Source organism: Ochotona curzoniae, unplaced genomic scaffold (genome assembly GCF_017591425.1).
Source record: "Ochotona curzoniae isolate NIBS_2020 unplaced genomic scaffold, NIBS_Ocur_1.0 scaffold_3890, whole genome shotgun sequence".
In the NCBI taxonomy this organism is placed as follows: Eukaryota; Metazoa; Chordata; class Mammalia; order Lagomorpha; family Ochotonidae; genus Ochotona; species Ochotona curzoniae.
The window spans coordinates 36,877,102-37,112,205 of NW_024467115.1; the positions used below are offsets into that span (position 1 = coordinate 36,877,102).

At 53.1% G+C, this 235,104-nt stretch overlaps 4 protein-coding genes across 5 annotated transcripts; 3 read left to right on the forward strand and 1 right to left on the reverse strand.

Moving 5' to 3' along the window:
* The first annotated feature begins 8,343 nt into the window (after positions 1 to 8,343).
* MAS1 (MAS1 proto-oncogene, G protein-coupled receptor) lies at positions 8,344 to 9,335 on the forward strand. Its single transcript, XM_040965518.1, is given in 2 exon segments — positions 8,344 to 9,289; positions 9,292 to 9,335. Coding segments are annotated over 2 exon segments (990 nt in total).
* A 40,687-nt stretch (positions 9,336 to 50,022) lies between these two features.
* Positions 50,023 to 139,340, forward strand: IGF2R (insulin like growth factor 2 receptor). Of its 2 annotated transcripts, none has more exons than XM_040965550.1 (48): positions 50,023 to 50,313; positions 69,309 to 69,448; positions 83,499 to 83,623; positions 85,598 to 85,696; positions 91,582 to 91,714; positions 93,875 to 94,004; positions 95,432 to 95,537; positions 97,715 to 97,877; positions 98,012 to 98,177; positions 99,135 to 99,238; positions 104,278 to 104,442; positions 106,472 to 106,612; positions 107,594 to 107,737; positions 109,134 to 109,271; positions 109,601 to 109,748; positions 110,041 to 110,218; positions 110,532 to 110,647; positions 110,926 to 111,121; positions 112,040 to 112,219; positions 113,518 to 113,619; positions 114,429 to 114,530; positions 115,277 to 115,487; positions 117,806 to 117,970; positions 118,582 to 118,725; positions 118,808 to 118,983; positions 119,221 to 119,308; positions 119,745 to 119,960; positions 120,297 to 120,427; positions 120,629 to 120,726; positions 122,872 to 123,008; positions 123,082 to 123,272; positions 124,331 to 124,457; positions 125,183 to 125,302; positions 125,592 to 125,848; positions 126,039 to 126,257; positions 126,924 to 127,073; positions 128,047 to 128,208; positions 129,032 to 129,239; positions 129,497 to 129,643; positions 130,248 to 130,482; positions 131,138 to 131,274; positions 132,475 to 132,589; positions 133,524 to 133,670; positions 134,070 to 134,257; positions 136,061 to 136,247; positions 137,923 to 138,075; positions 138,231 to 138,300; positions 138,821 to 139,340. In XM_040965550.1, exons 1-48 carry the CDS (start codon positions 50,141 to 50,143, stop codon positions 139,220 to 139,222), a joined length of 7,530 nt encoding a protein of 2,509 aa, XP_040821484.1. In that variant the 5' UTR covers positions 50,023 to 50,140; the 3' UTR covers positions 139,223 to 139,340. The 2 variants fall into 2 exon arrangements, with proteins under 2 accessions (XP_040821484.1, XP_040821483.1); XM_040965549.1 differs by having other exon boundaries at positions 115,277 to 115,469.
* A 13,228-nt stretch (positions 139,341 to 152,568) lies between these two features.
* On the forward strand, positions 152,569 to 169,614 carry SLC22A1 (solute carrier family 22 member 1). Its single transcript, XM_040965444.1, has 11 exons — positions 152,569 to 152,979; positions 157,523 to 157,626; positions 158,441 to 158,595; positions 159,340 to 159,508; positions 160,256 to 160,370; positions 160,605 to 160,711; positions 161,681 to 161,895; positions 164,824 to 164,932; positions 166,498 to 166,610; positions 167,458 to 167,557; positions 169,524 to 169,614. Exons 1-11 carry the CDS (start codon positions 152,569 to 152,571, stop codon positions 169,588 to 169,590), a joined length of 1,665 nt encoding a protein of 554 aa, XP_040821378.1. The 3' UTR covers positions 169,591 to 169,614.
* A 9,702-nt stretch (positions 169,615 to 179,316) lies between these two features.
* Positions 179,317 to 202,718, reverse strand: SLC22A2 (solute carrier family 22 member 2). Its single transcript, XM_040965677.1, has 11 exons — positions 202,308 to 202,718; positions 200,654 to 200,757; positions 196,072 to 196,226; positions 193,649 to 193,817; positions 189,927 to 190,041; positions 188,575 to 188,681; positions 187,222 to 187,436; positions 185,927 to 186,035; positions 185,526 to 185,638; positions 183,104 to 183,203; positions 179,317 to 179,383 (listed from the first exon to the last, which is right to left on the reverse strand). Exons 1-11 carry the CDS (start codon positions 202,716 to 202,718, stop codon positions 179,317 to 179,319), a joined length of 1,665 nt encoding a protein of 554 aa, XP_040821611.1.
* Between the last annotated feature and the right edge of the window lie 32,386 nt (positions 202,719 to 235,104).

A 235,104-nucleotide genomic window follows, 5' to 3' on the forward strand; every position in this document is an offset into this window, starting at 1 on the left:
ATGCCATGTCCACCACCTTGCTCTGTCTGAGCCCAGCGGCTCCTTTGCCTGGCAGGGGACCTTCTGCCCACAGATAGGTTTCTGTTTGTCCGGGCTACTGCACACGACATGGCAAGACTTCGCCCTTTTTCTCTGTCGCTGTGCACCTGGAAGGCCCAGCCTGGGGTCACAGGCTCCACAGGGTTGCCTAGGAACGAGAGGAGGTTCCAACCATGTCCCCTTCAAACCCTAGTTTTGTTGGCTTCTCTCTCTGTCCTAATAGTGCTGTTGTAGGCTGGGAACCGGGGTCGGGAGGCCTGAGTCCAAGTGAATAGGATTGTGGAAGTGGATGTTGGCTTCTTAGTTGCCTTAGCAAGCACAAAGGCTTGGTGTTAGAACTCCCGCCACTCCCCTCCTCCCTGAGTTCTACATCAGTGCCGCTTTCCACCTGCTCCTCTTACTTTAACCAAGAGGTGAACATGGCAGGCCATCTCGGGTGGACCTGCGCGGACACAGGCACCCAAGTCCTTCAACAGCTATGGAAACCCCCCTCCCCCAGCTGGCTTGCCCTGTTTGCTGACTCATTATCTCCGCTTGGCAAAGAGCTGTTCCATCTCATGCTTTTTTTTTTTTTTTGTACCCTAGCCTTCCAGAAACACATTAACATGCCAGTTATGTGAGGGAGCTGAGGTCCAGAGGGGCTATGCTGCTTGGCTTAGTGTCCTGATTGAAAGCCCAGGTCCTGGTCCAAGCAGCCTTAGGCACCTGCTTCTGTGAGGACATTTCCACACTGGCCAAACCTCACTCTGAAGTCCCTTCTGCACTGAGACGTGATACTCCCTGCAATCACTGTGAGTCCAGTCTTTGTGTGTGTGTGGCGGGGTAGAGGTGTGTGCTGTTAAGTGACACCTGCCACGGCCAGCTTCTGGGGGAGAGGGTTGTGAGCGAGGTGTCGGGGCAGAGCAGATGGGCAGCACCTTTGCTGGGGCAGTCTGGCCGGGGTTGGGGGTCAGTGGCAGTGATGGCAGAGCAGGGGACTCCAGCACCTGCTAGGGCCAGAAGGCGTTGCCTGAGGGGGTGCAGGGGACCTGGGGCTGGTGCGGAGAGTATAGCAGGGAAGGAGCCGTGGCCATGGTGGACACAGGACTGTTCATGCACAAGTACACTGCTTCTGCAATGAAACGCGTTGGGCAGGTGGGAGCTACGTGCTTGTGCTCGGGAGGGAGCTGCAAATACGGGGAAGAAAACACAAATGAAATCAGGGTGTCAGATCACACTGCGAGATCTGGGTGTGAATCCATGGTTTTATCTATGAAACCCACACACATATCATATGCATGATATGAACAGGGGTCATATGTTTGTGATGGTTCGAATCACTCCTTTTTGACCTTCTGGTGGCCCAGCAGCAACGTGCATTTAGTAGCAACCAAACTTCATGTTTGTTTCTTAAAGATTTATTTACTGATTTATTTGAAAGCTAGAAAGAGAGAGAGGGAAGGAGGGAGGAGAGGTCTTTCATCCGTTGGTTGCGTTCCCCAATAGTGTAAGGACGTAAACCAGCTTTTCTATACATACATATATACACATACCTATATGTACGTATACACACATACATATATGTGTATATACACTCACACACACACACATATATATTTTAAAAAACAGAGTTACAGAGAAAAAGGAGAAACAAAGAGAGGAGGTGTTTAATCTGCTGGTTCATTCCCCAGATGGCCATATTGGCTGGAGCTAGGCTAGTCTGAAGCCAGGAGCTTTTTCCGGATCTTGCGGGGCAGATGCAGGGCCCAGGTATTTGGTCAGCGTCCGCTGCTTTCCCAGGCAATTCACAGGGAACTGGGTCAGAAGTGGAGCATCTGGGACAGAGCAGCACAGCTGGTGGCTTAACCTGCTGCACCGTGATGCTGGCTGGCCCCTGCTGGGCAGATCTTTGAAAGGATGTGAAAGAGCAGCTTGGCGGAGTGTGGCTGTGCACTGAGTCCTTAGTTTTCTCTCTGGGAGAGGAAAAGCCTTGCGTGGGGATGTGGTGAAAAGGTGGAGCCAGGTGGGACTTGCGGAGGTGATTCGGACTTTGTCTTCACAAATGGGTCACAGGGTTTGAAGATGAGTGGAATTTCCCAGGGCTGGGTCTCTATGGAAAAGCTCCCTGGCACGTGCCCTCCCTCTCCCAGCACCTCCAGATGTGCTCCCCGACTTTGGACCTGAACCATGAGCCAACAGAGACCTGTTCTCTTTAGGACCGACCCAACCCCGCCTGAGCCAGGCGCTCACGCTCACCTGGCCCTCTGTGCCTCCAGCCTGTTCTTCCCTAGGAGTGAGTTCCAGGAGGAGGACAAGCATGGGGAGGGTGCTCCCGTGTTTCTGCCAGGAGCCCCAGCCCTGATGGGTGCTGTCACCCCTGCTGCTCTTTCTGCACCTGCTCCCAAGAGAGGTTTCAGGTGAGCAGACAGCTCAGCAAATGCAGTCGTTAAGTGACGAGTGCTTTGTATGTCTGCACGGGCGGGTGTGCCTGGACAACCCTTTGGATCTTCCAGTTTTGCCCAGGCAAAAGGTCGCACTGAGAACATGGCCTCATGCCACAGTGCTGGTTTAAGGCAGAACTGGTGGTTTCCGTTACATGGGTGGGGAGGGGCTTGGGCAGTTTGAGCAGCAGCAGCTGGGCTGTCCTGGGTGGGGCCAGGACTGGGTTGCAGGGCAGGAGTCATCTGGGCTTGTTGAACCTCAGCTCCTTGAACTGTTAACGCCCACCCCTGCCTCTTCCTCCTCACCTCCCCGACCCCTACACCTTGGGCTGCCCTAGAGCCGAGTCCGAGTCCTTGGAACTCTCTGGTGAATACCTCCTGTGTCATAAGCATTTTCATCCAGCCTCAGCATTTGACATTGCACCAGCCAGTACACAATGGCCACCACCACACACACACACACACACACACACACACACACACACAAATAGTAAGAAAGAAAACTAAGTTGATGGTCAGTTAGAGCTGGAAGGGTGGTCTTGGCCTTCCCCAGTGTGGGGACTAACAGACACACGAGCTTTCAATGTGTTTGTAGAGAAATGGAATCAGAACATAAGCTTATTTTATTTTTTAAAAGATCTTCCATCTACTGGTTCACTCCCCAAATGACTACAACCACTAGACCTGAGCCAATGCAAAGCAAAGAGCCAGGAGAGCTTCTCCCGGGGTACAAGAGGCCAGGGCTTTAGGCTGTCCTCAGCTGCCTTCCCTGGCCGTAAGCAGGGAGAATGAACTCCAGGTGCTGTCAGGGATAGGGGCCGACAATCACTCTGGCTACTTCCTGCTGAAAAAGGGGCGAAGAGAGGGGCCACAGCAGCAAGGCATTCTCCAGGGAATGTATCTTGGGGTCCCTGGTAGAAAGTAGAAAAATAACAGCTATAATTTCTCCCAAGGTAACATGTTTTTGTGTTTAACCTAAATCAGAGTGGCATAGGAGCAGTGAAAGGATCAACATTTTAAAAAAAAAGATTTATTTATTTATTTACTTATTTATTTTTATTGGAAAGGCAGATATACAGAGAGGAGAGACAAAGAGGAAGATCTTCCGTCCGATGATTCACTCCCCAAATGAGCGCAACGGCCGATACTATGCCGATCCGAAGCCAGGAGCCTCTTCCGGGTCTCCCACGCGGGTGCAGGGTCCAAAGCTTTGGGCCGACCTCAACTGCTTTCCTGGGCCACAGGCAGGGAGCTGGATGGGAAGCGGGTCCGCCGGGATTAGAACCAGCACCCATAAAGGATCCTGGGTGTGCAAGGCGAGGACCTTAACCACTGCGCCATCACGCTGGGCCCAAAAGGATCAACATTAACGTCATCATATATAAACCGAGCATGAACTTAACATCAAAGTTTCTATGCAGTTACATCTTGCTTAACATTAACAGTTGATAAAAGTTTTTGCACACTCACCTTTTAAACTTTGCAGTTTATAGTATTCAAGTACGATTTTACCGAACTTCGTGTGTTTTAGGATACTCAAAACAGTTTTATAATTCTAACAAGTCATATTTTGAGAATTGAAGAATAGAAAAGTCTTAGGCAGGTGAGCAGGGAAATCTCCAACAACTTAGTGAGTGAGGAAGAATTTAACTCTACAGCCTATCTAGTAAAGTCTAGGAAAAGCAAATAGAGAGCCTGACCAGTAAGTACAGGCTGAGCCATTACAGGTTAATTGGCCTTTATTCTGGCTGTTCTGAACTTTTTATATCCGTGTCTCTCTGTCTATTTGAAAAGCCAAATAGGAAGCCTGATCAGTAAGGTACAGGCTGAATGGTTATCAACTAGCTGACCTTAGTCTGACTCTGTCTATCTGAACTAATTTGGGGGCTCCCAAGCAACCCCGATGGTCCGATGGTCCGTGTAAGAGAGGGCTGGGAGCCAAGGCTAGAACTAGGTAAGGACTAGAGAAAGCTCCTCCTCTGAATCCAAAAGGAAATTTACAATCCTTTTGTCTCTGACTGCCACCCGGGGCTCCTGGCTCTAGTTCGACCTCACTGTCAGGAGCACCAGACCCCAGGGTACTGGGCTGCGTCAATCCCGTGTGGGAAATCCAATAGGAAATGACTGATCTCAGAGTTCTCGGCCTTCGAGGGCACTCACCTTCCCTGCGATCTCCTTGACAGTTGGGATAGGGTTCTCGGTGTCCATACTGACAATCCTCCACGAAGTATCCATGGCTTCTGCAGCAAAAGCACATGGGAGGCCTCTGGGGGTCTCCGGGACTAGGATGCAGAGTCTTCATGTCCTCCTGCTCCGCCCTGAGATCCCCTCCTGCTCTGTAACGCACAACCTCCTTTAAGAGGGTGTCAGGGTCACCCTTGGATCCCACCGCAAATTTCTACGGTTTTTGTAATGTCTGAGGCAGTTAAGAATCTGCTATCTATAAATAATAAGTTACACTTAAAGTCTTCCTCAAACATTCTAAGAAGTTGGAGAACTTCTCTGCACTCCTGACCTGTAGTGGAACAAGAGGGATATTAAACAATTTTAGTTTTCAGTTCTTAGAGGCAGCTCCACTGGGTTCCATCTTCTCCAGGGGCAGCGTTGTGTTTAAAGGCATTGCTGCATTTCCCAGGCCGGATGAGCCGTAAGGGAACCCACAGCTTTTCAGAGAATCCAGCAGCAGATTCTAAAGCAGCAAGAGCATAACCTTTACCACAGGTTATTATTGTTCCCGAATACCAATTATTCCGTTGTTTTACCCATGCAGGGATTTGTAAAGTCTTATCAGAGAATGTAGAAAAATGTTTGTCAACAGGAGTATTAATGTCTCCTTGAGGCAAATTTTAAAAATTAAGTGTTTAAAGTGTTAGAGACAGGGTATCTCTGGGTGACAACCCCCCTTTTTTTGTTTTTTAATAATTGACTTTTTAGGGTGTGGTGTGCACGTTTGATCGATAAAAGCTTGACCTTGAGGATTGCAGGGAATACCTGTAACATGTTGGATGGACCACTCTAAACAAAATGCTTTGAAACTTTTACTAGTGTATGCAAGTCAATTGCCTGTTTTGATAGAAGAGAGAATTCCCATGATTGAGAAGCACGTGAGCAAGAAGGATTTAACAGCTGAAGTGGATTCAGAACTCATAGGTTGTATCCAAAGAAATTTAGAAAAAGTGTCTACAACTACATGTAAGAATGGCTGTTTTGGAAAGAATGGTATATGAGTAACGTCCATTTGCCATAACTGATTGGAGCTCAGCCCTCGAGGATTTGCAGCTGCAGGGTGAGGAGTACAGCACCAAGGGGCACAAATAGGGCAGGTTGCTAAAATGTAACAGTTCGGAGTGGAATACGGGATTTCACATGTGAACGATTGGCATTAGTATGTGGAACTCGGTGTTCATCTTGGGCACTAAGAAATATAGGTGCGGTCAGTCTATGAGCATGAGAATTGCCAAGTCATAGGTCCAGGGAGAGAAGAATGAGCCCGTATATGTGTAATAAAGAATGGTGAGTTGGGCCCGGTGCGGTGGAGCAGTGGTTAAGGTCCTCGCCTTGCGCGCCCGGGATCCCATATGGGTGCTGGTTCTATCCCGGCAGCCCCGCTTCCCATCCAGCTCCCTGCCTGTGGCCTGGGAAAGCAGTTGAGGTCGGCCCAAAGCTGTGGGACCCTGCACCCGCGCGTGGGAGACCCGGAAGAGGCTCCTGGCTTCGGATCGGCATAGTATCGGCCATTGCGCTCACTTGGGGAGTGAATCATCAGACGGAAGATCTTCCTCTCTGTCTCTCCTCTCTGTATATCCACCTTTGCAATAAAAAAAATAATAAAAATAAATCTTTTAAAAAAAAAAAAGAATGGTGAGTTGCGCTGGCGTAACGGTTGTTACAATTGTAAAACTAAATGAGAAATAGGAGTATTATTAGAAGATATTAAAGCAATTACAATAGCCGGAAATAGACCAAGTACAAAAGCCAAATCGGAAGCAACATCAAGAGGTTGTTTATGTACTTGTAAGAAAGAGATGCACCAAGGTTGCTAATTCCACCTGTTGTGCTGAGGAAAAGGGAGTTTGTATTGTAGTATGTAAATGAGGTCCATGAATTCCTCCCCAGTCTGAGGAAGAGCCATCAATATAATATGCATCAGCACCAGGAATGGGTTCAGCACGAATAATAGAGGAGGAAAGGAATTCGCTGTAAAAAATTCCAAATCTTACCGGCTGGGTAATGGTTTTCTATTTCTCCATAATAATCAGCCAGGGCTATTGTAATGAAGTAGAAAAAGTTAAGGTTTGTTGAAGTTGTAGAAGGCTCTCAGACGTCCCTGGATAATGAGGGAGGCATCACATCAATATAAGAATAGAGTTTTGGTTTGTTTATGATGCAAATAACTTCACTCTAGGGGCTCAGTAGGGAAATGGGGGGTAGAAAAAAACAAAAACAAAAGAGGTTTCTCAGGAACAAGGCAAGTGAGAAATGAACCTTGACGTTTCTTTCAAAAAATTGCATCTCCTGTTCTGCTTCTTTAGTCAGCATCTGGGGGCTATCGAGGGCCTGATCTTCGAGTATTGAAAGGTGAGACAGCCGTGGGCTGCGATGCCTAGAGAAGGTCGTAACCAATTAATGTCACCTAGCAATTTTTAAAAATCATTAAGGGTTAAAAGACGGTTTTTATGAATAGAGAACTTTTGTGAACATACAGTAGTACGATCTAGAATATGACCAAGACATTCATAAGGAGCTACAAAACACTCTGGACCTTTTCAGGAGCGATCACAAGCTGGGCCTAAGTAAGAAACTTTTGTGCCTCTTCAGATGCGCTATTTTTGCCATTAGTGAAGTGTGGTGGGAAGCTTCTGAGAAGCCTTGCTGTGCAGCTTCTAGTATTTAGCAGTTTCCTTGGTGTGTGACTCAGTGCTGTGGAACATCGGTCAGCAGTGCTCCCCATCGAGGTTGGCCCACAGTGTGCGGGGAGGTCAGTAGGTCTCGGGGTGGGGGCTCCCCAACTGTCACACCGAGCGCTGCTGTGTGATGAGGGGTACTTAGTCAATCTTAGCAGGTGCACAGCTTTCTGAGACTGTAAAATAAGTTCCTGTCCTTTGCTGACATTGTATAAAACCTGGTGTGTTCAGACAAGATTCTCACAGGCGCTCGCTTCTGTCACCACGCCACTTGTCATGTTACGTATTAGAAAATGACAATAGCCACATGGCCCAGACATGTCCTTTGTCATGGAGATTTCCCAAACATCACTGGGGAGACTAAGGGCAGACCTGACACTGACCCCAGGATCCTGTGCCTCCTGTCTGCTGAGCCCAGAGGGGCAAAACACAGAACGAAAGACTTCTGGGAGCCAAATGTCATTCAATTCCTTCTCTCTTGATGAAATAGCTAATTTTATCATTGTTAGAAGGACGCGCATGGTCTATTTTTAAAATGTTTTATTTGTTTATCTGAAAGGCATGGAGACAGGCTGAGTTCTTGTATCCACTGGTTCCCATCTAAAATGCCTGCTGCAGGCAAAAGCTCAGTACTCAACCCGGGGCTTCCACGTGGGTGACAGGGGTCCCAGTCCTCCAGCCGCCTGAAGTCCTGCTGCCTTCTGTGGACTGTGATAACAGTAGGCTGACGTCGGAAGTGTGGCTGGGGCTCACAACCTAGGCACTATGAGATGTGGCCAAAGGGCACCAACTTCACCCCATAGAGTCAGTTGAGCTTTTTGGCTTTTATTTATTTATTTTTTCTTAGAAACATACAAAGATTACAATCTATAGCCGAACCTCACTTGTATTCCAATTCACGCTTTTCACTATTTTGTCAACTTCTTCACAGAACGTGACTTGAAGAGTGCCCCCCTCCGCTGCCTGCCTCAGGAGTCCTCATGGATGAGACTAACCTGAGCGCGCCAGCGGCCGCCGTGGCGGAGGCCGAGCGGTCCCTGAATGCCTCCGCCGGAGGGAATGCCTCCGCCGGGGATCCCCGGCCGCACATCCCCGTGGTGCACTGGGTCATCATGAGCGTCTCCCCGCTGGGGTTTGTGCAGAACGGAATCCTCCTCTGGTTCCTGTGCTTCCGGATGCGCAGGAACCCCTTCGCTGTGTACATCACCCACCTGTCCGTCGCGGACATCTCCCTGCTTTTCTGCATCTTCATCCTGTCCACCGACTACGCCCTGGACTACGAGCTCTCCTCCGGGCACTATTACACCATGGTCACACTGTCCGTGACCTTCCTGTTTGGCTACAACACGGGCCTCTACCTGCTGACGGCTATCAGCGTGGAGCGCTGCCTGTCGGTCCTGTACCCCATCTGGTACCGATGCCATCGGCCCAAACACCAGTCGGCGTGTGTCTGCGCCCTGCTCTGGGCTCTGTCCTGCTTGGTCACCACCATGGAGTATGTCATGTGCATTGATGCTGCTGAGGAGAGTCGCTCACGGGGCGACTGCCGCGCCGTCATCATCTTCATTGCCATCCTTAGCTTCCTGGTGTTCACCCCACTCATGCTGGTGTCCAGTGCCGTCCTGGTGGTGAAGATCCGCAAGAACACGTGGACTGCCCATTCCTCGAAGCTGTACCTCGTCATCACAGTCACCATCGTCATCTTCCTCATCTTCGCCATGCCCATGAGGTTACTCTATTTGCTCTACTATGAGGACTGGTCGACGTTCGGCAACCTGCACAACATTTCTCTCCTCTTCTCCACCATCAACAGCAGTGCCAACCCCTTCATCTACTTCTTCGTAGGCAGCAGTAAGAAGAAGCGGTTCAAGGAGTCCTTGAAAGTGGTGCTGACCAGGGCTTTCAAAGATGAAACGCAGCCCCGGCGCCGGAAGACAGCGGCAACACTGTGTCCGTTGAAACCGTGGTCTAGGTCTTCCAGGTTGTGGTGGGGACAGCCACAGCCCAACCTGGAGAGCCTCCAGTTTCATTTGGACCACATGGATGAAGTGTCTCCTGAATATGATCCAGAAAGAGTCCCACCCCCATCCCAAATGCATGAGTTGCTATTCAATGATGAGATTGTGCCAGATTGCACTCACAAGGTACCAATGAAAAATGCAGCCGTGCTCCTGTGACATCTTTTCCGGAAATGCCTATACCCATATCTGTATTTATAAGGACTCTGTGTTCAGCTTCCCTGGCTGTGTCTTACCAGAAACTGGTCTGGCAGGAAGGTGTGTAGATATGTGCTGGAACTTGGGGCGCAGGGAAAGGCAAGGGGAAGAGCCCAGGTCTTAGGCTCAGGGTGACTGTGCCACCCTCTGTGTGATCTCGGGCAAGCCATCCAACCTCGGGGCCTCAGTGAATCCCTCACACAGTGGCAGCAGGGCCCGCCTCCTGGGATTGACTGTCTAAAAGTGAGGCAGGTACAGCAGCACCTGGAGCAGACACCAGTTCCTCCTCGCTTCTTGCAAGGAAGACAAAGCACATACACACCTCTGTCATGTGCAAATATTGTTCTGTGTTTGTCAATGTTGAATATGAATGGATGGGAAGCTTCCTATTGGTGGCAGGGTGAGCAGGTCTACTGGCGCAGCACCTCTGGGAAGATGCGGGCAGAAGCTGTCACCTAAGCAGCCCCAGTGTGCAGGAGCAGAGGGAGCACTCAGCCCCTGGGTGGGAGCTGCACAGCGGGCAGGTCTGAGTGCTGGAAGACCCTTCACTGGCCTCAGCGAGAGCTAAGCCCACAAATGCATTCAGGTGATGGACACATAGGGACCCCCTCCTGCATGGAGTGGGCTGGGTTGTTGGCAGCCACTGCATCCTCCCTTGCAGCAGGTCCAGGGGCTCAACACCTCCTGGCCTCCTTCATATCTGGGAGGGGCTCACGAGAAGGTGGTCACATCTCAGGGGAATCTGTCATGAACCTATCACTGCCATGAGCTGGGGTCTCCCGATGGCATGTGTGCACTGTGAGCCCCAGCTTACCCTCTCTGTCTGCTTGTGCTCCTTCTTGTGAGAGTCTCACAAAGCAGCCACACTGTCTTGTGTTTCTACAGATAGCAAAATGTTCAAGGCTGTAAATATGCCTGTTTGTGTTAGAGTTTGTCCCCCCAAAGCATCAGGGAAGCAGTGAGGAAACATCGTCGTGGCAGTCTGCCATCGCTGTCCTCTCTCCATAGAAGTGGTTGTCTGTGACCACAGGGAGATGGGGAAGGAGGGGGGCGAGGTGCAGGAGTCCCCCACTGAGCCGCCCCCCTCCATTACCAGCCTCCCTGGGATTCCAGAGGCTCGCCTGGTGGTGACGACTTCTGCTTTGGAAACAAGGCAGCTTGTGTTCGGGAGCCCAGATGGGGTGTAGGGCGATGACATTTAGAGTGATGCTGTTTTTGGTTGACAACAGAGCATCGCCGTGGGGAAGGAACAGAACTTAGTGACTCTCCCGGGCGCGTTGGGCTCTGGGATGCTGGGAAGGTCCACTCGCTGCCATGCCAAAGAGAAGCCAGGAGCTGGTGCCCCGGGGAGGGGCTGGGTGGGACACAGCGAACTAATGGGGTGCCTCTGATTGTCACCTTCCTGTAGATACAGTGGGGGGATTGTTGGCAGGCATCAAAGACACACCAACCTTTTAGAGCCTGGGGCTATGGGTCCAGCCAAGCAGTAAATACAGCCCCGCTTCCCTCCCCTTAACTCATTCCCAAGTGAATAAACAGGCTACCATTTCAACAAGAAGAGATAAATGCATGTACAAGAGTGAGAAAGAGTGGATTAGGGAACCACCATGGGCATCTAGACAGTACCATGCAGGGGTATCAGGTGCCCATCCCAAGAGATCTCTGGGGCTGCAGAGGAGATGATAGGCTGTGTAGCATTCTTGCTACCGAGATGAATTCTGAAAAATATACTCCTGCACATCAAATGAGGATTACCAGCAGGTGCCCAGTCCCTGGTCAGGAGAGACGGAAGCGAGCAGGAAGCTCCGGGACTCCTAGGGAGAGCTGACTGTGTCTGCAGAGCGCTGGGAGCTAAGTTGGCCAGCTATTCCGAGGAAGACAGAAATGACATCTCTCCCAGTAAGCAAGGAATAGCCCACAGGCATGTCCTGGGGTTACTAAAAGGCTGGTAAGATTTGCCAAACACCAGGGGTCCCAGTGGTTGAGCCACTGCGTTTGGTGCTGGTTTCTCATCTCAGAGCATGGTTCAAGTCCCGGCTACTCCATTTCCAGTCTGGCTCCCTGCTAAGCACCTGCGAAGGGCAGTGGAAGATGGCACACATGCTTGGCTCCTTGCCAGCCATGTGAGACGTGAGTACTAGAGGGAGCTCCAGGCTCCTGACTTCAGAATGTCCTTGCCCTGGCTGTCGTAGTCATTTGGGAGATTGAACCAACAAAGGAAAATAAGGAAAAGGTATGTGTGCGTCTGTCTGTCTCACTCTGCCTTTCAAATCAGTCTTAAGAAGTCAGGGGATTCCAGGCACAGGCAGGGCCTGATGGAGGTAGGGACAGGGCCAGTTCAGGGGCTGATTGCTCAAGGAGTGTCACCTGGACACGCGTGCATTGTCCTGAGCGACCACCACCCTCCCTGTTGCTGCTGTGGTCTTGGACCCCTCCGGCCCCACATTCTTCACCTTTCCTGCAAACTGTGCACCCCAGCCTCTGTCCACACCACTCTCACCTCACCTGGTGCTACGCACAGGCCACTCTTATCTCTGCTCTCCTTCTCCAGCAACTTAAGTACCCAGCCTTTCCTCCCTTTTTAGAGATATATTTTATTTATTTGAAAGGTAGAGATACAGAGAATGAGGGAGAGAGAAAGAAAAGATAGATCCATCTTGCATCCGCTGGTTCATCCCAGATCTCAGCAGTCTCCAGTGGTCACCACACTGAAGCAAGCAGGTCAACAAACACCACTCCATGTCCCTAGGGGCCCAATTGTCTTCTATCCCTTCTCTCCCTCTGCTCCAGACAGCCTTCTGGAAAGATCCTTCCACACTCAGCATGTTTGATCAGGATTCAGCCCTCACCATCCTCCCCACAGACTTGCTGCCTGATTGGAACTGGCCTCATGTGACTTCTACACTGTCACATCCAGGGCGTGGGGAGTGGGTGGTGGGCACTGGCCGCAGTTACGATGCCTATGTCCCCCTCCAAATACTGGGGTTCAGGACCTGACTCCAGTGTCCTGCCAGTGAACAGCAGGGAGACCTGGACTGGGGTCCCAGTTCCCAGTGTCCTTTGGCCCAGCCCCAGCTGCTGTGGGTGTCAGCTGCCATCAGTGGATAGAAGCTATCTGCCTGGCTCTGCCGCTGGGAAAGATTTTGGAGTGATTGATTTTTTTTTTCTGTTTGGTGGCGTTTGACCAGCGGAACATATTCCTTTCAGAGAGCAGCGCTCAGTCTGTCACTATCTCAGCCTCTCCTGGTGAATCCTGAGGGTACAGTCTGGAACCGGGGCTCCTGCCCTGCCTGTAGGTGAGCTTTCCTGGCTGTGCGTGGCTGCCGACACCTGGGTGTGACCCTCCAGGCCACATGCTGAGCTCCAGGCCTGTTGTCCAACTACTCGGTTGGCGATTGACCTAGTTCCCTCAAGAGCTTCAAATGCAACCTGTCCATAGCCCCCTTTCCAGTGAATGGCACCTGTCACCCAAGCTAAGTCATTGTTCCCTCAGCATGGTATGCAGAGAATAGAGGAAATATGCTACACATCCCTCCCCTTCCCTCTACCCTTCTAGCAGCAAATCTGTCTCTCTCTCTTGTGTTCTGGGGAACTTCTGTGCCCCTGGCCATGGAGGCCCGCTGCCTAACACACTCCAGTCCCTTTCCCTGCTGCCTGTCCATGCTGCCACTTTGTCTAACCACCCCCATCACCCCTAACTCTGTTCTGGCCAAGGGAGCGCAGGTGTTTCCGCAAGCAGGAGGACAAGGGTTGGTGAACAGCATCACACTTGGACAAGTCTGCTGTGACTGGTGCTGGCTATTCCCTGTAGCAGACATGTGTGCTGAGCCGAACGACATGGGAACCCCAGACGGCAAGTGCCTAAGGCACCACAGTGCCTAAGGCATGAGGCCCAGATGAATAGTCAGGCACCCTTAAGGAGTTGTTCAAGGAGAGCCTGGAATAAGAGCTCCCTGCAGTGTTACCACTAGGAGAATAACTCGTATATGTTAAACTTTGTCTTCTCACTCAAGCCCCTTTTAAAATGGGATATGAGTCATGGATGGGAGGGGTGACACACCAAGTCACATGTCATTTATCCATGCATGACAGGACGGAATGCTCGGGGGTTCAGGCTGCTGCTCAGGGGTGAGGAGTGGGAGAGCAAGGACAGGATGGGAGCAAAGAAGCCCGTGATCACCTGCAGCCACATGTTAATTTGAGGAGGAAGAGAGAAAGCAGTAACAGGCATGCTGAGTGGGCCGAATCTTGGAACCAGGAACTCCATCCGGGTCTCCCATGTGGGTACCAGGGACCCAACAACTCCAGTAGCTGCTGCCTGCCAGAACCTGCTTCAGCAGAAAGCTGGGGCTGGGCACTGGACCCAGGGACTGCATGTGGGAAGTGAGGATCCCCTTCAGGGGTGACTAGGCCCTATGCTCCTTCTATGTCTCCTCAGGGGAACGCATTCTCACACTCTGGAAGCATTAATTAACGCATCTATCACTTAGGAAATTGGCTCGCAGCTTGGCGTTGTGGTGTGGAGGGATACGCTACCATCTGTGTCGCTGAGATCCAACATCCGCTCTGCTCTGATCCAGCGTCCGGTTAACACACCCAGGAAAGTAGTGGACAATGGCCCAAGTGCTTGGACTCTGGCCTCGCAGGAGGGACACCCAGACAGGAGTTCTGGGCACCTTACTGCCATCTGGGGAGTGAACTAAGTGCGTGGAAGATCTCTGTCTGCGTCATTCTGCATTTCAAAGAAAATAAAATCAGTTGGTCTTGTTTAGATCGTGTTCATGCTAGTCCAGAGCCAAAAGTAGCTTCCAGTGTAAAGTGTCTGTAGCTTCAATGGCGCAGTAGCTGTTAGATAGACTGATAATAAGGGTCCATCCCATATCCCAACACAAGCACACAGTCTCAAACCAGACTATTAAACCAACAAGCCATGCTGGCAGCACAACACATTGTTTCCAAAGACTCAGCTGTGTGGATTTCTTACAAGCCCTCATCTTCCCTTCCAGATAAGAAATGTGGTAGTATGCGAATGGATTAGCAATACCAATTTCACACGTGAAGGTTCCGTTTTGTTTCTGTATCAGCCGTGAGGACAGGCATCACCACAAACATACATGTCCATTTCTTATCTTTCAAATGGGATTAAGACAACTCTCAGGCAGCTGTCAGGATTGCCTGCTTGCTCCACACGTGCAGAAAAACTGCCCAGCATTTGTCAGCTGCTGGTAAGACACGTTTGGGCTGTGAGCGTCTAGGCCACGGTCACCCTTCCAAGTTGGCCTGCCGACTCCACGTGGCTCTGAGCCACCCGTGGCCTCGCCTGAGTGAAGCTCATTTTGTGCCACTGAAAACAAGCTCAGTGAGTTATTCCCATCACTCCATCGCGCGCTTTGGTGCAGAGGCGCGAAGTTACCATCCTCGCCGCTCAGATGTTTGAGTTCTAGCTGCTGTGCTTCTAATCCAGCTTCCTGTAAATGCCCACCCCAAGCCACAAGGTGGGAGGAGCCCATCCTCAAAGCGGTGGGTGCCTTATCCCTCACATTGGTGAGGAGCTGGGCAGATCGGAGCTGGAGGTACCTGCCAGCTGTTACCCCCACCCCACATGCGCACCCACTGGTCCTTCCAACCTCCACTTCCTGGGTTGTACCTCCTTTCCTGGACCTGAGTGGGAGGAGCCTGGTAAACAGCCATGCCCTGCTCTGACCCCAACAGGGGGAGGTGCTGGAGTGCTCTCCTCCCTCTTCCTCACCACGCCCCTCTTGTCCTTCTGGCCCACCCCCATCCGTGCTCTTGTGTGTGCGCTCACTTTCTCACCATGAGCACCTTTTAGGTGGCCTGTGCTTAGAACACTTCTCCAGGCACAAGATGTGGACCAGGAGTAAGTTAGCCATTCACTCCCCACAACAGCCGTCAGTGTTGGGAGAAGAGACCCCTCACAGGAACCCTTCCAAGAAGCCAGAACTCACTTATTGGGTTCTCACGTGTTTAAAATCAGGGATATCTGGTTAAAAAATGACATGTTTTGGTGAAGGCCAGATAAAAAGAATTTTTTTCACCATCTTGGTGTCACTTGTTGTCTGGATTTATGATGACATTGTGGGCCTCACTGTGACAAGGTTTCTTTTCCTCAAGCAGGTCAGACGTGGGCGGGAGGCCTCCTGCACTCATCATTGTAAACTTGTGCATGTGGCTCTCAGTACAAGGGACTGACGGCCAAAGCTGATTCAAAGTGAGTTACTGATCGCTCCCAGCATGAAGCTAATGCGATTTCAAACGTTAAGAGACAAGCATGGGGTATCAGGAATTTGAACCAGTGCTTGTATAGGATGCTGGCAATACAGGTGGAGGATTAGCCTGTTATGCCATGGCGACATCCCCAAAGGCAGAGTGACAGAAAGAGAGAGAAGGAGAGAGGGAGAAGAGCAAGAAAAGGATCCTCCATCACTCCCCAAATGGCCACAAGAACTGGAGCTGGTTCAGGTCAAAGTCAGGAGCCTACACCCATGTGAGTCCCCTGTGTGGTTGGCAGGACACCAGGCACTGGGGCCATCCTCTGTTGCTTTCCTGGGTACAATACAGGGAGCTGGATTAGAGGTGAAATAGCCAGGACTGGGCAGTGCTCTGAGGTGGGGGTCCTGGTGCAGCAGGCAGCAGCTTCACCTACTGTACCCCAACACTGGCCTTGGAACTGCTCTCTCGCTTCTCACCCTGTCCTGGATGTTTGCCCAATGTCCACGTTTCTTCCTTTCTCTTGCCCTGGAATCTTTTCTCTCAGCATCAAGAAAAGCAGCAAAATAGAAAAGCCTAAAAAACGAAGTAGCAGATACGTATCACCTGGGCCCTGAACCCCTGAAACATTAAGGCCCTGACCTTCAGTTGACATCCTGTTGGCCATCTGCCCACACACCTGTGATGGCAGGTCACACACACAGGTTGTACAGGATCTGCATGTGAATGAGCCGTGCAGCGGCCAAGTCTGCAACGTCATGGGGCCCAAAGGGAACCAGCTGCTCTGTTACCATACAGCTTTGGGGGGCTTTCAGTTTGAGAATGCAGACTGCCCTCTCTGCTCCAGACCTGACGTCTTGCGTCTCCTATGGATGCACTCTCTCTGTAACGCGTGTAATTGCAGTCGGGCCTCAATGGCATTAGTGCCAGCGTGCTCTCACGCTCCGTCATGTGCTATGTGGCTTCACTTTCCATGGTTGTGGTCCCGTGACGGTGACTGACGTGTGGAAATGTCATAAAGGAGGCAGCTAGTTAAGCTGCTGCTTCCAATACCAGCATCCCATGACTGAGCGCTAGCTCCGGCCCCAGCTGCTTTGCTTCTGATCCAGCTCCCTGCTGACACACCTGAGGAAGCACTGGAAGGTGGTGCAAGTACCTGGGTCCCTGCTACCTGTGTGGGAGACCGGATGGAGTGCCAGGTTCCTGGCTTTTGTGGCCATTTGCAAAGTGGCCAGCTGATGGGAGCTAGGTCTCTCCTCGATTCTTCCTCTGTCTCTGTTACTTTCAAATAAATAACTTTTTTTTTTAAACAAATGAAAGCTTAGATCATTGTACTGTATGATCCATGTCCTAAATCCAGTTAATGACAGAACCAGAATCCAACACATCATATGGATGCTAAGAGTCTCCTGGGGAAGAGATTCAGCTGCCTGGATCCGGCAGAGGGACAAGCAGTCCGGAGTTTGGCCATCAGCAAAGCGGAATCTCGGTGTTCCAGCTCCTTCCTCCTCCAGGCCAGCTGCTGCGACTTGGCTGTGTTGTGCTTCAACTTCGGTGAGAGAATGGAACTGGGAGCGCGCCAATGTTCTCATCGCAGCTTTCAAGCAGCGTCTTCGCCCTGAGCTGTTCAAGCAGGAGGACATGGGTGGAGGACTTAGCTTCCGGGGGGGGGGAGAGAGGGCACCTGCAGGTGCTTCTGGGGAGTGTCTGAATGTTCCTCAGATTTCAGCGTGTCATTTCCTCCTGGCATTCTGACCTTGCAGGAAGCAGATGACACTAAAGTTCCAGAGCAGAACCAAACGTGTTGGGGGCACAGAAAGAAAACAGAAGACATATGGGACAGGCAGCAGGAAGGGCAGCTCTACGTGGTCTTGGGAAGAAGGGAGAAGTCAAATGTTGGAACAGCAGATTCCAGAGCGTGACAAGATGGGGAGCCTTGGGTGGGAAGGATGCGACTAGGTGAAGAAGGAATGCCTCCATGTTTACAGGCAGAAAGTGAGTCGGGCCATCGCCAGCAGGTCACCCCGGCTTGTGTGGGGCAGTCCGGATGATGTAAAGCCAACAAAAGCCACTTTGCTTTCTGGGTGGCCCAGGCCAGGCCCCCACTCGGCCTCCTTTGATCTTGATCGGCAAGTGCCTGGGGCTTCTCCAGCGACTGCTCTTCTACCCCAGAAGATGTTGACTGAAGGAACAAAGAAAACTTTCCCAGAAACAAAAGTCAACAAATCAATGAGTTGCCTTCCTCCCCCTTCAGTAGGTCTTACCTGGATTTTGCTTTTGAAAATTCCCTCTTTAGGAGCTAGTGTTGTGGTGCCATCTGCTACTTCGGCATCCCACATTGGATTCAAGTCCTGGCTGCACCACTTCTGATCTGGCCCTCTGGTGATTTGCCTAGGAAAGGAGTGGAGGATGGCTCAAGTGTGCAGGCCTCTGCACCCACACGGGAGACCTGGATGGAGTTCTGGGCTCCTGGGTTTGGTGTGCCCCTGTCCCAGTTGTTGCCACTATTTGGGCATAGAACTAGTGGATGGAAGATTTCTCTATCTCCCTCCTCCTCTTTCAGTCTGCTTTTTTAAAAAGTTTTATTTTATTTATTGGAAAGTCAGATATGCAGAGAGGAGGAGAGAGAGGATCTTCCCTCCGCTAGCTCCACTCCCCGAGCAGCCACAATGGCTGGAGTTGAGCTGATCTGAAGCCAGGAGCCAGGAGCCTCGTCCGGGTGCCAGGAAGCCAGGAGCCCACATGGGTGCAGGGTCCCAAGGCTTTGGGCCGTCCTCAACCGCTTTCCCAGGCCACAAGCAGGGAGCTGGATGGGAAGTGGAACAGGCAGGTCATGAACTGGTGCCCGTATGGGATCCCAACACATTCATGGCATGGACTTTGGCCACCAGGCTACTGTGCCAGGCCCAGACTAACATTTTTAAATTAGGAAATAAAAGTCATCGGTTATAAAGAAACCAATGATGGCTTCTGAATTTACTTATTTGTTTGAGAGACAGGAGATAGAACGTTCCTGTCGTCTGGTGGTTCACTTCCCAAATGCCTGAAACAGCAAGGGCTGGACCAGGGCTGCAGTCAGCAGGTGGCCGCACAGCCCAGGTTCCCCCATGGATGGCAGGATCCCAACGACTTGAGCTATCACTGCTGCCTCTCAGGCTCGACGTTGGCAGGAGGCTGGAATCACATGTAGAACATGTTTGTCCCAAGCGCTAGGCCGTGTGCCCTACGCTAAAATCCAATCCTACTGAAATGGAGCCGCGTCTCCAATCCTTTGGGTGTCCCAGCTCCAGGCACAAAGAGCTGTGGCATATCATGCTAAGTCTCTGCCTGTGGCATTGGCATCCTCTACGGGTGCAGGCTCAGGGAAAGCGGCAGAGGACGGCCCAAAGCCTTGGTCCCTTCACCCGTGTGGAAGACCTAGAAGATGCACCTGGCTCCCACCTTCAGACCAGCACAGCTCTGGCTGTTGGAGAGTGAATCAGCAGATGGAAGATCTCTCTGTGTCTCTTCTTCTCTTTCTGTAATTTTATCTTTCAAATAAAAAATAAATTAATCTTGAAGAAAAAGAAGTGCTGTGGAGTTGTGGTGACGTCGTTGTGGGTGAGGCAGGTGAAGTGGAGTGTGAGTCTTATGTCTTCCAGGCTGAGCAGACTTGGGCCTCATCCGTCCCCTGTCTGCACCCTGCCGCAAGTCCCTGCCGGGCACTCTGAAGCGCAGACAGCCCAGCCCCCTGGCAGTCGGGAGCAGCATGCTTGGCATCAGCAGGTTCCTTTCCCGGCTAATCGCATCTGACAGATGGTAGATATCAAGGCATTTCATCTCAGGGTTCTGACATTTAAGAACTTGTGGGGTTCGGGTTTTGTTGGCTTCCAGCGATAGGCAGAGCTTAATACACCAAATGAGTTATTCTTGGGCTTTCTGCTGAAAAGCTGTAAATAGCATTTTACAAGTTCCGCGTGTCATCCTTTTTTGTGAAGAACACGTACCATGCCTCTAGCCGATAGTTCCGTGAAGGAAGGAGCATTTCTAAATAGACACATTAATTACCAAGTAACAAGATGAACTGGCTTTCCTCCTCTCTGTGCAAAAACAGTGACTGGAGAGGGTTCTAACCGTACAGTTTCGACCTTTCGGTTCAATTCCATTATGTTTGGGGAAGAGAAAGCACTGTGTTGTGTAGCTGTGTGGCTTCTGCCTGCCAGGTAGGGCCGGTGGCTGCGGCAGCCGGAGCTGGGGAGCAGAACTCATCGAAATTTAGAAATCTTGACTGGTTAAGAGGGAATTTTTAAAAAAATATTTTTAAGACGGGTTTTACTGAAATCAGAGCTTTTCTTTCTTTCTTTCTTCCTTTCTTTCTTTCTTTCTCTCTTTCTTTCTTTCTTTCTTTCTTTCTTTCTTTCTTTCTTTCTTTCTTTCTTTCTTTCTTTCTTTCTTTCTTTCTTTTTTAAAATATTTATTCCTTTATTTGAAATACAGAAAAAGGCAAAGCATGCTTCCATTCACCGGCTCACTGCTCGGGAGTCTGTGACAGTCAGGGCTGGGCCGGCCCAAGGCCAGCAGCCTGCAGTCAGCCCGGTCTCGCGCCTGCTGCCTCCCAGCTAGGACAGAGAGCCGACTTGGGACTCTGGTAGCGTGGGATGCGATACGGACATCTCAAGTCATATAATATTTATTTATTTTTTTGGTCAAGTTTATTTCAAAAGTGAGGAACTCACAGACACGCTCAAAGAGGGATAGAGTGGGCAGAGAGCGGGCAGAGAGTGGGCAGAGAGCAGGCAGATGGGAGGGACGTGTTCCTTCTACTTTGATCTGCATCCACGGGGAGAGAGAGGGTCCCTGTCCCACTGCCTGGCTTTGCATCAGCCTCAAGTTTGCAGAAGGCTGACAACAGGTGTCCATCTTTCTGGAGCTCCAAGCTGTCTGTTGGCCATGTGTGCAACCTTGGTAAACAAACGCATAAGAGATCGGGAGCCTCACTCACCCTGGCTGCTTCAACGTCCCCAACACCTGCTGCAGAATTCCTCAGGCAACGGATAAAAAATCCAAAGCGCGGTGGGGACAGAGGGGGTGCAGGGACATGGCTCCTCCCTCACCTGCTGTAGGAGACACTGCAGACCCACGTGGAAGCCAAGTCCCTCCCCTTTACGTGACCTCTAGCAGGGAAGCCAAGGATCCCAACAGCCAGGAGTGGCCCTGGTTAGTCCTCACCAGATCCACCTGGAGCGTGAGGTGAGGCCTCAGGTAGCAGTCACAACAGGTGCAAACAGAAGCTTCTGGATGCCATCCACGTCCTTGTGTCTCCTGGGCAGACTCTCGTTCCTTGGCTGGTGGCCACGTGCGCAGACTCACTGTAGCTGCTGGTCCCTGAAATGCTTGCTGAACATATGTTTGCTGAAAATATTTACTTTTTCATCAGATCAGAAGGTGTTGAATGTTGGAACTGACATTGTGGCAGGTAAATCCACTGCGTATGTGCCCATAAAGGCACAGGTTTGGGTCCCGGCTATTTCATTCCTGATTTACCTTCTTGTTAATGTACCTGGGAAAGCAGCAGAAGATGGCCCAAATCCTGAGCCCCTGGCACCCGTGTACAAGACACAGATGAAGCGCCTGGCTTTGGCCTGGCCTGGTCCTGGCCATTGCAATCACCGGGGAGGTGAACCAGACGATGAGAGGCTTTTTTCTCCCTCTGTAATTCTGACTTTCAAATTAAAAAAAAAAAATCATTTGAAAAAATTATAGATATTTATCAAAGTTTCTGGAAGTAGAAAACTAAAGAAAATTAGAAGCAACCCCTATTAGAACATTTTTTAAAAGACTTATTTGTTTTTATTGGAAAGGCAGATGTACAGAGAGGAGGAGAGACAGAGCGGAAGATCTTCCATCCAGTGGTTCACTCCCCAAGCAGCCACAATGGTTGGACCTGAGTCAGTCCAACGCCAAGAGTCAGGAGCTTCTTCCTGGTCTCCCATGCAGGCGCAGGGTCCCAGCACTTTGGGCTGTCCTTAACTGCTTTCCCAGGCCACAGGCAGGAAGCTAGATGGGAAGCCGGGTCACCGGGATTAGAACCGGCGCCCATATGGGATCCCGGCGTGTTCAAGGCAAGGACTTTAACTACTACACATTGCGCTGGGCCCAAAACATTTTGATATTTTATTTTCCTTAAAGGCTTAAGAATGATATTCATCGGGCCCGGCGGCGTGGCCTAGTGGCTAAAGTCCTCGCCTTGAACACTCCAAATCCCATATAGGCGCCGGTTCTAATCCCGGCAGCTCCACTTTCCATCCAGCTCCCTGCTTGTGGCCTGGGAAAGCAGTTGAGAACGGCCCAAAGTCTTGGGACCCTGTACCTGTGTGGGAGACCTGGAAGAGGTTCCTGGTTCCTGGCTTCGGATCGGTGCAGTACTGGCCGTTGCACTCACTTGAGGAGTGAATCATCAGATGGAAGATCTTCCTCTCTGTCTCTCCTCCTCTCTATATATCTGACTTTGTAATAAAATAAATAAATCTTAAAAAAAGAAAAAAAGAATGGTATTCATCACCAGCACTTCTTGGTGGTCAGCTTTTTGCACCTGAGTTAAAGCACAGGGATTTCTGTGTAAGCACGCAGATCTTAGAAGATGACTTGGGCCCAGCATGATGGCTCAGTTGGCTAATTCTCTCCCTGCAAGTGCTGACATTCCATATGGTTGCCAACTTATGTCCTAGCTGTCCACTTCCCATCCAGTTCCCTGCTTGTACCCTGATAAATTAGTAGAGGACGGCCCAAAGCACTGGGAGCCTGCACCCGTGTAGGAGATCCAGAAGAAGCGCCTGACTCCTGGCTTCAGTCGGCTCAACTCTGGCTGCTATGGCCATTTAGGCAGTGAATCCGTGGATGCAAGATCTATTTATTTCTGTCTCTCCTCTGTATAAATCTGATTTTCCAATAAAAATAAATAAATTTAGACAAACAGGTAAGGAAATCCCAAATGTCAGCTCAGTGTTTCCAAGGCAGGAGGTTCTGACACCTGTGCATCGTGTGTGACCCTGGGAAAGCTGACCTGGAGTGGCAGCCATCGCAACACATGCCATCGGGTCCCACCCACACACGGGCCCCATAGAAGCTACATTTGTAGAGACACCAAGAGGGTGTGGAAGGAAGGAGTAGCAAGGAGTGCTTAGATTTGGGCTTTCCAAGAAGGACAAGAGTTTTGAAGCTAACATTTCGTTAACACTATGAACTGTCCATTTAAAAATGGCTAAGCATGGACCAGGCTGGAGACCTACCTGTAAAGCACCTACAGCCTCGTACCCGAGCAGGGCTGAAGACCCAGCCCTGCTTGCAACTCCAGCTTCCCGTGAATGCACACCCTGCGAGGCAGCAGCTAGCGGCTCCCGTCCTTCCGTTCCTGCCACCCACCTAGGGGCCCCAGACCAGCTCCTATCTCTGCATTCCAGGGTCTGATGTGGCCCTGGCTGTGTGCACATTTGGGGAATACACCAGGCTTGGAAGCTTTTTCTTTGTGTCTGGAATTTAAAAAATATTTATTAGGATGTTAAGGTTTCTGTTGTGCATATTTTACCACAATTATTATTATCATAAAAAAAACACCTCAATGGGTGCACAGCATCAGGGTGTATGCAGAGACCAGAAACTGGGAGGAAAAAAAGACCAAAGCAACAGACACAAGTTAGCATTGAGCATAAGGCCCCGCCGGGAAGTGTGTCTGCTATATTCCGAGCAGTGCCGACCCCCGCAGATGCAGGAGTCTGTGCAACTTGGGGATTCAGGTCATGGAGGGGAGTGTGGCCCAAGGGTCTGAGTGAACCCGTGGTGCCTTAAGCAGCTCCCTTTGCTTGCGTGTCACTTAGCTCTGCAACCCACCCTCACACTCCCCTTCCTTTGCCTTTGGCTCTGTTTCAGGTTCTGCTAACCAGGGGTTCATACAGGAAGGCTGGAGGAGGAAGTCGGGGAGGCAGTGGGGGAGGTGGAGCAAGAGGAGGAGGTAGGGGAGAAGAAGGGAGGACTGGTTCCTGGCTTCCTGCCTGTGTCCTGTGAGCTCCCCCTGTGTGCTGTAACCCTATGACCCTCATCGCCTGGGAGTCTGCGTCCAGCCCTGCTTCTCCCCTTCCATGTTGGTGACTGCTCCCACACACGCTATATCAGCATCCCTTGGGCCCCTCTTTGGGGACCCCAGCACCCACTGCCAGGGTCCCCTCCACAGAGGCCTGCGTGCTGTGTGCGGGGTGCCGAGCCCTGCAGCCTCAGGCCCAGCTCTTTTTCTGTCCTGCTGCTGTGCTTGCATCTGGGTGCAGACATGCTTGAGATCTGTGCCTGGTCTTCCCTGATGTGCGTGGCTGGCCGGGGACTTTTTCAAGGCCCTGTTGTACACACACTCCTGATCTGCAGAGACTCCTGCTCTTCTTGAGACAGTCTCCTTGTCCCCCTGCTGGGAATGACTGTAACAGTGTCACTGTCCTGTGCAGACCAGGAGTAAATGAGTTGCCACATGCGAAGTCCTTTGTGGAGCAGGTGTACATGGTAAGTGCTCATTAGGATCAGCTAGTGTTACTCCCTGAGGCCCAGGGTGAAGGAGAGTGGTTGGGATGCAGATGCTAGCTTGACTCTGGTGAGTATCCGTTGCCTACCTGAATCCCTGTGGCTGCGTCCTGGGCCAGGCCCCTCCCTGCTCCCTCTCCAAGGGCCAGACAGCGAGTTCTCCCTTTGCCTGCAGTCCTACTGCTCTACCCCGTGGCCCCCATGCAGTTACGGCTGCCCCAAGAGCGTCCCGGTGTGCTTTTGGTCAAAGGTTGTCCGCGCGGCCATTCCCCGAGGGCCCAGCAGATGCCCTGCTACAGAGCCTCCTTCCGTCACGTGGCCCATCTCGGGCGCCAGGGCCACGGCAGGATCCCAGCAGCAGCCATGTGCTGACTGCTCAGAAGTTCCTGATGCTTCAGAGTGGCAGGCTTAGCAGGAGTCATTCGACAAAGGCAGCATATCAGAGACCCCGTCCCCGTGGTTCCTTGTTCGTTTAGGTGATAAGGCAAGAGACAGCGCCAGGGAATAGGGGCTGCCCTCTGTGTCTCTGTAGGAAAGGACCCTTGAGAGCTTGCTTGGGAAAGGAGAAAATATACAAAGGAGGTGGAGGGAGGGAGGAACTGAGAAGGTGATTTTTTTTTTAAAATTTTGCCATCTTGGGTTTGCTCTTGTTGGTCCTCAACGTGAGAGTAACTCCAAGTGTTACCCAGTCGGAAGCGTGTGAGCAGTGTCCCAGGGTCCTGGCTTCGGCTTGTCTCCATCCTAGTCATTGAGGGAGTGAACCAGCTGATGGAAAATGCTCTCTCTCTTCCCTTTTCCTTTCTAATAGATATATCTTAAACAAACATACGAACTTTGGTTTACTGGATGAGACCCTGGACATGGCTGTCACCTGTGAAGCACAGCCACATGGCCGGAATTTGCGTGCAACCCTTGTCAGTTGTGTGTCTTTGTCAAGGAGGTGGGAGTGCTTTGGGTCCCAGGGAACTGACTGCACATGGCTGATGCAGCCTGGGGTCCCATCCATCCCCTCCCTGCCTCCTGTTGCCCCAGGCACTGAGCAAATAGGACTGGGTATCTGTTCTTATCACTGCTTCAACAGGGAGGGCTGAGCAGGAGGAGGCGGAGCAGATGGGAGGGTGGGAGAGAAACCCAAACATACTCACTTCTGTTACAGCGTGAAGGAATACATAAACATCCGGTGCCACTAGAGAAGCATCTGGAAGGTGGAAGGCTAATGGTCATTTTTCAGCTGCGGGAATGATAAGCAGAGTGGATGGTGAAGTCTGAGGACTATGGCGCTTTTGGTAAATCGTCCCTTCTCCAACTTCTAGGTGCTCCCTTTGACTTCATGAAGTCATCTCCCTGTTCCCAAAGAGCTCTAGATTTCCAGGGAAATGGTGCAGATGGTACAACAGGCCCATAGTCCCACTCCCCGGGGGCTTATCAGTGCTTTCTAGGGGCCCCCTCCAGAAACTCTTGAATACCCCCAAGTTCTTCTTATGTGATAAACTTCAGTGTCCTGTCTGCCAGTCTCTCCACACCTCACTGGCAGGTGTCAGGCTGGGGCACCAATGGTCGACGTTGTCAAAGGAGTACTCCACCCTGCCGTGGGAGTGGCTGCTGGAGGCCGTCCAATGCTCTCAGGGCTGCTCAGAGGCCGGCTCCCTGGGGGAGTCAGATGTGGGTATGGATAAAAGTCCAGCAGGTTTGCAGAGGGTCAGAAGGTGCTCAGCTTCCCCTGAGCGGGGAAGAGGGAGCATGCTGGCCTCTGAGGACAAAGTGTAGGCTTTTTCTGTACTGCAAGAAGGAAAGGGGAGACCTCAGGGGCTCCGAGATGGAACAGACCTGGAGCCTGTCATAAAACTTCTCATCAGTTTTTAATTCCTCCACTGCAATCAAACAGCATCAAAATAGCAAATGGATAAGGGAACTGAATGTCACACATATGTAAGTAATGGATTTTTGACAACAAAACACAAGCAAGCCAGTGAAACAATAGCCCTTCTGACAAACGGTGCTGGAGGAATTACATGTCTGAGTGCAAACAACAACTTGGATTCTTGAATCCGTAACTTGAACCAGACACCAAGGTGAACTTAAATTAGAGCCCTAAGTGGAACTTCTAAGGCTGTAAGACTTCCAGAAGGAAGTATGAGAGAAAGCCATCATGCCTTGTAGGTACCACCAAAAGCTCCACGCACAAAAGAACAAATTGGGAAATTGCCATTCATCAAATGAAAACTTCTCCTCTCAAAAAGCTCTGTGAAGAGAATGACAAGGCAAGCTATAAATAGGGTGGGAATCTTTATGAAGGACATCTGTTGCCTCTAGGATACATGAAGACCTCTCAAACCCCATACAATAAGGAAACAATCCCACTTGAGAATGGACATTTTGGGGGTGGCTGTTTGACCTGCGGTTGAGCCAGCTTCCTCCCAGGTCAGAGCGACTGGGTTTGATTCCCAGCTCCAGCATCTGACTCCAGCATTGTACTCACACAGACCCTGTAGTGCCCCAAAGCTGGGCTCCTACTGCCCACCTTGGGGGCCTGGACTGAGTCCCCAACTCTAGGCATTGGCCAGCCTCAATCCTGGCCTTTGTGGACAATTGGAGTGGGGGTTGGTGAACCAATAGTTGAGAGCTCTCTCTATTTTCTTTTCTCTTTGTCTCTCTTGTTCCCTTTCAAATAAACAAATTTAAAAATATGGAACTGCATCCAAGAATATATTTATTGATGGCAAACAAGCCTGGGAAAAGATCGTTAGTCATTGGGAAATGCAACTTGAAGCCATGAGCTCTCAGTCTATACCCTTAGGACTGACATGCACAGCTGGTGGGCGTGGGAAATGGTCGGAACATTGCTGCAGGTGGCTCAGCAATGTCTCCAGCCATTAGACACACACCTCCTGTACACTCCCCCCCATCCCAAGAGAACAGAAGACACGTCCAAAGACAGGCGCGGGAGTGAGCTGATGATGGGAATCTCATGAAGTAGACGATGACTCAGCAGGCACAATGCAGGGTTACTAATACGCGCAACAACGGATGGATTTCCAAAAGTGGCTCTGCGAAGGGAGCATGCACTGCTGTGAAGCCCTAGAGAAGGCAAGCGTTGTTGTAGTGACTGGACCAGGGCCCGTGGATGCCGGGGGTGGGGTGGGCAGCGAGCTTAGACCAGACAAGAGGAAGGTGTCTGGGAGTTGGCTGTGTTTCAGGCTTGCTCGTGGAGAGATGGCAAAAACCCTCAAGCTGCCCGCCTTCAGTGGGCAGTGTTCTGGGTGCCAATAAGCAGTTTATCGCTTGCTCGGGATACCTCATAAAAGCCTTTCAGATGCAAAAAAAAATTCCTTCCCTGGGACCTCTGCCGAGAGCTTTTCAGCAAAGCTGCCTTTATCACAAACAGAGATAAGGTGGTGCCAGAATCTGCACAAGCAGGGAGAGTCATATGCGCACAGAGCCAGGGAAGTTTCTGGAGCCTCCAGAGAACAGCGGTCCTGGCAAGGGAGTGAGGACAGCAGGGTGGGCAGGCCAGCACACCCAGGAACCTAACCCCACTTGGACCCACCCGAGCTCCGCAACTCAGCCAAGGCGGGACCCCAGGAAACACCCAGTCGCTTCTGCATTGGGGTGTTGGCTCCACCAGCTCCAACACTGCTGTTTGAGATCTTGGACCCCGACATCCTCCCCACCCCATGTCCTCAGGGAAACATGGGAGACTATTAACTTCTCACAGCCCAGTGAGGGCCCAGGTGGGGGCTGCTTAGATTGAATGCTCCAGTGGAGTTGGCTCCAGGCAGCCACCCGACCAGCAACACACTCCAAGGCCCAACTTTCGCTCTGTGTGCAGCCGTTAGAGACGTGAGCTCTGCAGACGGCATGAATGGGAAGCAAACCCACCCCCTAAAACCCCTTTCCACACCTGCAAGCTTTAGGTATGACTTGACCACCGGATTTGTTGTCAAGAATAAACAATGACCTTGTGGTTAGAATAGTGTCTGGTTGGGTCCTGTGCAATGGCCTAATGGCTAAATCCTTGTCTTTCACGCACCAGCATCCCATATGGGCACCAGTTCTAACTCCAGTGGCCCCACTTCTCATCCAGCTTCTGCTTGTGGCCTGGGAAAGCAATCGAGGACAGCCCAAAGCCTAGAGACCCTGCACCCACATGGAAGACCCGGAAAAGTCTCCTGGCTTCAGATGGGTGCAGCTCTGGCCGTTGTGGCCAACTGGGGAGTGAACCTGCAGACAGATTTTATTTCTGTGAATCTGATCTGCCTTTCCTGGCACACGGCAAAGTGTGCGGGAGGTAACACTCACTTTGTCATGCTGGAGATGGGCCACACCCACCCCTTTCCCTTGCCTCTCTCTCTTACCCTTCCAGGTTGCATCAGGGAAGGTGGTCCTCCTCGGATCTTTCTCTCCAAGCTGAGCTGGGGATCCTGTGAGGTGGAGCCAGCGAGGACCTAGAACCCCGTCCGAACCTACCCACTGACAGCTTCTCGTTTTAGTCTCAGGGAGAAAGAAGTTCAGAACACCTTCTACAACTCAGCCTGATATCCAAAAAAAACAAGTTTAAAAACAAAAGCATCCGCCAGGCATGAAGGCTCAGCGGCTAAATCCTCGCCTCGCACGCTGCGCCAGATCCCACATGGGTGCTGGTTCATGTCCTGGCTGCTCCACTTCCCATCCTGCTCCCTGCTTCTGGCCCGGGAAAGCAGTTTAGGATGGCCCAGGACTGCACCTGTCTGGGAGTCCTGGAAGAAGCTCCTGTCTCCTGGCTTCAGATCAGCTCAGCTCCAGCTACTTGGGGAGTGAAGGACTGGATGGAGGATCTTTCTCTCCGTATATCCTTCCCTCTGTAAATATGCCTTTCCGAGAGAGAGAGAGAGAGAGAGAGAGAGAGAGACAGAGAGAGAGAGAAAGGAAGACTGAAAGCATCTCCTCCAGGTTCCTCCAAGCCCTGGCAGCTGTTTGGCTCGGTGGTAAGGACACTGCTCAGCGTGTCTGGATTCAAATCCAGGTTCTGCTCCTGATGCTGGCACCCTGCTGATGCACATACCCCCCTCCCCCCCAGGAAGCAGCAGGGATGGCTCTAGTGAGGGCACACGGATGGGTGGATGGGCGCTTCCTCCCAGCCCAGATGTTGTGGTGTCTGGGGGAGTGAGCTGATGGATGGGACTCCCCCATCAGTCTTTTAGTCTTTCTTTTTCTATATCTCTGTCTTAAAAAAACAAAAACAAACAAACAAACAACCTCTCAGAGCTCAGTGCTCCTTCGTCACGTGTATTCAGCCGCAGGTGCAGGTGCAGTGGCCCAGTGACCAGACATGGGAGGCTTCAGTGCACAGGGGAGCCCCCAGGGGAAGCAACCTCGAAAGCTCACTTCCGCTTGCTTCTCTGTGGTCTAGGAGGAGACACAGGGTGCTGAGGCAGCAGAAGACGCCCTACATCCATGATGGCCTGGCATGCTGGCATCAGGTGGTTGCTCTTGGCTGCTGCGCCTGCCGATGCCAAGCCTCCTACGGCAGGTGTCAGGAGACGCACAGGCACATTTCTTGCAAGGCACTTGGCAGAGCTCAGGCTCCATGGGCCCGGGTATGGTGACCTGGGCACCTCTCAGCTCCGGCTGGAGCAGCTTCCCCAGGCAGGCTGATGATTTTGGGCACCAGAATTCAGACTGGAGAAGCCGCGTTGAGGAGCAATCTTGTCCTGCCATCTGGTGGTGATAGCTTTCTCCGGAGCCTAAGCTTTAAAACTTATTTTTCAATTTTAATTTCTTCTTTTTTACAAGATTTATTTATTTTTATTGCAAAGTCAGATATACAGAGATGAGGAGAGACAGAGAAAGATCTTCCATCCAATGATTCACTCCCCAAGTGGCTGCAATGGCTGGAGCTGCACTGATCCAAAGCCAGGAGTTCTTCTGGGTCTCCCACACGTGGGTCCCAAGGCTCTTGGGCTGTCCTCAACCCAGGCCACAAGCTGGAAGCTGGATGGGAAATAGGGTTGCCGGAATTAGAACTAGCACCAATATGGGATCTAGTGCATTCAAGGCGAAGACTTTAGCCATTGGGTCACCACACCAGGTCCCAATTTTAATTTCTTTGAAAGGCAGAGAGGGTAAGTGAGAGAGGAAAGAGAGATCTTCCATCTGCTTGGCACACCTCAAATGCTCACAATATCAGGAATGGTCTGCTAGGAGACTGGAACTCCGTCTGAGTCTGCCACATGAGAGGCAGACCTAAGAACTTGAGCCATCAGCGGCTGCCATCCAGGGCATGCTTTAGCAGGAAGCTGGACCACAAGCCATACTAGGACTTGGACTCACACTCTGATGCCAGATGGGGCACCCCAGGAGGCTTCTTTCCCCTTGAACCAACTGCCCCCAACTTCCCTGCATTCCTTTAAATTATGCACTTTGATTCTGGGTTGTGTGTGTGTGTGTGTTAAGATTAATTTATTTTTATTTGAAAGGGAGAGTTACAGAGAGGAGGGGAGATCTTCCATCTGCTAGTTCATTTCTCAAATGGCCCCAACAGCCAGGTCCTGGTCATCCAAAGCCAGAAGCCAGGAGCTTCTCCTGGATCTCCTATATGGTCCATTCTCTGCTGCCCTCCCAGGAGCATAGCAGCTTCAGAAGTGAAACAGCACGGGACTTGAACTGCTGCCCATGTGGGATGTCGGCACCGTAGACAGCGTCCCCACTTCCCTGCATGCATTTGTGCCTGTGCCTGGAGCTTAGAGGAGGAAGGCAGGTAGTTACTACAGAAGTCCCTCTGTGCGTCTTGGCTGATGACCTGGGGGACGATGACACAGAAGCGCTTCTCCAGTTTGAAAATCCCTTCCCAGGCTGCTGGATGTTGGCTGCCATTTGATGTGGGTAGGGCCTACCCAGAGGCACCCTGTGGACCGCCCGTGTGGAAGCATCCATCTTTCTGGGTAAGAACAGGGGTCTAGAGTCAGAACAGGGCCTTGCAGTGCCCTAGGACAGGGTGGCCCAGAAGCTTTGGCCTACCACAGCACAGCGTGCCCATCTCAGAGTTCTGGATCAAGCTCCAGCTGTGATGCTTCTGGTTAGCTCCCTGCTCAAGCATTCAGGAAGCAGCAGCAGGTGGCCCAGGTGCTCAGGCCCTGAATGTGGGAGACCTGGATGGACTTCCTGGCTCCTGGCTTCAGCCTGACTCAGCAATGGAAGATCTCTCTCTCTCTCTCTTTCTCTTCCATCCACCCCCACCCCCAAATTCTTGTCTGGCAGCAGAGTCTCCCTTTCTCTAACTAGAGGAATGTGAGCTCTGTGGTTCCTTCTTTGCCATCAGGGCCCATGGGGAGCAACTGGCTGCCCCCAGAACCACCTTGGCGGGTTGCAGATCTCAGCAGGGGCCCTTCCAGTGTTGGAGCATGTTGGTGAGTACAGCCTCGCTTCACATGGAGCCCATTCAGACAATACAGGGTTCCATCGTGGGCCTTCATGCTGCGTCCTGATCCCTGACCTCGTCCCAGTGCTTCTAGGCCCAATGTATAGACACTGGGAGATCTCACTCCGGGGTATGACCATCTCAGTGTAAAGGGAATTTCTTTTTAAGGTTTACTCATTTGAAGGGGAATTTGCAGAGAGAAGGAGGTACATCTTGTATTTCCTGGTTCACAATGGCTGGAGCTGTGCCAGGCTGAGCCCAGGAACCAGGAGCTTCATCCGGGTCTCCAGCATGAGTGGCAGTGTCTCAAGAACTTGAGCCTTCCTCTACTACTTTTGCCAGGCTACTAACAGGGAGCTAGATTGGAAGTAGAGCAGCTGGATCAGAACCAGTATCCATTAGGGATGCTGGTGTTGCAGAAGCTTCACCCACCCCAGAATGCCAGCTCCAAAAATGCAGTTTAGCTATCAAAAGTGATGCAGCTTCCCATTCTGAAGGTTGCAGAGCAGCAGGGAGGAAGTATCAAGATTGCCCTGGTGTCGGTCACGGCAGCAGCGCCTGTGATTCTGTCCCTGCCCCTCATGGCACCCTCAAGCTTTGTGCACTTCGCCTGCTGTTCCATGAAGCTAGAGAACTGCATTCTTGGGTGTGCCAGAGAAGAATGTCCTGAGCTGGCTTGGATGTCACCGGCATGATGCAGCAGCCGCAGCAGGTCATTCCTCCACCTTGATAGGCCACTGCCCAAGGCCAGCCCTCACAACTCTCTCCTGTCATCTGCCATCGAGGCTCCTTCCCCTCCATGCTAAGGAAACCATCACCCCAGAATAGGACTTTCTCATTCACTGCCCTAATGGATTTGCACAGCATGGCTGGGGGCACTGGCTTACCACCCACTGCAGGGAGGGTGGGACGACAAAGCAGGATTCCACAGAGGGCTGTCCGATAGGGGAAGAGGCAGCAGTAAGCACAAACACGAAACCAAGCACAAACTCCCACAGCAGTGGGAAGAAATGCAGTGACCAGGCAGGCAGGAAACGCTGTATATATAGAAGGCAGGGAGCATAGAGCCACATGAGAGCCATGTCAGGGTATGGACCAGGTGTGGCTGGGCTATAATACCCAACAGTAAGAACCAGATTTAGTATGGGTCAGTTGGGCAAGGCTACTGTTCCTGCCAGGACAGGAGGTAGACTAAGCCCGGACCAAGGACCCACAGGTGTGCTCAAGATCTGCCATTGAGGGAAGACCCAATAGAGGAGCTTGGGAAACTCCTTTCTTGGGGCACAGTCTCTGCCAGTGTGTGCAAGAACCAAAGCAAGGAGCAGCCCAGAGCAAGCCAGGTTACAGTACCTGCCAGCACATGTGTGGCTCAAGTTTGAGGGCTCAAGTCCAGGCTAGGCTAATTCATAACATCCACTGGCAGGTCTGAAAATCAGGATGGGGTGCAGAGTGGGCTGGGTCTGGCTGCATCACCAACCACTTCACATTAGGGCCTGGACTTGGGGCTGACTGTGTCAGGTTGGGCAGCAGCTCCAACCGACGTGAGGTAGAATGGGAGCAGACCGGGACAGGCCAGGTTACAGCATCAGCTGGCAAATGTCAAGGTGATGCAGGCCATGCCAGACTGGACTACAGCATCCAGCAGCACTCGTGAGTCCAGGACAAATAGGGAAATAGTAGAGACTCCACTGCTGGGCCACCACTCATGCTGTCGAGCATGTGAGCTAGAACTGGGGGCAGACCAGGCTGGGCAGGGCTGCAACTCCTGATGGCCTTCATGTGAACCGGGTTAGCCAGACTGGGGTAGCCGATTATATCCACTGGTTCAGGCATAAGCCAGAATAAGGGCAGGTAGGTTGGGCTTTGTTGCAGCATCAGTTGGCAAATGTTGGGACTGGGGGCAAGTCCTGTTAAGCTAGACCGCAAAATCACCTGGAGAGTACAAAATTCGGGGCAGGGAGTAGGTCCAGTGAGGGGTTGTGCAACTCCCACAGGTGAGCATGAGAACTAGGACTGGGGACGGCCCTGGCTGGACAGATGGTGGCACCCACTGGCATGAGTGTGGAATAGAGGGTGGAGTCAGTTGGGTTGAGTTAGGATTCAATGCCCAATGATGTATAGGAAATCTCAATAGGATGTATCCACTGCACATGCTGGCAGGCACAGGAATCAGAGCTGGGGGCCGGTCCAGTGGGGGTTATTGGGAGGTGCTCTGACTGGGCTGCAACTCCCCTTGTGGAACATAAGAGCTGAACATGTGTTGGGCAGGGCAGGGCTGGGCCACGGCACCTATCAGTTTGCTGAGGATGGAGGGCAGAACAAACTGATCAACTATCCCAGTGAAGAAGCTTGATAGCAAATTTCTGGGCCAATAGAGACTCGGAGGCAGACTATGACAGCCAACTGACTATCAAAAACACATGAACAGAACCCTCAGAAAATGCTTCGCAGTGGGGAACCTGGGGTGATATTGGGTGGCAGTGCCTCAATGCCCAGAGTAATACAGTCGTTGGGAAGCTGGGTATGGCATCTCCTCTTGTACCCCCTCTCCCCCCATATATGGGAAGAAGAAAAAGAAAATGTGTAAACAACGGTCTCACCCACTATCCCTTGATCCTCAACACTTCCCACATGATTAACTATGTAAACATCATCAATAAAAAAGGCAGGGAGTTCAGGAGACTGTGTATACAAAGGGCAAACGAAGCTGAAGAGACTTTGTATACAGAAAGCAGGGGAGCTCAGGAGAGACTGTGTATACAGAAGGCAGAGGAGCACAGGGGACTGTGTATACAGAAGGCAGAGGAGCACAGGGGACTGAGTATACAGAAGGCAGGGAGCTCAGGAGACTTTGTATACTGAAGCTGGGAGAAGTAAAGAAAAGCTGCTGCTGAAACCTTGAGCTTGGCAAGAGCTCAGCAATTTTTTCTGTCATTCCACAGGTGACCAAGAAGCCAAACGTGTGTGTGTGATTGGAGATGGGGCCTGGGGCTTGGAGGCCCAAGGCCAATGTTGAGATTTATCTGCAAGTGCAGCAGGTAACTGACTGCATTTTAGCAGGAAAGTGCCAGCAGGCATGGACTTCTGCTCCCAAGCTCCAGTGTGCAGAGAAGCATCCCCTCTAACCTGAACTCAGCCTGGCTGGAGCTCCTGGTGGCTTCTGACAGAGAGGAATCAGCTGGCTAGTGGCTGGTGGCCTCCAATGTTGAAGGGTGACTTTGGGAAGCCACTTGATGATGAAGCCAGGATTCTTTTTTTTTTTTTTAAAGATTTATTTTTATTATTTTTTCATTGGAAAGGCGGATATACAGAGAGGAGAGACAGAGAGGAAGATCTTCCGTCCGATGATTCACTCCCCAAGTGAGCGCAACGGGCCGATACTATGCCGATCCGAAGCCAGGAGCCTCTTCTGGGTCTCCCACACGGGTGCAGGTTCCCAAAGCTTTGGGCCGTCCTCGACTGCTTTCCCGGGCCACAAGCAGGGAGCTGGAAGGGAAGCGGGGCTGCCGGGATTAGAACCGGCGCCCATATGGGATCCCGGGGGTGCAAGGCGAGGACCTTTAACCACTTGCGCCACCGCGCCGGGCCCGAAGCCAGGATTCTTTCCACCTTTTTCCTTTCCGGCCTTTCTGTCCTTTCCGTCCAGCACTGGTGGACAGTGCTGTAGGCCAAGGTGCTTTGTGGTCTTTGGTCATATTTCCTTCTTGGTCTCCACCAAAGGCACCCCACTATTGGGTCTACTTTGTGGCTGTTCGTGATCCCAGCCCGGGGAAACCCCTGGGAACCACTGGTCCCCTAGCTCTTTTTGAGCCATTTCCTTCCCACCCTGCAGCTTCTCTGAAGCCTTTCCCCAGCCACTCTTCAGGGTGGCCAACGGGGCACAGTTTTGTTTGGGGGTTGTGGCCTCTAGCGCAGTGTGGCTAAGAGCCAGGCACTCTGTGTAGAGTGCCTGGGAGAGTGCCTGGGATCCCCTGCCCCTGGGGATCCTCTGCCTCTACATCCTGCTTGGTTTCATCTTCTCCTTGCACCTGCAGATTGAGCCTGGGATGGGCGAAGGCTCTGTGTCTTTCTGCCTGTCTCTCACACAGAGGCTCCAGGAGGACGTAGCATAAGGCCTGCACACCCCACGTCTTTGACTAGGGCAAGCCAATCAGCTGCCTGCCTTCACCCGACGAGGCTCACCCTCACAAGCACCTCTGTTCTGGGAGGGGGTGGGTGGAGAGTCTTAGGAGTGTCTTGGAACCTGGAACAATGGATTGTGCCGATCTAAAAACCAGAGAAAGCTAGTGCCAGAGCAGCAGGCATATGCTGGAGAAGTGTTGCCATGGGCACATGCCTGGTATATTGTAAGGGGGTGGCGTAAAAGGAAAGTTGAAAGGGTTAAGTAAGTTACTTTAAAGCCACGATCCTTGGCCACAAGGGTAGTGTCAGTCTTATTTGACTGGTTGCGAGAAAAATACTTCTGCAGAAAGACTTTTTTGTGGGAGTCAGTAAAGTGGTTGGAGTCCCAGCTGCTCCACTTCTGACCCAGCTCCCTGCTATTGTGTCTGGAAAAATAGTGGAACACGGCCCAAGAACTTGGACCCCTGCACCCATGTGAGAGACCAGGATGGAGTTTCAGGTTCCTCGCTTCAGCCCTAGCTCTTGTAGAAAGTGAACCAGCACATGAAGAGTCTCTGTATGCCTCTCCTTCTCTTTGTAACTCCACCTTTCAAACAAACAGATCCTCTAAACAACATTCTCTTTCAGCCCAGTCACTGTTTTCAACCTTCCAGGATCATCTGCTTATGATTTTGGTGTGCCAAGGTGGACCCAATCCCATGGCAGGGCAAGGGAGGTCCCTCCAGGAAGGGTCTCCCCTGTAAGTGAACAGAGAGCTAAGTAAGCTGTACAGAGGGGAAGGGGCTCTGCTTTACAATGTGTCCAATTTCTCCCCTGAGCCTGAAGCTGCAAGAATCAGCATTGTCAAAATCTGGGCCTGATTCAGCCCAGCAGTATGCGTGGCTGTCTTCCTCACTCACCCAAAAGGAAAGGCTGGAGGAAGGCCAGGGTTGACAGGGGTGGGAGGCAGGCGCCACTGGGACTCTGGAGCTCTCCATCAATCTCTCCTAAACTCCTGGAGATAAGTCAGCCTCACCATCCCCCCCACCTCCCATAGGCCTTGAACGGTCACACCATCTGCACCTAGGCTGTGGGCCAGAAAGCGTGAAGCAATGATGCATATGTAATTAGTTCCCCAGCCCAACCCTTCGAAACTTCTCTAACCGCTACCCCTAGGGTACTCTCTTGGGAAACAGGAAGTCGTGGCTAGAACTGCTTAGTGATGACACTGTGGCTGTGTTGCCAGGTTTAGAGCACAGGCTGGTTAACAGCCAAGTGCAAGTCCTGGTGGCAAGCCAGACACATGCCTCCGGACTCATTACGAGTACAGGGATTCTCTGACTTTCAGGGGAAGCAGCAGCCAGCACCTGTGGGCATCTGTGAACCTGGAGGGAACACAGACCTGGAGCAGCAGTGACACCTTGCTTTCACCTGTTTAGCAACTGGGACTTTGAACAGACCCATCAGAACACTATTATGACATCAGCAGGCATCTTCCCCAACACTCACCTGCCTCTTTTTGAAGATTTATTTATTTGAAGGGCTCAGACAGAGAGAGAGATCTTCCATCCACTGTTCCACTCTCCAAATAGCCTCAACAGTCAGAGCTGAGCGGGTCCAAAACCAGGAGCATCCTCCGCCGTTTTCCTATTAGCAGGGAGTTGGATTGGAAGGAAGCACAGCGATCGGGACTAGAGTTGGTGCTTACATGGGACGCCTGTGTCAAAGATGGTGGCTTTACCTGCTATGCTGTGGTGCTGGTACCTACTTCTTTGAAAGGCAGAGTGACAGGGAGAGGAGCAGGGTTTGATAAACAGATCATCCATCTGACCTGCTTCACTTCCTAAGTGGCTTCAACAGCCAGGGCTGAGCCAGGCTGTTTCCAGGAGACTGGGGCTCCATCCAGGTCTTCCACGTGAGTGGCAGAAGCTCACGTGCCTGGGTTGTGTTTCGCTGCTTTCCCAGGTGTGTTAGCAGGGAGCTGGATCAGAGGGGATGCAGCTAGGATTTGAACAGGTACACTTATGGGATATTGCTGTTGCAGGTGGTGATTCAATCTGCAGTGCCAACACGCTGGGTCCCAGACCACACTTGGAGAATGTGGAGATGGTCCTGCTGCCTGAATGCCACACGCACAGACATTCCATGGGCGTGGCTCAGTTCAGAATCGGCATCCCCAAGCATGGGTTGCAGAAACAAGAGGTTCTCAGCTTTAAAAACATAAGGATTTTTCAAAATATTTGTGGCTGGGCAGAACTAAAAGGAAGCTTCTTTGGGTGCAAAACTGTTTGAAATGCACAGCTTCTTTTCAACACGGATTTTCCCCACAAATGTTTCAAAGTCCCCCAGTGTCCCCCTGAACAGGGTTAGTGTAAGAGAACAGCCAAATGGAATGCTGTTTATTTCTGTGAATTCTGAGTTTACTCTTTACTACACATTTGATTTTTTAAAAAAGATTTATTTTATTTATTTGAAAGGCAGAGAGGGAAGGCGAGACAGAGAGATCTTCCATCTGCTAGTTCACTCCCAAATGGCCACAATCACCAGGGCTGGGCTGGTCCCGAGCCTAAACTTAGGAGTTTCATCCTGCTCTCTCGTGTGAGTGCGGGGGGCCCAAGCCGTGGGGCCTCCTTCTGTTGTATCCTCAGGTGCATTAGCAGAGAGCTAGATTGCAATTAGAGCAGCTGGGTTTCAGACTGGTACCCATATGTGATGCCAGCACTGTAGGCGGCAGTTTTCTCAGTATGCCATAGTACCAGCTCCTGACCTCTGGTATTTATAAAGTAATCATTTACATTCATATACTTGTATTGAATACCTCTGCTGTAGAGAGCATACATACACTTCCTGTGTGATTTCAGAGCCGGGCACTTCACACCAATTGATTCTTCACACTTCACAGCTTTAGAAATTAAAACTTCGGGAGGTGAAGGAGCAGGTGTCTAGCCTGATGGTTAAGGCATGCATGGCCCATATTGGAGCACAGGTTCAACAGCTGGCTCTGCTTCCTGCCTCCAGCTTCCCTTTGATGCAGACCCTGGGAGGTACCCACGGAGAAGACAGGGATTGGCTCCCAGCTTTGGCCCAGGCCCTGCTGCAGCAGGCATTTGGGAAGTGATCCAGTGCATGGGAGTATTTTCTTGTCTTCTCTTGTCTTCTCTTCCTCTCCTCTCTCCCCTTCTCTCTCCATCTCATATAAAATATTCTAAAAAGGAAGATTAAGGTCATCCCATTAGCCCAGCTAGGGTGTAGGAGTACTGGGAGGTTCCTTTCTAAAGCCCAGGGGGATACCCCCAAAGTCCTGGTACTGCCCCCCATAGGTCTCTCTGGGCATCCAAGGCTCTGGGGAAGAGGTTTACCCAACTAGCGCGGTGCCCCAGGCAATCTCTGCTGGCGTGTGTGTGTGTGTGTGTGTGTGTGTGTGTGTGTGTGTGTGTGTGTGTGTGTGTTCAGCAGCTGTCTGCCTGCCTAGCCTTGGGCTAGGTCTTGTGGAGCACACTCAATACAACACAGGAATAGCAACAAATATACTAACGTAAGAAGTGGTCCTTGCCTTTGAGTGCACCAAATAAATGCGCCCAAAACGGCAAACTAGCAAACCACTTTGGGTGAGATGAGTAGTAAGTAAGACTCTCAGGAGTAAAAGGCAGGCAGTGTCCTCCCGTGTGCAGCGCAGGGAGCCCATGGCGGCCAGCAGGTGGCAGAAGAGGGCATTGTGCTGGGAGTGAAGGTAAGAGTTGGCCAGATGGGGTCGGAATCCGAAGCTGGGATTCGGCTGGGGGCCCTGCGGCGCCAGGAAGTGGCGGTGTGTATTGGGTCCTGGTGATTTCTCATGGTTGCCCGTGTCACAGGCTGGATACGGGTTGCTGCTCAGTTCGCACATGGTTGGGGCACCCTGCTGAGTGTCGCACAGCCCTCTGCCACGGTGCATATAGCCCCAGGCCCGGGTCAGCAGCAGCAGTGTTGGGTACACAGGAGCAGCTGGCAGCCGCTGGCTCTTTGTCTGGGAACCAAGTCCTGCCCTTTCTGTCACTTCTGAAGTCTCAGGGACCTGGCTCAGATCCAGCACATTCACTTCCTTGTTCTATGCCCCTAGGCTAGTTGCTGTAACCTGTGGTGCACTGGGATTGGTTACTGCGTGCAGCAACAGAGTAACACTGCAGAGCTGTTGTGAAAGTTGATGGCCAGCACCACAGCATCTTAGAGACTTGAGCAATCAGAGCTGCTACTTTGCTACTCACCTCGGAACACCCACGGTCATCCAGCAGAGTGCCAAATACAAGACTTGCAACCTTGGGTCAGATGAGCTTATTTTTTTTGCTTCCAATCCTAAATCATTAAGGGACTGGGCCACCATGGCAAGTTAAAAAAGCAAACAAATCTGGTTAGTCCTGCTACATCTCCCTGGTGTTGAGAGCAGGGCCGAAAAGAGAGGAAGAGGAAGAGAATGAGCCTCTTCCCACTCTTTCGATATGAGAACTTAAAACTTACCAGGGCTAATGACAGCCAGGGGGTGTGCTGCCTTTTCTCCCTTGCTATCTTCCAGAAGGGAGAAAGAGGGAGAGAGGAGGATAGGAAGAAGGTAGGGAGGAAGAAAAAGAGGGAGAAAAGGAAGAGAGAGGGAATTAGAAGACAGGATGGGAGGAAGGGAGAAAGTGAGCAAGGAAAACAAGGCAGGGAGGTGGGAAAGCAGGAAGGAAGAAGGAAAGGAGGTGAAAACAGTAGAATAAGGATCAAAAGAAAAAAGAAAAGAGAGAGAGAAAAGGAAAAGAAACTGCAGTTTATGCTCCTTCATGTCTCCCGAGGGTGGTTGTTAGGACAATGCTACTTCAAGGCTCAGACATGCTAACTAGCACATTCAATTTCTCCACTGCATTCTTTCTTCCTCCTCCTCCTCCTGCTCCTTCTTCTTCAAAGATTTTTATAATTGAGAATTCAGGTTTACAGAGAAGGAGAGACAGGGAGAAAAATCTTCCATCTGCTGGTTCTTTCCCCCAGTGGCCATAGTTGAGCCAGTGTGAAGCCAGGAGTTAGGAGCTTCTTCCAGGTTTCCCAGGCAGGGGCAGGGACCCAAGCACTTGAGCCATCCTCTACTGCTTTTCCAGGCTTCAACCAGGGAGTTGCATGGGAAGTGGAGAGGTTGGGACATGAGCTGGCGTCCATATGGGATGCCAGTGTCATGGCAGAGGATTAGCCATAACCACACTAACCCCTAAATTTGTTGTTGTTGTTGTTGTTAAGGTGGTTTGGGCACCTCCAGTTCACAGGAGAGGTAGTTCCTTCAGTAACAGAGTTATTAAAGCAAGTGGAGGGACTCTGCGTCTGCATCTTGACTGTACAGTGCGTGTGGATGAGACCCAGTGAGGACTCCGGGGAGCAGCTTAGGAGACTATTTCACTATCCCTGGGTCCTGCTGAGAGAATTCGTCATTTATCTGCCACCATCACACACAAGGGGTTTCTATGCAGACCTCAGATGTACTCCTTGGGTAAGATTTCCATTTTGGATGACTTTAGCTAAAATAACAGGTGACCCAACTCAGAGTTAATAAAGAGAAGTTGGAAATTCTGTTACGGCCACACAGGAGAATTCCAGGGTGTGCCATACTCACTGCCAGACTGTCCCAGGGCTAAAAGGAGGTACCCAGTACTCCCCCCACTTGGCAGCTTCGTGTTCATGCCCGGGCAGTCAGAAGCCAACTTCCTGTAGTAGTTTTTTTCTAGGAACCAGGAACTGGTTTTCAGAAAGCTCCAGCAATCCTCTCCTCGTGTCTCATGAGAGCAGAGTGGTACAGGTACACCTGCTTCTAAATAACTGTGATAAACAGGGGGCAGGTGGCTTTGATCGGCTTAAGTGCCTCAGCCTAGGGGTAATGGTCCACCAAGCAAGTTGACCGTAGCATCCACTCTATACCCGTTTTGAGGTCATATGGCCAGGAATTGGCAAATCACAACCCCTCAGACCAAACGTGGCCATTGTCTGTTTTTGTAAATAAAGTTTCCTGCTCAGTGTGCTGATGTGGTGCTTGTAGCTGCTTTACGCTATGGCAGCAGAACCGTGTGACTAAGAGAAAGCACAGGGTTCTTAAAGTCTAAGATGTTTAAAGCCTGGCCCTTTATGGAGAGTTCCTTGGCCTTGGTCTAGATAGAGACAGGTCAGTTTAGATTAAACAACCTGTCCAAAGTCTGGGAGCAAACAAGAGGCAGAGACTGAATTTTAATCCAGACACTGGCAGGTTCCTATGCTGTCGACTGCATGACAGTTTCTTGGGAAGGGCTTGAGTTCTGGATGAAATGAGCCAATGCTGCCTTTTGTCATGGGATTCGACTGATTCGGGTTGGCAAAGTGGGTGGTGAAGAATTCAGTAGAGTGAGCAGAACTGGATTTCTGGAACTTTCTGCTTTTGGGTGGAGCTGGAGAGCTGGGGCTCCTGGTGCCCTGAGGCAACACTCCACACCTTTCACATAGAGCAGTGCTGAGACAGGGCTGCCGGGACAGGAGTGGTTGCCAGGGCCTGCCTGCCAGGATGGACTCCACTCTGGGGAGCGGCGGTTTCAATGCACTGATCAAGTAGAGATATTCAGCGATGGACAGGACCTTTCAGAGCCTGTCAGAAGAAAGACTGACACCAAATGAAAAAGACACACGGAGATGGGCATTTGGTTTAGTTGCTGCTAAGGGGTTGGTGTTGTAACACAACAGGCTAAGCTGTCACCGAGAATGCCAACGTACCACATGGGTGAGTCCTAGCTGCTCCACTTGTGATCCAGCTCCCTGCTGGTGGTCTGGGAAAGCAATGGAAGACGGTCTAAGTTTTTTGGCCTCTGCCCACCCACATGGGAGAGCTGGATGGAGCCCAGGGATCTGCCTGGGCCCTGTGGCCACTTGGGGAGTGAATCATCTATGTGTGTGTGTGCGTGTGTGTGTAACTCTTCCTTTCACATAAACAGAAATGCTGGTGGAGAGGCCTGTATGCCCTGTTGGGCCTGGGCATCAGCTGGCTCCACTCCTGACTCCAGCTTCTTGCTAATGTGGGCCCTGGGTGGCAGCAGTGATGGCCCAAGAAACCAGGCTCCTGTCATTCACAGGAAGATGCGCAGCTTACACCTTCAAGGCTTGGGTAGACACAATCCAACCTGCAACACCAGGGCTAGGGCACAGTCTTGTGACTGTGAGTGCCTGCCTCCAGTAATGCCCCATCTTGCCCAGCAGGCCAAGGTCATTTGCTTAAAGTGATAATCACATGAAGAGGCTAGCTGGGGCAGAAGCCCCCGAAGTTTCGCTTTTTTGGAGTCCAGTGAAGAGTTCCCTTTCCAGAGCAGCACCGCGTCCCTTCTCCTTCAGCCCTCACCTGCTTTCCACCACGCGGAGCCAGGGCCGATCCCTGCAATCTGTCATGACCCCACGCAGACCGAGGCAGCTTCCCGCCCTCTGCACTGCACACATTGCTTCTAACCAAGTTGCTTTTCCTCCCGAAGGCTCCACCTTTTAAGAATTAGCCCCATCAAATCCCTTGGGATCAGAGGATCTGCTCAGATTCCTGCTGGGTTCCAACTGGAAAGATTTTTTTTTTTGTCTCACCCAGTCCCCTGTGGGTAATTACCCACTTACTTATCCCACTGAGCTGCAAATAAGTGGCTGGCTTGTCTGTTTTCAACTTGCCATTCCCCACCGCATGGAGACGGCCTTTTTCTCTTTGCATGTCTCATTCCAAGTGTGAGATCAAGGGGAAAACAAAAATTTAGGGTGCCTTTGTTAGACGACCTTCACTCTCCTCTCTTTGATTGTGACTTTTGCCAAGAGTGAAGACTTATTTATTAATTTGAAAAGCATGGGCCTGGCGCAATAGCTTGCTAATCCTCCCCTTACATGCGCCAGGATCCCATATGGGCGCTGATTTGTGTCCCAGCTGCTTAACTTTCCAACCAGCTCCCTACTTGTGGAAAACAGCAGAGGACAGCCCAAATCCTTGAGACCCTGCACCCACGTGGGAGACCTGGAGAAGGCTCCTGGCCATAGGCTTTGGATTGGCTCAGCTCTAGCTGCTGTGGCCATTTGGGGAGTGAACCAGTGGATGGAAGATCTTTCTGTTTCTCATTCTCTCTGTAAATATGCCTTTCAGATTAAAATATGATTAATCTTAAAAAGGAAAAACCCAAAGCGACAGAGAAGGGAGCAGGGGAACACTTAGCACAAGCGGTCTCCCCTCCACTGGCCCGCTTCCCTCCAGCAGGTCTCCCCAGAGGGGGCAGGGTTTCAGGAGCTCCGCCGATCACCTGCTGCCTTTCCAGTCAGATTGGAAACGGAGCAGCTGGGACTTGAACTGGCACAGATGAAGGATGCTGGCCAGGCCAGCAGCTGCTGGCCACAACACTGGCTGCCCTGTTTATTGTCCATCTGTTCTTATGTCCATTTTCCTCACTGGTGCATGTAAGCCAAGATGTTTCTAGTTAATCTGAAGACTTCCCTTGTAAGCCGCCAACCTAACTAAAAGCGTTACTGGTGTCATTCATGTCACCAGTTACTGTCTGTCTTTGTGAGGCTTGGCCTCCCAGGCATGGCACCCCCACACCCAGCAGAAGCTCACAGGTGTCCCCATGCTCCCCTCCTGACATGATCTTGTCAAGATTGGGTCACCTGGCCCCAGCTAATGGCTGCAAGAATGGCTGGGGAGCAGGGAGTGCATGCCTTCAGTCTACTTAGTGCAATAGGGATTTTGCCAGCAAAGAGAGTGCCTGCAAAGAGGACCCAAGCCCACCTGCCTGGCAGGTGCATGCCCTTGGCAGTGTAGGGCCTGAGCTGAACTCCTGGCCAAGTGCTCACCAATGGGCAGTGGTTATTCCTGGGGGTGTGGACGGAAGACTTCCCATGGTCTGCTTTGTTCCCCAAAGCCTGACATTGTGGGCGAAGCAACTTCCAGAAGGTTTTTCTTGATGCATCATCATGACCACTTCTCCCTCATGCCCTGGAGCGGGCACTGACGAGGAAGAGGAGGAAAGGGATAAAAAGGAGAAGGAAGAGGAGGAGGAGGCTGTCTGGGAGTTGGGAGCTTGGGCTCTGGTCCACATCCAAGCTCCATGACTAACTGCATGGCCTCGGGCAAGGTACTTACTTTTTTTTTTTAATGTCTGAACTTCTCACCTTTTATATGAGGATGATAGCTTTGTCTTATGGGATTGCTATGAAGAATAAGTGGCATAATGAATGGTTTCTCACGCAAGGTGAACCTTCCTGGTGCTTGTTGTGCCAGCTGTTTCTGCTCCCCATTTTTGGTCCAATTCCATTGAGAGTTCCCAGGTGACTGTTTCAGAAGCTCCAGGAGCTGAGCGCAACAAAACTGGTCCAGCCTCACAGAGATCGTCTCCATCAAGGAAGAGGGGCGTTTTCTGGGCTCAGAAGTTAGCACAATTTGGGGCCTGAAGTCTTTTTTTTTTTTTTTTTCTGTACCTAGGTGACTTTCACTCGGGCATAAGGCCGAGTATCTGTATCTCTCCGCCATGACGTAAGAGTCGCTGCTTTGCTTGCCCATGGTGCCCTGTTTTCTTTCTCCCTATTTTTCCAGCGTCAGCCTCTTTCGCTATGGAATCTCTTTTGCAACTTTTTACTTTGAAAGTCAGACTTACAGAAACACTGGGGGAGAAAAAGCCGTCTAGAGCCTGGTGTAGTAGCCTAGTGGCTAAAGCCCTGACCATGAATCGATCGGGATCTGATATGGGCGCTGGTTAGTATCCCTGCTGCTCCGCTTTCCATCCAGTTCCCCGCTTGTGGCCTAAGAAACCAGTGGAGGATGGCCCTAAGTCTTGGGATCCTGCACTCATGTGGGAGACCAGGAAGAAGCTCCTGGCTCCTGGCTGCGGCTGGCCCAGTCCTGGCTGTTGTGGCCATTTGGGGAGTGAGTCAGAGGATGGAAAAGTTCTCTCTTTTGTTTCCCTCTCTCCGTATACTCTGTCTTTCAAATAAATAACTAATACTTAAAAAGAAGAATGACACATAAGTAGCAGAGTACATGGCAGGGAAAAGTTGTGAATGACTTTGAGATGCATTAACGTATTCTTGGTGAACTTAAACACAGAGGGCGCCCAACACTAAAGACAGCGCAGCATAGAAACACAGCTTTCTCTGGTATGTGTATGCTCACAATGAACTTTAATTCATCCACTAGACATAGTGAGGGGTTACCACAACAGTAACAGGAGCATTACAACAATACAATTAAGTTATTTGAAACTTCATTATTTTAAAAAAGAGATTTATTTATTTGGCAGGCAAAGTTATACAGAAAGAGAAAGCAAGAGATAGCTTTCTCCAAATGGACACAATGGCCATGGCTGGAACGTTGAATTCCGCAGCCAGGCACTCCGCCCAGGTCTCCCATGTGGGTGCGAGGGCTCAGCACTTGGGCCGTCTCCCTCTGCTTTCCCAGGTGCATCAGCAGGGCATCTGGGACTTGAACCAGTGCGCATACAGGAGGTCAGCATCTCAGTGGATTAACATGATATGCCACAATGCTGGCTAATTAATTATTATAAAAAATTGCCATTTAATATTCTGGCTTGCAGTAGGCTGCAGGGAATTGAAAACACATACACACTAATCAGTTTCGCATTCCTATCACAAAATACTGGAACTTCGTGAAGAAAAGAGGCTATTGAGCCCACGATTTTGGAAACTGGAAGTCCCAACAGCACAGTACTGGCTCTTGTGAGGAGCTCCTCCCCCCTGCAGCTGTGTGCCTGCATGGTAGAGGGCAGGAGGGGGAACAGGTGGTCACACCACCAGGAGCCAGAGGCACGAGGTTCCCACAAACCCTGCCAAGTGGATGCTCCTAATGCATTTACGGCTCTTCTTGCAGGCCCAGCTTCTTACAGATCCTTCCACCATGCTGAGTACCAAGTCTCCAAAACATGACCTTTTGTGGAAACACACGCAACATCCAAACCGTGGCGCCCCGTAGCATGAACCCACAGAGAACAGGCTACACTACTGCCTCCACGGGGTTGTGTGGCCTTCACCGCCTCACAGATATTTTACAACTCAAAGACTGCAAAAGCACTGATGGTGATAACTGTGATGTCTGTCTTCAGAGACACAAGTTGTAAGTCTGGCATTGCGCCATCTGTGATGCCCGCATCCCAAATGGATGCTGGTTCCTGCTGCTCCACCTCCAATCCAGCTCCCTCGCTAACGGCCCGGGAAAAGCACTGGAAGATGGCCCAAGTGTTTGAGACCCTGCCAGTCATGTGCAAGTCCTGAATGAAGCTCCTGGCTCCTGCTTGCCTGTGGTGCCATCTGCGGGGACAAACCAGTGCATGCTCCCTGTGGGCTCGGGGACCTGAGGACTTGGGCTCATCCACTGCTCTCCCAGGTGCCTTAACAGGGAGCTGTGTCAGAAGTGGAGCAGCCAGGACACAAGCAGGTATCCATATGGAATACTGGTGCTGTAGGAGGAGACTCAGCCTGCTACGCCACAAAGCCAGCTCCACAAATACATCTTTTAAAAGAAAAATGTCGGGCCCAACTTGATAGCCTAGTGGCTAAATCTTCACCTTGCATCTGCCGGCGTCCCATATGGGCACTGGCTCGTAGCCTGGCTGTTCCACTTCTCATGTAGTTCCTTGCTTGCGGTCTGGGAAAGCAATAGTAGATGGCCCAAAGCCTTGGGATCCTACATGCATGTGGGAGAGCTGGAAGAAACTCCTGGCTTCCGATCAGCCCGGCTCCAGCCATTGTAGCCACTTGGGGAGTGAACCAGCAAATGGAAGATCTTTCTGTCTCTCCTCTCTGTATATCTGCCTTTTCAATAATAATAACAACAACAATAATACTACTAGTAATGACATTGTAGTCACTGGATGTACAGTTAATTTTTGACCTACAAATACTGACTAATTTCCATCTGTTAGGCAAATTCATTTCTGCTTCCCTAATTGCCTGCAAAAGGTCTTCAAGAAATCTACAGAAAAATGGGTTTTATGAACATATGCTTGTGTTTTGGAAGCTCTTTGGAGTCTCCTGGGAATGAGTTGGGACGTGTAACTGGCTCTCAATTTCATTATGGAATTAGAGAATATCTTGACACGTGTGCACTGTGCATATGCGTCAGTCACGCTGGTATTCCCGTTTCAACATTCTGAGACTGTCCAGGCTGACGTTTTGGCCACACCTTCAGGTGGGCGGCACCAGCACTGCCCACCCATTTCCTAACTGATTAGGAGACCACCAATGGGGAACATCTTACCTGTAGGCTCCCGCCCAACAAGGAGGGGTCAGGGAATGCTTAAAATCCCCAGACACTTCCAAAGACCCCTTTGGTGTTGAAGAATCTCAGCATCAAACTCCCAACCACTTGTTCCTGGCTCATTGCTACTAAGTAACTGTGTGAGCTTGCATGCCAGACTGCCTATGTGACCTTTAGCACTGATGGGCCCCAATTCTGATGAATCAAGGCCCACCTAAGTCTGGTTATCTCACAGGTGGTTCCAAGTAATTCAGTGGGTGCTTCCCTTAGTTGCTGGAGGTAGGGATTGTCCAGCCGAGACAGGTAGGGAATGTGTGGTATTTCCCCTCACCTTGCAGACTACTGTGAACTGCCCCTTTCAAGCTATCGTGGACTGCCCCTATAAGGGGTGTCGGTCAGCCAGCTGCTCTCAACCAAGAACCCAGGCTCGGCTGTGCTGAGCTTGGATAAACCATCCTTGTGCACCTGGATCGACTTCAGACTCCTAGGGATTTTTGGGGATCTCAAAATCTGGGCACAACAGTATGTCTCTCTCTCTCTCTCCTGGCTTTCTCTCCCGAGGCGCTTTCCCCTTCCTTGCTCACCTGGTTCCTTCGCAAATAAACTTTTCTGTCTGCAACAGATTCCTGGCTTTTAATTTCTATACCAAGCTGAGGAAAGAACCCACCGGGCATTTCTAGAAACACATTCTTTAGCAGTGTTTCCTGTTCCGTCACTTCAGGAGCCAGAATGTGTCAATTTTCCAATTTCAGCCACTTGAGTATGGTGGCCTCACCAGGTCCTTCCGCTGAGCAGGTGCAGTTAGGACAGCATGCCTTGCCACCGCACGGGCTCCCTCACGACCACTTTTTACCCCGATGGGTTTGATATTCACTGATGACCCCAGCTTAGAGCTATTTAACACAGAGCTGCAAAAACATAAGGCCTTTCTTGATGCCCACACGTGACCTTGGAATTCTTTGGCGCCCCTGCGACCCTGTTGGCTTTTGCGGGCTTTCTTACAATAGAGCGTGGTGGCTGTGCCGCAGGGAAGGGCGCACTGGCCTTGGGCGCAGACCCCTGGCTGTTTCACTGAGTTGGTCTCTATCAGCTAGTCAAGGAGGGTGCTTCAAAGAACTTTCCGAAAACAACCCGGCGTGCAGGCGTCCGTCCCGCTTTCCCCCAGCCTCGGGATGGCGGGCTGCGTTCCCGGGCGCGTGTTGGAGTGCTGGCGCTGGCACACCGCTGAGGGAGTCACCCCTCCGCGCCTTGGGTCTCGGCTCGAGCGGGTTCCCGCCGCCCGGGCTGGCACGTGGCGCCTCTCAGGGACCGGGGCGCGGTTGGCTAGGTCGCACCGCTCGGCCTGTCGCGGGGAGCCTGAGGGCAAGTTTCGAGCCCGCGCCTCCTCAGAGCAGCCTCGTTTCCCGGCCGTTGCCACCGAAGCAGGCCGGCTTTGTTGGCGGGATTCTGGGCGGGCGCCGCCTCCCCGCCTCAGGCAGCCCGGGCTGGGGAAGCTGACGGCGCCCGAGCCTGGCGGCAACTCCCTCCCTGCCGGGGCCGAGCCTGGGAACGTGGCTGTGTTTTGGGAGGAGGCGCCACGGTCCCCCCCACCCCCCCATCACACCGGGAGGGAAACTGAGTCCCGGCGCTGCATCGCCGCCGGGGGGGGCGCGCGCCCAGGCCGCACCTGGCACGGCTGCCTCGCCCGGTTTCGCGGCGCCGCTTCCCGTCCGGGGCCGCCCGCGCTCACGTGACCGGGCCAGGGCGGAGCCTCGGGGGGCGGGTCCGGATCACCTGAACAAGAGCGTCACGTGAGCTGGGGGCGGGGAAGGGGCGGGACCGCCCTGGTCACGTGACGCGATTCCGGGCCGCCGCCGCTGCCGCTCTGCTGCTTCTTGTGCTGCCGAGCTCAGCCGAGCCGCACTCGTCTCGGGCCGCGGCTCTCTCCGCTGCCTCCCCGGCTCCGCTCCGGCTGCATCTCCACCTCCACCCTGGCGGTGCGACCGCGTCCCGTGCGCGGCCCCGGGCAGCAGCGCGCCCCTCGCCCCGCTCCCTCCGTGCCTCCCGGGCCCGGAGCGATGAGGCGGGCCGCCGCCGCTGCCGCGGGCAGGAGCGCCCACCTGGGGCCCGTGCCCGCTGATCGCCCGCTGCGCTCCCTGCTCCTGCCACCGCAGCTGCTGCTGCTGCTGCTGCTCGTGAACGTGCCGGTGGCTGCGCAGGCCCAGGCCGCCGAGTTCCCCGAGCTGTGCAGGTGGGTGGCCCCGCCGGGCGCCGGCTGCGCTCCGGGTGCCCCTGGGCGCGCGGCCGCGGTGGGGGGCGGGGAGGGAGGGACGGGGTCCCTGGGTCGCCACTCGTCCCCTGGGGGGGTCCTCCCCGCTCGCTCCCGAGGGAAAAGTTGCCCGCGCGGCGGCGCCCGCGGGGGGCTCCCGGTGCCGTGCGCGCGGGCGGGGGTCGCGGAGCCCGTGCCCGGCCACTTGTGGCTGTCACCGAGCTCGGCGCCTTTGTGCGCCCTCCCGGGGACTCCCGGCCCCCGGGCAAAGTTGTAGGGGCTGGCGTGGCGAGCTCCGCTTTGTCCCCTTCCCCTCCTGTGCGACCCTGGGGCTGGAGAGACCTGGGCGGGAGCGGAGCCCACGCCCGTCGCCTCGGGAGTCGTCGGGCGCTGTGGTCTCCTGCGCCAAGTGATGGTCTCCCCGCGGGGTCCCCGTTTTCTCCTCCAGGTAGCTTGGCGGCAGTCGAGGACTTTTTCTCTTGAGGCCCTGGGTGGGGGGGGGGCGGTTGGGGTGGTGGTCCTGGGGTCCCCCCCAAGACTTATCCGTTTGCTTCTCGCAGCCTGACTTCCTGCCTGGTGGCCCACATGAAGTCATTGTCTCCCGAGGTGGATTCTTGTAGCACAGCCTTTGCGCTGGGAACCCCGCTTGTGGACCGGTCCACGGCCGTGGTGACCCGGTCGGCCCCCCCCCCACGCCCTCTCCTCAAATCCTGAGCTGGGAGTCCAGTGATTTTTCTGACAAACTTGCAGTGGGCTGTTGCCCGTAACGGGCAGTCCTACTTTATTTACTTTGTAAACTTTGGTGGAAACGGACCTGGATGGAAAGTTCTGGGAAACACCCGCTCCCCTCGCACCCCCAATTCCCCACACCTGGGCAAGTTGCTTTGGAGGATGGAGTGATGTTGAGGAGACTTGGGGCTCTGGGGCTTTTGTTTTCCTCTTCCATCCAAGACGGTTTTATGGGCACCCTTGCTTCAGCACGTGCTGAAGTGCTTCTTGTAAGGAGAGCGCGGGAGGCCGGCCTCTCAGTGGGAGCGATTCCCGTTGGAAGGGGCTGCGTTCCTTATTTCTTTCTCTTTGGGGGTGAAGGGGGCAGCCCGGGGGGGGGGAGTTCTCTACAATCGGGTTTGCATCCTGTTCACACTGCTGTGGAGACTGGGGTAACTTGGTGATTCCCTGGGTAAGAGGGCTGATTGAATCGCCCATTAGGAGTGAGCTCGACCAGGCTAGTGGGGGTGACCACTGGGATTGTTAATGAGCTGGAACTTATTTCTTAATGGTGAAGGTTCATGTGGATTTGGAGGGCAGGCTGATTAAAGGGGCCCTGATTTGGGGGGGCACACCTGGAGTCTCTGAAACATGTATTTGTTCACCTCAGTGCCCCACAGAACAAGACCTCGTGGTTCCCTCAAAGTGGACTTTGTTTCTCTCCATACTTCTGCCCCCCCCTTGTCCTGTATGCCTATAGCTTAGGGGCTGCAGGAGAGGGTTCTGGGTTTGGTGGGCGTTGCAGGGATGGTGAAGGGGGCTGCTTAGGGTCCTGGAACTCCTCAGGGTGGGGGGTACTCCCGCCCCTCAGGAGGGCAAGCCCCCAGGCGCTGAAAACTGGGCTTTCTCATTTCCCTCAAACCCCGTTTCTGCAAAGTGACATTCCCAATTCCAGTCCATTCCTGTGCAGTCCTTTTTCAGACTTGTTTTGCGAGGGATTGTCAGTTCATCTGGGCATCTTTAGGAGCTAGGACTGACTAAACGTTCTTAGTTAGCTCCAGCACATCTGGGCGTTGCAGGAATGTGTGCTCACCTTTTTTTTTTTTTTCTTTTCTCTCTCATCCAGTTGTGAAAAATTGTATGAGGCAGCAGTAGAACATGGTGGATTTAACCACCTTTGTAATTTTTTTAAACAAATTCGTTTTTACTTTTGAAGGGCAGATTGTCTCAGAGAGGGAGAGACAAAGAAAAATACTCTTCCATCTGTTGGTTCACTGCCCAAAGGGCTGCAGCGGTCGGACCGAGGCCAACAGGCGTACGTGGATGGCAGGGGCCCAAGTACATGGCCATCCTCTTATTTCCCAGGAGCCTTAGCAGAGAGCTGGATGGGAAGCAGAGCATCTGGACTGCTTGCCTGCGTGGCAGGGAGCGGCCTAACCTGCGTGGCTCAGCCTCGCCCAGGCCCCCTTTTCCTTTGGTCGCCCACCCTGCGGCCCTTTACTGAAATGCAAATAGCTCCCGCGGCCCTGGCGGGTCTGAGGGCGTGTGAAGTGAGCACTGTGAGAACCCCTCTTTGTCTCTGCACATTGGTCTTGGGTGCAGGCAGCCCCTGGGTAAAGAGTCACGTTGCAGTCGCTTGCAGGACACATTTCCCCACCTTGAACAGTTGTGTTTGTTGTGTCCTTGCACAGGGCAGTCCTCGTGGTCACCCTACAGAGGGTTTGCAGCGCCCTGGCCGCGCTGGTGTGACTGGGTGCCCCCCACTGTGAGCACTCCTCCTCCAGGAGGGATGGAAGGGAGTCCCCGGGGCAGCCTCTGGGCCAGCCCAGCACCTGAGAGACCGGGGAGGATCTTGTACCTTCCGCAGTCCCTGGAAAATCTGTGTCAGGGAAGCCCAGGTCTGCCCCCATCCCACACCCTCCGTGGCAGCAAAGTTTCCAGGCCCTGAATGCTGCTGGACTGGGGGCGCAGCTGTCCTCAAGTGGGGAGGGGGAACAACTCCTGGGACCTGCATGAGGTGCTGGCGGCGGCACCCCGCAGAGGCGGCTGCCCCCAAGTGTGCCCGGCCAGAGGCAGCGCTGTAAGTGCTTCTTCCTCACAGAGGCTCGGCCATCCGCTTTGTAAGGGTTAGCAGGCGGGAGGCACCCTGCCCGACTAGCTCTGCGTGCTCTCCTTTCCGTCCAGTGTGGCGCGCTGCTGGGGCGGGAGGCAGCATCAGAGGGTCAGTGGGGCAGGAGCAGTGAGAGAAAGCGAGAAGACAGGGAGCCAGGCAGAGGCCAGCCAGGCTGGGCAGAACCACCCAAAGTGAGCGAAATGTTCTCAGCTGGTCAGTAGCTGGACTTACTGCTCACATTTTAAACTTCATAAAATGCTGCGTTACACGTGTAATCTGCAAGTTCCCATCCATTATCTCAGTGTTAACAACATCTTTAATGGGTGAGGTCTTAACAGTTTGTATTAATTATAAAATAATGCATTGGTCTGGCTCGGTTTAGGTAGTTAAGTGGTTTAAAATTTATGCAGACAAGTTTTCTCCAGCTTGTTTGGATGTTCGTGTGGAAGTTTTATTATATTGTGAGGACAAGAGAATCAGAAAGCCAGCTGGGGGTTGAGGATGCTTGAAGATACTTTTTTCTTTGTGATGCTTCCAAAGGAACAATGTTTATATATCCAGTTTGTGCCACACATTCAACCTGCATCATATCCCTTTGTGTGTGTGTGTTGCGGGGGGGATATTTCTTTCAACAGTAAAATGTGTGTAGAAGTCTAAGGTTGTTAATTACATTTACGTTAGGGCTCCTGCACATACTCTGAAAACAGCATCCAACACATTCCCAGAAAGTGAATGCTTTATTGTGCTTAACATTTTAACATTTTTTTTTAAATGTGTAATTAAGGGCCCAGTGCAGTAACCTAGTGGCTGAAGTCCTTGCCTCGCACTCGCCCAGGATCCCATATGGGTGCCGGTTCTAATCTCAGCAGCCTTGCTTCCCATCTAGCTTTCTGTTCTGGCATTGGGAAAGCAGTCAAAGGACAGCCCAAAGCCTTGGGACCCTGTACCCACATGGGTACCCGGAAGAAGCTCCTGGCTCCTGGCTTCAGATCTGCGCATCTCGACCGTTGCAACCACTTGGGAAGTAAATCAGCAGACGGAAGATCTTCCTCTCTGTCTCTCTTTCATGGAAGATCTTCCTCTCTGTCTCTCTCTCTGTATATCTGACTTTCCAATAAAAAATAAAATACATCTTTAAAAAAATCTTAAATGTGTAATCAATTTATTTGAAAGGCAGAGTTGGGGGGAGGAGGAAGCAGAGTTGTGCGTTAGCTGGGAAAGCTGTAGCCTACGTTGTCAGTATCTGCTGTGGATGGCAGTTTGATACCTGGCTATTCACTTCTTTTTTTTTTTTTTTTAAAGACTTATTTTTATTTTTATCGGAAAGGCAGATATACAGAGAGAGGAGAGACAGAGAGGAAGAACAGAGAGGAAGATCTTCCGTCCGATGATTCACTCCCCAAGTGAGCGCTGTGCCGATGGGGGCCACAGGCAGGGAGCGGGATTAGAACCGGTGCCCTTATGGGATCCCGGGTGTGCAAGGCGAGGACCTTAACCACTGCGCCACTGCGCTGGGCCCAGGCTATTCACTTCTAATCCACTCCCTGCTAATGGTCTGGGGAAGCAGTGGAAGATGGACCCAGGTGTTTGGGCTCCTGTTTTTTGGGCGATCCGGGCGAAGCTACAGACTGCTGGCTTTGGCTTGGCCCAGCCCCACCCTCCATTGTGCCCATCTGTGGAGTGAAACAGCAGATGAAAGATCTTTCTCTCCCCATCTCCTCTCTGTTTAAAGAAAAATAATAAACAAAAAGGGGTAGGGGTGCAGGATCCCAAGCGCTTGGGCCATCTGCTGTTTTGTTGGGTGCATTAGCAAGGAGACGGCTGGAAGGGAAACAGCCAGGACTTGAACCAGAACCCATCTGGGGTGTTGGTGCTGCAGGCAGTCGCTTTGCCCATTGTGCTACAGTCTGAGCTCTGGTGGTTCCCGTTTTTGGTCAACGTTTCATAAAGGAGTATCTATGCTTTCAGAGTTGAGGCTGAGAAAAATCATTTCTGTAGACTTTGTGCGCAGACAATTTAACAAGTCTCTAGCGGGTCTCCGGCAAGGAGGGGCTGGTCGTCTGGCCCGTCCGGCCTGTGCTATTTCCTGCTATGTCCCAGTGTGTGCGCACATCTCCTGTGGGGCCAGCTGCCCGTGGATGGTGTGTGGGAACTGCCCGGCTGTCACACGCAATGGATGTGTCCCAGCAGCCGTATGTGAATCCCAGTTGTTCCTTGTTCTTTGTCAGCACCTAATCTTACCAGCAGTGACTTTAGCTGCTCTAGTGGACTTGTAATAGTATCCCACTGTGGTTTAATTTTCCAGTCCCTGTTGACTGGTGATGTTGTGTCAGTTGGGATGTCTAATGCTGCTGACTGCCGAGTTCTCAGCCCGGGTTAGCTTCTGTACTATCTCTCAGGCACAACCACCCTTTACAACTTCTGTTGGATCTGTTTCTTGTGGAGATTTAAGAATGCCTATGTATTCAGAGTACAGGGGCTTTCTTAAATATGTGCATTGTGTAATAAGAATATTTTCCTGCAGGCTTCGTCTTGTCTTTTCATTTTCTGAGTGAGCTCCTTTAAAAGAAGGATATTTTTTAAAAAGGCAATTGACCAACTCCATTCTATCAAATTGTTCAAAAATTTGAATTTCATTTTGCTTGAAAGACACGCAGGGATATATCTGTATATGTGTCTTCTGTATAGAGAGACACGCACATATAGAACAAAATTACCTGTGAATCACTCTGCAAATACACACGCAGCCGGAGTTGGGCCAGACCAGAGCCAGGCGCCTGGAATTCAGTGTAAGTCTCCCGTGTGGCAGGGACGTACATGCCCTTGATCTGTCCTCTGCACCAACAGCAAACTGTATCCCAAGTGAAATAGCTGGATTTGAACGAGACACCCTGACAGAGGCGACGTGGCAGCCGTGCCAGATGCCTGCTCTCTCAAGCTCTTTGTTTCCTCACTTGTGCTTTTCATAGTCTTCAGAAAGTTCTAGTCACCCCAGAATTTTTCTACCTCAGTGCTGTGGGCATCTGGGCGGGGTCACTTTTTGATGTTAAGAGTTCTCATCTGCCTCTCACCTTGGCCGCCCCGCACCCCTGATATATCACAAAGGGGCTCCACGCATTTTGGGTGATTCCCCGTGGATTTCGGCCTGTTTTTACTTCCACGTGTTTTAGGAGTTCCAGCTCTTACCTTTAGCCCCATCAACTCTGTGATGTAGCTTTTACCCAGGCCTGCACCGGCAGGAAAAGGTGACCCTTTTCCACGTGAGGGTGTATGGTTCTGCTGCTTTGCTGTGACCGTCTGTCTGATGCTGCAGCAAAGGTTCTAGGTGAGATTCAGCTGTGGGTTTCTTGGCTGAGCTTGACTGACTTTATTATCAGGGACACGTTTGCTGTGTGGACATGGCTGTTTGTTTGCTGTGGAACCGGTTTGGTGTCAGTGGGCATTCTATCCCTTCAGTCCTCCTGTAGCTCACCAGGGCGACTCTCCGGGCCTGGTGCCTTGGAGTGTGGTAGGGAAACTGGGTTACTGTTGCAGTTTTATGTTCTTTATTTGTCTCGTCAGATTTCCTAATTTTTATTCAGCCAATTTTGGTATTCCTTTTTTTCCTAGAAAATTGTTATTTTAATTACATATTCGTATAGCAATATGCAGCATGCTACTCCTTTTCCAGCCTAAAATAAAATATTTTTGTTCACTAAAATGATATTACAGATGTTTTTCTTCCCTGTAACTATTTTTTAAGCAGGTTACTTTTTTCAGAATTCTCAAAAAATGTTCTTTGCAGGTAAGTTTAAAAATGTCTAATGTTAAACCTTTTTTGTAAGTTAACTGGATTTAGTTGCCTGTTAAAGTTTTTTTCAAAAGAACTGGAATTATGTTCACCATCTCTATCAATTGTTTTTTGATTTTCTTAATTTCTTTTGTTACTAATTGCTTTTTTATTCCCAGCTTGCATTGAAAGTGTAGAGATTTTTACTTTAAATCATGTTGCCCATGTAAGAAACAAATTTAAATCATTTCACACATATCAGAAATCAATGTGTTACATGGGTAAGAAAATTTAAATCTCATCACATATGTAAGACATAAATTTGTCATATTTTGTATGTAAAAAAATTTAAATCGCATCATGTAAGAATAAATGAATTGATCCCATCTTGTATGTAAGAAATTAATTTATCAGATCTGGCTTACAGGAAAATTTAAATCCCATCATGTGTGTGAAATGAAATTTTCATGTCATGTGCATAAGAAAGTTTAAATTACATCGTGTGTGTAAGAAATGATTTTGAAATTATGTTTCTTCCCGTGCCCATAGCTGTCTTGCAGGTTCTGATAAGTGGATTTTTAAAAATTGTTCAATTCTATACATTTCCTTTTCGGACTTAAAAGTTCTGTCTACCTCAACTTTTTAGAGCCTCAAGCATTTTACAGTCCTTTCTTTTCCCCAGGTCAGCGGCTTTCTTGGAGGAGGAGGGGGTTCCTCATTGATTTTATTTTCCTACTGTGGGCAGTGAATGTGGTGGGATTTATTCACCGTTCTCCTGTGGTCTAGCACCAGGTCAAGCTGGGAGTGTTTGGAAAAAACGCTTTCTGGGTCAAAGTTAGGAACTGTGCCGTTTGGCGTTTCTTCATCCCCGTCTCCTTCCCCTGCTCGGTTTGTCCTTCCCTCCGCTAGCGCTAGCGGCTGGAGTGTGGGGGAGCCCTCCTCAGCGCCCTGGCTCGGGCTTGCAGTCTTTGGTGTGTGCGGGGGGTGGAGGGGATTTGTCTGTTGCGGATGCAGGGTCCCAGCCGCCTGTTCACGCATGTGGCTGCCACAGCGGCCGCCAGCCCCTCTGGAGATGTGAGTTGCTGTTAGGGGCAGGGTACTTAAATGGGTCCTGGAAAAATGGAGTTAGAAGAAATGGAGTTAAAAGTTTACTTTAGTGTGAAACATTTTTTTGAAATCCCATGCATAGGTTTTTCTAGTCAGATTTACGCTTTGAAATTTGGTCTCTGAACCCATGGATGTTTTTTCCGTTGCCCGCCATTTCTGTGAGCGGTCTGAAGATCTTTTGTATGCATGGATTTTTTTTTTTTCTTGGCACTGAAATGAGCTCATGTTTTAATTCCATTTTCCACGAACTTGTTAAATTCTCTGTGTGTGTTTTCAACCCCCGCCCGGACCATGCTCAGTTCTTTTTTTTTTTTTTCTCCTTGGGCCCGGTTTTCTAGATTGTCCTGTTTTTCGGGGTTTCTGTCCTGTCCCACATTTGTTGCCTCCCCCCACCCCCCTGCAGCTGTGCGGGAAGCAGTTGTTGGAACTTGGCTATAAATTATTCCCTGGGAGACGGGGGATGGGCAGGGTGTGCCTGTGCAGCAGGTCCCCACGTCTCAGGGCCTTCTCCATCCTCCCCAGTGAGCGAGTGCGCGCCAGGAGGCAGCTGCTGAACCCCCACTGTTGGCAGCGTGCAGCGGCCTACGTGCCATGGAAGAGCTGTACTCGTTGCTCTTTTTCTGGCTCTCACTTCCCTCCAGGGGAGAGGTGGGAGTCAGTTTTGCAGTCCACACCCCTCCCCTCACAGGCCTGGGGCAAGTCGCAGAGCCCCCGAGGTCTTACTTCCCTTCTGTGTCAAATCTGGGATGCTGGTGGGGGATTAGGCTGGGCGTGGGAATGTGAGCTCTTGCCTGGCTTGCTCTCAGCGGTCACAGATGTGCAGGGGTCCTGGCTGCCTTACCTGTGAGTGGAGCCTGGTGCTGCTGCTGCCTCCAAGCAGGGGTGTGGGGTGGCAGCCTGTGCCACGGTGGCCAGCCACATGGAGGCTTCACCTGGGTCAAGCCTGGCCTCAGTGTTGTGTTGCTTACCCAGAGCTTTCTGCTGTTTGACAAGGTCTTAAAGCCACTGATTGCGGCTTCTTCAGCCTGCTTTGCATGTGCAGATCTGACGGGGCTGTGTAGCCTGCAGGATTCTGCTCAACTGAACCCCACCTCCAGCCCGTGAACAGCCTCGAGGCTGATGCTAGGAGGTATGGGTCTGGACAGGTGCCAGGAGCCGTCTGCAGGCTGGCTCCTTGTCCCTTCCCGCACTACCCTCCTGCCTTCAGTGGCAGCTCCCACCATTCAGGGAAAGAAGAACACCTCCTTGTTTATCTTTTGGGGAGTTAGGCTCCCATGGAGGTTCAGGCATAGGTGCTGGATCCCTGGGCTGCTGCCCAGTGGGCCCCGGAGTGACAGGATGTGGGGCACTAGCAAGGATGTGACAGTGGCTTCTCAAGTCCCCTTTGCAGCACAACTTAAACTGGCCGCTGCTAGCTGGCTGGCATTCCGAGGTGCATCAGGAGGCTGTTTTTGACTTTGTGCCCACCTGGGCTGAGGGCATGTCCAGGGGAACCCTCCATGTTCTGGGGGACATCCCAAGCCCTTGAGTTCCTTACCCCCTCAGCTGGAGGCCTTTGGGGTAAAGAGGTCCTGCTTTTCTTTCACGTATGCAAGGAGCAGTCCTTGCTATCCAAGCATGCCGAGCAAGTTCCCGTGTTGTGGAGAACTCAGAGGGACCCCAGCAGACTTAAGGGATGTGAGGGCAGTGGGGAGAATTGGGGAGGGGTCTCCTGGTAGGCTCTGCCTGGCTCTCAGCCACCCCTCTGCCCACTGACCTGGGGTGCCCATCTGAGAGCATGGTCGTGGGTTTGATGACTATGGCTGTGTCTTCATCACCTCTGCTGCCAAGTCAGTTCCCTGGATAGGACAGCCATTTCCTCCTTGCGTCCCATCCACCCCCAGCTCCCTCACTGGCAGATGGAACCCCTAGCTGTCAGCATGAGGGGTCCTCATGACAAGGTGGGGTTCCCAGCAGTGACAGGGGTGAGACTGCAATGAGTCATCCTCACTGTGCCCTCCAGCTGTGATGCCTCTCAGAGCAGGCGGCACCGCTGAGTCACTTCCTAGGCCTCAGCTTGGCATGATCCTGTCCCAGAGGATCATGGGATGGGTGGGTTGAGGTGGGGCTATTGTGTGCCACCCTGAGGCTGGATGCAGAAGCAGAGCAGGTAGGAAGTGAGGAGGGTCCCGCATGTCAGATGTGGGGGCTGGAGAACCTGCTGAAGGGACCTGAGAAGGTGGTCCGGAGAGTGGCTGGGGTCTCTGCAGTGACTCCCCAGCCCTATTCCATCTGCTGGCTCACTCCTCAGATGGTCACAACAGCCAGTGCTGGGCCAGGTTGAAGCCAGGCGCCAGGAGCTTCGTCTATATCTCCTGCATGGGTGGCAGAACTCAACTACTCGAGCTTTCTGATCTGCTCTTTTACTTGAGCCATTAGCAGAGGTTTGGATCAGACAGAGTAGCCAGGATAGAAGTCAGCAACCACATGGGATGCTGGCGTTACAAGTGGTGGTCTTGTGCCATAGTGCTGGCCCCAGGGTGTAGCCTTTTTTTCCCCTTAAAGATTTATGTATTTTTGTTGGAAAGAAAGGCAGATTTACAGAGAGGAGGGAAAGATTTTCCATCTGCTCGTTCACTCCTGAAATGGCTGCAACAGTCAAGATGGAGTCAGTCGGAAGCCAGGAGCTTCTTCTGGGTCTCCCATGAGGATGCAGGGGTCCAAGGATCTGAGCCGCCCTCCACTGCCTTCCCAGGCTATAAGCAGGGTTGGAAGGTGGAGCAGTTGGGAAACCAACTGCCCGTATGGAATGCTAGCGTCCCAGGTGGTAGCTTAACTGGCTGCCCCAAGCACCTGACCCCTCACCTTCTGGACTTGTGAGCAGAGCCTCAGAAGTGAGTGTCTGCTGTGGGAGACAGACAGAGCTGATTAAAGTCACTGTACGAGATCCCACCCGCTAGGGAGATTGCCCCTTGAATGGGGCAAGAGGAACAGAGAACTTAAAGAAGTGCGGTTGTGTGTGTGTGTGTGTGTGTCCTTCCCCGGCTGGCAGTCTGGCTGTGCTCAGCTCTGTGTGCTAGTTGACCTTGGACCCTGGCTACCTGCATGGCCTTTGTAACGCTCCTGGCTGAGTTGCCTGTCTAGGGAGAGGCCACCACTCCCTGTAGCAGGGACTCGGGGAAGGGCATTGGGTCTGGGTGAGTTCTCTTGTGGAGTGTGTGTGTGTGATGTGTGTGTATGCTCTGTGGAGTACGTGTGAATGTGTAGACTGTACATGGTGGTGTGTGATTTGCCTGCTTTGTGTGTGTGTCTGTTAGTGGTGTGAAGTATGTGCTGCTCTGTGGAATGTGTGTTGTGTGTGCACTAATGTTTGAAGTTATGTGTAGGGTAGGCATTTGGTGTGTGATATGTGGAGTACATGGTGGCAGTCTGTGGAGTGTGTGTGTGTGGTACATGCGTGATTGTGTCCTATGCGGAACATGTGTGATGTATAGATTTCTGGCATGTGGAGTGTGTATGGTATGTGGAGTGTGCGTCAGGGTGTGCTGTGCATGTGGTTGTGTCCTAAGTGGAGGGTGTGTGGTTGTGTGTGTGTGGAGGGGTCTTCTGCCAGCAGAAACCTGTCCCCCCCTTCCTCTCCAGCATCCTGCAACCATCCTGGGGCAGGCATGGGCAGACTGTCTATGGGTCCAGAGAGAGCCCTGGCACTGTCAACCTCAGCAGCAGAAGCCTCTGGGCTCCCGCTTCCCTCCAGGACCTTGTGGGTCACTGGCCATGTGGGAGAGGAAGTCGGGGCTCACTTGCCCATGCAGGTGGAGGCTCAGGGCCTTCGGAGCTCTTGCACTGTGCCCGTGGCCCGTGGGAGCAGCTCTCTTCTCCCGTTAACCATGCCACACCCGCTCATGGTGCCTGAGGCTCTGATGCCGAGTTGACCGTGTAGTGTGACCCTGGGCAGCCAGCTGGCTTTCTGCTGCCAGGACCTCCTGATGGGCACTACCCAGGAGGAAAACTGGCACCTTTTTTTTTTCCAGGTCCTGTATCTTTATCCACAGCTTTGTGGGTTTGTTAGAATAGGAAGTGAAGTACTTCCTATATAGGCTTTGGTCATGCTTTGTCAGGCTCATGTGCTCCCAGTCCTGGGTCAGGGGACAGAGTCACCATGCCAGATCAGATGCTTTCTTCCACCACGTTGGTGGCAGCAGACCATTGTTGACCACAGTGAATGCTGTGTGCCCATGTCCCTGATGGGGACCCTGCCCCTTTCCACCCTCCCTCCTGGCCAGCTCTTCCTCCCTCACCCCTGTCCTCCTTCTTAGTTTGGGAGACTGGCCCAGATTTTTGAAGGTTAGTGGGCTGCAAAACTGTCTTGACAGTGATAAAGGGCAGTTGGAAAGCCACGCGTTTTCTTGAGTGTTCTTTCGGAGGGCTTGGGCGCGTGCCCAAGGCAGGAAGATCGTGCCGGTGTTCACGTCGTAACACTGCACTCCCTTTGTCCACAAAAGCTTGGATCGGCTGCTCTCCCTCGATTTAGGCTGTATGAATTTAGGTCGTTTATCACTAGTTGAGGGTTTTTTTTTAAAACTCCCTTCTTAAGGAAACTAAATGATCGAGTCACACACACTGATTTATTTTATTACAGATGCTGCTGTACCTCTTGTCCTGCTTTATATGCCAGTCATTGTAGGCTGGTCATAAAATGCGTGATAATTACACGACTGTTACCATAACCTTAAGACTCACAGGGAAAAAGCAGTGAAGCGTATTTCCACAGTGTGAGGAGGAAAGAGGCAGTCACAGTTGAAGGAGATGTTTCATGTTGCAGATAAGGAATTGAATTTTCTAAGACTAGTTTAAAAAAATATTTTTTAATAGATGACCGTAGCCTCATAGCCTGTATTGGGCCATAGGACGTTGTATTCCTTATTTTAGGTATTTTAAGATGAAGAACTTCGCATCTTCACGGCGTTGCTGTCTTACAGATATTTGGGAGTGGTGTTCATCACCCTGACATAGACCTCGGTCACATAGATCGAAACCACCGGACAGCTGTACCCTGTGTGACTTTAATTTTTCTTTCTCTTTTTTGTGTATAGTTGAGGCTTACTCAGTGGAGCTGACTCTGGAGTTCCCCTCACTAAGCTTCCCACCCGTGGGCAGGCTGTCGGCTGGTTTCATTTGCTGCCCGCTTTGTGCAGGCTCGGCCAGCGCATGCCCTAAGCAGAAGCGTGGCTGGAGCGAGGGCGGGAAGGTAGGCGCTCCCTGCCGTCTGTGGCTTTTCACATGTTACCGGAGAGCTTCCTTCTCACTGGTGATCTGCCAGCCAGCACCTTCCAGGATGCTGTCAAACAGACCCTCGAGTTCCACGAGCCCCTGTGTGCAGCTCAGGTCCTCCAGGATGGACACGTGGTGTGGAGGTTGGAGGGAGGGGCTCACCAGTGTACAGCTTCCACGCCGGTGGGGGAGTGGGGAACTCACCAGATTTTACTTGAAAATCACAGGTCTTGTGAAGTTCTCGGCTGAGGGTGGGACTGCCGACCCTCCCCCATTTCCTGCCGGCCCTTGCTCTGCTGAGGGGGTGAGGGGTGGGAGTGTTAGTCTGCATTCCTTTGTGGTGGGCTCTCAGACCAGCGGGGGGAGGGAGGGAGCAGGCAGGCAGTGGGCAGGAGCCTGTCTGATAATGCTGGCCACAGGCAACACCTCTGTTGTGATAGTTCAGAATGCCGAGAAAAGCCGAACTAGGCTAGGAGGGTGCAGCGCAAGTGTGAACTTGTGGGGGGCGGGAAACTTGAACTAGAAGGTGAGTGTGGCCTGTCGGTGGGTGTCCCAAGAGTTCACAGCTTTTCCTGGGAAACCACCCTGAAAAATTAGCCTGGCCCCCGGGCATCATTCGTGGGAACCACGGTGCCAGCCGAGAGCCAGCCGAGAGCAGGACATGACTGCATAGCTAACTGTCGGTACAAAAAGCTTCCATTTTATGGAACCCAACTGTACTATAGATGGTGGGTGATAAAATTGGAACACTGAAATCTTTATGCTATACAGATTTTTAAAAAAAGATTGTTTATTTATTTATTCATTTGAAAGAGTTACAGAGAGGACTGAGAGTGAGTGAGCAGGACTCTCCCATCCGTGTTCACTCCACAGATGGCCGCAAAGGCTGGAGCCGGGAGAGTCCCAAACCAGGAGGGAGCCTGCAGCTGCTTCTGGGTCTCACATGGACAGATCCCAAGCACTTGGGCCATTATTACTGGTTTTGTAGGCACATTCGCAGGGAGCTGAATGGGAAGTAGTACAACCGGGACTCTAGTTGGCACCCATATGGGTGGTGGCTTCACCCGCTGTGCCACAGTGCCAGCCCCAGAGTCTGTGATTCTAATGGCACTTAACTGTGACAAGTTGATTTCAGTTTTTTAAGATGTTGAGAACCAATGAGGCAGTTTGCTGCTCGGGCTCCGAGGGGCATGGGCTCATTGCTGCCGCCCCCCTTCCGTAGGTGATGTTGTGTAAGCCCTCTCAGCAGGAGAACCTTTGTGCTCAGGAGCTTGGGAGAGTTTAAAGCTGGCATCTGGAAAGGGGGCACATGGAGCTGTGAGCTGTGGGCGCATCCCTCATTTATCAGCTGCATTTCCTTCTCAGCCTAGCCTGCGCTGCATCCTTCGAAGAATTATTGGTTACTTTATCCGAAAAGCAGAGAGGAAGAGAGAGGCTTCACCTCTGTTGGTCACTCCCCACATGCCTGAAATGGTCTGGGCTGGGTCAGGCTGAAGCCAGGAGCCAAGGACTCCATCTAGATCTGCACGAGCGGCAGGGGCCAAAATGCTTGCACCCTCATCTGCCTCCCTGAGTGTGTGTGTTGGAAGCTGGGTTTGGAAGTCAGGTGCCACTCACTCACCCTGGGCCATCAGTGGTATGGGTGCTGCAGTCTAGCTGACAGAGGGTGTCGGGACGCAGAGCAGTGGTGTAGCAGGGAGGGGTTGGCAGCCTGGGGGTGCTGCTGTCGAGCAGCAGGTTTAGCAGGGCCATGTGCCAGCCACCTCCTGCAGTCACTGACTCTAGGTGGCTGCAACTCTCAGGCTGCTTTGAGAAATGGATTAGGAGGTTTTGGGTGCGGAGAGGGACCTTCAGCTGACTATGTTTTACGTCCTGAAGGATGAAGTAGAATAGCAGAGTCTGAGAGACCTTTCTGCGGCTTTGCAAAGCTGAGCTCCTTGCACACAGAGTTTTGCACCCAGATGATTGCTCTGAGGATGTTCCCCACGTCCTGCAGGATGGGGACTCTGGGCAAAGACACACAGCTTCCTCAGGGCCCCTGCAGCTCATCCTGATCCCCCTCCCTGGGTGCAGCTGCTGCCCCTTGGATGACGTGGAATGTGGCAGAGGGTCAGTGAGTTGGAAAGCAGGACTGCACTGTGTGGTTGGGTGGGGTGTTTGATTTTCAGGGAAATGTACACTGGGCAGGCTTTCTTAGCTCTCCTGCTGCAGAAGTTGCTGATTATGCAAACACATCTAGAATGTTCCCTCTGTGTGTATGTGTGCGTGCATGCACGCACACTGTATTTCCACACAGTTTGCACATATTTTTCTTCCGTAGTCTTGTTTCTTGCTAAAAATATAAAATTAATATTGCAGCTTAGTTTTCTCTTTGATTTGTTGATCTCATTCTTGCAGGGTCTTTAAGTCTTCACTTGTGTAAGTCCAAATAGCCTTGATCTCAGACGCAGGCTGTCCAAGGCTCTGGCCGGCCTGACCGTTAAGTGAGCCGTGCTGGTATGGAACACCCTCCCTGATTTTGGCTGTACATACTCATTCTGGCGAGGGAAGTTTCCAGCAGACAAATGTTCAGACAAAATATTATTAATCCCTCAAAGAGGCCACTGCATTTTATGTAGCCTGTAATACTTTTATTGCTGCTCAACCCAATCTCAGGCTCCGTAATAACATGGTACTTTTAAACCTTACCATCAATTTCTTGTTAAGAATGACTTGAGCCTAGGCTGTTCTGGTGACTCGACCTTCAGTTTGGCAAGACATTTAGAATCATCTGGTTTGCAACATAGAATCTATTTCCTTATTGATTTAAGAGGCATAGAGAGGGGGTGGGGAGGGAGAGGCAGACAAAGAGAGCTCTTCCACCCACTCATTCACTCCCCAAATGCCTGCACCAGTTGGGGCTGGGCCAGACCAAAGCCAGGAGCCCAGAACTCAATCTGGATCTCCCACGTGGGTGAGCCATCAACTGCGGCCTCCCATAGCGTGCCTTAATAGGAAGTTAGATTTGCTGGGTGAAGGGGGTGGTGGTAGGGACCAGGACTGAAGCCCAGGCACTGTGATGTAGGATGTAGATTTTCTAAGGTCAGATGTCTATCCCCCGTAACATGAATCTTCAAAAAGTGCTATTAAATATTCACATGTCTTTCCAGTTCCTTATTGTGATAGTCTTGTAACAATCTGTTTACTCTAACCAGAGTTACATTGTCTATCGGACTATATAACACTGTTTGCAACAGGCTTCTTGAGTTTCTGGAAAGATCCTGTTCCTGCCAATACTGGATGCCAGGCAGGTGTGTTTCAAGGCAGAACAGAGTGACCACTTGCAGGGGCCTTGCTAATAGCAGTGAGGAGGTGCCCTGGGACCTTTTCTTTGCCTTTCTGAGATGTGACCAGATCCTGGCACCCTCTCTCTGTGGGACTGTGAGCAAGCTGCCAGCCAGGAGCAGAGCTGCTGCTGCACGCCGTGCAGCCTGGTCACCCCCAGTGTAAGCCCTCAGTGTTCAGAGCCTTAAGGGTATCCACCCTGCTTGTTCCCAGCCACTGTGACTGTGGAAGACTCAACCAGACAGATAGGAAACACAGATGGAGGGGAGAGAGTCATCCAGCAGTACGTCTTTCTAGCAACTTTGACTTCCAGGAAATCCTGGCTGTGGCCCTCATTTTGCTGTTTTCCATTTGTTCTCAGCTGGGCTCTTTAAAATGCCACCTCTGGAAGTACAGCAGGGGCTGTCCTATCCCCTGGAGAGCACAGCATGTTAGGGCCCCAGGTGGCCGTGCTCCAGCTGACTCACTCTGAATGGTAGCTGTATCTACCCCGGCACAGGCCTTGGATTGTGAAGTCGGCGGCGGATGCCACTGCCAAGGCGCCCAACCTGCTGTCGAGTATCCGGGACAAGCTTAGTCACTGCCTCCTGCCTGAGAGAAGAGGATTTCCCCACAACCAGGAGGGTCTGTGATAGAAGCCTTTTGCCAGTACTCCTCAAGCTCCCACGTTCGTGTTCCTGGAGCAATCCGCAGCATCTTTGCCAGGCCTTGCTTTGCTTGCTGAGTTCTGCAAGGCCACCATGTGAGCTGCCCTCCCTGTGCCCTCAGTGTCACAGTGTCATGGCCAGCTGCAGCTGCGTCACCCTCCATTCTGTTTCCTCGCCGTGCAAGCTCAACTGCCTGGCTGGTCTTGTCTTCTGGGACTATTCCCACACCCTACCCCCCATCCACCCTGCCTCCCCCCAGGTTTCTCTTCTTGGTGAGTCAGGCCTCAGGGCAACCACTTAGAAGTGTTCTGGTGTCAGACAGCCTGTCCGTCCAGGCTGGGCTGTTTTGTCTTCGCAGGCTCAGTTCAGCAGGTGGCATTGCCTGCTGTGTTCATTTTTACTCTCTGCCTTCCTCACTGGGACGTGCTTCTGCTGTCAGTCGGTTGGCTTGATTGTAGGCTGTGCCCCTCTCACACCTTGCAAAGTGTAGGAGAAACACATGTGAAACACATGAATGAAGGATGGCCAGTACAGGAAACAAGACCTGACCGCGATTTTCCTCTGTGCCTGGCCACCCTTGGGTTGTTTTCTGTTGTGTTCAGTCATGCTGGCCTTGGGAGGTGGCTCTAAGAAGTGGCTGATGAAGGAAACTGTGTTGAGTTGCACCTGGCACAGCTCCAGGCCGGGCACTGAGCTAGTACCCCAGCCTGTCGTTCAGGTTTGTAGCAGCTTGCAGGCTGTCTGGGTAGCGTTCGTCACCCCACCGGAATGCTGTGGGTGCTTCTGCCCTGCGGCTCTTGGCAAGTTGCTGTGATGGGTCCCCAGCCCCAAGTCTGGGGGAGTCCCCAGCCATTTGTCTGTTCGTGACCCCCCCTCCCCATGCCAGGGCTCTTTTGGCTCCTTATGGCAGGAAAGGATGGTGCCTGGGAATTCTGTGCTAAGACCTGCTGCTCATGCCCGATGGATGGGCACTGTGGTTGTTGTTGAGGGGCTCCTGGTGTAGGAAGGTAGACTGATGCTAAGTGTTGAGTGGGGTTCACCCCAGGTCCCCTACAGCACCCAAGCTGTCCCCTCCCTCATGAACTCAATGGTGCAGGTAGTTTCAAGGAAGACAGGTCTTGATCCACACTGTAGTGCAAGGTTGAGGGGCTGTCTCTGGTAGCGCCTTCTTGATTGGCACAGTCTTCAGGTGGTACAGGTTGCTGTGGCATGACACTGGGCATACCCACAGGGTGTATGTGTGTGTGTGTGTATGGGGGGGTCTCTTTCCCCTTACACAGAACTACCAGGTTTAGCCACCTCCTGCAGACCCCACCCCTGCAAATCCATGATGGGATTAAGTATCCACCCTCATAATAGCTCCCAAGCAGGATTAAATGGGGCTGTGGAGCCTTGAGGAGCTCTGCCTGCAGACCACAGCACCTCCTGTCTGCAGCACTGTAGGGGGGCTCCGAGCTTATGTTGTCTTCCCTTGCAGAGGAAGTGCCCTCCACCGTACCCCATCACTACGCTGTAGAGTGGGCAAAATACTGCTGGGCAAGAGTGGGGCATTGAGAAGACTTGTTTCTCAGAAAAGCATGTGGACCATCTGGTTAGCGTCTGTGTGGCCAGAGGTTTGAACTGGCCTCAATGCTTGACTTAATGAATCTGTGCGTGCGTTTTGAGTCAAGGAAGGCCATTGATTCACTGCGCGGATGTGAGCTATGGCTCTTTCATGCCGTAACTGATGTGTATTTATTTGATGGTTATTATTATTGTTGTTTTTAGTAAGGAGGTGAAAGCCACCCTTTGGCTTCGCAGGGTTGCACTGTGATCGGGAAGGCTGCCATGGCGGCCGAGTTGTGGAGCCATTAGCTCCAGGATCCCTACAGAGCGCGTGGCAGCCACCCCTGCCCTGGCTTCCGGTCAGGTGTACATGCTTGACATTCGCATCCTCGCCAATGAAAATGTCTCCCCGTTTGCGGTAACTTTGAGCAAATATGGTCCGGCCCTGAAAGCAGAGAGAAGTTTGTTGGCAGACCCAGGACGGTGACAAGTTGTTTTTCTTCTTTCTTTCCAGTCATACCTGGGAAGCTGTCGATACCAAAAACAACAAGCTTTATAAAATCAACCTCTGTGCAAACATGGCCGCCACCCCCTGCGGGCCAGCCACCGCCGTGTGCATGCACGACCTGAGGACGGAGAGCTATCGTTCTGTGGGTGAGTGAGGCCGCTGCTGGCCCTGATGGGCTAGGCGCGGGGATCCTGGTCTAGCCAACGTCAGACTCTGTGTGTGTGTGAGTGTGGCCATGCATGGGACTGTGGATGTGTCCCGTGTGTCCAGCGCTCGCAGCTCATGTCTTGAGAACATGGCGGTGCTTTGACTCAATGTGTGTGCTTCTCCCTCGTCACCCACACTGACCTGCAACTCTGCATTTCCTTCTCTCCCTTTCCCACCCCCCTGGTCCTCAGGGCCCATCCCCCTCTCCTCGGGCCTTTCCCCCACATTCCTCTGTGGTGTTTGATTGATTAGCCTCTGGCGGGAGACTTCCTTCACAGATGAAGTGGTCCCGAGGTCTGGGGGGGAGGGAAGACTGCCGTGCTGATTGTGCAGGGGTTCGGGCCAGGCTCCCGTCCTCTGGGGGACGGCGGGTCTATCTGGGCTGTTGGCTTCACTCAGTGGCGTGGTGTGCCCCGGGGGGGAGAGCGGGGATCTGGGGCGATTTACTCTGTATGATCTTTCCGGGACTGCATGGATGCCACGGCAAGCTGGTGGCTGGGGCTGTTCAGATTTTCAAAAAGCGCAAAAGCTAGTTTCCATCTGGGCTTTCATACTATGGGCTGGTGAAGTCATGTCTTGGAGTTTGTGGTGGTAGATTGCAGTAGAACATAAGGGAACCCCAAAAAATTAACCAAAAATGGAATAATAAGGTAAGTTTATTGTGGTGTAAAATAATTGTGATAATGGTGCTTTTTTTTTTTTAAACGTATTTGGAAAAGATAGAGACACATATCCCACATGTTGGTTCCCTCTCAGTTGCTTGCAACAGCTGGGTCTGGGTCAGGCAGAAAGTAGAAATCTGGAACTCCGTGTGGGTCTCTCACATGGCTGCAGGGACCCAAGGCCTTAGCCGCTAGCTGCTGCTTTCCTGAGTGTGTTTGCAGGAAGCGGGACCCCGGCACTGTTGTGTAATGCCAGGGTCCCAAGCTGCAGCTTAACCCTTGCACCAAATACCTGCCCTGTGTGCATAAAGTTTTAAAATACATGCGTATTGTGTGGTCATTCCGAGAGTTTGTGGAAATGCTTATTAGGAAAAACTGCGCATGGATTTCAGAAAAACTTTTGTATCAAAATAAACATATTCCTTAATTTCGATTTCCACGAAGTTGTTGAAGTACTGCCTGTAACATAAGGGACTGATGTGGGGTGCAGATGAGCCAGCAGGGTGGACAGCATGTGAGTGTGGGCAGGCCTCGCCGGCCACACGAGCTGGCTTGGGAGTGGGTCTGCTGCAGGTTCCCTGGGAGGGGGTGATAGCAGGGCTTGTGCAGAGCATGGCCCAGTGGAACAAGAAAGGTGGCTTAAAAGGGGCGAGGCCGAAGGAGCTGGAGTAGTAAGAGCTAAGTTACAACTCAGATGGATAGTGACAGAGTCAGCCCCTAACAGGGTTGTTTTATCCCTAAACACATGCCACGAATGTCTGTCCCTGAGTGCGTGGCTCCCATGCGGGAGAGTTCCAGCCCTGGTAGCCATTGCTGCATTCCTTCAACTCCGGAAAGCGTGTGTGTGTGTGAGTGAAATGAAAGCCTAGGAATAGTATCAAATCAGGTCTCACTTTGCACATTCATGTGAACTATGAGTGGGCTGTGCATGTGTGTGCTAGGTCTCCTGTTTTTTTTTTTTTTTTTAAGATTTATTTTTATTGTAAAGGCAGATTTACACAGAGGAGAGACAGGGAAGGCTCTTCTAGCCACTGGTTCACTCATCAAATGGCCGCAGCAGTTGGAGTGGAGCCGATTTGACATCAGGAGCCAGAAAGCTCCCCTGGGCTTCCACATGGGTGCGGGGACCCAAGGACGTGAGCCATTCTCCACTACCTTCCCAGGCCACAAGCAGGGAGCTGGAGGGGGGGTAAGAGTAGCTGTGACACAACCTGGCACCCATATGGTGTGCTGGTGTCACAGGGTGGAGGATTCCAGTCTTGTGTTTCTAAGTGGGGCTGCCTTTGGAGGCACACAATTCCATTCTCGTCATCTTAAACTTAAGCTGTGCAAGGGTCAAAGGGCTGGGCAGCTTGGCGGAGGTGGTATGGTTGTAGGTCTGGGTAGGGTGGACACCAGAGCCTGTGGGCACCAGGGCTTGTCGGGATGTGACCCACAGAGGCTAAAACAGGAACCAGGACGGGAAACCCGAGCAGGCGGCCGACCGAGAGACTGACTGCTTATGAACTTACTAGAAAGGGAAAAATGTGAACTTTAAAACCAACCACAAGGGCTGGAACACCCCGTAGATCAGAGGAACGGAAGAGGCAGTGTAAAAATAGATCCAAATATGCACACACAGGAACCTAATGCGTAACCAAAACCCTGGGTGTAATTAGTTATTTGTCTTTTAGGAAGCAAAATTAGACAACTCTTTCCCCCACCTCCTTCACATCACAGAGCTGTGAAAATCTGAAAAGAAAAAAAGACAGTAGAACAAGACAGGGACACATTTCTGGTATAATAGGAATGGAACATGGAGGGAACTTTCTTGGGGAAGCCTGGAGTATAAATGAGAAAGCTGCGGGGTGCACCCGCTTTGGTGGCGCGGGACCCCCAGAGACAAGAAAGCACCGCAGGCTAGGATGATATTTCCAACCAAAGTCCCACACACTGTTAGGATGAGAGAGGGAGAGGCGACTGGGAAACAGCCAAGTTCAAGAACAGGCAGTTCAGGACCTGATCGCCCTCTTGCCCCCAGTGCACGGCCAAGCCGAGAGCGGCTGCCTCTCCTGATTGAATTAGCAGGCGTGCGGGTGGCTGGGCCGCGGGCTCCAGGCCGGCAGCCTGCAAGGGGCTGTCAGTTGCTGCAGTCAATGGGTGCCTGCAGCCCCCTGGGGGAGATAATTGTCCACACGCATTTTCTGTGCTAATGAACAGATATCAAGACCTCCTCCCTCCCCCACACTCCACCTGATTTTACCAGTATTTGCATTGCAGATTGAGCATCTCTAAGCCAAAAATCAAAACTTTGAAAGGCTCCCAGACCTGAAGGTTTTTTTTTTTTTTTTTTTTTTTTGAGGGATTTGGAGCATTAATCCCACCAGTGGAAAATTCCACCCCTGATCTCATCTGGTGGGTGAGAAACAGCCCACAGGTGTGTGGGAAGTGGGATTAAGGCTGCCTCGGGCTCTGTGTCTGGGGCACATGGGAATTCTCTGTGTGGAAGTGGGCCTCTTCTCAAACCATTGCATTTCTAAATATCCTAAAGTTGGAAAAAAAGAAAATTTGAGCCTTTCGAAGACTTGTGGTGCCAGACATTCTGGAAAAGTCACTTAACTTGTATTTTTAATGTCAGAAGCCCCCCATCAGTTCATCCCTAGGTACATGATACTACATGCGAGCAGATGAATTTACCAGAATTTGGCAGGCATCGTTGTGGTGTCTGCGAACAGCATTTGCTCTCATTCACAGCCTAATTAATCATCTTTACCACGTTTCCCAGTGATTTATGTGTCATATGTATTTGATTTCCTTTTTATGTACTTCAGATGCATGTCTGATTTTAGCAATTAAAACTTCCCAGCACCACAGTAATTGTTTAAAATTTAAATGCACAAATAGGAGAAAGCTGAAATTCCCATAAACATTCTGTAAGTTTGTCAGGATTGTGGACTAGTGGCTCAGTCGGAGACTCGGGGCTGGAATGAGGATGTTAAACACGGCACGTATAGAAAAACATGAAGTGTCTTCATATCACTCCTCACTCATCTCTGGGAATTCCGAGCGCCACGTTCCCTACAGGACGCGTGTCCCCTGCCGCTTTAACTGGGGCACCGTGCGCTCTGGGGCATGGCCATACGATGGTGCTCATGTCGGAGCCACGGGGTCCTGGCTGGCTGTGGAAAGTGGCCTGGGCAGGGTGCTGTGGACCTGACCGTGGCAGCCGTGCCCGGTGCTGTCAGGTGTTGTGGGGAACCTGGCCTCTGACTCGAGGTCACGTTTATATGACCCGATTCTCAAAAGCCTGCCGCAGCGCCCAGGCTGGTCACGGCATGAAAGCTTTTGTCCCTTTGACTCTGTTGCATGTGAAAATCACCTTTTCCTTTTAGCCTATTGTACCCTTTCATTTTCTTAAAACTTGTGTTGGCTGTTTGAGATAGCGGTTGTGTTTTGGCAACAGTTCATGGTTTTATATGATTTATGGTCTCTCCTGGAAATGTCTGTTAATGTTCAAAACGAATCCTGATGACCTACTTTCATGAATGCAGGAAAAACTGAAATAATACTGCACATGGATTTTCGAAGAAAAAAAATGTGTGTCAGATATACTAGAACCTTCTGACTGGTGATGGTTCAAGAAGTTTTATCTTGTTCTCTGATTTACTTGAGAAAGTCACATTAATGAAGATACATATGTAGGTTATTGTTTAAAAACACAGTGAGTTGGTACTATTCATTTATTATAAATAATTGACTGCCAGCCCTGGATGGTCATTGCTGTTCGTACTAGAAATGAGCTAAGTCATGGAAGCTGATAAAATCCCTTTTCTTGGGGCACTTCATATTCGTGGGGAGACAGTGGCTTGGGCTGTGAGGCGCGCAGAGCATGCGGCAGGGGAGGGGGTGGGCAGCTGGCGGGCAGGGGCTCTGCGCAGGGCTCTGCGGGCTAAGTGTTGCTGAGAGCGTGAGGCCTCTGCGGGGCCCTGGCGCTCCAGTGGCTCAGCGTGGGGGTGGGGGAAACCCAGGGACAGCAAGGGCAGAAATCTCCTTTACAGCCTTAATAAAAAGCAGAGCAGAAGGGGAAAAAAAAAAGAAGCGAGGCTGTAGCTGGAGGTAAAGCTCACGCCGGGGCTGCCTGGTTAATGGGGTGGGTTCACACTTGAACAGTGCACAGCGTGTGTGGAAGGAAATGACGCAGTGGTGCCGGGGAGACGGCCGGTGAGGCAGCACAGAGAGGCTGTCTGTCTGTCCTGTCTGTGGGTTGCTACTCACTGCACAGCCGAGCGCAGCTGCCACATGAGGGCTGCCTCATGGCCTCCGTGCGCAGGCTTGCCTGGCAGGCCCTGCATGCGTGGCACGGAGGGCACGCACTTGCAGGGCTGGTTGGCCTGTGAGTCTTTAGGCTCTGACCCATGGCCTGGGCTGTGTTGCTCCGTCCCTGGGGATGAGGCCGAGGTGGCTCTGAGAGAAAGGGTTTGCTGAGCAGGTTACAGACACACGGGCCAGGGATGCACCTTGGTAGTTCCCGCTGGCAAGGCTGGAGGGCGGGCAGGAAACGGAGCCGCGGGAGCTAAGCGAGAGAACTGGGGAGAGAAAAACCCGCTCTGTAGGCATTGAATGACACGGTCAGTCGCTGTATGGGGTGAGAGAACATGGGGCTGGGCGCTTGGGGCTAGGATGACTGTCCAGCAGGTCAGGGACTTGTGGATTCTGGGTTGGGTAAGGCTGATCATCCAGCAAGTTCTGTGTACTCAGGGATTGATGGTCCCTGGCTGCAGGGAGGGAGGTCGTGCCCCTGGGGTTTTGAGTCAAGGTCTTAGGCGCCTTTAGGAATGTGGAGTGGGCTTGTTGGTTTCTCCCTGCAGCTGTTAACTGATTAACTTCCATTATCTCAGCCCCACTCCACTCTCTGACACTTGTCTTTCAAGTTAGGACGGCTGATCATTTTTTCCCTTTTTTCTTTCTTTCTTTTTCTTTTTTCTTTTCTTTTTTTGGTTCCCCCTTTTTATCTAGAGCTAGGACAGGAAAGCTCTAGGGTGCATCCCATGTGGCTGAGAAGGCTTCTCCTGGGAGACCACTTCCATGGAGAAGGGAAAACTGCTTGGTGGTGGTGGACAGACTGTCTTTTTACCCAATTAGGGATGACAAGATGGTGGTAGAAGGTGAGGGAGGGAGAGAGAGAGAGAGAAAGAGAACGACAGAGAGAGAGACATGATGTGCAGCCAGGACCACATTCTTGCAGTTGCACGTTCATGATATGGCCGCCCTGTCTCTGGATTTGTTAGAAGTCTGAGCTAGTTCATCAGCACAGCGGCGCTGGGAAGGACTTCCCAGTCAGTGCTGGTCCTTTTCGCCAGAGTGGGCTGTTCTGCGTCTGTCTCTTCACCAAAACCACCTTCTTTTGGCACCAGTGGGCAAACCAGAATTTTCCTGGAAGACAGAACACAGTCAATTGAAGGAACACTTGCAAATGATTTCTCCTTTAGGGCTGTTACATTTTTGCATTTGGGCCCATCTATAGGGTTGGGGGAGGCCTGAGAACAGTCCTGTGGCTGCTCACTTAGCCACACTCCAAACCGAGAGCCAAATTACTAGGTTGGGTCCCTGAGAAGCTTAAAAGTTTGGCCAGTCTATGAGCTGCTTCCAACGCTGTGCTTCCCTTAAGCACACTAACCTGGGAGTCAGAGGGTGGAAGTCGGGGAACCCCCGGTTACAGGAGTGTTTAACCTTAAATTCTCATCGGAATCTGGAAGTCTTTGTGAGGAATTTGGAAGTGGTTTTGCTTTATCTGTTAATTCTGCTTTAGAACATGGGGTGTAAGTTTTGTGTGCTGGGGTTGGCCAGTTCCATTTTCTGACCTGGCTGCTGCTTAACCTGTTTCCTATCAGCCTGGACCGGACCCTGACCTGGGGCAACAGCTGCCTGTTTGCTTCCTGAGGCCGTGTCACCAGCAGCTGCGGTGGTCACTGTTTCTTGCCTAGAGTGGAGGTCTCAGAAGAACGCACTTAGCTTAGCATGGTGAATCTCATGGGGCCTGCTGTGGACCCTGCCCTTGCCCTGGAGGGGGCCGCGTCCCTTCGCCTTCAGGTGCCACTTCTGTTGCTCAAGCATGAATCAAAGCTCTGAAGCCAAGGGTTCTCTGAAATAAAAGGGTTTCTTGAGCCAGTACAGACACGGGCCAGGAAAGGAGCCACTCTTGGGACAAGTTCCCCTACTCGCAGCAGCCAGGGTGCTTAGCAACTGGAAGTCTAGATGGAGCTATGAGCCAAGAGCATTTTATGACAGAATTCAGGAGAGAAAGTGCGGATGATTGTAGATAGGAGGGGCAGGACTTGGAGCCGCAGGGTTTAGGACAGAGAGCTGTCCATCAGATGCTTCTGAGTGCGTGCGACTGAGGGCTTTGGAGGTGAGCAGGCGACAGCACCTGTGACCCCAGCAGTCTACACAGAAAATGCCTGTCATGAGAAATCCGCACGTAGATCCCAATTTAGTTTGCCCTGAAACAAACTTGCTTACTTGTCCCAGGTTGTCTGGGTCAGGTTCTGGGTAAGTAGCCTGGGTTCTGCCCACGGCGAAGCAGCTTCATGCAGCAGCGTGGCTGTGAGAAGAGTTGAAGTCACGGGGACTTCACAAAACATTTATTGGGGACAGTTCCCCGAAAGGAGCAAGTCACCCAGGGATAACGCAAGACAGTCACCTCATCCCGCAAGGGACAGGTTGATCTTGTCTGCACCCTCATTGGACAGGACTAATGGCAAGCATCAGAGGTCGTAACCCATCTCGCAGATGCTGCAGTGGGCTCAGCTGACCCAATCCCGGCGGAGGAATGAAGGTGGGGCATAGTGCCTCCTCCGCCGGTGCTGAGACCGCAGGCAGGGCCAGGGCTCCCAGGGGCTACCGCCCGGTAGGCACACGAGCCTGCAGGTTTCTCCAGAAAGGAACAGGAGTTGGAACTGGGACTTTGCAGGAAGATGGCAGTAAGCCATGCTTCTTGGGGAGATGGCGCAGGGGGTCCACTCAGGGGAAGCGTGGCCCCAGCCAGAGCAGAGAGGGGCATTCTGCAGGGCACGCTATGGAGGAAAGTGTTTCGAGAAGGCCGGACAAGGCTTCCCCAGGACTCCTTCTGCCCACGACAGCACTGCCCTCACGCAGCAAGGCTGGAGTCCTAACGGCCTGATGGGGCTCTCCTGATGTTTTTGGTTCTTCTAATCTAAATCTTTTAAAGAAAGGATGCCCATTTTCTCCAGCAATTCATGATTTAAAAAAAAAAAAGAACTTGCCATGCTTTATGGTCCTAAAATTCTCAGTTCTTCATGGAGGGACCAAAGAGTCGATATCATGGTGTACAAGTGCAGCTTGGACTTGAGGGAGTGTATGCCAAGAAATCAAGTCAGCATTTGCCTTTAATGTCTCTTTCCACGAACTTTTCGGAGCTCCGTGATGTTCCTGTGCTTGGGACATCTCTGTTCAGTTTAGTCTCAGCTGTGACCTCTTTTGGTTCCCTGGTGCCTAATACATCCCCCAATTTTCCCATTATCTGTGGTTTGGAGCAATGTCCATGGCGTTGGGACCCGCTGGCAGGGGAAGCGACCTGGAGTTCCAGCCGAGAGGCAGTCGAGGGTGGACCCGGTAATCCTGTGACCTGGGCGTGGTGTGGGGAGGCCTGGGCAGCAGGGTTCAGCAGGCCTGGCGCCCTGAGTCCTGCCATCGAGGCTCGGCCCTGGCGAGTGCAGCCTGCAGCGCTGGGAGGCACAGCGTGGTGTTCTCAGCGCTGTGGCCTGGCGCGCTGCGATCGGGCTCGCCGAGCTGGCGGGCCTGGCGAGCCCCGCGAGCCCGGAGCAACAGGAGGCGGGCCTGACGGGCCTGGCGAGCTCGGCCTGGCCCGGAGCCCTTGGAGGCGCGGCTGGTGGGCCTGGCGAGCTCCGAGGCACGGTTGGCTGTCCTGGAACTCTGAGTGAGCATGACCTGGCTTGGGGTGCTTAAGGTTCTTGGGTGTACAACTGCGCGGCTAGTGGGCCTGGGGATCCTGGGGATCTTGGCCATACAAGATCGCAGCCGGTGGGCTGGAGCGCTCCGAGGCGGGGCATTCCGGCCATTCCAGCTAGCGCGGCCCCGAGACCGCGGCCCGGCAGGGTCTGCAGTGTTCTGAGGCCCCGCTGGCAGGTGGCGATGCCAGCGAGCGCGCAGCGCTTGCAGGCGCGGCTGTCTTGGACCACGGAGGCGTGGCCTGCAGGTCAGCGTGGCAGGTGCGCCTGGCGCGTCCAGAGCGCCGCCTGGTGAGCGCGGCCGGTGCAGCCGGGAGCTGAGCGGCGCGGCCGGCAGGCGGGTCGGCTGGGCGGTCTTAGCAGGTGTGGTCAGCCGAGATCCCACCGCTGGGGTCTGCAGCGTGTGGCGGCGTGGCTGGCTGGCTGGCCCGGTGATCCTAGGAGAGTGACTCCTGTTGACTCCTCTTGTGCGGCCTGGCACACACCGAGGAGCGAGTGGTGGGGCTTGGTGGTCCCAGCAAGCACAAGCCAGGTCGGCCGTGGGGTCTGGAGTACATAGTCAGTGGTCCAATGTTCGGACGGGCGGTTCCAGCGAACCTGGATTGGCGAGCTCAGCCGAGCCCGGTGAGTTCAACGGGCGAGCCCAGCCGAACCCGCCGGTGGGCGGTCCCAGCGGGCCCGGCCTGGCGAGCCTGGCGAGCTCGGCCGAACCCGGCCGGCGGGCATGGCGCACTGCCGGCCCCGTGCGCCCTCTGGCGGACCTGCCCAGTGGTGCCCGTGCTGGCAGCCAGGGCCCGCCTCCCGGCCGGAAGCGCTTGCCGCGCAGCCGCCCTGGCCGCTGCGGGAGAAGCCCCCCGGCAGTCCGCCCGAGTCCGGCAGTCCGGCAGTCCGGCAGTCCGCCCGGGTCCGCTCGAGTCCGCCCGAGTCCGCCGCCGCCCGGCAGTCCGGCAGCCCGGCAGTCCGGCAGCCCGGCAGTCCGCGGCAGCCCGGCAGGCCACCCGAGTCCGCGGCAGCCCCAGTCCACCTTAGCCCGCCTGAGTCTGGCTGTCCGGCAACCCTCCCGAGTCCGCCTAGTCCATCCCAGTCCAGCAGTCTGCCCGAGTCTGGCAGTCCGGGAATCCGCCCGGTTCCGGCAATCTGCCCGAGTCCACCCGAGTCCGGCAGGCCGCCCAAGTCCACTGCAGCCCGGCAGCTCATCTGAGTCCGCGGCAGCCCCAGTCCACCTCAGCCCGCCTCAGGCCGGCAGTCCGGCAGTCCGCCCGAGTCCGCCCGAGCCCGGCAGTCCGGCAGTCCGCCCGAGTCCGGCAATCCGCCCGAGTCCGGCAGTCCAGCAGTCCGCGGCAGTCCGCCCGAGCCCGGCAGTCCGCCCGAGTCCACCCGAGTCCACCCGAGTCCGGCAGGCCGCCCTAGTCCACTGCAGCCCGGCAGCTCGCCTGAGTCCGCGGCAGCCCCAGTCCACCTCAGCCCGCCTCAGGCCGGCAGTCCAGCAATCCTCCCGAGTCCGCCCGAGTCCGCGGCAGTCCGCCCGAGTCCGGCAGTCCGCCCGAGTCCGGCAGTCCGCCCGAGTCCGGCAGCCCGGCAGTCCGCCCAAGTCCGCGGCAGCCCGGCAGTCCGCCGGAGCCCGGCAGTCCGCGGCCGCGGCAGGCCGAGGAGGCGCAGGAAGCGGCCGAGGGAATGCGGAATGCCGAGAGCGAGTACAGCCTCCGAGTGCCTTCCACTGGAGTCCTGCGGACCCTCGGATACTGAGCCCTCAGCCCTTCCGGGTCTCGGGGCTGAAAGGGGCTCCCCTCCTCGGCCCTCCGGAGGCGCCGACACGTCCGTGGCGGGCCGGGCCTGGAAGAGCTATCCTCGGTCAGGCTGCAGACCTGATCCGGGAGGACCAGATCCTGGAGCGCCGGGACCCCCAGGCCACGCCCCGGCACGCCCACGGTGGGTGGGGCCTAGAGGAACTGTCCCGGGTCCTGGAGCACCATGTCTGCCCCAGACCACACCCCCCGACACGCCTACCGTGGGCGGAGCCGCGTGAGCTGTCCTGGGTCCTGGAACTGCGGGCGGAGCTGTGGGTAGAGCTGTGGGCGGGGCTGCAGGTGGAATTGTGGGTGGAGCTTCGGGCGGAGCTGTGGGCGGGGCTGCAGGTGGAACTGTGGGTGCAGCTGCGGGCGGAGCTATGGGCAGGGTTGTGGGTGGAGCTATGGGAGGAGCTGTGGGTGGAGCTGTGGGCGGGGCTGCAGGTGGGCCGGTGGGCGGAGCTGCGGGCGGAGCTGTGGGCAGGGTTGTGGGCGGAGCTGCGGGCGGGGCTGCGGGTGGGCAGATGGGCAGAGCGGATAAATAGTGCGATTTTTGGCCGAGCCGGGTGAGTGAGAAGTTGGAAAAGACCCTCCGTTTCTTGGCCGGAAAAAGGATGATTCCGGCAGACTTTTGCGGGCGCGCGGAGGAAGAACCGTGGTACCATCAGCCTGACCTGCACCCGGACCTCAGGTGTGTGTGTGTATGTGTGTGTAATATGACCAGGTTCCTTCTGGATTCCTGAGGACTGATTCGTTTACTCGTTCCTTCCTTCCCGCCGCTTCTGTCCTTACTTGATGCAGTGAATTCTGTCGTCAATAGCACCTTGTCTATTTCCTCAATCATTCTCGCTGTGTCCGCTGGAATTAAACATGAGCCCCTGTGTGTTGTGGTTCAGATTGCTGGCTCTAATTTCAGGAAAACTGTGTCTGTCATTTGCAAGGCACACATTTTGTTTCTCACTTTCTAGCTCCCACGTGTTAAGATGGCATCAAACTACTGAAAACCAGCTGCTTTTGTCTGCTGTGATTTATGCTCCCGTGACCTGCCCGCTGCTCTGTTGGCGAGCCAGACTGGTGCCGTTGTGCGGAACACCCGAGAGAGTCCTCCCCATGTTTCCAGTTATAGATGGAGGATGTACCCCGTGTCCCTTGTACACATTCCTGAGAGTGGAATAACTAGGTCATAGGGACAGGGGTGCCAGATTCCAGGACACAGCGTCATGGTGACTGAAATAGCGGCCAGTCCAGCATGCTCTTGGGCCAGCAGCACAGGCGTGTTCTGGCCCTTCTCACCTTGAGCACACACTGCTAGTCTTTGCCAGTGAGTGGCTGTCGGGGGAAATGCCACCGTGAGCTTGGAGCTCCTGCGATGGGGAATGGCTCTTCACATGTGTGTTCATGTAGGGCCTTGTCCAGTCTCATGTTAGGTTATCTGTTGGATGTGACCTGTTGTCCCCATCAGTATCTCTCTTTCCCTCTCTTGTCTTTTCTCCTTTTTTTCCTCCTCGTCTCGCTTTCTGTTCCCTCCCTCCATCTCAGAATTTCTTCTTTATCTTTCATATGAAAACGCAACTTAAGTGATCAGATATGGGTTTTTAAAAATAACCTTTTTAAAATTAATTTTTATTGAAAAGGCAGATCAGATTTGTGGGTAGAAGAGACAAAGACCTTCTATTGGCTAGTTTTGTCCCCAGGTGGCCACAATGGTCGGAGCTGAAGCTTGGAGCCAGGAACTTTTTCCTGGTCTCCCATGCAAGTACAGGGTCCCAAGACTCTGGGCCATCTTTTACTGCTTTCCCAGGCCACAAGGTGGGAGCTGGATGGGAAGTGGAGCAGCCAGGACATGAACTGGTGCCCATGTTGGATCCTGGCACTTGCAGGGGAGCGTTGAGCCACTGAGCTGGGCCCATGGTGTGAGGCTTTCCTTCTCTCTCCTCTGTGGCATGTTGTGTGTCTTTTGAGTATTTGTTATTTCCTGGCGTTACAGGAAAGATTGTCCTTATTTGTTTGTGACTGGAGAGCTTCTGGTGATGATTCTTTCCAAGTTCTGTTTATCTTCTACTTTATAACTTTTTTGTTTAAACTAGTTTTTGATAAATATAAACCTTTTTAAGCTGGCAAGATCAATTTTGTCAATATTTTGTAGTTTTTTTTTTTTTTTTTAAATTTGAGAGTCAAAGAAAGAGAAAGATGTAGAGAGAGGTTGGGACCTCGTGTCTGCTGGGTCATTTCCTTAGCTCCCCTTCCAGCTGGGCTGGAGCTGGGGGCCAGGCACTGTGTCGGTAGCTGGAGTCCGGCTCCTCCAGCTTCTCCGGGTGCTGGGCTGGAGCTGGGGGCCAGGGACTGTGTCGCTAGCTGGAGTCCAGCTCTTCCAGCTTCTCCGGGTGCTGGGGCCAGGCACTGCTCACCGGCAGGCACTCTGTCACTGTGTCCCATGTTGGTGAGTCTTAGGAACTCTCTTTTCTTAGGCTAGGCTCGAAGAGATGTTTTCTACCTACCACGTTTGCCAGTTTGGTTTTAATGTTCATGCCTGTAATCCAGTTATCGTTGATTATTTATTTGAAAGGCCAGGAGACAGAGAGGAGAGAGTTAGAGCGGGATATCTTTCATCTACAAAATGGCTGCATTTCATACAAAATGGCTGCAGCAGCTGCTGGGCCAGGCCACAGCCAGACTCGTCTACAGGAGTCTCCTGACGATGGCAGAGGCCACTTAAGTCAACGTGTACTGTCTCTCCAACACATGAACAAGGAGTTGGGTCAGAAGTCCAGTGGCCAGGGCTTGCACGGGAGCCGTGGGAGGCACTCGGATACGGGAGACAGGCGTCGCAGGTGGCAGCTTAATGCGCGTGCTTCAGCATTTGTCACTGCAGTGGGTTTTGTATACCGTGGTAGGTAGGATTGCAATTTTATGTTTTCTTAGAAATAACTGGGTTTCCTTTCCAGTTTAATTTCTGCAACAGTTTTTTCTCCACTGATCTGACATTGTGATCTAATCAAACATTTCATGCGCTTGAAAAGTCTTAAGAGGTAGTTCATGGGAAAAATGCATGCTGCCTTTTGTTTTCATTTTCCCGAACTTCTTCAAGTCCCCCATCCACGTGCCTCAGTGCTTTCCCTTCTGAACCGCTGCTTTCTGTTTTAGATAGTTTATACCAGTCTCTGCCATTGATTTTGTGTAAAACCCTAATTTTGTACTTTTGTACTAATGAGACGTTAGGCATCAGTATTGCCATACTAATGAGCTGATCTGTGTTTTGTGGTGTACTTGGTGGGAAGCGTTGAGGAATGGGGGGAGGAGGCGGAGGGAAGCCTGAGTGTCTCGTCGGGAGGGTAGAGTGCTAAGAAGGGTAGAGAAATGTGAACGAGTTTGAAATGGAGGCACGAGCAGTAGCACTTCTGATGTGTTCGCCTGTGTTAGCTGAGGGACCAGGGCTTGTGTGTGAGTGCGTGAGCAGCTGGTGAGGTGCGTGGAGGTGCTGTTCCTGCGGTTTGAGATCATTATGCTCTAGTACATTCGCCGACCCCTGGTTGTGTCTTTGCGGTGTGTCACCTGGAGCTCTTCTCCACACAGGCGACTTCGTCCTGCGCAGTGCGAGCAAGTCCCTGCTGGAGTTCAACACCACGGTGAGCTGCGGGCCCCCGAGCCGAGGCCACCGCGTCCAGAGCAGCTTCTCCTTCCGCTGTGGGAAGACCCTGGTGAGTCCCCAGGCGCTTTTGGAATGTCTTATGTCAAAAGTGGTTGTCCCTGGTTTGGTCCCGCTGTCCAGGTAGTCCACAAAGAAGAAAAGTGGGCAGAATGAAGTAACAATTTACGTTCACCGCCCAGAACCCGTAGAAGAGCAAAATCCACATACAAAATTGCAGCTTTTCAGTGAAACTTGAACCGCATCCTGTGTGAGCATACGATTTGGTAATTAATCAGTATGTGAAATGCAAAGTATTGTGGGATGTTTATGTCACAGGCATGATGCATTTTTTCCTTCTAAAACCTCTCCTCCCAGCATCTCATTTGGAAGGGGTTTGGAAGAATGTGCTGCAAAAGCGATTTTTTCCCTCTTCCTTTACATTAAGTTGGAGAGACCAGCGTCTGTTCAGGGAGTCAGAAATCCCTGGCCCGTGGGTAATAGGGTTTCCAACTGTTTTGGGTTAAAAGGAGCATCTTATGTGTAAAGCGAGGAATTTGTTCTTATCTGGATATGTTGTGAAACTGGTTTGCTTTAATGTTTAGTGTTTTAAAAAGGAAGTTGTAGTAAACATTTTCTAGCTTTTAGGAAGAGCAATTGGCATAAAAGTCTTAACAAATGTTCTTGAGTAAGAAGCCCAGTGTTTAGAAAAGTTGGGACAGACTAAGCTCCACGGCTCCTGTTGTCTGTGTCCCAGCACCTTGCGTCTGTTGCAAAGCCCTGCAGCCACAGACAGGTGAGCTCCGAGGACAGCAGCTCAGGAGAAGCCCGCAGAGCAGATGGGATCCATGGCTGATCTTCCGTCACTTCCAAATCCACCCTGGCCTTGCAGAGGGCTGAGGGGGTACCTGGGCCTTGTGGATGTCAGGGTGTGAAGTGGATCCCAGAGAGCTGGGGCTGAGGAGGAACCAGAATCCCCATGCATCGGGAACACCTGGGGGTCCCTGACCTCCTGCAAGCCTAGAGTACGATGTGAGGAGGAGAGGAAGTGAGCCAGAAGGAGCGTTAGGCTGCAGCATGGTGCTCAGGGAGCCTGGTTGTGGACCCAGATGCTGCCCTTTGACAAGGAGATAACTTTTGCTGTCTGCTCCACATGTACAAGCTAGTCGGGCAGTGGTTTGTTCCCAAGTATGCCTTCAGCAGAACTAGTATTCTTTGCCTTGCTATAGTTCCTTACATTTTAAAAGAAGTCTTGTTTATTTGTAAACCACAAAGTAGTAAAATGAAAACCTTGTGGATTTTTGCATACTCCAGGTGAGAGTCAAGTTTTAAACAAACCCATAACATTTTGTCGAAATGGTGAACAAAAAGCCAGCACGTTGGGCTTGGGAGCGGCATGCAACGTGGCAGACTGTGTCACAGAAGGAGCTCATTGCTGTTTCAATTTCCTTTATGAGTTCTGAGCTCACCCTGTGAGAAGCAGAGGCCCCCTTCCCCCGATCTGCGTGAGGGAGCCAAGAGGTTAATCTGTACTGTGCTGGGAGTCCCCCAGGAGAGCGCTATGGTTGGCCAGTTTGGAGTCAGTCCTGGCCGCGGGCTGCCGGGAGGCCCCTCCAGGGTGGGGGTCTGTGGGACGTCCGGGCCCGGCCAGATGCAGACAGGGCTCCTCCCGGGGCCCCTCTCAGGAAGCGTGAGGTCACGTTTTCTGGCTTTGATATCTGCTGGCGTTTGGTGAGGAGAACATTTGGAGCTTGAGAGTGGAACGGCTCTGCGCATTACTTCCCATGAGTTCACTGCTCACAGAGGGACAGTTCTGGAGCAGCTACACTAAAATTCCAGCACGATGTCATGAAGCCTTTGTCTCAGAACTTAGGGGTTTGGGAACCTCTCCGTGACCCCTTTGGAAACAGTTGTGTCCCAGCTGCCTGTCCTTGCTGGCTGTTCCTCCAGTCCCCGTTCTTGCTCTCACAAAGAAACTATGTGACCTATGTGTGGGATACTGACTTTTTTCCTTCTTCTTCTTCTTTTTTTTTTTTTTAATAAATAGGGATCTCCTGAATTCGTAACGGCCACAGGGTGTGTGCATTACTTTGAGTGGAAGACCACGGCAGCCTGCAAGAAAGCCACGTTTAAAGCCCTCAAGGAGGTAAAGGGGAGGCCCCAGGTTGTGTCTTCCTGTAGTACGTGCAAGCAGCTGTTCAGATTTGAAATACGGGTCCAGCCTCTTGGGGTGAAAAATCCCTTTTGGTTTTCAGATTCCATTTGAGCAGAGTTGCCATGTGGTTTGTTGAGACTCTTCTGGGTGGCTCTTATTTTTGGGTCAGGGCATCTGAAATATCCTAGGGTGTGATTCGGTGGCCCAGATTGGAAACAAAGCGGCTCACCCACAGAAGGCCAGTCCGCTTCGGTTCCTGATGGAAGCAGAGGTGCAGGGTGGACTGACCTTCTGGTTTGCACTGTTCCCGTGGCAGCTGCCTGTTTCTGACCTGGCTGTGCCACGTGCGTTGCACTTCTCTGCTACGTCCCCTTTGCCTGTCTCCATGGTTAGGCCCCTCTCCTTGGCCCCGGGCTGACCCCAGGATGCACTGTGAGTGCAGGCCAGGTGCTCTTGCCCCCTCCCACGCCATTCTTGGCCAGTTCCCCTCAGAGACAGGACGGCTCTTCCTGCTGCCTCCACTCTTTCTCTTTTGTTGTTTGGACAGTGTGTCTTGGCCAAGTCCCCTTCCCCCTCAGCTGACTGTGTGCAACATCAGGTTTTGAAATACATATGTGGGGAGTCTGCAAGAATCCATGGGAAACACATAGTTCCAAAAAAGCCATGCCTGAGTTCCAAAAAGATTTTGCACCAAAGTAAACTCATCTATTAATTCTGGTTTTCCAGTAACTTTCTCAGAGTGCTCTTCCACACTGTGGAGTGACCAAACCCAGCTAATTGGAACATCAGCGTTCTTTGTGATGCAGAAGCACTTGAAATGCCCTTTGCTACCTGATTGTCAAGATCAGCCTGCACAGTGGTGTGGGAGGGACCTTGGCGATTGAGCAAGCTGCCCCTCACTGCCCCTGCTGCCTGGGGTCGGCTGCAGAGCCCGGCTCACCCGCCACTGCTTCTCCCGCCGTACAGATCCTACAGGCCCCTTCCTGTTCAGATGATTGTTGGTCTCACTTCCCTCCTTTAGTTTCTACTCTGAAGAATTGCAGACTGTCAGGCTATGGGGCTACCAAGGGAGTAGTGAGCAGTAAGTTTCACTGGTGGCTTGATTCCACATGGGCAGAAACTCTGTCTACTTATTATTTATTTACTTTGTATTTAACTGACTTGCAGACAGATAGACAGACAGACAGACACACACACACAAACAGAAAGAGAGATCTTCTGCCCACTGATTCATCCACCAAAATGTCTGCAAGAGCCTGGGTTGAGTTGGAGCTGAAACTGGGAGCTGGGGACTCAGTCCAGACCCTGTGGGTCGTGTGGGCTCTCACTGCTGTTTTCCGGGGCTGGAGCAGCAGGGAGTTGGAGCCAGGAGTTGCCACCGGGGCTGACGTGGACATCTCAATGGCCATCTTAACCTCGAGGCTAAATACCTTCCCCAGATGTTTTTTAAAAAAGTGATAAATGATAAGCTGGAACAGAGTCTCCTATGTGGCCATCCATAGAAGGAAAAGACTAATGGGAGCTGTGGAAAGCTATGTTGCTGCTCTCTCCCGGAAAGGGGCTTTGTGGAAACAGCTGAAAAGGGAAAGAGTTGGGGCCGTTCTCTAAGCAGGTGGGTCACACTGAAGCTTCATTGAGGTCTGATCAGCAGGAGCAAGTGTTCAGTGCAGCTGTCAGGCACCACTTGGGATGCCCAGCCGCTGTCCTGCAGTGCTCAGTTCAAGTCCTGGCCATGCCTCCGATCCCTGCCACTGCTTGCCCTGGGAAGGCAGCCGTGATGGCCCCCACCTGGGGAGCTCAGGCGTGTCCCTGCTCTCAGTGTGACCAGCTCCAGCCGTTGTAGGCATTCGGGCATGAACCAGTGGATGTACTCTCTCTTCCTGTGTGTGCCTCTGCCTTTCCGATAAAACAAAGAAAAGGAAAAGAAGTACATTGTTCATGACATACTGTTACTGTTACTGAGCTGCACTGGGGGCAGGTATCATTGGCCCAGCCTGAAACGGTCTGACTCTGTGCCTGTCTGTGCCCCACATGTGGGCTTGTGGTCTCTCACCCGACGGCATGCCCACGGTCTCCCGTTTGACGCCTTTTATTTCCCTTTGCTGGATTAAAAGTGGTGCCTTTTAATCCACCAGCCTTTCTGAATCAAGCAATGGCTGATTTTTTTTTTCTGCGGGCTACAAACTTGGGGAAGCCCAAGTCCACACTAGATCCCGCCTCAGGCCTCTTGTACAGCCCCAGAGCTCAGAACAGGTTTTGGATTTTTGCAAAGTTTTATGTAAAAACACACACACACAAAGAAGAATGTGTGATAGTGACTCATGTAACCCACAAAACCTAAACTGTTTTACCGAGAAAGTGTGCCGTCGGCCGTGCCAAGTAGTTCTCTGGGGTGGGAGTAGGGAGATACCGTCTGTATTTTCTCAAAACAATGACACGCAATTTTTCTTAGAAGCTGGTCCGAGAGCACATGAGAAATGTTCGCAATTTGTTCTCAATTATCGTCTCGCTCTGCGTGCCTGGCGGCTAGGGCTTTGTCCATTCAGTTTTCACTTGCTCCAGTCGATTGAGGGCCGAGCAGTCGGGGTTCCAGGCAGTTGGGTCGTGGTTCTCACCTGCTGGGAGCCCTCAGGGCAGTGTGTCACCCTGTGTTCACCGCAGGCTAGGGGGTGGGGGGTGGGTTGATGAGCCGAGCAGAACTTAATGAAACACAGGTTCTTCTGACTTTAGTAGAATCTGTGGGTGCTGGGGCATGATAGCTTCAGAAACACACTGAGTGCTTTGTGTGTCTATCAGACCCTCTGAGCATTAAAAATAAAAACAGCAGAAAAGCTCTCGATCTGGTATAGCATCAGTTTAGGTTCTCAATTTCCATGCCACGTTGACGTGGCTGAATTGAGAAGAAAAGCTGGACAGGCAAAGGATCATGGTAGCTCCAGGCCAGGCGTTTTTTCGAAGCCACCCTGTTCTGCTTGTTCAGCGGATCTTGGCGGAGGTTTTCAAGACAGTGATTTCTTTAAAATGTTCTGTATGTCCAAGCCCCTTCCTGGCGTCCTCGGGAACATATAAAATGCAGAACTGGCGTGCTGGCGCTCCTTGTGGAGTTACATAAGTAAGATTAATGGACATACAAAAACACGGAGCACATAACTCAATGTGCGGTGTGTTGAAGCTGGCAGGCAGCCCTCTTCCCCGGGCTGCGAAATTCCTGGTCTTATGAATGTCTCCCTTGCTCTGCTCGCTGGAGCGGGAAGCAGGCGGGAGGGAGGGAGGGAGGGCGTCCCAGTGGCCTTGCCTGTTTTTCCGACGTGCACTCCAGTTCTGGGGAGCTCTGTGCTGGGTGTGTCTCCTCTTCTCTGGCCCGAAGACAGCCTTGAGGGTTTCAAGGTTGCCAGTTGTCCTGAGCAGGGTCCCAGTGGGGGTCTCACCAGCACGAACTCTTCCAGGGGCTATGAGAAATGGGCTGGCCTCTGAGCCCAGCTCCCCCTGTGGCAGCTGGTACCCCCTTTCTGTCCCTGGTTCTCAGGGTGCCAGGTAAGGACTTGTCTCCCATCCTGACCAATTCCCTGGAGCCCTAGCAGCCCCAGGTTTTTGTGTGATCTCACCATGGGATGGATTGTAGGCTCAGTGTGCAGGATCAGGGGTGCCTATGCTCCTCACTTCCCAACTCAGCTCACCTGCAGGACCTCCTTCCATTGCTGGCGTGTGGGTGTTGTGGCATTAGCTCTCAGCCTTGTGTGCCAGAGCCCCCAGAGCCTGAGTGGTGAGTGGCCCAGGCTTGCTGTGTTATCTGCAGAATCCTTAGAAGAAGCTTGCCTGCCCAGCCCCAGGCGCCTTTGTTGCTGCAGGGCTCAGGGAGTGGCGACTGTGTAGCTCTCCACGGGGTCTCTGCAGCCGGAGCTGGGGAGAAAGGTTACTGGGCTAGAGCATTCCTGCTGGGCTGATAGCATCACTTACGACAAACTTGAAAGCAGCACGTGAAGCAGCACGTGAAGCGGTTAACTTTTTGTGACTGCTACCGCAGTCTGAAGATAAAATTCTAGGGAATGTGTCCAGAGGAAGTAATAAAACGAGCTACTTTGAAATGACGTGAATTGTTGGAACAATTACAGTGATGCCAGCACACTAGTTTGGAGATGAAGGGTGCGGGCAGCAGCTGCTGGGGGCTTGTCCTTGGGCTGCTTGCTCTGCATTCAGCAGACAGAACTCTTGAAACATGAGGTCTTGCCAGCTGTAATGGGCTCCTTGACATTTTTGAAATAAAAAGCCATTAGCTCCTAGAGATGAGACAGTAGTCCTAGACGAGAAGTGAGTAGGGCTGCATCAGGGACTCCAAGGAGGAGCTCCTCTCCCCATGCTGAGCTGCTGTTCGGGTACTCCAGCGGGCTGGCATGCGGCAGGGGGACCTGACAACAGACAGCGGCATCTGTGCCGGGAGAGGGGACAGATGTGAACAGAGCCAGGCAGAGAGCCAGCCTTGTGGAGACTCGGGGGAGGGGAGGGAGAGGAGAGGAAGACGCAGGAGGCCAGGCAGCCACCAGGATTTCCTTCTCTGTGGACCGGGGAAGCATTTAGAGTGGGGAGATGCTGCCTGGCTTCATTTTAAACCTCTGCCCTGTGCTTGTGGAGTTGTGGGGTGGGGTGGAGTGGGAGCAAGAGCCAGGGCAGAAGGTGCAGTGCCTGGGAAACGTGCAGTGGGGGCCATGTGTTAATGCTGAGGTGGGCAATGGGACCGAGCAGCTTCAGGGGAGAAATCCAACACTTGCTTGAAAGATGTCAAGGGTCAGGTGCCTTTCTATGCCTTGAAGTAGCTATGTAAAGTAACAGCAAACTAATACCCACTGCTGCCTTGCCAGGGGCTGTGCCCAGGGCTTTACTTGCAGTTCCCTCCTTGCTCCAGCAGCCCCTAGGAGTGATTGCTTTCATTATTCCCTCTGGGCTCATGGGGAAACTGAGGCATGGGGTTTCAGTTTGCCCGTGGCCAAAGCGTGTCACAGCAGAGTTGGAAGCCCAGCTTCTTCCTGTTGTCTTTGCAAGTCTGGACCTGTGAGAGGTTGAAGTTGGAGACACACATGCGAACTTCAGCAAAGCTTACGCAAGATGGAATTAAAAGATAACGTTTATTTATTTTTTTAGTTTTAAAAAAAACAATGTAAACGTGCCTACTAATGGGGCTTTGAAAAGTTCCTGCAAAATGTCTTTTCGGGGAACTGTGCATTGGTCGCAGCTTTTTTTTTTCACCAGAACAAATTTTCCTTTCATCCTATCTCCACATACATTTTTTTGAGATGCCTTTGGGCCTTTGGGAACACGTGGCAAGTTGTTTAGAGCTGAGTCCCCAAGGGGAGGAGTTTTGGGGGCGGTCCCAGGAGGCTGAGGATGGGGTGGCAGTCGTTGGACAGGCAAAGACCAGGAAGGACCCCCTGGATACCCCGGCAACCCGGTGAAGCAAGGACCTGCAGAGGCAGGAGTGGTCGGGAGCTCGGAAGCCTGGGGGCCTGAGGCAGAAGAGGCCCCCGCTGGGAGGGTCACCTTTGTGGCAGGGAGGATGTGGGCAACCTGGCAGGCGGCTTCTGTGGAGGCGTGGGTTGGGGCTGGGGAGCAGGGGTTGGCTGGAGGTGCAGGTACAGGCTGAGTGCTGTGGGGAGTGTTTGTAAGGGGAAGATGTTACAGGTGAGGGTGTCAAGGGTGGTGGGGGCCAAGAGGGAGGCAGTGCCCCTGCAGGTGAGCAGGACGCTGGAGAGTTGTGGAGTGGAGGCGTGTGTCCATTGTGCTTTGTGCTGCCTGCCCCAAGGGTTGAGGACCAGCGCGCAGTGGGAGTGAAGCCGTGGGCAGAAGATACGTGCTGAAGGCTCTCTCACCCTCTTGTCTTCCAGGTCCCCTGCTACGTGTTTGACAGGGAGTTACGGAAACATGACCTGAATCCACTCATCAGGCTGAGCGGCGGCTACCTGGTGGACGACTCGGACCCTGAGGCCTCCTTGTTTATCAACGTTTGCAGAGACCTAGGTCTGGCTCTGGGTGGGCATGCCAGCAGGCATTCCAAGGAGACTTTGAGGCCCTGTCCTCCCACCTGCACCCTCCATGGGCGCTCGTTTGTCCTCCTTAGAAGCCCTTGCAGAAAGTTTCTGTCCTATGGATGTTCTCTGGACATTCTGCCTCCAGGCCGCCCCTTGGGCCCTGCAGACCCCATCAAGCTGCATGTTCTTGCTCTCCAGGCTGCTGTGTGCATGCACTGATGTCACAGGGCTCTGGTCACCAGCCAGGTGGGAGGTGGTGAGGGTAACCAAGGCCTGGGGGGTACTTGAGGGGGCGACGCAGATATCACTTCTATGCAGATGCCTGTGCCCACGGAAGACGCTTGTGCCCTTACTTACCTGGCTGCCTGCGTCCTGGCAGGGGCTGTAACTCATGAGGCTTGGAGGCCAGTGCTGGCCTCACCTGAGGAGTTGGCATTGCTGACTGTGGGCTCGTGAAGGGTTGCTTTAAGGCTTTATTCTTAGAAACGTTGGTCAATGATTTTTTTTTTTTCTTTTTGAAGGGTACATGGGGATAGTACTGGGTGATAGCTATAGGAGTTTTAATTTGAAGTTATGGTGTAAATTGTATCTCTCCACCGTGTGTCATCTTGTTTGTGTCTGATGTCCAAATAGTTAAAAGTCATATTGCTCCCCTTCCCGGCCCCTGGCCCAGCCGCTCCCCAAGAAAGCGATGAGTGATGATTTTAGGTTCCCTTGTGCGTGGCAGGTCATTACATCAGTCTTTCGCCGTCCAAGGACGGGATTTATTGCTCTTCTGGGGTGAGGGGAAGTCAGCAGAGCCAAGTCTTAGTCTCAAGTGGGTCAGTATCTCGAGCCGAGTTGTCACTTCCAGCACTCTGGTAGATTATTGACTTTTGGACTAAATGGGCCGTTTGCAAACCCCGAAAGCATGGGGCTCCCCAGCCCTCATGTGGGGGTTCTAAGGACTCAACTGGATGTTTGCTTCTTGGCCTGCTGGCACGGAGAGCCGAGCTCTAGCAGGCTGATTCACACGAGCCGGCCCCGTTTCGGCTCAGGCAGCCTCTCCATTCCCTAGAAATTACCCTGACCTGCAATCCAGGTTTGAACCTGATTCTCAAAACCTCAAGGTCAGGTTCAGTTGTTTTTTTTTTCCTCCCCCTTTGGGCTGTTGGTTCAACTCTGCACTCTCAGGGCACTGACCTTTGGCTTTGCTGGTAACCCAAACAGCCCCACTGGGGCACCCCAGAAAACTGCACGTGGAGCAAAACAGCCTTGACAGCTGGGTCTTAGGACACCCCCCGCCCCCCAGTACATATCTGCTTCTCAACACCGAGATGCAGTAGACAAGACAGTCACAAATTAAAGGCACAGGGTATGTTTAGTGGGCGGCTTTGGCTGCTGGCATCCAAACAGCCCAGAACAAACAGGCTCCTGTGAGGCCCCCAGTACAGGGCATGGGTGGGAGGAAGAAGTCCTCTTTGGACAGGCACTCAGTGAGAGAGATTGTGTGGGGCTGGGTTCCAGCTTCCACGGGAGAACCAGCCGGGCTCCCAGGAGAAAGCCAGCACCCCCTAGGGCTCTCATGGGGGTCCCTACCCTTGAGGTCCACGCTATCTTCCAGCATAGCCAGCCTCACAACATGGGAGCTGGGTCCGTAGCCATTGCCCCGAGGGAGTGAAAGGCCAATGTGCTTGCTCCCGGCAGGGGACACAGGGTGCACAGAAACCCCAGGGAGGCTGCAGAAGGAGTTTCCCAAAGCCCCTCTCTGGAGGCTCGCTGAAGCTCAGACTGAGGCAGGCGAGAGCACCCAGCAGGACTGACTGAGCCACGCTAGGCAAAGGGACACACAGCTCCCATCATTGTCCTTGTCCCAGACACATCAGCATGTCCGAGCACTACGCCTCTCTCCTCCCCCTGCCCCCAGCAGAGGGTACAACACCAAGTGAGCAGCTGGTTCTGCAGCTAAGGTAGCACGTGAAGGAGGTGGCCCTAGTGGCAGTACATGGTCACTGCTCCCGGGGCTCTGCCCCAGGTCTCACAGTGCCTCCTGAGACTTGGATAGACTCCGGGATGCCTCTGAGGGAACCCTGGGCCCAAGGGCTCGTGTGCTGGCCATTTTTGAGATGGTCGCTAACTCTGGTTGACCATGTGGCGATCTCTCTTACAGACTCACTCCACGATGCAAATCCACAGTTGCGTGCCTGTCCCCGCGGCACTGCTGCCTGCTTGGTGAGAGGTGACCAGGCATTTGATGTTGGCCAGCCCAAGGAGGGGCTGAGGCTGCTGAGCCGAGACAGGTGAGTCAGCACTGATCTTGTTTTGGGAGGTCTTGAGCCAGAAGCTGACCCACTGGGGCTTTGCAAACACATCTGTTCTAAGCAGGGCCATGGAGCTGGTCATGTGGGCTGAACTGTCTGTGGGCCAGTCTCCAGTCACTGGTCTCTAACGACAGTGAAGTGTGTGTGTCCCCATCTGGTCCTTGCGTAAGTGCCACCTGTGCTGTCTTGTACTGAGGTTCTGTGTCTGGGAGGCAGAAGCCCAGCGTGCTGTCCTCCTCCCCAGGGCCTCATGCTTACCTACTCTCCAGCCGAGGTCGCTGGCCCCTTGAGATAAGTGATGCTGTTTACCTCACTCTCCACTCTTCTCGGCATGCCTGTCGGCTGTAGCCTGTTGCACACAGCCACATCCTGACCTGAGGTCGGGGTTTCTGATTTTTCTCCCGGCCCTGGGAGCCTCAGGGACGCCTGGCTGCTGGAGCCGGTGGTGTAGCTGAGTGGCAGTTGGAACAGTATGCAGTTAGAGATAGCAGTTTAAGTCAGTTGGCTGCTGGGATCTTTGTTGTGTGTGTCCCCGAGCAAAGTGTGGGTCCCGAGGTCTCTTCCTCAGTGTGCTGCTGCCCATCTAGCCACGCATCTCACTCTCTTTTTCTAATAAGGGGACCCCCCCCCCCCACGTAACTGCTAAGGGCTCCCGCATGATGAACTTTTCTTTTTTTTCCTTAAAAAAAAAAAACCTTTGCTTTTTTAAAAAGCCCCTGTGTCTCCACACACAGTCCCAAGGGCTTGGGTTGCAGCCCCAACATTTTGTCCTTAGTGACAGATGGTGAGTGTTGTCCTGGGGCAGGCTGGCGAGGGTGGGGCGAGATGCGGGGCACCCAGCAGAGGCCCAGGCTTGGCTCAGAGGACAGGCCAGGCGTCTGTTTTCAGCTGTTGTGCAGCCGGCCTGTGAGCCACGGGCACATTCCACAGCGAGCGGTGCCCGCCGATGGGCGCCAGGCGCTTCCTGCTGCTGGGGCCCGTGGCTGCTGCTCTGGGCGGGCGGGGAGAGCCCATGCCTGCAACTGGCAACTGCTGGGCCAGCGGTGTCTCCTGGTTTTTTTTTTTTTTTTTTTTTTTTTAAGAAAGGTCTTTGGCTTGCAGTCAGAAATGTGCTGGGCCTGCTTGTCTGTGTTTATTGTGTTTTGTTAGATCATTTACAAGTTTGTTTTGTTTGTTTTATTCCAGCACCTTTTCTGAGTCTTTCAAATTTACATCTTGGTCATTGTATTTATTTGATTTTTAACAAGATAGCTTTCACTGAAGCCACTAACCTCCCCACCTCCCTACTTCTCCAAATGACAAAGGAAATAAAAGTTATGTTAAACCCGAACTGTACTCACCACTGGTACACCCCGAGGACAGGGCCGCACTTTGTAATGTTCATTTCTTGCCGTGGCTGGGTGCAGACTCGTCCTGAGCTACGTGAACGAAGGGGCAGAGAAGCTGGACTTCTGTGATGGACACAGCCCCGCCGTAACGGTCACGTTTGTCTGCCCGTCGGAGCGCAGAGAGGTATGGTGCTGAGTCTCGGTGACCAAGACCAGGGACGAACACGTGTGTGTGGGTGCAGGAAATGGGGGACCCCAGTGGGAAGAGCCCGTGGGCTGCTTTGTGCAGCAGCTGGGAGTGCCCGAGGCTTGACCCGCACCTGGGGGTGTTTTAGTCTGGTCTGCTGGAGCACATGTGTGTGCTTCGTGGCGTGGGATTTTTTTTTCTTGGTGCGTTTAGTGGATGGTTGGCAAGCTAAGCGTACTCTCTAGCCTGGGGTTTCTGGAGGGGAACGTTTCCCTGAATCCCTCTTCCCTGGGCCCCACTGCCTGCCTTCCCCCTCACTCAATCACTCTCCCCAGGCAGATTTATGACTCTGCCCTCTGGCTGTTTGTGAAATCCCCAGCACAGCTGCAGTCCTGTCCTTGAGTCCCCATGGCTGGGCGACCCCGTGCATTCTGCAGTTTGCTGCTTAAGTGTTTTCACAGAGTCCAGGGTGCTGATAGAGGGGGCCTCCCCCCGGAGAGGAAGGGCTCGGACTTTCCTTTCATTTATTTTCTGCCTTCTTCCAGCAGAAAGAAGTGGGAGGGGCCCGAATTCTTTGGCCCAAGAACCACACTCCCACCCCACCCCCCACCCCCGCTTCCCCTCTACCCCCACCCAGCAAATGTGGAATTTGCTCTGATTTCGGGGCTGGCCCCTGGCCTGGTTTCTGTGTGCGAGTGTGATGGGGGTGGGGAGTCAAGGCGCAGCTGTCCGTTCTACGCCCCCAGACCTCATGCCCGTGTGCTGCCAGCTGCACGAAGCCCCTCCAACGCCCTTTCCCAACGCAAACGTGGAGGAGGAGTGTTTCTGTGTGTTTTCCATTTGTTCCTACAGATGGGAACCCTGGCCAGACGAACCAAGCTGGTAGTAGATATAGTTGGCTGGTTCCATTGGTTCTGTCGTTGGTCATGGTAGTTTTGCAGCATGGTGGCTGAGAGAGGGGGGAGTGTCCATCCGTTTTCCTCAGCAGTGGGTGGGATGAAGGGGTCGGGTGGGGAGTTGTTACTAGTGGGGCTGGGGGGTCCCTTTTCCCCAGCAGTGGGTGGGATGAAGGGGCTGGGTTGTTGCTAGCCGGGCTGGAGGGTCCATTTTCAGCCAGAAGTGCTTGACTTCACTGTGTCTGGACACCCAGTATTTAGGAGGGTCAGGTCAGCTCCTAGGAGAACACACAGCAAGTCAAGAGTTTCTGAAAATGCTGTGTTGCATTTCTATACTATAAATTTGCTTGCCTAAGTATAATTTGGTGGCTATTAGTATATACAGAACTGGGCAGCCTTCCCCACCACCCACTTTTGGAATGTTTTCACCATCTCAGAACGAAGCCTTGTGCCTCTTCCTGTTCCCACCCCCGCCCCCAGGCAGCCGGGAATCTGCTTTGTGTCCCCACCGGCTGCTCGGCTGCTCGTTCTGGACATTTCTTATCAGCGACATGTCATGCCCTCCCAGCCGTGCGCCTGGCGTCTTTCACTCAGCACCCAGCTCCGCCTGGGCCCGGCGTAGAGAAGCATCGAGTCTGAGTCAGAGGCCAGCCAAACCTGCAGACCTGCAGCTCGCTTGAGGGGTGGCCTGTTTATAGAGCCGGAGCTCAGCATTGGGCCTGCCAGGCAACAGGCACTCGATAAATATTTACGGAGTGAGCTGAGCCACACGGGGCGTCTGGTCCTGAGACCGGCGAGCCATTTCTCCCCAGATTCAGAGCCCACATCAGCATCCCATTGTGGAGCCCACCAGTGCGGGGCCCCAGAGGATAAACGGGACAGGGTAGCTGGACCCCTGTTGGAGTCTACGGGGCTGGGAGCAGATAAGAGGACCCCAAGACCCCTTTGTCAGTCTCAGGAGCCTTGGCTGAGTCACATGACACTGTAGGGGTCTTTGCTGTTTGTCCAGGTGGTGACCATGACCAACTGACGTCAAGTTCAGGGTGGGCAAGATCACCCTGAAGGGGCTTGGAAAAGAAACCGAGCTGTGAGAAGCCCAAAGATTGGAATGCGGTTACAATTCCAAAGGCAGGAGCAGAAACACATATATATTAAAACAAACAAACAAACAAACAAACCGCCGTCCTGTCTTTGAGCTCCTTGGAAGCGTGGCGGATCTACACATACATGACATTTAAGCGTTTCTATCTGCCTCTTTTTTGACACTCTTCCCGCCAGGGTACCATTCCCAGACTCACCGCTAAATCTAACTGCCGGTATGAGGTCGAGTGGGTGACTGAGTACGCTTGCTATCGGGACTACCTGGAAAGCAGGAGCTGCTCCCTGAGCAGCCGGCAGCATGATGTGACGGTGGACCTCAGCCCCCTGGGCCAGCCCGCAGGTGAGCTGCTGCTGCTTCCTGCTGCTGCCCTGCTTGGGAAGGAGGGCAGGGCCGGCTTTGTGGCCAGGGGCCAGCGTGTGTCTGTGTAAGAACATACCTCTTCCCCCTGCCCCCTGCCCGGCCCCCCGGCCCAGGCTCGCCCTATACTGCCGACGGGGGAGAGTACCTGTTCTACTTGAACATCTGCGGGGGAGCAGGGATGACCGACTGCCGCAACAGAGATGCCGCCGTCTGCCAGGTCAAGAAGGCAGACTCTACCCAGCGCAAAGTGTCTGGCAGAGGACAAAACCAGACCCTCCGGTGCGTAGGCTGCCACCCCCCGCGGCAGGGCACAGGCAGTGGGAAACGGAGTCAAAAGATAGTTCCTCGCTGTCAAAAAAAAAAAAAATCCTGACTCCGCACAGAGCTTTTTCACTGTGTGCATTTTCCACGAACTTTTTGAAGGCCCTTTATATTTTTAGGAAACATAATTTACTCTTCTTCCTCCTTCCCTTTTCCATAAAGTTCAGGAAAATCGGTTAAGCCAGCGTCCCTTCCTGTTTCTGATGTGAGTGGCTCAACAGTTGGCGTTTTTTTTCCTGCCTATACAATGAAAGCGCTTATGTTAGAGCTGTGTGCTTCCTACATCTGCTGTGTGACAGGATCCAGCCTGCAGACACATCAGCTAGTTCACGATTCTGTGTTTAAAAATCCATGTTCTTCAGAAAGAGTTTTGGGTTTTTCCTCTGGTGATTTGAGAATTGAAAATGCTGTTAGCCTTCCATGCAAGTTTTAAACAGCGTCGCCCTCTCCCCCTCCACCCCAGATGCATTTGGTGCATTTAGCATGGCAGTTTACTACCACAAAAGCCATACTGGAGACGCAGCTCTCTGGAAGCTGGATCCTAGGGGCGAGAGGCCGGAAAGGCTGCCTGGACCCTGGGCATGATTGATTTTGCACAGAGTCCAGAAGTGAGAGCAGAAGAAGTCTTCATGCTCGCAGCGAAGCCGTCAGCACTTTCCTGCAGCCCGTTAGGACTTTGAAGTTCAGAGCACGACAAGTCCGTCCATTTGGAACTCATTTCCTTTCGAAGTCCCCCCAGCCTCCCACCCCCTGGCCTCAGCCCCATCCCCCAAGCTGGCTAGAGAGCTTGCTGTTTTATGTCAGTAATGATTTGTTGATGCTATGCAAAAGGCTTCATGTAGACATCTTTAAAAAAACAAATCCAGCCCGCCTTGCTTCTGCCCAACATGTCTGTGTGCGTATCTGCAAACCCAGGTATTCGGACGGAGATCTCACCTTGATCTACTTTGGAGGTGAGGAGTGCAGCTCGGGCTTTCAGCGGATGAGCGTCATAACCTTTGAGTGCAATCAGACCGCAGGTGAGTGTGGAGGCAGGGTTCAGCCCTAGCCTGTGCCTTGAAGGGCGCTGCACCCCTGTGCCCAAGGTGACATATGCTCAATGGAGCAGACAGATGTTCCCTCCCCTACTCCCACCTGCACCTGGCCTCCCCCAGTCCCAACCAGGTCTTTCTCTTGGACTTGGGCCCCTGCCCCCTTCACGGCACACACATCCTGTTTCTATTTCCCTCTGCTCTCAGTGTTTGTTTTGGGAGTGGGCCCAGCACCGGGGCTTGCTAGGAGAGTCTCTGTCTCTGCTTCAGGGAGTGGAGAGATGAGAGCTGGGTGCACTTTGCAGTCTTAAGTACGTGCTGCCACATTCAGGGAATGAATGAGTTTTGAGGCAGCCCAAAGGGCCCTGCCACGGTCGAGCATAGCACACATTTAGCAGAAGGCGCCAGAGGTGCTACCATGTCCCCGCTGTGCTGCTCCTATCTTAAAGATTTCAGACCTGGGTGGCGCCTGTGGAGAGGTAATGGCCGCCATCCCCACCCGTCGACACCCAGACACCCCTGCAGCTGACTCTGCCCATTACAGAGCTCTCTTTCTGGAGCTGGACCTGGTCTCCAACCCCATCTGTGCACAACTGGCCCAAGTGCATGTGGCAGTCACCCCACCCCAAGGGTCTTTCTGGCCCTCTCTGTTTGTTTCTCAGGTTTCTATGGCAGAGCTCAGCTGGCCTGGCCACAGGGCGTGCTCCTAGGTGCTTCATACAGGACTGGGAGGGGCGGCTGTTCAAGGCATGGACACAGGGGAGAGGGTGGGGCCCTGGGTCATACAGCCCAGCCAGTGCTCCCCGTGTCTCTGTCCTTGGAGTGCTGTTGTTCCTGGGATGTGTCTTGGCTGCCTGGTCCTCCCTCCCCTCTCTACTTGGGCTGTACTCTCCCATTGGATTCTCTTTTTCTGCTCCCCACCTGCTCCCACCCTTCATGTGTCAGTTTCGTGGTGCCAGCATTGTTCTGGTGCGTACACGCTAAGGCCCTGTGAGGCCTGCAGGTTCCGTGTTGAGATGAGGAGCAGAGAACAGTCAGCAAGGGGCTGAATGAGCCCTCCTGGAGTGTATGCTGGAGCCCTGTAGTGTCCCAGAGTCCCAAGGAGGCACTGGGGCTGTGACAAGGGCTGCAAGGCCACAGGGAGGGACTAGCTGCCACACAGCGGGCTGGAGTAGGACCCGGACTCGTGGCATTCAGGCTGCTGTGGTGGACACAGGGCAGCATTGTGATCCTCGCCCGTGGAGCCGCGCTGCGCGTGCAGCTCTGCAAGTTCTGCTGGGGGATTTGTGAGCGAGGAGAGCTGTCTGGCCTCCGGCTGGCCTCCATCCGGTCTAAGGCCCCGCTCCCCCTCAGGTTCCCCTGGTTTCCCAGCTCCCTCCCCTCCCCCTCCCAGCCTGCTTCCAAGGATGGAATTTGAGCTGCGGATTCCAGCCCTTTCTGCTCTGCAGCCCCTGCCATTTGTCAGGCCCCTCCTGCATGTGTGCACACTTGGCTGTGGCTGCGGTTACCCCAGCCAGCCCTCCAGGACCCCTGCTGGCCACGATATGCGGGTGGCTCCTGCTCCAACCTTGGCCTTGGCTGAGAGCATGCTTGTCTCACCTTTGGGTGCTAGTAGGAGCACCCAGTGAGCCAGAGGGTGTGGAGGACAGCCAGGCACAGGGTTGTAGACCTGGGGAGGGTGTGGGTGTGGCAGAGCTGAGCCCAGAGCAGGAGGTGGAGGAACTTGCCACGGTGGCTTCCCCTCTTTGTTTCTCCTTATCTCAGCACATTGCAAACACATGAGTAGAAAGGATAGGACAGGGGGCCACTCCGATACCCACACGGGTTGTTTTCAGATTTGCTTCTCATAAACCGTGCATCTTTGTCTGGTCCCACCACCCCACTCCGAGGCCCGGAAGGAGCTCCTCTTCCTGCCACACTTGACACAATGAACTACCGTAATGTCCTTTTGTCGCTGGACTGTCTGCTCGGGGACAGATGGGGGTCTGAACAAGGAAGGGCTCTGGTGCCTTGTGGAGGGTTTGCGCCTCTCTTCAGGGTTTCAAAGTCTCCCCAGTGCCCCCTGCCAGATTCTGACCCCGGGTGCCAACAGTGTCAGTGAAGGTGTTTTGTAATTACTTTTGTTTGAATTTACATGGGGAATTTTCAGAGAGAATCCCATGGTGGCTGTGTGTGGTGTGCGTGCATTTCTGAATGTGGGTTAGCACTAATTGGTGTTAACTGGCTGTGTAAGGTAGTTTACCCCTGGCTTATAGTTTAAGCTGGGTTTTCAGGGATTGTTTCTTTACTTTTGCAGATTTATGTATTTACTTGAAAGGCAGAGTTATGGGGAGAGAGTGGAGCAGAGAGAAGGAGAGAGAATCTTCCATCTGCTGGTTTGCTTTCTGAAAGGCTACACCAACCAGGACTGGGCCAAGAACCCAGAGTGTACCTCCTACAGAGGGGGCAGCGAGCACTAGTGCCATCTTTAGCTGCTTTCCCAAGAGCATCATGAAGGAGTTAAATTGGAAATGATGCAGTTGAGGACTCTCTAGCTCCCACGTGGGATGCCAGTGTTGAAGGCAGGGCCTTTACCCACTGTGTCACCACGTCTGTCCCAATTTGTGATTTAGAATCCAAGGCCCGTGCATTTTCAGATGGCCTCACCACAGTCACTCATGCTTCCGTGACTCGAGCCAAGTGTGTTGGTGAGCGGTGCCTTCCCGTGCTCATTGGGCACTGAACGACATCAGGCAACGACATGGGAAGCGTGTGAGGAGGGGTAGATTACACAGCCTGCGCCCACTGGAATGGCCCAGTCCCTCCCCACTTGCTCGCCCTGTTGAACACAGGCCTTCGGAGGCCGTGGCTGGCGGTGGGCTCAGCTCCATGGTGGGCTTCCAGGACCTCCCACGCTATTTCCATCTTGTGGGCCACTGTCTGTGGTCTATACAGAGTGGAAATGGCTTTTTTTTTTTTTTTTAAATGAACTGCAACTAAGTCACTTGGGCCAGGCTTTAAGGTGGGGAGGCTGACTTTATCTTGATCCCCGGAAGGATAGGAGAGTCTCGCTGGGTAGTAGGTGGTGCTGTCTTTGCCCCAGAGCTGAGAGCCGCAGATGCCACCTCCATCCTTAGGCAGAGAGCCCCTGGCCCTTCCTCTCCCCCCTCCCAAAATACCCTTTCCTTTTTGGGAAGCAGCCCTGAGATCCAGAACCCAGGAAGCCACACATCACACTGCCCTGGGGAGCCAGCCAGCACCGTTGGGGTGGTGTGAGTGTGGGGGAGAGGTGGTGTGAGAAGCTCCTGCTCCAGGTAGACAGAGTGACTGGAACCACACAGCCCCCCAGCAGAGGGGACCCCCGAGCAAAGGTACTTCCGTTGCCAAACAAATGGGGTGGGTAGAGGGCTCCCTGCTCTGATGAAATCTTTTGGGAAGGGAGATAAGAAAACAGGCAAGGTGCATCCGGGTCACTGAATGTATGCACTGGGCAGTTTACTCAAGCCCCGGGTGCAAACGCAGCCGGAACGTTGGGGCCCTCAGTGCCCTGGCTGGGGTTGTCTGTGGGGGTTCGGCCGCATGCAAGCTATGTGATGGGCTGAAGGGGGCAAGTGCAAGTCCCTGCTGCAAGGTCAGCATGCAGATTTGTGGGCAATGCCAGACTTCCCTGGCAGGGCTGTCTCCAGGATGCTGCCCTCCTGGGTCAGAGGAAGGCAGGGGCCACTCTTTCTTCCGGACAGTGTCTTAAGGCACTCATAATCAAACAAAACACAGCCAGCCAGCCCGAGCAAGGGGCACAGGAAGGAAAGAAAGGCCATAAAGTGGCCTTGCGTGCGGGAGTGAGCCCGGCTCCAGGGCCAGGCCAGCCGAGCTGGCTTCCTGGCTCCCCTATTTTCTAGCTGTAAAACTGTGACCACCCCGAATCTACAAATTGGGCTAAAATTGTATCCCAGCCACAGTGTTTGGAGGACCCAGGATGTTAGTATGTGGAAAGCCCACAAAAACAGCCTTCGTGTGATGGGAGGCTGAGGTTGGGCTTGGTACAATGATGATGATGATGATGGATGATGATCGTATGCAACATTTAGCAGTGCCTACAATGGAAATGTTGTCTGCCTTGATCCAGAACCTGATTTCCGTTCGAACACTAAGCCGCTCCAGATAGGAAACCTCAAGGAGGCTGATCGCGTGGGAGGCCCAGGCAGGGATCATTAAGCCGTCAGGGGTGGAAAACGGGGCTTTTGCCAGCGGCCCACCGGCCTGCAGTGGCAAGGGGATAGGATTTCCAGCAAGGAGAGAGTCAGCAGAATTTGTCGAATCCCAAGCCACGTGGAAAGGGGAAGTGGCCCGTGCAGAGTGGGGTTTTTGAGCTGGAGCGGAGCCGTGCTGGCTGGTGGATCGGAAACCCACGGGTGGAGGCAGCGGAGGGGGTGGCTGTTGATTTTGGAGGGGGCCACAGCCATATGCACCAACAGTCACAAGATGCTGGCAGCACGGGAGGTGGGCCCCTGCTGCTGGGGCAGACCGTCAGCAGTATGCCGCAGCTGGGGCCACCACGGGCAGTCTCTTCCTTCCGTGTGTCCCTCCCAGGGCCCAATCCCCTTGGGGGCCCTGTTCTTGCTCCAGGGGCACCATTAAGTCACCAATGCTTTTGGAACAACCACTTCATTCTCTACCCTGTGTTGGGGGGACGCTCCTGGCCTCCCTAGATCTGTGGGAAGCCTGCTGGGGCTGCCCCTGTGGCCTTCCAGCCCTCTTGACAGTTGTCTGTCAGGCCCGCTCGATAAGGCTCAGTGCCAGCGGAAGTCCCCCCGGTGTGTTTGTGTTTGCCTGCCAAACTTCATAGTGGCCGCTCTTATCTCTGACTTCCGGGGTCTCTTGCAAAGAAACATGACCTTCATTTGACAATTAACCCCGGCCCTGTTTGCCAGGTCCTTTCTCCCCCGCCTCCCCTCCCTGGACAGTCCCCCGTTTGGTCATGTCGCTCAGTTTTTGGTTTTTAAGTGATGATGATGATGATGATGATGAATTGCTTGTGACTTCCTCAGATAATGATGGCAAAGGAGCACCTATCTACACTGGGGAGATCGACTGCACCTATTTCTTCGTCTGGGACACGAAGTACGCCTGCATCAAGGAGAAGGAAGGCCTCCCATGTGGGGCCATTGATGGCAAGAAGCGCTACGACCTGTCTGCGCTGGTGCGCCACTCAGGTAGCGTCCCCCTCCCCACATGGCCAGTTCTGTGTGCCTGTGGTTGCTTCTGCAAATGCCGTCCTGACCCCTGGCTTCTCCTCAGGTTACCTGTAGCCATTGTTAGAAGGTGCGTTGAAATGATGCGGGGTAGCAGTTCTGGGTTTTGTCGGCTCAGGGTACTGAGGACTCCTCTTCATGTAGTTTTAGCACATGCTGCTGGACTCTACTCTGTGGCAGGCGTTGGCGAGTGCTCGGACATCCCCCCAGCTGTGGCCTGTGATGGTCATATTCAGCACACATGTCCAATGGGTGGGTGGGACGGCAGGTGCTGCTGGACCTTGTCCCTGTGACCCTGTGCTTTCTCCCTCTGGTGTCAGACGGGATCTGCACCTGCCCACATGGGCGCCTGCTGGAGGTGGTTCTGTGTGTGTCATGGATGCTGGAAGTGTGTCCTCAGGCTCTGGGCCGAGGCCTACCAGTCTGGGGGCTGGGTTTGTCACTGAGACCCAGCACCCAGCCAAGACTTGGGGATCTGGCAAGGGGCCCGTGAGAGTCCTCTGGTTTTGCTGGGCAGGGAATCATGCTGGTTTTCTTGGTTAGCAGCCCTGGAAATAGGTCTGCAAGGGTTCTTGCAAAGCATTTGGAGAAAATGTGTATTCTGAAGAACTTTGCATGGATTTCAGAATGATTCCAAATGTACTTTATTGTTCCACTTTGGCACAAATATTGCACAGAGCCATCATGTGGAGGACAGTGCTGTGCTGAAGGTGGAGGCCACACCCGCCCAGGCAAAGTCTCAATGTGGCTGGCCACTCTTGGAGTCCCTCAGCCGTTTTTTTGGGAGCACTTGAGAGTGAGCCCGGGAAACACCTTGAGCTGCGTGGGTGGTGGGATCAGATCCCTTAGGTTAGCCTGGGAGCTGTCTTGGTTTTGTTTCTGATTTATAAGCATCACTGTGTACAAGACACAACACTGGATGTGTAAGGGGTGCCGGAAAGCACTTATTTCTCTAAACATGGATGTGACCCATGCCATGGATCCCTGGGAATCCAGAGTGTTCCTGTGGGGTCTGCATGTAGGGAGCCCTGAGGAAGCTGCCAGGAGAGAGCTGACGTGTCCCCCTGGCCCTGCTGCTGACAGAGGCCCCCATCAGTGACTGTACACTCCAGCCCAAACTCTAGCACTTGGGTGGTCTTGGCCGTGTTTGTTCTCACACAGTCTTTCACAACCCCTCGTGGGCTGTTGGCGTTAGAGGATCTTTCTCTGAAATCATTGTGTCACCACCAATGAGCAGTAGGTTTTTTGCTTCCATTTTTTTTTTTTTCTAAAAGGAAGATGATTTCTTTGAGAGGCAGAGAAAAACTGGGTGGGATAGGGGTAGGCGACTTCCATCCTCTGGGACACTCCCCAAGTGGCCACAGCAGCTGATGTTGGGCCAGGCTGAAGCCAGGAGCCAGGAATTCCATGTGAGTCTCCCACACAGGTGACAGGGGCCAAACAACTTGAGCTTCTTTCTGCTGTTTCCTTAGATACACTAGTGGGGACCGGATTGGAAGTGGAGCATCCAGGACTAGAACCTGCATTCCGGAGTGGGATGCTGTTGTCGCAGCTGGAGCTGACCATGCTGCGCCATGATGCCAACCCTGGCTTTTTGCCTTCTCAAGTCTGCAAAGGGACTGTCTTAGTGGCTCTGGTCATGGTAGTAGCATCAGTGTGCTGGCCAGCCAGCCAGTAAACCAGGTCCTGGACACAGGCTGGCATCCCGATGGCATGTCCAATCAGTGATGGCATCCTGCGGGCTGTAGGAGCTTTGGCTGTTTAACTTCTCTGTTCCCCTTAGGTATGCACATCCTTGTGTGTGACAGTGTAGGGGTACAGGCATTTTCCTTCACAATGAATGGGAAGCCCAAGAAGCTTCCAGAAACGTGACTGACCACAGCTTGGGGAGGGTCGGGCCTGTTTGGCTTGATCCCCAAGGCTGGTGTGACTCACGATGAAGGCTTACAGAAACCAACTCTCCCTCGTGCCCCCCTTTTCTTGATGACAGAATCAGAGCGGAATTGGGAAGCCGTGGATGGCAGCCAGAAGGGAGGAGAAAAGAAGCATTTCTTCATCAACATCTGCCACCGGGTGCTGCAGGAGGGCCAGGCCCGGGGCTGTGACGAGGAGGCCGCCGTGTGTGCAGTTGGTGAGTCGAGCCTGTGGGCGCACCCCGGGCGGCCCGCCATGGTTTGCCGTGAGGTTGACTGCCCTGCGGTTGGTGGAAGCCGCTTCTGTCCGGGTTCCACATGGAGAGAGTGGCAGAGAGGATGTTTTTAGCAAGTCAAACGTTGGTGGCAGCCCAGGTTGGCGGCAGCTCCCTGATGCTGGCTAAGACCGGAACCAGGAACTGGAAAAACTCTTGCACTTGTAATCTGGAGGGTCACACTGCCAGGGCCTGTGCAAAACCCATTCCGAGCCTGAAACTACCCCATTGCTGGGTCGGAGGCGGGGTGGAATCTGGGTTGTGTCCCTCATGTTAAGTTTGTCCCCTCTGGCTAGTCTGGAAGTTATTACCGACTTCCCGACTTGATGCCTGTCACTCAAGCCTTACTGTGAGAATAACCAGACGGGGTAATGAGAATATGATGGGAATGTTCGGTTTGGATCTTTGGATCCCGGTTGGCTTTTTGAAACTGCCCAGTGTTCAGAATCAGTGGTGTGTCTTTAAGAAAGTGGTTCAGCAAGTGTGCAAATTTTCCTTAAGAAGGACTTGAGGACAAAGTTTTAATCCTTAAGTGGCCACTTGCTTTGGGTTGCTGAACAGGTTCAGTGAGCTTATACTTTGCTTTGTGAGAGCAACCCTCAGCCCCTGGCCTCACTATCAAAAGGCTTTGTGTCTCAGGGAGCCCAGGCTCCACCAAGTGACAAGGCCACCTGTGGTGTCCTGTGGCATGTGCTCACTTGGTGATGCCTGCGTCCTTGGAGGACACTGGGCTGTTTATCCCTGAGACTTGGAGGCAGCCCTGCGTTTCTAAGTGTGCCGGTGACTGCCCCAGACTTATCAGTCAGCAAAACCTCTTCCTAGCCCCGCTGGGTCAGCAGGTGCACCTGCTGAACTTCATCTGAGTCAAAAATCATTTATAAACCACATCTTCCATTTGTGTTCTCTTTTCTTTGTCTTTCCCAGATAAGTCTGGAAAGAAGAATCTGGGGAAGTTTATTTCTCCTCCCACCAAAGAGAAAGGAAGCATTCTGCTCTCCTATTCTGACGGTGATGACTGTGGTGACAACAGGCAGATCACAACTAATATCACGCTCGTGTGCAAACCAGGTAAAACTCAGGGGAAAACGCCAATCCAACTGTGGGTAGCTGTGGCTGGAGGCATGCCTCTGTAGGGACCCGGGCCTGTCCTCCTGACTCACCACCAGGGGGCGTGGGAGGAGTGCCGGCGCTGGGCCTGTCCCTGGTGGGAGATGGGCGGTTGGATCCTCGCATGGGCCTTGCCTTGAGCCACTGCTGAAGTGTGAAATTGGAGATGGAGCTACACCGGACTCTGAGGCGCAAGCCTGAGTCGTGGAGTCTTGGACTTCTAGGACCCAAGGGGGTGAGGGGTGTGGGCTTCACTGCCTCCCTCCTAATGGGGCGCTCATGAGTGGCTTCCCAGCAACCGCAGGCTCACCTGGTAAATGTCACATTCGTTTCCACAGTTTGACCAAATCAAAGCCTTGCTGTATTCCACACAGCCACACTGCTCCAGTGTGTCTTGTGAATGCTCTTCAGGTCGCTGGTCTATTTATAGCAGGGTGGAGTTCCTTGCTGACCTGGGCCCGTGTTTGCTGTTTTTAAACATCCCACCCTGCCCTGGCAGTTGTGCCACGGCAGTGCTCACGCGGTCTCCTGCTGGAGAGTTTCATGAGGATGAGTTCCTCCTGCTGAGCGAGGACAGAGGCTCACGCCACCCGCAGGAGGCTCTCTTTGTTTATTGCGATGAGGCACACATAACATAGAATTTGCTGGATGTTTGTTTTATTTTACCAAAGATTTATTTATTTATTTGAAAGGCAGAGTTAGAGGGAGGGAGAGGCAAGATCTTCCATCCACTGGTTCACTCCCCAAATGGTCACAGCAGCCAGGCCAGGCCGGGCCCAAGCCATCGGTCTCCTGCGTGAGTGGGCTCGTGGGGCCGTCTACTGCTGCTTTCCAGGTGCAGTTAGCAGGGAGTTGGATCAGAAGTAGAGCAGCTGGGACTTGAAACAGCACCCTTGTGGGATGCTGCTGCTGCAGGTGGCTAACCTGTGGTGACACAGCGTTTTTCACCTTTTTCCTCATGTTTAGAGTCCCTTTGAAGTGACATGTGGTGCTCTGTGGCCATTGTCACCATTCATCTGCAGGCCTTTGTCACTTCTCAGATCAAGGCTGTGTGCCCATCCAGCAGCAGCTGTCCTGGCTCTGCCCCAGCTGCTGTGCCCGCTCGGTTTTCTGGCCCCATAGAGCTGACCACTCCAGGGCTTTCGGAAGTTTATGGGAAACAAGCAAAACTGTCAGCAGAGGGTTTGCGCTGCTGCAGGGGAAGTCTGAGATCCGAGCTTCTGCTTTTTTCTTCTTCTTTTCTTTTTCCTCCCACAAGCTTTGCGCACGCCACATTCCCGCAGTGTTTCTCCCCTGGCCCCCGAGAGGAAGGCATTTGGGAGGGATTGTTGCTGACGGAGCCCTTTTCCCCCACCAGGAGATCTGGAAAGTGCCCCGGTGCTCACCTCGTCCGGGGACGATGGCTGCTTCTACGAGTTTGAGTGGCACACGGCTGCCGCCTGCGTGCTATCACGGACTGAAGGCGAGAACTGCACGGTCTTTGATTCTCAGGCAGGTGCGTGTCTGAGCGGCGGAGTTTCCCTAACGGGGGCTTTAAACGAATCACTCTAGAACTTGGTCAGTGCCAGTCCAGCCATGCTCACAGTCTCTGCCATGTGACAGCTGGGACACAGGCTTGACTTTGGTGAAAGTGATATTTGCTGAACGCAGAGCTTACGTGCACAAGGTCAGGGGCTCCTGGCAGGTATGACCATGCCGGCAGGAGTAGTCAGGGATGGCAAAGCTGGAGGCCAGAAAGTGCTTCCTGCCGCCAGTCCTCATGCAGCCCCATGCTCTGCCGTCCGCATCTCAACCCACACCCATTCATCTCGTGTCTGTCCTCAGGGTTTTCCTTTAATCTGTTACCACTCATGAAGAAAAATGGCGCCTACAAAGTGGAGGCTGGGAAGTACGACTTCTACATCAATGTCTGTGGTCCCGTCATCGGGACCCCCTGTACCTCGGATGCAGGAGCCTGCCAGGTGGTGAAGAGGCAAGTCTTTCTGTGGCAGAAAGCTGGGCTGACCAAGCGAGGGGGCTGGGCACCTGGGGACCCCTTTGTCCTCACGGCTTGCATGTGGGCTCCTCCGTTCTACAGGAAAAGAGTTCCAGTAAAGTGGGCGACAGTCACAGCAGCTCTGGGTCCTGGCAGGGTTGTGGGGGCCCTTCTGCCCTTGGACACTGCCTTGGGCTTCCTGGGGTCTGCAGCAGGCCCCCTCCTGCAGCATAGTGGCCTTGGTGCTTTACTCAGCACGTGTTGTCTGAGGTGTGTCTGTTCCTTTCAGCACTGGGAAAACGTGGGACTTGGGAGTGAGCAGCAACAAGCTCTCCTACTACGACGGGATGATCCAGCTGAGCTACAGGGACGGCACACCCTACAACAACGCCCGGCGCACGCCACGGGCCACCCTCATCACATTCCTGTGTGATCGCGACGCTGGTGTGGGCTTCCCTGAGTATCAGGTGGGTACAGACAGAACTGTGCCCAGTCTTGGTGCTGATCCATCCCTCACACCACCACCTGGGGCATGCCAGGGCCCACGGTGCAATCGCTTGTGGGCTAGTGCCTCTGTGTCAGCCCATACAGCCTTTTTGGGGTTGGAGGTAGAATATACGCAAGCATCAAAAAGCTTTGCCCACTCTTAGGCTTATTTCTGTCTTCATTTCTTGCTGGGTGGTCTCTCCTTTATTTAAGTAGAGGGAGACAGGCAGAGGAAACTTTGCTTTCTTGTACTGTCCTTGCTCAAAACTGTGTCCTTGTGTTTATTGGGTCCAGGAAGAGGATAACTCCACCTACAATTTCCGGTGGTACACCAGCTACGCCTGCCCGGAGGAGCCCCTAGAGTGTGTGGTGACTGACCCGTTCACGCTGGATCAGTATGACCTCTCCAGGTGAGGTGGCCCGGGCTGCCGACCGCAGTGACAGTGGGAAGCGTGGTGGTCCCCAGACAGGGAGACAGAAGCAGTGGGAGCAGAATGGGTTGTTGTCTTGACCTGGCAGCCCTCGGGGGATGTCCATGTAGCTCCATCATTGAGAAACAGTGACTGTTAGTTGGCAGGCACGTGGGTATAGTGCAGGTCAGGGGTGAATGTGTGTCACCTGGGGTGTAGCCAGAACGCTCTCTGAAAGCATCCTCTTTTTCTTTTTCATTATTGCTTTGCCATCTTAGTCTTGCAAAAGCTGAAGGAAACTCAGGAGGGGGTGGAGGAGGAGGTATTCGTGATGGGAACTGGTACGCCTTGGACAACTCGGGCGAGCGCGGGACATGGAAGAAGTACTACATCAACGTCTGCCGGCCCCTGAACCCGGTGCTCGGCTGTGATCGCTATGCAGCGGCCTGCCAGATGCAGTACCAGAAGACTCCAGTGAGTCTGCGCACCCCTTCCCCAAGCCCCCGTCCCCCACCACCCTGGCCAGCACCCATTCTCCTCCGGCACTAGGCTCTGTGGCTGGAGATGGTTATTTGGGGTTGGCCAAAGTGTCAGGGACCTCCCCACTGAGCAAGAGCAGTGTTAGCCGAGCCTGTACTCAAACCTTTGTTCAGATTTGGAGCTCCAAGAGCAAGCATTGTGTCGTGGGCAGTGTTTGATCACAGCATGGGGATGGAGGGAGCTCTCAGTGGCTGGGAGAGCTCTCTCCGTCTTGAGATTTAAGAAAAATCTCTCCACTGGTTCACTGCCCCAGATACCAGCAGCAGCCAGGGCAGTGAGAGGGGGTGCTGGGCCGAGCTTCCCGTGTAGGTGTCAGGGGCCCCTGTGTTTGAACTGTCGCTTGTGTATTAGCAGAAAGCTGATACAGAATCCGTGCATTGCAAATGTCACTTACATACCATGGGCACCTGCTCTCTTTGGGGTGTTTCTTTGGGGTCCTTGTGTGGTCTTCAAGATGGTTGTGTGTTTGTGTTGCTTTCTGTAAGCTTGCGTGTCAAGGATGACCTCACCCATCTGTTAGTGGCTGCTGGCAGAGTTTTGTGAAACGGGGTGGTGAGTGGACCCTGTGGTGAGGAACTGAGTTCCTGGCTATGTCCCCGGCCCCATGTGTCCTTTTGAGTGGACCAGTGGCCTCAGAAGCGCAGCCAGCTCTCCTTTAGTCACAGGATTCATGGTCCTGCTGATGTGTGTGAGCTCGCTGTTCCTTGTGGGATGCTTTCCTGGCCATCTCAGGATGGGGGCATGGGAACAGGGCAGGCTGGGAGTCTCCAGCTCTGGGCCTGTGGCATAGGGTCCCAGTTCCACCTCCCGTGCCTGTCCCTGGGGTGGCCCAGCATGACTCTGTCTCTGCAGGAGTCCTATACCGAGTCCGTGTCCATCAGCAACCTGGGGGTGGCCAAGACAGGCCCTATAGTGGAGGAGACTGGCAGCCTGCTTCTGGAGTATGTGAATGGCTCTGCCTGCACCACCAGCGATGGTGAGCAGACCAACTACACCACGCGGATCCACCTGGTCTGCTCCCGGGGGAACCTGGTAAGTGGGAGAAACACCACGTGAATTGTTCCGGTTGCTCATGGTTTTGAACTGGGCTTACATAAATGTAGCATAGGATTGGCCAACTTGTTCAGCTTTGGGGGATTGGGCATGTATGGCACATGGCCAGTGACATGCGTTCATCACCGGTTTGAGGTTATGCTAGAATCATGTGTTGGAGCAGTTTCTGGATGGTTCAGTAGCTGCAGAGTGGGAATTCTGGAAGTCATGCCATTCCTAGCTCCCTGGTGCAGACTACGCCTTCCTGCTAAGCTGTCTTGGCGTTGTGGAAATTCTGGGTGTTTCCAGAAAATTCCCTTTGTTTTTTGGTGTTTCTTTGATGCCTTAGTTTTCAGAGTGGGTTCACGTATTGTCTCCAATTCTGTCTGTGTGTATGTGTTATGGTCTCAAGGCGTGAGATAAGCTGTGGGTGAATGGAGCATAGCCATCTTGGGTTATAGCCCTATTGCTTTGCATACCCACCTTGTGAGGCCCCAGGGGCAGGTGTGTGTTTCTTGTGTTGTCAGTGCTGCAGGGGTGGGGCCTACAAGTCGAGAGCCTTGGCAGGTAGGGGCTGTGCTCAAAGCCAGCTGACCACCATTCCTTCACCTGTAGCGCTGGGCAGTGTCGTCCCTGTCCCTTGGTTCCTGAAACCTGTAGATCCCAGCCTGGGGTCCTCAGAGACAGGAGAGCAGCTGCTGAAGCCCCCGGTGCAGCACCTGACATGTGAGAAGTTCTCTGCCATGTGAACCCAGGGTGGAGGGGCCCTGTCCCAAACGGGAGCATGGCACTGTCTGGGGAAACGTTCCTGGTGAACATATGGAGGAGCACATAGTGGTGGGCGATTTGCAGGCACATACATACAACTGGGGAGCCAGAGCCGAGCTGGACACTGCACCCCCGTGCCTGCTTCCCCTCCTGCCCTGAACCACACATACACGTGCCTAGGCACCGTGGATTAGGTTGATTTTTGTTTTGTTTTGTTTTTCGTTTTCCCGAGTCTGAGCTTGCATCCTTTTGTCTGGACTCTCGTCTTCACCTTTGGTGCAGAGCATTTTCTGAGGCCCAGACTCATACCCAGCTCTGGGTCTGGACCCCATCCCCTCACCGGCTGTAACCCTGGTCTCTGAGTTTCTACCCCCGAGTGGAGCGAGGTGACCCCCCACAGCGTGCCAAGAACACAGTCCTGGGACACGGCTGTCTTCACACAGCATTGGCACCCCATGGGTTTCAGCCTTTTGGTCACATAGAGTGCCATGTGTTCCATCAACACTCACCTTGGCTGTGACTTTTTTCAGAACACCCACCCCATTTTCTCCCTCAACTGGGAGTGTGTGGTCAGTTTCCTGTGGAATACGGAGGCCGCTTGTCCTGTGCAGGTGATGACAGCCACAGACCAGGTACGTGTGCTATCCCTGAGTCCCCTCCCTCAGGGGACCCTGCTCCCGCCCTGCTTTCTGAGTTGCCTTTTAGGGCCTCATCACCCCTGCTACCTTCTGTCCCCGTCTCAGGCTCTGGGTTTTGGGGTAATGTTTGCTTCCTGCCCTTACTGCCCATGGCCTGCCTCCTGTGCCCCTTCCATGTGGCAGTGGCATCCGAGGGATTCCTGCCCTCCCTGTCACCACGGAGCTGACAAGTCACTGCAACCTGTCACATTTCCGTGTGTGTCACATATAGGGTGAAGCTCCGGTTTAAATGAAATATTAGCCATTGGGTGAAGCCAGCACATTTTAATGTGATGTCACCTGTGGGGTGAATTCCAGAGGTTTTCATTTGTTTCAGAGACAGAAAAAGGGAGAGAGGCCCAGACAGGGTCCCGCTCAAGCCAGCAGCCCGGAACTCGGGCCGGACCTCCTGTGGGGGTGGCAGGCACTGAAGGTGTCAGTCAGCAGGAAGGTGGGGCTGGGAGCCAGAATTGGAAATCAAACCTAGCCACGGCCGTGTAGAAAGTTATCACCCTAACTGCGAGGCTAAACATCCAATCCCAAGTTTTCTTTGTAATAATTATTTCTGGGTGTGTTGTGGTTCTCACTTAACACCCCCTTGGGGATGAGTGAGAGTTCCCTCACTGAGATGCAGCCACCGACAGAGCCTCCGGCTGCTCCGGGGTCTGGCAGGGGCCTGGGCTTGCCTGGGGCGTGGCGTGTGCAGGCTTCTGCTGCAAACCTGAGGTCTGAGTCCCCTCCCTGGCCCGTTCTGTCTGTCACAGGTGTGCTCTATACGAGACCCCAACAGTGGATTTGTGTTCAATCTGAGCCCCTTGAACAGTTCTCAGGGATATGTGATCCCAGCCATTGGGAAGACATTTATGGTAAGCGATGGCATCTGGCTGTCAGGGTCCTGGGAACTCCCTCATGAGCAGGTCCTACACCCACAGCATCATCTGAGCTTCTTGGCTTCGCCAGCTCACAGGCAAGGCCTGAAAGGAAAGGGAACCCACATTTGGCTCCCACAATCGGGGAACCCTGGCTGTGGCCCAGGCGGCTGCCAAGGCATGGGGTGGGCCTATGCCTTGCAGGCCGTTCGTTAAAGAGGATGCTTGGGTTTAGCACGCAGTCTCCTAGTCTGTGTTGATTGTGTACAGATTCTGAGTGGCTGACAGCAGTCTCAGCTGCACCAAGAAACAGTCTGTTGCACTTCCACACCCAGTGTCCACTGCCTTTCAAAGCAGGGGCACCAGCTCCTTTGCAGAATGCCAGATTGTCACTTGGTGATCATTCCAATTCTGTGTGCCCTCCCTGATGTCATGAGGAGGCTTATAAGCCGTGGCCTCTCTCCTTTGCCTCTGTTCTGGAATGGACAGATCAAGGCTGTGCGTGCTCTGGATCCCAGCAGCCATTTCTGGGTGTCTCAGTGTGAACTTTGTAGGACTTTTTTTTTTCTCTTGTTTTCGGCCTCTTGCACTGACTGTGGGACTCATCTGCCCCAGGTGAGGGTTTAGGGTTAGCAGCACCCGTTGATCCTAGTGGGGACCATGTGTGGTGGGCAGGAAGCACTTGACTGGAGGAGGTCGCCTAGCCTAACCAGCTCTGTGTGGTTCTTCCCATCTAACCCCAGTTCAACGTGTGCGGCACAATGCCCATCTGTGGGACCGTGGGTGACACGCCAGCCTCTGGCTGTGAGGCTAAGACCCAGACCGAAGACCTCACGAACCTGAAGCCAGAGTGGCCCGTTGGAGGCGAGAAGAGCCTGCAGCTGTCCACCGAGGGCTTCCTGACCCTGGTCTACAAAGGGTCATCTTCAACTAGAGGTGAGGTCTCAGCTGCTGGTTCTGGCAGCTGCCACGAACCATGGTTTGGGCACATTCCCACTCTGACTGTGAGCTGGGACCAGGCTCCTTCTATGTGCTGTGGGCCCCGGGCATCCTTTTGCCCGCCCTCCCTCCCCAGGTGTCTTGCATCTAGCACCTGCGGCTCCAGCGTTCCTGCTTCTCCCCCTTCCTTTTACAAACCGCTCCGCCCTTGCTTTTAGGTGCAGGTGAGTTGATGAATGAGGATGATCAGTTACTGCATTATTTTCCCAGTTGTTTTTCTCCGTCTCCTGCCTTCCCTCCACTCTGTCTTTCTGGTGTCCCTCGCAGTAAATGCAGCTCTGCTGCTTTGAATCATGCTGGTTCTCTACCTCCCTCTGCACCTGTGTTGTGCAGCCCAAGCTTATTCTTTGTTTTCCATGTGTCCTTTGTGACGACAGTGTCAGAGATGGTGATCTGAGACTCCCTGTGAAGCAGCCCTGTTGTGTGGGCATGTCCTGGTGAACTCAGGCCAGCCTCAGGAGTCCTAAACTTTCCTTGACTCAATCTCTTTTCTGTCACTCTGCCTCCCTTCATGGTGTGGATCCAGGAGAGCCAGGGGCCTGGGACCAAGGCTTCTTTCTAGGAAGGGTCCTAGCATTTGAGTCCAGCTTGCAGGTGAAGGGATTGCAAGGCCCACTTACTTGCTGTCGCATAGCTGATCAGCAGTGCAGTTGGGATTTTAGGTTTCCAGTCTGACCGCAGTGCTTGGGCTCCTCCCATCATGTCATAATGACCCCAGAGGGGCAGTGGTGTGACGTGGTAGCTGCAAGTGTTGTGCCTTCGCAGGCAACATTGGGAGAGTGCTGTTCCGGAAGACAGTGGAAGGGTGCTGCTCTCCTGGCTTTGTTGCACCCCAATTCACTGTCACCTGTGACTCTCGGCATCACATCTCACACTGACAGGTGCTGGTGGAAACTCTTTCCAGCCCAGGAAGGGAACCAGTGCAGTACAGGAAGGGCAGTTTCTGATCTGAGAATCCATTCACTGTGGGAACAGAAGTCCTGGCCCTGCGTGTGCTGTCAATCCTGAAAGGGTTTCCCCTAGAAAAGAACCAGGCTTGTTCTGTAGGGTTTGTTAGGGATGGGGGACTTGGACCTAAGACAGAAGTTTGTAGTTGGATAAAAGACTGTTCAATAGACTGGCCAAAGTAGATGGACACATGTTGATGGGTCTCGGGAAGTGAATGTGGCTTGCAAGTCACCAGGCAGATGTGGTGTGCTTGGTGGCCTGAGCGTGTGTGCTCCTTACACCTTGAGGAGGCTCAGGACCATGTGGTTTTCTCAGGGAGCTCGAGGCAGTGTTCCTTGGCCAGCTAAGCTGGCATGTCATCCTTTCTTTGAGTGAAAGCTGGCGTTGGGAAGTTCCTGAGTGGAGCTAAATGCTCAGAGTGGAGGCAGGGTAAAGTCCTCCCGCCTTGGTCACACAGCTGGCTGCTGTCCCACGCCAGTCAGTTGGGAAAGCCACGAGTTCACTCTGCCTAGGAAAACGTGCTCACTCGCCCATGTCAGCTCTGTTTTAGAGTAAAACGGATGAGTCATTTTCATACAGTTGACTTTCTGGCTCTGATTTGGAAAATCATGGTCTTTTCCTTGTAGAGGTGCCCGTGTGGCCATGACATGGTTAATGATTCGTATTGGCCCCTGGGTGTGAATCTCTGAACACACTAGGTGTGTTTGTGTGTGGTGGCGGGGGGTTACCCTTGGCTCAGCTCCATAGTGCAGCCTGTCCTGGCTTCAGGAAGCATCCTTGTGTGTTAACACCATGCATCATGTGGTCTGCAGATCCCCATGACCTGTGCCACAGCCTCTACCTCTGCCCTGCGCTATTCCTGGCAGAGTGGTGTGTATCCACACAGCAGTCAGGCCATGTCACCTGCCCTACCTCTGTGGTGGTTACCTGCTGTTTGTCCCTGTTCGTCATGCTAAGCCCTGATTCTGGAGTGATGGCCTACTCTGAGCCACCCTCCCTTGCCTGCCTGTGTACCTGCTCTCTGCTGTGCAGCCAGGCAGCCTGGTTCCCTTTGCCTTCTGCAAAGCAGGGACTCAGTAACTATTTGCTGAATAGCCAATTCAAAGGGAGACTCATCCTTTTCCAAGGTTTGCATGGACGAGCCGATCGTGGGAGAGTAAGGATTTCTGGACCCTGGGTGCAAGCTCGTGAGTCACTGTTGTCATGGACGTGACCACTGTGTTCCAACTGGGTCCTGCAGGGACTGCTGGTGAGACTGGCTGGAGGCCCACTGCATGTCCTGGAGGCTGCTCTACATTCTCAGCTCTGGGCCTCTCCCTGCACAGGTGCCTCCTTCATCATCCGTTTTGTGTGCAACGATGACATCTACCCAGGAGCCCCCAAGTTCCTGCACCAGGACATTGACTCCAGGCGAGGTGTCCGAAATACCTACTTCGAGTTTGAAACCGCACTGGCCTGTGTTCCTTCTCCAGTGGATTGCCAAGTCACCGGTGAGGCACAGCTCCAGCAGTCATGGTGGATAGATGGGTAGAGTGAGTGTGCATACCCCTGTGTGCCCATGAGGATCTCCAGAAGGTTCAAAATGGTGCATAGTATGAAAAAAATGCATGAATTTAAAATATTTTGGTGCTGAGATAAACCCCTAATTCAGGTTCCTATGGGTATCTGGAACTCCCCTTGATTTGTGCACATGACGAGGTGTCTTTCATTGAACAGACAGCATGACGTTTTGTGTTTCTTTGAGCAGTGCCTAAAGCGTGGGTTATAGAGTTTTTCTTGAGAATCTGGACATAGAGTTAAAGGATTTTAAGCTAAATTTTGGGATCAGTTGCTGCTTAACAACGAAAAAATTCAGAGGGAGGAAATAAAAGCACATTGCTTGCCACTCACTCCTTTGAAGAGTAGGCATCCCCGTTCTCAGGGTACCCTAGTACGTGCAGGCTGGCCCTGCTCTATCCTAAGTGGTATGTCTCGAAGGACAGGGACCTCTGTGGGTCAGGCCCCTCTGGCTCCTGAAGTTCGACCCATCAGTTCCAGTCAAGTGGCAGAACCAGCCCCCAGGAATCAACTCAGGGCCCGAACACCTGGCCTTGCGTTTCAGACCCCGCCGGGAATGAGTATGACCTGAGTGCCCTAAGCACCGTCCGGAAGCCCTGGACTGCCGTGGATGTCTCGGGCAGTGGAAAGAAGAGAACCTTCTATCTGAGTGTCTGCAATCCGCTCCCTTACATCCCTGGCTGCCATGGTGAGTGCCGCCTGACTGTTCTGTCACACTGCCTGTGCCATGCTGGTCCTGCCCCCACACATCACCTGTTCGGTTGTTGCAGGCACTGCCTTGGGGTCCTGCCTGGTGTCAGAGGAGAACAACTTGAACTTGGGTGTGGTGCAGATTAGTCCCCAGGCAGTGGAAAACGGCTCTCTGAGCATCGTGTACGTCAATGGGGACAAGTGTGGGAGCCAGCGCTACTCTACTAGGATCACATTCGAGTGTGCACAGGTCACGGTACGTGTCCAGGGCGGCCAGGTGCCATCTTTCACCATAGCTGGTCTCTCCGTTTCCTAATCCCAGTTTGCCTGTGTTTCCATGGATTTCCAGCCGTTGTCAGGCTGTCTTTCCCACCCAGGACTTATATGCTCATAACAGCTGCCTGTTTTGCTCAGGGGGGCTAGAGGTGAGCTCCCTGTGGCCGGCCATGGATGCCATGGGTGTGGACTCACAGGCTGTGGGTTTATGCCGCAGGGGTCGCCGACCTTCCAGCTACAGGATGGCTGTGAATATGTGTTCGTCTGGAGAACCGTGGAAGCCTGTCCTGTGGTCAGGGTGGAAGGTGAGACAGGGCCGCTCCTGGGCAGGAGTGGCCGGCAGTGTAGACAGCTGCTGGGAAGCAGAGCCTGTTGCGCCAGCTCTAGGGTCTCGCAGAACACGTACTGGGGCTAGACCAATGTGCACTGCTGGACGATCAGTCCATGGTGCTTGCTTGGTTTGCAGGGTGGGGGTTTTAGCCTGATAGCCTTGGGAAGAAGGGTGCTGGCAGTGGTTTTGCTCCATTGGTGAAGTGATTCCTCCATCCTCAGCCGAGGCTTTTCCAGAAAGCCATTGGCCAGGCAGCATGTATTGGTCAAGTTAGAACAGTGTTGAGGTTGTGGCTCTACATGCCTGTTCCCTGTCGGTGTTGGCCAGGTTGCATGGGGCAGCTCTTACCCAGGAATGTGGCCATGTACACACCCTCACGTCTGCCCTTGACTTCTTGTGTGTCCTCCAAGGGGACAACTGTGAAGTGAGGGACCCTAGGCATGGCAACCTGTACGACCTCAAGCCACTGGGCCTCAACGACACCATGGTCAGCACCAGCGAGTATAACTACTACTTCCGGGTCTGCGGGAAGCTCTCTTTGGATGTCTGTCCCATCAGTGACAAGTCCAAGACTGTCTCGTCGTGTCAGGAGAAGAAAGGGCCAGGAGGGTTCCAAAAAGTGGCAGGTACTGTTGTTCTCCTCTTGCTCTTCCACAAATGGGCGAGATTAAAATGGGAGGTGGCAGGGAAGGGGGAACAGTGGTCCATGTTTCTCTTGAATGGGAGGAGCAAATGGTAGCAGGGACCCAAGTACTTGAGCCATCATCTGCTGCCTCCCAGGGCGTACCTTAGCAAGAATTGGATTGGCACTGTAGAAGGAGTTGGGGTCATGGCGAAGCTAAGGGTGAAATGATGCCAGGGCATTGAGCCTGGGCCTGCAGGACAGGGTCAGGGCAGGCTCGGATGTACGTTGGCATAGTGGCCCAGACCCTGCTTCATGTGGTACTGCCACTGTTCTGCAGGTCTCATCACGCAGAAGCTGACATATGAGAACGGCTTGTTGAGGATGAACTACACAGGTGGGGACACATGTCACAAGGTGTATCAGCGCTCCACCACCATCTTCTTCTACTGTGACCGCAGCACACAGAAGGTGAGAGAGGCTAAGCCTCTCCCATCCCCAGGTCTCATACCCTGTCCCTTTGCTGGCTGAAGGTGTTGTCTGTATGGCCCAGATCTCCATCTGTCTATATGGCCTCTAATGGGATCCTGCCTTTCCCTTCCTGCTGCCATCCCTGAAACTCTTGAGCATCACTAACTGGCGACATGTGGCCATTCCCTTCCCCTTTGGCAGCCCATGTTCCTAAGGGAGACTTCAGACTGCTCCTACGTGTTCGAGTGGCGGACCCAGCATGCGTGCCCACCCTTCCATGTGACTGAGTGCTCTTACAAGTAAGTGGCCACCCGTGGGTGCTGTCGTTTTTCAGTAGATGGACAGAAAAATGTGGTGGCACCTCGCTGCCGAGGTCAGTGATCTGGCTGGGGGTGGGGCAGTGGGGGGATCCACTGAGTGGGTCATTGTGATTAGCCTTGGTTCCTTGGCGTTACTGCAGGGTGTCATGCTCAGGTGGTGACTTAGGGGTTCTGGGATGATTGCGTGTGCAATGTCCATAGAGAAGTGATGGGTGCTGAATGCAACACGGAAGCCTTTGTGGCTGCCTGCCATGCCTGGCCTTGGGTGGTACGACGAGGGTGCCTGGGCTCTGCTCCATGGCATGAAAGTCCCCTGATCTGCCCTTGCACAATGGTTGAGTGTGGGCAGAGAAGATGGCATTGCCCTGCTGCTCATCCTCATGCTTGGGTGCTTTTGAGTTCTCTGTTCCCTGCAACCCCAGCAAGCCCTAGGGGTCTGGCTGGGCAGCAGCCGACGTGGTCAGTGGGGCCCACTGGGTGACATTCTGCAGAATCATTGCGAACTCCACCAGATCCCATGGCTGCTGACTGCAGCCTGGAACCTATGGTTGTGCCATGTGTGGGATGCACTGGCCATCCTTCATGAGCTTAGCAACTGTGGGAGCCACACAGCCAGCCCTGGATGTTCCTGTTGATGGAAGCATGTGACTTTTAGTAATATATTTAAACACATGGTTTTAGTTTTTTTTTTTTTTAATTTTCTAAGAGTTATTTATTTGAAAGGCAGAGTTAGAGGTGGGTAGAGGGAGGGATAGAGAAAGAGAGAAATCTTCCATCTACTGATTGACTCCTGAAAGGGCTGTTATTACCAGGGCGGGGCCAGGCCCAAGCCAGGAGCCAGAAGCTTCATCTGAAGCTCTCATGTGGGTGCAGGGACCATCTTCTGGTTTCCAAGGCCATTCGTAGGGAGCTAGGTCAGAAATGAAGTAGCTGGGACTTGAACTGGTGCACATATGGGATGCTAGTGCTGTAGATGAATGGTTGTGTACTACATCATTGCCATGCTCCTCCCCTTATACACTATCTTTTAAGAGATCGAGTGAATGTTGAAGGAGAATTTTGTAGTTGGTTATAGTACAAGTTACCGTGTGTATAATGATATTAATTCAGAGGACAAAACTATGTGATGTGAGCTGCCCACTCGCTCCAGCCTCACCTTCCGCCCCCTACCTGGCTTCCTGTGGTTCTTGCTTGTCCCTGGAGGTCAGCCTTCTGCGGGGATACACTGACTTATGTGGCAGGCGCAGCCTCTTGTCCCCGCCTGTGCTCCCTGCCCACCACTGAGGGCTGTGTTGGTGTCTCCTGTACTGGGTTTCTCTGGAATGTCAACCTGTCCAGTGGGCTCCTGTTTGTCCTTCACTCAGCTTATCCCTGCCCATGGTGCTCGCTTTGCCTGGGACAGGCCACGGGCCCTTTCCTTTCACTGTTCGCTTGTCCACACCATTCTTTCCTTGGCTTCACATGCTCTGCTTTTTTCAGCATGTGTTCACCGGTTGCTGTTTCCTGCTGCCTTGCCTGGCCACGTTGGCAGGCCAATACCTGACCCCCATCACCCATGACCATGGCACCGACTCTGTTGCTTCTGGTGTTTTGCTTCTCCTGATGAGTCTGGGGTTGCTGGGTTCTTTGTGCCACAGCCCCCAGCTCCTGCTCAGCGTGTGTTTCTGTGTGTGTGAGGGATTTTTGCTCCCCTTCAAATGCCCGACAGAGGAGGCATGAAGTCCTCTCCTATCTGCACCCCAGCCCGCCACTGTGGCATGGGTGCTGCGTGGCATGGCACAGGGTGGACCTCAGGAACTCTTGAACTCATGGGTTTGTGTACAGTGAGCGTTTGCAAGGCTGGCTTGAGCCGGCTCTGGGGGCGGGGGAGTCTCCGACTTGGCTGGCAGGTAGCCCATGGAGCTGCTGGATGCTGTGTGCTGGGGTGTGTGTGTGTATGCAGCTCTGTCCCTGGGTAGGGCTGGAGTCCAGGGTATCAGGGACAGACCAAGTGGGACATGCGTCCTTGAAATGTTCCTGGAAAACCATGGATAGCAAGCGTTTGTTGTTACTGTTTACTCCATTGTCCCATAACCACGGTGCTCAGTAGCCCGAAGCCTAACCACTGTGCTCTCCTTCCTCCAGAGACGACACTGGGGAACCATACGACCTCTCGTCCCTGTCACGGTACAGCGACAATTGGGAGGCCATCACCAGGACCGGGTCCTCTGACCACTACATCATCAACGTGTGCAAGTCCCTGGCACCACAGCCTGGCACCGGTATGAATGGGGGTCCCTGTGGGGAGGTGGGAGGTGATACGATGTTACGGTTGTCTGATTGCCTTGTCTGCAGACCCCTGTCCCCCGGAGGCGGCCGCATGTCTGGTGGGCGGCCCAAGGCCTGTGAACTTGGGCAGGGTCAAGGACAGTCCTCAGTGGAAAGATGGTGTCACCATCCTCCAGTATGTGGATGGTGACCTTTGTCCAGATGGCATTCGGAAGAAGTCTACCACCATTCGCTTCACCTGCAATGAGAACCAAATGGTGAGTGATGGCCCCGTGGTCTATGTTTGATGCATCTTCTGGAATCTTCCAGAATGGAACAGAGCTGAGAGACTGTGAACCCTTATTCTGTGTGCCTGGGCTGGGACTTGAAGAGTCCAGGAGGGTGAGGTTAGAGCCATAGAGTGGGCTGCTGGGACTCAGGGAGCCTCAGCCTGGCACTCTAGTGTCCAGATGGCTTCGGGTATCCTCAGAGCTATAGAGACTTGACCCGAGGTGACTGCTGCCAATGGCTCTGGGGGGGAGAAGGTGGGGCCTCAGGGGCCATCTCTGACAGCAGGTGCCCAGTGCACAGATGCCAGTGTTGTCTTTGTGATGGTGGCTGTGAAGGGGAGCTAGCACTGTGTGAGCAGCTTCTCCAAGGGCTGAGTGTGCTAAGTTTGGGCATCCCTTCTAGCCAAGGCTGTGCCCAGCAGGAAAAGAGGAGATGGAGGAGGGATGCCTTTTCTCCTCCCCTTTCCTTCCCACTCCACTGGCAGCTGCCCTCCTGACCAGTGCAACCACAGTACCAGTACCTCCTGGGAGAGAGGCAGGCATTTGAGTTTGGACTCTTGAGGCAATAGGCGCTAAAAACCTGGGCCCATGGCCCCTCCAGGCTCTGGCTGAGCAGGTGGTTGGGTCGGGGGCAAGGCTCATCCAGACACCAGGGGGTTGCCCAGCATGCAGGAAAGGCCCACAGGGCAGTGGAGACTCCTGGAGTGTGTAGTATGGCTTAAAAAGCCGGCCCAGGGCCTGTAAGGTCCAGGGTGTACTGATGGAATCAAAGTTGGCTAATGGGGAGCACTGGTCCCCTCAGTGGCCTGCCCTGCACTGACCGTATTAGGAGTGATCCCTGCACTGCGTGGAACCCTTTGCATCCCCAGAGAGTCCCATCTAGTGCTCCAGCCTTTGGAAACTTTCCTGGCCACTGCATGGGTTATCGGGCCCTTGCCTGCAGTGGCAGTGAGCACTGGCCTTTCCTGGCATGTGCCTGGCTCTCTGGCAATGCCCAGCAGAGGCACGTGTCCTTGCTGAGTTGGCCCCTTTGTGTTCCGTTGCAGAACTCCAGGCCTCAGTTTATCAGTGCTGTGGAGGACTGTGAGTACACCTTCTCCTGGCCCACGATCTCTGCCTGCCCCTTGAAGAGCAGTGTGCACGACAACTGTCAGGTTACCAACCCCAACACAGGTGAGAGTGGGAGTCCCTGAGCTCGGCACACGTAAGAGCCAGTGGGGGTCCCTGAGCTCAGCACACGTAAGAGCCAGTGGGGGGTCCCTGAGCTCAGCACAGGTGAGAGTGGGGGGTCCCTGAACTCGGCACACATGAGAGCCGGGGGGTTCTCCAAGCATAACACATGTGAGAGCCATGGGCTTGGGGGGTTCCCAAGCTTAGCATAGGTGAGAGCCAAGGTGGGGATGATTCCCAAGCCCAGGCACAGGTGAGAGACCCCAGAGCAGCTGAGGGCTGCCAGGCTGCCTGAACAGGGTGTCGTGTGGTGTGGGGCATAGCTGGCCTTTCTCTGGGATAGCCTGTTATGATCACAATGCATCCTTGACATCCTGTAGGACTGTGGGGTGTCTTGGCTGGGCTTCACTGACAGCTCCAGCTGTGCCGGCTGGGGGCATTGCAGAGTGGCCTGCCTTGAAGCCAATGTGGTGGGCGAGCAGGGGGCTTCTGCCTCCCTCAGGGCTGGACACCTGAAGAGACATGTGTGCTGGTCCCCTGCCAGTTAGAGGGATGCTGACTGGCTCTTCCCAGGCACATGGAATCTCTTTGTGGGGGCAGTTTCCACATTGGGGACCAACTGAGTGGTCTTGATATGCACGTGGTAGGGCCACAGTCAGCCCGCGGGTCAGTGGTTGGGATGTGAGCTCCCTGGCTCACCATGTGACCTCCGCTCCTCCTCCTCGCAGGACACCTGTTCGACCTGACCTCCCTCAGTGGCAGGGCTGGCTTCACAGCTGCCTACAGCGAGAGGGGGCTGGTGTACATGAGCATCTGTGGAGAGAATGAGAACTGCTCCCCTGGTGTGGGTGAGTGCTGGGGCTTCCCATGTCATTTTCTCATTAGCCCAGTCCCTGGAGCTGTCCTCAGCCTGAGCCTGAGCCTGAGCTGATGGCAAAGGAGCTGAGAAGCCAGGGTGGCAGACCCCCTTCTGCCCTGCAGCAGGCAGTTGCTATGGGGTAGTCACCTGAAGCCCCGGGACCACATGCATGCAGTTCCTTGGCTAGCCCCGTGTGGGACACTCACGGAGTCAGTGCACTTGGAGGGTCTGGATTTGCTTAGAATTCTCACTGAAATGCTGGCCCTGCAATGTTCCAGGAGCTTGTTTTGGGCAAACCAGAATCAGCGTAGGCAAGGCCAGCAAGAGGCTGAGCTACGTGGACCAGGTCCTGCAGCTGGTTTATGAGGACGGGTCCCCTTGTCCCTCCAAAAATGGCCTGACCTACAAGAGTGTCATCAGCTTCGTGTGCAGGCCCGAGACGGGGCCCACCAACAGGCCCATGCTCGTTTCCCTGGACAAGCAAACGTGCACACTCTTCTTCTCCTGGCACACACCCCTGGCGTGTGAGCAGGTGGTGAGTGCCTGCCCCATGCCCACCCGGCTGCACCCAGGCCCCCAGCTTCCTACAGTCCACCTTCCTGCCCCTGCACTCCTGATTGCCCCAGGGGTGAAGTTGGGGGAAGGGCTTGGTGCCATGGCGGGTGGCTTGACAGGCACCAGGGAAAGTTTCTGGTGACTGAGCTGTGGTCTCTGCCTTCCGACAGACGGAATGTTCCGTGAGGAACGGCAGCTCCATCATCGACCTGTCACCCCTCATCCACCGCACAGGCGGTTACGAAGCATATGATGAAAGCGAGGAAGAAACCTCCGATGCCTACCCCGATTTCTACATCAACATCTGCCAGCCACTCAACCCTATGCACGGCGTGGCTTGCCCCGCCGGAGCCGCTGTGTGCAAAGTGCCTGTGGATGGATCGCCCCTTGTGAGTTGGGGAAGCGTGGGCTTTCTGGGTGGGGGAGAGGGTGGGGATCCTACAGGGCTAAAGGGGGGAACTCAGGCTGGCCTGTTTGTGTGTGTGTGTCCGAATCCTCCCTGGAGAGTGTTAGTGTAAGGCTTTGTGCAGTGAGCTGTCAACCGTGAAGGTCATCAGCAAGTCTTGAAACCTGGGGCCATGAGAGCACAGGTGCAACCGCACGTTCCTGCCAGCCTGGGGGCCTCAGGGTCGGCAAGCCAAAGTGTGCAGGGTTAAATTGTGCGTGAGAGAAGTCCTTGGCAGAGTGGGGTGCTGGTGTAGGGCTAGTCATACGATGAGTAGGAAACTCAAGCTGCTTATTCAGCAGCACGTTAAAGGCCTGGAGCAGATGTGAGGGCCGTGGGTGGTGGGGCCACGGGTGCTGGTCAACTTGATGAGGTGTGGTCAGGTGAGCTGAACATGGCAACAGGTAAAGGACATGCAGCTGAGGCCGGGTCACAGCGAGGAGGCAAGCATGTACACTTGCTGCACAAAATCCAGGAATGTGGGATTCATAAGTTAATTGCAATGCAAAGAAAAAAAGCTCTCCCCGTGCTTCTCCTTGTTGTAACCGATGGGGTGTGATCTGCAGAGAAAGCTTTCCTGAAAAGTGCTTTGTTCTGCTCCTGTGTTCAGGACATTGGCCGGGTCACAGGCCCCCCAGTACTCAACTCAGCAGCCAACGAGGTTTACATGAACTTCGCAAGCAAGACTCCTTGCTTAAAGGACAAGCGTTTGAACTATACCTCCCTCATTACGTTCCACTGCAGGAGAGGCGTTAGCATGGTAAGTGGATGTTGTGATCGCCATGCGTGCGGGCAGCTGGGAGCCAAGGCTGCAGAACCATGCCACGTGTCTGGGGCTGAAGGAGATGCTTAGGTGAAATTGTAGCGTGAAAAGGAGCAGAGGCCATTGCATCTGAGGCTGCTTCGTGTCAAGAGCCTCCACAGTGACAGTCCATGCATGTGTCCCTGCTTGGGCCTCACTGGAGGGCTTGAGCCGCTGTGGCAGGGTGAGGCTGCGTCCAGTTGATCCCTCGGCGCATCCACACTTCCTGTGGTGTATCTCTGTAAACACATGTTACACAAGACAAGGTGTGTGTCTGTGGACCCCTGTGACACAGGACAGGGTGTGTGTCTGTGGACACAGGTGGCCCAGGGCCAGGTGCTATGTGTTTCCACAACTCCTCCTTTTCTGGAGAGAACCCCACAGGCGTGCCACGCTTGGTGGTCGCCTATGGGACATGGCCGTGTCCAGCCCTCTGTGCACCTGCAGCTATGCAGAGCCAGTGAGCTGAGCCGGCCTGGGCTGTGTCTTGAGGGTGACAGGGACCGGATGCATGAGCTCCCCACTGCTGGGAAGACTGGAGAGACTTTCCACTGTGGCTTCCATCTTCTCCCACTGGACTCAAAGCAAGACAGTCTTGGCAGCAGTTACAACGGGCACCCGTGGCCAGCTGGTTCGCCTGTACTTGTTGGTTTGGGTGAAGTGGGGAGTGAATAGAGGGCCATGGGCCGTGCTGCTGGGGGCCCAGGTGTGGAGCATGGCCGTGAACGAGGGCCCTGGTGTGAGGCAGAACTCTGTTCCCACCGGCCTTCCCCAGGGAGGGGACTGCGACCTGGAGGTAGTGCGGCAGGCAGAGTCGGGCTGCCTCTCTGAGCCGGGAGCACGTGCTGCAGTGCCGTTGCTGCTGTGGGCCACACCGCTGTCGTGCTGACGTCCCTGGGCTTCAACACTGGCACTCTTCCCCCCCCAACAGGGCACACCTAAGCTGATCAGGACCAGTGACTGCGACTTTGTGTTCGAGTGGGAGACTCCCATCGTGTGTCCGGATGAGGTGAGGGCTGACGGCTGCTCCCTGACAGATGAGCAGCTGCTCTACAGCTTCAACCTGTCCAGCCTCTCCAAGGAAATCTTCAAGGTAACGCATGCCAGGCTGGGCCACAGAGAGCGAGCAGGGGGTGTGACTCTCCTCGCTGATTCTATCCGGGGTCTCTGGGGCGAGGGTCCCCACTGCCTGCTCTGGGCTAGGGCTGCCTGCCTCGACCACCAGGCTCAGTGTGCACCTGTCTCAAGTTGAGTATTTTGGGAGGGTCAGGCTCCCAGTGAGGTTCCCCACGTCAGAGCAGGCTTGGAGTCAAGCAAGCAGCCATGGCCCTTTGGGTAAAGCCAGGTTCAGTGTGGCCAGCGGCAGGCCATGGGCAGTCTCTCTTCATCTCCAACCTGGCTTTAAAGACAGGGAGGAGCTGCTGGCTGGCAGGCACAGCAAGTGAGGCAGTGCCCCTGATATGAAGAACTTGTCTGTGTGACTCGATGCTGGTCCCTTGGCTGTCAGACCCCATGCCATGGGGTCCACTGAGTCAGTCAGTGTCGGCACCAGGCCGTGGGCCCCCAGCCCTGCCTGAGCTGGTGCCCCAACTTCTGTGACAGAGACCTCCTGACAGCTACGCTGTTGGTGGGAGCCTGCAGAGGGCAGTATGGTCAGTATGGTCAAGGAGGCCAAGACCAGGGGTCAGGGTGTGTCCCTGCTGTCTGTTCTCACAGCCCAGCCCCCAGAGGAGGGAGGGAGCTGGGCCTGAGGGCACAGAGGGGGTAGACCCCAATCAGCAGCCAGAACGTGATACCCTGAGAAAGGAGGGTCTTGGGTCCCATAGCCAGGCATGGCCTTTACCGTCCTGCCAGGTTTAGGGGACTCTGCCACCCCTACTGGCGTTCATGGCCACACGTTGTGTGTGTCTGTCCAGGTGACACGGGACTCACGCACGTACAGTGTGGGGGTGTGCACGGCAGCTGCTGGGCCAGACGAGGGGGGCTGCAAGGACGGAGGTGTGTGCCTGCTCTCGGGGACCAAGGGGGCATCTTTTGGACGGCTGGCGTCGATGAGGCTGGACTACAGGCACCAGGACGAGGCTGTCATCCTGACTTACGTGAATGGTGACCTCTGCCCGCCAGGTAAATCTGCCCGGCGGGGTTGAAGCTGACAGCAAGAAGCAGAGCAGTGAGGGTCCCCGGGCCAAGGGTGCTGCAGCCCTGCTAACCTCCGAGCCTGGGGCACATCTGCCCGTGGCTAATGAGGAGGGGTGGAATCTTGCCCATCCCCCAACTGGATCAGGACAGAGGGCAACTGGGCAGCTGCTCAGGGGCTGCTTGGGCACAGTGACTGTCACACTGAGCCTCATCCCTTCAAATCGTCTCTTTCTTCTTTGCAGAAACTGATGATGGCGATCTATGTGTCTTCCCATTCACATTCAATGGCAAGAGCTATGAGGAGTGCATCGTGGAGAGCAGGGCGAAGTTGTGGTGTAGCACGACCGCCAACTACGACCGAGACCACGAGTGGGGCTTCTGCAGGCAGTGTGAGTGTGGGCGCTGGACATCGAGTCCCCAGGAGGCCATGCTGATGGGACCACCGTCCTGGCTGGGGGCACTGGTGTCTTGGCAGGCCTGTGGGCCAACTTAGGGGCAGATGTGGGTCAGGCTGGGGCTGGTGAGGCCCACGTGGTGTTGTGGCTCCTATCACCCTGGACACTGGTGTCACACGAGGGTCCTGTCAAAAGTCCTGGCTTTGCGCAGCAGAGCAGGATGAAAGGAACACAGGGGAAATAAGCCAGCAGTGGTAGAGGGTTGGGGACCTGCAAAGAGCAGCACCTGTTAGGTTGGAGATTTTCATTTTGAGGTGTGTACCGACATGCCGCCACCCACCTCAGTCCCTCACTTATATGCGAAGGAGTTGTGAAGACAGGTCTTGGGGAGTGGCGTGGGGCACAATGAGAAGACATTGTGTCCCCAGGGCCCAGGCTGTGTTTCTTGCAAGAATGGATTCAAGTGGACCATGGCCAGGAATGGTACCTGGGGCCCGGCTGGGTGATGACCAGTGCCGGGTGGTAGGGATGTAGTGGGCTGGGCCAGGAGAGCCGTGGCTGGGCTGATCCGACTGGGTCTTGCCTGCTGCCCCCACAGCCACCAGCCACCGGACGTCGGCCATCATATTCAGGTGTGATGAGGATGAGGATATCGGGCGGCCGCAGGTGATCAGCGAGGTCCGCGGCTGCGAGGTGACCTTTGAGTGGAAGACCAAGGTGGTGTGCCCCCCCGAGAAGATGGAGTGTAAGTTCGTCCAGAACCACAAGACTTACGACCTGCGGCTGCTGTCCTCCCTCACCGGCTCCTGGTTCCTCACCTACGAAGGAGCTACGTGAGTTCCTTCTCCCGTGGGGTAGTGGGTAGGACCTTGGGTTCCATTGGCGAGGCTGGAGGGTAGAGGAGAGTGCCCCCCGCCACTGCCCCGTGATGATGATAGTGTTCCTGGGAAGTGTCCACCTGTGGCTCACAGTGTGCTGTGGGTGCCTAGCTTCCGCTGACAGAAATGAGACCCTGGGACCCACACTCGGGCCTGGTGGAACTGGGCTCCTTGGGCTTGTGTTCCAGCAGGTGGGGCTAGCATGGGGCACATGGTGTTGAATGTCACTCGCGCTTGCCTACCCATCTGACTGACCCAGGTGTCAGGCCTCCACTCTGCCTTGTAGCTCTGCATGGCTTTGACACAGGGCAGCACGACAGTGGCTTCAAGTTAGGCCAGCAGCGTGCCAAGGTTTACCACTCTTGGCCCCAGCTCCAGAGCTGCCTTAGTTGTGTCTCAGGCTGACATGGGTGTGGGCATTTTACCTCTTATGTGTGCCTGGTGGGCAGGCTCCCTTCTGCAGTGGTCACACCCTCTTGGGTCCAGCAGCATCAGAGAAGCCAGTGGCGGTCAGCACCGGCTCTTAGCCACCAGAAGCCCTGCTGAGGGGCCCCATAGCCTCGTGCTGAGTGCGCCAGGGCAGGGCCTGATGAGCTCCCCTGTCCTGCAGGTATTTCATCAACCTGTGTCAGAGAGTCTACAAGGGGCCCTTCGAATGCTCAGAAAGAGCCAGCATTTGCAAGAAGACCTCCTCTGGCCAAGTCGAGTCCCTGGGCCTCGTGCACACACAGAGACTGGATGTCATGGGTGAGTTGGGGTTGGGAGGTAGGGCTGGCCTTAGTGTGCTGGCACAGTACCTCATGGGCCTTTTGGCAACCCCTTGAGTGCTAAGGTGCATGCGGCTCAGGAGTGGTGTCCGAGAATGTCCCTGGGAAGGCGGGAAGTGCAGACGCTTGACACCCCTCCTGAGTTCACATTCCAGCTGTGGATCGAGTGTCTGGTCCAAAGCCACATTAGCTCTGAGGCTGCAGAGCCAGGCCGCAGCCTAAGGCCTCGGGCAGGAGAACTCAGGATGTGGTGCCTCAGAGGCAAAAGTTATAGTTATTCTGAGCATTGCCATAGATAATGGACGGTGCAGTTGGCTGTTGAGCAGGCGGCGTCTCTATCATCGGGTGATGGAGGTGATGTTTTTGCTGGTGTGAGGCAGGTTGCACTGTGCTGCGGACCAAGTGGGAGATCCTGCCCTTTGCCTTTGAGCATAGAGCTGGTTTATCCCAGTCGTCCAGAGAGATGCAGTGGCTTTTCTCTGCTTGAGACGCTGAAATGGTAAAGGAGAAGTTGGGGGCAACCAGTCACCCCTGGTTCAGACCAAACCCCAGTCCCATCGACTGGTCGGAGGGGAGCTGCCAACTGTTGGAGACCCATGTCAGCTCTTGCTGTCACACGCACATTGCTCAGGCAGGGCCCGGGGGTGGCCCAGCCAGCTCTTCCCCCCGGGCATCTCAGGGGCTCCAGATGCTTGACCAGTCTCTCCTATAGCCAGTTGAGCAGGACTGAAATATTTTAAGGCTTAGCTAAAATTTTAAGGTTGGTGAGCACCGTCTGACCAGTCCAGCAGGTGTCACCATCTCTCAGGGCCGACAGCCCTGTACCTTGGGCTCCTAATGGAGCCAAAACTGAAAAAATCTCCCGGTGTCCAGCATGCTTGGAGCAGGGAGGGGTCTTTGGCTCCAAAATGTCAGGAAGACACAGGGATGACAGCCGCCTGTGGGTGAGGTTGCACAGTGTATGCACAGTGGGCCCCAGCACCTGGATCCTGCAGGCTCACTCAGAGAAGCACCCTTTGCTGGAAGCTTGGCCCCTAGTGCTGGACTAGGGCTGAGGCAGCCATGGTGGGAGTCTGGTGGTGGTCATGTCATCTCAGCCCTTACAGTAGCTTCTGACAAGTGACACAGAGAGCTTTTTCACACCCTGAAACGAATGTTGGTTCTGCCTCATGTGTTTCAGATGACAAAGTCATTGTCACCTACTCCAAGGGTCACCCATGCGGTGAGAACCAGACTGCATCCTCCGTGATAGAGCTGGGCTGCGCCAAGACAGTGGGCAAGCCTGTGTTCATGAGGTGAGCAGCCAGGCCTGGCAGGCAGAGCTGTGTGGAGTGTCCTGGGCCAGGAGTCCCTCTGGGCTCCTCCTCTGGTTTCTACTGGGATGGAAGGAGGAGTGGTACTGCGCATGTGGGCAGCAGGGTGTTCACATTGTTGCCATGACTAGAAGCCAGACTGGAAGCCAGAGCTGCTGGCTCACTGTGGGGTGCAGGGCTTGCTCTCATGGATGGACATGGAGCCCTGCTTCTCCTGCTCAGCAACACGTTTAGCCCCTTCTGCACTAGCTGAGTGTTGAGCCAGCCAAGAGCCCTTGTTTCTGCTCCTGGTCTTGGACCTGAACACCGTGGGGGTGGGGGGCTGCACCCGGATGGTTCTCGGGTCTTAGTACCATGCTCTAGGCAGTGCTGTACCAGGTACTAGGGGGAATTTGGTCAGCAAGGGGCATGTGAGCTGTTGGTGAATAAACATGTTGTTTCTGGAAGCGGGCTTGGAAAAGGACAGTCCCAGACCCTTGTCCAATGATTTATCAGTATATGAGTCTAATGAGTTTGTAAAACAAAGATCCAAAAGTCTAGGAGGCGTCATACAGTCAAGGTGCTGGGTGCAGACCCCTCTTGGGCTGCCTGTGGTCCCCCCTGGGTGTCTGGGCTTGAGTCTTGGCTCCACTCTTGATCCCAGCTCCCTGCTCATGTGTGCTCTCAGGGGTAGCAGGTGACAGCTCTTGTCCTGCACGGGAGGCCCCAGTGCAGTGCCTGGCTCCTGGCCTTGGACATGTGAAACGTGAACCAACAGTGGGAGCCATCTGCCTTTCAAATGCAGACGTGCGTCCCACGGCCACCCCAGCCTGGAGCTACTTTAACACTGCCTGGGCCTGCACAACTGTGCCCTGGGTTGCCTCTCCTGTCCAGTTGCGTGGGTGATGTGACCGTGGCTGTGCCTCCCTGTGCCCAGGTTTGACACGGACAGCTGTACCTACTACTTCAGCTGGGACTCGCGGGCAGCCTGCGCCGTGAAGCCACAGGAAGTGCAGATGGAGAACGGAACCCTCATCAACCCGGTCAATGGCAAGAGTGTCAGCCTTGGGGACATATATTTCAAGTAAGCGCAACGTTTCCCTTGGAGCCCTGAGTGCACCCGGAGAAGCTGGCCATGTGGGTCCCTCTGTAGCGGGAGTGCCACAAGACCAACAGGCCTGTGTGCCTCAGTGACTTGCTGAGGCACTTCTTGTCGTGGTTTGCCTGGGATTTGCCTGGTCCATGAGTGGGGGAGAACGGTTTCTCAGCAGTGTCCCTGGATTGTTGTTTGGGTGCAGAGGCCCGGATGGCCGCCATGCCTGCTGGCCTTGCAGGGGCGGGGTGGGCTCCCGAAGCTGGCATCCCCGCTGTCTGTGGGCTTGTGGAGGTGCTACCCCAGCTTGGGGAAGCTTCCTGCAGGATCCCCAAGGACGCTAGGCCACCTTGAAGACCGCGTGTGTCACCTTCATCTCTCCCGTCTCAGGCTGTTCAGTGCCTCTGGGGACGTGAGGCCCAACGGGGACACCTACCTGTATGAGATCCAGCTGTCTTCCCTCAGCAGCCCCACACACCCCGGCTGCTCTGGCGCCAGCGTGTGCCAGGTCAAGCCCAATGACCAGCGCTTCAGTAGGAAAGTGGGGACTTCGGAGAATACCAGATACTACGTTCAGGGTAACTACTTCCTGGTCCTGTTGATTTGGGCTAACCGCTTTCTGGTCAGACTCTGCTCGGGGTGACTACTTCCTGTGTCTGCTGTGTCAGGCTCCCTCAGGAAGGAGTTCTAGTCCCACCCACCGATTCTCATGTGGAAATCTGAGTTCAGCCGAGAGCTCAGTGTTGTGTGATACAAACATGCAGATATAATGTGGGAGACCCACACATCTCTCTGGGGGGTGCACTCCGTCCTGGGTAACACAGCCTGGTGCTGTGGAGGTCCCACGGTGGCTGTGGTGCACAGGCCTGCCCGGTCAGAGCTGCCTCTGATTGGCTCGTAAGGCAGGATGCATCCTTATCTGGAAACTTGAACTACAAAGTAGGGTGAGAAATCTCCAGCGTGTCCCAAGGACGAAGGGACCAGGCTGGAAAGCCCAGCCCCAGGGGAGTGACTTAGTGAAGGCTGTGTGAGCCGTGGCAGGCCTGGGCCCTCCCAGGAACCGAGCCCCTGAATACAGTTGGGGTACGTGATAGGGGAGTTTGTCCTCTTCGGGCAGTTGGTAAATTCCACCTCGTGTTTTCCCTGTCCTTGGGCCTACATTTCTGCAAACCCTCCTGTCCCTGAGCGGCAAACCCCGCACATCCAACATGCTGCCTGTCCTGCCCACTCTGTGTCCGGCCACGAGAAGTGCCCGGTTAGCGCTGGTTTTGTGAAGTAGAGGAGGGATGTCTGAACACTCCTGGATTCAGTCAGACAGCCCGAAGCTGTCCCGTGGCCTGGGTCCTTACACCTGCTAGTGTGTGTGCACAGCGTGTCAACCCACCCCAGCGTGCCATTCTCCTGTCCCCAGTGGCTGCTCCTCTCCAACATGCTGTGTTTTCAGGCTGTGCAGCCTCCACTGCTGCTAACAGGCGTGTGCCTGGTGAGCCTTCTAGAATCCGTAGTTTGGAGTTGGCATGCACATGTGTGTTTGTGCCTGTGTGCACATGTAGATGTGTGTGTGCATTCAGCCTTGGCTCCAGACTATTATTTTCATTCAGTAGCATCAGGAAGCAGCTTTACTTTTAGACTTCTCTGTGTCACGGAGAAACACAGTTTTAACCTCTTAATGAGAATTGTCATTCATTCATTTCATTCATTCATTCAAGAGGGCGAACTCAGACTCACACAGTTCCCGCTGTGCCCGGGGTATGGCTCTGGCTGGCCTCTGCCAGGCTTCAGCAGGATGGCGACCCCTGCTCAGCCTGTGCCTTCCATGCCTCCCGCTGCCCTCTGGGTACCTGTCAGTCTTACCCATGAGACTTTTGTTCCCCAACTGCCTGATACCCAGGCAGTGGCCAGCCGCAGGTTAGGGAGTAGCAGAGTCCCTGTGAGGCTCCATGATGTGGATGCATTTGCGTTTGTCAGTGCATGAGGGCTGGGTAAGGGCTCAGGTCAGCTGCAGGAGCACAGACACTCCCCCAGCCTCCCCGCATAGCATCCCAGTGTTGACAACGGTACTGGCCTCTGGGAGTCACGTTCCCTGCCCAGGTAGCGACTTCAGTTTCTGGGTGGGCCGATACCACGTGGCCAGCCCCGCCCCGAGTCACACGGTGAGCTTGGGATGAAGGGAGCTCTGGCTTTGGTCCCTGCAAGGTTGAATTCATTTTATGCTGGCACCATAAGTGTGTGTCGAGGCCTTCCGAGCCGCATGGGCAGGGCGCTCCCAGGGTGCAGGAGCAAGTGGCCTGGCCCGTGCGATTGCCTGCAGGAGGGTAACGTGGGCCTCCTTGGAATGGCTGTCGGGAACGGTGCCCGTGGTCCTCCTTTCTTCTTCACAGATGGCGACCTGGACATCGTGTTCACCTCTTCTTCCAAGTGTGGAAAGGACAAGAGCAAGACCGTGTCCTCCACCATCTTCTTCCACTGTGACCCCCTGGTGCAGGATGGCATCCCTGAGTTCAGTCATGAGACCGCCGACTGCCAGTACCTCTTCTCCTGGTACACCTCGGCTGTGTGCCCATTGGGGTAAGCCACAGCCGGCCCTAGCACCTGTTGGCACCCCACTGCTGTCTTTGGTCTACACTAGAGTCACCGCTGCCCGCCACCCCGGGCGTGTTGGTCCTGGCTGCTGTGACTGGCACAGGTGTGGCTGCCATCGGCTGGCAGGGAGCAGGGCTTGCTACCTGCAGGCATTTTCTCACTTCTGGCAATTGCAGTTCTCAAGATGTCCATGTTTTAGTTCTTTCAGCTGTTTCTGTTTTTACCAAGTGCTACATACTTCATCTTCTAACCTTGGCAGTGCTAGAAGGACCTCCAGCCCTCTCACACCCTGCTTCAGCCTTCTAAATGGTGGTTTTGTGCCATGGTTAAAGCTGTGGCTGCTGTTGGCTTGTGCCTATATAATGAGATAGGCCTAACACAAGAACACAGAAGAGATGGAAAGGCAACAGACAAGAAAATACCGGGGCCAGCAGGGGGCGTCAGCGTGCGCATTAGGTCAGGTCAGATAGTATGGAGGCAGAGTTAGCCGTGAGTGCCCATTGCAGGTCAGCACGGTCAGGGTGGCAGAACACAGCAGTCTGCACCTGTTGGCCCAGGAGCGGTGCTAGGCAGAAGTGCACGTGGGGAGATGCCACGAGGGGTCCCGGCCTTCTGGGTCAGCAGAAAGCGGGGCTCTGGCAGGATTGGAGCAGGCTGAGGATGAAGCCAGCATACCCAAACAGGTGGGCAGCATCACTTGCAAGTGTGTCACCTGGGAACCTCCATAGAACCATACAAAAGTTAACCATAGGCAGGCAGGTCTCTAAACGGACCCACCTGGATGGTGACTGCAAGGACTCCTGCCTCCTGAGGACTGCCCTGGGCACCATCTGCAGGACTGCTATTATGGGTGGGGTGTGTGGGCTGTGGGCTTCTTGGGTGCCCACTGGCCTTGCCCGGGCCGAGGCCGCCATCCCCTGCCACACTGGGACAGAGCAGCTAGCTGCCCCACCGGCCTGTTGTCCTTCTGATGCTTTAGATCAGGATGGTTGGGCTAGCTCAGCAGTTCCCCATCCGCAGGCAGGCTGGTGGCTGGTTGCCCTCTGACCCAGTTCCTTGAATGCTTTTGAAGCCATGCTAGCCCTGATGGCATACTTTGCTAAGTGAGCAGTGGCGTGCCCAGGGTCTGACGTCCCGTGGTGCTCATGTAGGTAGCCTCTTCCTTTCCAAGGTCACCTAAGAAGGGTCAGCTCTTGGCCAAGCACAGCTCGTGGCTTCATCCTTTCACCTCTTTGCTGAAGCGTTCAGTCGCAAAGCATGCTCCTTACCCTGCTGGCTTGCATGTCAACACCTTTGGGGACTGCACCTCCTTTGCTGGCCTGGCAGCCTGGGGTGTGAGGCCAACACCCACCCCAGGTCGTGCCAGCTCTGTGGTGTCTGTGTCCAGGTGGCACTGTCCTGGGCTCAGCCCTGGTGGGCAGTGTGAGTGGACCCAGAAATATCTGTCTGGAGGAGACCCTATACCTGGGTGTCCCCAGAGCTCCTCTGGTCTGGGCCTCCAACCTGTGCCCCTGCAGCGGAAGGCTAGGTTTGTGCTGGCCCCTACGCTGGCCCTAATGCCAGCCTCAGAGGATCGGGCGGTGGGAGGCAGGGTCCCTGCCAGAGAGGGGGTGGCAACGCTGCCCAGTGACACGGCTTCTCTTCTCACATGCCCTTCCAGAGGGGACTTTGAAAGCGGGAGTGCTGATGAAGACGACACGGACTACCCGGGGCTGTCGGAGCGGAGCCAGGCCATTGGCTCGGTGCTCAGCCTGCTCCTGGTGGCGCTCATTGCCTGCCTGCTGGGCCTGCTGCTCCACAAGAAGGAGAGGAGGTGAGGAGGGTGGGCCGTCGCTGGCTGCCTGAGAGTTCAGGTTCAAGTTCAGAACTTGCCAAGGACCCATTTGTGGTCATGCCTGGGAGGGGTGTGTGTGGGGGGGACAGCGGTTCTGCCCTGCCCACCCCACCTGACCTCTGTCTCCTCTACAGGGAAATGGTGATGACCAAGCTGACCAGCTGCTGCCGAAGAAGCTCCAATGTCTCCTACAAGTACTCCAAGGTAGCTTAGTGCTGGGTTCCCACGGGGCTGTCGGGTTAGAGCCGGGGCTCACACTGTGTGGTTTGTCCGTCAGTTTCCCCTCACGGTGATGGCAGTTTGCTTCCTCAGATCTAGTTTGTACCCACTGATGGTTTTGGGGGCTGCTGCTTGTGCTAGCATTGGGCGATTTCCCGATCGGTCTCCAGAAAAGAGGGCTCCCTCAGGTCAAGGGGTGTCCACACGGTGTGGGCTCTTGACGCGTGTTATCAGATGCCCAGGTCCTGCCTGTGGCTGCTGCGTCTCTGCCCCCACCTGTGCGATGGAGAATCAGCCAGCACGGCCCTGTGCCCATGGCTGGGAGGCCCCACTTTTGTACAGCTCCTCTAAGCCCCTGCCCAGCTGTGTGCCTTCCTCCCTCGGGCCGAGAACCCAGCCCGCCCCGCTGGCAGAGGTTGGGCAGGGGGTGGGGATGGAGAGTGTTGGCATGGGGAGCCGCAGTCACTGACGGGCGTGCGTCTCCCTCCTATTGGCCCCGCGGCAGGTGAACAAGGAAGAGGAGACGGAGGAACACGAAAGCGAGTGGCTGATGGAGGAAATCCAGCCTGGGGCCCCACGGCCGGGGAAGGACAACCACGAGAACGGCCATGTCACCACCAAGCCCGTGCAGGCCGAGGCCCTCACTGTCCTGCGCGGCGATGACCAGGACAGCGAAGATGAGGTGCTGACCATCCCTGACGTGAAAGTGCAACCTGTCCGAGGGCCTGGGCCTGATGGCGCTGCGCAGCCTGGCCGACACCCCCAGTGCAGGGCTCCCCGGGGAAGGGTGGACGACAGGTTGGGGCTGGTGCATGGTGACAGGGCAAGGCGGGGCAGGCCTCGGCCTGGCCCTCCCCATTCGGCAGCCTTCCACGACGACAGCGACGAGGACCTCCTGCGCATCTGAGACCACCGTGCCTGCCGGAGGGCGCGGGGCAGGCCACAGCCGAGCGCCTCCAACCAAAAACGGACTTCTACTCGGTGACGCTTCTGTAATCTCTGCCTTTAACAAAAACTGCTTCAAACGGGAAGCGTTTTTGTGACGGGGGTGGGAGGGTGGGGGACCAGGGGGAGAGGGAGAGGGCGGTGGGGCGCGGCTCCTTCACGATTGTTTACAGCCACTAGGGGGCGCACGGCAGCATCTGCTCCACCGACCGGCGAAGGGCGGCAGCTCGTGCCCGGGGCGTTGCCTGGCTACACCTCAGACAGGAGAGAGGGTCGTCACCGGGCCCCCTCGCTGCTTTCAGGCCCTTGCCCAGGCTGCCTCATCTTACATTTCAGCGTTTAAAACCTCTCCTCCTATTTATTGACCAACAGTTACTCAGGTTTGCAGATAAAAAAAGGAAAAAAAAAATCAGCGTGTATCTTCCTTTCTGTCTGCAGGGGTGTCCCGTGCTGGCTGCCCGGGGAGCCTCTTGGGCCAGGCAGCTTCAGCTGGGATTCTGAGCTGCTTGCAGCTCGCACCCCCTCCTGAGTTAGAGCCCTCCATCTTGTCTTTGTCTCTTTTTTGGCTGTTTCCCCAACCCCCCCAAGGCACGCGCAGGGTTCCCACCTACTCGAGCGTGCCACCTTGTCACCTGCCATGTCCGTGCAGAGGTGCACCTGTCAGTATTCCGCTCCTGGCTGTAGAAGCCTGACAAGCCACCCAAAGAGTTATGATGTGCTTTACCTCGGTTTGACTTTTTGGTTAAAGATTTTTGGTTAAGGATTTTTGGATTTTGGTTTCTGGTGCGTGTAAGTGGAGGCGTCAGAGGAGACGACGTTTTCCCCGGCTTGGGGTGGAGGTATCGTGTCCTCTGGGTCTCATGATATCATTTTTACTGTGCTTATTATTACTTTTTTTTTTTAAGATGTGTATCCACCGTCGACTACAAGAAGCCTTAATTTGCACAGTGTGTGATTTAGGGAAGATTGCATGGCAAGTGCCAGGCCGGAGTCCCGGCTCGGGGCCCTGGCGGGTCGGGGGCTGCGCGGAGGGAGCAGCAGCCGCATGGCACCAGGCTCCCCCCGGCCCTGACTCTCTTTTTTTAATTTTTCTCTTTTATTTTTTCTTCTGGAAGTGTTTAACGACTTTTCTTGCATTTAGAGTGTGTGTAGACTCGGTGGGATCATATACTAAAAAGCAACCCACCGTTTACACATCGGTTTGTACCCAGTTAGTAAAGGCTGGCTTACCTGATTTAAACATGAGTGTATTTTTTAAGAAATCGATTTTCTTCTCTTCATTTTTTTTCTCAATCAACTTTACTGTAATATAATGTATCAACAATTTCAATAAAAAAAATAAATAAATTGCCACTTGGGTGTCCTTGGTTTAATTTTCCCACGCAGAGTGGCGGCCGGTTTCGCTGTTGAACGGGTGTGAGGGGGTCTTACTTTCTGTGCCCTCTTGGACCCAGGCCTGCAGCGACATGTCGGGTGCCCCTGGAGTCCACTCTGGCTCCAGGTGCAGCCCCTCAGCCTCATTCTCCATCCAATTTCAGGCAGACCCCTCTCCGCCAGGTGTTTCCTGTTGAGTAAAGCAACACGGGACGGGGGTTCATTCCAGGCACTCAGGAGCACTGCTGGGCTGTGCGGCCTGGTCCCTCGGCGGGGGGTAAACACCTCTTCCCCTGGGAGTCCACGGCAGGTCACAGAGCGCTCCCTACACACCAACACCTAATGCTGGCGTTTGTAGTGAGTGATAAGTCTACCGTATTCTGAAAACAGTGAATGGAAGGTTCCAGAAAGAAATAGCTCCCACATTCTGATAGCTGCATTGTGTGATGGAGCCTCCCGCCAGCCCCCGTCCGTCCAGCACATCCATGCCGGCTCGCTTAGCGACCACATCGTTCTCAGAGGCAGTGACATGGAGAGCAGCCATTGGGCGACAGAGACAAGGGGCAAGATGATTCAGGAGGCTGGGAGCTGGTGCCAAGGAAACTCCTAGTGAAGCAGGCACCAGGCCTTGCCTGGCACTCCCCGCCGACCCCTAGCAGGCATCACAAGGCGATAGCTGACATCCACTCTGCTCAAGTCTTTGGGGGTAGTCTTACTGGGTGTGCTGGATCCATGGACCCTGGGCAGCATGGTAAGGATGGGACGAGGCGAGGTTAGTAGCAGTGCCTTTGTCAGCCACGCCTGCGTAGTGACCATGGGGATGGATGTTGAGGGTAGAGGTCCATGCTGCCTAGGACACCTGCAACCCCCTGGGGAGCCTGGCTTCTGGTCCCCCCGGGATGTACACCCTGCCAGGCACCAGTGACGGCACAGCTGCTCAACCCTGTCATTTAGGGAGATGTGGGTTGGGTTCCAGCTCCTGGGCTTTCTCAGAAGGATTCTCTGTAGGTCCAGTTTTACAGGAGGATAACCTTGGCTCTGACCCTGCACTGTGGGACTGGTGCTTCAGACCCACCCTTCATCACTCCCCTCCCCAGGCATCCTCACTCTCACTGTACCCCCACCCGTGCGCCGTGCAGAGGGTTCGGGCTGAACTGGCATCTCAACAGTGGGCCTTGTTTGGAGCCGGGATCTTCGTAGAGTTTAGCAAGTGATGTGATGGCTCTGGAATGGGCCCGAGTCCCTGTGATGCTACCCTGATCTCAGAGACCAGCAGACCCAAGGCAGAACCCACATGGGGAAGCAGAGAGGAGCCAAGGACAGAGGCCTGGGATAGCCCTAGACATGCCGTGCCTGCCCAGGCTCTGCCCCTGCTCCTTGTCTGAGGGAGCAGGTGTTTCCATTTGAGCCCCTCTACGCCCACCAGAGCTCACAGCTGAGGAGGGGTGGGTGGTGGACACATCTGTGTGGGGTGGGGGAGGGGCACAGCACCCACAGGTGCTGGGGTCACCTTTCTGCCCCACAGAGAGTGGCACCTCTGGGTGGTGCATCCCAACTTCCCTCATCTCCTACTGAAGCTGTGTGTGTGTGTGTTGGCCAGGATGGGGCCCCGTGAACGTGGAGCACTTGCCCTTGGGGGTGGTGGTCGAAGTCCTTGCCATCCTGACTGCCCCACGCACTGGGGACCTGAGCACAAAAATTTCTCCTATTCTGGAGGACAAGGTCCCTTGTGGCAGGTATGGTTTCCACTGTGGCTGCTCTCCACTGTCTTCCCAGGGATGCCCCTTTGTATGCCTGGGTCCTCATCTTCACAACAGCCCTAGTCTTAACTACCTCTTCATGCATATGTTTAAAAGGCACAAGGGGCCAGCACTGTGGTGTAACAGACTAAGCCTCCTGCTGCAGTACCGGTTCGTGTCTCGGCTGCTCCACTTCTCATCCCTCTTTCTGCTTATGGCCTGGGAGGGGGAGCAGAGGTTGGTCGAGGTCCTTGGGACCTTGCACCCACATGGAGATGTGGAGGAAACTCTTGACTTCGGATAGGTCCAGCTCTGACCATCGCAGCCATTTGGAATGAGCCAGTAGGGGGGAAAAGGCAGAGATACCTAATCTACGAGAGCCACAGAAAGATCCATCTGCTGGTGCGCGCCCCCAAACGCCCCGAGAGCCAGGGCTGAGCCAGGAGCCAGCAGCTTCCTCCAGGTCTCCCAGGTCAAGGTGGCAGGGATCTGAGTACTGTTGTCTCCCAGGGCACACAGGAGCAGCGCCTGGAAGCAGGATGAGGCCTGGATCCCAAATGCTCCCATGTGGGATGCTGATGTCCAAAGCTGCCTCTTGACCAGTGTGCCAATTGCCCATTCACTCTGAAATCTCTGAAGACGACCGCGTTCTGAGGTCCTGGGGTTGGGGTGGGACTGTGCTGCTCCCTGGAGACCTAGAGCCCCTGTTGCTCCGTTCACGAGCTGAACATTTAAGCAGCCCTGGGCACTGTCCTGGCTCCACCCCAGCAAGCACAGCCCAGGCACTCTGGCCCATGAGAACAGGTTTGCACCCAGCTCTGAGCTCTGTCTCCCTCCTGCCTGCCTGCCTGCCTGCCTCTTCCTCTCTCTTCCTGGACTTGAAGCCCTTCACCTTGCTCAGGGCTCCATGGTACCTGCTTTTGTTGGACCCACAGTAAAGAAAAAATTAAAGGAAAACCGCCCAGGAGAAGATTTGGAGGCCCTTGAGAAAAAGAGGATTTTAGTGCAGGTTCTGTTAGTTAGGGGAGAGAGTCTGACAGACCACGCCCTGATGGGAGATGGCCCAGGACCACTTCCACGTGGCAGGTGACCGCATAAGGGAAATGACCTAGGGTATACAATACTGGGTTTGTTTATTTATTTATTTAGATTTAGTTATTTTAATTGGAAAGGCAGATTTACAGAGAGAAGGGGAGACAAAGATCTTCTATCCAATGGTTCACTCCACAAATGGCTGCAGTGGCTGGAGCTGGCCCAGTCCCAAGCCAGGAGCTTCTTCTGGGTCTCCCATACAAGTGCAGGATCCCAAGGCTTTGGGCCATCCTCTACTACTTTCCCAGGTCACAAGCAGGGAGTTGGAAGGGAAGTGGAGCAGCCAGGACACAAACTGGCATCCATATTGGATCCCAATGGATGTAAAGTGAGGATTTAGCCACTAGGTTATCATGCCAGGCCCAGCACTGGGCTTCTATAATCTTGGACCCCAGAGATGGAAGGAGGTGAGATGAGGCAGAAACTTCTTGCTGTGCGCATGTGTATGACGTACAGCATAGGGTCCTTAGCATGATGGGCTGAGGCGAGGACCAGGTGCTTCCGGAATGGGAATGTCAGGCCTCTGGCAGTACCCGCAATAACAGCCATCATGGACTCACTCTCACTATACCTCAGGCCAGCACCCTGCCTTGCTCAGCCTAACTAAAACATCAGCCGGAGTTGGAATTTCAATGTCCATAAGGAGGGCTGTATAGGAACACACTGGCCGCTGCCACTCAGCCTAGCCCTTGGCGCAAGGGTTTGTTGCCCCTGATGTCACTGTGGCACCCATTTCACAGTGGACAGAACTGAGGCTTAGAAGAGGGGAAGCTGTCTTCAGGCATCCTAGTGGGGTACGTGTGTCCTTGCCTGTAGCCCCAGCACCCAAAGCCGCCCAGAGGCTGGGAGAGAAGGCCTTGTCTTCCTGGTCCTGTCCCTGACAACTGCCATGTCCTGAACCCTGGCCAGCCCCTGATGTCAGGTCTGGACAGCTAACCTCATGGTCAGCAGCAAAGGGTTAGTGCCCTGTGTTTAGGGCAGCCTGCTGAGAGCCATGGGTGGCAGAGCCTGCAGACCAAGTCAATGCCAAGAGCATGTGATCGAAGCATCACTTAGGAATGCCACAATCCAGGAACCAGATTAAATGTGTCTTCTAATGCCTTCTTCCCCGCATCTGCAGGTCAGAGAGGCAAGTGGGCATCCAATGCAGGGCGTCCCGTTCTCACGTTCACATGTATGCCTGGGCCCGGGGCTGAAGACCCACTGTGTGTTGTCTTTTTTTGTAACCCTAGTCCCTCCGCTCGGCTTGGGATACGTGGCAAGCATTGCCAGCAACATATATCCACTTTTGAGTTTATGTATGGCCGCCTGGCCTTGCCTCCCTCACTGGCTACTGATCCTACACCCATTGACCCATCCCTCCTCACCCCTCTTTTAATCTATCTACAACACTTCTTTGGTCACACGCAAACCTCTTCCCTCACCCCGCCCCCTCAGCTCCTCCTTGCAGCCCAGAGAGCTAGTTCTCTACCGCCCCCCTCTACACTCCCTTCACCCCTTACACCCAAATGGCAGGGCCCTGTTAAGGTCACACTGACCACTTCCACGGCTGCCAAAGTGGAAGGCTTGCCCTGTTGGATTCATAACTCCCACCTAAAACTTTTTACCGCACCTCCAGTTGTATCTGTTAATCCCCCTGCTGTCACGGAGACACCCCCGGAGATTGAAGCTTCCCATCGAGACCAATCCTCGGAGGCCACATACTCCTGCGAGCCTCTGGAGGGACTTCAACTGCTTTTTAGGAAGATTTCCAATAAGTAAATCCCACTGAGCCACTTCAGTCCATTACTCTAGTTCTCAGGGAGTCTCAGCTCCGTCACTCTTCTTCCCTAGCACCTCTATAGGATGCTCTCTGCTATTGGCTGCTTGTCACCCTTCCCAAAGCTGGCCTTAGCCAAGCCCCAATCCAACCCCCTCCGGCCTTGGTATGGCAGTTTTATGTAAGAGAAACTTACCAGGAAGACACCCAAACTTATTGGGACCCGTTATTGTCTTCCAACAGGGTGCTCGGCTTCTCTATTCAGCCTCGATCAATCGACTTTTGGGCCACTTCCAACCCATATCTGTGCCTGCTGTATGACCAGACACGTGACTATTGCAAGGCCGACTCCCGCTACAGAGACTTTTATGGAGCATGTCCCTATTGCTCACGTACGATCCACTATGCCCATGAGACCGGTTATATTTTTAGATATAACTCCATGGATGTGTACATAAAAATAAGAGACCCATGGAACAGCAGATGGATTACCCCTCAAAAGGGCTGCCTTTACCCTCATAGCTATGTCACTCCCCCCTCTGGAATTATATATATATATATGTATATAGACAGCTAGACCCCAATCCAGATAAAGTTACTACAGCAGTTGTCCACATTCTTAATTCTGAGACTTCCCTTTCCACTTCGCTTGAGTCAGATACCCACCCAGATGCCCCAACCTCCTGGTTTAAAACCTTAACTAAGACTTTAGACATGCTCAGCGCCACATCTCCTTTGCCCAGCGTCACTGAGTGCTTCCTTTGGGCCTCACTGCAGCAACCCGTTCTGGCTGTAGTACCCATTATCAACACAGGCAGCAGTCAAACCCCAACCCCTTCTCAATCAGTTACTCCGTTAGGCACTGTTCCCCTATGGGACCACCTAGCTCATACCCTGACTTGCTATAACTCATCCAGGACCTATCATCAATCCCTCCCCTGCTTTGCCACAGTTCAGGTGACCAAGCCTACTTCCTCTCCTGAAGGCTCATCCAGGTGTAACGGCTCTGTATATAACACCATCAATCTCACCTCCCCGGCCCTGCCTCCCAGCAGTAGTCGTGTCTCAGCTGTCTACTTAGCGAGGGAGAACTCTCATGGTTGCTTTCTTCATCAGAGCGTCAAAGGCATGGGGTTTTTCTCCCAGTACTCGTGGGGGCGTCCATAGTTGCTTCCCTTGGATTAGCAGCAGGGAGCCTGGGATACTCAATCACCTCAATTGAGCAGCTGTCAGAGGAGCTCAAATCAGCCCTAGATAACACCGCTCTCTCCCAGCCTCTCTCCAGCGCCAACTCACCTCCTTGGATCAGGTAACTTTCCAGAACAGAAGGGCCCTGGACCCTTGCAGCAGGAAAGGAGGCACCTGCTTGTTCCTCCACGAGGAATGTTGTTTTTACGTTAACGAGTCAGGGGTGGTTGAGCAGAATGTTAAACACCTGTTAGACATCAAAGATCGCCTCTGACAGTCTGGAACTAACAGCAGTCCCTGTATTCCTGGGCTTGGTCTGCTCTGATGTCCATGCCTGCCCCTCTTCTCACCCCTCTGGTACTACTTGTTGCAGGACTCACCATGGCCGCTTGCTTCATCAATTTTCTTCAAAAATTTATTCTCGCTCAAATGGAAAAAATCGTTAACAACACTGCTAGGCAGTATCTTTTGCAGAGTTACAAGCCTCTCCCAGTCTCTCATTCCTCCCCCGACCACCAGGAGACCACTGGTTAGAGGACACTACGCCCAAACTCGGCTTGAAGAAGCTGCAGAACAGTGCCCCTTCTCCTTTTATATGCAGAAAAAGGGAGGAAAGTGAGGAGCGACTTGAAGGTCGTCACGGAGACTGACACCCTGCCTGCGTCACTCCTTCTCACAGCTCACGAAATTCGCACCGGTCTAGCCATCCACCAATCAGATGCAACCCGGCATTCCACCTGAGAATCCAGCCCCAATCTTCCAGCCCCTTCCCCAACCCTGCCCACTTACCAATCATCCCCTTTTCCCTTCTTGCCTCTCCACCACCTCCACCCTGTTCCTGCCCCACTGGAATAAACCTCCTAAGATACCTCGTTGCGTCTGGTGTTTTCAGCTTGCGGTAAACAACCAGGTTGCGGGAATTAGCTGCACGTGAAATATCGTAATATCGTATGAACTAGGACGCTAACACCCTTTTAAAATAATTAACACCCTATACCTCTGTCATCGTGCCAGGGGAAAAGACAGAAAAACCCCCTGACCTCCTGCCATAGTGACAGGAAGAAGAAAGAGAAATACCCGAATTAATGGTGGGGCTAGCATCTTTTAAGGGTTCCCCTCAGAGATGTTTCTCCATAAACAAAGGAAGATTCCTGGTTTCCATGGAACCTGCCTGGCCCTGTCCCTTGCTCATGATAGAGAAGCCAGTCTGAAACTACCCGCTTGGCAATGGTCAGAGATGGAATTGGCTGGTGCTTTAGGTGGGGAATTGGTATGTTAATGTCGCCCTTGTCTCTTGGGGAAGTGTGTTCTTTTTTTTTTTTAAAGATTTATTATTATTATTATTTTATTGGAAAGGCGGATATACAGAGAGGAATGGCCGATACTATGCCGATCCGAAGCCAGGAGCCTCTTCCGGGTCTCCCACGCAGGTGCAGGGTCCCAAAGCTTTGGGCCGTCCTCGACTGCTTTCCCAGGCCACAGGCAGGGAGCTGGAAGGGAAGCGGGGCTGCCGGGATTAGAACTGGCGCCCATATGCGATCCCAGGTGTGCAAGGCGAGGACGTTAGCCACTGCGCCACTGCGCCGGGCCCGAAGTGTGTTCTTGATATGGTAAAAGATGCACTTGTCTCGGGAGAAACGGGCTCTGGTGAATCCAATACATTGTGGGAAAAATACCCTTTTATATTTGAGAAAAAAATGATGACTCGGGGACCAAGAATTCCCTAACTGCCTACTACCCACTCTAACTCCTCTCTCACTATGAGTATTTGTGTGTGTGAGTGTGTCTATGAGTATGACTGGTAGTGTGTGTGTGAGTTTGGTTGAGTGTGAGTGCCCTGGTGAGGAGCAATGAAGACATCAGATCCTGCTGGGGTTCGTGCTGGGTGCTGGGGTCCATGCTGGGGTGCTGGCATTCGTGCTGGGGCGCTGGGGTCTGTGCCAGGTTCTGGGGTCTGTGATGGGTGCTGGGGTCTGTGCTGAGGTGCTGGGGTCCGTGCTGGGTGCTGGTGTCAGTGCTGGGTGCTGGGGTCTTTGCTGGGGTCCTGAGGTCCGTGCCGGGTGCTGGTGTCAGTTCCAGGTGCTGGGGTCTTTGCTGGGGTCCTGGGGTCCGTGCCGGGTGCTGGTGTCAGTGCCAGGTGCTGGGGTCTTTGCTGGGGTCCTGGGGTCCGTGCTGGATGCTGGGGTCTGTACTGGGTGCTGGGGTCCGTGCGGTGAGTATGGAGGATGTGAAGGTTTGTGGAGAACTGTTCCCCTGCAGGTAAGGCTGCAAGAAATTTCCCACTGCATGCAGGGCCCCAACAATGTCTCTGCAAGTACTTGGAAGCTGTTCCACCTCCCTTTGCAAGGACATCGGACCACCCGCTGAGAATTCTGTAATCTATTTAGGCATTGTCTGCCACTGTGGAGTTGGTTTTTACTATCCATGTGAGCTTGGAAGTTGATAAGTTATAAGTCTTGCAAAGGGGCCTTTTACAATTCATGCTGTCTCTGTCTCTGCCGCCCCCATTGACCATCCTTGATCTTTAGGTCTCTCCTGTGATGCATTTCCTCCCTTAACTGATTCAAGATTAAGCTGTAGCATGAGGATTGTAGTAGGAATGTGTTACTGATTGATATACACCATCTATTGAGCACTTTAAGGTGAAACAAAGGGCAGAATTATCTTTGGAAATACCCACTTGACCATGATGTAAAAAGTCTGAGCCAGAGCTTGTGACTGCTTCTGATTAAATAAAGGGGACAGCTTCCTTGCATTGCCCATTATGATCCTGAAATTGTAGTGGTCCATCTCTTTCCTCTCTACACCTATTCCACGCACCCTTCTCTAGTTCCAAACTCAGCTGGAGCTGGACTCTGGCCCTGGGGGAGTGGGCTGAGGCAATGCCTTGGAGGGCCCAGCTGCCAGCCCGGGCACCGCCTCATGTTGTTCCCCTTCTCCTGGGTGTTGTTTGGTAGCCGTCCCCTGGTGACCTACAAGCAGAGCTGCTGTTTCAGAAGAAGGTTGGGGGTCTGCCCTGGCAGGGTGCTGTCCTCCTGACAGACATAGAGTGGAAACACCCAGGCCCAGGAGCCCAGAGTGGAGGCTCACAGTGCCAGGCAGGCTGCTGGGGGCTGGGCACTGCCTGTGAGGTAGGGGAGAGAGGCCCAGGGCAGGAGGTAGCAGTTCTACCCCGGGGACAGCTGCACTGGGCTGGGCATCCCTCTGCAGCCAAGCTGCTGACTCACAGCTGGCATGGCTAGGCCATCAGCCACCTGACTCGGGAGGTCACTTGGATTTGCACAGGCTACATGTGCAAACCTGGGCTTGTCCCTGACCCCAGCTTGCTACCAAGTGTATCCAGATGAGCCTGGTACCTGCCCTTGCACTGTTGAGGTTCCCTCTCCCCTCATCCTCCCTGCTCCCCACTGCCCCCTCCCCCAGGGAGGGTCTCATCTGGTAGAGACCCATCCGGAACTTGGTGAGTGTGTGGAAGGCCAGGGAGCTTTAGCAGCCCGGTGCCTGTTCGGAGCCAGCTGGAGGACACAGGTGGGTGGTCTGCTGTCTTCAGCCCCTTTCTCGTGTACACTCAACATGAGCGATTCGTTCGTCCAACGCTGAGCTCTGTGACACTGCGACTGACCATGGCAGGGCACAGGTCAAGAAGTGGTGAAAGCATGGGGGGCCGGGAACTCCCAACCATGCGACTCGCTGCCACTCCATTGCTGTGCCCTCCAATACAGCTGCAAAAGCCCAGCCATGCCAAGCATGGGGGAGGCCCAGTCCCTGGGCTCTGGGGAGGCCTCTCAGCCATTAGATGGGTGGCAGTTGCCCTTGATGGCTTCTCCCTTTGTCAGCTTGATACCAGGGGTGACCGCCTATCCATCTATGAGCCTGATACTGAGTGGGGTTCAGGCAAGGTGGGAGTAGTTACGGAGGGTGAGGAGGGCTAGTGACCTCTGAACCCCCAGCAGATATGAGGGCCGGCTCCCATCTGTTGCTGGGCGGAAGAGGTGAGCAGCGTGTGATCTGGCCTGCCCTCAGAGCAGGGGAAGGGGATGTGGCTGGGGAGGAAAAGGGCGGCCTTGTTCAAAGAGAGGCCTTGGCCCCTGCACTGCTTTCTAAGTACACATAGGGCACTGGTGTCAGGCGAGTACAAACCTCCATTAGCTGCCAGCCTGGTTCAGCCTCCCCAGCCCCTCACTGGGCTGTGCTCCCCCAGCACTGTTAAAGCATGCCATGCGGAATAGGCCTAGATGGGCAGGGCGGGCTGGGGGGCATGGGGTGAGTGTGGAGGAGCTTGAGCCCACAGCCCCTGCTTTGGATGTACTCGGACCCCAGGCTGGGCAGTGCCGGATGCCTCCCATCACCAACTCCCCATCAAAGTCCACTGGGTTCTCACATCTGGATGGCGGTAGTCCCTGGGGGCCTCCAGCTATGTCACAGCTGGACAACTGCAGAAGTGCCCAGTGGACTCTGGAGGCTTGGCCGCCCAGTTCCCGGCTGAGGAGGGTGCAGGGCCTCCAAGCATGGGGTTGTGGGGGCCTTGTGACCACGCCCACTGATTACCTGGAAACCTGTGACCCACCAGTAGAGGCCAGGTGAACTCGGAGGCCTGGGGCTGTCCTCTGTCCTGGGGTGAGCGGGCCAGGTCACTTCCCTGGAGTGGGGTAAGGAGGTCCTGAGGGAGTCCTGGAGTCAGGAGGGGCATGGCCAACGCCCTCCACCTGCTTTGTAGGAGCATAGCGGTGGGGTAGGTGTCTCGCCACTCCAGGATGGCTTTGGCCCAGAGGGCTAGCAGGTCACAAATGGAACATAATTATAGCTGAGCTACAGACTCCACGAAGTGCTGCCCCGTCCCCGCTCCTGGGACCTGTGCTGTCTGCTGTGGTGTATGAAGCCCCGCTCTCACATCCCCCCATGGCTGGGGGTCGGAGCCCGGCTGGATGTACTGCTGGACATAGGACATGCGGGCCCAACCTCGTTGCAAGGCACAGCTGCGATGCGACTGTTGACCGGACTCAATTCTAGCAGCGGTGAGGATGAATCCCTCAGTCCCCTTGACAGCTGTCAGCGGCCCCCCCCCCCAATGCTGGTGGCTCCACAAAAGCCACAGAGTGCATATCACATGGGGGTGTTCTCGCACCATTGTTCCAGGCTTGTGCACCCAAGGCCATCCTGCCTGTGTCCCTCCTCCCTCCTCCTCCACCTGCCCTCGTAAGGTGTCTGTTGGGCCCAGGGGCAAGTACTGCCCACTCCCCCGAGGAACTCAATGCTGCCCACGGTCACGGCCCTGGCTTTTGTTCTTTATCGAGCCAACCACCTTCACTGGATTGTGAGCTGCATGGAGTTGGGGACTGTCCCATCTCTTGGTGCCAGAGCCTAGCACGCTGCCTGAGATGTCCAGGGACCAGGCACAAAACATGTGTGTCAAGGGGGTACAGGAATCTGTGTGTGTGCCGGCAGGGGTCCCTTGGGCAGCCAGAGGCAGCTGGATAAGAGAAGGGCGGAGCAAGTTCAAGTTTCAGCACAGACCCTGGGAGCGGTTTTTGCCCCGCTCAGGCTGTTTTCCCAGGTGCAGCGCATGCGTCTCCATCTCTGGGCTGCAGGAAGAAAGGCCTAGCTCCTGCAAGCCTCAGCCTCGCAGGCGCTCTGCAAACCCAGCAGGCATCGCTGCTCCTGACGCTCACTCAGTGGGCCCGCTTCCTCTCTGTGGAGTGCCTGCGGTAGGTCGGTTGCTGCTCCCTTTTCTGTGAATTTGTGGGTCCCTCAGGGAACCCAACAGAGCCCACGTCTCCTTGGGAAAGCCAGCTGCTGCGAGGATGGCCATCTCTGAGTCACGTCTGGGCTGTTAAGTCCATGGGTGGATCACTGCTGGGAGGGTCCTCCAGAGGTGCGGCCACCACAGCATGCACTTCTCTGGGGGCTGCCACCTGCTCCCCTCGTGTCTTCCCTGTAAAGCAAACAGCACAGCTCCCAGTCTTGTGCCTTCCATCTTGGCCCTGGCCCCAGTAGTCAGGGTAAAAGGTCATCTTCAGTTGGTCACTTTCCAGCTGCATCACGCTGGGGCAACGACTCCACTTCAAACCACCCCATTTCAACAAAATTTAAATGAGACGCTGAAGGCAGCCGGTGCAGAGCAGGTCAGGCCGAGCAGGTGCCAGGGCCCTCACCACCATGCCCTCTGTGGACGATGTGTTGGAGCAGATTGGGGAGTTTGGCTGGTTCCAGAAGCGAACCTTCCTCCTCCTGTGCTTCATCTCCATCATCCTAGCCCCCATCTATGTGGGCATCGTCTTCCTGGGCTTCACCCCGGACCACCACTGCCGGAGCCCCGGGGTGGCCGAGCTGAGCCGCCGCTGCGGCTGGAGCCCCGAGGAGGAGCTCAACTACACAGTGCCCGGCCTGGGTGAGGCCGATGGGGCCTTCCTCCGCCAGTGCATGCGCTACGAGGTGGACTGGAACCAGAGCTCCCTGAGCTGCGTGGACCCACTGGCCAGCCTGGCCCCCAACAGGAGCCACCTGCCGCTGAGCCCGTGTGAGCACGGCTGGGTGTATGACACGCCCGGCTCGTCCATCGTCACCGAGGTAGGAACCGCCTCTAGATTCTAGCATTTGGGGGGGCGGGGGGTGTTGAGAGGGGTGAGCTTTGGAGACAGGGAGGAGGAGGAGGCAAGTCTTGGGCAGTTCGGTTCCCCAGCAGGGAAGCTGGAGGGGTTCCTGGGTCCTACGTACCTAGCAGGGTCCAGCCACTGCCTGCTCTTCTCTGCTGCCATCACTTGCAAGCCCCAGGTGTGATTCACGTCCATCGGGAGCCCAGGGAGCCCAGCCTCCTTCTGCCCTGCCAGCTTCTCCCAGGGCCTGCAGAACTGGGCAGCTTGTACCCTGCCCAGGAGTGGTGACAAGGGACCCGCAAGTGGGCCACTAGGCTGGTGCAGCTGTGCTGCTGCCCAGCTGAGCACCCCCAGGAGCTCTCTTGCCTCTCTGAGCCTTTGTGGTACAAAGGTCTGCTGGGAACCTAGGAAAACCCTGAGCATCGGGAGCATAGCTTCCTAGAGTGCCCCCGGGTGTGGCCGCTTGCAGTAGCCAGAGGCCTGCAAGGAAGAGACTGGCATTGGCAAGGGTTTTTCGGCTTGTCTTGCCTCTTGGCTCCTGGCATCTCCTTGCCTTTCTCCTTCTCTGTTCAGCCATCAGCCTTGCCAGGATTAGGGCAGTCGCTGGAGGGAGCTGTCGTACCTGGTCGGCTCTGTGTACCACCTGCTTACCCGGGAGCAGCATTGGTGCTGGCGCTGGTGTGGCACGCTCTGCGTGTCTGGCAGGGATGCCTGGCCTCCAGCACAGGATGATGAACTCGATGAATCACCTGCCTGTTGCCCAGCTTGACACTGGAATTTCTACCAGGCATTCCGGGGGTATAGTGGGCTGGGGATGCAGTCATGGCTCATTCAATGAGCCCTGGGTTAGTGGGAGACGGGGTCCTGCTGCAAGCTGAGAGAGATAGAGGTCCCTGGGAGGAGAAGCCAGGGTTGTGCATGGTCAGCAAGAAAGGAGAACCACGGGGAGTGGAGGGGAGGAAATCCCAGGAGTTCCGGCTCAGAGAGGGAAAGATGTGTCTGTGGAGGAGCCGTGGAGGAAGGGGAGATGATGGAGGCGACTTCTCACATCGGAGCCAGGACAGAGTCCCCCGCGTGGGGGATGCCCAGTTCCACCTGTTACAGGCTGATCCAGTCCTCAGGATCATTCAGTGCCAGACAAGGCCTCCCGGTTGGTGCTGTGAGACCAGGAAGGTCCGAGATACATTTCTTCCTTGGGAGGCTCCAGGGATCTGGGTGCAGAAGGTCAGGTGGGGACTTGCCCCCTGGTGGCTCTCGGTGGCTTTCAGCCGGTGCCTGTCCCACCCTTGTCCATGGCAAATTACCATGAGGGAATTGGCTGCAGCTGCTCATGCCCACAGGACTAATGTTTAACCTGGCCCTGCCTTGGACGTTGGAACTTGCATGAATGCCAAGGGAATTAACTTGTTTGTTCTAGAGGGTGACTCCAAGCCCTGGGCTTAGGGCCCTGGAGGACCCCGGGGGTCTCTGCTGAGTGAATGTGGGCATTTCCTGACTGCTGACCTAAGGGAAGGCCAGGCCAGGGAGCCACTGGCTGTCAGCAGCCCTGGACACAGGAGTGAAGAAAAGCTGCAGGCTGTGGTGAGAGGCAGGTGGTTCTGTCTCAAAGCACCACACCCCATGGCTCCCAGCTCTCTAGTTAGCAAGGACCTCACGTGGCTGTTGTAGCACCGTGAGTTAGGAAACATGACCCTGCTCCCCCTTCAACTCTGCTGATGGTGTAGAGGGCTGAGGAGCCACTCTGTCCCTGCCTGTGCCCAACCTTGGATCCCTCAGGCCACATGTTCGTTTTTTGGAGGGTCATGAATTTGCCTGGTTGCAATGCAGTGGAGGGAGGGGAGGCCCGTGGCTTGGGGGCTAGAGGAGGTGCGGCCAGTTTGCAAGCCTGGTGGGGGGGCCAGTGCACAGCTTAGGGCAGTGGTGGTGGCAGGGAAGCCAGAGGGGATGTCTCCTGCTGGGGAACAAATGACATTTGGCAAACACTGAGCAGCAAAGACAAGAAGGAGAGACAAACGTTCGTTTCCAGGAATGCCGGCACCTGGGGGCAGCAGTTCCACTGGTGTACCCCCAAACGGGGGCGTCAGGGAAATCTAGCCCACGCATGCCATCACCAGGCACCACGTGGGTGTAGGCAGGCAGCTGTGAACATAGACTGTCAGGCAACCAGGTAATACCCAGAATTGCACATAATGCTGGTGGGAAGTTAGGTTTTAAACTAATAGATCTACTTATTTTATTCAAAAAGTAAAGTCACACACACACATCTTCCATCCACTGGTCCATGTCCCAAATGGCTGCAGTGACTGTGGCAGGCTAAAGCCAGAGCCTAGAACTCCGTCTGGGTCTCCTGGATGGAGGCAGGTGCCCAAGCACTTGACCCATCCTTGGCTCATGAACTGGGAGCTGGATAGAGGTGGAGCAGCTGGGACTTGAACCAGTGCCTCAGTGCCAGGGCCCAAGCTGAATGTTAAACAAAAATGCATTGGCTCTGATGGAATGGACGAGAGCAAGCCTGGGAAGGACCGACTTCCTGTACCCCTCTACGACATCACCAGTCGGCGGTGGGGGGAGGACACACTTCCTGAAAGTCAGCGTGAACATAGAGTTCTGCCGAAATCTCAGAGAACATAGAGTTTAGAACTGACCACTTGGTGACAGTTGCACCTGCCTGGGTCCAGAGTCCTCGAGGCTCCAGCTGTTTGAACATAGTGCTGTGACAGGGCATGGCTCAAGCTGGCAGCAAGATTGGACCGAGGGTGTGAGTGTGAGCTGGGGGACGCAGGCCTGGGGGGACGCAAAGCCAGCCTCGGGACTCAGAACCAAATGGCTTGTTCTCTACCAGAATGGTCACACAGGACTTGTCCCTTTCCACACCCACGGGAGCCCTGGGATATAACTGGACAGGGGCTGTAGCCCAAGCTGCTGTCGCCCTGGACAGTACCTTGTTTAGGGGGTCACTGATCTCAAGTGTGGGGTGGGGTGGGCAGGCAGGGCTATGGTGTGACACAGCTTCTCTTCCTGCAGGCCGTCCTTCTTCTTGCCCCTCAGCTCTGCAGCAAACGTGGCCACGCTACTAGTGCAGGTGGCCCTTGCCCCATGTCCGGGGGCGGGGAGGCCAGTGTGGCTGTGCCTTGGGCCACAGGCAGGTCCTTGTCCCTGGGTTTCATCCTCAGAGGCCTGCAAACACACATGTGCACCTGCTTCTTACAAACCTCAAGCTAAAACAGCTCGTCCACAGCAGCTCCTGCCCTTCCTTTCCCCCTGTGTCCCCCCCAGGCTTCCCCAGCCTCTAAGTCCCCGCTCCCACCATGATGCTAGAACAGCGAGTACTCCAAGATGACCTGATTGCCATAGCTCTGTCTTGTTCAATGAATTCTTTTGGTTTTGTTTGAAAGAGAATCTGTTAGTTCACTTCCCAGATGCCCTTTTACATCCAGGGCTGGGCCTAACTGAAGGCTGGTTTCCTGTAGGAAGCACCCAGCCACCCAAGAAATGGAGACCCAGACTTATGAGGTACAGCAAAGTCGAGACTTTGTTTATAAACCTTGCAAGAAGAACTGTGGTTGGTGAGCAGGCAGGCCCAGAACAGTTACAGCAAGCGACTTAGATCTCACTGGCTGAGTACTGTAGGGTGTCCAATCTTCCCTCAGGTCGAGAAGTCACAAGCTTTCCTTCGTCCTCTCTTACTTGGGTATTCTCTTGACAGCTGGCCACTCCCTTGCATCCTGCCCTTCTTCCTGGCCCTCAGCTGTGCAGCAGAAGTGGCCATGCTACTAGTGCAGGTGGCCCTTGCCCCATGTCTGGGCGGGGGCCAGTGTGGCTGTGCCTTGGGCCACGGGCAGGTCCTTGTCCCTGGGTTTTGCTCCATCTGCTGGTCTGTTCACAGTAATTGTCCATTCTGAGTTGGAAATGGACCCCCCAGACCCTTCTCTATGGGTGCCAAGAACCCAAGCACAGAGCCACCAAGGACGAACATTAATGGGAAGTAGGAATTGGAAGCAGAGCTGGGATTCACACTCAGACTCCCTGGCATGGGCTGTGGGTGTCCCACGCAGCGTCCCAACTGCTGGCTATTCAGAAAGCACTTAATTATTGGTAGAATTCTTCTAACTAGTATGTAACCAGTGAAGGTTCTTGACCGAGCCCAGAAAGCTTGCTTTTTTGGGGGCTTCAGTTCTGCTCTGGGGAGATGGCTCCGATGTGTTTCCTTCTTTGTCTGTTGACCTTTGTTGTCCTCTGACAACAAAGTGAATGGCACGGCACGTGACAAGGGGCCCTCTACTTACTGTCAGATGATAGCTACACCCCAATATCAGGCACACTGTGACCCACCGGGAATCCTCAGCAGCCCTGGGTTATATTTCATGAGAACGTGTGTCAGGGCACGGGATGCCAAGTGTGGGGAGGCGGGTCTGCTCGCTGCCTGGAGCGTGGACAGAGGGGGCAGCGGCAGCCTTGACTCATGCTGGGTCCTGTGCTGTGGCTTCTCCTGGCGTGCACACATGGTGCGGCTGCAGTTCAACCTGGTGTGCGCCGATGCCTGGAAGGTGGACCTGTTCCAGTCCTGTGTCAACCTGGGCTTCTTCCTCGGATCCCTGGGCATTGGCTACATTGCAGACAGGTATGTAACTGCCCTGCCTTCCATGCAGGCACCGGGGAGCACGTGACTGGGGTTGGGGGCAGGGGCACCATGGCCCCTTGTGCTGTGCCCACGGTGCATGAAGATGGCAGGGGCTCAAAGCCAAGGTCACGCTCTTAGCAGGTGGCGGAGGTGGGCCATCTCAGAGTGGGAGAGAGTGAACCAGGGACAGATGGCTGCAGCTCTATGTAGGAGCTAGTCATGGGCTGCGGCATACCCAGGAGGGGTGGCAGGCAGGTGGATCCTGTAAGGTGAGCTCAGAGCAGAGCTGTGGACTGGGGAACTCTGTGTCTGGCTCCTGCCCCCAGGTGTTAATGTTCACAGCGTTGGTAATGGGCCGGAAGGGTACAGGGCAAGAAGGGGTGCAGAGGTGAGGAGGGCAAGTGCAGGGGCAAAGGAACCCTAGATGGGGTGAGCTAGTTGGGGAGGACAGCAACTGTCCTGGGAGCACGGAGAGCACAGAGTAGAGGCTTCGCGCAGGGAGACTGTGCCATGGAGGTTAAGAAGGGCCTGTGCTGGGTGTCCGTCTCAGCACCTGTCGCAATGCCATTTGTGGGGAAGGAAGGCCATAAGGGTGCCAAGGTGACCACCGAGAACCATGCTGCTCTGGGCACAGCTACTGTGAGGCTGGCTGGCCTGACTGGGGACTGGCCTCAAGACGAGGGCAGTTTACCTCAGCAGAGCACAGAGCTGGGGTCGGCCTCCTGCGGGCTCTGCCTTCGGCCCCTTTGCCCCCCACCCTGCTTGCTGGTCTCAGGATCCCTCGTGCCCACTGCTGGTTTCTCTGTTGCCGCAGGTTTGGTCGCAAGCTGTGTCTCCTGCTGACCACACTGATCAGCGCCGTGTCGGGGGTGCTCATGGCTGTGGTGCCCGACTACACATCCATGCTGCTCTTCCGTCTGCTGCAGGGCCTGGTCAGCAAGGGCAGCTGGATGTCCGGCTACACACTGAGTAATGATGTGGGAGCCGCACATCCCTCCCATTGCCCCGTCCTATCTCCCACAGGCCACGGCTCCTGCACCTGCCTCCGGCCCCTGCTTCTCTAGGTCCAAGTCACAAAGCCCTCTGGGGCCCCCAGGGCAACCCCAGTCCCCCCCCGCCCCGCCTTTTCTCAAGACCTCTGGCCACTGGGACTCCTTGCAGCTGCTCAGCACGGCAGGTCACTGTGCAGGCTGCTCCTGCCTTGACAGCATTCACCGCGTCCTCAAGTCAGGAGCTCCTGGGCCTCCCTGCCAAGGGGCCCCCTGTGAAGCTGCCACCTTGCACCTGCCATGCCCTATGTCCCTTCCCACTCATCCTAACATGGCACCCCATGCACTCGCCTTCTGCCCCTTCTCATGAGAAGCTGGACACCATGGTGGGGACTCTATGGATGGGGGTCTCCAGGGTAGTACCAGAGTCCTTGAAGTCCCTGCAAGGTATTTGCCAAGCTCAGGGACAGGGCTGGGTTCTGAGATATGGCCCGCTTCCAGTGTGGCCAAAGTGCTGAATCATGACAGCAAGAGGAATGGGGGCAGATAAGGGGTCTTAATAGGCGAGAGTTGGGGCTCTCAGCCTGGGGAAGGAGTGTTGGGGGACACAGACAGCAAAGCCAGGAGGGGTAGGGATGGGGGTGGTGCTGAGGCTGCGGCTGCTTGGAGGCCAGGACCTTGGCTTCCTCCCGCAGCCCCGTGTGACCACACGCCTGTCTCCCAGTCACAGAGTTCGTTGGCTCGGGCTACCGGAGGACTGTGGGGATTCTCTACCAGGTGGCCTTCACTGTGGGGCTGATGGCCCTCTCAGGCGTCGCCTACGCCATCCCGCACTGGCGCTGGCTGCAGCTGACCGTGTCCCTGCCTACTTTTTTGTGCCTCTTGTACTACTGGTAACGCTATCCCTTGGTGTGCTTGGGGGAGGGGCTTGGGTTGGTTTCGGGGCTGTCTCCAAGGGCCGAGTCCTCTGCACTGCTGGGGCACAATGCCCACACACCACGTGTGCTGTGTGGGCCATGCTGGCATTACCTTGGCAGCCATCAGGACTCCTGCATTGGAATCATTGCAGCTAGAAATCAAACTGCTGCTCCCCCATGGGCTGCTGAGGCTTAACCGGCTGCACTACCATCCTGACCCAAGCCTCAGGCAGCTGAGAGTGTACTTGAGTTTCCAAAGGAACCCGATGCCCCCACATCCTCAGCTTGTAACATCTTTGCCCCGTCTACCCTGGCAGCGTGGTGTCCAATGGTTTTAAAGGAAAAGTGCAGACACACACACCTTGGGGCTTGGCAAAGACTCTGGGAACTGGCCGACAGCCCTTACGTTACCTGGAGCTGTGCCTGCATAGTGTGGAGGACGGGTAGCATTTCCTCCAGGCAGGCATGCAGCTGCCAGAGGAGACAGGGCACTCTGCTCCCCAGAGGGAAAGCCGCCACAGCCCCCACCTGCTCTGTGCCTCTTTGTAGGTAGGTGGCTCTGGAGAGTGAGCGACCCCCAGGGCCTCCTGCATGGCTGGCCGTGGCCAGTAGGCAGCGACTCTGGGTCCTTTGGCCCTCTGGGAAACTGCAGTGCCCAGGTGCTGGGAGGGCGGGCCGTGGGAGTCCGTAAGAATGTCCCCTAGTGGCGAGCTGCATCCGCAGGTGTGTACCCGAGTCTCCGCGATGGCTGCTGTCCCAGAAGAGGAACGTGGAGGCGGTCAAGGTCATGGACAGCATCGCTCAGAAGAACGGGAAGCCGCCTCCGGCTGACCTAAAGGTGGCAAAGCTCGTGGGCTTGGTCCGGGCTTCAGAGCTGGGCTTCCCCAGGGGTGGGGAGACCGGTGTGTATGTGGAGGGGGTGTGGGTGTCCCCTGTAAGCTGGTGTGTGTGTGGGTTCCCCCTGTACAGATGGTGTGTGTGTGGGGGGGGCAAGGGTTCCCCCTATACAGCTGGTGTGGGGGCGCTTCCTGCACAGCTGGGGTGCTGCTGATGCTTCGCTCTCCCCTCGCAGTTGCTGTCTCTGGAAGAGGATGTCACAGAGAAGCTGAGCCCTTCCGTGGCCGACCTGTTCCGCACGCCCAACATCAGGAAACACACCTTCATCCTGATGTTCCTGTGGTGAGGACACGCACACACCCCAGGGCTGCCAGCAGCTGGGGCTCCCAGGCTGAAGCCAGAAGTTGGGAACTCCATCCAGCTCCCACGTGGGTGGCAGGGCCTGACGGCTCTTGGGACGCACATGAGCTGGAAGCTGGGATTCGCCAGGAACAATGAGTGACAGCAATGAGTGGCAGCCAGCAGGCACTAAGGCAGGTCCTTCGCAGGGACATGCACTTTATGGGTTCTGCCACAAGGTGGCAGGTGCGCACAGTGGTGAACCCATTTATCAGCCTTTCAAAGCTACTTGCCTTCCTCCTGGTCTTTAGGCTGTTTGTGACCTGGGACAGCGGGAGGGCTTGGGACATTTGTACCCGGGCTCCTCGGGGTTGGTCCCTGTGCCAAGGTGGAGCTGTTACAGAGGAGGCGGTGAGGCCTCCAGTCAGCCCGACTGCTCTTTGGAACAGGTGCTAACCTCTCACCCTCGCAAGTCCCTTCTCACTAGCCAGGTGCCAATGTGGTCATGAAATAGTTCCAGCTCCCCAGATAACATCGTCTCCCCAGAGGGGTGGCTTGAGGGAGACACGAGGCTGGGGTGCGCCACAGCTGCACCGGCACGTTTGTGCATGAGCTTAGCGGAAGGGACTGCGATGATCTCCTTTAGAGCCGAGGCCCAAAGAGGTGGGTTAACAGCCTGGAGGTCACACAGTTTCTACGGCCGTCTCACACCCCCATCCGCTGCCTCACAGTGCCATGAGGTTACCCTGTGAAGGCGTGGCCAGGGACTGGATGCTGGGGTGTAGGGTGAGTGGCAGCGAGTGCTGAGGGCCATCCTGCGAGTCCTGGCCCATCGCTGGCCTGCCTGCCTGCCAGCACCCTCTTCTCCAGCTCCAGGACGTTCTCGCTGAGGCAGGCTGAGGCTCCCTGCAGTGGGGCAGGCTCGTCCCACAGGGCCGGCCATCGCAGTGACTGTGCCCCCTCCCGGTCCAGGTTCACCCTGGCCATGCTCTATCAGGGCATCATCTTGCGCATGGGGGCCACGGCCGGCAACCTCTACATGGATTTCTTCTACTCTTCTCTGGTCGAGTTCCCTGCAGCTGTCATCATCTTGGTCTGTGTCGACCGCGTGGGCCGCATCTACCCCATGGCCGTGTCCAACTTGGCCGCCGCGGCAGCCTGTATCATCTTGATTTTCATCCCCCAGGGTGAGTGGCACATCCTGGGCATTCTGCAGGGGCTTGGAGCTGCGCTGGGTCCCTCTGGCAGGGTTCTGGGGTCAGGGCAGGGGGGTCCCCTTCACCTGGACATTTGCTGTTAGTGGGTGTCACATGGAAGTGTAGCAAATAGGCGAGGAGCGCATTCGAAGCGCACAGCTCTGCAGGTTTCCCTGGAGCAGACCTGGGGAGCAGGCGCGAGGGCAGGCCAGCTTCTGCAGCTGCTGGGCTACTGCAGTGTCCCTCATTTTGAATTGTGCCCCCTGGACCTGTTGTTCCACTGCCGATGGTTGCTTGGGTGACTTATTTCAACAGATTATTTTACTTCAAAGTTAGAGTTACAGAGAGAGGGGGAGAAACAATAGAGAGAGAGATCTTCCATCTGCTGGTTCATTTCCTGAACAGTGATAATGGGGAAAGCTGGGCTGGTCTGAAGCTAGGACCCAGGAGCTTCCTCCATGTTCCCATGTGGGTACAGAGTCCCGAGGCCTTGTAATCCTCTACTACTTTCCAAGGGTATTAGCAGGGAGCTAAGCTGGAAGTGGGGGAGCTGGAACCCGAATTCCCATATGCAGTCCCAGTGCTGCAGACAGAGGAGCAGCCTGTTACACTACCATGCTGGCCCCAGTTTATTATTATTATTATTTATTTGAAAGCACAGTGTAAGAGGTAGTAGGAGAGATCCTTCATTTGCTGGTTTGTTTTTCCAAATGGCTGTTAGAGCCAGGGCTGGTTGGGCCAGGCTCAATCCAGGAGCTCCATCCTGGTCTCCCACATGGGTGGCAGCGGCCATGCACTTGGGCAGGGAGCTGGGTCACAAGTGGAGCAGCCAGAACTGGAACATCTCCTCTGATAGGGGATGCATGACAAAAGGTAACTTAGCCTGCTGTGTCACATGCCAGCCCTGTCACTCAAGTCCTTCCCAGCACGTGCCTGTTGGTTTAACGCTGCGTGAGCGCTCTCATCATGTGGTTTTGGCGCTGGGCACGGGGCTTTGTTTTCCTGGACGTGTGTCCGTGAGCACCACTGGGCCCCCGGGGAGATTGGGAATTAGCTTGGCAGATGTGGCCAGCTTTCCAAAACACTCACTCTTATCACAGACATGTTCTGCTTGCCTGCCACCTCACCGACACTTCCCGAGTCTGCTCTTGTCTTTTTCTGTAGATTTATTTATTTCTATTAGAAAAGCAGATATACAGAGAGAAGGAGAGACACAGAGAAAGAGCCTCCATCTGTTGGTTCAGTCCCCAAGTGCCAAAACTGCCAGAGCTGAGCTGATCTGAAACCAGGAGCCACGAGCTGCTTCTGGGTCTTCCACGTGGTACAGGTCCCAAGGCTTTGGATCATCTTCTGTTGCTTTCCCAGGCCACAAGCAGGGAGCTGGATGGGAAAGTGGAGCAGCCAGTGCACAAATGGGTACCCATATGGGATGCTGGCACTTGCGGGTAGAGAATTAACCAGTTGAGCCATCGCACTAGGCCCAAGGTTGGTGGCTGTGGGTTGTCACCTGCAGTTCCTACCAGCCGAGGGGAACCAAGTGGCCCATGGAGCTGGAGCCCTCTCTGCACCCTTTGCTCTGCGACTCCCCCTACGTGCGCTTGTCTCTTGAGTCGGGTTGGCAGGTGTCTGTGCAGCACGCCAGGGAAAGTGTCCCCCAAAATCTCAGTGTTCTGTGGAACTGGGGCTGAGAATGAGATGGGGTGAAAAAGAGAACTTGCTCACCTTGCCTCCGCCTCCTCCTGGGGTGGTGATGGTCGCGGTGCAGAGAAGACAGGCAGGGACAGAGAGCGGCTGACCTGGGACTTTCCCATTCTCTTTCACATTCACTTCTGGACTTGGGGCCAGACAATGAGGGGCGGAGTTTTGGAAAGCAACAGTGCTGAGTACCAAGGAGGAAGAGGGTGATCTCGGGAGTGCTGGCCTGAATGTGGCTCAGGCACTGTCCCTTCCAGAACCTTCCTCCCCACTCTTCCTGTCCTCTCTGTTTGCCTCCAGTTCAGCTGCATCACAGTCCAAGGCTGTTCTTTGGGAGCTGCTTCAAGACTTTGCATGTGGCCTCATGCATGTAGGGTTGGGGGGCTTCTGCCCCGTTCTGATGTTTGGGTGGGAGAAGGGAAAGAGAAGGTCTGGTGGTGTGGCCTCATTCCTCCTATGGTGCTCAGAGTTTGTGGGAGTCTGGGGAGACGTTGTGCCAGGTCGGTTGGGGGTGACGGAGTCACAGCTCCAGGGCGCACCAGGGGAACGGCCGGACTGAGGTCTGGAGTGAGCCGGAAGCCAGTAGCTATGGACTTTATTCTCAGGGTGGGAGGCACCTGCTGGCGGCAGGGACCAGGGAGCACTGGGCCTGACTAATGTGTTGCATGGAGCCGGCAACCCTAGGAGGCAGGCAGTGTGGTGAAGGTGTGGCCGTGTGCCAGGCACCTGAGCCATCCCTGTGTCTTTCAGAAGTTGCAGGGGCTGTGGGCTTGCCTACAGCCTGGCCAGGATCTCCACTGGGGCACAGAGACCTGGCATGAGGGCTGGCTTGCAGACAGGCCTCAGAGCTTCCATCCATAGTTGGTGTCTAGGGACAAGAGTCAGGTGTGTGACCTGCCTGGCTGCGGCCACTTATGTTCTAGTGCGGGGGGCAGCTGAGTGGCAAGGTTAAAAATGGGTGTGGACAACCCGACTTTTGGCCAGTGATGGCTTTGAGGGCAGGAGCTTCCGGTCACCAAGGCCACTCACAGCAGCCTGCTTGGGGGAGATCAGGCCCCTCCCCTGTCTCCCTGTGCTTTCTGCTGAGATGTGTGTCGGAAGGCAAGGGTGAGAGGAGCCCACCTCGCAAGCTGGCCTGGCTCTGAGCCCTCATGCCTTCCGCTCTGCATCTCATGGAGCCGCGTGCCCAGGCCCCCCAGCCACCTGGCCCCATCTTCCCCGCAGACCTGCACTGGCTGAACATCGTGCTGTCAAGCATCGGTCGCATGGGAGCTACCATTGTCCTGCAGATGATCTGTCTGGTGAATGCCGAGCTGTACCCCACATTCGTCAGGTGAGTATGCTCAGACGGGCAGGACGAGGTGGGGAACCCATATCTGCAGGCATGTCTGTAGGGCCCCGAGGGGTTCTCATGTTTGGATTTGGGAACATTCACTTTAACTTTCCTGGTGGAACACTCCTGACCCCCAAATCTGAAACCGGAACTCCTCCATCATGGATGGGGGATGCCCGAGTTCTGCGACCGTGAAATCTCCTGCCGTTGTGAAGCAATGTCCTCACCCTCTGTCCTCATACCGATGGTTTCCGAGGCCTGAGCGGCCTCCAGTCCCCGGCCACCTCGGAGCATGAGCCACTCAAGTCCTCAGGGCCTTCCTTGTAACATGTGGCATGTGGCACGGCCGGGTTCGGGCAGGTTGAGGCTCGCTTCAGCAGTTCTTAGTCCAGAGACCAAGCCAGCTGTGCCCAACAGTTCCACTGTCACAGACACAGGGCCAGGGCTGACTCAGGTGTCAGCTGTCACAGGTCCTGCACAGGCCGAGTGACCTGTCCCTGAGGGTTTCTCAGTTACCAGGAAGAAAAGCCATGTGCTTAGCAGTAATCTCTGTCTTGGTCTGCCCACACTCCCACGCGTGTCCACACAATGCAAAGGGACATTGTTGTGAAAGGCCCAGTCTGTGCTCAAGGGGGTGACATCTCAATGGCAGCAGGCAGCAGGATTCCATCACATGACAGCTTCCAGGCACTCCACATTTTTAAGACATATTTTTTCATTTTTGTTTGATATTTTTTCATTTTGTTTGACCTACCAGAGGAGAGACAGAGAAAAAGAGCTTCTGTGCGCTGATTCCTGCCCGCCCCCCCAAATGGCCACCATGGCTGGGGCTAAGCCAATCTGAAGCCAGGAGCCAGGAACTCCCTTGAGGTCTCCACGCAGGTCAGGGTCCCCAAGGCTTTGGGCTGGCCTCCACTGCTTTCCCAGGCCACAAGCAAGGAGCTGGATGGGAAGTGGAGCAGCTGGAACACAAACCAGCACCCACATGATAGCTGGTGAAGGATTAGCTAATCAAAGCATCTTGCCAGTCCCTGTCACTCCAAATTTAAACACCAAGTCCTTGGGCCCTGAACCCATGTGGGAGACCTGGAAGAAACTCTGGGCTCCTGGCTTCAGATCTGCTCAGCTCCAGCCATCATGGCCATTTGGGGAGTGAACCAGCAAGTGGAAGATCTTTCTCTCTGTGTCTCCTTCTTTCTCTGTAAAAATCTGCCATTCCAATAAAAATAAGTGTGTAAGAAAGTATTAGGAATGCATTCCCTGGCCCTCACAGTGGAGGTAGAAAGCCTGAGACACGGCTGTAATACTGGTAATACTGGCATGTACTGGCTCCAGGTCTCCGCGGCCTGTGAGCTAAGCTGGCACATCATATGTGTGAGAGGGCAGGCACTCTTGCCCATGTCATGGACAGCTGACTCAGACCAGCTCAAACTCTAGCCCGCTGTGTCCCCCCAAGCCTGTGTCCCCCGACTCCTCCTGATCCCTGCCATGGCTGAGCCGCTGCCCGCTGGGCTTGGCATGGCGCTGCCCTGGGTTAGTGGGGAAGTGTTCTCTGTGTTCTCCAGGAACCTCGGCGTGATGGTGTGCTCCGCCCTCAGCGACATCGGCGGCATCATCGCCCCCTTCATGGTCTTCAGGCTCATGGAGATCTGGCAGCCGCTGCCTCTTATTGTTTTTGGTGAGGCGCCGGGAAGCCCCTGCGGTCCCTCTTCACAGCCAGCAAGGGGCAGTGGGGCTCAGGAGCACTGAATGGGTGGGGTTCCCAGTAAGGGGGCAGAAGGGCCGGAGGGTGCATGAACTGCAGCCATCTCCCTACACGTCCAGTCCCATTTCGCGGGACAGGAACATGCTGCTCCCAGGAGGGGCCAGAGATCATGGCCCTGGTCCTGAGCCAGTAACACATACATGGTACACTCCCAGGGGCTGTGTGATGTAGTGTCCTGCTTGTTATGAATTTGATTCCCAACTCTTCTATAGAACTTTATTTATTTATTTGAAAGTCCGAGTTAGAGAGAGAGATCTTCCGTCTGTGGGTTCATTCACTGGGTAACTGAATTGGCCAGAGTTGGACCAGGACAAACCCAGGAGCCTCATTTGAATCCCTTGCGTGGGTGGCGGGAACCTAAACACTGGGGCTCTCTTCCACAGCTCTTATCATTGGGAGCTGGATTGAAAGTGGAGCAGTTTGCTGGCATTGCAGGTGTTACTACTACCCTGTTCTGCTTCGGGGTCACAGCAATTGAGGACAGGCACAAGGAGACATAGCATCGAGGCGCTCCGTTGGTTCTCCGTGGGTTGGGCGAAGGGGGAGGTGACTAACGCTCCATGGGACCTCCAAGCTCCTGTCCACCTGCTTGGTGGAGGACAGCATGGCTGTTCTTGTTGTGGATACAAGGGACAGGAGAGGAGAAGACACAGGGGAGTAGGAAGAGGGCCCTTACTGCCGTGTTTGGTGATGCTCGCTCTCCACGCTTGTCTGAGCCTGGAGCTGCGTGAAAGTCCAAGTGCATCTGTTTCATTTGAAGGCGTGCTGGCGCTGCTCGCTGCTGGGATGACGCTGCTGCTTCCCGAGACCAAGGGCGTGGCTTTGCCTGAGACCATTGAGGATGCAGAGAATCTCCAGAGGTGAAGTCCTGGGGCCTGGGGTGGGGCACTGCACCTGCCCTGGGGAGTGGCCCGGGGTTACTGCACACCTCCCTGTGATGTGGCTGGGGCGCTGCACCTGGGGAGTGCTGCCCTGCACATCCCCCCGCCGCCGTTCTCTCCGTTTTAAACCTTAGAGTGTTACTTACATGTTTTGGCACAAGTTTATTCCCAAGGCTGCTACATGGGGAAATACGGCACCCCAGTCATGGCTTCCAGGTGAGGACAGAAGAGGGTCCACCCATGTGGGGCCTCAGTTGACAGCTGTCTTGCAAGGTAGAGGCTCCTGTTTGTCAGGCATAGCACCTAAAGTCAGCACCTCTGAGTCGAAACAAAGTAGCCGCTGTCCTCTCAGAACTGTTGGTCCCTGTTGGGGGGACTTTGTGAACCAAGAAGCGTGACTTAAAGTCTTCCCTCTTGTGCCCCAGTGGAGTTGTAGGTCCGACGCTTACAACAACGAGCAAAGAACAGGGACGTGGAAGTGGTTTCTCAGGCCCTTCCAGGCTCAGCTCTGTTCCCAGTTGGGGTGCAGGCATCCTTGTGGTATGGATACAGAATGTTCGATGCAGTCAGAAAAACCTGGGTTTCCATACAGGCGTGGCCCTGGGGCTTGGAAGGCTGTGGAATGTTGCCTGCACATAATAACCCATAATCTAGATGTGAGAATCCGTGGAGGTGACCAAGCCCTTGCCAGGCACCTAGCAGGGGCTTGGTAAATATTAGATTTTCTCGTCTCTTCCTGCAAACTGGACAAATTCCTCAGTGATTCTCAAAGCTTAGCGTGCATGGGAATCAGGCAAAGGAATTGCAAAAATGCACATCTTTTGGATTGTCCTTGACACGAAGGGTGGGCCCCTGGCATCTCCACCCACGATGCCTGTCTGGAACAGGACCTTCTGATTTCTTGGCCCTTGATTCTGAGTGGTGGGAAGACCCACTGGTCCCCTGTTTTCTGATGGGACTGTCCTGTGACCAAGGCTTGGAACCGGTCACCGACAGACTCAACTGCTTCGGGGTTTGGGGCGTGGAGCACCAGGTCGGTTGACCAAGATTGGCCTAGCAGAGAAAGAAGGTCTAGGCCAAGAGCCCCAAACCTGATGAAGTCCCTGATCTCCTGGTCCCGCGCATGTGGGACAAGGCGTCCTCCCCCTGCAGTTTGTTCGTTAGGAATGCAGTTGTCTTTGACAAGGGTTTGCTGGTTTGCTTCCTCCTCTTCTCAGCTTTTGTGCTGCGCTGAGGGGGGCGGCTGAGCCCCTCACTCTGTACCTGCTCTTCCCACCTGATGCTGTTGTACCCATTCCACGGAAGTCCTGGGCTCTTACAAAGACAGTGTCTCCATTCCTCCTGCTCCCTCGCTGCAGGGAGGAGGCCAGGTAGGGCGGGTGCAGGTGGAACCAGCTGATCTTGCTGAGGGCTGATCACCCCAGCCGCGTCGGTGGCACCTGCCGCCTACTCCCTGCAGCCTCTCAGGACCCCGTGGGGCAGTGCTGCTGCTGTGGAACCTCTTCTGCAGGTGACGGGTGCTTGCTAAGTTACCAGATACCACATGCTCACGATGGTGAGAGAGGGAGGCAGTGAAGCCAGCCCAGGGCCACAGGCCTGTGGGCCGTGTGTTCTGTTGAAAGGGTCCATATGTCCTACAGAGGCACTGGCTGTGTCCTGGTTCTAGCAATGGTTTCTAGAAAGACATTGGCATTTGAAATGTTGTTCTGACGTCCAAGTCTCAGGAAACATTGTCCACTTGGATTTTTTTTTTTTTTGCCCCTCCTTATTGAAAACCCTTCTCAGCTCACAGGCTGCTGTGTCAGCCGGTCCCTTGTCTGTGCTGTCTCTATGCCCACCCTCTCATTTGAGGCTGAGCCTCATGCCATGTGCAACGTGACCACTGCTTTTAACCCAGGCACAGTTACTGACCGATGTTCATTTTCCCCCCTCTGTGTCCCTGCAGGAAAGACAAGCCCAAAGAGAACAAGATTTACCTCCAGGTGCAAACATCAGAGCTCAGAAGCCCCTAGAGCAGTACCTGGTGACCACCAGAGAAAGCTGCCACAGCTGCCACCGGGGGAGTTTGGGACTTCCCCGTTTGTCTCCAGCCTCAAGCTCGCTTCCACCGTGCTCCCCAAGAAGCGAATCCTGAAGGACTGTCTGGGGGAAGAGGCCTGGGCTTGACCTGGTTTTATTCTGATTCAAGGTGTCTGGTGCCCTGATACCCTCTGTATCAGACCACTCACCGGAAGTGTTCCCAATATCTAGTAGAACTTTTTTTTTTTTTTGTGAAAACAGCAATTTCATTTCATTTCATTTTACGACAGAGTTTCATAGGCTCTGGGATTCCCTCATCCTACCCCCTGCCTTTCCCCCATGGAGGATTCCTCCACCTTGTTTCAGTATTACAGTCCAAATCCAATCATGATTCCTTCATTGCAAGCATGTACCATGCATAGAGACCAGCATCTTATTGTCCAGATAAATTTAACAGTTTCTTGGGGAGACCATCTCTGGTCTGAAAGCAGAGATGGCAGAATATTATCCCAGCCAATTAAAAGCCACAACATAACATCAACAACAGTTTACAACATTATGGAGTTAATTGACATGGTATTGAGTGACCAATATGTTAGAAAATGCAAGTTCTTAACCACATCCTGTGACTACTTCATTGACATTTCAATTTTAGTTTATACACAGAACCGGCTGCTATACACCTTAAAATGGCTATAGGATACTATTCAGCTGTCTTGTGTCTATTTTCATTTTTGTATTTAGCAGTTTATAGTGTTGAAGCATAATTTTGCTGAACTTGGCTGATTTTAGGATAGTCTAAACTGGATTATAACTCTAACAAGGTATATGTCAACAGTTGAGGCGCAGAACAGTTTTAGGAGGGGTGTGCAGAGAAATCTTCAATACCTTAGTGAGGAGTAACTAATCTTTGTGTCCTACCTAGTAAGGTATACGTGAGTCCAAACTGTCCGTTTCCTGTCTGGTTCTAAGCTTTCCGTGTTGTTCTGTCTACCTAATCCAATTTATCTAGTAGAACTTAACCGTGGCTATGAAAGGTCTTCGTTGCTGGCTTTCCTAAAATGGTGGTTTTGTTCGTGCTTTGGGAGTGATGCCTTCAGGCAGGCATCTGCATTGGCCAAAATGTTTCCACGTGAGACAGCCTGGAAGGACTTTGCGTTTTAAGAATGACAGCTCCCACTGTGGACTGCCTCTAAGTCATGTTCAAATATGAGTATATGTTATGCAGGGTCGGGGTGGAGCCCCGTGGCCATTCTGGGCCAGACATTGCTGCCTGCTATGTCTCAGGCTCTCTGCCTCCCAGTTTTGGTTCTTGTTGGTGGGTCTAGGTTGAATTCCTACCCCAGCTGTGTGTGTCCCAGGAAGCCCGTTTTGGTGCTCACTCTGCCATGGGCTGTGTGCTCCCTGAACCCGTTGTACCGACTTTGCCATTTCCAGAAAGACCACGGGCGTGCCATCTTCAGCACCACTGGGATGGGGTAAGAGGTGGGGACGGCTCCTAACGTGTGTTGGAGACACAGAGCTGACCGCGAGGGTGATAAGGCTTTCCGTTGAAGTCTGCCAGCCTGGTCTAGTTGGGCAAGCACGGCCACAGGCCTGGGGGTTTAGGGCCTGGGCGTTGGTTCCCAGCACCTCTGCCTTTATTGGAGAATAGACATATTTTAACTCCATTTCCCATGAGCCTTTTACCTCTGGGATCCCTGGGGTGGTGGTCCTGGGAGACAGCCTCACTTTAGGACCACAGTCTGCACCTGGGGGCCGAGGGACCCTCTTGGGTATCCTTCCACTGCATCTTCCTCACTCTGGCATTTGGAGGGATTTTTTTTTCCCACTTCAAAATGAGAACAAAGTCAGAGTCAGTGGCAAGAATTCAACAGAAAGAGTGATAGTGGGTTGCAGTGTTCCTTCTTCCACCCTGCACCCCCAGGGGTGCCGTGGTGACTTCCCAACTCCCTCTGTCTGTGCCACCTGGCGGCATGACCTTGGGAGGCACTGGAGTATATTCCCCGCCGATCCTATGCCACTTTCCACCCCTATTACCACCACCCACAGCCCAGCCCAGCTGTCACATAAGGAAGGGACAGGGAAGCTGACTCGGCAGGAGCCCGCAGGTAGGGCTCGGCAGAGAAGCCTCAGCAGACAGAGGAGCAGGTTTGTAGTGGGCTGGGCTAATGGCAGGAGTCCTGTCCTCCTCCCAGTCTGTCTGAGATCAGTTCCATTCCTGGGCTCAGTCTCTTTACTTGGACTTGAGCATGGAGCTGTTTGTGGGCATCCATCCACCCCCTGAGTGGCTGCAACAGGTCATCCAGGGCCCCTGCAGCTCCTGGCCCTGGCCTTCCTTCCTGCAGCTCACTGGTGGGAACCACGGACTCTTACATGCCTGTACGTTTATGATGCTCACTGCCCCCATACTGGTGACTTCTCCCCAATGCTGCCTCCACATCACCTTTTTCCTTTGGTTTATCAGAGTATCAGATTCTTTCTCTGTATCATCCCACCAGAGTTAACAGAGAGATAGAGAGAAAACAAACGAGATGGAAAAGAAAGACGGTGCACCTGTTGGTTGACTCTGCAGAGGGCTGCTACAGCCAGCACTGGGACCAGCTGAAGTCAGGAGCCAGGAGCTTCTTGCAGGTCATCCTATGAGAAAGAAACACTTGAGTCACTTCTGCTGCTTTGCTATTCTATCAGCAGGGAGCCGGATCAGAAGTTGGGGCTGCTCGGGCTTGAAGTGGCATCCGAATGGGATGCTGGTTTTATAGCCAGCAGTTTTTCTTTGCTATGCCCCACCGCCAGCCTCCGGTCTCCTTACAAAGCCACAGTCACCCCACCCCCTGGCTGCACTGGACCCTACTCACCTCCCAGCTCCCACCCGATCAGATCACGTGTCCAGTTTGCTAGCAATGCTTGAGGTTGACTTCTATGTGAGCTTTGGAGATTACATCATGCCCCGGTGACCTTAAACATAAGACAAAGACAAACCTTCTGACCCTGGTGGTGCTTCTGTCCCCTCCTTGGAGACAAGGTGAACATAAAGGACTCAGAAACACCGAGAGCAAGCTCAAAAAGACAAAGATGTTGAAATATGGAGGCTTCCCAGAGGTTGAGCTGAGAGAGTTCCAGAATCATAAAGAGAAGGCAGAGAGTTGGTTGGAACCAGCTGGGCCCCTAAGGAGTAACAAGCCGAGCAACTCACAAGGGCCAGGAGGGCTGAGGGCTGTGTTTGTGTCCACAGGGGCAGGAGAGGGAGGAACGGGAGGTTGTGGCTGAGAAGGACTCTGTCGCAATGTTTGCACAGACACACAGACACTGGCATTTGTCTATGATATGGCCGTCCCAGCCCTGCGTGTGATGGCGGCGCCTGCTCCCCTCGCCCCTCGCACCTCTGACCCCAAGCTGTTGGACTGCCTGCTGCCTCCGTTTGCTTGGGTGTCGTATCACTGTTGGATGATTTTTTTCTTTTCAAGAAAGACAAATGAAGAGAGATAAGGATTTGGATGTTTTGAATTTGGAGATGTTGTCTGGGAGGAAGAAATCAAATGTGGTATATGGAATTCACACAAAGTCCCCTCCTGCAAGATAATTATGTAGATGAGAAGAAAAGCTGAGAGTTTAAAGGAAAAGCTGTTTTTTTTTTTTTTTTTAACTTGAAAACATCATGCTCAAGGACTCAGTAGTGAAATCTAGGAAAGTGGCTTGTGGTGAGCACTAGGGAGGCTCCCCAGTTCCTTCACACTTGGTGTGTTGGGCTGTGTCCCCTGGGCTGCTCCACATACTGCAGCTCCCACATTGTAGTCTGTAATGCAGAATGTGCCAGCAAATACCATGCAGCGGGTGGTGTGATGCCAGCATCTCATATTTAATAAGCCAGTTGGAGCTGTGGCTGCCCCACTAATGACTCAGCTCCCTGATACTGCACTTTGGAAAGCAGTGGGCCCCTGCCGCCCATGTGGGAGACCACGGTTAAGCTCCTGGCTTCACCTTGGCCCAGCCCTGGCTGTTGCAGTCCTTTGGGGCGTGAACCAGAAAACGGAAGAGCTCCTTTCTCTCTGTCTCCCCTTTTCTGTTGCTCTGCCTTTCAAACAAAGGCTGGCTGAATCTTAGGAAAATAAAAAAGGAGAGAAAGGGATTCTGAGAAGGGACGAAGAAAAGGCAGGTGAACAGTAAGGACTCAGGAATATCAAGAGCAAGGTTCAAAAAGACAAAGATGTCAAAATATGGAGGCTTCTCAGGGGTTGAGCCGAGAGAGTTCCAGAATCATAAAGAGAAGGCACAGAGTCGGTTGGAACCAGCTGGGTCCCTAAGGAGTAACAAGCCCATGCTAATGCCAAGGGCCAGGAGGACAGGCTGGGAGCAGAGGAACAGGTGCACTGAGTCCCCGCCCAGTTCATGAGCCGCTCTGCTAATTCGGGACAGCCGAGCTGTGGAGTTCTGCATTGGGCAGCAATAGATCCAGAATGGTATTTTGAAATGACACAGCTTTTTTTTTTTTTTAAAAGGACTTGTTGAATTAAATTAGGATTTGAACTACCTCCTTTTTAAAAAATCAAAAGATGATTTATTAATTTTTTATTGGAAAGGTAGATTTGCAGAGAGAGAAGGTGAGACAGAGAGAGAAAGAGCGAGAGATCTTCATCTATCTGCTGGTTTACTTGCCAGATTTGCACAGTGACTGAAGCAACAGAACATTAAAATTGTGTCCTTAGTTGGCGCTCAGAGACTAAATGTTTTTGCACAAGGGTCATTGTCAAAAACACATTTTTGGCACTCAGCACCATAAAACAAAGTCAGAACAAGCATGTATGTGGCATCCATGGCCATGCCTGGGGCCTGCAGAGAAGTGGGGTTTATTCATTCTTTTTGTTATTGTTGGAAAGCCTGCTTTTTCTGGGATGTCTTTCTTGATGATGTGTGATGATTCCATGCAGGGGCTGTAGATTCTGAGCCAGAAGGGTGTCCAGCTAGCAACGGAACCTTCTGTTATGTTGATGGATGTACAAGCTGGCCCAGCCAGCCTGGGGAACAGCCCGTGTGGAGGTACCCAGAAACCTGTAACTGGAACACCCCTTTGTCCCAGGAACTCCACCAAAACGATGACCAGAGGATTAAGGGACTGCTTTAACACAGCCATGGTTGTCACACCATGTGAGCACCCCCTAAAAGCCTGTGTGTTGAGGGTGCGGCTCCAGGGGTGCCAGGGGTGGGCAACTGGAAGGGGAGGGTCTAACCAGGAGGTCCTTATATCACTTGGGCTGTCCTCAAAGGGGTCAGAGTGTGGTGGCAGCCTGCTTCTTAGTAGGCACAGGAAGAATTTTCTAAAAGCCTGGGCCTGGCCTTACTTGCCTTCTCTGGCTTGCTGATTCCAAATGTGACCACTTGTCACCTCTGCCACCTGCCACGACGTTACGAGGCTCTGACTAGAAAGATGCTTGGACCCCACACTCTAGGTCTTCCAGAGCAGTGAGCCGAGTGGACCATATCTTCTTCACCTCCCTGGGGACCCGTTAGTGTACGTGTGCGTGTTCTCGGCAGTTATTCCCAATGGCCAAAAGGAGGAGACAGTTCAGTTGTCTGCACATGGATGAACGAATGAAAATGTGGTTTGTACAAACAATGGAACGTCACTCAATCTTCAAGAGGGAGGGATCCCCACATGTGCTGCTGCTTGGAGGAACCCCAAGAACAGTGCGCTGGGTGACACACGCCAGCCACTTAAAGACAAATACTGCTGTTGGTTGTGCCCATCTGAGGCCCCAGTAGTAGACACATCCATGGGACACAGAGCAGAACCATTGGGGCCAGGGCTGGGCAGCGGGAGACTGAGGTGCGATCCAGCAGGGACATGGCTTCAGCTTGCGGGGGAGAAGGGCCCTCAAGATGGGTGGTGGTCACTGCCCAGCGATGGGAGAGATCTCAGTGCCTCTGATCTAGCCACGCGACGTGGGTGAAATGCTGAGTGTGGTGTCGTGTGTATTCTAGCACAATAAAAACCATCCTGTGCTAAACACCCACAGGGCTCTGTTTTCTCCACTCACAGCAAAGCAGTCTCAAGTCCCCTTTGGGTTAGGTTATTTCCCACGTCTTTGACTTCTAACTGGTTAATCCCAGTTCCTCCTGAAGTCTCAGTGGAATCATCTCCTCCTCTGAGCAGTCTTGGTCAGGCCTCCCCATGTCACCTGCTTCTGTTAGGGCTGTCCTTTGTGACGTGTGCTCCCGGTGCTACTGCTGTAGATGGCGTCTCTAGGTTTCTATAGATGGGGATGTTGCCCTTGCTGTCACCTGCAGTAGGACTTGCACAGTGGACATGTCATGATTTTTTTTCCCAGAATCTTCTCAAGCTCTGACAATAATGAACCGTGTAGCCGTGGATAGTAGAATGTCAGCTAGAAGTGGTTCCTGCCAGAAGCCCTCGGGACACAGCTGTGAGCCAAGGATGTGGGCCTTGTAGCAGGTGCCTGGCAGGCATGGAGAGGGCTTGCTTTTGAGGAGCCACTGGGTACACAAGGCCCTTGTGTAATTTATGGCACCAGGGCTCTCCCTGCTGCAGGATGACTGCTGGTTTCCATAACACAGTCAGACTGGGTTAAAGGATTAACGTCCTCTGCCCTTTACACTCACTCAGGGGCAGAGTGCTCGGATTCTGGGGCACAGTGCATGAATCCTTTGATGTGGGGCTAAGAGAGCTTGCTTAGTGTCTCAGGAAAAGGCTGGGGGGGGGGCAGCCTGGGGAAGAGGATGGGCAGGAGGGAAGGTGGCCAGCAACAGGGGAACGTGGGGCACCTCAGTTTTGCCAGGCTGGGTTTTGGAGCTCTGCGCAAGTGGAAACCTGCAGGGTAAGACTTGTTCCCTCTGCAGCAACGGCACAGGGGCAGGTGCAGGCTGAGGGAGCAGGGGTGTTACTGGCCTGGAGTGCCTGTCACACAGGGTACCTGCTGGTCCCATGGTCACCTTCTGTGGGACAGGCTTCTGGAAACTTCTAAGCAGCAACTTGAGCCTAAGTTCCCTGTGACCTGGTGATGCGGAGTGGGAGAGGTGTCTCTGTTGTCACAATGGAGTCCTGAGGTTAAGAGAGGGGCTGAAGTAGTCCTGTGCCAAGGTCCGCTGCTTGAGCAAAGAGGACATGAACTGTGTCCTGGGGTTGTTGTAGCTGTGGCTGCCATGGCTCCTGGCCCAGCTGGCTTGCCTTGAGTCTGACTGAGACAAGAGAACTGTGAGCTAAAGAAACCCCTTTTCTTTATACAGCTACCCAGCTTCAAGCATTCCATGACAGTACCAGCAAAGAGGCTGATCTGAATACAAAAAGATACTTGATTGATAAGAATAACAAAGTTGCCTTAACTGAACTATGCCACTAGAAAGCCCTTGGCAGTTTCATTGTAACTCTGTTGGCATCTTCTGATTTGTGCAGCTGCTTTGATTGTTATAAATACTTGCAAGGATAGTTTCACTTTGTTTGCCAATCCAGCAAAGTCAGGGGCTGACGGAGTGAGAGCTGCACCCGGAGTGAGAGCTGCACCCGAGGGATGCTGCTGCTCTTACGGTTAGCTAGTTCCGGATAGAGCTACGGACACTTGTCTCCACTTTTCTGGGGTGACTATAGTTGCTGAGTCAGAGGGTAAGTGCATATTTCATCTTTAAGGAAGCCACCACACTATTTCACAGAACTAACTGTTCTATTTTCTAAATGAACATTTTTAAAGCAAATGCACTTCAAAACATAAACATGCAATAATTAGGGGGAAAAAAAACCCTAAAGTCTTTCCTTGTCTGTTGCCCAACCCCAGCTGTCTTTGAAATAAGTCGCAGTCAGCCTGCTGTGCTTGTCAGTTCTCTGACATCGTCCAAAGGTCACCTGTACTTGTCATCTTGGAGCACCTGTCCGTTTTTAATTCCTTTTCAATCACGTGAGCACATCAGATCTTTGCGGACTTGGTTATTTCTAACTGTGATATCACCAGTAAGCCATGCAGCAAGTCTGTCTGACGTGCCTACGTGCTCATGTCTGTTAGTGAACATGTTCTCATGAAGTACTCAGCTTTGGGCAGTTTGTAGTAGTCACAGGGGCAGATGTGCTTCTTCAAGGGAGGCTGGCAGCCATGAGGACAACCTGAGACACAGGGGACACAAGCTGGGGCAGAGGTGATGGACAGGGGCAGGTCTCTCAGGAGGGAGGGGTTCTCTGAGGAAGGCAGGGAGATCTTGCAGAAGGAGAGAAATCACAGGGACAGTGCAGCTAACTTGGCTGGCAAGTCCTCTGTGGGGTGTGGCTATAGCTTTGGTTTTCATTGTAAGCCCTGCTGTGATTGAAGGGGTCCCATCTTCATTCGTGTGTTGGGACTAACTAGCCAAATTCACGGCCGATGACTACTGGGAAGTGATTAGGGCCAGTTGAGGCTGTGAGCATGGACCTCAGTGGGTGTCCCAGGAGGGCCTGGGTGGCTGTGAGCATGGACCTCAGTGGGTGTCCTAGGAAGGCCTGGGTGGCTGTGAGCATGGACCTCAGTGGGTGTCCTAGGAGGGCCCGGGTGGCTATGAGCATGGACCTCAGTGGGTGTCCTAGGAAGGCCTGGGTGGCTGTGCAGTGAGACAGAGCTCTGAGTCAGCACGTCTGCTAGGGTTCTCTGTGATGCCCTCAGCTGCTGATGGCAAGCAGGACGCCACTCGCCAGAAGCCAAGCACCTGCCGGTGTCTTGCCAGGGATTCCCAGCCCCTGTCTTAGGTATTTTGTAGGATTGCAGAAATGAACTGAGACCTGCATTGGAACTGTTAGACATATACTTCCTATGATATTTCAGGGCGTGTTCACAGAAGTTTTAAACTTTACAGAATTGGAGAGTGTTTTGAGCCTAGCAGTTAGAACTGCCCACATCATCCCTTGGGTGCTTGGGTTTGACTTCTCCAGATCCGACCCTAGCTGGCTGCTCATGAAGACCCTGGAGGTCGAACAGCTGGGTCCCTTTATCCACGGGGAGACCTGGGTTGAGTTCCCAGCTTCTAGCTTTGACCCGGCCCAATCCTGGTCGTGGTAACCACCGGGGAGTGAACCAGCAGATGGCAGTCTCTGTGTCCCAAGCCCAAAGGAATTTTATGAGAATGAAAAAGGACCAATTTTAATTTAATAATGCCACTGCTGCTGCTCATTAAACTCAAGACTTTTTTATTTGTAGAAGTACACAGTTGTATTTGTTCAGTCAGTGTACTGACCACTCAAGGTGTGTTCCTAAGTCTGTGTGGGTTTCCCACTCAAGTCTTACGCCAATAATAATTATCCCCAAAATAAAGATCAATGCATTTTAAAGTGTCCTCACTTCTGCTACCAAAAGAGTTTTGTAAAGTTTGACCTAGATCCTGGAGGACTTGATTGAGCTTTAAATGTTTTCTTCTCTCCTTGGCTTTCTGGTTTTTCAGATATTGCCTGTAGGGTTTTCCTGGCCCACAGTTCCCAATATTTTGGTTTGTGGTCATTGCATATGTAGGGGAAGATACCCAGTGGAGAAACACAAAGATGGAGAGATATTCCAGGAAGCCAGTGTCCATGGTCCTAGGGGTGCTGGTGGGGCTTGCGTGGTGTGAGTCAGACCCTGCCTGTGGCGGAACAGAAAGGCGGGACTCAAGGGCAAGTGTGGTGAGACTGGAAGGACTTTGTGGTGAGTGAAGGAATCTCTGCTTCTGGCCTTGGCATTCCAGAGCCAGGCCACTGTGGGAGTCCTGGTGTCCCCTTACTTGAGTGGACCCTCCGGCTTCTTAACTTGGAGGTAAATCACTTTTTCTCGACTTCTTCTTGGTCTGCAATGAAAAATAAAAGTGGGGAGGAAAAAGGACAGGTCAAAGGACTGCAAACCAAAACAAAGTGGTCCCAAGGAAGTGAGGCAGCAAGTGGGCAGAGCTGCGTTAGTCCTGCACTAACTCGGTGATTCTCACAAGGAAAACAAACTGAGCTTGCTGAGTGGTGAACACAGCCTGGCTAGTCACCAAAACGCCCTTCTAGAAGCAGGGCTACCTTGCACGAGCTCCTTTTTAAGGGTGTCCTGCTCACTCTGTAAAAGAGTGTGAGTGAAGACTCAGTTTATATCCATGGCATAAATAAGATAATGATTGCAAAACCTAGGAGCGGTTGTCATCAGCTCAGCCAACAGAATTTAGGAAATTGTTTGACCAGAGTTCATCTACTCTTGGACAGTTTGACAAGCTGAAGAATGTAACTAAAACACCTGATCAACCTCTCATGGCCTCCTTGTTTCTAGGAAGGCCAGGACACTGCCGACGCTCATTGTGGACACGTTGCTTTCTTCACGCTGCCATTCTTGGCCATGTCCTCCAAATGTGTTCCCATTTTCAGTACTATTGAGTCTGGTGTGGACTGTTCCTTGGCCTCCAGCTCCTCCAAGAAGCCTTTCCACTCAGAGACGACTGGTAACCAAGTTCTGCACCAGTCGCATCCAAGATGGGGGAGTAACAGAAACTCACCCGTGTCCCACAGCGACATCTTGGGCTGTACTTGGAGGAGCCCAACCGCGTGCTCTGAACACCTAGGCTCTCTGTAGCACTGACAAACAAGCCTGCCAACCACAGCAGGAGGGCAGCAGTACTGTCAAGGATGACCTCAGCATTCCAAACAACAACAACAACAACTCAGCCACAGCCTTGGCCACACCTGCCTCGGACTGAGTGTAACTGAAGTGCCCACCTAGTCCAGGGGCTCCAGTACACTGCTGTCCTGCCTGGGAACCTGCCCTGTGAGGTTCAGACAAGTACATGGGCCAGAGAATCCAGCGGCCAAATAGGAACTGTGGCTCCATCACCTTTGGGCAAGTCCTTTAGTCTCTGGCTTTCTGGGTTGTTTTCGGTTATCAATGAGGGTAGGCTTGCTGCCTATGCCTCTGAGTAAATATGCAAGAGAAGCACTTGGGAATGTTAGCCCTTGCTGCCTTTTTTCAAAAGAGGCTTACAGGGAGTAAGGGTGTACACTTGGGAACTGGACAGCCTTAGGTGCAACTAGGGTGGGTCCAGGGTTGTGTCCTTAGGAGTGTAAAGACATGAGGGCTGGGGGAGGGGCTCCTGCCCTGTCCCTTTGTGGCTGAGAGGCTACAGACAGGGACAGCTTCAAAGTCAACTGAGGTCTACACTCCTACTCTCGGATCCCCCTCTTTTAGGTGGTGCGTCCTCCCCCTTTCTGTGCAGGTGGGACCTTCTCTCACCTCTGTAGCAACCCTCAGCTCCTCACTGGCCCTCTGCAGCTCCCAGGCCAAGCATGGATCTGTCTTCTAACTGTGCATGGTGGGCTGGGGTAGTGTAATGCAGAGAATGGGGAAGTACACATGGAGAGCATCTACAATAGCAAGGATCGAGCACTTTGGGCTGGTGGGAACCAGCCTGGTGAATACTAAAGCCACCAGAAGCACAGGTGAGTGCTTGTGTGTGCACATGTGCACGTGAGTGTATGCTGGAGCTTCACTTTGCCATCTCAGAACAACTCAGAACATTTTAAAGTTTCATTTCCAACAAGCAAATCAGGTTGCACACTCTGTTTGACACAGCAGCTAGGAAAGCTGCTTTGAATAATGGTGGCTGCAGGCACTTGACAGATGTGAATTCATTACAGCTACCAAGACCCAGGGCGCAGGTGCTGTTGTCCCATCCTTCAGAGCGAAGAACTGAGACTTGGCAGTGTGAAGACCACACGGATGGGAAGAACAAGGACGGCCGGCCTCTACATCCTATGCCCCTCACCACTGCCTGGGACTGCTCGCTTAGCTCTGAGCTAGCAAGAATAAAACGGACCCCAGAAGTATGCCATCAACACTTGGTGAACTCTGTGTGGGTGATGGAGCTAGGCACACATGGTGAGCAGGACTTGGTCTCTCACCTCCCACAGGGAGGCGCTCGTGTGCACTGCTAGCTGCGCGGATGCAGGAGCACAGGGCAGGGGGCTGGTCTGAGTCAGGCATCCATGTCACAACACGAGCAAGGCAGATAGTGATAGGGAACTAGGCAGCCGGCAATAGGAAATGGCAGGGATTGTGACCAAAATAGAGTGCCTACAAACTCAGCAAGACGAAGGGCCTGCTCAGTGTTACCAATGGCCTTTTTAGCAGATCTGGAACTCCAGTTTATATGGCATGTGCATGGGCCAAACACAGCGTTTGGGATCCAGGAGACCTGCAGGCTCCCAGCACGTGACCTTGGGCAGAGCTGGTGGGGGGTCGCATTCTCTACATTCACACTCTAGGAAGTGCCTTGACACTCTGCAGCTCCACTCTGGTCTCAGTATGGATGGATCACATGGGAAGGTTTTATGAGACTGGCGAAAGTCAGTTCAGCTCCTGGCCATCAAAGCAACCAAAAACACACCAAGGACAAAGCTGGTAAAAACCAGCTGAGCTTGCATAGATCAGCAAGAAGGGTGCCACCCAGCTGGGACCTTATTCAGATCTTCTATCTCCAACTTGCTATTGGAATAGGGTCATAGGACTCAAACTCAGAAATTACAAGATGGGATGCATGGGCTTGTCTCCCTCCTGAGTGAATTTCACAGTCAACCAGTGTGAAGATTCTTGCTCATTTTTCCAGGGAGAAAAACAGCAGTAGTCACAAATACATTGAATATCTATACTCTATTATAGGTACGTATTTTATATTTTTACAAAACAGCAGAATATATACCTTACTATGTATTGATTTTCCCTTCATTAATAATCTAACCTGGAGAACTTTCGTGAGCGGTGCTGCCTCGTCCTTTGCAGTGGGCTGTATAATAGCTCATTTACTATGATTTCTTTAGTTGGTCTTCCAGCTGATGGGCACTTTGGTTGTTCACAGAAAGAGAATGCCTCAGTTACTAATCCTGCATGTGGTGTTCTACACATGCTTGTTCCAGCCGGGGTGGGGTTGCGAGGCTGGAGGACAGGCGCACACACATGCCCAGGGAGGAATAAGTCATGCACTACGGGCAGTAACGCTGGCGACAGCCACTTCGCTGCGTTCTTTGCTGGCACATAACCAGGTCATTGGATCCTCAACAATCCAGGTGGGTGTGAGCACGTCGCTCATGTCCCCTGCTCTCGTGGTGAAGGAGGGTGAGCCTGTTCCCATCTCCCCAGGAGCTGCTTTACTCGCTTTTCACCGAACAGCGTCTACCCCAGTCCTTTGTCCGTTTCCCCTGTGCAATGGCTGCTCTTAGGCTGGTTAGGGGCTTGCTACGTTGGGAGCATCAGCTCTGGCTGGACTAGTCAACTTCTCCCTAGGCCTGACACTTCAGTTCTCACTCAAGGCAGTTCATCAATGCAGAAGTTTTCTTCTGTGAGGACAAGCATACTGACTTATTTTCTCCTCTGGGTCCTGGGTTTGGGGGTCACCTTTACATAGACCTCCCCGCTACGAAGGTGTTTCTTGATACATCTTGGATTGGCTGGCTCCCACTCAGTGCCTGCTGTGCGGCATGGCATCCCGTGGAAAGTGGGGTGCGGAGTTGTGCGGTGGTTCCAGGAGGGGAGCCCCTCCCCTTACCTCTGCATGTTCTCAGCCTCCTCGATGGTCTCGGGCAAAGCCTTCCCTTTGGTCTCCGGCAGCATCAGCACCAGTACTCCCGCCACCAAGCCCACCACAGCTGGAAGGCAAAGACACAGAGCGAGCCACGTCCAACACGGAGCCTCGCGGCTTCCGGGGGACAGCTCCTTTCCTTCTATTTCTTGTGTTTTCCTACACTTATTTATAGATTTATTTTTTGCCATCTATTTTCCATCATAAATACTTTGCCAATTCCCAATGCCATTGCATTACTACTCCTTTTAGGGAAATGAAATCCTCAATATGTTGAGTCAAAATTAGTCCAGGCCAGAGGACACTGCCACAAGTTGTGGATACTTCAGAATTAGAACATAATTCTAAAAAAAAAAAAATTAACCCTGGGAAAAGGACAAGGGTAAGTTGCCAACACATCAGTCAGAAAGTTGGATTCAAGTCAGGACTCGAAGTATGGCAGCAGAGCAGCATTCAAAGGTCTAAGCAGGCCTTGTAGAGCAAATTAAGGAGTTGCTACATTCTGTTGTTCCCTTTTTCCTTGGTCCCCAGCTCTGATTTTGTGTGTGTGTCTTTTTAAACTGTGACAAGAGTTTTTTCTTTTCATCTTTACAATTGTATTTTTTTGTGTCTTTCCATAGTATGATTCAGCAAGTAGATGATGTGTTTTCTAACAGTCTGGGTGTTCCGAAGCGGTGCGTTTCTCACGCCCTCAGTGGCAGGAGAATCCCGGCTCCTGCAGGAAGTGCAGGTCAGCTCAGACTCCCTGCCCTGCTGTGTGCAGGGCACCCTGGTTCTCCAAGCACCTACCCTCACAGGCTCACGTGAGGCCGAGCTGGATGCACGTGGGCCAAGCGCGTTGCAGAGCACCCTGCCCACACGGTGAACTAAAGCCTCTCCGAACTGCCCAAGCTTCACTTGGCTATTGTGTTGTCATCATTAATCATGTTGTAATTAATTAATGCCAGTAAGAGACACATTGAGCTGGTATCTGAATCTCAGAAATCACTGAATTACAGAGAATGCAACATATTAATCCAGCTACTGTCCACCTGCATTTTGTATTTTCAAAGACAAATTCAGTTAGCCAGGACAAATTCAGTTAGCCTTGTCCATCTTCAGCTCTTTTGATGAGGATTTTCCAACAGGTTGATTTTTTCCCTCAAGGCCTCTTGGATTACTGCTCAATGGTTAGTTCAAGTCCACAGTTATCACACCAGCATTGGGTGAGAAAGAAATGGGAAAAAAAGCCGAACTACAAAACTGTTAGTTTTGATTCCTGTGGGATAACAGATTAAAGGTTGGAAAGGGCAAGAGATAAGCCACTAGCAACAATGAAACTGAAGGGCTTTGAGTTCACTTGAAATACTGACGTTCAAAATGAGTAGTTATGGGGGAGGCGTCCACCTAGCAGGGAAGACAGCCTAACCTTGGGGTGACAGCCGGCTCTGGCCTGGCTCTGGGAGGCACAGGCATGGCTCACTAACTGGGTTATTGCCACCCATGTGGGAGGCCTGGACTGTGCGCCTGGGTTCCCAGTGTTGGCCCAACCAAGACTTGGTTGTTGTGCGCACTGGGGAGTAAAGGAACAGATGGGAGCACGCTCGCTCTGTCTGCCTCTCTCGCTGTCTTACCCATAAATAAAGTTTAAAGTTGTGAGACATTATCAGCAAGCATCATTCCCTTACCTTCTTCTTCAGGAGAATGAATGTGAGGCTCAACTTTATTTCTTATTCTGGGTGTGGACTCTGCGTTGTCAGAACAGGAAGCATCCACTTGCTATCCAAAAACTATCCTGCTGACCCCACGACCACCCTCTGTCCCCAGTGCTGGGGAGCAAGAAATCTGGGGCACAGATACCCTGTGGTCACAGCACAGCTGTCACGTGGGGTAAAGAGCCCGTGTGCTGTCAGCTCTGGCCAGGCTGTGCTCAGTGGGTGTGTTTTGAGCTTTGGGATGCTGGCAGGTGCGTGTGGTGTGTCTGAATCTGAACACAGGGGGTGCAGACAGCCCCAGTGGGAGAAGGCAGAGACTCACGCCACATTCTGCCTGTGTGCTGAGCGCTGGTTAGGAGACCTGCCCGTCACCTGTCACTTCCTGTCCTGGAGGCAGGGGTTGGGGAGGGGCAAGTGCAGCTTGCTTCCTTTCCACCTGAGCGTTGCTCCTGAAATCCCCCTGGCCAGGAAGGAACCGGCAGGGATTTTTTCCTGGGGTTTGAACTTGTCCTGTCCAACATTTTCAACGGCCTCGCCTACAAGGGGGAGGGCTCTGTGTTTCACTGAGTAGGGTGGAGGCAGCAGCCGGCCGTGGTCCCTGCCTCTGATCTGATGTCTTGGCCTTTGGCAAAGCGAGCATTCCCACCCATTCAGTCCTCAAGGCAGGAAGCAAACCCAGGCGCAGGGTTTCTCACCAAATACCAGCAGGGGGAGCTGCAGCCAGATGGCCGTGAGCCGGTAGACGAGGAAGGGCGTGATGATGCCGCCGATGTCGCACAGCGAGGAGCAGACCATGACACCGAGATTCCTGTGACCAAACCAAAAGGAAGCCTCGCTCCTAGAAGCACTGCCCACATAGGGTCAGTGCCATGCCCACGCTCCTCATCAAGGACCCCACTCTTCTTCTCTTCCCCTGCCCTCCAGTACACCTGTCTGCTGCTCTCTCTTCTATAGCCACGGGAGACACTCTCTCCTACCTCAACACCAAAGCCTGCACACCTCACCCGGCCTGCGCCTGTGCCACCCTGCGCTCTGGCTACTGCTTTCCCTCGCCTGTTTGAGTAGTCCCAGCCTGGGGCGAAGCCGGGGCACTCACCTGATAAAGGTGGGGTACAGCTCAGCGTTGACCAGGCAGACCATCTCATAGCCCATGGTAATCCCCATTCTGCCCAAACAGGCCATGGCGATCTTCAGCCCCTGCAGATCTGACGGAGACACGGCCCCTTGTACAACTGTGGCTGCAAGCTCCGAGCCTCTGTGTGTGTGTGTGTGTGTGAGATTTTAACTCCAGACTCCAGCCAGACAGCAAAATTCCATCTCCACAAGTTCCAGAAAATGCTGGCAGATTCCTTGTGTCTGCTTCGGCCTTAGATATAAATTCTAATACTTTGCTTTATATTTTAAAAGATGGTTCTTTTAAAAGTAGTTTTTGGGTTCATGGTGAAGTTAAGACGATGGTCTAGAGACTTGCCATCGTCACTGTGTGGCCTCCCCGGTCACTGTCACCCTCCACTTGGTGATGTTAGGGCTGGCATACCTGTGTGGACCCACCAGCACTCCTTAGTGGGGTTGGTGCTGGGGTGGGGATGGACATTGTACATACAGCCATGTCCACCATAGCAGGGTTTCTCATGGTATGGTAGCCTCCAAATCAGTGTGGGAGGTATTCCGAACAGGAAGCTCAGTAGACCCGGCTCCTTGAGCTTGGACCAGAAATACAAGCGTAAACACACCTCCCTCTGTGCTGTCATGGCCCTGCACATCCTGTTAAGGAGTCTTAACTCTTGTCTCCATGGTCCTGCCTCCAGGACTCTATTTAGACCTCAGTGGTTAATAGTGCTGTGCACAGAATTGTCCACACACCCACTGCTGGGCCGCCTTTGCAGGGGCCACTCCCAAAGAAACAGCAAAACCTGGACTTATCTGAAATGATTGCTGATATTGTCAGGGTTCCAGAAACAATCCACACGGCTGCCAGGACCCTGTCTTGTAGGTTTCTGCCCCTGCCCCTCCATGGAGAAAGCATTTTAGAAGGAACGAAGAGGGGCTGAGTACTGCTTACTGATGGCGTTATTCCGCAAGGCCATGGGAGAGGGCCAGGCTGTTGCCTGTATCATATCCTGGAAGCACTGGGGTGAGACTTTGAGGTGGGCCTGCCCTTTCCCAAAGCTCACATTGTCTGCTCCAGGCCCGCTTTGTGGCCTGTGCTGTAGGTGCTACCACACCAGGCAGTGCCTGGGGCTCACTGTTTGGAAGGGCAAATGTGCACCTGCTCCCAGGCTGGGCCTGCCTTCTTTCCAAGTGGACCCAAAAGATCAATTACCCATGCTTCCTCTCAAAGGGCAGTGACCAAGGCCTCATGGGTCAGCCCCCAGCTCAGGTTTGACTTACCATCAGGGATGAAGACTAAGGCTAGGCAGGCGACCCCTGCCACCATATTGAACACGGCCCAAGGATAGCGGCGGCCGATGCGGTCGATGGTGACAATGATGATGAAGGCAGCTGGGAATTCCATCAGAGCGGAGTAGAAGAAGTCCAAATAGACGTCACTCCCGGCAAGGCCCGTGTGCATGATGAGGCCCTGGTACAGAACCGAGCCTGTGAACCTGAATGAAGCAGAGCACAAAGCAGCATCCAGCGGAGAATCAAAAGGGACCCACCCTGGACAAGACGCTCCTGGAAAAACAGCCCTGACGTAGCTCGCTCCACCCCACCTGTTCATGCTCTCCGATGTGCCCCGTAGTTGGCTGCAACCCCCAAACCCACAAAGTGGATGAGATCAGTGTAGCCTGACACAGTACCTGGGGGTTATTTTGTGACATGACACTGAGTTATCTGTGACTGTGAAACCTCTCTCTTTGGGGCCTTCAATATGGTTGGGATCAAAAGGATTGAGAGCTGCATTCACACTTTAGGGGTCCTAGGACCTGGCCCATGTATCCCCTCTTTCTGATGGTTTCCCTCCTGGCAACATGCAAACGTTTTTGACAGTGTTTCTGCCTGTGCCGCCTACAGCAGCCACTGCATGTCATGGAAAATGTGAGGTCGGTCGGCAAGAATCCCAATGGTTCTGAAAAGGAGAGAAAGGGAGGGTAGGAGGGTTTCCAATGTGCCTTGTCTGTGCAGGGCGGGAAGGAGCTTGCCGCCTTAGTGCCCCAGTGCGGGGCTACCGTCTGTAGTTGTAAATCTTTCCTGGGCTGGCCCTGGGAGCCCCTGCTGGGGGAGGAAAGTGAGCTGCTCTAGCAAGGCCTGATTCTGAGCTGTGGACGGATTAAGCCACGAGTGTGGTTCAAGTCCAAGTCACAGTGGATTGTTCTTGTTCAGATCTTTTTTCCCCCTGTCTGGGGAGAAAAGGAGAAGCAACGATCCTCTTCTTGCTGGCGTATTGTTGAGTTTTACACTCATGGTCAGGGTCGGTTGGCCTGCACCAGCAGTGCCCAGGGGTCAGCCCATTTGCGAATCACCTGCTCAGAAACATTGATTCCTGGGCTGAGACCAATTATATCAGTCTTTTGGAGATGAGGGCATGGCTGTGGGAGTCTGCAGCCTCCCAGGTGATTGTTCTGCTAAGCTCTGCTCTGTGCTTAGGGACCCGAGAAAGCACAGCTTACCAGCGACCACACATGGCTGGCTGCCATCCATGCTGGTACCAGGCTAAGTGACATTGGGAAGGTGCCCCAGCTGCCTCCTTAGTGTGGAAGGAAAGGCCAAAGAAGGGACATCCATGTGAGCCATATGTCTTACCAGTTGTACATCAAGATGAGTGTGTGTTTCCTCATCTGGGGTGTCCTGACCAAGTCAAGGAAGGATGGACTGAGCTTCTCACTGACTTCCTCGTCTACTCTCAGGCTCTGAGAAAAGAACAGGAAAATGGGTGTCTGGCCAGTGATGGCCTCCGGGGGTCACCTAGGGGATAACTGCAGGGCTTCTGCTCAGCGTGTGCCTGCCATGTGCAGGTGGGACCCACGCCCGCTCCCTGACTCTTTATAAAGCCCTGCATGTGGGCCTGTTTCTTTTGATCCCATTTCACAGAAGAGGAAGCTGGAGTAGGAGAAGTTGAGAAACTCCTGGCGTTTGCCTAAGGGACACCAAGTGTGGCAGGTGAAGAAGGATATGGCCATGATGGCCAAGGAGCAAGCCACTGGGTGCCTACCTGGACCCATTCAGACCAGCACAGGTGCCCCCTGGAGGTGGTCAGAGAAGTGAGCCGTGCGTCAGGAGGAGCAGAGACCGAAACCTGGGAAGCCATGCTTCCCTGCATAGCTGGCAAAGGAGGGACTCCATCCAACTGCCTCCTCTCTAACAGGACTGTGTGATGGGTGTGAAAGAATGGGACTCATGACCCACAGCAATGCCCACACCTGCCCTGCATCTCCTGTCAGCTGAATCCCTTGGGCGACAGCCAGAAGATCCATTCTTGCTAAGAGCTGGTGGCACTTGGGTGTCCACCCCATCTACACAGACTGGGGCAGGAGGGGGAGAAGGAAGAGGGGCTGGCAGGGAATGCCACCATTGCCAATGCCAGGGAGATAAACCTCAGGCTCTCCCGGGCCACCTCCTTTGGCCTCTTCGTCAGAAACGATTTGTGTGCATTTTGCTGTACCTTCTCATTGGTTCCTGCTCTCTCTTTCAGCCCACTCAGACAAAGCGGTCTGAGTTCAACGTGCTGAGATCTAGCTGTCAGAGGCAAACTACACCCCCTCCCATGGGGAAACAGACTCCCCAGCACTCAGTGCTGCTTAAAAGGCAGGGAGGGCTTGGTGTGTGTTGGTGGGGTGGTTTCTATCCAAAGTGCTTAACACTCCTCAGCCTGTGTGTTTGCAGAGCTGTCCTGCTGCATGTGACAGGGCAGGACAGCTCAGGGTGTGGGGGGCAAGTGGCCAGAGGAGATTTGAGGGGCTCAGACCCCTCAATGGGCTTTGCAATGACCTCTACTTGCCTTATGGCTTGGTGTTTTCTGTCTGCCCAGAGAATCTCTCTTGGTCCATGAAGGATTCTATTGCATTTCATCATGGCAGGTCCAGCATAGCACCATCGACCACCCCCACCCTTCCCCGGGGCAGCACAGCACCATCCCCCACCCTTCCCCAGCTCACCTGAAGAGATGTGGGCAGAGATTTTCCATTCTTCTTGGCAATGTATTTCATGATCCTCAAGGCTTTGGCATTTTTGTTCTGGGAGATCAGCCACCTTGGAGACTCAGGGATGCACCTAGGGCCCAAGGTCAGGGGAGGGGAACTTGTTATCCACACTGTCACCCTGTGGGCCTCTGACCATGCGGGATTCCAGGGGGGCTCACAGGGGAGTAAAGACGGCACTTTGGGGGTTCTGCCATCTTCCCTCCCTCGACTGCTGACATGTACCAGACTTGTCCGGGAAGCCTTCAATGACTCCTGCTTGGTGATTGCTAAGCAGAGGTGCCACCTCTCTAACAGGAATGCTACATGAATGCCACCTAATGCCCATCTGTGTGCTCAGGAAGGCCAGGCAGGACAGCAGATGGGCCCTGGGACTTGGAAGGTCCTGAGAAGCAACAGTGAGGGGCTTGGCAGCAGTGCAGGTGAGCTGTGCGAGCAAACCACCTAGGATGGGGCGGGGGAAAGCAGGGATTTCAGAAAGTCTGTGGGAAGTGGGATGAACAGATAAACTTATTTTTGCTTAAAAAAATCTTGAAGCCTATGCCTGCATGAGAAGATTCTTCAGGAAGTGGAGAGTGTTATGGGGGGGAAAAAAAAGAAAAGAAAGGAAGAAGGAAAAAAAATCGTAGGTGGATTTCCCCAAATTTTTGGCAACCAAACAAGCTTGTCTTTCAATCCCGTTTTTCTATCAAGTCTTGGAAGTGCCCTTGGTTATCTCAGAACTTATTTCCCAAAGGAATGTTCCAAGTCAGAGTGTGGGGAATGCAAAGCCAGGCTGTGTAGTTGGAGCTCTCCATCCAGGGGAGGGGCTGCCTACATTCATGGGGAGCAGAAGGAGGGGCTGGCGGTGCTGCCGTCAAGGTCACCATGGCTAAAGGTAGAAGGTCTAGTGGGGACATCCCTCTAGCCCAAATGGGAGTGCTGTTTGTGTAGCAGGTTCAGAGAGAAGACAGGGGCTGGTCCTGGGCTAAGATTGGCTGTGGGCTTTCAGCTGACCGCCACCAGGGTTTGTAGCATGAACCTGAATGTTGAGACGGTCCTCCTGCAAAGCCATTTTCCAGCTGGCTCCTAGAGCCTTGGGAGCAGCTGTGGCTGACTACAGCACAGGGTGCAGCAGTAGCTGCACTCGCTGTTTCCTGAGCTGGAGAGCCAGAGACCGTGACGAGGTGGTGTGATTGGAACAGCTTCAGTCTCGGGGCCAGGAGTGGGGGTGGGAGGAGTTCAGCCGGCTGTGGGTAGCCACATCCAAATAAGGGAGCCACCACATAGAACTCAAATGGGATTTTTTGGAGACTTATGAGCATGTGGGGAACACGAGAGACCTAGACAACTAGGAGGGAGCTGTGTCCTGAGGTTCACAGCACAGTGGGGCAACCGCATTATGTGGGGTGATGGGTGCTCAGAATGCTCCATTATCTGTCTCCTGGAGACCTGGAGGATGGAGCTACGAGGCTTCAAAGGGAGAGGGGAAGGGAGATGGAACCGCAGCTGCTGCAATAGAATCAGAGGTCACCATGCACCTACATCGAATTACCACAGGGCCTCCCATGCGTGTGTGTATACTCATTTCATGTGAGCCAAAATCTTGCATGAAAATTACATAAGAAATATACTCAGTGATTGAAAACAGTGTCAGGAAGGGAAAGTACTAGCTCCATTCCAAGTCCTTGTGTGCAAGCTTTGGAGTCTGTGGCCAAGTGGGTGAAAGGAGTGTCATCCATGCTGTCGTCCCAGGGAACTCTGGAGCCCCCCAAGCAGTGATGTATAGTCAAGTTCACTGAGCATGATAAGGCCCCAGCAGGTCCCGTCAGGATGGCCAGGAGGGCTTTAGGGGTCCCCACATGGACCTCAGCCCCTCCTCTGGCCTCCTCAGCCCCTCGGCTCCTGACGCTCCTTCTTCTGCCCAACACACCCTGTGCTCACAGTTCCCCTTCCTCTGGCTGGCTACTAAGATTGGAATTTATCGGTGTTTCGATCCATGTCCTCTCCCCACAGCGACAACAAAGACACACATGGACTTGACTTGAATTTCAGAACCTTTCATTTCTCTGGCCCTCTGGTATCTGCTTGTGGTGTCCTTCCAAAACCTCAAGTCCAGCAGGTCCAGACCTGTACTACCATACTCCTTCCACACCTCAACTCTTTGCACACCACTCCCGGCTCCATGCAGATGCACCGCCTGCACTGGGGCTCACCCACCAGACATCTGCTCTGCCACTGCCACCACATCAGAGCAGCCTACCACCTCTCCCTCACCACACCTGTGATGTCAGTCTCAGTCTAGGCCCTTGTCATTCCTTGCCAGAGCCCTGTTCCTGCTTCTTTCTCCAGAGCACTGTGAAGGATCTTTCAGAAATGAACTCCCTCATGGAGTGTGGGGAATTGTAAGAAAATTTAAATTGATTCTATTGCCTGACAAGTGGCCAGGAGCCTGGGGAATGGATGGGCCTGACAACTGTTGAACACTCAATGCCAACAAAATGGGGCCGGTATAGTGGCTCAACAGTCTAATCTTCTACCTACAAGCACCAGAATCCCATATGGGCGCCGGTTCACGTCTTGGCTGCTCCACTTCCCTTCCAGCTCCCTGCTTGTGGCCTGGGAAATCAGTAAAGGATGAGCCAAATCCTTCAGAGCCTGCATTCATGTGGGAGATCTGGAAGAAATTCCTGGCTCCTTGGTTCGGATTCACTCAGCTCCGGCCGTTGGGCCACTCGGGGAGTGAGCCAGTAGATGAAAGATCTTTGTCTTTTCTTCCCTTTGGAAATCTGCTTTTCCAATGAAAATAAATAAATCTTAAAAAAATAAAATGCCAATAAGAATCTTGGCTTATAGGACAATGAAGCAATGGTCAGAAAGACCATTTGGGAATCCATCAGAGCAAATCGGGGTGAGAAAAAACTATTTGCTAATGGGCATAGGAAGAGGGAGTAGATTCAGAGGCACAGAGAGGTAATCATAGGAGGCAGGGGGTGGCAGGGTCCTCGCAGAACACTCGACACCGCCTTGGCTTGGGTCTTCTAATCTGTACATTAAAGCCCAACCGCAGTGAGTGGTTTGAAGGGACTTTGGGCAGGTGGCATGATTTGGATGAGGTTTGAACAGGATCCCATTTGGGGACTCAGCTCCTCCTCCAAAGAGGAACAAAGACCTGAGCTTGACCAGAAAGAGGCCCTTGCAGGAGGGACTTCTCATCATTTCTGCCGTTTTCCTTGTGTTTCCCTTGGGAAGGGATGAGCAATACAGATTACCTGCCTCGCAAGCTGGGATTGGTACAGTCTAGCTCAAGCACTATGTTGGTCCCTTCTGGGATGAAAGCCGCTGTGATCGACTGGGGATGTCTGTGTTGGGCACGGACATGGAAGAGTGGGATATGAGTGCCATTCTATGCCCTCTTCATCCTTCAGTGTCCACTGAGAAGACAGGGGACAGCCACCGTGTCATTGTGCATGTGCAGTGGTGTGAAGTCTCATCTAGGCCACAGCTGCTGCAGCCTACTAAAGCTCGAGTAAGTAAGGACCATGGAATTGCAAGATGAAGCCTGAAGCGAGAGGTACACTTGATTTTCCAAGGAATTGGGTAGTGTGTAAATAGGCCTGAGCAGTGAGGAAAAACTTTGAAGTGCAAGAAAAGGCAAACAAGCTAGGGCAGGTTCTCTTCCTTCGGTTCCAGAGACTCACCAGTAGTAGAGCAGGAAGCAGAAGTTGGGCAGGGTCACAGCGAGCTGCAGCCACCTCCAGTGAGGGAGGGCGTAGGCCACCCCGACTAGCACCAGCAGGCCGAAGGTGAAGGCCACCTGGTACAGAATGCCCACCGTTCTTCGGTAACTTGGCCCGACGAACTCCGTAACTGCACAGAGATTCCAAATGTTAGCCCCGTGCAGTGCCCAGGAGGGCTCTCCAGGAAACTCCAACATTCTATATGTTCTATATAGCTCACTGAGAAATTGTTAATGTCCCCTAGGTGGGTGGGGCAGAGCTTGTCATAATTGGCACTGTTGTGCTAACTTACAGAACTCTTGCATTCCCACTTTGGATGGGAGGAAAAGCCTGCTGACAGAAGCCAAACAGTAGGATTTATATATAGAAGGGCAAGGACAAATGCAATGACAGACGGTAACACGTTTTTATCTGGAGCATGTGATAAGGTAGCGATAAGCAAAGACTTGAGCAAAGGAACCAAACACAGTGTCCAGACTGTACATGATTTTTACATAAATGAGCACCTGAATAGAATGCATTCTCTCTAATAGGGCCAGCATTTGCTTTGAAATACTTTTTATCTGTGTAAGTGGTTTGCAAACCCAGCAGTAGGGCTGGAGGCCTGCTAGAATTGGCAAGAATTCAGTTTCACATTCTCAGAAGTCCCACAGCCCGGCTGTGCAAGCTCAGTGCCTTGGAGTCAGCTGTGGAGGCAAATGGAAGGAGGCAGACACAAGCCAGGGGCTTGGAGCCCCCCAGGAGCTCATTTCCCAGCACACCTGTGTGCATGGCGTGACACTCAGCTTCCACTGCCCCCACAATTGGGTCCAGACAGATACACGAGGCCTGTGTATCCTTTTCTAGGCAGAGATTTCAACATGTTTATGGAAAGTGAAGTCAAAAGATAACAGGCTGGATACACAGCAGGTGAAGCCATTGCCTGCAAGTGTGGCAACCCGTATGAGCGCTGTGGTTCAAGTTCTAGCTGCTCCACTTCCCATCTAGTTCCCTACTAACGCACTTGAGGAGGCAGCACAAGGTGGCCCAAGTACCCGGGCCCCAGCCATCCATCAGGGAGACCTGGGTGGAGTTCCAGGCTCCTGGATTTGGGCTGGCCCAGCTTTGGCTCTTGTGGCCATTTGGGGAGTGAATAAGTGGAAGGAGAATCTCTTTCTCTCTGTAGTTGTCTTTCAAACAAATAAAATACATCTTGTTTTTATTAAAACAAAGATGCATTTCTTGTGAACTTATTTAAGATCCTTGGTGGATCAACCAAGGCAGTGTTGAGATCCTGGCTGCCACCTGAGGCCTGTTTTTGCTTTAAAGATCTGGCAGATGTATCACAGACTGTAACTGTTATAAACCAGACAAATGCGCCCTGAGAGCATCTCTACCTGTACGAATTACCTGAAAGGATCTTAAGGAAGAATTAAATGAGAAGACGTAAGTGCTCAGGAAATGGACAGGTCTGAGTTTCACAGTGGCTGAAGGTAAGGACAGGTTAGAGGAAAGTGATCAGAAAGAAGGCGTGACAGGTGTGTGTCAGGGACACTCAGAGGGACTGGGGAGGCAATGAGCAGGAGGTTGTGGGGTCAACCTCCGTTGAAATTGACCTTGACACCATTAAATGTCACACGTTTCTCTCCATTACATCTTCTAGCATCCAAACAACTGGCTGAAGAACTGCGTGCATTCCTTCCCTCTCTGTCCAGACACTCCTCAGGGGCTCCCTGGCAGGTGCAGTTTTAAGCACTTCTTTCACCTGATGGGATTTCCCCTGGTTAACTTCCCTGGGTGCAGTTGCAGGCATGTGAATGTGTTCTGGCTTGCGCTTGAGTTGTGAGAGCTGCATCATTTAGATATTTGTATCCCAGGTGTGTGCCAAGCAGTGGGATGTGAATTCTATTCCTGGCTCTGGAAGTGGTGGGTGGAGTAACCTGGGTGGGTTGATTATAGGACCTGCACTGTTGTGCGTGCACGGAAGGGAGCTGTAGTTTGCTGGAATGGATTTACATAAAGCGACAGAGTCCTTGAGAAATGGAACAAATCTCTGATCACTCAATCCTGCGCTTGACCAGGCCTGCTAGGCTTCACTTTTTTTCTGTACCCCAGAGTCCAGAGAACAAAAACTTTAAGAGCTATCTAGGCCTCGGAGGCATGCTGCTTGTTCCCCCCGTTCCTGCCGGCTGTTTGTTCTTGTTCCTTATGGGAGAAGTGCAGAACAGGTTGACCTGTTGTGTTTTAGAACTGCTTTTTATTTTTTTTAAACCACAAGCCCAATCTCCCCATGTGATGGTGACGCTGGGTCCACCTCTCTGCACAGCACCCCCGCCGACCTGTTTGTCCTGGCAGCCTTGCTGCTGTGTTCCTGCAGCCCCAAGCCCCAAGCCCCACATTCTTACTCTGGATGTATCCTATCATCCAGCTGGCTTTGCTGACCAGGCCTTGGATCAGGCGGAAGATCAATACCCAGGCGTAGCTGGGCGACACGGCCATGAGGACTCCAGACGACGCATTTATGAGGATGGTGACTAAGAGGCAGAGCTTGCGGCCAAACCTGCAGGTGGAGAGATGGGAGAGAGGGGGAGAGAATAAACCTGGAGGAAAAACCCCGCTAAAATAGAACAGAATTCACGGGGGTTACGGAAATCCAGACAAAATCAGAGGTTAGCTCTCAACCACAGACATGCCATGGAGTGAAGTCACCTCAGAATCCCTGAAATCAGATCCATTCTGGACTCTTCCTCAATGTCCTGGGCACCCACTTAAGTACAAGGAGCCTCGCTCACACCAGGGCCAGTGCCCCTTCTGGTCCCACCCTGAGGCAGGTGGTCTGAGGAGTGGTCGTCCTCCCAGGTCCTCCCTGGGCCTAGCTAGCAATTACATCACCCTGTGAACTGGGGAGGGGGCATTGTGAATCTGCCCTCGGCCAGCTGCCCACTCAGCGAGGCTTTGTCTCGGGAAAAGCCAGGACTTCCCCTTCACTGTACTCTTCATCTCTTATCAACATTGTTTGGCCTTGCGTGTCTCCATGGAAACCATGTGTCACATGTGTGGTATGGCCACTCCCTGGGGCCATGGCCACGCAGCCCCTTCTATGTGTTTTCTTGGTCTCAGGACGCAGAGTAGAGGGAAAATCTGAGTGCTCCGAGTATCCCCATAGCCTTCCCCCTCACCATGAGCAAGGCGGGCAAGTTGTCCACCCTTACTCGACCTCTTCATGTGACCCCTGCCAGGGAGCTGATTACAGACACAGGTGCGAGCACCTGCTCTGTTCTTACTCTCACTTGTGCAGCCCGACATCTTGTGTTCATATTTTCATCACATCCACCTGATGGTGCTCAGAAAGGTACCTGACTCTGACTCTGTTGTGAATGCAGATTCCAACAATTCTTCATGGCAAGCAATTATTTAACTTTTATTTATCCACTTCTGTCTGAACCTGTACTGTCTGTCGCACACCCTCCTGGGCAGACAGCTCTGTTCTAGTGGTCGCTGCAAACACTCACTGTTGAAAACAGCCCCTGATGCAATTAAAGTTAGTCGGCAATGTTAATGCTTTTAAATCTGACGTCTGCAGAGTGGTCCACGACTGATCGATGTTTCTGGCTTTGGATCGGCCCAACTCCAGCTGCTGTGGGCCACTGGGGAGTGAACTAACAGATGGAAGAACTCTCTCTCCTTGTCTCTTTTTGTAACTCTGCCTTTCAAATATAAAAATCTTTGAAGTCTTTAACAAAAAATCTGTTAAGAGCCTAAATGAAATAGCTGAGGCTGCCCCAGAAGTGACTGTCAGTTACACAGCAAGCACTGAGCCCTTGGGGAAGACCCTAAGTTGAGTGGAGCCAGACATCCAGCTTGATCTGCTTCCTGCACGGCGCAGGAACAGTGGGTGCTGGCTCTCAGGACCTTAGGGTCACACGTCAGAGCATGCGCGAGCTGATGGTGAGATCCATCAACAGTCAGATAGATGACACCAAGACACCCACCATCAATAGGGTGGATTTAGTGTTTCTCGTGATTTTATCCACTTGACCTAGATGCTCATGAGGCTCATGCCTGTTGTGTCTGTGTGGCGACATGCTATGTAACGGCACATTTCCAGCCACCTCTGACCAGTGACCGCACTTGCACAGCTTGAAATGGACTGTGTCCCATCACCGTGAGCCAGCGGTTAAACATCTACAATCATGTGGCACTGAGAATTTCCCACCACTGAATGAAGACCTGGAATTGGTAAGGGATTGCTTTTCATGTCTGGTGACAATAAGAGTCCTTGCTTAGGCTGCTACGGATGAAGGAATCAATGAGATGACTTACAGCAGATTCATTCTCAAAATCTCTAACACGCCACTTCTCTCTTTTCTTCTCCCTTTCTTCCTTCTAGTTATAAAACTGACCCTCAAAAGAGTTGACTTGGAATAAAACTTAGTATTCTTGCTTGCAACCTTTCATAATGTCTTCTAGTTTTTGTTTGAAAGACATTTGAACCAAACATCTGAATGTGGTTTCAGAATTCTTCACGGAAGACAAAGCATTTTTATTGAATGTTGCTTTGCTCTGTGGATGAAATGGGCCTTTGTGAGATTCTTGTCACATTGTAAACATCTAGAAGTTACTCAGGGAGCACTGAGTTTGCAAAAGATGCCTTCTTTTCCTATTTTTCAGGTCTATAGTGACTGTCTTATTACTTCTCAGGGGTGGGAATGCCCAGATCACTGGCTATGTCCAGCTCCAGAAATCATTTGCTCTAGTCCTTCCAAAAGCGCAGCAAGTGGAACTCAAAATGCAGCCGGTCTCTAGCTGGTAATTGATAAGCTGGCGTTTTGAACGGCCTGCGAATCACATCCTAACCATCTGAATGGCCCTTGGCAGAGGCACTGTTTCCCAGCCTGGCTGGGCCACCGGTCTCACTGTACGCACACGCGCGATATGTGGGACCGAAGCAGGGACAATGACAACTCAAGAAAACATGGAGGCATGCAGGAAAGTGCTCCAAGCAGCTCGTGAACATCAGAATAAAAAACTAAGTTGATTTTGTGAAAGACCTTTTTGAAATCAGAACCTACTGGGAATTGAGGCGGGGGGCACGGGGAGGCGTCTTCCAAAAAGTTTAACACAAGTATATGTAATCCAAACATCAATGTGTGGGTGTCTTAAGTTTTTGCAAAATAAGCTTCTTTTCCGATTCTATTCTTTATGAGCTTTTTGACACATCCCCAGAGAGAAGCCTTTGGGGAAGAGCAGTGAGTAACCGCCATTCCAGAGCAGACTTTAGCAGCAGGCGTAATGAGGTCACTCAGCAGGTGGATCGCTGACTCAGGAATGCAGGGTCAGTGGGGAGCTGGGATGGTGAGGCCTCCTACTCACTGAGTTGGGGAAAGAATCATTAACTCATTGCTGTGGACAGTTTCCAAGGTGCTCACTCGCCTGGGGTCTGGTCCTCCCACTCCTAGTGGAGGAGGGAGGAGAGTCGAGAGAGGGCAAAGCCAGGCAGACCTTGCTGAATGATGAGTCTCTTTTGACTCAAGGGGTGGTCTGCTGAGTTGGCCTCATTCCTGGGGCAACCAGAATCAACACTAAGCCACCTGCATCTACACCTCCCACAATGAGACCAGTAATAACCTCCATTGGGAGTCTGAGCGGAGGGTCACAAGTATGGGTTGTAGATGGAGCCACTGCTGGCCCAGAGCCTCCAGAATTTCATTCCTCTCTCCTGTGCCGGCAGACCCCAGCTCCTCCAGGGGTGTGTATGTTACACAAAGTCATCTTTAACATGTCTGAAAGCTTGTATGCAGCCTGACCAGGGAGAATGGTCTACTTGGGTTTGATAACTCCCAGGTGTGGGTTATCTCAGGAATATGGGCAAAGACAGCCTTGAAGAGCAAGGCACCAAACTTGTGTTTAAGAGTTAGTTACTTAGGTAGACAGATTTGTAGACCGCACACAGCTATATCATTTATATATACATCATACAAACGTGCTTCTCAGAGTTTGTGGAAAGATGGAGCTAAAAAACTAAGCTTATTTTGGTGCAAGCAGTTTTAGGAGCTGTGCGTAGGGCTTTCAGGATACGTGTTGTCTGATGAAGAGTGACACTGCCCTAAATGCTGAGGTCAGAGCCTGGCCCAGAGGAAAGCCCTCAGCATGCAGTGGTCATCAGCAGTATTCAATAATTAACCCCAATGGCCACACTGGCAAAAATGCGTATCAAGTATAAGGTCAGTTATTCCATTTCTTTCCCTATGGGGGGGGGTTCCTAAAAGGTTCCTGATTGCTCCTTAACAGACAAAAAGATAAATGTTTTAAGGAACTTCCAGTGGAGTGAGCCAGGAATTCCAAACTGAAAGTTAAGCAAGAGACTGGGCAGCCCAGCAGAGAGCAACACCACACAGCCAGCTGCTGAGGCATGGATACATCCGTGAAGACCCATTGCCCAGCCCTGCCTAGGCATGTGCCAAGTGCTCTCTGGATGTCAATGGCTCCTGCTTCTGTCTCTGGAGAGTATATGCTGAATTCATGCAGATCGTCATGTCTGGCCAAGGGTCCAGGCCACACGGGTGGGAGTTTGCCATCGGACAGGCCATGGGAGAGGGTGTCCGAGAGAGAGTAGAGGACAGGACAGAGCTCAGGGTCCCTGAGAGCTCGGGAGCAGGTAGGTGGCGGTGTCCATAGACCGGAGATGACAATAGGGACTGAAAAATCTGCTTCTCTTTCTTTGAACCCCAGACTGCTGGCTAGGCCACAGGGAAGAATCTGCCTGCTGTTGTAACATCCCTTGACTGCCCCAAGCACAGCAAAACGAAAGCATGAGTCACCACCATCAAAGCTAAGGTTGCAAAAGCAGCAGGCCTAAGAGCCAGGGGACCGCCACCTGCGCCCCCTTACCCCACGCCCGGGGAAAAGGTGGTTCAAGTGCCAACAGGTGAGCATCTGGGCGAGGGGGGGGTCGGGACTGCAAATCCCCCACACGTGCTTCCCTACCTGTCTGCTAGGTAGCCGATGCTCATGGAGCCGATGAAGAAACCGCCGTTCACCACTGACTGAAACAGGTCCAGCATCCAGGAATGGTCACACACCAGGTTAAACTGCATGTCCGCGGGTCAGGAGAGAAAGCAAGCAGGGCTCCGTCAGCATCTGGTTAGAGCCAGTCACTCCGCTGTGTGCTGGCTTTCCTCACACTGCCCACACACAGCCACGGAAGCCGCTGAAAATACCACCTGGCCCTACGGCATGAGCCTGAGCTGCCGTGTGGGCCACATCAGCTGAAATCCATGGTTTCCTTTCTAACTTGACCACCCAGAGGCCAACAGGTATGTAGGAGAGATGCATATGCAGCCAGGAGGGGGCTGGGTCACTCCCGGCTGTCCTGCCAAAGGCTGTTATATTTGCCCTCGCTGGAAGAGGAGGAAGGTGCTGGGGTGCAATGGGAGCTGGCCCAGGATTCCAGAGCCCCAGCTTCTGTAACCAGCTCTGCTGAGCCACTCTGAGACGTGGGGCAGAGCTGGCTTGCTTGGGGCATCTGACTCCTCAACTCTAGGTGAAGGGCTGGGAGGGGTCACCCCGTGGAACCTCTTAAAGCTGTATGATACAATCCGCAGCCTTCCCACTCCGTGGAACTCTGACCACTGCAGGTCCTGTTCAGGCCAATTTACTCCCCATGGTGGCCAAGCACACCTTTCCTAGTAATCCAGGCAATGCCAGATTCCACAGTAATTTCACCTTTCTCTTTTGCATTGCCCCAATAATAGTCTCTCTCTTAATTATGTTTTTGTTCTCTCCATACCTATTGAGATGGGGCCTCACAATTAAAAATCTTTCTAGAACAGAATTTATTTGTTTATATAGGTAGGTTTATTTGTTACATAGGTAGACTCAGAGAGAGAGAGAGAGACCTTCCATCTGCTGCCTAATTTCTTAAATGACCACAACAGCCCGAGCAGAGCCAGTTCGAAGTCAGGTGCCTAGACCCTCTTTTGGGTCTCCCAAGGCAGTGCCAGGAGTCCAAGGACTTGGTCTATCCCTGCTGCTTTGCCAAGTGAATTAGCAGGGAGCTGGATTGGAAGTGGAGCAGCTGGGACTTGAACCCGATCTCATTGGGATTGCAGGCAGAGGCATGTGGCACAATGCCAGCCTCTGCAATTAGATTTTAGCATGACTGCATTTGACTAAACTAATAGCATCCTCTCCAGCCTAAAATGCTTTAATAAGAGACACTTGGAGCAGATTACAGAGAGAAACATAACAGCCATGGGGAGGAAAGCACCTTGTGTCTCATGATACAGCGCACTCCAGGAGAGCCCTGGAAGCTTTTGCCATTCCACATGCGCATGGTGCAAGCACAAAACTTCCAACAAAAGAGAAAACTCGGTAATCTCTCCCCTGGCCTCATTGCCAGGAGCTCCAAAGTATGCGACGCTCACTTCACTGCTGCGACTGGCACAGGCAGGGATGATGGCTGTCAGAGCTGACACACACTCACTCCACGCAAAGTTAGAAGCTGCCTCTCTCCCTTAGAAGGGGGATTTTTGTAAGGTGCTCTGAGTTCAAAGAGCGTGTTCAGGCAAGGTTCTGAGGCCTAGACTTTTTCGTGAAAAGTTTAGTCATCTGCTTTTTCTCTTTCTCTGAGCTCACTTACCTCGGTGACGATGGACGAGCCGGGCATGTAGTACACCCAGCCGTGCTCACACGGGCTCAGCGGCAGGTGGCTCCTGTTGGGGGCCAGGCTGGCCAGTGGGTCCACGCAGCTCAGGGAGCTCTGGTTCCAGTCCACCTCGTAGCGCATGCACTGGCGGAGGAAGGCCCCATCGGCCTCACCCAGGCCGGGCACTGTGTAGTTGAGCTCCTCCTCGGGGCTCCAGCCGCAGCGGCGGCTCAGCTCGGCCACCCCGGGGCTCCGGCAGTGGTGGTCCGGGGTGAAGCCCAGAAAGACGATGCCCACATAGATGGGGGTGAATGCGGCCGAGAGCAGCGAGAGGAGGAGGAAGGTTCTCTTCTGGAAGAAGTGGAAGTCCCCTACGTGCTCGAGGATATGGTCCATGGTGGGCATGGCTTCTGCCGGTGGAGTCTGCCGCTGCGGCTGCGGAGCTGCCTGACTGTGGCGGAGAGCAAGCGCAGTCGGCACAGCAAGAATGCTGGACCAAAAGTCAAAGGGTGAGAGTCCTTCGGTCTCAGGAAGCTGCCAGCCTCCGGCGCAGTCCTGTCCTGGCCGGGGTTCACTCGGTGCCCTCTCTAGGGGTGCATGTCCCGCTGCTGCCCAGGAACGCCCCCAGAGCAAGGCCCTGGGGGTGTGATGTCCTGTTTATTGTAACACCACCTCCCCGAGGGCTGTGGCCACCTCACCCCAGCACCACAAACAATTCCGCCTCTGTGTCCCGCAGGGAGAAACCCGAGCTCTCTTCCTATCGCAGTCCGTTAATCTCTCCCCAGCCTGGAAATGAATATGGTCCTGTCCACACACATGCTGACCTCTCTCCTCCGAGGTGCTGCCCGAGAGAGGCCCGCGTGGTTGCCCAGCACACTGTGGGCCTTGGTGGCTGGCTGGTGCTCCTGGCACACTTCTTGGGCTTTGCACACTCAGCCACTTCTGAGCTCCTGGGAATGTGTGTGCTAGGGAGGTGCCAGGAGGCTGCTGGCTTTGAATATGAAGGAAAAGCCATCGCCAGTAATAAAACTTGAAGATACAGAATGTCTGAGGAAAAGAGAGGTCTTCTATGTGCTGGTTCACTCCCGAGATGGTGCAGTGGCCTGGGCTGGGTCAGACTGAGCCAGGAGGCAGACCTTCCCGGGGTGGCAGTGCTCCAGCACCTGGGCCATTCTCCCCTGCTTTTCCTGATGCACTAGTGGAGAGTTGGATCAGAAGCAAAGTAGCTGGGACCCGAACCTGTGTTCTGTTAGGGGATGTTGGTGTCGCAAGCGCTGGTTTAACCGGCTGTGCCACATGCCTGTCCCAGGCCAGAGCGTGCAATTCTGCTTTCTGGTATGACTCCCATAGTGTCTCTCAAAGAATGAATGTTCACATAGTCAGGGTGTGGATGCGGGCAGGGCTGTTTCCACTGCTTTTCGTCCTTCACATTCCTGCCTGTGACTAGGGGTCTAGGATGGGATCACATGTGCTAGCGCCAAAAGTGGCCTGCTGGGTGTGTGCGTAACAGGTGTTCAATGTACTTTAAAAAAAGATTTTATTCGTTTTTAATTGGAAGGTCATATTTATAGAGAGAAGGAGAGACACAGGGAAAACTCTTTCGCCTGTTGGTTTACTCCCCAAGTGGCTGCATCAGGTGGAGCTGAGCTGATCTGAAGGCAGGAGCCAGGAGCTTCTTCTGGGTCTCCCATGTAGGTGCAGGGTCCCAAGGCTTCAGGCCATCATCTACTGCTTTCCCAGGCCACAGGCAGGGAGCTGGATGGGAGGTGGAGCAGCTGGGACATGAACCAGCACCCACATGGGATGCTGACACATGCAAGGCAAGGACTTCATTCACTAGGCTGCCATGCTGGGCCCTCAATGTACCTTCTTCTCCTTCCTCCTCCTCTTCCTTTTCTTCTTATTTCTCCTCTTCCTCTTTTCTTGAAATGCTCATTTTTTTTTTTGAAAGTCAGGGTTGGGCCCGGCGCGGTGGCACAGTGGTTAAGGTTCTCGCCTTGCACGCCCGGGATCCCATATGGGTGTCGGTTCAAATCCCAGCGGCCCCTCTTCCCATCCAGCTTCCCGCTTGTGGCCTGGGAAAGCAGCCAAGGACGGCCCAAAGCTTTGGGACCCTGCACCCGCGTGGGAGACCCGGAAGAGGCTCCTGGCTTTGGACCGGCATAGCATTGACCGTTGCGCTCACTTGGGGAGTGGATCATTGGACGGAAGATCTTCCTCTCTGTCTCTCCTCTCTGTATATCCGCCTTTCCAATAAAAATAAAATAAATCTTTAAAAAAGAAAAAAAAGAAAGTCAGGGTTACAGAGAGAGATCTTTCGTTCACTTATTCATTCCCCAGATGGCAGCAACTGCTGGAGCTGAGCCAGTCCGAAGCCAGGAACCAGGAAGTTCTTCCAGGTGTTCTATGTGTGCAAGTACCCAAGGACCAGGACCATCCTCTACTGCGTTCCCAGGCCTATTAGCAGGGAGCTGAATAGAAAGTGGAGCATCCAGGATTTGAACCAGCGTCTATATGGGGTTCCTGCAAAGTAAATGGCTTTACCTCTACGCTGCAGTCTGGTTCTCTCTTCCTTTCTATGGCATTGCCAGTGAGTCTGGCCGTAGGGACTCAGGGTGGAGGTTTGATGGAGCCATCAAGTCACCATCTGGAGTGCCTACACCCCACCTCAGAGTGCCTGGATGGAAAGCGGGCGGCTGTGATAGGAGCTGGTGCCCACATGGGATCCCAGTATGTGCAAAGCAAGGACTTTAGCTGCTAGGCTGCTGCACTGGGCCCCCCTTTTTAAAAAGTGTTTCTACTTGAAAATCAGAAATACATGGAGAGAGCGAAATAAAGAGATTTTTCATCTGCTGGTTGATTCCCCACATGGCCACAATGGCTGGGACAGGCATAAGCCAGGAGCCAGGAGCTTCATCTGATTCCCATGTGGGTGCAGCGGCTCAAGCACATGGACCCTCTCTGCTGCTTTGCCAAGTGCATCAGCAGGGAGCTGGATTGTACGTGGAGCAGTGGAAACTTGAACCAGTGCCTATACAGGCTGCTGGCTCAGCAGGTGATGGCTTAGCTGCCCCAGAGCAGCTGTGGAGGGGCTTCCCAAGGGGCTGCTTGAGTCCTGCATGAGTCAGAGCAGAGGCCAAGTCTGTCACCTCAGGCTCCTGCCCTGCCCTGCCTCTTCCTCTTGCTGTTCCTGGAAGCTAGGCAGAGTGGGCGGGGTGACTAAGGGCTGTCCACTGTGCTTCCTCCCTGGGGACTCAGGGTCAGAATTCACCCACACCCTCACCACGCTGGGGTCGATACTCTGACGCCTGCCGCATCCAGACTGCGACGTTCAAGGCAGCAGGGACCAGGCAAGGCGCAAAGAGCGGGCTGCGAACCCCAGCACACACCACTGGGGAGAAATGACTGGATATGGAGGAGTTCAGCCACTCTCAACTGTGCAGTTATTCAGCTCCTTTTCCAAGGCCCTGGTACAGCTGCAGTACAAGCATTCCAGTTAGGAGACAGGTGACACGTCACGGCAATGCCACATATGCATCCCATGTGGGAGCATCCAGTGGTGGGACAGGGAGTGGACTCAGAGCTCATGGCGTGGGTCTGCGACTCCAGGTCCCTGTCACTGACATGGCACAGGTGCTGGGTATACTCAGAGGGGCGGCCAGAGGGCCACTGGCCAAGGCTGAACAGTCTTAACCGCATAATCCGATCATTTGCTGGGATTAATGCCGGCAGAATTGCTCAACCTTGTATCTTGTTTCCTGACCAGGTAAATACAGATGTCCCAGGTTGCCATTTTTGGCTTGGTGCTGAGGAAGGTCGGCTGTGCCTTTCGTAGGGCAGTCTCCTGTGCAAGGAGACTGGCATGGTCACACTGAGCAACCAGGGGTAGAGGGACTCCAAGATGGCAGCTCAGAGGGGGCAGGGTGGACACCCAAGGGCAGCGGGAGCTCCCGTTGGGTGTTTCATTGTGCGGTGGGCTTCAGCAACACAAGGGGGCACTGAGCAGGTGGCTATGTGGGACCCTCACCCCAGGCAGCCTATCCTCCAGCTCCCTACCTGCACCCCAGGGCTCAGGAAGTCCCAGTTGGAGGTTCCATAACTGGCTCCTGGCTCCTGGCTCCTGGAGAGGTGAGAAGCCCCAGGAAATTCTGATTGTGATCTCAGATACTAACGAGGTGTTTGCTTTAGGCCAACAGAACCAGAACCCTGGAGAAAGAGTGAGTAACCAGCACTGCTGCCCACACCTCCTGCCTGCCTCCGGGAGGGCCGGTGACAGCCACCTGCTCACTTCTGTTGCTGACTCAGCTGCCTTATTTTGGGGTGGTGTGTCCCGCACCTCATCCTGGACTTCTGGGCAGGGCCCCAAGAAAGGCACAGCCTGGTACAACCGACCTTCCTCAGAGAGGATCATCACTGCAACGGAACGAGACGTAAGGAATGTACTGATGAAACCTGTGATTTCCCAAGTTTTAAGATAACGGATCTTGGCATTGATCTACATCTGATGCTAAATTCAGTATGTGATGAAGAATTTCATATCTGGGGAAGGGGGTCAACCACGGACATATGTTGGAGAACCTAGATGTTTTCTGCTTTTGTGATTCCTGCCTTAATGACTTGGCTGGGGACTATGTGAACTCCAGGCCTGACAGTCTATGTGACACCCGGCAGGACACCTGGCAGGTCACGTAGGCCGACCACGCCTCAGGAAGGAGGTACCTGGTGTTTGATAAGATCCACCGCCCTATAGCTCATCAATTTGTACTTTTTGAAAGTTGCTTGCTTCAAACCTACCAATAGAAGCCTGCTAAATCATGACTGTATGATTAATAGCCTGAAATGTATAAGAACTGGGGAGCTGTTCAACCAGGGGACTCTCGCAGCCTTCCCTGCGGATCCTAGCAGCCTCGGCTGTGGCTGCCCCTCCGCTGCCCAGCCATGCTGGGGAAGGTGGCTGGGAGACCTAGGCTAACCTGAATAAACCACCTTTGTGCCTTAGCACTGACTTCAGACTGGATGATTTTCTGGGGATTTCAAAATCCGGCACACCAATGTTATTGTCACTGACGGTGGAAGGGGCTCCAGGTAGGAAGAGTAAGTCCTGGAATTCCATAGCAGAGTGAGCTGAGTAAAGGTGGGCTGTGTTGGGGGGAATGCAGGAACAGGCACAGGAGAGCGAAGCTGCTCGCCGAGGGCAGAGGCTGCTGGCTGGCTTGTGTCCTCTTCCTGGGCACCATGTCATTAGGTGGAGTGCTGGAGGCAGGAGCCATTGCTAAGTTGGAACTCAGGACAGAATCCTGCATGGGATTGGGCATTGTGGGCTGTGTCTGTGCTGTGGGAGTTTACAGGCTGGAGCCTGGTGGGGTTCTAGCCAGGATGACCAACCCCTGTCCTCAATGGGACTGGTAGGAAGGGCCGGCACTTACGGATCTAGTATTCCTGCCCGCAGGCCAGACTGGGCAAGGGGCTGAGCCTGGAGTCCCTGGTGATATGTGTACCAAGATCCCTTGAACTGTCCATTAGTGGTTGTCAGGGGTTTAAGGACAGAGATCACAGGTGGACCGTGATGCTGTGGAACAGAAAGAAACGGAATGGCTTCTGTGATTGCTCGTCTGAAGCTACTGAACTCCTAACGCATTGAGTGGTGCAAGTGCCAGTGGCCACTTCTGCTCTGGCCCCTGGCCGTTAGAATGTGCTGGGTGATGGCAGCACCTTTTGTTGTAAGGAGGTGACTCCTGGGTGGGCCCTGACATGGGGCTGCTCCCCAGAAGGACCACCACAACGAGAAATTGGGGACTCTGAGCTAGTTCAATTCTGCAGCTGAGGCCGGGCCTGGGAGCTCTGTGGGAGACTGAGGACTCAGGGGACTCCTGTGCTTCAGATACCACCTGGACAGTGGTGCCCACAGAGGGAGGGCAGGGATGCTCCGTGTGCCCCCATGCTTTATCCTAGGCACCTTGTGTGGTATTCATGGGTACCCTGTGATGTGCCTTGCACACACACTGGCAAACTTAAGGTTAGCACGTTCCTGAATTCTGTGACCCATGGAGGACATGGCAGGAAGCCTTGATTAGAGCTGGTTGGTCATCACTGCTGGAGGCTCAGACAGACAGCTGGAGACTGCCCTGGGGAGCATCCTGTGGGACAGAGCCCAGAGTCCGTGGGGCCTTATGCTAACGGCAGGAAGATGGTGTCAGAACGGACGTGTGGGAAGGAGCCCACACGTCTGCTCACAGAACCAACCTTGCCAGGGTGAGAGGGAAGTGGGAGAAGACAGCTGGCTGTTTTGCTACTGCGTGCACTCCCCCACCTACGCTGTCACTTGGGCTTGCCTCTCTCCAGCCATCTGTGCAAGGAGCGATCAGCTTCCTTTAGTCCCTGCAGGGCTTTCTGAGTATCATCATCACAGCAAAAATAACAAGAAAAAAAAATGACAGACGGGGACTGCAGTGTTTCCCTCAGATACTGAGGTCCCCTGCACCTGTCTGTCTTCTTTCCTTGGAAACAGAGCTCTTGTAGATAGTTACATGAGGTTGGCTGGGGAGAGGTGGGCTCCTAGCCCAATGGGACTGACATTGTTATGACAGTAAGAAAAAAGATGTGGAGAGAAGGCCTTGTGGGCCTGGGTCAGAGGTGGAGTGCTGTAGCTGCAAGCCCCTGGACGACCAAGGAAAGTTAAGGAAGCTGAAAGAAGGCCAAGGAAGGTTAAGGACAATCAACAAATACTGGGAAAAGTCGAGAAACACCAAGGATGCCCAGAAAAAGATCAAGGATCGATGGTTAATACTAGAAGCTATAAGGCACACCAGGTGGGATCCTCTGTAAGTTTCGGAGGTGGCATGGCCCTGACGACGCCTTCTGGTCTTTGGAACCAGAAGGAAACCATTTTTTGATGGTTTAAATCATGGTGTCCCATTGTCTTATACATGAGGATACATATTAAGACTTAACCTAAACCATCAATAAATCCCTCTGGTGCCTTTGAAACAACCATGATGTTGCGGAGGTATTTGCAGAACTGTAAACTTGAAAGTGATTGGGCTAAACTGATACTTTTCCCCGACAACTGCAGAAGCCGGTTACAGCTACTCAAGGGGCATTGCAGGCTTACGGTGGCTTTGTCAGGTGACTTCTGGCACTGGGGGACACTTCTTGGTTTTCCCATCGAGCTATTCCAGATCTTCACTCTTTCCTCCTCTGTACCTGAGGGTAGAACTGGCTATGTATGGTCTGAGTGCTGGAGTCTTCCTCAGATCTATAGGTTGCACCCCAATACCTGAAGACAGTATTCAGATGTGGGACCTTTGGGAAGTGGTTGTGAGATGAGAATTGAATTGCACGAAGGGGATTAGTGTCTGAGAAGAGCAGCATGGGGGAGCCCCCTTGCTCCTTCTGCCTCACGGAGACAGAGCAACAGGTGCCACCTACAAAGTCCTCATCAGAGCCTGGCCTTGGGCTGCCCGGGCTCTGGTGCCAGCAGCAGTGCCTGTTATATTTTGCTATAATAGCACCAACAGTCTGGCTGGCTTGCCCCTCTCTTGTCTCTCAAGACCAGGCTCTGCTGAGTGGGACCAAGTGGTCCCAGGTGGAAATCCACGTGTTCTGCCACTGTCCCTGGAATGGCTTTGATGATAAGTCTGAAAGAACTTCAGATGTGTTATTGAGTGGGGCCATTATAATACGTACTCTCTGTATCTGACCCTAGAGAATTAGATCGTGGGCTACAGTACTCCAATCACCCCAGGAGGGATGGCTTGTCCTACTGGGAGTGGCGTTGAAAGAAGCTCCCCCGTTTCTCCCCCCCACAAGCCTGAGAACAAGAAAAGCACTTATCCCAGAATCCGACAGCAGGTTTTGAAGATCCTAAACTGTTTTGGTGTCAACAGTGGGAACCTAGTCGTACTCTTTTACCCACAACGAAAGGTTCTTTGAGAAAAACATTCAAATGAAGCATCTGAACAACTTGGGTTTCAGACGATCAAGACGAGTTCCACTGGATTTTAAAGTTATGCAGAAGATTCAGCGATACCTCAGATTAGCGCTCTACATGTCCCTGTCTGACTTTGCTCACAGCAGATGGCCAGGCATCAGACAGTCTCACAGATCACTGAATCTGTGCTCTCCACTAGGTGGCCCAACTGAAGCTTGCAATGAAGCAGTTGCAGTGCCTGCTCTCATAAACTGAAGAGTTGGCAGAGGCCCCTGAATGTCACCGCTGAAGGACTTGGGTGATTCGCTGGTGGACAGCTCACAGTCACAAGCTGCCTCCATCCTCCTCACTTCCTCACTAAGTGGAAAAAAGTCATCACTGAGAGCCGCGATTCCTCCAGAAATTCTCCAGCCCAAGACTTAAAAGAACGCAGTTACAACAGGAGAGGGTGAGGTGTGGGATTTCTCAAGGTCAAGTGTCATGGGTTAGGTGTCTTCGAAGCAGGAACTGAAAGATTGGGCAACCTAAGGTCATTATTTCCATAGAACTGTGACTGAGTTAGGGGGCCTACAAGCCATGTGCCTTTCTACCTGGGACAGAAGCAAGGGACACCATGTGAAGAGAATGCTGTGCATTTGAGAATTGGAAAGTTGATTTTCTCCCCATTTCTTTATGTTAATTTCAGAGAGTGAAGTAATTCGCTCGCTGCAGGAACTCAGCACACACGGGGTCAAGGCCACGACCTTTACTCTTCCTTAGGCATTCAGCTCCTGAGCCCAAAGGTTTGCCCACCCCATGGGTTCAAGTTGTGCTGAAAGCTAAGATCCTAGCCAACCATGATCCTATGCAGCATTTCTATGGGCCGGGGGCCGCTGTCTGCTTAGTCTATCACCCTGACAGCATCCACTATCAGTCACAAGGCAGCTATTGTGTGCCTGCCACGCCTGGGCACTGAAGGGGCACAGCCTTTCCCCTCAGGGAAAGTCAAGAGGACCAGGTGGACACCTGTCCAGGAAGCAAGAGGCTGGCGAAAAGGCCCAGAGCATCCTAGAGCCCCAGGGACACCCTGGGGGAGGAACTGCTGACTCAGGCGTGGGGGGCTGGCCAGTGGCTGCCATGAGTACAGAGGTTCTTCTCAAGCAGCGCTCCGGAAGGTGGGTGTGGAAAGGCGCTGCGCGTGGGGTAAGCATTATCAGCGTTATTTTCTTTTCAGAGTCTGTGTGGAGGCCCAGCAACCCCAAACCTGCGGTGAGTCCTGGCCTCCCACTTCCCGCAGCCCTGGGCCTTCCTGAGCTCTACGTTTTCTGCCAGCAGCCAACGTGTGATTGGATGACTCACCAATTTGGCCGGCACTGTGAAGGTAGTTTTCCTGCTGGGATATGCTTGTACCTGGAAGACCTTGGGGTATTGCCATGCTACGTATTCATGAGGAGTCTACTCCCCAAATCTGGCAGAGATTTATTATATTTTTTTTCTTTGTTTTTTTTTTAAGTACTCTTTTTTTTTTTCCCATTGGAAAAGCAGATTTACAGAGAGAAGGAGAGACAAAGATCCTCCATCCACTGATTTACTCCCCCTAATGGCTGAAATGGCTGGAGCTGAGCTGATCCAAAGCCAGGAGCCAGGTGCTTCCTCCAGGTCTCCCACATGGGTGCAGGGTCCCAAGGTTTTGGGCCATTCTCTACTGCTTTCCCAAGCCAGAAGCAGAGAGCTGGATGGGAATTGGAGCAGTAGGGACATGAACTGGCGCCCATATGGGATCCCAATGCTTGCAAGGTGAGGATTAGCCACTGAGTGTTCATGCTGGGCCCTGCTTTTCTTTTCTGAACATTTAGAGTGGAAGTGCTATCCATCCTCATAATTTTATTAAGGCCTAAAATTAATTTTTGTATGGGGAAGATGGATGAAAGTAACTTTTATGTGAGGATAAATAGTTTGGGAGAATTTAAAAACATTGGAATGAAAGAAATATATTGAGCTAGATATAGGACCACATGGCACTATTTTGGGTTTGTATGTGTGTGAAAATTTATTTATTTGGAAGGCAGAAGAGATATAAAGAGAGAAAGAGAGAGAGATCTTCTCTCTTCTGGTTCACCCCCCAAAAGGGTCTGAGGGTCCAGGCTGGGCTAGGCCGAAGCAAGGATGCGGGAGATTCCTCTGGGTCTCCCACTTGGGTGTCATGGGTCCAGGCGTTTGGGCAGTTGTCTGCTGCTTCAAGTGCATCAACAGGGAGCCGGACTAGAAGCAGAGCAGAGCAGCTGGCACTCAAACTAATGCTCTTGAGCCACAAGGTTGAACACATGGCATTTCAGCACAGTGTGCCCTTGCTGAACATGATGTCCGTTCTAGTGGAAACCAGACTCCCTGCCCCAGGGCCTGTGTGGCCCTGCATCTACTGCATGCCCCCCCCCCACACACACTCCCCTCATTGCCTGCCACGCGTCTCCGAATGAGGGCTGCTGCTCCAGACGCTTTCCTTGGGAAATGAGGAGTACAGGCCTAGGAGGACGGGCCATGGCCCTGGATGGCACAGCTGACAGGACACACACCCTGTGCTGGCATCCCTGGTTTTGGTAACCTCCAGAGAGTCTCTTTCCATGACCACCAGCGGCAACAGAGTCCGTTGGCTGAGGGCAGCTAACCTCTTGTCCTGCTGGTGTCAGAGTCCCAGGCTCCGACCCTCCCAGTCACCTGGTTTCCGTGAGAAACCCAAGCTTGGTGAGTGGCTGTGGAGGCGACTGCTCCTGCTGCTGCCAGGGTTGCCTCTGGTTTAAACCCAAGTCCCACATCTTGGGGCAGTTCCAGTGAGGCTCACTGCGTTGGCTCTAAGCGACCAGAATGTGCCTCCCAAGCTCACACTCGCTTCTTGACAAAGTGTCTGTAGCCCTTGCCTTGTTCTGGCGGGGAAGAAAAAAATTTCCTGGAGCCAGTCCCAGAGGTTTCTGTGCTGCTCATCATGCTCCAAGGCCCTGGGGACTGAAGGACTCTGTGTTTGCCAGGTGGCAAATGAATCCTTATACTCTCTGGTTCCCGTGCCAGTCAGGGGAGGTGGGATACACTGAGGCTGAAGTTCGTGGCAAAAAAACATTGATTGCAAATGGGGGTCTTTGCTTCTTGGTCACATTCAAGGGTGTAGGGGAACATCGATGCAGGCTCTGAAACCCTGTGTTCCATTTGCCTTCTACCCGCTACGCTGACCTAGAAGTGCAGGAGACAGCCACGCGTGAAGGAAGCCCTTCCGGTGGGTCCCAGGCGGCATGCTGGCTTGCTTGACAGGCCTGGCTTGATTCTGACTCCCAGCAGAGCTGTGGCCATGGAGTCCAGGGACTCATGTTTGGGAAGGACCCCATGAACCAGCCAAAGGGGCAGGTGACATTCAAGCTCGGCTCGATTCATGTCACTGTGCCAGTGACGAAATTCACAGCTCCTCCCTCCCCTGGGACTGCTGAGTGTCTGTTTCACAGGACAGATCCTTGCCAAGGCCGGCAGCAGGTGCTGCTCCTTGCTGTCGGTTGTGAGGGCCCAGTCGGGAACGCTGCTAACGTCACCCAGAGGCTCAGTGCCCTTGCAGGCTTAGGCGCCTGGTGACCAAGGACAGTGAACGCCTCTGGGGCTGCCGCCCAGGAGTTCTGTGCTGCTTTGTGGAGACTCCTCGTTGTACACGCTGCCTGCTCTTGTGCAGAGCCCAGGGATGCCCACAGCTCAGTGGAGCCGTGTGGGTATGAGCTCTCTCCCTGCACTTTCTCCCAGACAGGGCAGCATGGACCTGCATGTGATCGAAGTGGACGGCGTGGCCAGCAGGTGTGAAAGCCTAGACCCTCGACCACATGGCGCGCTCTACAGAGCTGGGGGTGAGTAGCCCCGTGTTTGGGATTCTCATTTTCCTAGTGATATATGGAGACGTGAGACATGGAATTTGCCACTCATGGGAGCTTCTTGGATTCTGGGTGCAGGTTTGTGGGACTGCTTGTTCTCAGAATTCAGCTCATGCTGGATGGCACGTATGAGTCTTCCGGAACCGTGATTAGCGCACGTGCAGCGTGAATCTCTGATCTGTGTGCTTCCTCCTCCTCATCATCTGAAAGGCAGAATCAGAGAAAAAGAGAAAGAGAGCGATCCTTTGTCAAATGGTTACTCCCCAAGTAGCCCCAATCGCCAGGGCTGGGCATGGCCAAAGCGAGGAACCTGGACTTGCATCTGGGTCACCTATGTGAGTGGGAAGGGGCCCAAGTGCTTGGACTGTCTTATACTTCCCCAGATGCATTAGCAGGGAGCTGGACTGCAAGTGGAGCAGCCAGGACATGAGCTGGCGCTGCAGATGGCAGGTTGACCCGCTGTGCTACAAGGCTGGCCCCAAGTTCTCAATACCATGATGTAATTGCTTTTTCTAGGACAGAGGGAGCTGAGTCCCAGGCAACCCTTCGGGTCCCCTCCCCGGTTCACCCCATACATTTTAGGAGTGGCTAGCCTGCCATCCTCAACTTCCCCAGTGATCCTTAATACATAGCAAGTGCTCTCTGTTAGGGGCGGTTTCCAGGAACCATAACTGAGAGTATTGTAGCACTGTGTGAGATAGTCTCTTCTGGGCCCCACCTGCAGCCCCTCTGGGCATCTAAGCAGTGAGCACCGCATCAGGCCCAGCTGCTCTTCCAGGGACAAGCATGTGTGTTGGCCTGGAATTCTCCCTGCAGACCTCATGCTCTGACCTGATCGTATGGTGGAGGAGCACCCCAGGTTCTGTGAGGAGATCAGAGGTGCCAGGGGCCTCCTACATCACAGGGCATCAAGCGTTGTGCCTTCTCTGCCCAACAGAGTTGGCAGCAGTGGCTCAAAGACACCTTGTGGCTGGCCTCCATATCTGGTAAATGGCCACAGGTACTGATGGGGCCTTGACATGTGCCTAACGCAACTGTGGAACCCTATTTTCAGTTGTGTTTAATGTTAGCTCATGTAAAGTTCCGTAGTCACGTATGATTGGCATCACCACATTGGATGACAGAATACTTGCCTAACCCCCAACACACGCCCAGCCCCTTCTCTGCCTGTGGCTCCCAGACTGCAGTGCTTGCTGGACACGTGACAGGCTGAGTGCTTTGCTCAACGGTCTGCACTGAGGTGTCCCTCACTGTCCTTCCCAACACACACCCTTCCAATTGGCCTTTGCGTCTGGGTCTGGGTCTTGGTCTCGCCTACAATCTCAAGTCCTTAGCTCTTTGTTGTTAGAGTTACAGAGGCAGTCTAACTTTTCAAAGTAAAAAGTTCCTACTGAGTTTACGATTCTGCCGGACTACATTGCAGGACTGGGCAGGCTCTGGTGGTTTGGCTGGAGAAGGCATCCTTGTTGGCAAAGTCATAGGGTGCCATAAGGCATCACGCGCCAAGAGATAGAACATCTCTGTCTCCCAGATATGGTCTTACGACAGGGGTGGGGTGCTACACTCTAATGACTTAATCCAGTCTTATCACTTCCAAAGGCCTCTGCTCTGAACAGTATAATTGGATTAGTATAATTGCTCATAGTACTGTTAACGTTAGGCTGTGGGGGCCGAATTGTGTTCAAACCTACAGATGGGAGCCAAATTGTGTTCAAACCCTAGTGTGGCTGAGTTCTGTACAGGCTGAGGGAGGGCCAGGGGTGAGTAATCCACGTTCGCCTTCCTTTTGATCCTGGCACTTGCAGTTACTCCTGCACCTGCTGTTCTCCCTTTACCCTAAGGAGGGCGCACTACAGCATCTGCTCACGGACGATCCCATGGTTCCCTGGCCCCAGCTGGTCCCTGCCTCAATGAAGTCAGGTGCTTGTGTTTCCAATGTCTTAACAGCTCAGGCCAAGACCCATGCCTAGAATCTCTGCTCTCTCTATGCCCTTCTTACTGGGTGCTGGCACTAGTGTGAGTAACTATGAAATAACTATGAAATTATGCAATGCAGAGTTCTCCGAACACACTCTTCTTAGGCACCAGTTTTGCCCAAACTGGGTTCATCGATCTATAGTTTAGGTTCAACTGTCTCACCAACTTTCCTATTTTAATGACCAAAAAACATCTTCTCACTTTACAGATTTTACTTGCAATTTTTTTTTTCTTGAACATTTGTGGCTTTGATCAATTTCCCCGCAGGTAACTGGTCAAGCAGCAAGTGATCTGGTTTCATTTTCAAGCTGGGAATATCTTTATCACTAGCCCTTTCTGAAAGACGGAGCTCAGAATGTCAACTTTTTGCAAGGTGTTTGGAAGCTGGCTTGTAAGCTGATATGCCTGCCCTTCACTAACAGCAATCGCATTCTCCCAGAAACCCAGGCCAAAGCCATTGATGCTAATCACGACTCCTGTTCCTTTCACACACACAGCTTACATTTTCACCAAGTATGCGGACCTGGACGCCTCTGCCCCCTGCCATTGTCTGTCACAGCAGCGTGGAGCTTTCTCTTCTGTCTCCTTGCTTCACCCTTGACCTTTATCGTCTGTTTCTCACCCAGCAGCTAAGAGTTACAGAGAAAGACATCTCCCATCTGCTGGCTCACCCCCCAAATGACAACAGCCACGGGTTGGGCCACGACAAGGCCAGGAGTCAGGAGCTTCCTCCAGGTCCCCCACGTGGGTGCTTGGGCCGTTTCTGCTGCTTTTTCAGGTGTATTACCAGGGAGCCGGATCAGAAGTGTACAGTGTGCCAGGTAGCAGCTCTGCCTGCTCCACCACAATGCAGGTTCCCACGTGGGAATTTAATTCCTGTTAGGAGATAGTAAGTCTAAGGCGGACCAGGAAGGTCACGTAAAAGGTGATTGGGAGTGCACTCTTGTAGATGGAGGACCCACTCGTGCAGTTCACTGATTAATTAATGAGCCGGTGGATCTGCCAAGATCAGTAAGGCTGTATCTCTTTGGGAGTTCCCATCTCTCACCATGGGATGCCCTGTGCTGTTCGTGGGCCCTGCCATCCCCCTACCCTTGGAACAGAGCTGTGAGTAAAAACAAACCTTGCGTTTTCACATCTTTCGCAGTTAGTTACTGTGCTTATAGCGATGGTAAGTGGACCAGGATCCTCTACGCCTGTCCTCATTCCTCACTCCTGCACCTGCACTCCCTAAGCACTGCACCTCTTGTCTCCTTCCTGCTGCCCGGCACACCTGCCAGACCCGCGCTCTCACTGTCCATTCCCTGCCGGCCCCTCCCCAGAGCACTGCCTAACATCTTTTCAGCCCTCACCTGCAGGACGTCCTTGGCACTGGCCCCAGCAGCCCTCCCAAGTGCCAGTATTGGTGCCACATCATCCTCCCATCCCAAGACGCAGTGCAGCCATGTGCTTCTCCAGTCTGCTTTTCCTGCTCAGCTTTTACTCAGCTGAGCACATGTGTGCTTAACCTCATTCAGCCTCTCTGATCAGCCTGGGAGTTCCCAGGGACGGGGACTTGGGTCTCCTTCAATCACTGGCGTGACTTCGGAGGCCACAGTAGTGCTAGCACTCAGCATGCACTTGGGGAACGAGTTTTCTCCGGGGCAGTGCCTATGTTCAGTGCTTCGGTGGAAAGACCAGTTTCCGTTGAAATGAGTGTCCTCTGACATACATAGGTAACTCAATCCTTGCTCAAGGTACACTGTCCCATGCCTCCAAAACCCCTACTCAGTGTTACCGTAAGAGGATTAAAAGAACCCCATTGACCACAAGGTTTTAGAGGTACGGTTGGTGAATAGTGAATTGGCACCTCTCAAGTGAAACATCAGATGGGTTTTGACAGGTGCACTCTGTTGAAAGTGTTGTCATGGTCAAGAAAAAGTATAACCAATGCCCACCCCCCACTTGGTCATGTGCCTACATGCCTCCACATGACCACTGATCTACTCTCACTAGATTAGTTTGAAATGTTCAGAGTTGCATGTTAATGAAACCCCACATCAGGCCCTTATCTTCTTGGCTTAGCTCACTTGACATAATCATCTAGGTTGCTGTGTATCTTTGCGAGGGCCCTTCTTTTTCTTTGCTGAGTAGCATTCTGCATTGGTCCATTTGTCTACTTGTGGCCTTTGGGCAAACCCTGTCTGGAGTCATTGCTCAAAGGGCACTATGGACAGTAATGGTCATATATTTGCACAGACATGTTTTCACTTCATTTGGACCAACATCTCTGGCGGGGGGTGAGAGTTGAGCACAAAGTGCATGCACGTGTGACTTTTTAAGAAACGGTCAAGGACAATATGGTGGCACAGACATTGCTTCCTCTACAGGTGCCAGTTCAAGTCCTGGCTGCTTCGCTCCCGAACCAGCTCCCTCAACACACCTGGGGAGGTAGCAGAAGATGGACCAAGTACTTGGGTCCCTGCCACTCATGTGGGAGACCCAGATAGCGTTCCAGGTTCCTGTTATGGCCCAACTCTGGCAGTTTCAGACATGAGGGGAGTGAACCAGAGGATGAAAGATCTCATTCTCTTTGTCTTTCTGTAACGCTGCCTTGTAGATAAGCAATTAATAAAATGTTATAATAAATATATAGAAAACAATCATATAAATCATAATAAACAATATTTTATACTTTCTCCAATAGTGAATGAGAGTTCCAGTTCTTCCACACCCTTGCCAACATTTGCTGTCACTTTCTTTCATCTTTGTGTTCTGGAGGCGATGGAGCATTATCTTTGGGTATTGCTTTTTGTTTGTCTCATGATGAGCAGTTTTTGAGCTGTGATTGGGATTCAATAAGTCACATTTTATGCCATCTGATACTTGTTGCAGCCCACATATCTTACTTTGTGAAGTGTCTGTTCAAATCTTTTGCCTAGCTCATTTTGGGGGTTGTTTTCTTATTGTTGAATTTTGAGAGTTATCTGTAGAATCTGGATACAAGTTCTTTATCAGCTACAGGATTTGCAAATACTGCCTCCTGGTGTGTGGTTTGTTTTCTCATGATTCTAAGAGTATCTTTGAAAAATCAGACTTTTTTTTATTGTTAGCATAGCCTTGTTAATCTTTTATGGTTGTTGGTTTGGATGGCATGGTTAAGAAATACTTACCTGTCCCAAGACCACAAAGCTTTTCTCTTAGGATTTCTTCTGTAAGTTTTATGTTTTGCTTCTTCATAGACGACAAGCATGCATCTCTATGCTGTATAATAACACGCACATTGGCTCTGTGGCTCGTTTTGAACTCATTTTTGTCTCTGCTGTGGAATATGCATCAAAGTTATCGATGTATATATTTGCATATGGCTGCATCCTATTATCCCGGCACCATTTTTGGAGAAAAGATTATACTTTCTCCAGGAAAATACTTTCATGCCTTCATCAAAATCAGTCATTCATATATATAAAGCTCTGTTTCTGGGCAAGGGTACCTTTATCGTTGTCTTTGGCTATTTTTATGTTAGTATCAGACTGCCTTGAAAACTAGTTTTATAATATGAACTAAAGCTTCATAATTCTCTCCTTCCTTAAGGTTCTTTTGCCTATTTTAGGAATTTCACGTCTCTGTTAAGAATTTTAGAGTTGGTGTATATAATTTAATTCCACGGAAAGGTTCATGGGGGTTTTGATACAGAGTGTGTTGAATCTAAAGCTCAGTGAGGTAGAGAGTAACAGTTTAGCAGAACGTTGAACCTGCATTTTTATTAAAATCCTTTTAATTTACTTCATCAATCTTCTGTAACTTTTCAGTCTTGTTATGGACATGGGTTATCTTTTGCCAAATTTTTCTTGAATTTTTTTTTCTTTTTTGTTCTGGTGCTGCTTAAATTTCCGTTGTTGACTGTGCCTTGGTTCTAAATAACTGAACTTGACTATTTACCCTGTATCCTGGCGCCATGATAGGCTCCCCTAGTCAGGTTAGTAGATGTTTTTGTTCTGTGTAATACTTTTTTGGTTGATGGTGACAGGTACCTTCAGTTTTGCTACACACACAAGCCCACTGGAAACAGACAAATTCCTTTTGCTTTTTTGTTCTGGATGTCCTTTTCTTTGCTTGACTGAACAAATAGAAAATTCAGGCCAGTTTTGAAACGTGGAGAGAGTGAACATCGTAGCAATTATCTTAGGGGCAGCACCCCAAGTCTCACTCCCTGTGATGTCAGTAGCTATAAGCTATCCACAAGCTGTGGACCGAGCTAGGTTTGTCCAGACTGAGGAGGCTCGTCTCAATTTCCATTTTGAAGAAATGTTTTCTCTTTAACTCTTGCTTAGATGTTGCATTTTGTTAAATTATATTTATATGATCTCTCAAAATTAGTTCATTAACTTAATGAATTTCATTGATTTCTGAGTGCTTGGCCATATTGTGTTTTCTTTACATTTAAAAAAAAGGATTTATTTTATTTTTATCACAAAGTCAGATATACAGAGAGGAGAGACAGAGAGGAAGATTTTTCGTCAGATGATTCACTCCCCAAGTGACCGCAACAGCTGGTGCTGTGCCGATCCAAAGCCAGGAGTCAGAAGCTTTTCCAGGTCTCCCATGCGGGTGCAGAGTCCCAAGTCTTTGGGCCGTCCTCGACTGCTTCCTAGGCCACAAGCAGGGAGCTGGATGGGAAGTGGAGCTGCCTGGATTAGAACCAGTGCCCGTATGGGATCCCGGGCATGTTCAAGACGAGGACTTTAGCTGCTAGGCCACCGCGCCAGGCTCTTTCTTTACATTTTTTAAAAAAGATTTTCCCCCCAAATTTGCTATTTCTTCTTGTTTCTGGATGATGCAGAGAGATAAAAGGGAAAGCCATACCCAGCTTCCCAAATGTCCCAGTAGCAGGGATGGGGAACTGCCACGCGATATCAGTCCAGCGTCCCGATGTGTGCATGTTCCGTGGGTTCTGCCCAGATGACTTGGATACTTTTGAAATGCTGTTGATTTCATTGATCCAATGTCCATTGGCTGACATGGTCAACCTCAAGTCTCCATTCACCCAGATTTTTGCTGTCATCATTTGACTGGGGTAATTGTCCACAATGTTCTGTTCTCCTTCTTCTGCTATGGTAACAAATGGGCTGCCATATTCTCCATGTGTGTTAGGATCTATGCCCACTGCTATGCCTTTTGCATTGAGGAGGGCATTTGTAGGTGAGCCCAAGTACCCAGGCCAGGTGACTGAGCCCCGCCAGATCCCCAGCCACCAGGGCTCATGAACCTGACACCACCGACTCCAGGCTGGCATGGCTTGCCTCACCTCAGCATTCACTGTTGTATTGTGCAGCCTGGCTCAGTCTAGTTGGCCCCCAGTTCCAGCTCCTGCTGGTGGGCGCTGCAGCCTAGCCCAGCCCAGCCTGATCCTTGTTCTGGCCTAATGTGATGTGGCTGGTATTGTAGCCCAACCTGGCTCCTCCTGCTCCCTGCTCGGGTTCTCAGATTTGCCAGTGGGTGTTATGGATAGGCTCTGCTTGACCTGTTCCCAGACCTGACCCATGTGTATGCTGGCGGGCACTGTAACTGGCTGGGCTGCTCCTTGCCTTGCTTCTTGCACTTACCCGCAGGGACTGCGTCCTAACAAAGGACTTTCTTAAGCTCCTCTGTCAGGTCTCCTCCCAGTGACAGCTCTCGCGTACACCAGTGGGTCTGTGGCCCAGGCTGACTTTGTCCACCTCTTGTCCCGGCAGGATCAGTGTCCTTGCTCTACCAGCCCACACATATTCTGGGTTCTTATTATTGGGTGTTGCAGCCAAGCATACCTGGTCTACACCCAGACACAGCTTTCGCATAGTTCGGTGGCAGTCAAGATCTAGCCCAGCCGTTCTACACCCACCCTGGCTCTCACAAGCTCCAGTGGGTGCTGGAGTATAGCCCAGTCTGCCGCTCCCCAGACCCAGTCCACACCTGCGCCAGGGGAAGCTGTAACCATGTTCAGCCCATCCCACTACCACCAACGCAGCTCTCACTCTCACCAGTGGGGACCCCAACCCAGCTGGGCACCCCCTTAGCTCCCCAGCCAGCCCTATTCTCATCCACAGCTTTTGGGAATGCCAACAGAGATCGCAGTTCCTCGGGGTGAGCCCACATACCTCCCACAGATTCTGCCACCAGACCCCTGTTCCGGCTCTCACTGGTAGGCCCCAGTCTTAACTTCAGTGTATGCCAGTGAGTGGTGCTTGTTGATGGTTGGTACAACCGCCCCAGCTCAGGCCTCCCAGGTGTGCTCACACTTTGGCCTGACCGATAAAGGCCCTTCTGCTCCCCGCTCCAAGCCATTTGGTCTCAGCCCTTCTCTTACATACATATACAGTGGCCTTATCCATGGAAGTCCCTCAGCAGTAATTCCTGAACTGGGCTTGAACCCACAAGTCATTGCTCACCACCATTTGCACACTTCCCCTTACAAAACCACATCCGCAAGTTTTGAGGCTCTCCCCCAGGGAGGCACACCAAAAGAACTGTTTATTTGGTAGGGGAGAGAGAGAGGTTCTCCATGCACTGGTTCACTTTCCAAGTGGTCATGACAGCCAGAACAGGTGCAGGCTGAAGCCAGGAGCCAGAAACTCCATCCTGAACTCCCATGTGAGTGGTAGAGGCCCAAGTACTTGGCTCATCTTAATGTCATCTTCCCAGGCACGTTAGGAAATACAATCGGAAGTGGAGCAACTGAGATGAACCGGCATTCTGACGTGGGATGTCGTTGTCACAAACGCTGCTTAACCCACGGGCCACAACTCCAGTCTGGCATTTTATTTTTTACAGTTTTAGATTTGGAATTAAAACTGGCTTTAGAAATTTTGTTTCTGTGTTCATAGAGGATATCTGCCTATAGCTTTTTTTTTTTCTAAAATTGATATAGGGTAATTGATGCTGGATTCATAAGATAGAATGGGAAGTATTCCTCTTCATATTTCTGAAAGAATTTAAAGAAGTGGCATTATTTCTTAATTCTTTAATAGAGTTCCTTAATAAAGCCATCCGGACATGCAGTTTTCTTATTGAGAGAGTTTTGCCTACAACTTCAATTTCTTGGGTAGATGTAAGGATTTTCAGGGTGTCTGTTTCTTCTTCAGTGAACTCCGGGTGTGTCTTTCATGGAACTGAATGACATCATCTAAGTTGCTGACCGTATAGGGATGTTATCTGTAGACTCTGGTTAGAAATTTTCAATATTACTGACCTGTTAGAAGCAGCTTATTGATTTTACCACCAATAACCTCTTTTTTTGTTGTTACATTCTTATGTATTTCTTCTCTATTTTTTTCTTTTCCTTTTTTTTTTTTGTCTAGTTTCTTAAGGTGAGCTCTGAGGTGTTGATTTACAACCTTTGTTCTTTGAGAAATAGGCATTTAGAGCTATCAGTTTTCCTCTAAACACAGCTTGGACATTCTGCAGCATTTATGCATTAGATTTTCATTTTTATTCGGTGTCAAAACTCTAGTTTCTCACTTGATTTCCTCATTGTGCTATTTAACTTCAAAATGATTTGGAATTTTTCTAGTGATTTTTTTTTTTTTTGCTAATTTTAAATTCAGTTTTGGGGAGATCAGAAAACAAACTTTGTAGGCACAGAAGCATTTTAGATGTGCTGAGGCTTACGACTCAGATCATCTTGGTAAACATCGTGTATGCTCCTGAAAAAATGTGTATTCTGCTACTGTTGTAAGGAACGTTCAGTAAATGGCACTCAGGTCATTTGCTTGTTGTCGGTTTGTGTCTCCCATCTTCTTCACACCCACTTATTCGATCAATTGTTGAGAGTATAATTGCAGATTTATTTATTTTTTCTACATTTATCAGTGTTTGTTTTATTGTTTTGAAACTCTTCTTAGGCACCCAAACTTTTAGGGTATTCTATAATCTTGATGAATTAATCCATTTTTCTGAGTAAAATAATCTTCTTATTCCTTGCAATATTATTTGTTCTCTATTTCCTTGGTTTGATGTTAAAATCTACTCCAGATTTCTTTTGACCAGTGTTAGCACGTCGTACTTTCCCCCGTCTTATCCCCTTTAAACTAATTGCTTCTTTGTGTTGAAGTCTATTTCTTATATGCAGGATTTAATCGTATCTTCTTTATGTACTCTGGTGATCTGTGCCTTTAACTGTTTCAACTGAGGGCTTTAGGTCTTTTACAGATAATACGGTTATTTCATATGGTTAGATGTAAGTATAACATCTACTTCTTTCCTGTTTGTCTCACCTGTGTTTTGCGCCTTCTTTCCCATGTTCTTCCTTCTTTTGGAGTTTTAAAATTGCTTTATTTCATCTGTATTAAGTTATTAGCAAAAACTTCACGTTGGGCTCCTGAAGTGTTTGTATTGTGCCCTCCCTGGGTGATGCGGTACGGCCTCTGTCTGTGCAATAGTGGGTCCGCGTTTCCGTCTGTAGGCTTTCTTGTTGCTGTTGGCCCATGTTTTACTTAAACTCTACAAGCCTATACAATCTATAATCAATTTAAAAACGTTTTAAAGGTTAACAGATTATTTTTGAGTAAAAAGATACTATTTTACATAGAAAAAAAATCTTTCATAGCGTCAAGGTGGTATCACTCCTGGTGTCCTTTCCATGGGTTCTGAGCTGAACATTTGGCCCTGTCTACACACGTTTCTCACCATCAGGTTGGAGAGGATGACTCCCAGACCTAGGGGGATGCCAGGGATGAAGATCAACCCCCGAGGGGCATACCGCAGCCCCTCAGTGAGGGGTCCTCCAGCCCCCGTGTCAGGGTGCCAGGCCTGGGAGGAGCCCGGAGTACATGTATGTTCCCATTTGGCTTTGCTCGTGCCTTGCTGGAAAGGCTTCCACATTTCTCCAGATCCGAGGCTGCTGGTGCCTTCCTTCATGTGCAGAGTTTGCATTTCCGTGTTGCCTTCACTTTTGAAAGGTATGCTGCTGCGCGGGGAAGTTTAGGTTGGCCCTTTCTCAGTGCTTTAAAGGTGCGTCAGTGTCCGCTCACTTGCCTTGTTTCCAGAAAGAGATCTGGCGTTATCCTGTCTGTTCTGTCTCTCTTCTTTGACTGTTTTTCAGTTTTCCTGTTGGTGCAGTTTTGTTGCTAAGTGACTTATTGTCAGTTTTAAACAACTGTTTTTGTGCTTAGGATGAAATAATTTTATTGCATTTGTTACTTTATACAAGGTTTACAAAAATCTCACCCATAAATCTTTGGTTTTTGTTTTTAATTTTTTCTGTCTTCTCCCTTTCTCTGCCTTTTCAGGGACTCCAACAATACCCGTATTTGGCCATTTGAAATTGTCCACAGTTCCTGATGATTTAGGCAGTTATTTTTAAGTTCTTTTTTTCTTTGTAATTTAATTTTGGATAGCTTCTATTGGTATATTTTCAGACTCTTTGCTTCTTCAGTATCTAAGCAGCTGCTGATTTATGCCCCAGAATGGTTTGCATTGAACAATTTGTGATTTCCTCCTCCAGAAGTCTGCGTCTATTTAACTCCTGAATAGCCACAGTCTATTGCATTAGGTGTAGCTGGCCATGGTCTGCTAATCCTAATGTTTGTGCCAGCACCTTTCCCCCTCCTCTTTATAGGGAATTTTCTGTTTCTTGGCATGCTTGGTGTGTTGTATTTTTGCTTAGTACTGGGTATTTTAACATCACTAAAAATACCCTGCAGCTTTATTTTGGGATGCAGCTAAATCACTTGGAAAATGTTTAATTCCTTTGGGTCTTGCTTTCAAGGGTCTCTAATTAGAACAAGCAGTCCTTGGTCACAGGCTGACTAATCCGGCACTACTGTGGGGACCCTGCCCAGTGACCCACTAGTGGGGACGTTTTTCTCTGCCACTGCTGCGGACAGCACTTGATGTGGCTCTTTGGGAGTGCTCGTCCTCCCCAGCCTGTTTCCTCACATGTGTGCACTGACTCCATAACGGGTCCTCTTGAGACCTCAGCCCTTCCCTTCGTGTGACTCTCTCACCTGTGGTACTCCGCGCCACAAACTCCAGGCATAGTGGTCCGCCAGCCTCTTAGATCTGTTTATTCAGTGGAGCTCTGGGTTCCCAGGAAGACCACTGGGACCACCCGGATTCCCCTTTACTCCACTATGACCTGGAAAGTCACTGTCTCTGTCCACCCGCTCTCCACCCCAACACACACACCTCTCAGAATTACTGTCCATCACGGCCCAGTGTCCAGTGCCTTGAAAACTGCTGTTCCACACACTCCATTTGTTTGTTTTTCCACATTTCTTTAGGAAAGCTGAAGTAAACCTGATTTCGGATATGCCATCTTGGTGAGAAATGGAAGTCTCCAGGGAGCTTGTTTTGTTTTGATTTCCCTCTGCCTACTGTGTGTGTATGTATGTGTGTACTGGGCACTGACCCTGTATGTATGTATGTGTGTACTGGGCACTGACCCTGTATGTATGTGTGTACTGGGCACTGACCCTATATGTATGTATGTGTGTACTGGGCACTGACCCTGTATGTATGTGTGTACTGGGCACAGACCCAGTATGTATGTGTGTACTGGGCACTGACCCTGTATGTATGTGTGTGTGTACTGGGCACTGACCCTGTATGTATGCGTGTACTGGGCACTGACCCTGTATGTATGTGTGTGTGTACTGGGCACTGACCCTGTATGTATGCGTGTACTGGGCACTGACCCTGTATGTATGTGTGTGTGTACTGGGCACTGACCCTGTATGTATGCGTGTACTGGGCACTGACCCTGTATGTATGTATGTGTGTACTGGGCACTGACCCTGTATGTATGTGTGTACTGGGCACTGACCCTGTATGTATGTGTGTACTGGGCACTGACCCTGTATGTATGTGTGTACTGGGCACTGACCGTGTATGTATGTGTGTACTGGGCACTGACCACCAAACATGCTGGAAAGAACACCACGTGCATCCTCTACTCATTTGTTGCTGTCAGGTCCCCGGGGAGTGGGACCGGGGGTAGGGGGGAGAGCCTGCTCTGCCGTGATGAAACAGAGATGAGACAGACAGGACTAAAGGACCTGGGCCTTCCCTGCCCTGTGGTGGCTTGAGTGCCCTCCAGGAGGGGTGTTTAAGGGTAATATGTGTGTGTGTGTGTGTGTGTGTGTGTGTGTGTGTGTATGTGTTTTTCTGATAAGTCTGGCCTAAGTGTGCTGCAAAGCTTGCTATTCCTTACTAACAGGACTATGACCCCCGAGTGCACACCCATCAGGGATCCGAGGAACAGCCATAGTGCTTCCCTAAGTCCTTCTTGCTGGACCAGGATCCCTCCATGGGCCAGGACACCTGTTCCTCCCGTTCTGCTGGCGTCCCAGTGCTATGCCTGGAGCAGAGCTATGTTCAAATGGATGTGAATGGGTAACAGAGCGAGCCCCAGCATGGGAAGAGCACAGAAGGACAGAAGGTGCAGTCACTGTCAAGCTTTGGCCCTTTTGTCTTTAGTTTTTCTGACATTATGGGGTATAATTGATGGTGAGAATCGCACATCTGTAAGGTACACAATGTTATACACACACGTAGCAAAAGGGTCGCCACAGAGTCGTGGATTCATTCCATCTCATGGTCAGCTCTTTTTGGTTCTTTGGTGAGATCATTTGGGAGGTATTCGTTTTTTTTCTTAAAAGGTTTATTTATTTTTATTGGAAAGGCAATTCATATTTATGGAGAGAAGCAGAGACAGAAAGAGCAAGATCTTGCATCTGCTAGTTCACTCTCTCCAAATGGCTGCAATGGCCAGAGCTGAGCCAAACCAGAGCTTTGTCCAGGTATCCCATGCATGTGCAGGGCCCCAAGGCTTTGGGCCATCCTCTATTGCTTTCCCAGGACACAAGCAGAGAGCTGGACAGGATTTGGAGCAGCTGGGACATGAACCAGTGTCCATATGGGATCCTGGAGCTTGGAAGTAGAGGAGTAAGCCATCGAGCCATTGCACTGGGCCTTAGGAGGTCTCCTTGCAGCCAGCCCCAGCTCTACAATCCAGCGTCATTGCACCTGCAGTCAACACATTGCACATTAGGTCTGCAGAACCTACTCAGCTTGCATAACCGCAGGTTGCTGCCCTTCTTATCCTCAGATCACATCTGCAGACCTGGCCTCCACCCTTCTGATCCTTGCGTCTCTGAGTTTCACTTCTTCAGCTCAATGAACCCCTGCAGTGGCTTTTTCTTCGCATCTGACTTGGTTTGCTCACCACGAAGAGCTACAGGTTCTTCCACGTTGTCACAGACAGCAGAATTTCCGTCACTGGAAAGTTGAAAAATAGTTGCTCTTATGCATGATACACCAGGTATTAGCTGTACATGAGCACACACACACATGCACACACACCCTATAGCTGACAATAGCTGACCTGCTGCCATCATGTCCTGGCTGTTGAGATCATGGGAGCATCGGGACACAGCTGTCCTTTCCTTGGATATACTTCCAGAATTGAGTCACGGGGCTAAGAGGGTTTCACAGCTCATGTATGGGCTGATCAGTTGCCCTCTGTCCATTTGCTGGAGGGAGTTTGACGAGGTTCGCACTCTGCTGATGGAACTCAGTCAGGTGACCCTCAAGGGGACTGAGTCAAGGACTCCACCTGCTGGCGGCTGTGGCCCTGGCAAGCCTGTCATGAAGCTGGAGGAAGGGCTTGCAGGAGAACCTGTTGGGAAACAAGGGGCAAGAAGAGCAGGAGACTCCGCAGCAGGAGCTGGCCTCCAGTCGGAATCCACACGTCCCAGAGGAGCCTAGGGTTGCGTCCCTGTGACCCATGCTGCATGGCACATCCTGCAGGGCCAGTCCTCTGGCCCCGGGATGGAATCATGATGAGCCCCGCTATGGCGTCCAGAAGAATGGCTGCCTCTTGTCCTGTCTTTCCAGGAGGAAAGCACTGAGGGGTACTTGGCCCTTCCTCCCTGCCCCATTGATACTGTCTCTCCCCTTCCATGCTCTGTGGCTTTCTCCTTTGTATGGTGTAGCTAGTACCACCTGGCCAGCCCATGCACATGTGAGCAGGGGCCTGTGTCCCACTGCAACACAGCGGGAAGCTAGATGGAGAAAAGGAAGCCACTTGATCGGGCCACCGGGCATGGACTGGGCTGAGCCCAGTGTGCTTGGCACTACAGTATGGCTTTGTTGGGGGTGGGGCTACAGCACCCATAGGGTTTGATCAATTCTGGCTGTTGCTGTTTCTAAGAGACAGTCCCTCCATATACCAGTCTCCATGTGTGCCCTTACCTACAAGGTGAATGTCCTTTGGTTCGATTCTGAAGTCATCCAGTAGGGGTGACACTGGACCATGAAGTCAGCAGAGGTTCTCCCAGGGCTCAGGACAGGAGGGCGAGGTGGCCAATGTCACCACCCAGGCAGGAATGGGCTGCTGGCTGGGAATCGGTTGGCCTCCTCCCTGGACCCATGCTGTGACCTTGGCCAAGTTTGTTCCTGGCCCCAAATGCTCTACTTTATGAATGTTTGGAGGTAATCATGCAGCATCCAGGCATTGCTGCTGAGACATTCATTCCATCCAGTCCAGTCTGTGCCTTCTGGCACAAGCTGGTCTATTTCCCCCCCCCCAGTAAAGCTATCAGGTCTGTAATCAGTTAGATTACGGCTCCTGGAACAGGCTGGAACAATCCAGGAAAAGGTGGTGACGTGACAGAGAGGGAGCTAGGCTGGAAGGGGACAGGGTGGGGTGGGGCTAGAGGGGCCTTGGAAATTACTGGGGCCTTGGGGAAAAGTAAGATTGGAGGCATAAGATCATAGCAAAAATATTCTAACTCATTGGCCGAAAGGCACAATGCACAGGCTTGTTGGAACTCACAGTGGCTGCCCGATTTCCAACAAGTCGGTCCCAGTGATTTGTGCTTCATGGAACAGGAAGACCAACTTTAAAACTAATATGAGTGGCACAGAGTCCTCAGCAAGATATACAAGCCCAGACGACAAGCCAAAGTCACGGCCCAGTGACACATCCTCTCCTGTCACTTTGATGTAAGCAAAAGACAGCCAAGACAACCTAAACCAACTCAGCGTTTAAAAGCATGATGCATTCAACTTAATAAAAAATAGGTGAAATTCTCACATCTCTCCCTCATGTTGGCATCCGCCAGCAGACACAACCACCAGTCAATGATGTGTTCTCAGGAGTCCATTTTGTAGAAAGAAAGTGAGCCCATGGAGAGAGAATCACAACTTTGACAATCTTCTTTGGCCCTCTAGCCATGGATGAATTTTATTAAGACCTCTGGAAATCAAGGCTGCATGTTGTTTTCATATGCAGGTCATAACTCCACTTGGGGAGGTGGCAGCTCAGAACTTCATGTTTAGCTTGAAGACCCAGAGTTCTAGAAGCATTAGAATCCCAGCCTTTGGAGGTAAAATAATACAATTAGGAAGCTCTGAGGGCAAGCAAATCCAGTCCATCTCCCATTGCACAAGCCAGCTGATGACAGCCGTGGAGGGTCTGCCTGGGGTGTCCAGCGTGACCCTGTTGCATGCAGCTGGATGGTCCTCAGCAACAATGTGGAGGCGTGTACTGACTGATGTTGAACAATGACATCACTGTGGTTAAGCTGGGGGAGGACCAAGGAAGGGGAAGAGACATGCATCTGATCAGAGCTTCCCAATGCGTCCGGTTGTACTAGGGGCATGCTCAGTTGGGGGGTAATTAGAAATAATTTCAACAGCAGTCTAAAGCAAACATCCCCCATGTACACCCAGGTGCTGCTCTGACTCCCTACCCGGGCTGGGCCAAGGCTGAGGCAGCTGGGATTCACTTGCCCGCTGAGTGAGTTGAGCTGAGACTTGGGGATGGTTGCTGTGCAAGGTAGCCAAGGAGGCTGTACTCAACACCAGGCTGAGCCTGTGTGCAGAAAGGAGCAGCGGGGAAACACAGGGGTCAGGAACATTCTTTCTGCCTTTTCTTCTCAAAAGAGGGGTTCACTGCACCTGCTGGACCCCTTGTTGATGTGGCAGGCAGGGACAGACGCTGCAACATGTGAGATCAAGGGCGTCTGTCCCTTGAACATCATTTAAAACCATGCCTCAGAGCAATCCAGCTGATCTGTGAGCAAGTCAGTCGCTGGTCAGCTATTCCGCTATGCTTTCCCAGCAGCCTGCAGTTTGGACTTGGTGAATGGCTAATTTTTAGAATTTCTCATTTAATATTGACCACAAGTAACGAACTCACAGAAAACCACAGCCGAGGAAGAACTACTGTATAGAGTTGGCTGAAGGTCAATGCCTAGGTTTTTACCTTGCTTCTTCTTGGCGTTTAACATGTCTGAGTCTCTTTCATCTTCAAATAAGTGTCCTTATAACACTTCCCTTTGAGTGTATCAACGATGATGGTGCTCGTGTCACAGCTGGCAACAGCTGTCTCCAGACCTGGGCTTGCTTGGTTTTTGAGTGCTTGCTTGGGCTCTCTCGGCCACAGGGAGTCCTAGGTATGGAGTGAGATAAGTGCTTAGTTTGGACTGCATAGCTTTGTGAAGTGGAAATTGGAACAGAATGAGTGAACAGGCCCTGCATGGGTGACCCAGGTCACTGGCAACACCAGGATGGCCAAGCTGTTTGTGTTAGCTACAGTTTCATACAAAAACAGATAGCTTAAAAAATAGGCAGTTGGAAAAGGACAAACAAAAGCCAAGACTTCCAGGCAATCCTGGGAGTTAAGTTGCTGTGTGCATGTGGCTTGCACCTGCACATGAGTGGGTTTGTCAAATGATCGTAAGCATGAAGTCACTGACGGTCCCACTGAAGGTCAGGATCAGTCTACTTGTCAGAGCTACCATGTGGGGCTGAGGAGTCTGCCGTCACAGGATTAATTATGACAAACCTTGTTCCCGTGGTGGCTGGCAATGCTGTCTTGGAATATGCTGCCATCCTGGGCAGGAGGTCAGCCCTGTGGGTTAGGAACTAGCTCTAAGCTGTGGAGCACAAGTTTGGTGGCCTGTCCCCGAATCCTCCCTTTTCTGGAGCTGGCTGGAGGTCCTGGCGGCCCCCAGACCGCACCTGTGGTTGGAGTATCAGCACTGCGGCCTAGAGCAGAGGATTTTGATTGTTGAGTATCTGGGATCCTCTCAAAGAGGAGGCAGAAAGGGGCCGCTGGAGGTGGGGGGCAACATCTCTTGCTCACTTGGGGTTTGGCATGCACCTGGGGAAAGACGGGTGTGAAACGATGCCAAAGCCTGAAGGAGCTCTGTCGAAGAGGGAACTTGCAAAGGCACACACAGTGTCATCCAGAGCCCAGAGGGGCAGCCCCTGGCCAGGCCTGTTCATGGGGATAGGGAGTGCGGGGGCTCCGTGAAGAAGTCCACAGCGACCATGTTGGGCAGGGATGATGGTGAGCTTTAGCAGCTAAGCCTTCACCACTGGAGGAGGCTTCACCACTCTCATAATTTAAGCAGAAAGGCCAAGACTGTGTGATTCACTGCTGAGAGCCAGAGAGGGCCATGGCGTTCTGCCTCCACTCCAAGCTGGCTGTGTGTGCTCCCATAGCAGCCAAGATGGGCCACGACTGTCCTGGTTTAAGAAGAAAGCAATGGGTCTGCGGCTCCTGGGAAGGGCATGGCCGGTGGCTTAGAGAAGCCCTTCCCTGCTGCACACCCTCCCAGCTGTGCAAACCCCTGAGCCCTGAGCCTGTGCCATGCTGGGGAGAACTCCATCACGCCAAGCCCCTGGGGCCAACACCCAAAGAGTCAAAACACAATCTCAGTGTCAAGCCCTTATCTGGGCAAAGGCTTCGGCTGGGCTGCACCTCAAGGCTTTGCTCTGTCACCTTTATTTTCTTCCCAGAAAGCATTTCCCCAGGGCCAACGCAGTGCCTGTCTGGCACCCATTTATTTCCCCACGAGATGTAGTCCCCACTCGCTGCAGCAGCTCGGAATGTGACTTTCTATGTAGCACAGACATTGGTGGAGATCATCAGAGATCTCAACATGAGAGGCTGCAGAGACAAGTGTCTGAGACCACAAGGGAGAGACACATGGGGATAAGAGGAGGAGGAGGCCACATGGAAATGGACCAGAGGGATGTGGCCAGAAGCCCAGGGATCCCCGCAGTCACCAGGAGCTGGAAGGGCAGAGAGCACAGCCCCATTGAAAGCTTGTTCTTCCAGACCCAGGCAGCAGTAGGTATTTCCTGCTGTGAGCCACCAGCGGTGGGGTCGGGAAGGGGGTCCTGTCATTCTGGACATGTCCCCAGCAGCTTCCTGAGTCCTTCAGTCCTGTCCAGGCCTGGGCAAAAGCTTGCAAGTATTTTTTATCTGTGATCCTAGCTCAAAGCGGAGGGCACACAAAACGAACGCCTATGCGACCATGGGTGACAGAATGAAGAGCAGTGCCAGGCGCCCTGCTGTCAAACGTGGCAGCCCCACCAAAGGCCTCAGCTGATGGTGTGCTCGGCTGCAGGCTGGCAAGATCTGGGCACCTCTGCAATGTTGTTCCTGGACAAGGAAGTTGTACAGATTTTGATGGAAGGGGGTGCCAAAACTCCCATGTCCCAACAGTGAGCCATGAGACCCCGTCTGAGGCTTCTGGGTCAGCAAACAGGGATTTAGCAATTTTCTGCACACACAGAAGAGTCACAAAGCACATTTTACAGCAAGCAGAAGCCCACAGCCACTGCTGCCCATTAGTGCAGGGGCACAGGACTGCACAGCGGTGCCACAGGACGTGGCCAGCTCCAAGAAGGGCCATGCGAACGGGAAAGGCCGCCTGGGAGACTGGCTTTTCCATGTCTCCTCTGGATTATTTTCATTTTTGCACGCTTGCATTATCTGAACATTTTGAAACATAGTATTGTAGCAGTAGGACACTCTTGGTTTTCGCGCATGTCCAGTGGGCGCCTCCAGGGCCCTCGGTGATGGCCATCATCCTTTGATGTCATCGTCCTGGCATGGAGCTTAGCAGGCTGAAATGAGGGTCGAGTGCAGGGCCTGGCGATTGCTCTCACAGCGCCCAGGTACTTCCAGCGTGCCCCGCCGCCACAGGCTTGTGTTCCCCGAAAGGGCGTGAATCCCGAGTCCTGCTGAAGAGCGGGTCTGTAACAGCACGAGTGTCTGCAGCACCAGATTCCCTACATATTTGGCACGATTAGCACTCCGAGCGGTCACATGTGCAGCCGCTCTGGTCCCAGGCATTTGCGTCAGTTCACGTTTGAGGATTATGCTAACAGCGTCAGGCCTCGCAACTGCATCAAGTCTTTTGAAGTCTTCTAACGGGGATTTCACAACCACAGGCAGTCCAGGCAGAACGCTTTCCCCACTTGGTTTGCCTGTTACCCCCACCTGGCTATAGTGCGCTCAGCACTGAACCCCTGCCTAATACCTTCTCTGCCAGATTTCCTTTGTAAATGCGTCGTGCTGGCACCATCAACTCGGGACAGGCCAGCCAGAGGCACATCCGACCACGTCAATGGAGCAACAGTTAGCAACCGTGTCAGGTGTCTGGGCCCATTTTGATAATGTAAGGTCAGGGCTGTCTTGAACTTGGGTGAACAGAAAAGTTTCTGGAAAGCTTGGTTTACTTTTCTCACTTGTATGTGTGTGGTGGTGGCAGGGGAGGTAATGAAAGGGCACAACTCTGGGGGAGATTCAGAAAATGCAAATATTCTGAACTGATAACCAAATGAGTCACTGCATTTCCCTCAAAATGACTCATGGAGCCTGGTGCTGGGGCCAGTACCATGTTGGGCACTGTGCAGAGCAACATGTAGTGTGTTCTCCACCATCAGTGAAAACATTAAGAAGGCAACAGTAACTTGTGCAACACACTGGAAGGGTGCATTGTGCTATGTGGCATGGATGCTAGGTGATATGATATGGGTATAAATATTTAGGAGAAATAAGAGAAGCAAGCAGAGTTTGAGAAAGAGGGAAGTGAGATGGATTGCAGCTTAGAACAAATTGGGAAAACTAAGACTGAACATCCACTGTCCCCTTTTTGTGGGATGTTGTAATAGGTCATCAGCTTGCTGTGTCTTGGGTACTTTTCTCTCCAATCCTTTGGAGCGGATTCTGTGGCTCATGTCTGTT

Bases quoted from the DNA above. Each gene is read 5' to 3' on its own strand.
- SLC22A2 (XM_040965677.1), bottom strand. From the start codon at position 202,718: ATGCCCACCATGGACCATATCCTCGAGCACGTAGGGGACTTCCACTTC. The intron at 200,758-202,307 runs GTAAGTGAGCTC...GCGGACATGCAG, and splicing joins GCTCGTCCATCGTCACCGAG to TTTAACCTGGTGTGTGACCA. The intron at 196,227-200,653 runs GTAGGGAAGCAC...CTCCACCTGCAG, and splicing joins ATCGGCTACCTAGCAGACAG to GTTTGGCCGCAAGCTCTGCC.
- IGF2R (XM_040965550.1), top strand. From the start codon at position 50,141: ATGAGGCGGGCCGCCGCCGCTGCCGCGGGCAGGAGCGCCCACCTGGGG. The intron at 111,122-112,039 runs GTGAGTCTGCGC...CTGTCTCTGCAG, and splicing joins TGCAGTACCAGAAGACTCCA to GAGTCCTATACCGAGTCCGT. The intron at 124,458-125,182 runs GTGAGAGTGGGA...TCCTCCTCGCAG, and splicing joins GGTTACCAACCCCAACACAG to GACACCTGTTCGACCTGACC.
- SLC22A1 (XM_040965444.1), top strand. From the start codon at position 152,569: ATGCCCTCTGTGGACGATGTGTTGGAGCAGATTGGGGAGTTTGGCTGG. The intron at 164,933-166,497 runs GTGAGTATGCTC...TGTGTTCTCCAG, and splicing joins CTGTACCCCACATTCGTCAG to GAACCTCGGCGTGATGGTGT. The intron at 166,611-167,457 runs GTGAGGCGCCGG...TTTCATTTGAAG, and splicing joins GCTGCCTCTTATTGTTTTTG to GCGTGCTGGCGCTGCTCGCT.